Source organism: Gallinula chloropus, assembly GCF_964237585.1.
Source record: "Gallinula chloropus genome assembly, chromosome: 3".
Lineage (NCBI taxonomy): Eukaryota > Metazoa > Chordata > Aves > Gruiformes > Rallidae > Gallinula > Gallinula chloropus.
The window spans coordinates 65,845,550-66,078,514 of record NC_140087.1 but is presented as its reverse complement, the minus strand read 5'-3'; the positions used below and the strand labels follow the sequence as shown (position 1 = coordinate 66,078,514).

The window sequence follows — 232,965 nt, the reverse complement described above, 5'->3', positions numbered from 1 at the left end:
ACACCAGGCTAGAAAGACCTTTTTACTCTTAACCATTTAAGAGCAAAATTGAGGTTTCACGCTGATTTGAAGTATTTGAAGAACAATTGCATTAGTTAGCTGGAGACAAAGCACAAGAGTAATGACAGTAAATCACTGCTTTTTTCTCTCTTTAGAGGACTGGGGGTTGTTCTCCAAGTGGGATATTTACAACAGCCATCAATTTCAGCTGGCAGGATTGAGACAGTCACTAGGAAGATCCAGAGCATTTCTTTAGGATAATCGTGGAGTTTAACTGAAGCAGCAAAAATGCATATGGGTTATGGATTCCCCTGCACTGTTACCCATGTCATGATTTCAGAAGCAGAATGGGATATAGAAAGCCAAACAAATAGTAGCTATTGTCCTCGAGGCTAGGCTGTAAATGCTTTATGGAACTTTGCCTGTTTGCATGCTGATGCTCAGGGTATTTCGTTGGTGTTTTTAACAAGCAATCCTCTGCACAGTTTGTTGCTCCTTCCAGTCATGCCACTCGATGCCGGGGGAGCACAGAAAGAGTGAGCACAGTTGCAGAAATGCAGCACAGGGTGCAGGACCTGCTTCCCCTCCCTCCTCCGTGCACAGCTTCGTGTGGGAATCCCACCCCTGTGCTGCCTCAGTGGTACCTTGCTCCAGTCTTCAACCCTGTGCAGGGGCATAGCTAAAGAAGGCAGCCCACTGTGACCTCCCCATCCATCCATACCTTCTCCCTCGGGAATCTCATGGGAAGTGGGAGCTGGTTCAGGCTCTCTTAACTTTCACACACTGGTCTGCTCTGCTCTGGGGGTGGGTGGGGGAGGCTGCAGCACTAGCTGCCATTTGTGCAAGGTACAAGGGCAGTGTTCTTGGCTGGACACCAGTGGCCAGAATCATGGTGATCATTAATGATGGCACTCAGCTTTGGTTCTTTTGCTCAGCAGATTTAGCGTCCTTTTGCCACAATGAAAGAATCTCATGGCGTTTACACCCTGAAACTACTCCATGTGCTTTGATCCAGAGATGTCATTCTGGCTTGATGAGAGTTGCAGGAGGATAAATGAGTTTTAGTGCTCTGCTCTGAAGAAACAAGCATGTCTTTGCTGTTTCTTGTTCCTAAAGCAGAGGGGCCATGAGTTCAGGTTGCAGGCCAAGACAGTCTGCTGATGATTTCACAGGACTAGGTGCTGAGCCTGTCCAGTGGGGAGCTTGCAGAGGAATGGTAACATCTCCTTACAGACGAGGAAACTGCCAGGAGATGGGCTTGCATATCAGGCAAACTTTAAATTTGCTAACGGTGGTTTAGGAAAGCAGTCTCATGAAAGGCTTGCTCTTGCTGTTAATATACACCTGCATTTGTGGCTGCGTGTATGGGAAGGGGTTAAGCATGTCTGGCCTGCTCAGTGCTGGTAAAAGGTGAAGGGGGGATCCTAGGCAGCTTTAACTATTTCAAGTGGGCTTTAAAGCAGACAGGTCCAGATTCTTCCCCAAAGTGCACAGTGGAAGGCAGTGGGCACAAACTGAAGCAAAAGGAAACCCCAACCCGATGCAGGAAAAAATATTCTTCCTAAGGGTACTGGCAGGCCCAGAGAGGCTGTGAAGAATTACTCTGTGGGAAATATTCAGCCATGAGCTAGACACAGCCCTGAGGAACCTGATCTACTTTGGAGTTAGCCTTAACTTGAGCAGGGAAACTGGACTAGAGATATGCAAGAGTTCCTTCCCACCTAGACACTGCTGTGAGTTTATGACTTGTACACTGCCAGCAGAGGCAGGATTTGACCAAGCAGCCCACATCCATTGACTTAGGGCCAGGTGTCAGTCCTATTTTCCAAGCTTTTTTTGCATCCTTTAAGGAACAAGCCAGATTATGCTCAGCATGGACAAGGGGTTGAGTTGGCTGAACAGTGAGTTGCCTGTTTCCTCAGCCAGCAGTCAGGGGGAACAGAAGACAAGCATTTGCTTCAAACCATGGTGAAGTGCACGTTTGATTTATTTTAGCGAGGAGGAAGGACTGACTAGTTTTGCTCTGTATTTTTAGCAATTCAGAAGAACTAGGGACAAGCAGTCAATGTTAGATATTCATGGAGTCCAGCAGTGAGAGACCTAAATGCTGGAAGGTAGACAATATAATGCAATTATTTGATGTAACGAAGAACTGCAGCAATTGCAGGCTGCAGCCACAGGACACATGAAAGACTCTGGCAAGACAGGGAAGATCTTCTGGACCCACTTAACCAAGGTCAACCTACTTTGCAGTGTGGTCATATAGCAGAATGCCTGGTGGTGCCTGAAGCAGGAGAGGATGGCGGCGTCTCCAGTGTCCTAGTTTCAAAGCCTCACTCCTGAGCTCTGCAGAGAGCAGAGGCTGTGCTCAAACATTGTCCTTGTCTGCATGAGTGTGTTGTGTTAAATCTTCGTGCTGTACAGGTATTGAGTTCCCTCTAGAAGGAAAAAATACTTCTGACATCGGGAACCCGCAGTGTTTTTACAACCCAAGAGATAAGATACAATGCCAAAGGGCTTCCTTCCAGCCCTATGTGGCCCTGAGCTGAAAGTGCCCAAGAACAGAAGATAGGTTAACAGGGCAAAGACATATCTTCATACTAGCCCTTCTGCTGTAAGTATTACTTCTCTCTCATTAAAAACTCATACAGGTTATTTTTCTCCATATCAGACAAACCACTTGCTTTGTACTGGACCCAAGATGCTTCATGTCATCACCTGTAGTGTTACAGAAGCAGACATGTCCTCTTGTCAGCTTCTCCTCTTAGGTGCACTGCCCCTCATGACAACTTCAGATTTCCATGTGTTAGTGGAGGGTAGTCACAGATGCTCTTTGTGTCGCATCTTTCGCTCTGAATCACTACCTGTGAGACTGATGGCATAGCCCTGGTGATGTGCCGGGCAGAAGGACCTGCCAAAGTGGGACCTAGACAGAGGCACAAGCATTTGGAGGTCTCAGATGCCTGGGAACCACTCTTGAGGTCTAAGAGGGGAATTAGAGAGCACCTGGTGGAACTGAATTATGCTTTGCCTTGCAAAGGCCAGGGGTACAAATGTCACATTGCCACTAGAGATTTATGAATCTGCAGAATAATTCAGCAAGTGGATAGCAAAATTATAAAACCTTTAACACAGTCTATGCAGTTAGTGTATTTAATGGCATATTAATTCCATACTAGTGGATGTTTGTTAAGTACTAGTAATAATTAATAATTAAATGCTGTTAGATTTATTGTTTAGTAAAACATTACATTTATGGGCATATTAAACATTAATAATATAAAAGCAGAACGGGTAAAAATATGCACGTGTTTTTGTTAAAAAGAAAAAAAATAATGAATATCCAGCAAAAAGCTGTTTTCATTGTTTTTTCAGTGAAAATGTTCATCACAGAGGAGGTTTAGGTTTCTTTAATATCTGTTTTGCTTCCTTATTTGTTCTTTCCCCCTCCCCCAGCACTGCAAAAATAATTCCGAATTTTGAAACCAGTTCTCAGTGTTAAACAAACTGGTCTAAACCAGGAGCTAAGTTTAACAATTTTGCTACTAAACAAGCTGAAGTTAAAACCCTGTTTTGCTCAGAAACCCAAACTTAAGCAGCTTCTCCAAACTACTAGAGGGAAGGCTTAGCTTTCTTGCCATTCTTTGGAATACCTATCCTAAAAAGGAATATATCTTTTTGGGTTTTTTTCTGCTAAAGAGGGCTGGAGCTCACATAGAAGGAGAACTGAGGGAGTTGGGTTTGTTCAGCTTGAGGAAGGGAGGGCTAGGGTTTCTTACATCTGCAGCTACCTAATGGGGTTAGATTTTTCTCATAGAAACAGTGAAAGGATAAATTGTCACGGACACAAGCTGCAACAAGGGAAACCATGACTGGCCATAAGGATAAAATTCTTCCTCATGGGAGTAGTGCAGCCCTGGACAGGCCCAAAAAAGTTAGGAAGTCTCCGATCTGGGAGATACTCAGACCTTGATTAGACATGGCCCCAAGCAATATAAAATAGCTTCAGGGTGAGCCCTACTTTGAGTCAGAGAAGTCCAGAGGTCCCTGCCCTTCATCTAAACTCTGCCACGAGCCTGAGCCTTCAGAACAAAAAAAACCCTCAACTTTTATACTATTAGCTGACAGAAAATAGATTTAATAAGCTATTACATTTATCTCACTGTAAGCAGATGTCCACCTGGAAGCCTTCTCAGTCTGTTTGTACAAAGCCCCCACCCAAAGTCTCTCCACTGTTGCTCATGTTTTCCACATGCATCACGGAAGAATTCTCTGTCCTGAGAAGACGGCTAATCTCTTTAGGAGGAGATCTCATTAGAAGCTCTCTTACTAATAAGTTTATCCTCTCATTATTTCTTAATCTCAAGAAGATGCTAAACTCCAAGTCCCTCCAGCACTGTGCTGGAAGCCTTTCAACCCACTTCATACCCTCAGCAAGAGGCCGAATGGCTATGCTGATGGCTGTGCTAGTCCCAGCCTGACAAGAGGCATCCCTTGCCACAGCTCACAAATGCTCAGCATTGGCACCATCTAAGGGCCCTGATGGTGTCACCACCCTCCTCCCTTGTAAGTTCCACACTGGAAAGCTGTCAGGTTGAAAGCCTATGACCCCCAAGCTACACCTCTGGCTGTACCAAAAGCAACTGCCTCTGCAGTGATTTCCTAAAGCCGCCCAGGGCTCTTGCATCTTTTGTACCTCTCCCATCTATTTAATGCTATGTGCCAACTTTCCTGAAAACATCATCCCAGGCTTCACTGAACCACCACAGCCCTCCTGGCAGAGCTGTGTCAGCAGAACTCTGTGCTGCAATTACACTGGCCCCTCCAATCCCACTTAGCAAAGTGAATGATAATTCACATCAGCCTTCCTATGTCTAGTATAACCTTCCACCTCAACAGGCATTGAGGTGGAAGGTTATACTAGACTCCTAAACCACATCTGGTTTCCTAGTAAGGCTGGACAAAAGCAGACTTGAATTAAACTTGATTTGTACTTGAAGATCCTTATGGGTCCCTTCCAACTCAGTATATTCTATGATTAAACCCTGGGGAGAGTATGCATGGCTGTGGGGCAGCTCCTACACTCTAAGAGAAGTCTGAGCTGGTGCAATCCATTTTTCTGGGGCTCTGCCTGCATCATTAATCAGGCATTATCTTAAGACTGTTCCCATGGACTGTGCAGCATCATTGTGAAGGCAATGTCTCTATGGCCCAAAAATAAGTTTGGGAGACATTTTGGGTGATTAGTTGCATAGCAAAAAGCTGGTTCTCTGATTCAGAGCACCCATGCAAGATGTTTGTGTGCTGTTTAAGATACATCTCATGTTGCTCTGTTGAAGCAAGAAGCATTTTGCTGAGCAAATAGTCTCTGTGGGATTACATAACACCCCTTAATCACTTGTCCACCTAAGCACCAATGGCCTTGAGCTGGGAGGGAAGTGTTTGTACCAGTGCCCACTTTGCTTGTGGAGGCATGCGAACGCAAATAAACCTTTAGGATGGCTCATTCCCCCTCACACTCGTCCTCCTCCTCTCTCTTTTTTCTGAACTTTGAGCATTTCTGCTCAATAAACCCTTTCTGCATCTTTCTGCACTCAGGGTTCAGACCAGCTGACCCATCACAGAGCTCACATGTGGGCAGCTCTAAGCCATGGGAAGTTGCCAGTGACCAGCCAGAACCCTCCAGAGTGAGGACAGGAGTCCCTGCAAGGACGCATCCTCTGTAGCAGCCATGGACTCAAACAAACAAGAAGGTAAAGCATCCTCTTACTTCACTTCTTGACAGTATGAAAGACAGCAAGGTAGAAACCTGTCCTTGTAAGACCTATCTGTTGGCAGCTGCCAGCCAGCCCCACCCCCAGAAGCATCTCTTAGCCATTTCAGCCCTGGGTAAATGTTCCTTTCAGTTTCATAGAAACACCTGGAGTTTGAAGTTTTTAATCTCTTATTTTAGAAACACCTCCTTCCCCCCTCCAGAAAGTAATCATGCGGCATATGTAATGTCCAACATGGGAAGTCATTCCCCTCTCTTTTCTTGTCGCCACCTCTGCCTTGGGATGTACAGAGACTTCTGTCAAAAGCTATGTCTTAGACAAGGGCACTGTGATGAGGATTTGCTTCTCTCCCTCCACATGCTTTGTTGTAAGGGGTTCTTGTTCATGTCAGTGCCACAGCCCAGACTTCTGCACCAGTCCCAATCTTCTGAGCACCAAGCTGTATCCAGGCCACACTGCCTGCATGCAACCAGTCCTGCTACAGTCTACTTCTAGAAAGCCTGCAAAGCTCAGGGGTTTCAGGTCCAGAGTTTTAGTTGTTATGGACTTTAGATGTTCTTCTTGTGGAGGAATGCAGGGCTGGCAGTACTTGCTTTCTACCCCAAGCAGCATTGTGCTCTGCCTTACCACCTCAGAGGTGACACTATCCATATGCTAAGGAATTCTTCAAACTATGAGGAGTAGGGGAAGCAGCTTTAGGAGTGCCCGTAACAGTCAGCTCAGGAGAGAGCCTGGTCCATCTCTTTCCCTCTTAAAAGATGCTTGGTGGTGCTAACACTCATTCATGGCATAGGTAAGGGAAGAGTTAATTTCTCTATTATTATTCTTCTGGCTAAATTAGGTCTGTGTACCTAGGTCCCTGCACTACAGCAGGCTGAAAAGGATATTAGCTCAGGGACTTTTTTTCCAATTAATTGGTATCCCCCTAATGGGCTGAAGATGTTCACTGCAGAAATTGGGAGATAACCACAAAGCCCCTTGCTTCCCACAGTGCAACTGTGAGAAGCCTCCTCTGCTCCAGCTCTTAGCAGTGACTTTATAGATGTTATCTGGGTTTTCACTGGGTGAATGCAAAGAGTGCTTCTGCTCATGGCAAAAGTGGGAGGCAAAATCACAGTAGCAGGGATCCTCCCCCCACTTCTGGTCTCTTACTCAGGAGCAATTCCTACCTTTGAGTGTGTCCAAGGACATTACACACCCAAATAAAAGAGCCCTAAAGACTTCCACTGGGCTTGGGTCGAGCCCTCTCTGGTTTATATCAGATTGAAACACACCCATTGAAATGTGAGGAGTGACCTCAGCTATTTCTGGCTGTGACACACTTCTACCTGACACCTCCAGCTCTTCACAAAGCTCAGTATTCAGTATGTCTACAACTTTGCTAAAACAGCATCTTCCTGTCCTCCCAGCATTCAGTTTATATTGTGCTATTAATTAAGAAACATACCTTCTTGCTCTGTCGGGTGAGTCGTCACTATCCCACAGTCATAGCCCAGCAGTAACATTTTGTCCTGGTTCTGGCCAGGCCAGAGCTATCATCAGAAACAGATACGTACCTCAGTTTTCTTGACTCAGGAGGATGGCTGTTTGCACTAGCTGTCTTCCCAAGCCTCAACTCCAGCCATCACGAGAAAGCTTTGTCATTCACTTCAGGCCAAAAGTCAGTTTCTGATCTGTGGACTTGCAGAGAAAATTCAGGGAAAAAAGCAAAGCAAAACAAACCAAATCTATAAGGGCCAAAGCTGAAAATTAAAACAACCATTTAAAAGATGAAAATTTGGACTTGGAGCTGGCTGGATGATGAGTTTTGACCCCAAACTGTCAGCTGTTTGGGGTCATGGTTACTTCTCCCAGTCAGCCTCTGTGCCTTGTTTTCCCCCAGAGGAACCTGGGAGGATATCCCCCAGAGAGTCAATGTCTGACCCTGCTGCACAACCCCATGGCTGCAAGACCAACCAGCATGGGGAGAAAGTGCCACATAGGCAGAGGGGGACACATGGCCTCTCTTCCTCTACCTCTCGCTTCTGCAAGTCACTGTGGAATTTGCTCATACTCCTTTGAATCAGGACAAATCCTAGAGACCAGAACAGGGCCAATTCATAGGTGCCCTTGGTGATAACCCATATTCCCCCTCAGGGGTAAAGAAATCAGAACATAGCAGTGCCTTGTAAAGCTCTGACTTCCAGGCTTCAGCTTTCCACATCATGAACTTGCTGACTGCCTAGCGTCCTCCCTGCACACTTTTCAAGGCTCTGCAGGACTGAATTTCTGTGGTCTTGAAGGCCCAAGTGGGTAAAGTACTGAGCATCTGCAGCCAGCCTGGAAAGAGGGAGTTTGACACGGGGCCACTGGTCATGTCTGTGACTGAAAGCAGAGACAGAGGAAGCAAATTCTTGGAGGCAAGAGAAAACCCACCTCATGAAGTGAAACTGACAACAGGGGGAGATCCAGATGAGAAACTAGGTGGCACAGTATTTTGTGGAAGTGAAGGCCAGACAGGGAGCTTGATGTAGGGAATAACATGGGAACTAATGGCCGTTGGACTGCAGCTTCCTCAAAGTGCAATGGCAGCACGAACAGTGGCAATTCCTTTTGGATAATCACAGGTTTCAGTACAAGAGACAATGCTAGAAGAGGAAATAAGTAATTTTTTGTTTGTTTGTTTGAATCAATAACCCATTAATGTCTAGACATAATGTCTCTGCAATGTCCAGAACACTCCTGCAAAACAGACACAAGCTCCTCAATGAGCCAAGTCTGTTTCAGAAATGTTAAGCCTAGCTTAACATTGTGCAAGATGAGGAGGGATCACAATGTCACAAAACCCAAGGGATTTAGAACTGATTAAAAGATCTATTTTTTTTTATGTTACAAAAGACACAACTTCTACTTGGAATGCACTGTGACAAAATACAACTTAGGGCTTCAAATATCCAGATCACATTAGCCTTTTGTGGAGATAACAAATATAGTAGAGGATAAAATTCACAATTTCTGAATAGAGATGGATCACTACTGTTTTAGGGGAAAAAGCCTATTACTTAAGGCTTGTACACAGAACTGAAGTTATCACAGAGCAATTATATGTCCTAATTGCACATATAAGGTTTCTCACCTCTTCACACAGATTAGCCTTGAACAGACACAGGACAGCAAATGAGGTGAATATAATGTCTGATTTAGGTGAGTCATTCCTGTTTTACAAGTGCAGTTTATTTTACAAGGAATATGGTGTTCACATCTCTTATAGTGAGACTTGAGTCCTTTAAAACTGATTTGCACCTCAAGAGAGACTTCAAATCCTCTGTTCCAGTTATTTATAGCAACCATAATAAATCATTTTAATTGACTGAAGTTCTTTATTCCCGCAGGAGAGACTGAAACTGTGCCTGTGAGTACCCCTGCAACACAGATTTCCCAGGTAAAGATGAGCAAAATGCCCTAAATAACTTGAAGAGTTTAAAGAGTTACTAATAGATGAGCAGTAGTTAAAAAACTAAATTAAGTGGAAAGAAAAATGTAGGCACTTACAAGGAACACAGCAACTAAATGTGCACACTGCATGAATAAGTCACACATATCACATCTTGGGCCTCATCTTAGAAGACACTTTAGCAAAATTTCTCTGCCCACAACCAGTTGTGTTTAGATAGGTGATTTGTGAGCTCAGCCTATTAACTAGGTAGCATTATTAGCACCAATTACAGAACGTCAATTCACTGCGCCAGAGGGAGATTTCATGGCTGAGCTCTCATGAGCTTTTGCCAAAGCCAATGAACTGTCCCAGGAGCAAGGGTGTCTTGATTGGCATGGAGTGGGGGATGTCTTCCCCAGCAGGGCACCACAGCTCCTGGGGGGCTCTGGGTTATCCTGGTAGCCTCACAGCTCCTTGGACCATGAGGTGTTCTTGCCTGATAATCCAGAGCAGTAGGGCCATCCAGAGCACTGAGTCTTGCTGCATGTCTCTGGCTCCCAAGCCAGGAGCTTGGAAATTCTGTCTTTGAGCACGTGTTGGCTCAAGGTAATCAGGACTTCCAGAGCTCTGTGGCCAGTCTTCAAGTTAATGTTCTTGCTGCAATTAGCCAACCTGGATGCAACACGATTGTCTGTACTACAGCCCAGGGAGCATCCTTCCTGTAAGTTGCAGTTTTGGTGTTTCCACAGTGATGTTTCATACGTATTTCCAGTCTGCAGGAAATGCAACAGAGTTTTGAGCCCTTTAAACCTTGGTTCTGTTTTAATACAGAACTGTAACCTGAAAGAGAACTGTATCCCTGAACTGGAAACCCTGACTATTTGAGACTTCCCTTGTTACTACTGCAACACTAATGCCTGTAATTGCTTGCAAGTGCACCGTGGCAAGTGGAGAAGATAGTGCTTTCCATTAACTAGTCAGTGCTTCTCATCTTTCCTCACCCAGACAGCTCCAGGCAGGGGCTGTGACTGCGTTGCTTAAGGTCCCAGCACAGTGGGAGCACCATGTATGTGTGTTGCTTTCCAGAAAAACTGATACCCTGAAGAATCCTTTAAATGAAAGTTAACAGCTAGATGTCCCCTTCTGCTTCAGCAATGGCCCTATGGACGCTGCAGTTAACAAAAAAAAGCTGCACAGATGTGAAACAAGAGCTGATTAAATGCTTGCAGCCCCCTTTCAGTATCTCCATCCATCTGTCCTTACCCCGCTGCTCTGCCTTTATTCCTACTATCCTTGCCTAGGAATATAAATCCTGAAGATACTCCTGGGGCTGGATTCTCTACCACTGGAAATGAGGACAGGTCTGTTGTTTTCCTGCCATGTGGCCTTGTAAGCCTTCCTAATGTTTGGCTGTAGGAGTATTGCCCTTATGTATAAGAGTTAGTAGTTGCACTAGAAATTAGTTGTTCTGTGATCATACAGCTCAGAAAAATCCAATCTGGGCTTTGTGGCTTTGTGCCAGGCAGTGTCCTCAGGCAGCTATTTTTGGTGACAGAATCCTTACTTCTTCAGATCAGCCACATTAGGTGTGCAGAGGGATGGACAGTAGATAAGCTAGGGGAAGTAACACAGATGATACTTCTTCATAACCACAGAAGGCTTTGCTCTTTTCTGGAATATATTTATAGGAGCAGAATTAGTCCTGTGCGGTATTTCTTCACCATATGCCTGTTTTCTACTGGTTTTGGCAGGCTTTGGCTCAAGGTCCCTAAGAGCAGACCCTGCTTCAGTGTAACAAACTCCCCTCTCCAGGTGGATTTTGGAAGAGAGTTCATATTCCTTTTGGGATGTGAGAGTCACAAGCTTCTCAGTGTCCTATTAATCAGGGTCACACAAAGAGGAGAGAATAATCCCACAGGTAGCTACCCCCAGAGCATAGCACAGTTATTTGGTCTCACTAGAGATTTTACTTGCATTACTTTTCCACACAGAGATGAAAAACATCAGAGTGGCGGGTAAAATGAGAGTCATGGCCCCCCAGAAAAGGTGTAATCTGCTGCAGTTGCATGGCGCTGGATCCTTCACTGCATTGCTTTGTCAGGCTTGAGGGCTACACTCCAAAGGCAGGTGTGGGCTGAAACATGTATCTTGTACTAAATTGTTTAGATATGTAAATGTTGCTTTTATTTTCTTTATTTTTTTTTTAATAGTTCTTGCACAGGTTCTAAGGACTCCCTATAACTATGCAGGTTTATTTATCCTCTAGGCGTTAAGTAGTTCAACTTAAGTTGTTAAGGTGTGTTCCTCTTCAATAGTATTTATTCCCATGTGAATAGGTGAGCCAGGGCAACACATTAAACCGTTGCCAAATTTCTGCAGTAATGTATGTCTTTTCCATACTTCGGAAACACTGAATTGACTTGACTTTGCAGGGTTTCGCAAACCTGTGAAGTGTCTCTCTGATCCTGTAGGCATCATCACTTGGGCAAGACATAAGCATAAGCTGATGCTTCAACTGCTTGTATTTGCTGTAATGGCCCATGGCATTTAAAGGATAGTTTTATACAGCTGTCATTAGAAATGAGAAACTAAAATCCACAGCTCAAGCACTATACTGAACTTGGCAGGACTTCAAAGGGTTGTTCCTGTACTACTACACATAATTTTGGATCAAACTTGCATCCAATGCCACAAGCCTGTTTGTGCTTCCTTTCTATCCTCCGAGCAGTGAGGGCAGCAGAGGAGGGAGTTTGCAGAGTTTCCAGCACTTCATGCCCAGCCATACAACAAGCCCTGGCAGATGTGACCAATGGTGTTGCTGGCTGCTTTCATCCATCAAGCGGCAACAACGGGAAATGCAAGTGTAAAATGCATTTCTGTGTCTGAAATAGCCACTGCAAGCTGCATGGGGCTGAGGAAGGATGTACAAGGCAGGACAGACCCAGGCTGAGGACTGGAGCACTGGAAAGGATACACAAAGAAACAAAGCTAGTACTGTGCCTGCAAAAGCAGAGACTGGCAAATAGAGTACCCTGAAATAACAAATTACTCTCTGCTCTTAGATGCAGAGTCCAGCCTCTAGTCCAAATCTTTCCTGTGGCTGCCTGAACTCTGCTTTCACAGAGCATTTCAGTGCACATGGACACAGAAGTCTCTGTAGTGGTTCCTTTTTGCTGACGCATCTGAGTTTTTGAGTCTGAAACCTCTAGATCAGCAATGACTCCCACCCCTGTATCCTTTACAAAGGATGTCTAGTTAAGCCCCTCTCTCTAGAAGCATCTGAGGAGGATATGGCCAGGCTTGTGGGCAAAAAACTTTTGGTTTGGGCTTATTTGCCCCAAACATAGTTATCTTCAGAGCCAGCTTCTGGATTGCTCCAGTGCTATAGCAGGACTTGAGGCTGTGACATCTCCATCCTGAAGCAGATCTCTCAGATGGATAGGACAGAATAGCATATTTCAGTTGGAATGGCCAGATGTGATTAATCACCCCTTTTCACTTGGAGGAAAGTGTGCAATGCAGCCCTGATGCAGGCTAGCAGGGAGACTCTGCCTTGCCAATATCAGTTCAGTGGAACTATGGCAAGCACCTGTGAGCAGGGTTATTAACATTTAGCACAATTGCAGTACTTTACATCCCTCCCCTTCTCCAGGCATGTATGTTAGGATGTCTGGTGATGCTAAGACCATCTGACTTACCAGCCTAACCTGAGATAGCAGAAGCAGTATGGTCATCATCTCCCCCAGCAGCCATGGCCCCAAGCAGCCCCTCCAATCATTTAGGCTAAACTCACAGTTCACAGGGTGACAATTCCTGTGACACAGGAGTGTCACAGGAAGGTGTCCACTGTGGCCAGGAAAGGTGAGTGAAGGGATTGAACCAAGGGGTCCGAAGCTCCAGCTGGCTTAGGGAGTCAGAGCTGACTATCTGAGGAGGGAAGATGTCCTCAGCCTCCTGCTCCCTTCTGCCCTGTCCCAGCCCCCATGAGTCCTGTTCTTCCTACCCAGGCAGCCCTGGGAACACATTTCAGCTAGACCAGACTGCGAACTGTGGGGAAAGCACTGGGGTAGGAGTGGGGATGTCAGGCAGATGTCCTCTGTAAAGACACTGCCAGTCTTGATCAGAGGAGGATGGTGCATGCCATTGCCCCAAGGTATCGGAAGCCATCTCTGCTCCATTTACAGGAGTCAAGCGCCTGAGTTCCCCGGGGTGGCTGTCCTCTTACCATCAGTGCTCCAGTTTTGGACTCAGTTTATAACCAGATGTTAGGCCGAATTTCTGTTGTAAAGGTAAAAAACACTGCTACTGAAGCACCTTGGGCCGGGACCTTGCTGTGGGCTTTGTGCAGGCAGAATGAGCGCCTTGCTCACAGCAGCAGGGCAGAGTTCAGGGTCGCCGGCCCAAGCTGCCCCTGACGAGGGTTGTGCCCGCTTCACCCTCTGCAAGCTGCCTGCCTCCCCTCACTGCCCACCTCCACACCTGCCTTGTCTGCTCGCTACGCCAGCCTGGCTTGCCCTGCTCTGTCTCCTGCTTCGCCCAGCTATCAACCGGCTGCCTCCAGCTTAGGTTGTGAGCTCTTCCAGCAGCACTAGGGCCTCTAGGGACAGAATTCAGGGAGAGGAGGCACACAGTATCACTGTATGCCAGGGGAAAACCTCTCACTCCCTTCCTCATCATGAGTTAAAGCTGCCTCATTCCCTGGAAAGGGCCCACTGACCAAGGACAGAGTTCCTCCACAGCCCTTGGAGAGCAAGGAGGTGTTAGACCTGTCTGGGGAGAGCACCAGCTCCATGAGCATGTGAGAAAGGAGCACTTGCTCAAAAACATACATGATCTTGACTGCTCATCTGCTTTGGGGATTGATAATCTGGCTGCTGTTATTGCAAGCCTTCTTGGCATGTTTCAGGCTGTCTTCTCCTACAAACTGACAGGCTGCAAACTGCCAGGGAGCCTGGAAAAAAACTCTGAGTCTAAAAAGAGGCACATTGCCTGCCTAAGACAAACACCTCCTACCCTGTACTGAGGCTGCAGCAGGGGCCAAACTTCTCCCCATCTCTCCCAGACATGACAGGAGAAGGAGAAAGAGGACAGCACCTTATAGGATGGGTTACACACAGCCTTTATGCCATTCTGAACCTCTAGTTGCAGGCATTAGCCTCTGAGTTGAAGGCGGGTTTCACAGAAGCGATGCAGGAACTGTCACGAATCCAACATGGCGAGTACGCCCTGGAGGAGAAGGTCAAGAGCTGCCGCTGTGCCATGGAAGAGAAAGTGGCTGAGATGAAGAATTCCCTCAACACATTCAAGGTAGGAGTGTGACGTGCAGGGGGGGCTGCATACCTGCCACATTATCTCAGGTGGCATGGGGCAGCATTCTCCTGCATCCATCAACCCTTTCTGCTTGCAAAGAAAATGAGCTAGCAATTGTTTCAAATGTATCTGGTGCCCTTCCTTTGGCTTTGTGTCTCCCTGGACTACTCCAACCCAAATTTAACCCATGCCTTGGCCTCTTTAGTCTTCTCAATGGGCCATGAGGCAGTGCTGTGAGCTGTCCTGGCCATAAGCAACAGGGACTGCACATGCAACAGGCATGTGGCCTGTTCACAGGCTGCCACATGGCCTCTGTACCATACCTCCCTGGGTCAGGTCTCCTGCATTTCCTGCCGGAAACAAAGCCACTGGGGAGCAGGGAATTAACACAAAATCCTAAAGCCTTTTGAAGTTGCATTCCCACACGGCTGGGAGGAAGTGCTGCCTGGTTTGATCCAGCCCAAGAGGATAAAGACAAAGGACTGGAGCAAGAAGGCCTGATGCATACTTTAAGCCAGCCAGCGTCTTCATGCAGAAACTGGATAAATGCCTGTGAGGAGCCAGGCAGAGGAACTGTTTTATTGTTCTTATGGTAAACTTTCCCCATGGGGTTTTGCTGAGTCAATAATACTTTGTGAAGTTAAAGAGGGCTGCTTTACTGGAAAGTCCATTACTGACCCTGTGACAGGGAGAGATGGATGGCACTGAGCAAAATGAGCCCTGTGGCCCCAGATGAGCAAGGGAGACAAGAAGAATTGTAAGCGTACATGGCAGAGGTGTCAAGGCAACCAGAGGCAGGTTTATCTAGGACATTGGCGGGGGCTGGGGTGGGGGCAGGGGGGAAGGGCTACTAAATCCAGATACAAGGAATAATGCAAGCAATGGGAGGGCTAAAGGCTGTTCTTCCTCTGCTTCATGCCCACTATCCATTGAGCTTCCAGTGAAGCCACCTCCTTGCTTGGTGAAAATCCTTCTTTTATTTATAAAAAAACCTTTGAGTCTTTCTCCTCTGTCCTGCGGCTCACATAGATAAAACCTGCAGGAACTTCATGCATCAGTTCTATATCCGAATAAGGCTTATCTGAAACTACCTGGGGGGAGGACATGCTGACAGGGAGCTTATGGAGGGCCTTCATTTCCTTAGAAAACCAGGCTAAAAAGGCCTCTCAAAGGCCAGACTGACAAAAGCTTATACATGTGAGTGATCACACTGAGATCTGAACCAAGTGCAACATGTGAATACACATGCTGGAGAACTGCAGAGGGAAATGTGCTTCCTTAGGCCCACTTCCAAGCGCCATTAATGGCAGGAGTTGTCCTAGCCAACTGGTGATGGAAATAGCCTTCTGTCTCCATCTTTCACCAGTGCCTTAAACATGTTTCATTATGCTGGCTTGGGGTGAGTAGCCTGTTGCTGAATTAAAGATTGCCATGTTGTCCATAGCATGTATTACACACACCGGAGAGCCACTCTCCAGAGCACCCAGAAGCAGCTCTAGCACACAGCAGTCAGAATTTAGAGCTGTGCTATGTAAGGCTAATGGGCACCCTGGGAACGGTGTGCTTTTGCCTGTTTCTCAGGAGGAGCTCAGCGATGCAAAGTCAATGATCGAAGAAATCAGTGCCAAGCAGGAGGAAATGCAACAGAAAATTGAGCAGCTGCAGCAAGAGAAACGTCGGGAATCACGGAAAGTTAAAGCTAAGTAAGTGCCCAAACTGCAGGGCTCTGGAAGTACTAATTAGCAGCGGTGGCTGTTTTGTTCATTTCTTTATAGCTTAAGTACTTAATCTTTTCCTGGCTGGACATGCATATGAACCCTGATTATTAGTGGAAGCTCTAGCCTTCAGTTCACCCTAGGCTTTTAGACACGTACCCCTACAAAGCAAACAGCAGAAAACCAAAAACACCTCACTGGGATTCCAACAGTAAAACAGCCCCAGCAGCTCTCAGGGAAACCCAGACCTGGTGGAACACACAGACCTGCTAGAGTCATGTCAAAAGTCAGGAGCCTTCATTATTACAAGCTATCGCTAAGCCACCCCCATCCAGACAACAGCACTGCAGTTTCCCTTTCGGAGTGTGTAGGACTCAGCGGGGTCCTGATGGTGCTTTCCCATCACCAGCCTTTCATTTAAGTGGAGTTGTGCAGGACTGTGTTTGCACGCCGCTGGGCCACACTGTTGCTGTGATGAAATGGACAGTTGTACAGCTGCCTGGATGCAAACACTCCACAAATCTAGGCTAGCCCCTTAGCTAATTAAGCCATTTAATTAGATGAAATATGCTCTGCAAAAGAACAGAGCTGAAATAACCTTCTCCTATAGCCAGCAGAAGTTACTTCCAGAACATTGTTCACAAACTGCATTAAAGTCAACTCTTTTCCTGGTTTCTGCTGGAGTTGTCCTACTTCTGACACTGTGTTTGTACTTACATTGATGTCTGCAACAACTGCAGTGTAGGAGCTTCACCTCTAGTGTTCATACTTTCCAACTGTCTTGCTCTTTGTATTTGTACAGAAGAGCACAGAAGGATGATCACGGATCACAGACAGTGCCTACACCTCTCCAAGGCAGCCCATTTCGATCCATTAACCTCCCAGAACCTGTGCTGATCAATGAAGATTTTACAAGTCTTTTACACAACGTGACTTATGAGAAAGGTAGGAAACAGAGTAGGTAAGTTCAGTGCCTTCCCCAGAAAAAAATATCCAGAAAAAGGTGACTAGGGTAAAAGGACACCAAGTTTTCCTCAGGCGCCAGCAGCACAAAAAAAGGGGTGCTCCCATCAGCAGCTCTGCTCCTGGGTCTGTGCATGCACCTCAGGAAAGCAACCCAGGAGAGCAACCTTGGTGCCTGCCTGGATTCAGGAGATAGTTCTCCGTGAACACTGTTCCAAAAGCTGGTGCTTGTCTCTTCCAAGGAAAGATAAGCAGGATAGATCTTGCAATGCCTTAGAGGCACAGACACAGAGCCAAGTAGGACCCCCAGATAAAACTACTACAACCTGTGGAGCAGGGCACAGGTTTTGCGCTGTGAGATGACCTGGAGTCATTAAGGGGCCATACCACTGGTTGATTTGGCAAGGGGACATGGGAGTTGGTACATATACACACTAGGCTACTGGTATCACTGGTCCTTGTGTATACACACTTTTAGGAGAATCGCTGCTCCCTGTTAGCTGTGCAAGTTACTAGCCTGTGGTGTTAGGGTTATAATTGGACCAGGAAAACACTGTAAACTGAGAAACACTTGTGAAGGCTGGAATCAAAGAAAAGGTGAAGGGGCAGAGGGGTTTTTATTTTCTATAATCAACTTTGGAAGCCTAAGCTAGTGTATCACTCTCCTGCTGTTCAGATAGGACAACACTAAAATGTATACATTTAAAATGCCAACAAAAGCAGAGATCACATGAAAACCATGAGTTGTTTTCCACTCTATTCTGCTCAGAATCCAGCAAGTCATGGCCCCCGTCTGCCCTACTCTGAGGTGGTATGCTAGCCCTCTCCCTCATATCCCTCTTGCATGTTCACCTCTCACTCACTTCTCTCACTGCCCTTTCTTTCCAGTCATATCACCCCTCTATTCTTCAATAAGTTCACTTCCACTCAAAATGGAAGCTGCGTTTCTGTATCAGGTCTCCATCCTCTTGTTCTCATGGCTGAGTGCCTTCTGCCCAACACACACCTACTAAGCAAGGACAAGCCAAGAGTGCTCACTTTGCTCTGCAGTCATGCAGTACCAAGCACAACAGGGACCTCAACGTTAGTATGCTTACAGGTGCTACTGCCACAACAGTAAAGAGTCTCCTTATTGGAGGATCTAGCAGGGGTGTTTCCATAGAAAAATGGGAAAAACATGAGGATGTAACTATACTGACTAGATTTGGAAGGAGGAAGCCTGCTCTTCTTCAACTGTTTTCTCTTGTAAAGTTTCCCTTTGTTTTTCAACAGTGTCTGACACCAGGATCATGCCAATGGGAGAAGGAAGTGTGAAAGTCATAGCAGGTCCAGGTAGGAAAATACTAAACTGATAAAGACCATCAGGACAGTGATTTACTGAGAGCTCTTGATTTACTGCACTGAAGAAATGCTTTCAGGGGACACATTTCACAGAGATGTTGTTCACTTGGACATGTACCTTCATTTTCCTACCTACAGTTGAGACATGAGGGCAAACCCTGAAGGCAGACAAACACACCTGACAGACAATGCAAAGGATGGATATTTAGCAGGGAAAGTCTTTTGTTGATGCTTACACAGTTTCTAAGTGCCTTTGCAGAAAGGAAGAAGGCTTACTGATAATGGCAAAGAATGATGAGTGCCACCTTGCCACTTAGGAAGAGATGGTCCTTGCAGTAGAATTGGTGAGCTACTTATTTGCGCACTAGCTCCCAGATTCCTTGCAGACATGTCTGAACAGTAACAGAGGAGTTTTTCTGGCAAAAATAAAAATAGTTCAGAAGAGAAGGGTATAGTAAGGGGACATTAAGGATCTTGGCCAGCAAAAGGACACATGAGAACAACCATTAGATGTCTGCACTGTTCACCAAAAGCACTTACAATCCTTGAGGGCTCTTTTGCTTGGATCCACTTGGGGGGAAAAGAATGAAAGCTAGGGAAAATGGTTCATTGCAACCCAAATTCTAAATATTTGCATTAAAGCAGTTCCAGCCCAATGGCTCTAATACACCTGCAGCCTCCCCTGCCTTCTCTGCCATTTAATAGTCCTGCTGCTGCTGCAAAATCACAGCGCACTAACAAAAATTTTAAGAGCCATGATGGTTTACATCCACTGAAAATGGTGTTTAAACCCAAATTATGTGACTTTGTTTCTACAATACCTACCAGTAAGTATCATACTACTGTCTGGAAGTGCCCCAACACTCTGAAGTGCAACCACATTTGGAATATGTTTTCTTTCTAATGTGTCTAATTTCAGACCTTACTTGGCCTGAAAATAAATGCTGGAAGAGTGTGAACATTTTTTTGCCAAAGTGCTTGCCAACTGCACTTCCGTTTGTAAATTAACACTACAAATTACACCCCCTGTGAAGCACAGACAATGCTTCAAACTCTCCTTCCAGTCCTTCAAATGCATGTTAGCTGCTTGCTGTAGCATAACCCGCCAACTGATATGTCAAGATCCATACAGCTGTTTGCCATTGCAGGAGCAACCATAGAGACAGATGACAGCCTTAAGCCTTCCCTGACAACAGATGGGCAGTCAAAAGTGCATCTGCCATCAACAGTATGGAAGCAGCCCAAGGACACCAAGGACTGGGGCGATGAGTACATTTCCAAAGAGCAACCAGAGAGGGGGAAAGACATGGGCCAAAGCAGATACAGCTCAGCAGACATTTTATGTGAACCTTCTTTGGCTGGTAAGGACAGAGTGGAAACTCTGGCTAGAGAGGCTCAAAACTGTATTCACATCTGGTGTGAGCTGGTCAGTAATCAGCTTCTACAGAGGCACGTGCAAACCAGGTTGTCCTGCTGGGGGTATGTCTCAGGGCCTCAGTTTCCAAGACTTCTGGCTCCTATATTTGCAGGGCTGTACCATTGATAGAATTTCTGTGCACCCAGGACACCCATTCTCCTTTCTACGACCTGGCAGGTTCAGAGCACTAATGGGATTGTGACAGTCTAGTTGCTAAAGCAGGTGAAAAATACAACTTCTCTTTTGTCAGGAAACTGGATGTGAGTTGTTTTTCCATTTCTGTTTTGTTATTCTTAGAAAAAAAAATGGTATTCATAGGGGAAAATATTTTTGCTTTGGAGCTTTCTTAACAAACCAGCTCCAGTGATGCCTGGGACATGCTGTAGCTCAGGTTAGAATTTTATGTTTTGGAGAAAGTAGACACACAAAGACAAGACAATGGTGTTGCTTTTCAACAATTTCCCCTTTCATGATTTAACATCAGATTACCAGTCTAACATGAGACTGTCCTTGAGGTCAGCATTTCCTTGTTTTTAAATGTAACCATTACCTTCTGGAAGCCAAAAGGCAGAACATTGCTTTGGAGCTGCTGGAGTCAGAGAGGAAGTATGTCATCAACCTTTCCCTAATCCTGAAGATCAAGGCCACGTTGCAAGGGCCAGATGTGAAAAGGAGCACCAAAGAGAGAAGGTATTGATTTAGTGTGCTTTTGGGGTGTTTTCTTCAGTCAATATTCTTTCTGCATCATCCTCTTTCCCACTCCTCTTTCATCCACTCAGAGATCTTTTAACATTTAGAGCTTATTTCTAGTTGGAAACTGAAAGCACTGGGAGGTTTTTTCTGCAGCAATTGAAGACGTCCCTGTCTACCCTTGCATCTTGTCCACCCTGCATCCCAAAAGGTTTCACTACTATTTCATTTCAGTCGTCTTCTGTGTCCCATCAGTCTCCTCCTTTCTCATGCTCCTTTCTCCTGTGGGAACAAAGCTTTGTGCGTTCACTTTCAGTTTCTCCCAGCCCACAGCTCCAGCTCTAGAAGCTGCAGTGGGCACAATGCCCCTGGCCCGTGGTTGCTATGCATCAGATATTGATATAACAGGCATACACACATATTTAGACACAGACACAAGATCAGTGGGACTGATCCAGCTTAACAGTTAAATCCAGCTCTTGGCAAAGACCTTCCTTGCTTTCCAGAATGGGATATAGCTCCCACAGCTCTCCCCATTCACTCAGCTTTGGTCTAGGAGTTCCTAGCCCCTAAGCATATTTGGGGAGCCCAGTTCTTGCTAGCTCGCTCTTTTTTAGCTCTTTCCACCATTCCTAGGAGTTCTACATAACAGGAGTCATTTGACAGAAGTCCACTGTGGGACATGTGGTAACATGGGTTGATGTGGCCTCATTTAAGCAGTTATATGACACACAGAGATCAAACTGAAGCAAGATAGTCCAAAGTGAGTTTTTATTTTCACTCTTTTTCCCTGGGACCTTTCTATCTGGCAAAATATTTTGATATTTGACATTCTGATTCTGTATGAAATCAGCATGAAATGACAGAAAGGCAGAAGCACATTTTGACCAGCTCTGCATCAAAGGCTTACATTGACAAAGGACCTGACATATGAGACAACATACAAAGTTGGGATTATCTTCTCTAAGCTCTATGAGATGGCTCAGGACCATGGTCCTGCTCCATTAGCTACAGCAGCATTGTTTTCTTTTGACGTCTACACAATGCACCAAAGTCAGCCAAAGAAACCATCAAAACACTGTAATAACACGCCTGCTGAAAAGGGTACCTGCACATACACAGCAGCCAAACCAGGGCTTTCTGGTGCAGCCAGAACTCCAATAAAAGTTTTTAACTAATACTCATGTTTAAAGCAAGCCTGTTCTGACCACCCATGAACACACACTTCATGTACATGCTTAGGGCTGAGCTTCTGCTCTGGGTAACCAGTCTGATACTGTCTCCCTTCAGTTTCTTCCCCAACTCTTTGAGGTACCTGGTCCAGCAGCATGTCGATTTACTTCATGCTCTACAGGAACGAGTCCTGAGCTGGCCACGACAAGGGATCCTAGGAGACATCTTCCTGAAGTTAACAAATGATGAGGTATGTTACAAACCTTTCTGGACTCTTCTGCTATGATTCACAATGATATGTTGATGGCCCACAGGTAGGTCCAGACACCTTGCAGTAGGCAGGCTGTGCTGTGAAGCTGTGGTTAGGGTAAGGCCTTTCAGCCAGCCTCCTTTGACCAGAGTTATGATGCATGGTAGTCCCATTGCAGTACTTGATGGTCAGGGAGCACACATGCCAGACACTTGGAGGCACACATCTGTAATAAATACAAGAGACTTAGATTAGACTAGGTTGCAGGAATAACACATGAGCCTTTACAACTTGGAAGTCTGTATTGTCAGTGAGGTATGAAAAGAGTATGTTTCATATGCTCAACACACGTTGCTCAGAGTTATGACAAGTGGGTAGGCAGGCCCCCTACACTATATGGTTTGCAGCACCAAGTAAACTGTATCGCCTTCTCTGGGTGAAGGTCTGCCCAGCTCCTGGTGAGCAGTGGGACCTCTCCAGAAAGGATGTGTAAAAACTGATCTGATGCTTTATAACTTTAGAGAGTTTTATGCTCAACAATTAAACACATTTTATTAAACATCCTTTCTGGAGAAGTCCTAAGCTCTGAAAGTTTTACAGACTTAGAAGCTCTGCTGCACTGATGAGCTCCCAGGAGTGATGATGGGGAACAAGCAGGTTCTCATTCTGGCTGGCTCTGTAACCAAAAATGTCTCTTAAGTTTCTTTTTTCTTTTTTTTTTTTTTTTTTTTTTTTCTTTTTAAAGAATAACTTTCTGGATTACTATGTTGCTTACTTGAGGGACCTGCCAGAATGCATCTCTCTGATCCATGTGGTGATCCTGAAGGAGGTAAACTTCCTGCTTGCTTCACAGATGTGTAACAGCAATATGCAAGCCCAGATTTCTTCCTGTTATGCCTGCTCATGATAGGACTCCTCTGCCAATCCACTTATTTTATTACCAAACACCAGTTTCCTGAATGCTGCCATGGCTGACACACACCTACAAAAGGCAGTTTTACCACGTTCATCACTGTGTGTAACCAAAGCTCTATTTCTGCTGTGACATGATGTAAAGTCTCAGATCAGACCTCCCAGAAAGCTTGCCTATGCATGTGCTATCCAGACATGTCCCAGGCAAATGCCATCTCCTGAAAAATGGAGGACTCACTCAAACAGGGAGACCAGTGAAACTGTAGGTGCTTTAGAGAGAGAAGTGTCTACTGTTCAGCTTCAGGTGTTTGATCTCACACCCTTGATTCTTGGATTAAATTAGGAAGGTTAAAGATAGTTTTAAAGTGCCATAACTAAACCACACCAGCTTGCTTCTAAGACACGTTAATTTAGAAGTCAGTCTCATTGAATTCAATTCATTTGGGCTTAAGAACTTAATTCTGAACCACAGTATCTACCTGGGGTTTTGATGAAACTAACTAGTGGACTTAAAACATACAACCCTACTTATGGCTGAGTGTCCCTCATAGATAATCCCCAACCTAAGGAATTTCATCCTTAGGACTATTATTGCTGATGGAAGGAGTTGCAAATACTCCTTCCAGAAGCAGGATACAGACTTGCCACACACAACTGCTGCTTGACTGGCATGCTCCTGTGAACCATTACAACGACTTAGAGCATAACTACTCATTAAAACCCAGAACCATTTGGAAGCAGACGTATTTTATGGCTGGGAGAGACTCTGAAGTTGCTTTCTTTATTTCAGGTAGAAGAAGAAATCAAGTCCGATCTCTACATTCTGTTCTTCCACATAGTCCAGCGAATCCCTGAATACCTTATTCATCTACAGGTAGGGCCCCAGGATGGAAACTGTCTCATTGAACTCTTAGCACCACGTGACTTAACTCAGAGCTGCTATTCAGGCCTGTACAGGAACAGGGTTTCTGGCAAACACAGTGGGCTCTCTGAAAAAAACAACCCCAACCCTTTGAAAGCGAAATCCAGCTGAGGATGGCCTAATTTTCATCATTTTCACCTGAAGCTTGCTTCTATTTGCCAGTTTCTCCATTTGGCCTGACAGAAACAGCTTTTGTTCCCTGGGAAGCAAAAAGCTCTGCTACCTGTTGCTCTGGGAGAACAGGAGGCCAGAGATGGGGCACATCTACTGTGAGCTCAGACCTAACTCCTGTAACAAGAGCTAGTCTTGTTGCTGAGTGGTCCACATGCCTGTTAGCTGAGATTTGTGAGAGCTAGGGGGTTTTAGGGCCCGACAACCTTTCCTACACAGAGCTTTCTGATAAAGAGCTCTGTTTCACAGGAAGGTTATCTGAATTGTACTAAAACATTTCAGCCTATGCAAATGGCACAGAAAGCAAGCCCAATAAAAAGGAGAGATTGGTTTATATATCCAGTGCCAAAATCAACCAGTGCATCACCCACACATCTCATTATGATGTTTACAGTGGTTATGTGTGTATTTACACTGGTGTAATAGGAGGCAGATCTTGTCCAAGTCCCTCAGAAATTGGTGATGCCTAGATGAGCTCCCACAGGGCAGTGCCATGAGCACTCCAGAGCACTAAACCCATGGTCCCAATAGCACATTTTCACTGGAAAGGGTTAGGACACCATCCAAACAGCCTGCTCTCCTCTGTGCCCCAGAATGTCCTGAAGTTCACGGAGCAAGAGCATCCTGACTACTACCTGCTGCTGGTGTGTGTGCAGCGCCTCCGGGTTTTCATCTCACACTATAGCCTCCTCTTCCAATGCAATGAAGATCTGCTTATACAGAAGAGGAAAAAGCTGAAGAAGTAAGCACGACATCATCTCATTCTGCCTATCAGCAGGGAAAGGGAGATGTGGGGAAAGCCTGGAAACAGGGGGTTTAGGTCCAGGCAAGATCAACAGGCACATTGCTCTGTTGAAATAAAAACAAATCCCTTTGCATATGAATGCTGGAGAAGGCCAGCTACTGGCATTTGTCCTCCAAACTGAGGTCAGATTTCAGATGGGCTCTTCTGTCTAACTCTGAGACTGAAAGGAAAATCAGTTTAATCCTTCTAAACATAGCAACCACCTGTTTCACAAGAACATTTGATTCCTTAAGCTGATAGCAAAGTCACTCTCCAGTGAGAGAATACATGGGGACATAGCTGCTTTCACAGCTTGGGCCCCTGGTGAATGTCAAGACTGTTGCCTGAAGCTCTCATAAGACTGAGAAAGAATAGTGTTATTTTACTGGGGAAGTGGGGTGGGAGAAACAAAAGCCTCCCATAACTTGTTTGAAATGAACTGTGGTAGAAATGACCCTGAGAATGTAGTAGATTCTCAGGTTGTGGGTTAGAAGAGTTCTTTGAAATCAAGACTTTTTTACTTAAATCAAAATCTGTTTGCCTTTGCTCCTCATGATGATTCACCGGGGAAGTAGGGCAAGATTAAACTTCAAGGGAAGCTTCTAAATATGGAGGGTGGTAAGGGGCTGGAGTGGACTGCTGGGGAGGGACTGCTACCAGGAGAGGCATTAAGAACAGAAGAACAGGACAGAAGCAGGATGCCCTGCTGACTGGGACAGAGTAGGTAGAACAGGTCCTTCCTTGGGGTGGGAAGAGGTGAATGGGAATATTAAGGTCCCTCCCAGTCCTGTTTTCTGTGATTCTACATGATCGTGCTCATTCCCTGCCTTATTTCTTAGCACGACGATGGATTTCTCCTCCCTCAGGTCATCCCTTGTGAAGCTGTACAAAGGTCTCACCTCCCAGTGTACGAGCCAAGAGGTTTCTCCAACACCCAGTGCGACATCCATCCGTGATAGCGGGATCCACTCTGAAGAGACAATACAGTCGTTCCCACCAGCACCTTCCTCTGGCACGACAACCCCGTAAGCCTATTGTCCTAGTAGAAGCTTTCTCACTCATACTATGCCAGTGACACTAGGCAGTTACAGGTTGTCCTTTCCAAGACTACTCCCTGTGTATGCATAGAGAGATGAAGTGATGGCTCCCTCCACTAGCAGGAAACATTTCAGAGCTCTACCCAGGGCTGTCAGTGCTCTTGCTATCAGTCTTAACAAGCACCAGGGAGGACATGTCTTTGTATAGGCCCAGCAGTGGTGTGCATAGTAACTCTCCAGATTATTCACTATCAGCTTTTCAAGAGCTAGGAAATATGACCAAGGTCTCAGACTAGCAAAAAAAGCACTTTTCCACACAGCACATCATTGAACGATGTGACTCACTACCACAAGATTCAAGTACAAATGCATTCAAAAGACACAAGAGTAATTCAAGGCAGACAGGGCTGTTGGTAGCACCTGGCAATGTTTGGACATTTCTAGCCTACTGATAGGTGCCAACTGAGATCAGGATCAAAGCAAACTATACTTGCTTTTTTTCTTATGTCAGTAATTAGTGGTTGCTGTGCTTCCTTTTGTTGTTTGACAATAACAAGAACAGTTTGGCTTCACCACTGAGTCCCGCCCCAAGCAATAGTGTTACAGGATCAATCCTTACCTAAGAGAGGAACCTTGTCCACCTGCAAAGACAATCAGAACACAAAAAGATAAGATTCAGCCCCTGTATTATAGAAAGAGAGGAAAGGAAAAATCTAAAATGCAGACAAACAGGTGAGATGGATCAGTTGGCTTCTCATCTCAGCTTCTATTAATTTAATGGTGTAGTAGAGTAAAAAAAGTCAGCTTAAGTTACTGAATAAGTGGTTTTACCCCTACAAGTTTGCTCCTGCTAACCCAGCCAGGCAATTTCTATTAGTGGCAGCTCTGTTACTGTTCTTCAAGACATGAAAATACCTTTTGGCCTTAAAAGCAAAAGAATAGGGAAGCAAGGGGGGTAGGGGGCTTGTTATGCCGTTTTTTGGTCATCCTTTAGTATTCCACTTCCTTCTGTTCTTCTGTTTTGTTTCTTATTTTTAAGGCATTTGATGCCCCAGATGAAGAAACCCCAGCCAGCCGTAATGGAGAACATCCAGGCTGTAAAGCCCCCTGACTGGGAAATGGAAAGTAGAAAACATGAGAGGCCAGAGAACATCCTTGCATCCTCTCAGCTCACGGAGCAGGAACTCAAGGCTCTGACAGCCCCCTTACAATCCATCCCTGAAATGGAATATGAAGCACCACCGGCTGATGCGGTGGGGAACACAGAGAGAGCCATCAGGACCTCTGTGGAGCTGCTGCAGGATGCGAGGAACTTTGTGCCAAGCTATGAAGAATTCGACTACCCTGGGGAGGTTTTCACCCTGCCAGGCCCCTATGAAGATGATGCCTTCCAAAACCTTGCTCTCTTTGAGAACTGCTCTCCAGCCTCATCTGAGTCCAGCTTAGACATTTGCTTCCTTAGGCCTGTTAACTTCACATCAGAACCAGAGAGGACAGATCATGCCTTACAGCCATTGCCTAAGAGCTGTACTCCTGTGAGCAGCAGCACTTACAAGCGTGAGATGTTCCACAGCAAAGGCAAGCAGCTGAGCAGGTCTCTGAAGGAGCTGCCGAGAAGCGCTGAGGGCATGAGCACCAGACTCTACAGCACACGGAGCAGCAGTGGGAGCCGTCTGCAGCAGAAGCAGGAGAGGAATGTCCAGCCTCACATGATCTCAGCTTCATCTCGAAGCTCCCAAAGGAGTTACTTCCCCCCGCAGAGAGGAGCGGGTGAAAAGCAGAGTTTTTTGGAAGTAAGGAGGCTTAAATAGAAGGACAAAAAAAAACCCAAATAGGCACGTGGTGGTGCAGAAGCAGCAGCAGGAGAAAGATCTGAGATACAGTTAGGGCAGAGCATGCCAAAATAGCTTCCAAGTCCATATATTCAAAGTCCTCCTCCACATGTAGATGCCCAAGGGAGGGAGTTCCTTTTCATACACTTCTTCCCCAGGGATGAACATGGGCTTGAGGCACACAGCTGGCTGAGTGACAGCTACAACACTCTTGAGACAGGCTAGCCTCTCGTGTGTCTCTAGCTGTTGCTGAGCTTCCCTCACAAGGAAATGCTGTAACTGATGAGGGTCACCAAGCATGCACAAAGCTGTTTGAAATGACAGTGTGGCACACAGTTAAAAAGGTGCCTTTCTACCCCCTGTAAGGAGTGCTGGGTTAAAAAAACCCAACGGATTTAGTATCGGATCCTCAGCAGGCGTAAAGCAGCGACACAGTCCAACTCAACCAAACACAAGCAAGGATCTGGCCCATGGGTTTTGTTTGTTGCATGGACCACAGACACATGCTGAAGTCTGTGTGAAAACAGACAGTGCCCAACCTCAGGCAATCACTGGAATGGCAGGTGGCACCAAAGCCTTCAGGGACACCAGGTCTGCAGGAACAATGTTTCTGTTATGCAGTGCCTGTTCCAAGTCAACTTTGAGCTGTCAGAGTCAGGGGGAAGGGCACTCTTCACTCTTCCTGGGGGAAGAGGCTAAGGGTGCTGTGAGGTGCTTAACTAGTTTTTCTCAGTGCTGCCTGGAGAAACACTCTCCTGTTAAAATGAAGCAAGATGCAGATGATGATGGGAGGAAGGTTCCAATGGCCTCACTGAAAAGCAGCAAAGAAACCTTGAAAGAAAAGAGAGAGAAAAGCCTAGCAAGTGGAGGTGGTGGTAGACAGTTGAGCAGAGGAAGTGACACAGCCTTCCCAGAAATAGGGTCCTGAGAGGTCTTCAGCACTTACCTGCACAGATCTATGGACCATGGCAGCGTGCAGATGTGGAACTAGTCCAGAACTGTATGAGACATTCTCCCCTACAGAGCAAAGGAGAGCATCATGACAGTGGTAGGTAAAATTGGAGAAAAGGTCTTGCCCAGAGCCTGAGAGGAACACGATACTATCCTGAATGCAGTAGAGATCTTTTAGTGGCACGTTTACAGCAAGGTGCATGTGTGCTACTGAAGCCTTCTGCCCCCCAGATACAAAACCAGGCAACAGCAGAGCCAACAGAAGAGTATTTTACACCATATCAGCTCAAGAAGCCTGAAGCCTCACTACCCTAGGGTAAACATGAGCAAGGAGAGGGTAGGAAGTTCCTTTAACTCCCCATGCTGGCTTGCTCCTTTGTTGGTGAAATGGGCTAGTAAACTCCCCCTAAACACAACAAGGAGGGCTCTAGTTCCTTCTAACAATGCTCATCCCTCCACTCCTCTGCCACTGCCTCAAAGCCTGCAACAAGATCTCTGCAGAGGTACCAGTGCTGCAGAGACCCAAGTGATCTGTTGTCTCCTAGCCTTGTGAAACCTCCTCAGCCACCAGGTTCCTCCTAGCACAGCGAAAGGCAGAGAGAGAGAGAGAGAGAGAGAGATAAGGGGACAAGGATGTGAGGTTGCAAATGCTGGTTAAATTGTCTTTTCCCTTTTAGGAGCTCCATGCAGAAGACAACACCAGGTTCTGCCAGAAGGATGACAATGAGCAAACATCCTTCAGCGACCACAACCCGCGGCACGAGCCCAAGGGGGGTTTCCGGAGCTCCTTCCGCAAGCTCTTCAAAAAGAAATAAGCAGCCCCAAAAAAGGCAGGCCACAGCCTAAGCGCGACAGTGCTTCCCCAGGTCCCCAAGGGTGGAGACAGACAGCGAGGCTCCAAGATCCCCCCTGACTAACACAGTAGGTGAAGAGGTGGGGGAGAGGAGACTGTCTCACTGCCTTACAAATTCATCCTGCTCTTCCTAGCACAGGGCAGGGCCAGGCTATGGGTTCAAGTGGAGCTCAGCCAGCAGCTCCAGTAAGCACAGGAACTTGCTAGATTTCACCACTGCCTGACTTAACTTTCCTTGAAGTTTGGAAAGCTTTGGCTGAATCACACTATCTTCTCCTCCCCCTCATCCCCCAACACTGCTTGATTTGCCATACAACTTTGCCCTTCCAAAATCAAGCTAGGTTTAATTTGGGCTCATCCACAGCAGAGGGATTACCTTTGCAGCCTTTGCTTCCTGGCCAGAAATCCAAAATACCCTTCTTTCCTCCAACTTTCTAAATAAAAACCACCTCTTCTAGGAGGCCAGCTTGCATAACCTTCCTGATTTGAGGTCTAATAAGCATCAGCTGAAGCACCTGGGCAGCACCCTTTCTTTTGGACTTCCACCACTCCCCAAACTCCTCTTTCAACATTTACGTGGCATGCTTTTTTGAATTGCCTCCTGCTTTATGAATCCCTACTCCTACTGTTGCCTGTCTCCAGGAAGGTGATGCAGGCTGAGCCCAGGGCTTGGCACAAGAGACTCCTCCACCTTATCCCCACCGTGGATCAACAGAGACTGATGCAGTCAACCACTGCCCTGGCTCCTGGTCTGCAGTGCACCTGAAATACTCTTTGCTAACTGTCTTTGGCCTGACATCACCTTACAAGCCTCATCGTGTGAAGCACCCTGCTTTGTAGCAGTTCTAGCTAAAATTGGGCACTAGGGCAAGAAAATCGATTGTGCCCCACATTGAAAAGTCACAAGCCCTCCTTCTTGTGCAAGGATACTCTTCCTCCCATAACAAGGCCACAGATACGCCACCCATCGTACATCTCAACATGACAAACCCTCAGTAATGCTCTTCTCTGCAAAATACTATAGCTTTCGTTAAAAAGAAAGTATGGCAAGGAACAGCCCTCTGGTGCAATATCCATGGCACATTCCAGTAGCAAAAGTACCGTTGGTACACAGCTGTGGTGTTAGCTGAAGCTGGAGTATGCTGGAGGCAATTTCAAGAGGAAATGTGGTTTTATCACCGTATTTTAGCAGGGTTGGAATGCTGGCCTGTAATAAAGATCGGCTTCACATGAAGAGGTTGTGAACAGTCTCTGTGGGGCCAACAGCAACATCTTGGGGGAAATATGCACAGTTGTGAGATCAGAGGCTTGGGCCTCCAACACCAGCAACAAGGGTGACTGAATCTGGGCCCAAGACAAGAGCATCCGTCATGCTGCATGGCTCTTCTGGCAATGGCAGTGATACAGGGAGGGCCCAGAGCACATGTCCTTTGCAGTGGCTAACATTGACTGTAGATGCAGGGCCTACAGCTCTCCCATGGTGCCAACTGACCTGCTTTTCCTCCTCTTATGAAGGCAAAGAGGGGTGTATGTTAAGGGTGATTCACCTAAGACAGACAAAATCCATCCTTTAGCTCAATCAAAGCTTTCCCAACATTTCAGGAAACTGAACAAAACCCTAGAGATTAAAATGTTTTAGCTGGTGCCTGCCTCAGATTTTACTGAACACAAAACGGCTGCCAAAAATCTGCTTGTCCTTAAAAAGAGGAAAAAAGTATAATTTTCCCCTCCCAGTTTTTGGAAACTATTCTGGAAAGACTTTTCTTTTAATTAAGATTTTTAATGACAAAACACCCCTTCCATCTCTTTCCTGCCTTCATATCCTCATTAAATTACAAATTACCGGTCCCTTCCAAATCAGGGTCATTCCACTGCATCACAAAGATACTTCAGAGGAATTTACAGCATTAGGCAGTGCAGGGTCAGGACAGAAACACGTAAAAGCAGCCAGATACTTGTAACAGAAGCATCAGCAAGACCTGTCTGCTCTGCAAAGGAATCATCTACAGACAGACATATTTGTCCATGGAATCAGAGTTGTATGTATCAATATGGACAAGTTTCTACTGTAATGCACTGATGCTGTTAAGGGCTCTGATGCTTTTGTATGTGGTCTCAGCTGTAATGACACTTCTGTCCTTCACAGAACAAACTTGCTCCTCACACTGGCCAAGCAGATGCCAGGACAGATACAGGACAAAGGGAAAAACCTACCTGCTAACACCTCCTAGGTGAATAGATCCTTCCAAAGTGGCAGACCCTTGCTTGTAAAATGCACATGGATTTTAGCGATTTAAGGCATGGTCAGAATCGACGGGTATTTCTTTTTGATCCTGTATGAGTTCTTACTTCCAGGCCTACACTAACCATTTGAGATATCCTTGTACCTGCTCAGAATCTGCAAATGTAAATAAAACAGTGAATGATGTGACACACAACCTCTTGCAGGATCCAATCCAACTTCACCTTTAGCATATGTGCGTGCTCGGAATTGTTTTTCTTCCTATGCCAAATAAATGTTGCTTTTAAATAATGCTCTTGTCTCCTTTGCACTGAGTCAGTGATAAGATTGCATCCCTTAAACATGTTTCTCAGGTCCCTTTCTGAAGCAACATTACTTAAGAAAATCCTGCTCCCTTGCACACAGTCATGTGAGAAGGCTATTTCCATACATGTGGTTATATGACTCTTCCCTAGAGCTCAGCTGACTCATTCTCTAGGCTTCTGGTCAAGATCCTTGTTGTCGGTGCTGCTCACTGACATATCTTCAGCTCATTCATCCATCTCCTTTATTCCCTCTGCTGCTTCTGTTACAGGCTTACGAGCCTCCTCCACTCTCATTACACACCACTATAATTTCAGCTATCTAACTCTTCAAGATACCTTCCTGCATATAGCAAAACATCTGTCACATCAAGTTTTAAATCAATAGCCCAAATGCAGTTTTACTCCTGTTCAAATCTACCAGAGTGTTTCCTCCTCCAATCCCTTCCAATCATGGATATAGAACATGCCAATCACCTCTCCCTGCTTAAGTCAGCCACCCAAGCCTCTCCTCAGATTATGGGTAATTTACACTTCAGCAGCACTGAAAGGCAATCCTCTCACCACTTTGTTTCTCTAAGACAGCATACTGGAGGCTGCTTATAAATTGATACAATTTAGGCACTTCCTCTTATTTTTTTTTCCTGAGGGCTGCAATGTATCCTGGCTTCCTCTACAAGTTCTTAGTGTGTTTTCACCTCAATGCATATCACATTCTTGTATAAGAACAAATATTCTTTGTTAAGGGCAAAACCCATTTTGTCAGATTCCAAGCAATCCAATTGCTTTTTCCAAACCCTACACAAGTTTTTTCCTAAACCAGAGAGGAGCTGGGGTACACATAATACTGTCTTTGGCCAGTTTGATTTTGTGGGGTGGATTAGATGGAGGCTACCAAGAACATGAATTACTTTGTATGCAGTTTTCATTTATTCACTCTGTTCTAAAACAGATGCTTTGCCTATATCCAGATAAAAGACATTAAACATAATGTCCTTTTATTTGCTGTGACGTGACCCAAGAAGGAGATAAGATGTAGGCTCTTACATGAAATTACCTACCTAAAAAAATTCCTACAGTAGAAGTCAAGAGACAGCATTTACCCAGAGACAGCAGATCCTTTGGCACAGTGAGTTGTAACAGAATGCTGCAAAGCTGGAGTAACACCTACAATGAAGCAAATGTGGCAAAGAAAAACAGAGTCAAAAATATGTTATTTTGTGTCCCCTACTGTACATACACTTTATCTTCTACTCCATATGGCACCTCTGCTCACAAGCTACTGCGTCTTTCAGTATTTTACTAAAATACCGAGCAAAAACCAAGTAATTTTATTATTATTATTTTTAGAACATATCTTTTAATGCCAAAAGGTAACAGCCACTGTTTTCACTTAAAGGCAATCTGAATATCATTGAAGACACAGCATACAAAGATCACCTACAGACAGTTACATACACATCAGATGTGCCAGCTGAAGCTTACCACTTCTTTTTCTGTTGTGGTTTTTGTTTTGTTTTTCCCTTTTTTTTTTCTTTACAACTGGACTGACAAAGCTTTTAACATTTACTCATGCTGGCAAATAAGTTGCCAAAGGCAAATGTACACACATATCGAAATAAACTTACTGGAACAAAAAATTTCTTTTCTTCACAAAAAAAAATCCAAAACCAACTCAAATGCTTATTCCAAAGTAGATTTGAACAAATTTGTTCAAAGCAATTCCAGCAACATGCACCCCGATCGTCCATCTATTTTAATAATACAGATGTTCTTTGATAAAAGGCACGTTTGGCAGCTAGTAAAATTGTCGTACATGTGGAATATGGGGTTTTATTTTATTTTTATTTCAGCTCTTCAGCCACCTGGTACAGGATTTCACATTTGCTTGCTAGAAAGTGAAATAAAGAAGTGTGACTCTTTACTTTGTTTACATTATAATGCTGCAGCAATTGGTACTTAATGTACTATTTTCCACTGAAGGCAAAAGGGAAATTTGCTCACAGTTGACAGAAAAATTAATTTGAAGGTGGTTTTTTTTAACGGAAATACGGCATGGAATTTACAAACTAAGTTAAAACCAGTTTTGTTTTTACAACTATATTGGGCCACTATATTGGTCTAATGAGTAAGATCTAAAAGGTTTCAGCCCATGCATCATCTTGGCTTTGAAATGACAGTTCAACAAATAAAGAGAAAAAAAAGAGTATTTTGAGGTAGGGGGGACAACCCGTAAAGTTTGCAAACTTATTAATATCACCTTAAAAGTCTTTTTGAACAAGTCCCTCTTTGCTGGCTGGCAAAGGCAGCAAGGAGAAAGTCAAGGAGGGACTTTCATGTACTGCAACTAATTGCACTACTCATAGCGGCAAAGCATTAAGAAACATTATGTTTAACTTCCGTATTTTTTTTTAAGTCAAACATTGGCTAATGAGGGAATCTTTCTAGTTAGGCTTAAATTGCAGTAGTGCTAGAAACAGCAGAAGCACAGGCTGCCTCTGCAAAATGCCACGCTAGGTTGAGACCACAGCCACTAAGAAGGGAACTGATGCTTATTAAAATGCACTGACATCACTACACAGCCTGCTGTGATGCAAATGTTCCAAATAAAACCTCCCCGCAACACAATAATCTACCACCTGCAACAATGGTACCTCCAGTGACATCACCGAGGTTGTATCAGAATCAATTAAGAAGAAAGTCTAATTTATACGCAAAAGAAAAATAAACATCCCACAATGTTGATATAAATATGAAAGATCTAATCCAGTGTATTACCATAAAGACACTGTCTCTTACTGAGACAGACCTCTGCCTTCCTGATTTAAGAGAGGGGCATATTATAAAAAGAGGTTAGCCTGCACTAGTGATGCCTTCTTCAGGATGGAGCATTCAAATGCAGGATAATGTTCTCCATTAGTACACAGTTTTAGAAAAACTTTGTGCTGCTGATTGTCATGACAACAGCATGTACAAGCAGCACGATGGCTGGCTTTCCATACAGCATGCTGAACAGAAGTAAATACATGGCACTTGCAAAATCATAGAAGATACTTTGGGTTGGAATGTACCTTTAAAGGTCATCTAGCCCAACTTCACCCTGCAGTCAGCAGGGTCATCTACAATTAGGTCAGGTTACTCAGAGCCCCATCCCACCTGACCTTGAATGTTTCCAGGTGAGGTCTCACAAGAGTGGAATAGAGGGGGAGAATCACCATCCTTGACCTGCTGGTCATACTTCTTTTGACACAGCCCATGACACAACTGGCTTTCTGGTCTGCAACCACATATTGCTGGTTCATGCTGAGCTTCTTGTGTAATACCCCCAATCAATGCCTTCACCCCCTTGCCTGTATGGATATCCGTGGTTGCCCTGACCCAAACTCTTAGAGGGCTTTTCTGAGCTAACACAACCGTGACACTCTGGAAGAACCTGAACAAACCCCAGTTATCTTCTGCTGCTGGACTATACAAGTAGCAACCTTGAGGTGAAACAGCACAAATTAAGTACCATACTTACAAAGTTCTGCAACTCACATATGCCTGCACACAAGCATGCTTCATTTTCCAGGCCACATCATCATCCCAGGCCACATCAGACAACCCAGGATGATTTTACAAGGAAACAGCATCATTAAGACTTCATTTTCTATGTGATTGTCACTAATGGTCCAAATAAGAAGTCACTGCAGATCTAATAAGTATTAATGTAAATAAAGCTGTCATTAGCCAAACCAGTGGCTTAGCAGTAGTACTCAAAACTCCTGTTCTAAAGGCAACAGGTTTGATTCTCACCCTCTCTTTCCAGCTTGCAGCTGAGTCAACACCATGCTTTGTGGTCCATATGAGTGACCCATTCTGGCAGGCTCCAGAGTCTGTTTAAGTTAGGTTCTTGCACAGTGACCTCACCAGTAACGGATTTTTGTCCTGAACCACAAGGCAAAACAGCATTCCCCATTTCACAAAGGGAAACAAGAGACCTGCTGGCATTCATGAAATCTGTTGATTAGCAGGATACATGTGAGGTCACAGAAGCACAGGTCTCCACTTAGCTGAGCAACCTAAACACTAGGTCATTCCTTCTGCTTGGTCTGTCATGGCTGCAAAACAGCAGTCTGGAGTGTACAGAAGAGATACTGATCAGAAAGTCTAAATTTAAAGAGTTTTCACTGGTAACCCACTGATGGGCTAATAATGTAGATGACATTGGCACCAGCACGTCCATCATGGTGTTTATATCCAAAGAACCAATAACCTAAACTACACCTCCTGTAGAGCTTGAGGGTTTTTTTTACAAAGCTCCCATATAATGCTCTCCTCTGAAGCCAAGGTTTAGAGGTATTCACTTTTTCTTCTTTTGCCAGGAAAATGTTTCAAAACAACACTGCTAAAGACATCAAAGAAGGAATGCAACTGACAAATTTGACAATGATGAAAAATGCCATCCTTGTTGATGAAATCAGAACAGTTTCTGAAATGTAACGACCAAACTAAAGGATCAAGGAGCACTAAACAGTGACATAGCAGAAAGTATTGAAAAAGGTCATTTCCATCAACATTTGACACCATCTCTAATTAAACAGCTTTCCAAGACTCTGCTGAAATGCATTTTTCCTCCAAAAAGAAAATTATAGAATTTTACCTTGACCCATAAGCCATATTAATTGAAGATGAGATACTTTACACTTCACATTCACACTGTAGCGGAGATCGCAGAGCTGCTTTTCTTCAGTAACTGCTATTCATTACTGTCACAGTATTGTCTAGACTTGAGGAGTAGTACACATGCTTACAGATCATCCATGTCACGATACTTACGATACTTATACCAGTACCTGCTCCGTCACATGTATTTTGGACAAGAAACCTTCTGCAAAGATTAATGTAAGCTTGAATTTTTCTAACAGGTGTCATCCAGGAGGTGTGAGAAGTTTTATAATGTATAATTCACTTTGGGAGTGACCCAGCTTCTCAAGTGTTTGTAACATATGCCAAAATTGACTTCTCTTTACAATCTTATTACTGAAATACATAGACTGAACTATGAAAAAAAACACGTACAACATGTCCTTTTACCTCCTTCAGTGCTTAACTGAAAAACTGGAGTTGTACATTTGTCTGTGTAATAATTTAACATATGTCAGCCAAACATATCTGTATCTTTATTTCAATTAAATTAAAAACAATCTGCAAGTATATTTATGCAACGTTCACTATATACACATGATTTATGCAACTGCAAGGCAATTCTATGTATGCTGACTAATCTACTGTTAACAAAACATGACAATAGCTATGGACGTTGACCAGTGAGTGCACTCCTTTTCTCAAGTGACTGCTTTCACGGTGTGACTGAGAAACAAAATCTACTAGCCATGAAATGGATTATCACTAAACCTTAAAAAGAATGTGACATAACCTAGCAGAGATTAACAGTCTTCTAAATGTAGTAGTACGTTTACTTCGGATGATAGTGCTGCTTTAAAAAAAACCCAAATCTGTGTCATCTTAATGATGTAAGACTTTCATCTGCTCTAGCTAAAGAAAGCAATAATTAGACATTATGCTTCCTGGCAGAAATTTATTTTTGAACTGGCACCATAATATTTCAGAAAATAATAATAAAGTACCTCTTTGGTGAAGCCTAGGTACCCCCTACTGCTCATTGTAACAACTTGTAAACAGGACCGCAATACAGTGCTTCGCCTTAATTCTAGCTCAGTTAGGTACCACAGATCTTCCTCACAGTCCTTCTCATAATTTTAGGAAAGTATTTTAAAGCAGGGAGTAGAGCAAAAGAAAATTAAAGAGGATATAAATTTCCCTGTTTGAGATTTAAAAAAAAGTGCATAATGTTTTCATTCCAAAAACCGTGCCACTGTATGGAACTGATGGATACAAGACTGTTTCCCTTCCTGTACTGGACATTATCTATCATTACACAAACACAGTCTCTGCTCATTGGCCAAAGAAGTCCCTCCAGTCTGTTTTCTGGTACAATCAGTTGTCCAATTACTTTAGAACAATGTCCTGCATAATAAAACGAGAATAGCAAGTTAACTGGTGTTTCCACTAGATTGTCTGGTTTTTTTCAATCCCGTTTCTGTACACTGCATTTCCAATCTTCTGGAGAGTTTTTAGTGTTTGGAATACACATCCCAACTCTTTGGGGCCACCAGATTCAGTGCATCCATTGCCAGCAACAGACGTAGCTCCAGGAAAATGCAACTCCCAGCTCAAGGGACAGTTCAAGAAGAGTGGGCATTCTCCAGTAACGGTGGACCGTCTCGATGCATCGATGGGTGTGTGTGCTCCCTTTTGTAAGTTTTTGGAGGAAGCTTTGGGATATGTTGAGAAGTGCTTTGTCGTGGAGGAACAGGTGGTCCAGCAACAGAATGGAGGTCCACATCTTGTGGTATCAAAGGTGGTGATGGAAGATGCCTCCGTGCTACATGTGGAGAAGGTGTCTGAGGGGGAGGGGGAGTAAACGGAGATGGACTGTTTGGGAAAAAGGCGTTACCAAGTTCGCTTTTTCTCCCCAACGGTGGAGGTTGGAGGTGTAGCGGTGAGCTAGAGAAAACGTCTGGAGTTCGCACAGGTTCTCGTGGCGGTAACACAGGAGGGCTTTCAGGGGGATCAGGCATGCAGGTCCGGTCAGGCACCGAGTACCTTGGTGAATACACTTTAGAGGTTGGTTGCCTAGGAGGGATTGCTGGCGGGCTGTCCAGGTGCGCAGAAGTAATCTGAGATACACAAACATGTCATTCAATAAAATTTTAGAGTGGCAGTAAAGAACAGGAACCTGATGTGAAATGGAAGCAGAGCTCCTGTCCTGCAGGTTGCTCTTATTCCAGTTAAAGAGGAGGTACAGCAAGCAGATGCAGAATGAAGAAGGAAGTAAAAGGGAGTGGCAGTGCCTGAAAAACATGTTTCTCGGAGTGATGCGGACAGAAAAAGACAGAGACTGGATGTGCAGGGAGAAAGCAGGGGTACATCAATACATGAGTTAACAGCCAAGGATGGAAGGAATGAAGATGCACCGACAGGGACAAAGGCAAGGCAAACAATGGTCAAAGCAGTAATTTCCATGCTAGTTCGAGGTCTGTTGGCTGGGTGGGTCTGGATATCTTCCACCACCTTCCCAGTAAGAAGCACTTGTAGTGGATAACAGCACCAGATATTTTGCTAAGAAAATGGGGAAAAAGAGGTGGCAAAAAAATGTTGAACATGGAGAAAAAGAAACCCCTACGCTCAGAAGATGGCATTAAGTAGTCAGAATTACTGCGGTGAACGGTTCTCAAGCTACAGACCACAGCAACAGTGTAATTGGTCTCCAACACTCTACCACATATACAACATTTTCAATTACACTTTGGTAGGAATGTGATGTGTTAAACTCTGCTGGCTTGACAGCACAGTCACCTGCAGTGTGAAAACAACAACCTGCTGAAAAACACGTATAAGCCCTCTTCAAAGACACAGATGCTCTTAAGTAAATTTGAGGGGGATTTTCAAATCCACACAGTTCTCTGAAGTCACAAACCAGCACCCATTGAAATCAAGATATATTTATCACTGTCTGCAAAAAAGGCTGGATCAGATCCCAAATGCCAGACAAGCACAAAAGGAAAGCAGAGCAATGGCTCGAGCAGGCTGGCAGACAGGAAGCATAATCAAAAAAGGGAAAGAAAGCACTGAGCAGCACAGCGTTAGTGTCAAATATTCTAAGGAACCTCTTCAGAAGATTGAATTGTACACATCACTATTCATCAGTACTGTTCTTCAGTTCTTACCTGTACTCATACACATCAAAACATTACTCTGGGACAGTTATCGAAGATGTAAACACCTGGCTGAAGCCTCAAGTTCTCACAGGCAACGTGAAGGCTCTGAGCACAGCAGATCAATAGACACGAGACATTTCAAACTCTAAATTTTGGTCCCATCTGTTAATTTTTGTTTGTTTGGGACAATGAGGCAGAGCTATGAAGGCTTGGAATACACAGCTGCTTACTCTTTCACACATGGTTCTTCAAAAGTAGAGAAACGATCTTTAAGAATCACTTTTCTATCATTCTCTGCCCTCTGCTCCCAGAAAAAAAAAAAATCTTTTTTAACTCTTTACTTACTTTGGATGGGGAGGATTCAGCTGGGGCAGACTCTGGTCGTCTTCGTGGAGGAACTGGAGGGGGGACATGAGCTTCATCTGAATTTTTGGTAAAGTTTATAGATGACACAGAAGCAGATCCTAGTGGACGTTAAAAAAATCATGATCATGAAGAACCTTTATTTGACTCAGTTTCCTTTATTGCTGCCAATAAAGGTGTCAGAAATAACAAAGTAACTGCTCTTAAAAAAATACATGAATCAAGAAGGTGTTAAAGAAAGACAATAAAAGAACCATCTAACTTGCAGCTACTAGGCAAACTGTTTGTCTGAGCTGCAATCATCTCTGTGGCCTTCAGTTTCTGCACATTCTTAAGTAATACTTACGACCAAAACCACACAAGAACATCATCCTTGTATCCCAACAGCACTAAAACAGTATCCTGAACCTGTAGTCAACAGGCCAAACCAACAATGAAGAAATATCTTCATTTGAAGAGGTATTCATGAGACTTGACTTTCACACTTAGCAGTATCACTGCTCTGCATTTAAAGTCATTTCACCTCCTTATGGCAATCAGCTGAACATGACTACCCTTGTACCTCCTTTGAAAGCCCTCATCCATGAATGGAGGCTATGTCCATTATAAATTACTGCAAGCACACCATAAAATATGACCTTTCTTTCACCATACTGGTGAAAACAGAAAAGAAATAGGTGTTGACGGGTCCTGATGGATTTAAAGCAGGGTAACACTGGTTTTATGTTCTGCAGGAAAGCCATCTGTGTGCACTGAAGCCAATTCAGAATAAGGCACCCAACAAAACATTCATTTTTATTCTCACTGCTTACCATCAAACACACATTCACCAAATACAGTCACCACACATACATCTATAGCAGCAAATCCCACATTTGACTGCTTGAGACATATATGGGCACTAGAAATATCTCTGCCTTCTGTTTTGACCTGCTTCTCCAAAACCTGGTAATAATGCCCTATGTAACACACCTAATTCTGTTAATTTTTTCCCTTTAAAATAAAAACTTATTAAAAATGGGAATAAGGCACACAAGCTGCCATAAGGAGACAAAAGCAACTATTCCTACAGTCACTTCAGAAGACTAAACATGATTTCACCTGCTTAACACCACAAAACCTGTGGTCTTTCTAGAGTAAGCATTAGCACCTACTTGCATGAAAAGGACTTGAAGGATCTGAGTCAAAGACGCTGCAGGCATCTGTGGTACTAGAAGTAGCAGAAGCAGGGGGAGGTGTCAAAGGTGTTCGGGGAGAGTTCGGAGCAGATGCTGTAGTTTCAGTTTCGCTCTCTGGGATGCGGCTGTAACTAATTTTTCTTGGCTCCTGTTGCAAGGGTGTAGGATGTCTCATGGTACCTGGCCTTGGATTAGAGGGACGAACACCTGGGGACTTGAGAGGATAGCTGTATTTTTTGGGCTGAAATGATAAAAAAAAGATAACAAAATCAAAAGGTCACAAGATGAATGTAGCTTTGTATTTATCAAGTTACAGTTCTAAAATGACTTGTGTACCTGTGAAAGACAAATGTAAGCATTTTTTTTGAAAAAAAAAATTAATACTAACAAATCTTGGTGGAGGCTTGACATTTCTTGGTTCTATCTCCAGTGATTTGTTGAACAGATAATCTGTAAATTCTGTCTCCATGCTGTTTCCCATTGGATTCAGGTTTTCAAAAAATCTCTGAAATACAAGAAGGTAGAAAACTTGTCAGCTACACTACTTGTTAGTAGCTTGTGTGTTTCTACTGCACAAATAATCCCAACTGTTCCAGAGAAGAGAGAATATACTGGAGTCAGAAGCAGTGATAGATTTTTAAGTTATTAAATCCATTTGTGGGTCCACCCGTTGCTGAGCTTTGCTACTGTTATGCTTGGCCTGAAAAAAAACAACGTGAGTACCTAAACACTGCAGTGCAAAAACCAGATCAGGTTAGGTCAAACATCTTCAGAAGCAGCTGCATGCAATCCATCTTTACATTCATGCAAAGGAAAAAATGTTCTAACAATGCATTCCGTCAAACCCTGAGAATGAGTAACAAAAGAAAATCTTGCAGAATCTCTTAAGATAACCTGTCTGGACTCTCTGAAAGCAAGTAGTTCAAAAGATAATTAAAAAAATAAAAGGAGAGTAGACAGAAAAGACTGCTTATAGAACACAACACACCAAGAATAGTAAACAACAGAAGAAAGAAAAACGTGAACATCGTCACTGCTAACAAATGATGTAAATGCAGAGCTGTCAGATAAACTTGAAAATGCAGATATAGTACAACAGAAGAGGAAAAAGACAGAAGGGCTTACTGGACAGACAAATGCAGCTGAGTGAAGGACAGTAAGAATCTGTTTTCTGTTCCTGTTTAACACTGATCAGTAAGAAGATCCATCTACCAATACCCCAAGAGCTGGGGAAAAAACCCCAACCCACCACCAAAATGCAAGCATTGAGCTTTCTCCCCCTTCTTACGGTAAGGCCTGAGACACATTTTATGACAGGCCTTCTGCTCATCTCTGATTCAGTCTTACTGTGAATCTATGAATTCAGTTTATCCTTACAGTCTACCAGCTGACAGTCACCACAGAAGTAGCTCAGTGCATAGACTCGAGGAAATAATGCCACTTACCCTGATGTCAAATTCCACCCTTAAACAATATGGCTGATTCTGGTACTGTTGTATCTCTCCTGTTATTTCAGCTACCTTTCTTCTCTTGCTGAAGTTTATAAGTTCTTTCCCATGTCGCTTTAGAAATTCAGGGTTGCCTTCTTCGGTTTTCAAAATGTTAGTTAAGTAAATACCTAAAGAGCACACAAAAGCGGTTCTTAACATATAGTACAAAACGAGGAAGTCACATGACTGGAATACAAAGAATTCATAAAGGTTTTAATTTGTGCACTCTAGTTTGAAAAAATTATCAGCTAGGGTCAGTAGGAGAACTGCACCTTATTTTCAAACAAGGGCAATGATTTAAATAATTTAATATGCATTTTGCAGAAAGCTGCCTTTTTTGCATCAAGATCTCAAAGTCTATGCACTTTGCTCAGGAAGCTCACTCAGCTGAACACTATTAGCATTTTGTAAGACAAGAGCACACTGCACTCAAGTGCTTTCACTCAACTGTTCTGCTTCAGTTCAGCTCTACTCCGTAAGAGACCCCAGATAAGTTCCAAAAAATTATTTTCAGGTTTTAATCTTCTGTTCCACTCTCCACTCCTGCCTTCAAAATTGCATCAAATCATTTGAAGATCAGAAAGAAAAGAGCACTCTCAAGTCCACAGGTAATACATCTGGAACTATCATTATGACTCTAATGAGTATATATATACTCATATATATTATACTTAGAAAACTAATGTTTTCTTTAAGTACAGCTTGATAGAAATAACTGAAGCTATTTGCGTGTGATCCTGCTAACCTCTACTCATCAAGCAGGGCAGAGGGTTTCTTGGTTGATCTTATCTTTCTTTGCAGGGCTCTGGAGTATATCTTTTCTGAATCTGCAAAAGGCCAAAGCAGCCGTCAACACTATTTTCTTTCAGTTTTGGCCTGAAACCTAAGCTGTCAACTGTAATGTCCAAAGTGGCAAGCAAACATCCAAGTAGCTTGCTAAATAACAGTAACGTCATGTGCTTAACTTGACAATTTGCTAAACATCAGAAATTTCAAGCGATCTACTTGAAAGAAATGCTAAGTCTGATGATAAAGAGGTAGCTTCCTTCCCCATCCCATCTTTATAGAAATAAGAATTTTTAATAGAAGACTCTAGATATTAAGACACCATAAAAAATAAATTCTAGCTTTATTTCTTGACAGAATTCTTGATGGAGAAGGGACTCCTGGTCCTCCTTTCTCTACTACCCAACAGCAATAATATTTCTGATGTGACCACCTTCCAGTTATGGTCACAACACTGTTCAAACCACATTCAAAGTAAAAATGAGTCAATATCTAAATAAGATATCACAGATATACTTACTTTTACTGCAAATAAATTCTGAAATTAACAGTCACTTTAATTTTTCTTCCACATATATGCAATTAATGTATGGACACCTGAAATTCAAACCCAACTGACTTACTGCTATTGCTGACACTCTTGTTTATTGCCCTAGCTTAATACTTCGCAAATATTTTTGTATGATACAGCTCATTCAAACAAAACATACTTACCAAAGAAAGGCACGCAAGGAGGATTAATGGACCTGAGTTTTGCCAAGTATTTCTTATAATGATCCTCACTCAGCTCATAAGCTTCTTCTAAAATCTTCTTCTGTCGACTTGGAATTTGCTAAAAAGACATACAAAACAGGCTGTTTAGACAAGGTAAAGATGTAGCCCAGCAACAATACTGAGAGTAACAGTGTCTCAGTGATACTCAGGTCAGCAACTCTGAGGCTAGTACCCCAATGCCTCAGGATCTTGCTACCTTTTTCTGCCTTTCTTAAGTGAGAACTGATTTCTTGCTTCCAAAAATCAAGAAAAGAACCCTTATCCATTACACCAATTGATTGAATTGTTGAGGAATTTATCTTGCTTACTCTTTCTTTGAAGGACACGCTTACTGAGCAGACAGGCTTTCAGTGTAGCTAAGGTACTCTGCATTACACTTCCATACCAAAAATGGAAAACATTTCACTGTACCTCAAATGTGTGATCCAACCTATAAACTGCTGCGGAGTTCATAGCACTGACAATCTCAAGGACACCATTAAAGTTGTTTAGCTCTTGAAAAACTTGCAGGATCTCAATAATTCGGCTCACTACAATTACTCTTTCCTCTAGGTTTTCTGTTTCTACAATGCATCTAAATACACAAGAACATTTGGTTTTGTATTAATGCACTGATGAATTTTCCAAAATCAAATATTAAGTTGTAACACAAACAAACATGAAAAGTTTTTCAAATCACTTGACTGTTTAGAGAATAAACATTCAAAAATATTCCAAGAATAAAAAGCTGAAGTAATGGTAAAATTCACCCAGGGACCAGCTGTAGCATCTAAACACAACTTAAAACCAGAACTCTCCCAGAACAGAATTTTTCAGAGTATGCTGCTGAGTGGACTGTAAATGTCCAGGAATAGGTACAGATTCCAGGAAAATCACTTACTTTTCAAACCACAGAGTGAGGTTAGTTGTATGCCTTATCATTTTGAGAAGGTTGGGAGAATTAATTTCTTTATCTTCCTTTGTCCACACACTTCCAACTAGTTCAGACGGTTGCACAGCTCTAGAAAAGCAGATGCACGTATTGAAAAATCTAATTAAAAGGAGGAAATACGACACAGTTTTCCCCAAAGCTCTTTATTTCCAGAGAATTTGGACTTAATATTTGTAAATAAAGTTTTTAAGGTATCATTTCTATAATGTTAGGCTCCCCACATGACTAAAAGAATGGCATTTCTACACTTTTTTATTGTGTAACCATTTCTTAATTTATGTGGCTGTAAACCACCTCTGTTTACCTAAATGATATTTAAAGTCTACATCTCATTCACCATAACAAACTGTGAGCCTCCAATGCCTGAACAACCTCTCACAGACAGCTGGTGAGATTTGACACGGTCCATAAATTGCTTCACAAACTAGGATATGAAGAAAACTGATTTAATTAACGGTCACACTTCTCAAAGGTTGATCTACTTGGAAAACATCAAGAGAAGCCTGCAGCACAATGCAATTAACAGTATGCATCAGTCACATGTACTGCATGTCAGCTGGGGGAGGGTAAGACAAAGACCGATTTTTAGATTTTGGGTTTTTTTCTGAAAAAATAAGAATTAATATACAGCATTGGTAAAGTCCCTTGACCTACCGTGGGGCTTCACAGCAGGGGCCCGCAGAAACAATTTCATGCTGGAGAATAGTTTGGTTTGTGTCATGTGTTTTTCAATGGAGGAAAGTTACCTGTAAAAATCTGACTCAAGTAAAGTGAGCTGCCGAGCAATTTCTATTGGATGCAAAGTGAGCAAGTCAAAAGTCTCTGTGTGTCCTGGTTTGCTTATGTGCCATTCAATCGCCGGAGGTGGGCTCTCAAAAGTAATGTTGTGACTTGGCCCAATGGCTTGTGCCTGCTTTTTCCGGTTGATTATTTTTGTGATCGACTCAACCCATTTCTTCATTGCTTTGCCTGGCACACAGAGAGAAAATTAGTATTTAATTAATCTTAATACTGTTTTTCCAAAGAGGTGAGTATAATCCAGAAATCTTTGGATTTTAACCAAACCCTACTAAATTAAAACAAGCTGTACACGTGATGTTCCCACACAAGGCTCAAAGCATTCGAGCATATATGGAATTCCTCAACAGCCAATGCAGAGCACACCAAGTTTGCACAAGCTGAATTCAGAACACCCAAATTAGGCTCCTGCTCTGAATTTGCCATTTTCCTTTCTTCTCTGAATTTACTATTTGTTTATGGGAATTAACCTTCTTTTGCCCAAAACTCACTTCTGTAAACACCATGGCCTTCATACTTTGAGCAAAAATACATGCTTTTTTCCCCCCCTCCCATACAATTCAGAAGGGCAAAATAACAAACAGGGAGAAGCTTTTTCCTCTACTGCATTTAGCATCAAAGCTCAAAATAAAACCCAAAGGACAAGTGCCTGTTCAGCTCTACATTGTAAGAATTTAATGCATGAGATGGCAAATCCATTGAAAATTTACCAGTAAATTTACATTAAACTAGCCAGCTTGTTCTCCCCCTCTTTTTAAATGTGAAATAACAATTAAATATCTATCTAACATATTTTCCTACAAACTGCTCCTCTAGCTGTCCCAGTTTTTCTTAAAATGGAACAGTAAAGACCTGTACAAGCACAACTGGAAGATGTCCTACAGGTCCAACATGCATAGTGAAATTGTTGGAAAATCCTGATCATTATTCAGTTCTTACTATTTTGCACTATTTCAGTCCCTTTTTGACAGAACCAATATTTATTTATCAGGATGCAAATAACATTCTTCTGAACAAGGCCCAGACTTTCAATAATTATTTCATTAAACTAATATTTATATTCTTTAATATTTAACAAGCAGCCAATCCTCTTTTTCTTTATCTGCTCAGCAAAAGGAAAAGTGAACCCATGCCATACCTTAGAAAAGGGATGGTTTATGATAAATGCCAGCTCTTAAACCATAAGTACCTCTTACTGTTCCAATGAATTCTTCCAAACGTTGCAGAAGATCAGCATCTCTTTCAAAGTCATAGAAGTGGTGTTCTACCCAGTGCCGACATACATTTAATACACTGCAAACGTAAGAAGTAAACAGCCTATAATACAGTGCTTCACATCTAGCACTTCAAGGTGAGGGCCCGCCAGATAAGAATCAGCAGACCAAATGCAGTTTTACTGTCTGCACTTCACCATCAACCAAGTACAAACATTTTTCTACTTTAAATCTAAAGAAATCAGAGTAATGCTGCTGTTCATGAAGAGAACTTGAACTACACTATTCTCCCCTTAGACCTCTGCAACACATGCTGTATAGCCATGCAGAAACGTGGATTAAAAGAAAAAGGGTGACCGTAAAATCAGTTTGCACACTAATAGCCTTAAAATTCCGCATGAGCCTTTCCCAAGGCTTCTCATGCCATGAATTCAAATTGCCACCAAGTTTTCAAGCAGCAAGGCCAAAATGGCTGATTGCCTATACATGCTATCAAAGCATCTACAAGAAAGGCTGCTGGTAGCAAGCAGCCACTGCATCCAAAAGATGATACTTCAAATGACTTAAAGGAAATCAGTTTGGGTCATGTTGATGCAATACTCACCGTAGCTGCACAGGTTGAATGTACTCTTTCCTAAATCTTTTTAGCTCTGCACTGAGAGGCTGGTCTCCATTCTCCATAGCAATACGATCAGCTTCGGTTGGCTCAGGCTCTGGTATTTCAAACCTAGCACATAAGACAGATGTAAGCACTCTGCTCCTATTGCACTAATCCTGCTCACAGCGTGCAAAAATATAATGTCAATTAAAGATAGCTTGAAATTCAGGTAATTTCCTCAGGCCAAAATCTTATGCCTTAGGAAGCATATATGCTTTGCTGAAAATTTGCTGAATTCAATAATAATACAGATTTCAGAGACAAATCCATGGGATGCTGGAAGTTACTGGAGTTACCTAAACAATCCTACAGCTTCTAGATATAACTTACATATTTTTACTTGCAACCCTTGTTTAAAAGTGTTTGGAGTGTATCAAAACCGACTGGGAGACTCTTACAAACTCTACTCCAAGTAAAAATTACTAAAAATACTATCTGCACTTCATTTGCACAGTATTTTTAACAGTGGCGTACCTTTCTATTAGCAGACTCAGCAATTCTTGAGGTTTACAGAAGGATCTGTATGTTGTAAGAAAAGTCCGAACAAAGTTGGGATCTACGATAAAGAATAATTTTATGTTTATGTCAGCAGTCACCTAATTATTTTTAATACTTGAAAAGAACTTGAAGTATCATTTAAAAGTAAGGACGCCAGCCCATCAATTTGCAGAGAAGATAATGTAAACAAAAATTACCTTGGTAACAATTCAGAACCTCTTAAAACCGCAATACAAAGCGGAATTTAAAACCAATTTCTATTCTGTTGAAAATTCAAAACAATGACTTTTCCTTCACCTATTAAAAGACCGCATTCTTTTTCAACAACTTTGAAAATAATTGATATATTATTTTGTTTATGAGCCATAACAACTTTGTTTTTGACAATGATGTGGACAAGGTAACTCAAGAGACACAGCAAGTAACTTTGCATTGGATAGAAATGGCCTCTTCAAGGGGAGATGATTTCCCTAAACTGGTATAACTGATAACCAGTTGTGGTTAAGGCAGGCTCGGTATTTCTTCAGCTGACAGCTATACTTTGAAGTAGCATTTGTTTTACTTCAAAAAAACCAAGAGAATTAATTTAAATTGACTAATTACACATCAGCTAATTTAAAATACCCAAATGTGTTGTTAAAACAGGCTAGAATTCAAAACAGAAAACCTAAGTGTCTGTTGTTCTTTAACTACAAAAACAAACCCCATTTGTTTGAGTATGAGGAAATGCAGTGACAACACGCTGACACTGCACACTTTACAAAGTTAGCATTGTTAGCACTGAACAAAATTAACAAGCAGGTTACAATGGCTCTACATATTAAATCCATATAGAGATGTTAAAACCAATCCCCAGTCAGTAAATTTTCTAACACAAGAGTGGCTACAGAGGGGCACACAGAACTTGAAGCAGGAGTTCACATAGGCTGCAATGAAGAAAAAAAACCCACTTGCATTATTTGGTCTAACACTATATTAAGCCATTAGGCTTGTTTCCTGGAATATGGGTTTTTAAGAGCTTTTTAAAAATGCTCCCTAACTATTTACCAGCATCTTGTCCATGTGAATGATCCTACTAAGCTCTTCATTTGGGAAACAATTTACTGTAATATGTGCACAGGATTAATCATGTATTGTGTAGCACAGTATTTCCTTGCATTTCTGCTGCATGCTAATTCCCATTTCTTAAAACAACTGGCTAGTCTGCTCCACCACCTCTATGTCCTTCATTACTCCTTTTTTTCTTAAGACACCCCTCTGACATCTCCTTGAAACTCTACTGGCTAAAATCGTTTTCAAAGGCAAAACTCCAAATCCCTTTGCACAAAAACTGTCATCCCTGTCCCTATCATGAAAATACATATTTTTTGTTGTCCTAAAATACAAGTATAGAACTAGGAACAATAACTCCTCTTTTCACAACTTGCTTTCTGCACACGCATCCACCCTAAATAGATTTTGACTACATGAAAAGGAGAGCCTCCATAGAAATCAACATTTTCAGATCCCCGCAAGCTCAGAGTCATAGTTACTGTCATTTACAGGTAGGGTTTAAATCCACAATACATATTGAATTTCAAATTCAGCACATCAGAAAAGTAAAATCTAACCTTGTTATCTTACTAGCAAAATCTGCAACTCAAAATAGCGTACAATATATGAGCAAGTGTTAAAAAAATATAGACAACTCTACAGTTAGTCAGGATGTCTGCTCGTGTGATAATTCTCTCTTCAATACAGCCAATTTGAAAGCTAAAAAAGAACAATAACTTGTTCTACAAGGATTTATAAATAATCACCCTTGAATTCCTTAAGAAAGGAAACGGACACTATGATGACGCACAAGCACTCTTAACATATCAAAGCTTTAAAAATAGAAGAGCACTGCCCTATAGATAAAAAAAAAAAAACATGACTAAAATCTTAGTACCACCTAACCCAGCTGCTCTTAAAGAAGAATCAGGGAAAGGAGGAAATAATGAGCACAAAACCACATGAAAACGAGTAACCTCCCGCCCCAGAATACAGAAATAGGCTCAGAACCTGCATTTCTAACTGAAGGGCAGTTTCTCTTGTGTAAAAATATATAGAAAGCTGCTTTTGCAGAGAGAATTTCTTGCTGTTTCGCTGCTCCATTGCAGCATGGTTTGGACAGTATGCCATACCTTGCAGCCAGGTGGCCATCAGAGCTGTGTCCCTGTCCCAGCTCTTGCCACAGCTGAATACCTCCTACCACTAGAACCAGGCAATTGGGCTCTCCCTGTTCTGCAGCACAAAAGTATTTCAGCTGTTAGGCTGGTCTGTGTGGTGTCAGGGAGCTGAGGGCAGAAAAATAAGAGGCCTAACATCCAGAAACAGACTGTGTGGACCTTCACAGATAACAAAAAACCTTGAGACCTCATTTGGCTACTGCATGAACTCAGTCACAGAATCACAGACCTTTAGGAGTTGGAAGGGACCTCAAAAGATCATCTCGTCCAGCCCCCACTGCCAGAGAAGAGTCACCTAGACTAAATCACACAGAAAGGCATCTAGGCAGGGTTTGAATGTCTCCAGAGGAGACTCCATAACCTCTCTGGGCAGCCTGACCCAGTGCTCAGTTCACCCTCACAGTGAAAAAGTTTCTCCTTATATTCACATGGAACTTCCTATGCTCCAGCTTGCACCCGCTGCCCCTATCGCTGGCCTTCACTGAGAAAAGCCTGGCTCCATCCCCTTGATGCTCACCCTTTACATATTTATAAACATTAATAAGCTCATCCCTCAGTTTCCTCCAAGCTAAAGAGACCCAGCTCCTTCAGCCTGTCCTCATAAGGAAGGTGTTCCACTCCCTTAATCATCTTGGTGGCCCTGTGCTGGACTCTTTCAAGGAGTTCTATGTCCTTCTTGAACTGAGTTCATGTAGTCCTCAATATACAACTAATTAACCTGCTCTTCAGCTACCTGCAACAAATTGGTATCATCTCTGCATTTATACTGTAAATATTCCTTAGAGATTTGACCTACAAAGATAGAAAAGCTGGAGAAGTCACAGCTAAAAGTCTCAGAAAAGTAAGGGCTTGCTATTCTGGCACATGGAAACAAAACGAATAAATTATTTGAAGATTACAATCACATGTAAACAATCCTATATGGGGACAAGGAAAGCATATCTACAGTCTGTAGCTGTTTGGCTAGGTATCACCATCTTCCTACATCTCCAAGCAAAACAGAAGCCTTGAACTCAGATGATACATGTACAAAAAGAGCTAAAAGGTTACTACACAAAGTTGTTACCCTACTCACTGCACCTCATAAAATGCAACAAAACATCAAATGATCTGCATAATAAATGGACCTTGTTTCCTAAACAACAGAGCACGTTTGGCTGATTCACTGTGTCTTAATTTCTTTGTTCCCCTGGAAAAGACAGCACAAAACGGACAATGACATTTTTCCTCACAGAAAACCACTTATAAAACAGAAGGCACAGAATGAAAGATACAGGTGTTGATAAATGCCACGCAACCTAGCAATTCAGCATTAGGTCCACTCAGCCCTTTAAGGCTACAAAGATAGGCTAAATACATCATAAGACCATTTTTCTTCTTTTGGTTCAAGTCTTTCAGCCTGTAGCTCAATACTCACGTTATTGATTTCATCATACAATAGTTTGGCCAATGTCACACAAACCTATGGTATTAGGCTTCAAGCAACGTACTTAAAACTTCAATAAACAAGAGCTGTTACAAGCAAGGATTTAAATGACTGTGGACAAAAGTACATCTAATAATTTGACTTGAATTCTTCCTTGTGTCCTATGTACTAGGCCAAAAAATCATGCAGATGCAAAAATAACCAATGCAAGAGACATATTTCAACAAGCCACATGTTCCTTAAAATCAGGCCTTTCTGTTTATGGAACTGGAGAATGTAGTTTGTGGCTCCCTGGACAAAGAGAGCACTACAAGCACTTGGAGCAACACCAAGAATACAGCACCAAAGTTCAAGTATGCATGGAAAGGGCAATTCTCAAGGGCGCACAAACTAGCTAAAGCAAAGCAAATGTTCACAAGGGCAAAGAAATACTATTTTTACTATTTTTCTGCCAAATAAAATGCTAGATTTTATTTTATTAAAGTGGCTTCCTTTCTCTAAGGCCAAATTATTTTAACTTCCAAAACCGTGGAATTGCATTTCAAAGCATGTCTGTAAAATTCAAAGCGAAAGAGCTGCTAAAAGTTTATGAAGTTAGAAGAAATTTAATGCAGACACAAAACTGCTTTGGTAAAAGCTGCCAGCACAATAGTGCATTGAGTTTATAATAAATTTTAGGAAAGCTGACCTGAAGAAAAAGTGGAGAAGAGAATTAAAAGTTAGAGAAAACAGATGTACTTACAAACATTTAAAAAATAAAGAAAAATCACTAAACTACACAAATTATATTCTGCTTAGTCCCCCTCTTCTTCTAAACAAACATTCCATGCAGGGTATCCAGGACTGAGCTGCAGAAGAATGATTTAGGATAATCAGACTGTAAAGAGAAGGCATACAGACAGAATCTACAATTGAATATGACAGGCACTAATACCAACCTGCATGAAGTTTTTAAATAACTGACATACAGGTAGGAAAAAAATTAAAAAATCCGAACTCAAAACTCAAGGCCATGCTTTTCAGCACAGCTTATGAAAATCCTGGGCAATTATGAAGCACAACTGAGGTCAGGCTGGATGACCACATAAATGCCTTCAACGTATCTTCAACATAAGGCAGATTTCCAAGGCTTTGCTTCTAGCAAGCTGATATTTAATCTTTTCATTACCAGTCAGCAAGGACACTGGTAACAGTTAATAAGAGTACAATCCTTAACTGAAAACATTTGATCCACAATTCTTTCCTGCAATGCAGGTACTTCATGTGCCATACAGCTTTGGAGGTCTGGAGGGAAGGCAACTCCTGTGGTTTGGGGCATACAGGAAATTTATTGTCTAGAGCTCAATTCCTGCAGGTCCCCACCCTCCCCTCCCCCCCCCCCCCATCCCCTGCATGAGAATAACCTTATGGACATGTATATCCCACTACATTCAGCCAAAGAGGACTCGTGTTTTTAACTGCTACACCTACAGAGGTGCATATTTAGGTCTCACAAAAGCTTAACTCAAAAAGCATGTTGGAATACGTGCACTGCAAAGTACATTCACTTTCTGTCCCCTTTATATATCTTGCTGCATGCATTTAACACAGAAAAAGAAGCACGAACTAGTCACTGCCTTCAGTTTTAGACATATGAATGAAGTGTCTCACCTGCATACATGTGGTAAGTCAGCCTCTCGATGAGCTTGACAACAGTTCCTGCCTTGATGATGGGGATTCCAGATTTGGGCTGCATATTTTCTTCAAACACAATATTCTCTTCAGAGTCGGGTTCTGCAAATCTATAAAGCTCGGGATTTGGAAATCTCATCTGCTCTTCTTTTTCTTCTTGCAGCATTGTTACATCCAGCATCCTTTCCAGCGTGCTTCTATATTGCAAAGATATCAATGCTGCCATCCAGTTGTTCTTCTCTTCAGCTGATTTAGCAGCAAAAATAACACTGTTCTCATCTTTTAAGATGATTTCAAAAGCATGTCTGTACTCGTTAGTGTCGTCTTTATCATTGATTTGTACCTTTCGCATGAAGAACTTTTCTTTTAGACGATATTCTGCATTGCTAGCACCAGGAAGTCTTGGCTGGCCATGATTTGACTTACAACAAATCATCAAGCCATCAAATAGAAATATGTGTCTCTCATGCTTTGCTCCTACACGTGTAAGCGTTCCTTCCATGATGAACTCATTACAGCATTGTCCGATGTCTTTACCCTCCCAGCCATCAATATTTTTCTGGATTTCATTCATTTTCTTAATTGCTAGCTGTTTCCCCTTCATCTGCTGAGTATAGAATCGGCATGCAGATTCGCTTCAGTGCATGGTGGGAGAAAAGCAGCCTATTAGTACGCGTGTATTCAAAAACCACAACCACCACTAACAGCAAAAACACAAGATCATCTTTCTCAGTGGTGAAAAATCCACTGAGAATGCAATTTCAGCAGAGTGTGAGCACTGCTGCAAGCCTTGACTGTTTTTCTTAAGTACCTCATCTGATAAATTTTCTACTTATCTTCTTTGCAATTAACATTTTACCTAAACACAGGCAGTAAGAAGTAGGCAAAATCGTTAAGAGCTTCTTAGCCTAACGAATCACTCATTTCCATAGCTGATAAACAATTTTAGACTGCATTAATGTGAAATAAGCACATTCAAAAAAACCCAGCTTTTATATGCATTCATGCCCAAGCCTAAACATTGCACTTTGCAGCAGAGAACTTGCTTGGCAAAGAAAACACTGAAACAATTTTAAGAACAAAACCAAGTTTTAGCATGTTTACATAACTGCACAAATATTAGCAATAAATCAAGCAGCATATGGTAAAATCCAAGATTTTGCTACAACAGTGCAACTAAGTTATCTATGCACTTCTATTATCCAGTGGTAATTTTAACTAGGCGTTGCATAAAAAAAACCTTCAGATTAGGTAGTTCAGGACCATTCCCTTTGAATCACACAGAAACACACTTTTACAAGTGTTTTTAGGTGGATAGTTACTATCTAAGTATAATTAACCCACAAACGCTGTAACTTTCTACTTACCAGTGAATCTCAGAATGTCTCAACTACCGGTACACAAGGGCACACAGAAATTAGAACAGTTTTAAAACAATAACAAATTATCTTGGCTTTGATGTCACTTCCTCTGAAAAAGCAGTCTTGTCACAAACTATTTTGTTCATTGTTTACTAAAAGAGGAAACTGAGAGTCCTGGATTTATAGCAAAGCATTAAGACCAGAAGCAGGAAAAATGGAAACATGTTTACCTAAGCCTTCGTTTTGCAAGACTTTTGGAGCATATCCGTTCCATACTGCTTTGAAGATTTAGTAGGGCAGTTATTGCTTGCTTTAAGCACTCTTTATCCTCTTCATCCTCACTTTTTTCTTCCAATTGCTGTGGACATCGAAATCAAATACAATAGGTGTTACAAGCATTTTAGTATGCGCAAATCCAGATGTTTGACCTAGGAAGAAGACAGCCAACCATCTGCTGAATTTGCATGCTCCTGCTCGTTATTAAAGTTAATGAAATAACCAGGTGCATTGCTGACACAGGCAAGAGACACCAATGTCTGCTAACACCTTAATCTCAGTAAAACATAAGCAGCAGTCACAAGTCACCTCAGATACAAACACACTCAGGCACATGCTAGTTACCTCAAAACTAGTTTGGTTTACTTTACATGTCCAAAAAAAGGTACCCATGAGAAACGTGAAATCCTAGAAGGAAGTCAGATCCACATACCATACCAGATCAAATCTGTGGGATGCCTGTGTGTTTGTAATGTGTATAAACACACATCTGGAACAGGCAAGCTGGACCAAAAGCTAAGCAAAACTCCTTCACTGTATATATAAACATGAGATTACCAAGTCTCTCACCTCACCAATAACAGTCTAATCAATAATTCATGTTGGAAGAGACCTTGGAGATTATTTTATCTAACCTCCAACTCAACCATAGAATTAACACAGATTAGGCTGCCTAGAGCCATACCAAGTTTAAAATTTCTCTCAGGAGGGAAAGGCCACAACCCTTTCTGGACAATCTGTTCCAATGTCTGAAAGTCCTCATAGTGATTTTTTTTTTCCTAACAGTTTACCAGGATTTCTCTCATTGACTTTTCATAGTGGAAGCACTATGCAGCTGAGAGAAGTCTTTCTCCATCTTTCCAATCCATCACACAGTCAAAATACATGTTACAATACATGTCTCAAGAGGAAGCCCAAGCTGGACACAGTTCTCTAGACACAGCCCTGCCAGCACTGAACAAGTAGGCTCTGCCACCTCGCTCAACCTGATGGCTACACACCTGCTGGTACAGCAGTAAGGGCCTTTGCTGCTACAAGAAAGTTCTGCTGTTTTGTGGTCACCTTACTGTTCACCAGGTCTGTGGTTTTTTTTTTTAATTCAGCAAAACAAAGGGGAAAAAACAATAACCAGAGCAATGGTGGGAAGTATTCTTCTTCCATGGATAGGTTGCTTGACTGCTCATCAGAAAACAGCAGTGCACCTAACCATGGCCAGCTTGGACAACCTGGCTTCCTAAGTGCCTGACTACACAGCTACATTAACGCCTTCATATACTAACTCAACTTTTCTTGAGGGACAAAAAAGATACAGTAACATTTCCAACTAAAACTGGACAAGAAGGATCAACACTAATATTTCATGCCTAACTATCACTGTGACAAGTTTGATGAAGGAAGATCTGCCATGGTTTTATCTAAAGATAAAACACTAAGATTTTTGGTCCTGAATCTTCATTTAAGCATTAAAACGTTTAACGTTATAGTCAGTGAAAAAATATGGACTACAGCTTTGGCTTAGACGTAAAACTGAGATAATTATTTATGGGATTATTAAGAGACAAGTGTTTCAGACTGTTACACATCAAGAACTGGCTCTACACAATTGACAGATTTGTTTTGACAGCTGTGGTAATAGTGGCATGGACCAGAACAACAAAGGCCCTCAAAAACAGTACAATCATGCACTTTGCTTCCAGAACAACACGTCATTATTGTCCTCCAAAATCTGATTAAATACAACGCATTCATGTTTGACATTTGAATGGGTCATAGAACAGTATTATATTTTTAATGACAGGAGTTAATAATTCAGTGCAACAGCTGTCAATGCCAAAGACTACTTTGTGTTTTCAACCACAAGGATGACCACAAGTTTCATTCTACGCAGTTTTGGTTCACGTAAGTGCAATCTGTCATACTCTTGACCTAAGCAGCATCAGGGATGAGCATGTCTTCACGTGACAACCACTGAAATAGGGCTGACAATGCACCACAACAGCTATCACTTCCCAAAAGGTCTCAGGGAGAATAAATCACTTCAAGAAGGAACAGGCTGCCCTCATCACATTCCTCTACTCATCAGATTTAACACTGAGGTATCACCTTCCCTTTGCTTCGGTTGCACAGATCACTTATGTTTAGAGAGAACCTCAGACAAATGAGGCAAGTGCACCACCACTGGCAGAAATCTTGAAAGACAGCTGAGTACAATGTCTAACTACCACTAAAATGTTGCATCTTTCCTACACAAGAGTTCAAAGGAAGCTCTTCTGCACACTGTCTCTTTGCCAACTTCCATCAAAAGAGTTTGGCTGATTTCCTACCACCTCTGGGTAGCAACCATTCAACAATGGACAAGTCTGTTTCAGCCTAGTCTTCCTGAAAACAAATCTTATTAGATGCTGTAAAATTCTACCATTTGCTTTTAAGGGTACCACAGGGTAAGGAAAAAAGGGCATGTAAAAACGCAGGACAATCATCAATGAAAATCAGGCTCAGCGTGCAAAGCTGGTTATTTCCTCCATTTTAATACTATTTATATAGCCTAAATCACAGAACTGTCTCAGTTGGAAGGGACCTTTCTGATCATTAATGCTCAAACACAGACGCATGGTGCCTTACATTCAACAGAACACGAATGGTGCACTTTCCTTCCCAAAAGGAGGAAGTTTTTTAAATTTAGAAAAATCTCAAAGGAAACCTGTACAAACAAACTAAACAGAAAAATAATCAGGAATTTTCCCAATGTAGCAACATACCAACTCAAAATACAAGGAAAAATTATTCCCTGTACATTCTCTTCAGAAACATACTGGCATAGATTAAAGTTCATTACTGTAAAGCATTCTGTTCCTATGCTGAACTTAAAAAATTGTTGGGTTTTTTTTTTTTACAGCAATTTCTCTCAGAATCCAGAAATTTGGGTATTCATTACAGGAAAAGTCCATGTCCAAAAGTAAAACATATGTTTGTATAGAGAGCTGGAGAGAAAGCAAGTGTTTAAGACTAACATTTCCCCATCAGAATCCATTGGAAGCAATCTGTTTTTCCAACCACATATACAATCTAGCAAGTATAATTATGCTTCAGGTTTCACATTTAGAAAGTAGCATGCATCATCACACATGTAAGATCAACACAAAAGGCAAATCAGCGCTGTGCACGGCTATGAAGATACTTCTCTGTACAAAGAAAATAAATTTTAAAATAGATATTCTAGCATTGAATAATTTGCACACACTGCTATCAAACCCAGTCTTAGAAGTAAGCTTAAATCACAGCAATGAATTTCATATTACACTGCTCCCAGACAGTTTGGAAGATGAGGTTATGGAAAGTGAAATGGCATCAGCACAAACACATGCAAAATTCTTTGAAAATCCCACCGATTCTTCTATAGCTGTGCAGTGCCCCCTAATGAATGAAGCAGGTAGACGCTAAGTAAGAGTGCTTTTTCAGGCACTGGTTGGGTTTTTGGCCAGAGGATGGGGGGCAGCGGCTGGGTTGGTTGTTTTTTTTTTTTTTTTTTTTAAGATAAAGTGTTCTGTGGACAATACTATATTATCATGGGAAGGAGGTACAGATTTCTGGTTATCAACAGCATTACAGTAGTTGTATTTTTTTAATAACCATACAAGAAAACATTGCTTTAGAACGGTTGCAATGACTCACAATACTATACACACGGGATCCTGGCCACTCAAGGAAAATAAACTTGGGAAATAAACGGCTTCAGGAAGTTTCTAATTTAAAAAAAAAAAAGGATTCTACATTCTAGGCCACAAGCTCTGAAGATATAAAGAAGTGGAGAACAAGGTATTTTGATCTGCCTGTTGCATAACACAAGGATTAGATACTTATACCATCAGGAAATTCCAAACAGATAGGAAAAAAATCATCCTCATCCAGTGCAAAATTAAGACTCTGGTAGTCCTTCACCTACGCTGCCAGGGACAGAAGCAGAAGATACATTTATACTCCTGATGAGAATATCAGATATAACAATACCAGTAGGTGTCACAGATAGAAAATTATCCACTTCAGGACTTACACGACAATGTGGACTCCCATTTTCCTAAAAGATTATTATAAAGCTAACCACTGAAATTCGTGAACTGCTGGTTCCAGAGTTCATGTGGGAGGAGAGACAAGTAATCAGCTTCTATACGCAGAAGATACAACAGCATATGGGAAGCAGGGAAATCACCACTGAATTTGCTTAATTTAACTCAAGATCACTTGATTATAGGCATTCATAACACTTACTGCCCCTCAAAAAATTAATCCAAGAAATTTAGTGTGTAAGTGGTTTCACATTACAAGTGGAAGTTGCACACAGCAGCACTCAGAATGGGCTTGATCTTGTGCTGCTTCAGAGAAACCTCTTCAAAACCCACTATATAATTTCTTCTGATATCCCAAAGCCCACAACAAGGCAACAAAACACTTCTATCACTGCCAAAGAAAGCCTGCAGTGTAACCTAGCTCTCCGCTCTGGAGGGAAACGCTACATAAGTAAACAATGCTCACAAGAACATGGAGTGTGCTGACACCAGTTACTCCAGCTGCAGTTTTAATGCCTCACCCTTTCCCTCACCATCTTACTCAGAACAGGGTACCTACCAAAAGGCAATCCTGAAACAAGCTATTTTATGATCGAGAATAAAAATGAACAGGGTTTCTCCTCTCACAAACGCAGGCAGGTCCTCAGGCACTCTGCTGTAAAGCAATCCTGGAAGCTGGCTCAATAGCAATCAGCTGCCTGTGAACACTTTTTGACTTTTTGCAATTCCTCTAAATAATAAAAATAGCAGTATGTTGGGAAAAAAAGTGCTCTCGCATCCAGAAACTTTTACTTTTTAGAAAGCATCAGGAAGCCATCTGCAACAGCAAATGGGGACAACTGCAGGGAACACTTACACACTTCTGGGAAATGCTGGAAGTTTAAAGACACTTCACACGTGGAAGCTGAAAGGAAACCATATTCCTGGACATACATACCCAGCTTTAATGCACTAGAATTGCGAAAGCAGTTTTCTTTTCATAGGAAGTCAGACAATCTTAGAGCACACCGATAAAAAAAGCTATGTTTATATAACTGTTTATTTAAATTTACATGACAGCGGGAGTATTATTTGTATTAAGAGTAGAATACCACCTATACCAAATTAACAGCAAAAGTATTTTCTAGACAAAGTTTAACTATGCCTTAACAGTTTGATTTTTTGAAGTTACAGTAATCACACCACCTTATATAAACAAGTCAAATATCAAACCTCAGATATCAGATAGTTACAAAACGCCTCCAACATTCTCTTAGAAATACATTTTAGGAGAAATCGCTAGACAGCCTTCATCACTTATTTCACATTAAGTTTTAACTTGTATAATATAAAATATTGTCAGACCATTGTAAAACATGCTGTACAAGTAAAGCACTAAATCAAGAACCATTTCAACTTTCAGTACAAGTTTCCCAGGTCTTTCACAGCTTGACTACGTACCTTAAATTTTCCACATATCTTTGAGATCAGTTTTAGGCACATCAAGGTTTACCTGTGCCCAAAAGAGTGAAACCACATGGACTAAAATATGTGCATTTAAGGAACCGCTACTTTGATTACTCAATGTGCATGCTCTTATTTGCAGAGGGGAGAATGAAATTAAAATAAATCTCTTTCAGAAGTTAATTATACTACTCTGAAGTAAGTGCCCGGATGGATACTAATGAAAAATCAGGAAGAGATATTCAGAACACTAAGCACACAGAAATCTGTCAGCTGACATTTTACCAATTCAACAGTTTTCCGTAACAGGTTTGTGTGTCCAATCTGCCATTAGCATTCCCATGAATGAGCACGGCCTGCCAGGAAACTGTATTTCAGATTAGATCTGCTCAAGTGCTACTGCATCTTGCTAGTTATTTCAACTGGAGCCCGCTCAGCACAAATGAGTGTATTTTTGCTCTCAGTTTCTGAAACAGGGAAGGGGTTCATGTATGTGAGCAATTCAATACTGAGCTTACATAGTATTCTTGTTTTCAAATATATTCCTCGATTTTCTCATAAAACCATTCCCTAAAGAGTCACACTTTTTGTAGGCTACATTTTTTTATGTCCAGATTACATTACTAGGGAAATGGTTACTTTGTTTACATTACAGGAGACTTTGTGTTCTATTCTTCAAAAATCAGGGGGTTGGGTTTTTTGGCAGCAGTTTTTTGCATATGCTGATGTCTCTTCCACAGCAGATTCATTACCTTTCTGCAACAAAATGTACAAGTTCACATAGATCCTTCCAGAGCCTTCATGCTCTGAAATTCTCTTCTTACTCTCACTTTGGTTTGTCTCATCATTATTAGCAGACCTGCAGAATACATTAGAAATTTAAAATTTATAATTAACTTGACAACAATAAGTAGTTTGACCAGTATTTGAAATATTGCAAAATATTTACCTACGCGCTTACACACTTGTTACTGAAGTCTTCCATTTTCTTCCCCCAAATTTTCCATCATAGTAAAGACAATTCAGTTTAAAAGTGTATTTCCTCTTTAGTAATTCTGAAGTGGGTTAAAATCCAGTTTCACTGCTTCAACAGAACTGAAGTCTGATCTTTGCCAGCCAAGTTTGCAATGCAATAAGCTCAACTGGATGGCACCTCTGTGCTTGGACAGAAATGTAGGAATTTTTCCATGTTGCATAAGATGAATTCACAGCTTCAGAGATCGTTCTGGGAAGCAAAAGAGTAACCCTGTTGATTTTAAGAGGAACCCTGCTGATTAAGGGAAAAACAGCAGAGGAAATGAGGGATGACAAGCAGAATCCCATCTGTAGACTTGGTCTACATAAGTCATCAGTGCAACTTGTTGTTTTACTTGTTTGTTACTTTCTACATCTTTCCACTGAAGATATCAAAGTATTGACAGAAAACATAGACTTTCACTGCTGTAAGAGCAAACAGAGAAGTGGAACTAAATCCACAGCTCCATGTCTAGAAAAACTTTCACCAAAGAAATCAAGATACCAAGTCTCAACCATAGCGCTACTTCGCTCCAGGGATGTTGCTTTTGCATAGAAGGTAGCAGGAAGGGAGATAGAAAAAGGACAGAAGAATATACTGCTGCCATTAAAAAAACCTATACAGCAATACAAGTATATCAAGGACTGACCACATCACGACGCCACAAGCCACAAAAGCTAATGTCATCCTATAGGATGACACAAGAGGCCTAACACTGAACACTGAATAGATTATTTGTGTCAAAACTTTTAAATAAAAGGGAAAAACATTCAACAATCACAATTTGTCAAAGTTCCTGTAACACCCATCTGAGAGCTTATCATTTGGGCATTCAGCATAAACCAGTGCCATGTAAGCTAAAGAGCTATCTATCATCATTACCAGCAGTGAATGAAAACCAGGAACAGACCACCACTCCCAGAGAACAGTCTGCCCCAGTACTGCTCTTCTAATTCCCAAAGTACTGGGAGAATTTGTCCTGCGGGTATTCCTAGAAAATGGATCAGAAAATAGGACTCTGGAACACTGCAGTTAAACACATATGTGAAGTCAAAAGTCAAGAGCTCAGCTAGTGCTTCACCTGACTCCCCAAAGAGGGCATCACCTAGATAAGAACAGTCTGGCCCTGTGCCATCCTACTCCCTGCTTCAAGGAATCAAAGTACAGCAGTTGTTGGTCTTGCAGACAATTGACAGTAACACAGCTCAAGTGCCACTGAAGACTGTAAGCAAAGCGGAAGGAGGAATTTGTTACTTCTACTTTTGTTAGATTTTTATCCAGCTTTTGCAGAAAACTCATTTTAGTGGGAAAATGGAAAGAATATTCTCCAAGGTAATTATTTCACATTAGGAAATTCCCAGGAAAGAGGCAACTGATGCTCAAAAGCCCAAATACATCCTCTGTAAAAAGAAAAAAGCTGTACAACAGAACATACTGCATTAAGAGATGACACAAATCATCAACAAATGAAGTGACACACATGCACACGTGTACCTGATACACTTCCTCTGTGCGTGTATCAACAAGTAACACCACTGGAAAGATAAAGTTAAATACATTCTGAATAACTTTTTCAATGAGTTACCTCAGAGAGCCCAATTAGTTAATGATAACCAAGTTTGTGGAAAAAGCGGATGCACACAGAGATGACAAAGTTTCATTTTCCCCTATCATCTTCCATTTGGCTGCTGACTTAAACCCAGCTGACTTAAGAGCATAAACCTGCTAGCATTTAAAGGAGAAAAGCAAGAAAAATATTGTCAATGAAGCAACACAAGCAAGAAACACAGAACCTCATTTATGGGGCTGTATCATCTCCAACTTCTACCATAAGGCACAACTACTGAACCTTTTCAATGCTACAGTTGTAACAGAAGTCTTCACAGCTTTACCATATAAAGAAGTTGCTTACATTTTTCACCTATTGTCATATTCTAGAAAAATCTCTTCTTACACTTAAAATCAATTTTTACATCACCCCAGCTTTTTCTCCCAAAAAACACCAGCAACAGCTTGGTCAAGGTACATTTCCTCCAACAGACAGGCCTTCATCTGTCACAGACACGTAAAATTGCGCATTACCTCCAGTGGATGCAAAGAAAAAAAAAAAGGTATATATGTAGCTGCAGATGAGGATTAAATACACGTAAAACATTAATACCACTTCTACTTTTATTTCAAAACAATATTGTACACACAAGTGCAAAGGTACTAGTCAGAATGTATGATTTTCTGTTTTTAATATCGACTCAAGGAGGCAAAGCTTAAAATCAACTAAAGCAAGAGAACCTCTAAGTTAGGGCCTGTACTAAACACAGGCAACACAGAAAATGCTTTGAGACAATGATCTGTAATTGTGGATATTGTAAAGACCTTGCAGACTGCCAATTCTCCACTAATTACATCTCAGTGATTCTCCCCCCTGGGCTGGGCTACAGCAGTTACAGATGGGATCACAAATCAATTTCATTACATTTGCTACACTCTGGATCAAGAGACTGGCTGACACAAGGCTAAGAATCAGTTGAGAATTGAAGTGAAGGCAAAGCCCAAAATAGTTTGGGACGCGTTGCTGAACATAACACCCAGCAAGAGACTTACAGGATCAGCTTAAAGATACTCTAGTCCTAAACTACTAATATTCTACCACCCTGTGCCTTCTCCAGTAACACATAACAAATTTAATACCATCAAGTTGGGAGAAAAGGATGTCTTCTTGGAAGACAAGAATCTGTCAAACCATATTTTTTTAAAAAGTTATATTAGCATGGCTGAAGAGGAAAAGTTTAACTGAGAACATTTCTACTTGAGACGAATTGCCAGTCAGTAAAGACCGTAAAGTTATTTAGCATCTACAACCAAAGTACAAAAAAAATAAATAAAATGCACTAGATGGTGTTGTGAAGTAAAAGCATCTTGGGAATCTAAGATTATTATAGGTAGAATTCCAACTAAAAAAGTGTTTGCAGTGAGACAAGAAGTTCTCATGCAAAAATCACAGGAGCAAAGTCTGCATTAGGTTTTTAAAAAATAATTATCTAGTTCTCCTGTTCTCCAGAAGATGTTATTTTATCTAAGCAAAGCTTATGCATGCTCTAAACCACTCCTACTTGGACTAAACTGGAATTTTAAAGTAATCTTATTTACCCAAAGCAAAAAATATCTATCACACATGCACACAAATTTACAGGATGAAACAGTACCCAGTTTAATTCGTAAGTCTTGTAAACTTATTTCTTCAATAACTCAAGGTCATAAATAACTGTACTGTTTGCACCACCCTACCTTTCACATAAGGGTCCACATATTGCAAAGCCCATTCATATCTGCAAATATGTCCCTTATGAAGCGACTAATTTATATATCTTCTTATACAAAAGTTTAGGGACTTTTAGGTTGGTTGAAGGAAAACACTGTCCTTAGTTATGTTAATTTTCCCAAAAAAAGTTACAGCAAGGAGCTTCAGCTAAATAAAGAGTACATATTTGTGTGTTCCTGGTGCCCTGCCAAAGTTCAGGAGGGCTTTAGTTTCTAAACAGGATAACCATTGGTGGATTGAAATTTACTTTTTGTAGTCTGCATAGTTAGAAGCCAACTTTGAAATGCATTCAAAGTATGCAAGGTTACACAACAGCAAGAAAAACACTGACCCTTTTATCCTTAAGTATATCTATATTAAAGAGAAACATTTTTCCACACGCTACTTCACCAACCTTTTGTATGTTTGTACCAAGAGATCCACTTTCACAGCATTTTAAACTTGGTTATTCACAGATATGCCTGCACTCATTAAATCAGGTCTCTTACCATACAAAATAATTGAATCCAACCTTGCACAAGTGGAACTGGTGGGATTATACAGCTAAACAATTTCATCAACACTCTTCCCTACCAAATACTCTTCTACCAGGCCATTTTTAAGCATAGCTAGGTAGGATCTGAAGATTACAGATGTAAGAAAGAAAATGTTCTTGCTAGCCAACACTACTGGAGGGAAGGACTCATATGCTGTGAGCACATGTATGTAATAACTAACAGGTGAAACCACTGCCATGATAGTTAATATCTCCCTCTTCATGTGCTCCAATTTTCCATCGCTGCCTTTTACATGTAACACCTCTAACACCACAGCAACAGTTGTCTCACTGAAACGCGAGATGAGCAACACATCAGGAAAAAAACCTGGAAGACTATCACATACAGAACAAAATCCAACCCAGCAACATCAGATTTACAAAGGGTAAAGGGTGTATGTATACAGCATTAATGAGAAAAGACAAGAATTTTACATAAAGCATACATCAGGAGATAACAAAACAACTGCTAACCTTCTGGAGGTGAGCTCAGCTCCTTAGACTCCAGTTTGCCTTAAAAAAGGCAAGCATGATCTACTCCCTATTTCCGTAAGCATACATTCCCTCTTTGCCCCCACTGAAATTACCAATGTTAAGGATCAACACAGGATGCCTGTGGCAGGCTATGCTAATCCTTCATGCTTTGTGTACTATGCAAGACAATACCATGTTCATATGGAATTATACAAAGCTACTAGGTACAGCATTTTGAGGCTGTGTGATAAAAGGATGATCAAAGAAATCCTATGTCTGTGCAGGTCTATCGCACAAAATGCAGACAAAGAAATGCTTATTACGTTAAAGATGTCAAAAAAGTCAGACCAAACCCATGACCTAGACAAGCAGATCAAGCACGTGTTCCAAAATTCAAAAGCAACAACAAGATGAGCTATGTGCCAAAGCTGTAAATGTAGATCTAAATCAGCATAAACCGTGTTCAAACTGTAGGCACTTAGACTCAAAGATGACCTAACTGCTGGGTTATCCCACGACAACCAAACAAACATTCAAGAAAAACACACCCAGATTTCTTCAGAAGAGCAAAGACTTGGTTTTTACTTCTGAACCAAACTTCCAAGTAATTAATTTTGGAACACTGTATCCCTTATGAGTATCCGTTAAGTCCACATGAACATTCTACATCAAAGTTCTCCTCAAGATGTCCTTAAAGATTGTTATTCAATGTGAAAAACATTCTGTAGCTCTTTCGCTTCACACATGAATGTTACAGAGCCTTTACTGTTACCCTACTGCTGTAAGATCTCAGTAGAAAAAGCCAAAGAAGTATATATACCAACCAATCCTTCCCTTTTGGGAAAGGCTATCACCTTCACAACCACCATGGGATGCGTGCTGCAAAAACACTGAAAATAAAATTAAGCCTGAAGGGAAACCTTACTCTGATATTAAATTTACAAGGTATCAACTTAGGAAACCCTGGGACATTCTCTGAGATACAACCATTTGCCATTGTCTCTAACCGACACAATCTTTCCAAGAATACAAGTGCAGAGATTCTCTACTGCTTTCTAAATTAATAGCAACTTGATTATTCAACACAAATCATTAGCAGCTCTAAAACTTTAATCAAGATGATATTCAGTTAGTTATAGCATGCACCACAGCACATAACCTGCTTTTCTTTCATCATAGGACTTTTATTCTTCACATTCTAGTAAAAGGTTTTACACCTAACTGAGCACACAAAACTCCAGTATCCAACACTGAGAACAACGAAAAAACCATCAGTTTGATATAATATTCTTACTTTTAGCAGTTCAAAATAATGAAGACAGTGGTAAACAGGGGCAAGGAGCAGCCGGGGTAGAACATACTGAACAGCTTCTTTAAAGCCTTCACCTATTGACTATAAAAAAAAAAGTGTCAGTCTTAAAACAACAAATGTATTTAAGAAACAATGTAACGTAATTAAAATAGTAACATTATCAACACGGCTTACTTAGAAGGAACTTTACCTGTAAATAAAATGCTGCTCCTGGCTTTGATAATTGACTTAGAAAATGATCATGAAAACCAGGTCGTAAAATATCTTGTGCATATGATTCATATGGATCAAATGCTAGTTCCTAAGAAGAAATACAGAATAATTTTACAGAACTGATTTACTATCTAAACTTCTTAAATAAAATACACATACCACTAAACAGCAGAGATTTTGCTGCATACTGTTTCCTAAAGACCAAGAGAAAAGAATCAGTATGTGCAGAGACTCTTGGAGTAATTCAGTCTGAAAAACACGAATGAAGGTCAACTGGTCCAATTCCCTGTTCAAAGCAGGGCCCACCTCAGAGCTCATGCCAAATCGAGTATCAAAGCTAGCTGAGGCTGCTCAGGGCCTCACACAATTATGTTCCAAATACCTCTAAGAACAGACAGCCAAACCCCTCTGAGTAGCCTTCTCCAATGTTCAATTGTTCTTGCTGCAGATTTCCCCCCGCCAGTATCTAATCAGGACTCATTTTTTTAACCATTTGCACACTTGCTCTCATTTCACCTCACCTCAAAGTTGTCTACTGTGATGCCTCAGTAAGAGCCAGACTCAGTCTTGTCTACATACTCCTTTCATGTAACTGAAGGCAGCAGTAAGACCTCCTTCCTCAGACTTCTCTGAATTGAATAAAGCCAGCAATCTTATCCCACATTGTACATCATGGGCCTCGATTCCTTAATCATCACTGCAACCCTCATGTATAGGTGTATCTTGTACTAGGAAGACCAAAACTATACACAGAATGCCAGTCATTGTCTCAAGCACTACACAGAAATGATCCTTCATCCTGGCAGCTACACTCTTCCTAATTTAACGTAGCAGGCAGTTAGCCTTCACCCCCAGTTCCTGAGGATCCACAAGCCCAGTCAAGCAGTGCTACTCCTCAGCCAGGCAGTTGGACCATTGCATGGGCTTGTTTGGTCCCAGGTGCAGACATCTCACATTTGCTTTTATTCAACTCCATGAAGTTCCTGTAGGTCCCTTTCTTCAGCCTGTCAGAACCCCCAAGAAGCAGCTGTCCCGTGTATCCCTCCACAATTTGACATCTGCCAACTTGATAAGGCAGACCTTCCACAACACAAATATAGATACCAAACGGTATCAGGCCTGTATCAAACCCTGAGGAATACCACTTAACACTGGCCACTGTAACGACCCTGTATTGCTGATGACAGCCCCTCAAAGCATGTCAGTCCAGTCGGTTTCCCATTCCACTTTATAATTCAATTAGCTAGTCTACATCTCACCAAGCTGACAATAAGGATACTATGAGAGACTGTGCTGAAGGCTTTGCTTAAGTTCAGACAAGGGATCTTGACTGTTCTTCCCTTTGTCCAGGGAGCTAGCCATCTCCTCTTACAAAGCAGTTAAGTTGGTTGGGTACAGTTTGTCCTTTGGAAATCTGCCCTGGCTATTGCCAATCACCTTGTAGTCTGGGTGTGAATTCTAGAAAGAATTGCTAATTTTCTCAGGGACTGCAAAGAGGCTGACCAGCTTCTAGTTTCCAGGATCCTCTTCACCAGTCTCTTTGAGACTGGGCAAAACACAATCTCCTGTCACAGGAAACCTCCACAACTTGCCATTAAATTTCAAGAATTCTAGACAGTGTGCTTGCAATGACATTAGCCAGCTGCCTCAGCTTCCTGTCTTGCCCCATACACTCGCATATATTCACCTTACATCAAGCATCCCTAACTTGATCTTTGATTTTCACCTCTCTCCCCTAATTCTTAGTAGCAAGCCTAACCGGGAAACCTAGATGCACATCTCCACAGTAAAGACCAAGCAAAGGAGACCAAGTAACTTAATCTATTCCATGTCCTTCAGCATAGAGTCTCTGGCCCCATGAGCAAGGTACTTGCATTTTCTACCATTAGCTTTTTCTTGCTATTTTACCTTACAAGCCCTTCTTGCTTTGCTTCACATTCCCCAACAAACGTGACCCCCACCTCAGACTTTTAATACAATTTCCACCTACACAGACAATGCTACATTCTCCTGGGAAGCCTATCTTTCTTTTTTGAATCTTAGAATCACTCAGGTTGGAAAAGACCATTAAGGCTATTGAGTCCAACCATAAACCTAACACTACCAAAGTGCACCACTGAACCATGTTCCTGAGGACGGCACCTACGTCTTTTAAATACCTCCAGACATGGTGACTCAACCACTTCCTAATATTTCCTAATACCCAATTTAAACCTCCACTAGTGCAATCTGAGGCCATTTCATCTTGTCTTGCTACTTGGAAAAGACCAACACCCATCTTACTACAACCTCCTCACAGATAGTTGTAGAGAGCAGTAATGTCAATAGTCTCCCCATGGCCCCCTTTTCTCCAAACTAAACAACCCCAGTTTCCTCAGCAGGTCCTCACAGGACTCGTTCTCTAGACTCTTCACCAGTTTCACTACTCTTCTTTGGACTTATTCCAGTACTCCAGTGTCTGTCCTGTAGTGAGGGGCCTGAATTTGGTTAAATGGGAAATTCCAAACTGCGCTTGTCCTTGCCTCCTGCTATACCTACCCTTTTTTCTTCAGGACCAGGAATGCATATTCCTTGTGCTTTGAGCCAACCATCTTGGAAAATAAAACAACTCTCCTCGGCCCTTTCTACCCTCAGGGCAGCCACTGACATGATAATGCCACCCAATTCCCTGAACAAACCCACATTTCCTCCGAAAGCCCAGGGTATTCAGTCTGCTTATCTCCTGCACTTTCCTCAGAATCTTAAACTCCATCATCTCTACTGCCACTTCCCAAGCCTCCTATTAGCTACAACATTTCTACAAGTTCTTTCTTAGCTGACCCCTCTGCATATGCCACAAAAACATATGCCACTGACCTGAACCTCAGCAAGTTGCCCATTCAGGAGAAGTCAGGAAAGCTATTCTCTCAAGAGAACCAGGGCCATCAAGAAGATGGCCCCTACTTCTTTCAAGAAGTTTTTGGTCACTTGTTGATTGGACAGCCTTTGCAAAAGAAGCTTGACCACAACATGCCCTTTGGTGGCCTCCTCCTCTGATACTGCTCCTTAAGCATTTAATCAGATCACCATTCGTTCCATAACAGATCTCCATGTATTTGAGCTGATCTTTTTTTATGTCTCCTAGCCTCATCTTCCCCACCTGTCCTTCCTGAGTGCCTTTATTAGTTCATACAGCCCTCTATTTTTCCATCTTTCTTGTCACATCACTAATTCCAGTGACACGACAACCATGCAGCTGTGCACAGACTCCCAGAACCTCACAGGTGTACATGAGCACATGCACTCTATGAAAACTGAAACTTCAAACGAGTCTGTCTTTGGTCATTCCACCTTCTCGGGAGAAAGGTGCAAGAGCCTTTGCTGTCACACTTTGTTATGCATGTCCCCTTATCTCAATTCTTCAATCTGCAAGTTTTGGTCTGCATCTGCTAGTAAGCCTAGTTCAAAAGCCTTCTTTACCAGCTTAACAAGCCCCCTGGCAAAGCAGCCTTTGTTCCACTTTGCATTTCCACAGCAATTCCGATCTACAGACATTTTACAGGATACCTCAATTTCTGCTTAAGTCTTGTCACAGGTGGGCTTTTTTCTTTGGTCCCATCCCTTGCCACCATGCTCTCTTCAGTTTTAACAGCCCTATAAAAACTGTGCTTTCAATACTAAAGAGGTAAAAGCCCTCTCCAAAATAGGTAGTGTATTCATCATGGTGGGGCTGGAAGAAGAGATTTCAACCTCAAAAGACAGCTAGAACAGATATATTTAGCATCTGAATGCAAGTCATTAAAACACACATAAATAGCAAGAATACCCAACAAACAACAGTTATTTTCTTACCTCTGCCATATCTTCAAAACAGCTGCCTACTAGTGGATGAGGACTACCTTCATCTGTCATTTCAACAGTATCTTCTATATGACCCAGTAACTTCACGCTAAGCTCATGAATGTCTGATATACGACTAAATATATTTTCTACATCCTGCAAAAAGTGATACGATCAGACAAAAATCAACAGCAAATTGGACACAATTTTTAGGAGGAAGAATGTTATATGCAAAGCTACTGTTATGATACAAAAGTAAAGCACTTCCTTAAACAGAACAAGATTTTATAGTATTTATTATATAGTTTCTGTACAAACCAAGATTTTATATTTGAATAATCACTATTTATGTATAAACAGCTAAAAATTTACAACAACTCACATGACAAAGAAGAACAGAAAAAACCTTAAGTTACAGGTCTGCGATTGAGTATAATAAATAGGGTGGTTTCTTACACAGGTCTACAAACCCAGTGCTCCCCCGCAAGTCCTCCAACTTGAGACAAACGCTTCCTCTACTACTAATATATTAAATTGGACAACAGGTATGTTCTGAAAGTGTTCTTCTAGATTTATAGATATTATAGCAGTGTAGGGTTTTTTTGTTTGTTTGTGGTTTGTACAATACTTACATGAGATGAAAACAGTTTGGAGTTGGAGGCATATGGCTCTCTAAAAACTCTGATAATGAGATTTAGTTCCCTTATATATTGTCGAACCTCCGCCATAAATGACTTCACTAGGTCATAATAGGTTTGCTCCCCTGAGGTGGAGGGTTCCTCATCAGATAAAGTTAGTGCACTTAAATCTTCTACATCTTGATGGAACATATCCATTAATACCTAGGTGGAAAAAGAGGGGGAAATCCAGTAAGTGCAAAACACTTGTCTTCAAGATCTACCTGTAAGTTACCAGTAAAGGAAATCTACTATTCCCGTGAAACCAGGCTGACCAGCAGTAAGATTTATCACACTGCAATTGGTCAAGCATCAGAAAAGTAGTAATCATGGCTATGAATTTGCAAGTCATTACTTTTAGTGACAATTTCTGAAGCATTCCCAATCATATAGACAATCCAAGCATCTCTCCAAGGACATGGTCCTACAATCAATAACAATTTCAAGAGGTCTATGAAGTACATAGGTGCATTTAGCTATATTCTATTATAATGAACTAGTCATACATAATCTAATTTTCTGGAGATACTATAGTATCTTAAGTGAAAAACACAGATGGGCATTTTGGCTTTTCATCTTTAACAGGAAGTCACACATAATTGGTCTCAGAACCGTGTAATCTGTGATGAATACTGCCCTGTCCACACACGGTATGTGGCCTGGTTTCTGTCCTTAACTCCCAAGTTCTCTTGCTAAAATGGACCCTCAAGGAAAGGCAGCAGCTTCAGAAGAGGTGGCAGTTCCACTACAGAACTACATAGATAAAATGGCCTCTAAAAACTACAACTACCTGTCCTGGTTTAATCTGTTAACCATCAGGCAGTTAAAACAACCATACAGCCATTCACTCACTCCGCACAATGGGATGGGGGAAAGAATTTTAAAAAATAGAGAAAACCCAAAAGGTAGAACTAGCAAGTTAAGATAAAGACTGATTAATATGATAGAAAAGGAAAATAATGCAAGTAATACCAGCAGCAGCACAATATACAACAGATGCAGAACATAGCTGCTCACCACCAGATGCAGAGCATAGCAGCTCGTTCCTGAGACATGCTGCCTCCCAGCCTACCACCCATTACACTAAGAGTGTAACACCATACGGTATGGAATATCCCTTTAGCAGTCTGGGTCAGGTGTCCTGGCTGTGTCCCCTCCCAGCTTTCCAGGCACCTTCTCAGGGCAAGTCCTTGACAACCTGACAAGAACTTTAACATCAGCGTGTTATCAACATCACTCTCATCCTAAATCCAATCACAGCAGTGAAACAGCTGCTGGGAAGAAAATAACTATCCCTGCCAAAACCAGGACACTACCAGAAGTCCCAATTCATACCCTAGCAATGCTTACCTAACGCAAACAATTATTAATTCAAACTTCTTAAGAAAAGTGGATCACTGAACACTTCTTCCAAATGTGGTATCTAAAGAGCGAGGAGTCATTACACACTTGGCCTGTGGCAAGCAGAAATCCCCACCTTATAGGTAAACTAAGTTAGTTAAGTACAAATTAGTGAAAGGCATTCTGATGTGAAGTATCCTTAGCAGAAAGAAAATGCAAAGAGAGTCCACAAATAATCTACAACTGTGTAGCAGATCTCAAGAATAAGCCAGTGTAAGATGTAGTTCAACATACAAGGTAACTTTTGTCCCAGGACAAACACATGGGACAGTATTTATGAACAAATCTTCTGCCTACAAGTACACTACTTCCAGGAAGTCATGAAATCTATCAAAGGTGAACTTCAAAATAATCCAGAACTTAAGTGCTGATTGCCAGCCTCCCTTCCAAGCACATAGGAAGTGAAGCCATGGCAACCTATGCTGTTACTGTGGAGACTGACATGACTGTTGTCAATCACTGAAAAGACGGGTAAAAGACTTCAGGATCAGAGCTGTAAATACACTGGAGAACCACAGTAGAGAAGGCTAACACATTAAACGTGAACTAGAGTTTAAATGACAGAAAACAGTGTTTTTTTCAAAATAATTATAGAACTGAAGATCAAGAATTAAACTTCTGAATGACCCACAGCAAATACGATGTTTATCTTGGTATTTACAGTAGAAATTGTCTCTTTAAAGCATATTACAGGCATCTCCCCAGAATTATGTCAGCTAAACAAGCTGCTGACTACTAATACTGCTATCCTGCAACAGAGTATTTGGGGATCTAGAGGTTCAAAATATGCTGTGGAAGGTTCAAACTACTGGAAGAAACATAGCTAGGGAAGGCATTCTTTATAGAGGTCTTGTCCTAACACTGCTCAAAAATATACAGGTGTAGTGAGGAGAGAAATGGGCACACAGCAGGTTGCTTCTACTAGTGAGTCAAACATCGCTATTACATACCCTGGTCCTAAGTTTCTCTGAAAGTGGAACAATGGACACTTCTCTTTAAGACTGCCTTCTTCTGAAGCTTTAAAAGCAGAAAGTGATTCATCTTTCAAAGCCAGTGAATATAAATGGAACTCTGGAGGACTCTAATTCTACGGAATGGGACATTATTGGGTCACTACTGTATAGAATTACATGAAATAATGTGGGTATTCAATGAGGCCCCATATTTGTAACTACTTCACAGGTGTAGCGCTAACATACTTGGAGGTAGAAGATTCCAAGTTGTATTCCAAGGTGTGTATCTCACTACTATGGAAACCACAGTAACAAACTGAAGTAATTATACCCCAGACATTGAATTCAGAGCACTGTGAAGCACAGGCAGACAGTAGAAGAAAAAAAGCTCACATTTGAATGGAGTTTGGTTTTTGCAGACAAGGCAAAATTTTCCCCATGGATGGATGGCATAAAAGCAAATGTGAAAGTGCTTGAGAAAAAAAATGCCACACAGGGCCAAGAAACTGTTCTGGCTGTTTTGCTGCAAAAAATAAAAACAAGCAGAACAAGTTATGGGGATGAACATAATATATCATAAAGCTTCTTGATGCAACTGGGAAGAAAACACCCTAAGAGCACCTTTCAATGTCTTGTTCTGCTGAGACAGTAAACCAACAGGCCTGCTTTAGAGCCTTTCAAAAGTTTCTTCTGTGTACATGTATCAAAGAACTTCTTCAATAAAACATAAGTTCCTATATCAAATTCATAACGGCTCTTTGGCTCACCATGATTCCTAGTTGTTTCTGTTGTTTTTCTATGACAAATATTCTAACACAGACATTCAAACCCTGTCCTGATGATCAAGGCTGATATGCCCGCTAACCAAAAGCAAACAAGACTACTGCTCTGACTGAAAAGTGCTAGACTTTAAGACCTCACAAGACATTTTGAGAGAGTAAAGAAAGGTGAAGAAATTGGGGTGGTGGGGTGCAAGCAGGAATGAGACAAAGGCGTTACTTGAAATACAGACATCCTAACCAAATGTATTAACAGGGACCAAGACAAAACACTTAAGAGGTGGTAAATCTGAAAATCCCTAGATTTAAGCAAGATTAGAGATTCGTCATTCCCATCCCCTAAAGGATTACCTTCAAGCTTTATTTTTTAAACAATGGAAAACTTGAGATGCTAACGAGGCTGCCACAGAAGCCTCAAGGCAAAGGCACCTTGCTCTGTCACTGCTGGAAAGAGCAATGATTCCTGTCTGAGCCTACTGAATCTTCTGAAGCTACAAGAAAAACTACCGGCAGGTAAATATATGGATGACTAAGGAGGATTAGACTGATATGCTAATGCAGGTGGGTTTTTTGTTTTAAACAGCAGGACCATTGAAACACTACTTTTCACATGCAATACAGTCATTTAGAGAGAACATTCAAGCTTAATTTCAGCCTTCTTTTTCAAGCTACAAAATAAGACTCCACTATTACAGCTTAGGAATGTTAAACTTTTAAGTTAGTGCTGCTTCACAATTTTTAAAGCATTCACACATTGCTGAAATTAGGCAAGCAATATCAAAATGAACAGCAACTTAACTACTAATAAGCACAACCTCTGTAAATGCAATTAGCTTTTGGGTAGAGCTTTGCTCTACTGCTGGAACCATACTTTATGGCAGTAATTTCTTCCTTCAAAGGTACAATACTATGAACTCAATAAGGAATAGACATTGTCCTCTCAAAACTTAACTAAAACTTCCTGGTAACATGAGAAACAAGAGTTCAGCTTACCTTATCAGCACACATTGCCACTTTAATATCCTGTTTTGTAATCTCATAATGTCTTATATTCCGCACATAATTCCCAACCAATTTCAAGATGTCTGCAGAAATATATTCTAATACTGCCACTATGTAAACAGACACTTGGTGGTCGATTTTGTAGCCTAAAACTTCCTGAAAGGAAATAAACCAAAACAAAAGAAAAAAACCCGTCCCACCATTAGTCAGTCAATAAAACACACACCATAGGTTACAGCTAAAACCAGTAAGTTTAAAACCATACTCAATGAACACTCACCACATACCCACAGTCTATTTCACTAACAGAAACAGTCATCTGTATGCCTAGAGAGGAAACAGCATCATTGCAGACGCTGATCTATTAACTGTGGCAGTGACAACAGCCAACAACTGTCCCAAAAAACCCTCACTTTAACATTTATGGCTATTCCAGAAGTTTCTCGAGCATTTCCTAAGTTATATGAAATCAAGAAAACCCAAAGAAATTCACAGCAATTGAGTCCGTTGCTTGCTTTGTCCAACAGAAAATTAAAATGAAAATGCATGTGGAATTAATTAAACTGCAACACTTATTATTAAGTGACAAACACCCATATTCTTATTCCTTTCTATTTACATTTCATCAGGCAGCAAACAGGCACTATACAAAACAAAGCTGTCAATTTCTAATTACACTCTAAAAGTAAGATTACATCACTTCTTACCTTTAATAAAGGATGGATTTTTTCTACTGGGAGAGATAAGGGATTCCGTCGTTTCCTCTTCTCAATAGCAGACTGGGCATCAGCTATTGCCCACTTATCAATAGGATGGGGAAAACTTTTTTGAACACGATCCTTAAAAAAAGCACAACACAGGACTAGAGGGTAAACCCGCAATCTGAATGAGTTTAGCAGTACCACTACCTTATGAAATTGCTTTCCATTACCTAGCAAAGGAATGTTTGCTAATGTTGGTATTTCAACTATAAAAGCTTGCAAAACAGGCATAAATTTTATCATTTCAGTACATGCTGCTCACTATATTCATACAGTAATATTACTATAGAATGATCTAGTGCTAAAAATTTGAGAAATGCAAGAATTAAGTTGCCACTGTGGGCACAATTTGCTCCTGTAGTGCATGTGCCTGGTATTTCAGCATTTAAATACATGACTACATTTTATCCTAGCACTTTAATTCCCTGTACAGGATGGTCACTGAATGAGAGATGAGATTTCTGTTTCCTCTTTACTAACCAGCATCTGCATCGTATACATGCAAACTGTGCTGATGATGGCAATGAACATAATAGGAAAAGACAATGTCCAACAGCTCCCATGTGTTTTTAAACAGCTTCATAGCCTACCATACAGGCCCCAGTTTGTTTGCTCCTTCCAGAAGGCCTCGTACCCGAGGGCACCTACATTGTCCCATGCATTGAAAGACTGTCCTACTGGAACTCACATATATCTGGACACTGAAAAGCTTCTCTGGTTTTGGTAGCCCTTCTGGCATTCACAGATGCCAGAAATCTAGTTTTTCAGATAACTCACATTTTACCCTTTCAGACCACTGTTCCCACTTGACCGTTTCAGTTGCAAGCGCTTACTTACGTAAATATGACCCTCATTTGAGCAACCATAAAATGAGGAAGATGAAGTTAATGACCAGTTACAAAGAACTGGTACAGGACTAGGTACACAAACAAGAACTTTCTGACAAAAAAATGGGATGAAATTCTATAAAGGTGGCACCCAACTTTCCAAAGTCCAGGCTTTTCTTTTTCATTCCTCACTGTAACAGTTCTGCAAAAAGGAAGCAGAAGCCATCCAAAAAAAAGCTAAATAATTCTCTTATTCTCTATCTAAAACCAATTCATTCCCCTAGCATAGTCCAGCTTGCTGACTGAACAATAAAGGTGTCCTGGGGAAAAAATAGACGTGTATGACCACATAATTAAAGACAACACCATTATGCGTAAACACAAAGGGGATAAATTGAGCTTGCTTGATCATCTCCAGTTCCTGACTTCACAGACTTAAGACTTGTAATGCAACACTGTGTGTCAAGTTTTTTGTTAGCATTGTTTAAAACACAGCATTAAACAATCTTCCCTTGAGCTGCCAGACCAGAATGATGTTGCAAAACAGGCTAGCCATTAAAGGGGACACTGAAACACCATCAGAGGTGTCAGTGTTCAAAAGAGAAGAGCAAGGGTGAAATTTATGAATCTTGAGCTCAGACATAGACTCCTTTTTTAGGCGTTTTTGGTTGGTTTTACTTTTTCTTTCCTCCTGTTAGGTCACTTTCTTCAGAACATGAGGAAGTTACATCCTGTGTTGTTACCTAACTCAGCTCAGGCACAGCCCCCTGAGTACTGGAAATCAACAGGTACACTGTACACAGGGTCTTGTAGCTTGGCAACCAGAGCCAGGGTTAAGCACAAAGAACTACCACAGTATTCACAGACACAGAAGCTTAATTCATGTAGCTTAACTAACTTGTTTCTTAGATGGAGAAACTCTCATATCATGCCCTCTTCTCAAACATCAAGCTGCTTTTCTGAGCAACAGAGGTTGTAGATCCTTGAAAAGGCAAGCGTAAAAGAAGCTTCTATCCAGACAAAAGAAGTGTTCCTCAATTCGTTCTGTGAAAGTAACTAAATTGTTCTTGTTCAAAATTAACAGGTCAAGGTGTATATCTGCCTAAATCACCATGCCTAGAAAGCAGCATCAAGCCTCAGACTAAGCTGCTATAGTTTGCATGCAGTAACAGGGGGTGGGGAGAGGGGGTGAGGAGAGGGGGTGAGGAGAGGGGGTGAGGAGAGGGGGTGAGGAGAGGGGGTGAGGAGAGGGGGTGAGGGAAGCAGTGTTTTGAAAGGAACTAGTCAGCTTTATGCACACAAGTGACACTAACCATCTATTAAACAGTAATACAGCTCAGAGACAATTTTACTCTGCACTAAACAAACTGAATTGACAGGAAAATCAGCTATTAGGTATCTCAGGAAGCTTTCTGCAGAAGGCTCTGCTACATGAAGATACATAATGACTGCTTTCCTTTTTACACATGAAATGATTAATGTATTAACGTTTCACCTAAGTTCAAGTTATTACAGATTTGTAGTAATTATTCTCTATACCTCTACATCCAGAAAACTTCTCGGTTGGGCTTGACACAACATATTTAACAACTGGAGAATTAACTCTTCAACATACTGTAATGCATCTTCAGTAGAGGAAAGTTTAGGATGGACTTGCACCTGAACCTATAGGAAACAAAAAGAATTAAGGCTTTTGAGTTTTGCTCATCCCCAAACCATATGCTTTACATGCAAAACAAGTTGAAAAGTGAAGAAGCCAAATGGCTTACATAAATCCAATGCAAAATGTAGCTCTGTTAAGGCACACCAGATAAACATGTGAAATGCCCATCCACACCTGAGAGAAATGCTTATCACAAGTGTTATATGTACTCAAATCACTGTAATGACCTTTAACAAGTAATCAGCTAATCAATAAACACTGTTTAGCAGTGCAGCTAGGAAAACCCCATGCGTATTTATCTTTCTCCCATGCTCTTAAACCACTGGTTGCAGGAGACATTTTAGACCTGTTGTTTTCCGCCTTTTACAACTCATTGTCCATCACTCAATATGTAACAATGAAACACCGAACGCCTTTCGCAGAGCACACGCTACAGAAACAGCAGTGATTTCAGCAAAAATAAGATTAGACATTTGTTTCCATGCTGAATTTTGGAAAAAGATGTCAGACTCTAGAGTAAAAAGAAACCAACCAACAACTTCAGAAAAGGCGCTGTATGTGCCAGTTCAGAAACTTTGAAAGTTTGGACCCCATACATTTAACAGTAGGTCCTAAGTATCTGTAAATTCTTATTGGTGTAAATCCACTGAGGCACAATCCTCCTTGCTCCTCCCATTATTTTTCCAGACAGTCAAACTTCTGAAACAAGCCTCCAGTACAGCTTTCCTTTGCACTTCCTTTACCTGTGTGATCTGTCCTAAGGAGCCTGCTTTGGCAGGGGGTTGGACCCAGTGATCTCTGGAGGTCCCTTCCAACCCCTACAATTCATTGATTCTGTTGTTCACAAAATAGCAGTTTGAACGAGTTTATATTTCAGGTACACAATGTTCAGGTTTTTGCAGTTCAAACAGGTAGACAGTTCAATCTCAATCCTACACTGATGGCAAATATTACACCAGAGCAAGATGACTGCTAGCTCTCGCAATGCATGTTTCAAACCCCATTTTCATCATTTTACCATTCTGCTGCACACAACTCAAAATGCCTCTAATTCTCAATCACTAACACAAGAGCTTAACCACCTTAACCAAAAGCCAGCAATCTGTCTCATCCAAACGTTAAACCCCTGTCTATATTCAAATAACAGTGGCATGATTATTTAATTTCACACTTGAGTTTTCATTCATCTTTGCAGTTGTAGCAAGAATTAAATGTTATGAAGTTCAAACACACAACAGCCTCAAACAGCAATCCACTTGCCTGCTAAAGCAGTCATTAGTTTGAAGACTTCATGTCTGGGCACGGCCTATGTGTTCATTTAACTGTCTTCAGATTTAAATACCCCAGACCATGCATTTAGTTTCTTGCAGCTTGCACTCCCTTATGCAGCGGGTCTTGAAAGAACATCTCTAGAAATTATTACTTTTTTTAACTTAAAGCACACTGGCAAAAATAGAACAAGAGAGCTTCTCTCCATTTGACTAATGCAACTATTTTGATTATGCCAAGTTTCATTTTTCCTAAGAACTTCACCACGCACAGCGACAGAGTGTGTTTGTGGAGGTACCCAAGTAACAGCACGCCCAGCAGTCCCAAGCACTATTTACAACTCAAACACTGACATCTTGAAATACCATACCATCTTGGAAAAAAAAAAAATTCTTAACACCAGAGATTACAGAATTGCAGAAGTATTCTCTCAAAGATCAGAGCTGACCTCAACTGCCTGGAAGATGCTGCCTTCATGTTCCCTTAAAAAAAAACAAGTGAACAAATTTGTATTACACTCTCCCTATAGTACACTGGAGCACTTTGCATTCTGATGTGTTAAATTACCATGTCAATCCAACAGTAAAAACACAGAGCATGATAAACCAGAGTGATGAAGAGCAGCTCTATTTTCTCCTTTGCTTAGAAAACAGGTTGCAGACTTAAATAGCTTCATCACAGCTCTTTCAGTCTGCAACACAAAGTCTACAGGAGTAAGAACAAACAACCAAAAATACCACATCAAGTCATGACCTGAAACATTATCCACAGTCAGACAAAACAGAGTCAAGAACAATAACCTCCTCCTAGTTGGGGAGATAAAGTTCCGAACACTTTCCAAAGCATTTAAGTTTGGAGGGCAATTACATCATTCTTCTCCAAGGCCATTGTCTTCAGACCCTACCAAGTTCTACTTTAGCAGAATATCCACCTTGGCAGAGGAAAACATCACGAGGCACCATTGGCTTGCCAGTGTAGTTTATCTATATTAGGTAGGTAGTAAATAAGCTTCATTGCTACTTAATGGAGATTTAGTATCATTTAGGGCAAGAGCAAGAAAACGAGACTAACAAGGAAAATTACAGCATAGCTCAATGTACAATTATCACAGAAACATGTAATTTCAGTATCTGCAATACTGGAGCACTTAAAGGCTAAGACCCAGGACAAAACAGTGCTATTTGGAGGGTACTCAAAACAAGCCCCAAGAAGTCCATTATCTAAGACATGATGTGATGCTGGGTAAGATGCAAGACTTAGGAAGAGAAGGCAAAAAAGAACATCTGTTACATACATCGTCACATGACCAGCTTCAAAAAAGATCAAGTTACCAGGGAGTTCCCATCTTTCTGATAAAAAGTCACCTCAGAGTTAAAATTTAAAGAAAAACTTGGACCACCCTACCTTACTCCCCTTGAAAAGGAGTATGGCTTGAACCCCACCAGATTCTTTGCAGTCCTTACACATGGTAAAAACAGACCAACAACTTCTGAAGTGCAGTGATGTTTAGAGACGATTCTTATCTAAACATTTCACCTCTCCCTTAAATAATGACAGAACCCATCCCTTCCCTCCTACACACACACACACCCTACCCTGAAGTATGTTATCATAAGGGAAATTACTAAAAGAGCAGCTTGACATCCTTTCACAAAAGCCTCAATTCTTCAAAACATCCCAACAAATTCTAATAGGCTAATGCAATCTACATCAGCTACAAATCCCTACCTCCATGGCTCTATTTTCACTCATCTGATCACTTGTTTATGAACTTTCAATCTTCTCAGTTTTTTTAATTCAAAAAGGGAAACAACCAGGATTCTCTTAATTTGGAGACAAGCAGAGCCAGCATTTCTTGAACATCTTTTCACGATCTGTTTAAGAGCACAAGCAGAGTCAAGCAGTATCTGCTTAAGAAAATTCACAGCACTTAAGGAAAACATTATAGAATCATACCTTATGATATGACCACTTAGAAATTGTTGATTTTAAGGGGGGGGGGGAGGGGCGGAGGGGGGGAAGGGGGAAAACACAACACAAAACCAATCAACTATCCAAAATGGCAACAGCTTTAGGTTTAAGTCTGCCTAATTTCACTGCTAAAAAGTCAGTGAAGCCAGCTAAAAAAAAGTGCTTACAAAGATAAACATATCTGATCACAATTTATAACCCTTCACAACTTATAAAATAAGAACCATTCTCAAATAATTCCTTTCAACCTCTATGTAACAAATGGTAATATAAATGCTCCCACAAGCCTCACAGGAAGCAACAGAGACCCAGATCAAACCCAGAAGTCAAAGGAAGAGCTTCAGCTTGGTCTGAGTGGACTAATCCAACTCCCAGGCTGATCACAAGGTGAATCAAACTGAGCCTTAACTGGCACTCAGCAGCTCATTCTGCACTAGAAAGAGGTGTTTGATAACAGGCAAGAAGGGAAGACCCACACGGCAAATTCAGCAATCTGATTGACACCAACCACACTTCCTTAGCCAGTTTAAAGTTACCTCTTCCTCACATGGCCATGAGGAAAAGCCTAATTTACATCGATCACAAAGCTGAAAAACTTCAACTGAGAATCACAGAATGGTCTGGGTTGGAAGGGACCCCAAGGATCACAGAGTTCCAACCCCCACAGGCAGGGCCATCAACCTCCAGGCCTGGATCTACACAAGGTTGCCCAGGGCCCCATCCTACCTGGCCTTGAACATCCCCAGGGATGGGGAATCCATCACTTCTCTGGGCTGCCCATTCCAGCACCTCACCATGCTCTCTGTAAAGAGCTTCCCCCTAATTTCTAATCTAAACCTTCCTTCCTTCAGCTTCAAACCATTCAAGGGGGGATTGTCCTGCCATTGTCTACCCTTTTAAAAAGTTGAATCCCCTCCTGTTTCTCTGCTCCCTTCAGCTACTGAAAGGCTGCAATGAGGACCTCCAGCAGCCTTCTCTTCTCTAGGCTGAACAAGCCCAGCTCACCCAGACTCTCTTCACAGGGGAGGTGCTCCAACCCTCTAATCATCTTTGTGGTCCTCCTCTGGATGCCAGCCACGATGACATGACATGATGGGGCCAGATGGGGCCTCACGAGGGCAGAGTAGAGAAGGACAATCACCTCCTTGTCCCTGTTGGTCAACCCTCTTCTGATGGAGCCCAGGATACCATTGGCCTTCTGAGCTGCAAGAGCACACTGCTGGCTCGTGTTAATTTTCTCATCTATCAGAACCCCCAGGTCCTTCTCAGCAGGGCAATTTCTCCAAAGACTTCTTAAAACAACTTTACATGTTATGCAGATACCTGCACAATGCTCCCAAATCATCTTTATCAATCCATGCCATCAGGCTTGCAGTTCTCTGATGTTCTGCTAAACACAGAACACACCAGGGAAAAGAAAAAAAAAAATCCATGTGAAAGGCTGCAGAGAGAATACCAAGCTAAATTCCATCACAGCAGAAGCTCTGGCAGCTTCCAAAAAGTGCAGAACAGAAGGAAGCAATTCTAAAGCTACATAACAAACTGAAATAAAACTGAAAGATCTACTGTTGCTAGATATACTTTTTTTTTCGTATCTGAGAAAAACTACCCATCTACAGGGATTCTGGCAAGAAGTCACAGCATGAACCATAGAACCCCCAACAATGCCTGTTAAAGATCAATCACGCTTCACAGATGAGTACAGGTACTGCCACACAATTGTGTCGGTGGCAGCAGAAATGCTTGTAAGAAACTGTCTAAAGGAAAAAAAACCCTTCATATTTACCACAACATTTTGACAATCAAATGGAAGAAGCTATAATGAGACAACAAGCAGAGCTGTCTCCAGGAGCACTATCAGAGAGCATGAAACTTTACCCACTATAAGCATTTTTTTCAACCTTTTCTAAAACTACAGTTTTCTAAACCTTCAGATACAGTTTATTCAACTGATTATTGGCAGAAATTAAAGGTTCAGTGTGTGTGTGTGTGGGGGGGGGGGAGGCCGGTTTTTCATTTCAGTAACTTTGAAAATCTTCATTAATGTTATAACCCTTATTTTTACTCAACCTATCTTTTGTTCATCTTCCCTCAGCGACTGCAAAATTACTGACAAGCAAAACACTCCATGATGAAACATTTTATGTATAGCTTGCATGGATGAGCGCTCTCTTGATTAAAAATTCAGTAAGTTAAACCAAATGCAGAAAGCATCTCACATCCACTTCAGGCAGAATTCACTAAGGCCACGAGACTTGGATTTGCGCTAAGATGTCTCTTGATGTATGAGCAGTATTATACTTCACCAGTGAGCACGTGGAAAAAAAACTTACAGTAAAGACTTGAACTTAAGGAGGACCTTAAGTTTATCCTCCATAGCCATTAGAGGAGCAGAGAACCCAAAGTGATCAGAAATGAAGGATGTTCTGCATCAACTGTGAAGCAGCACCAAGAATAATAAGTGCCATTCTGAGTAGCAAGTGGCAACTGGGCTGTCACTGATTTGAAGAATGAAGTAGTGAATAGTCAGGTTAAAGTATTCTTGTCTGCCACAGCTTCTCAAGTACTCTGTAGTCACTGAAGCAGTTTGTCTTGCCTCTTTTGCTCCACGCAGAAGATGGAGCGTAGAGTACCTGTAAGTATACTGTCTGGAACAGTTTTCTGTAACAGAGAATCTCTTTCAGCTGTCAAGCCACATCAATCATTCTGACTGCAACAAATTCCAACAGTACCCCTTGTTAATTGCTCAGCTGATCCACAACAGCTTAAGGTGCACAAGCAGTGGAATATCTACACAGTAACAAAGTTCTGCTTTTCTCTATTGTGGAATTGCTCAAGGTATCAATCAGTCAGGATGACACGCCTTCTACTTTAAAAAGCAGCTTATCAGGGAAGATGCAAGTCGCAAGCATGCAGAAAAATTCTCACTGCATGAACAAGAGTTTATACACACAAGACGAAGCCACAGGGAAAGAGATGTTTGGGAGAAAAATATCAAAAAAGTTATGACCAGAACAAAGTGTATAAATTCACTAGAGAAGGAACACCAATGTTAGAAGAGGCATCACTTCACAGGTGTCCCTTCTGAGTCTGTTTTCCAAGGTGTACTAAAAACCATGTATCTCCATCTGCAGCAACCCAAGATCACTGGTGTTCCACGTGTCTTGAATCTTCCATCTTCAGCCCCAGCATCTCACCTTCTCTCCAAATCTGCAACTACTATTTAAGACACCAGCTGTTATTCTTACTTCCTTTTCTTGTACCTCATTATCATGATTACTGTCTTTCAGCAGCAGCCAAGGAACCCTGCAACATTCCTCTTATGCTGCTTCAAAACAAAAGTGACCAGTCGGAGAAGAATCTCAGCACTCATCATCTTCTTCCTAATTGCGTGCCCTGGAGTCTATCTTGACAGCATCTGAAGGAGAATCAGAAGAAAAGAGATTACATTATGATCTGAATGGTACAAGAGATGCTTTTCACAAATGCTGCTGTTCAATGCAGATACAGTTCTGTTGTTAAGGTTCGTGTTTAATGAAACACGGGGTGTGCTCTCCTAAGAATTTTTTTTTGATGCAAGAAGAGATTTAGTCTTACTACATATTCTTGGGTTTGTTGCTTGATAAAAATCAGAATCTAAATAAATCATTAGGAAAAAAAAGCTAAGATACCTATTTTTTAACAAAACGATCCCAAGGCTGAAGTTTGAGCTCCGCCTTACAAGCCAACTCACAGTTACAAAAGGGCAACAGCATTTTAATGATTCAGTCCACGTGTGGCAGCTTTCCCCACTAGCTGCAAACACTCCATCCCACTATATATACTTCAACAATATTTAATTAAAATGCCACTCTCCCATGAGAGAGATTAATTCAAGAGAAGTCTTCCCAAACTAGCAAGTCTCATTTCCAGCTATGCAGAAAATCATCACTATCCTGTTAGTGCATCTACCTGGTTTGAAGGTGGAGTTAAGAAGGCAGCTTGCTGTCACTGCCTGAGAACGAGCACTAGTATCTTGCCAGCTAATGGGGGAAACCAAGGAAAATTTCTCCTCCACTAAGTTGACGATGTACATGAACTTCAGATACTCTGACTCCTAGATAGCACACTGTGGCAGGTCAGCGGACAAAGCCACAAGGCACTAGTTTGCCTCTGGGACAGCTCTGCCCTTTGAACTCACTGGCATACGCTGCCACACTCTCTATTTTACTAGTCCCACATGCTGGCCTCCAGGTACAGCTCAGATCTTTGGTGAGTGTCTCAAAACCACTGGCTGCAAAGTTGCAGGTTCGCACCATCATGTGAACTGTGACAGACAATTGTCAAAGCACGTATGCTGCAATGTTCATGGTTTTACCTGGCACCTATGACAGGTTCATGACTTTACAGGGCCTTTATCAGGGCTAAACACCCTAGTCAACATTACTTCTACCTATGAAGGTTAGTAAAATACCCACTTTGGTTTCTCCAGTAATGGGGAAGCCTTAAAAGTAACCCCGTATTTTCAGCAGCAGGTGCCAATACAGACAGATTGATCATTTCTACCTTTACAGGGAGGCAGTAGTAAGAGGCAGAAAGCTATGCTTCTGGGGCACAGGGGATAACAGCATGAGAGAAGTCAAGAAAAGCAGGGGGTGATCTCACAAAGAACTGAGGTTAAAAGAATTAACACCCGCCAGACAGTTGCAAGTTTTGTGTGTGAAGCCTTCAGGACTAACTCCACCTCACTCCTGCCACCCCTCTACCCACAGTTGAGTGTAGAACAACAAAACTAAGACAACTATACCTTGCAGGGCCAGTTTGTTATCCTTGGTAACTTGTCATCATTGGTGTTCTCTGTTGACTTCAAACTCCAAGCTTCTTTTCCTCCCCCAAGGAATTTATCCAACTCCTTCAACAAGCATCTTTAACGTGGGGTGACTCTGCAAGTGGCTTGTCCATTGGGAAGAAATGTTGCACTTCAGATGAAGCAAGTAACTCCAAAATCTTAGCTCATACTCGCCTTGAATTTACATCCTCTAGCAGTTAGCATCGAGTTCATTCCGAATTTGACAAGCCTCTGCTACACCATGGAATAAAGGGGCCTCCAAAGGAACAAGCTCTTGCTGGTTGAGCCCTCAGGTAGCTCCAGTTTCCAAGCAGGTTTCAGTCAGACAACTGTCCAAGTGCTTACAAGCACCCACAAATAGCAGTGAGTTGTAATATTTGTGCAGAAGTATAGTTTCAAAGAACCGACTACTGATCAGGGGTTAAGTCATTAACAGTACATGCTATGGATGAGACAAGCAAGAAAACTTCCAAGAACTGGATGAAACTACAGTGTTGGAGACCTCGGAGAGCACACCCAGGAAAAATGTGGTAATACATTGAAATTAGAAAGAAATACTGAACCAGTACAACCGTAATACTTCAGACTTCCACTCCTTACCAGAGGATGCAATAGTTTAGCTACCCCTAAGAACAAGCCTTTTATGCAAAAGTTGCAGTTAATCGCTGTAACTAAACAAACTCATAAAGCATCACTGCCCACGACTAAAATGCATCAAGTTCTGCAATTTGAAGCCAGTTCAAACAACGGTGTCAGAAACCTCTAGTTTCTTAAAAGCCATCTAATTTCTGGGCTCTCACTGAAGAAGTGGAAGAGGAGCCCTCACCATTTTTTCGGCCTTCCGCATAAAGTCTTTCCCCACCACAGACACAAGCTTCGCCATCCTAAAGGAGCCAGACTTGCTACTTTGTCCTAACGAAGCCTTCTCACCAAGAAGGCGTTTGAACTAAAGGCAGCTTAACTAAAAGCCATTAAGCCCAAACACTAATTAACCAAAATTCTCTCAGCAGTTCCTTACAACGATCCATCCCTCTCCCCCGCCGCCCCCCCCAGCCGTATCACTTCTGAGCGCTGAGGGAGCCTAGCAGAAACCCGCAGCAGCACTACTTGCTTCCTTTTTGACAAAAGGGGCCAGGTCCATTAAGCCCCTTCTGTCAGAGTATCGCCCTAGCGCGGAGACGCCCGCCCCCCCCTGCCTCGACGGCACCCGCCCGCCTGACAGGGTGGTAACCACTAACCCTTCCCAGTCCTACCGCCAGCTTTGCGAAGAGCCTGGCCGGCTCTGCCGCCCCGGCTCAGCCGAGACGCTGCACCGGTCACGGCCCGCCTCGCGCCGAGGCCAGGACCAGGACCGGGGCCGGGGCCGGGGCCGGGGCCGGGGCCGGGGCCGCCGCCGCGCCGGGCCCCCGCTCCTACGGCCTTGCCCGCCCGAGCGGAGGACGTCGCTCCCCCTCACCTTCTTGAGGGCGGGCACCAGCAGCCCCCGCCACTTGGGCGCGTTCTCCTCGCTGAAAAACTCGTAAAGCAGCGGCTGCGCCTGCATGGTGCCGGCCGGGCCCGGCCCGCTCGGAGAGACGGGCGGGGCAGGCCGGGCCGGGCGCCGGGAGGAGGCCGCCGCGGGAGCGCTCGGCGCTGCTCAGCAGGAGGCCCGGCGGCCCCCCGCCGCCGCCGCCGGCGGCAAGCCCGCAGCGGCGGGGGGAGGCGGCGGCTGTCGCATTCCCCGCCCCCGGCTCTCGGTGGTCGCCCCCGGCGGGCGGCGGTGAGCGGCGGCGGGAGCGGGGTCACGCGGCGGCGCGCGAGCCGCGAGGGGCGGGGTCGGGCGCCCGGAGCGCGAACGCCACCGCCTCCCGGCTCTCCAGGCTCCTGTCCTCGCCCGCACGGCTGGCGACCGCGGCGCATGCGCGGTGCAGCGGCACCCCGCGCCAGCCGCGCCTGCGCCCGGGCGACGCGTGGTCAGAGCCTTCTCCTTCTTCTTCTTCTCCTCCTCCTCCTCCTCCTCCTCACTCCGGCGGAAGTGACCTCACGAAGCGGCAGCAGCTCCCCAGCGCCTCCTGCCGGCGGGAGGCGCTGCGCTGTCGGGCTCCGCGGGCGGGCGCCGCCGCGTCGCGACCCTTCCCACCCGTGTGGAGAAACCGTCGCGGCTCCGCGCTGCCCCGGCTCTGCCTGCCCCGGCCGCCCTGCGGTACGGGCACAGGCGGGTAGGCCCCGGGAGGGTATGGCACAGGGGAGACACCGAGGCCGGGGGCTGGTCTGGCAGAGGGGGGGCGGTGCCCGCGCACAGCCCTCGGGTGTCTGGGGAAGGGATGGGAAGAAGATCCGTGTCAGACCCCAGCGGAGCCGTGCTGGGGAAGGCTCGGCCCCTAAGCCGCTCTCCCTCTTGTGCCTCTGAGGGCGCTCCGGAGGCTTTGTTCCCTGTAGGCCATGGTTGGGCTCGCTGCCAGCTTTTCACCAGCCTGCCTTGCCAGGGTTGAGCTGGAGACCCATGCCAGAGTAAGCTGGACCACGAGAAGACTGTGTCTTGCGTGTGACAACCAGCGGTCTGCTCAGAGCAGGAGGCAGTGAGGTGGCGTTACACTCATCCCTGAGAGCCGTGTCACTCCCCGTTTAAAGGCATCCTCATCTCACATAGGGACCCAGCTCAGAGATAAATAAGCACCCCATTCAAACGGCACAAGAACAGCCTCGGGTAAGCTCAGTTCTTGGAAAAAAAAAAAAGAAAAGCCAGAAAAAGCAAAGCCAGGATGCAAATAAAGCTCAGTGGTTTAAACAGGACAAAATCTCTGGTAGGTCTGCAGGACCTGGAGGGACAGTGGGAGGAGGATGATGATGCTGGAGATGAAAAGCAAACATTGCGCTCTGCTGTGCGAGGCAAGGCGCCAGGGAGAACCTGAAGACCGGAAGAGGCAATAGAGAGCTGCTGTTGGGGAGCGGGGCGGGGGTGTGGGGTGCGGGGAGTGCGGGAGATGTGTGAAAATCTTTGCTGGTCGCCTGTAGGAAGGTTTAGGACTGGCTTGGCAGTCGGGAGGAGGGCAGAGTACGTGCACAGATTGCTTGGACACAGAGAGACTGCTGACTCTGCCCTGTCTGAAGGGCCGGTTTGGCAGGCACCTGTTGGGAATGGTATGCATGCTGGGAGGCTCTTAATTACTGTTTGTGGAGATTTTTTGAGATGCTGAGCAGTACTTGAGAAGGTAATAGATGGAGCCTCTCAGAAAGAACTGTCTTCACCCTGCAGGCACCCCTCAGGCATTTTTCCTCCAGACAGATACTGCTGTCTGAAGCAGCCATCAGACTTCTGCTTTGAGCTGTCAGAGCAAGGATGAACGGCAGGAATATTCATGTCTCAGAGCCATTTGCTTGGTCTAGCAGCCTACCTGTGCATTTAGGGACACCACCACAGCATCCCATATACTGCAGAGTTGTTACTCTCACTGCCTTATGATGGAAAATGAACCTGTTGGAATTTAAACCTTCATCTGCTCCCAAGTATGTGTAACACTGGGTGTAAAACTGCACCAGTGCTTTTTCTCTCCAGCCCCTCTATTTGGGGGATGAAGGTGCCATGACTCCTAAATACCAGTGAATGGTCTACAGCATCTCTTACATTACCCAGTGCTGGGCAAAGTGAGATTGCAGGCACTGTGTTTGGTCCGTTCAAACATTTGGTAAGGCCACACGGAAATCCAGGCTTGAGCTCTCTCTCTGCCTGGAGCTGCCAGACCAGCTGATAGCCTTCCTCAATGCCCATGGCCTAGGGACATCCTTGATTTAGTGGTGCTGACCAGGCAGTCCTTGTTCCTCACTGGACTCAACCTGATCACAGTCACTTTGTGTGCCACATGGGAGGGTATGGTTTTGCTTGGAAAGTAACTGAGCAAGGCATAACTACCTCCAGGGCTGTCTGAGGAACTGTTGTTTCACTGCTGGTGGCAAATAAACAAGCCTGCATGGCAGGATGGGAGAAGTCCCCATGGATCCACTAGAAGGCAGAGCACAACTGAGAGCGATGGGATGCTCTGCCTCAGCAACTGATCTTTGCGTCCCATCCATGTCAGAGAGCAGGTAAAGCACAGCCAGGCACAGGCGTTGGTGGTTACTATGTATGGATGTGCACATCTCCAAGGTGAGGGTGTCTGAGGACCTGGAGGAAGGACTCCAGCTGCTTGCATGCTCATTACAGTGCAAGCTTTTGCAGAGAAGAGCAGAGAGTTGAAATGTGGCAGCTGCTTTCATAGGCACATCATGATGGAGGATCCCGAGGGGTCAGGGGAAGGCTGGTAGCACAGGGACATGCCAGGAACCAGGTGGTGGGATGACCTGCCTTATGTCAAAAAATGAAGATAAGTCTCCCTGCTGTTGCTGTCAGATGGAATAGAAACCAAAGGCCAGTGTGGTGGCGGCTTTATAGAGGTGTACAATGTCTATGGGTGACATGGGGACACTCAGATCCCCTAGAGGTGCTGGAAGGTGGGACAGGAGAATGAGGTAGAGGCAGTCCTTTCCTATATTGTCCCAAGGGCTCTCCAAGTAATGGGCTTCCGAAGAGTGACAGCACCCCTTCACCCCAGCAGCTGCTGTGAGGAGGGACTGCCAGCCCCTGATGAGGTCTTCCTGTATTCAGCCTGCAAGATGGGCTCTGGCTAGGAGTAGCTGCCTGTCAGAGCAACACAAGGGATCCTGAATTTGAACATAATTTGATTTAAATTAACTTGAAGGGAAAACCTGCACCCAAGGAGGTGCTTGCCCAATGTGGAAAATGTTGGGAGAATGTTGCTTTTGCAGACTGAAATGGGTTGTCATATATTTTTTATGCTGACTTGTGGAGGGCTCAGGCTGAGCCCATAAAGTAATAGAGAGTACTGTTAATATAGTTTGCTATGGGTTAAAATGCAACTGAAGGAAATAAAGCTCAACAAACAGGCAAGACATATGTGGTCTACTAGGGGTAGACCAACAGAAGCAGGAATCTCCTAGACACGTGATGTGTATTATATTGTGTACTGTTCTGGATGGGACGCCTTGGTTCACTGAGACCCCCGACGACCACGACCACTACCACTACCACGGGACAATGCACAGACGCCATTGGGAGGAATTTATGGAAACCACTTCTTAGAACTCATCTTAATACAAAGCGGGACAGGTGATGAATATGTATAGATGTACGACAGGGATATGGTATAGAAAGGCTGCAGGCTCTGACCAAAAGTGTGCCTACTCTTTGAGTCACCCGTTCTTGCAAGAACATATAATAAATTACTGCTTTGCTAATGTGTCTACCGTGAGTCCTGTTTTTAGGACTTTTAGCATTTCTAACACCAAGGAGGGTAGATGTCTAGCAACACTAATGCAGCTGTGTGGTACAGGATGATGCTGAGCAGACAGCAAACGCAGTGTTGCTGTCCACACTGAGGACTTGAGAGCCCACCAGCATCCATGTCTCCCTCCCCAGACATGTTTCCCCAGCTCCTTTTGCACTTCTCAATAAATGACACAGGCCTGGCACTTGACTCCCTACAAAGTGTATTTCAGATCAATCTGGAGATTTTCCTTGAAGAGTACTGGATTTGGCAGTTTTGGGCACATTCCCTGGTTTTACCAGCGTTTTCCCCCACCTTTTCACATAGATTCCTTAAAAAACACAGCGGTGCTGTTGCTAAAGCTGAACCCCGTGGAGTGTAAGAAACTCACTCTGCCTGGGGGATGCATCCACCCTGATCGCTGCTCACAGCATTGTTGCATTCCCCATTCTAATCCCACAGTCCTGGTGACAAAGCTATGAGGAACAGGCAGCCGAAAACACTGCTTTGCCTTGCACAGTTCTTGGTGTCAGTCAAGGGCAGCAGGATGCAGAACTTGAACCAGATCACCACAGCCTGTTTCTGGCAGGGGCAGAGTACCACATGGAGAGCTGCATGAGGATGAAAACAACATTCACAACATTCATTCCCCTTTGCTCTAACTTCATCATGCCTGTGATTGTTTCCTGGCTCTGACTGTGCTGCTTGCCAGCAGTCACACACACACTGATCCTGGTCTTACCCCAGAATAGGGGCAGTGGAAGCTCCCACCAAGCATGGCTCAAGGCAGCTTTTAGTTCTTGGCAATTGCAGTTCAAATGAGACTAGACCTCCAGGCCCTTGGGCTTGGCTGAGGGCAGCTGCCAGCTGAGTAGCGGAGCAGCTCAGGGCAGGGGAGAGGCACAGGACCCTAAATCATTCAACAGGACAGTTCCTCAAAAATCAGGAACCCTTGTCTTTCTGGCTGGAGAGTGATGCTGCCCTGGCTGTATGGATAGATTTGAGAGAAGCCTGCCTTAGCACAATGTGCCTCTTCTTCCCATGTGCCTTTACCCTGTCCTCTTTATTTTTATCTCTTCTGAGAGTGTATAACAGTTAAGCCCCAGCTGGCAGCTGAACACCACGTGGCTGCTCACTCACCCACCCCCCCACCCCCCCCCAACAGTGGGATGGGGAGAATGGGCAAAGGCAAACTGGGGCTGGGATATGGAGTTTACTGGGACAGCAAGGCGAAGGAGAAATAACAGGACTTGAAACAGAATATGCAAATCTGGTGGTACACAGTGCAGTTTCTCACTGAACAACTCAGACTATACAGATCAGACCCATCCCAAAGCTGACCTCTTTCGAGTTATGCTAACCCTCCCAAACTAGCCCCCTTTTATACTGAGCATGATGTCACTCTATGGAACATTTTTGGTTAGTTTGGGTCACCTGTCCTGGCTGTGTCCCATCCTAACTTCTGGTGACAACTAACCCTGTCCTCGCCAAGCCCAGGACACAAGTACATCTCGGCATGTATCTTTGAATGAAAAACGCCCTACCAGAAGAAAACCCAATATCCTTTGCTCCTCTTGCCTGTAATTCAGCTATAATCCAACAGCCTCCAACAAGACACCTGGCCACAGCTGCTGCACACACCCTGCTGGAGGAAACATGTTCATAGCACTTCAGCTACACTGTACTTGATTAGAATCAAGGTACTCAAGGAAGAGTCCATGGAAGGAAATGGAAATCACCCTCGGGCAGTAGCACCAACACACTGTGAAGCACTAGTCCTCACCTTTCCTGAGAATTCAGCTTGATCACCACCTCTCCAGAATGGTGAAGCAGTCTAAGGGCAAGGGAACAGAGAAGCTGGGGCCAGCAGAGAGAGACAAGACATCAAGTATAAGTTGCAGAGGCAGCAAAAATGCCTTCCAAATCTGATTCTTTTTTTTCCCAGCAATCAACAGAGCTGGAAAAGCAGGTGACCGAGGGAAGACATGAAACAAGCTGGAATTTGGAAAGGTTTAATCTCAAACACACCTATCCCTTGCCTAAAGGCCAAAAGGGTACTAGCAGAAAGACCCCAGAGTGGTGGCCTGAACTGAATACAGCTCCAGCAGTCTGACCATTCATACATTCAGAAACGCCTGACTTCAGTGTTTGGCACAAAGATTTAATAGAATTCAAAACTCAGTTTGTTCCATTTTTAGTCTTATGTGGAAAAAATTAGCACAGGTGGTCACCTAATTGTACAACAACATGTTAAAAAAAGTTTATTTTACATTATATACATTAGGGAACATATTTCAAAGCATTATCAATCACAACAATAATGCAGGCCATAAATCATTTTAGATTTAGTTTGGGTTTAGTGTATATTATCACAATAAAATACAAAGAACATATACAAAAAAAGGAGTCAAACATGTGCATTTTGCTAAAACTTGGCATTTACATACTCCATTGGAAAACTGCAATCAAAACCACTTCTGATCAAAACCAAAAGTTCTTGTGATGTGTAATAACCATTGTATTATTTGAATGAGGTAGTAACTAAATTATTTTGGCCATGTGTTAACATCCTAAATCAAAGAGTGTGAAAATTGTTATAAGGCCAAAAAAAGGTAAAATGGCAACAGCTTGGAGCCATTTCCACAGTGTGGAATACTGCTCCTTTTCATCATGATGTGAAATTATTTAGTAAGATGAACAGTAATACTCATTTTTATCATCTGTATACACTAATAATTCAAACACCTACTGCAGGTACCACTAGTCTGGGCCTGACGCCCATTCAGGAAGTACTGTTTTCAAGCATAGAGAAGGAATTGTAAGGAGAGTTTTAATTAAATATAAAAATACAGGTGTTTAACTGCTTTATATTTCACAGAGAAAACTACCCAGGTAAACTTAAAAAAAAAGAAAACAAGAAGGAATTTTGAAGCCCAAGTCATATCCATGAAGTCACAGCTTACCTTTGTGACTAAATACATCACATGTCAATACATTGTGCAAATACGAACACCAGTGTGTTACATCAAAATTAAAACAAGATTGTAATTTGATTACAGCCTTAGTTACAATTTCTAAAAGTTAAGATTTATTTGTATTAGTAAATTACATATATAATAAAATACAATAGTGTTGTTAAATGTACTATATGTTGCTAGCATCCCACTTTATAATCAACACAGGAGAAGTCCTTAAAATAGTACCCTGATGTTGTTTGCGCATCCTCAATGACTTTTACATCTGTACAGGTAAGACACTTGTACTTAATGGGAGGAATGCTATCTACAGACAGTCAGTGTAGGTCTTCACTGAGAAGTTCCACTGAAAAATACTGTATATGTACAAAGATTACATAACAGTAAATCGAGCACTTCTGTGGCATCATAATGCTTACGTGTCCATACCACAAACAATTCTCATCTTGCTATCTCTCGTGACACAATAAATTACAAAGAAACTGAAGTCGGGTTACTGCAGCTTTTGTGCAATTTCAGCCAGCCGCCAGCGCTGCTGCAGCAGGAGTGTTCTCTTGTCTGTCCGGCTGTCCTCTCTGCTCAGTAACTGTTCTCATGTCCTGCCAGGATGTATAAATTACTGTTGGCTGTTGGGTTATCTGTTGGCCTACTCTCCAGCACCACCACCCTAAAATGAAAATAAAGCCACAACACCTTCATTTAAAAACATCCCTGGATACAACTGTAAATATTCTGTCCCAGGATCCACCTGACCAGTGGTCACTTCTCTCTCCCTGGCTGCCTCTAATCCAAAAAACGCTTAAAGGAAAGCCAACCTCAAAGCTAGCTCAGGGTCTTGTCCAGGCAAGTCTCCAAGGATCTCCCATGGCCTCTCTGGGCTCCTACTGCAGTGTTCAGCCACCCTGACCCTGATACTGTCCCCTCTTTTATCCAGCTGGAATTTCTCTTGCTACAATGGATGCCTGCTGTCTCTCATCCTTTCAGTGGGAGCTTCTGAGAAGGGTCCATCACTTCCGTGCTGCTTGGGCTTGTGCTTTCCCAGAGCCCTGCAAAACTAACCCACTGAAATCTCTGGGCTCTGGAAGTCATTAGGCTGCCCTTTGCCACAGGGACATGACAGATGACCAAAGCTGACTCTTCAGTGAACATTTTCAGTCTTTCCCTGAGGCCATGTAACCTAAACCCACAGAAACTTCCCTCGGATCTGAAAGTTCCAGAGACAAAGACTTGCAGGCTGAGAGAGTCCTCAAGGAAAGGACTGCTATGTACAGCATCTTCTCTTCTACTCTTTTCTTGCCACTTTTGGCCAGCATTGGAGACTGAGTCAGCTGGACCTCCACTACAACTGCAAGGACCGCAAGGGATGTCCTAGATCAGACATTTCTCTTCAAAGCAGAGGAATCAGCAGTTACAATTCTGTTTCACAAACTATTAGAGATATTTTTTAAATAAGGCAAGAACTGCTAAAACTGCTAAATGGACCAGGAGGTTCATGACTGAATTCTCCTCCACAAACACGCGGAAGTTTAAGTGGATTGTGGGAAATTCAAATCCATCTATTGTGCATTCACCCAAAGGGAGGTTCCTTGCTTCAAACTATTGCTCAGAACATCTACCCTCTGCAAAATGTGTCCCATAAAGGGCACCTCATGCCATGAGGAATTCCCTGCTCACCAGGAGAAAGCTACATGCAAGCTCTTCGCTGACTGATGTCAGTTTTTTAGGTTCTTAGAATCAATACCAGTTTCTATGATCTGTCCGGGAAATGACATATGTCACTGGAAGAAGATTTCACAGCTCAAGCACGAGGTATAATGGAGCTGCAAGTGAAACAATACCTGAAGAAATTCGGATTGCTGTTTATTGCAGCGAAAAGTCTTTAAACAGTCGCAGACTTGAGAGACTAGGTGAAACTGTGTTTGGGGAAAAAAGACGTTATTTTTCCAAGGCGATAATTTGCAATACCGCACTCCATTGGGAAGGCAAAGTCACTTTTAAATTGAGCTGTGCTGTCTCTCAACAACTAAGGGAAAGCTGAGCTTTACACACACCTCTTTGGAACAGAGAGTAAAACCCTCAGGTCAGAGACAAGCATTACTTACAAACTACCCATTACCAAAGAGCTATCAGGTGTTGCACGTCAGACAGAATCCTCAACCCCAAGCCACCAAAACCTGCTGGTGGCAAGCTGATAAAGCCACAGCACTGCTTACAGCTGATCTTAGGGATAATTAGAGATAATTAGAGATGAGCTTGGAGAAGCAGAATACGGGGAAAGTTTTTGGTTGATATGAAGCATTTTTGGTAGTTCTATACCACTACAAGACAGCAAGTTTTACTGCAAGTGGTGTAAGACAGAGGCAGTTCTCAAAAAACAATTAAACCATATCTTTGCACTTCATCTGAACACATTACTGGTGAAACCATCACATCAGTATGCACTCCCCAGAAGACAAAACATCTGCATTGTTTTTGTGGCTGTTATAGAAGCACGAAGTTCAACAGCTGGGCAGAGAAAGTTGAGGAAGTCAATGACACTACTAAAATAGCAGTTACGGACTCAGCAAGCTGGTATCTGATGGGTGAGACCGCACAGTGTTAAATGTCCACCAAAGCCAATGCCAAAGAACAGCTACACTGGAAATTATCAAGGGCTCTTACAGGACCTGCACTATCATGTTAGAAGGACAACTGGTAGAGTGCCTTCCTGCATATGAAAGTGAAATATTTCCATTTTAAAGTATTTTTTGCCTTTGTCTCAAGAATTAGATCTTGATGAGCTACTGCAGCAGAACATTTGAAAGTAAAAGATTTCACCAAGTTAAACAAAAGAGTTGCAGCACAAGTAGGAAGACACCCCTGGAGATTGTGACTGCAGCCAAATTGGAGCTTGCTAGCATAGCTGAACACTTCTGTGAGGCCAAAACCACTTTTAGAACATTTTTTTTCTTTTTTTTTTTTTAAATTGAAGAAACAGAAGTAAACTTGAAGGGCTGAAAGGCAGATATGTACACAAAGGAATGAGTACGATGGCTAAAAAAGGAATCACAAACACCAAGCACAAAGAGCTTTTACAAGGTAGGAGGAACACATATTCCACTATTTTAGCATGCCATGTGCACTTCTCTTCATACCTGTCAGATCCCAGAAGCCTGAATATCCTCGTGTTATCAGAAATTTCTTGTGTGATCTAGACAATAAAAGAGAAGTGTTTTCATGTTAAGTGCATAAATGTTTTTAGTTTGTTTTACAAAATCAATCTAGAGAAGTGACTAGGACTGATGCTGCCAATTAATTGCTGATTTAATTCAGCTAGAGAATTTAAAGCAACTGTCATTTTTAAGCGAGCCCTGATTTATTTCTCTGATTCCTGCCACCATTATATGAATTCCTCTGGTAGCAACTGCAAGTGCAACAGCAGAGCTCAGCACCGCACTGCATCCAAACTACTAGTGCAATTCTCTCTACTGCCATGACTGAAGTAGGTAGCCGTAGGATTTGTCACACTCTAGAGTAGATATCCAAAACGAGCCGGGTAAAACACAAATGCATTTTGTTGCAATTCTGAATCACAGTAATGATGCAGCAAGTTCATAATCCCCAAACCTTAGCAGAGAAACATAATCTAGTTTCTGGTACTTGCGCCCAATGTCACATTTTGACATTTCAGACTTCTGCAATAGCGTGTTTTTTTACTCAAGGTGAACTGTACTGCTGTGATACACCTTTGTGACCACATGGATACCAAAGCATCAAAGAAAACATCACGTTGATCAATAAAATCAACCAAAGCCCACTGCGTACGCCAAAGAATATCAAGTCACACTGCGAACAGGCAACACTGTTTGCAAAGCTCCTTTTCTACACAGTCGCATCTCAACATTCTCAAGGACAGAAGAGATTCTTCTCTCCTTCCCAGATCCCAGTAGAAGTGTATTCACATCCGGCCCAGAGAACTTGCATTTTAATTTGCAATGAAGTTTCCTCACTTTAAGAAAATTGCTTCATATTTGTTGTGGGGCTGAGGCTGCACAATCTTGGCCTGAATTCTGTGCATCTTTGTCTCAGAATTCACACAGCTCCCTGTTTCATTCTTCCCACTCAATCAAACCACTGTGGACGGTCACTGTTCTGGAAGGAAATAACTTTGCAAGCAGCTCCAATCATCCCAATTAGACCAACTCATACTACATTAGGGCAATCTGAAACCAGTAGTATCTTCAGAGGCAACTATGCTGAAAAGTTAGTCTGGTCAGGTTACTGTCCTGTGTAATTGCTCCCTACATACTACATAGTATAAATTTCCCCAAAAGTAATGAATATGGTCAAGATCAGGTAATGCAGGCTTTTCATACTGTAGATGAAAATGACGGTTTGGTGGAGTGGGTTGGTTTTTTTCTTAATTGCTGTGGCTAGTATGTCAGCCAGGAGAGAGAAGGAATTAAAAAAGACCTGAGAGCTTACCCTAGATATGTTCTATAGAGAAAAAGTTTTGGGTGGCTTGCTTTCTGACAACAACTCAGTTCTGTCTTCTGTTCTTCATTTAGGTGCTGGCTTTGGCTTGGCAATAACAAAACAAGCAGGCAGTGTTCCTCATGCTTTACATAAATGATATAAAGCACCCACTTGCACCGCAACACTCTGGGCCATATCCTCTAACAATCAGATCAGTGCTACTGAGTGCTAAGGGGTGGAGTCTTGCAAAACACTGTTAGCAGGGGTCTGGAGTTGGAGAAGTGCCTGGCAGCATCATCATCAGCATCTCCTTCTCATGGTCTGTGCTAACAGCAGGGTGCTGCGGTTCACAAAGAGGAGTTCTTGGGAGAAGGACAATTGTGCCCAGGGATCAAACACGCACAAATGCTACAAGAACCATGTACAGAGTTGGAAATAAACTACTCCAACTCTAGTCTTTGGTGCAACTTCTCACAAAGAGCAGGTTTACTGTTAGTACAGATTAAGTCCGCTCTGACTTTGTGCAAATAAATGTATCTGTGTAACAATGTGGAATATTTAAATTTGGCATGTTGCGGCTGTATATGTACCTTAAAATACAGTTAGTCATAATAAGCGCAGTTTCTCAGACAATATGACACTGATAAAACAACTGGTGAAGTTTGTAAACACTCTTTAATAATCAAAATTGAAAGACTCATTGAAATCCTACAAAGCACAACATTTCCACTAACATGTAAATGCACAAGGTTTGGAGCAAGAAAGAGTTGGGAAGGTACTCAATAATAGATAATGTCTAAAAATCACATTAAAAAAGGCTACGTGGAAATTTAGAAGAAATCTTTAGGTCATCCTGACATTCTTCTGAGAACATAAAAAACCATGTGAAAGCTGGGCATTAAAATCTTCAAAGTACTCGTAAGCCAAAAGAACATAGAAGAGGCTAAAAAGCCCCAACAAAACCAAACCAAAACCATCAGGCAACTCACTTGACACTATGACAAAAAGCTAAAGCAGAGCATGTAACCACTAGCAAAGCCTGAATATTTGATAGCCACATGTCAGAGTCTACGACAATGGTCTTCAGAGCAATTTAAGGTGAAGAAAGTTAATGTCACCAAGCATTAGGCTTGGACATTTCCTATGGCATCATTACCTGGTCTCCTGTTGCCTTCCGCTTTGCATGTTAGCCTGGACAGGGGCTCTTTTATAGCTTCATTAATTAGTTTGCTGCCTATGAAACATGCTCAGAATGAGCATCCAGCTTCCAGACCTAGCCTAGGAAGTTACTGAAATGTTTCACTGCTCTTCAGACCACAGCATTACACATTCATCCTCTACTCGGCTAAGGAAGTGAGAATTTGAAGCAAAAATGTAGTACTTACCTCATTTGATCTAAAACTCCTTCCTTGCATGCCATGTTTCCAGAATGCCAACACACTGTCTTGTAGACAGACTGGTAACAAAAAACACTGGAATCAGTTCTGAGGCATGACATCGGCTTATGCTTTTAAGACACAAAGCGTACGATTGCAATTTTGTGTGTACGTTTAATTGTATTGCTTTCACCCACCACTGCAGAACATCTCACAGGACTCACTGAACCCACCTAAAAAGCAGTTACTGTTACATATTTGTTTGTTTAATGAGTGGGGTTTAAAAGTATTACCACTCAATCAGAAAAAGTTCTAAAACTGTCATTCTGTCTAGCCCTAAGTGTGTCTTTCAAGTGGGAAATCCCTCCTCATTCTAATCCTGGCAGAAAACATATACTGAATTTCAGCAGAAAAGTTACAGGGATACTGCAGTGACATTTTTCACCTTCCCAGCACCTACTGGCTAACACGGTCATTATGCAATAGCAGTGCAAGGCTCTACACCGAGCCTTCTACTTCCCAGCCCTTTCCCTTGTCACAAACATGGCGAGACACCTACATTTGAACACTGTGAAAGTAAATGCGTATTGGGCCTTCCTCAAAGAGAGGGCAAGTGTGTAGAAGACTGGAAGATACTGTCCCACCTGCATCCAGCACCCTACCTCTGGGCAGCTATGAAGGACAGAGAGCAGAGCTCTTTGGAGATACTACCAGGCCAGAACAGGACATTGGTAGCTTGTTTGTGAGCAGCAGAGAAAGGACTAGACTACAACACATGCAGAGGTCCCACAGTCAGCAGCTTCAAGTACATGTTCTCCTGCCTTTCCTCTGTTCCTAAGCAACAGGAGCCATAAAAGTAATATTTTCCATGACAATTTTTTTAGTCCTATTTTCAGCAAGACATGAAGTTTGAAGTGCCTGAAACTTTAAAGCTTGTCCTCAGAAGTAAATTGCTTCCAACTCCTTTTCTTTCCACTGTTCCTCCTCTTCTAGTGCTACCCTTCACCTCAAGTACTATGTTCAGTTCTGGGCCCCTCACTACACGAAAGACACTGAGATCCTGGAGCATGTCCAGAGAAAGGCAACCAGGCTGGTAGAGCAGCTGGAGAGCAAACCTTACAAGGAAGGCTGAGGGAACTGGGGTTGTTCAGCCTGGAGGAGGAGGCTGAGGGGGGCACCTTATCACTGCCTACAATTACTTGAAAAGAGGTTGCAGAGAGGTGGGTGTTGGTCTCTTTGCCCAAATGACAGGTGATAGGCCCACAAAGAATGGGCTCAGGATGTGCCAGGGCAGGTTCAGATTAGACATGAGGAAAAGGTTCTTCACCAAAAGGGTTATCGAGCACTGGAACAGGCTGCCCATGGAGGGGGTTGAGTCACCAACCCTGAATGTATTTAAAAGATGGGTAGATGAGGTGCTCAGGGATATGGTTTAGTAGAGGATGGGTACAGTTGGACTCAATCTTAAAGGTCTTTTCCAACCTAGTGATTCTGTGACCTGTGTGCACATCCTTTCTCATCTCTTTTTCAAAAGTAAGTGAATTCCAGGTACGTGAACTACTGGAAAGCTGTCAAAATAAATGTATTCTGTCTTTCTGTTTCACAAATCTTAATTCATTCAGATTCTTCACAAGAAAACAAAAGTTAATTATAAAATATCTTGTGTTGGAAGGGACCCATAAGGATCACTGACTCCAACTCCCTGCTCCTTGAACTCTGACAGGCTTGGTGCCATGACCACTTCCCTGGGGAAGCCTGTCCCAGTGACCGACCACCTGCTCTGTGAAGAGCCCCTTCCTAATGTCCAATCTGAGCTTCCCCTGATGCAGGTTTACACCATTTCCTGGTGCCCAACCACTGCTCACAAGAGAAAGAACATCAGCACCTCCACTCCACCACTGGCCCCAAGGAAGCTGTAGACTGCCATGGAGTCACTCCTTAATTTTCTCCAAGCTGAACAAAACACTCCTTGCCCTTGAGACCTTTTCACCATCTTCTCTGGACACACTCTAATAGTCTGACGTGCTTTTATTGAGGCATCCCAAACTGCACATAGCACTCGAGATGAGGCTGCACCAGTGCAATGTAGAGTGCACCCCAGGGCATGGTTGGCCTTTTGGCTTCCAGACCACACTTTAAGCTCGCATTCAACTTGCCATCAACCCAAACCCCCAGGTCTCTTTCCACAGGGCTGTTCTCCAGCCTCTTGTCCCACAATATGTATGTGTAACCAGGATTACTGCCTCCCAGGTATGGGATCCATCGCTTGCTCTTGTTAAATTTCACATGGTTGGCGATTGCCCAGCTTCTCTGGTCTATCCAGATACTCAATATATAAATAATGACATCCAACATACCTATTGATTCAATCTGAAAGTCAAACGTGAGCTCCGACGACAGTTTGCGGCTGGATTTTAACCTGCCTTGCAGATTCACTATTTTTATGCAGCCTAGACAATAAATAGATATGTCAACCAAGAATTAATCTTCAAATTATGACCTAATTTGAAGGCAGACAGTATGCATGTAAATGCACACATATGTATTTAGTCGATACTAAAACTTACAATCCAAACACACCAAAATGGTATCTCTCTCCAGCTGTGTTACATGCACAACACTTGTCTCTGTAGTGTCTATAAAAAAAATTAAAGTGTTAGTTCACAACATAAATAACCATGAAATTTGAAATGGAAGTTCTAGAGATTGAGACAATTTACTAGGTTAGTGTGCTGTTATCTACTTTAAATAATCCTCTTACCAGTGACATTTCTTAAAGGCATGTCCACTTATCCAACATGTTGACTGTGACAGGAAAACTGAAGCTATAATGTTAAAGTATGGCTTTTCTGAGCCATGTCACAAAAGCAAGTCCACATGTACATCACTTGCCCTTTATTTTCTGTTGGTGTTATTTAATACTGCTGTACCAAAAAAAAGGCAGATACATGAGACTATTCACCGTAACTCTGAATGCCTTTTTTATTTCATTTTTATTCCGCCTTTATTTCTAAGTCTTTCTAGGGCCTTTAATATTATTACTTAATTTTTGCTGCTATTTTCAGACTTCCCATCCCCAGATCTTCCAAAAATAGGGGATTATTTCCTTCTCTGACCTTTTAAAAGAAGGATTACCATCCCCTCTTCTGGGTTACAGCTGCAGCAGTCTCCATCACAGAAAACAAGGGAATTTGACCCACAAGTGATTAGCGGACACGTCAACTCAAGAGAGAACTGTAGCTTTGGTCCATCTGTTTGTTAACATTAAAACTACACAAAAAGCAGCTCTACCTAATCCAGCATTCCTGCCAGCAGTACTGTAGGCATTCTTTCACACAGAAAAGAGAAGCTCATTAAATCTGTTAGAGATGAGAAATTAGAGCATGTTACCTAAAATACAAAACCAGCTTTCAATTAAATAATGAAACCCATGGTCCCGCTGAAGTGAAACCTCCTCAAGGATGATGGCAGAAATGTGCGACTTGAGATGGTCCCTCCATCTCTTTTTTACTGTTTGTCTTGGAACGTATACATTTATGATCTTACCCAGTTTTTCATGCATGATCTTAACCAAAGGTGGATATAGCTGTGATGAAAGCATGCAACAGAAGGACTGGAAGATAGAAATTATGTTCAACCACATCATGCGCTGCAGAAACATGCACTGCGCTGGCTGAAGGTAACAGGAGGAGGGTGGCAAGAGAAGGAAACCCCTGCAGTAAGTCTCTGCCACCTTTTTAAAATTTTTTTAAATTGTCTTTATCAGACATTAAAAAAAGAAAAGTCAAATATCAAACAATCAAAACTACTATTTGATGGAAGCTCTTTGCGACCATCTAGTACACGCTCTCCTCATTTAAAAAACACCGAAAAAATCTGTTTCTTTGCACTATCGCTCCCCTACCAGCAGGGGACAGGAACAAACCAGTACAATGTGAGGGTTTAAACTGGAGTCGAACAGGAGAAAATAACAGACACAACACAGAATGCATAGACGACAGGAAGGCACAATGTGATGTTACATGTTCCATATTAAAAAGGAACTGGGAAGGGATTACTACTCTTCTATTTACACACTGATGCAGACGAAACTGAAAGAAGGACGACAACAGAATCACAAGGTTGGGAAAGACCTTTAAGACCATCGAAGCCCAACAATTCCTGTCCTATGCTAAACCATATCCCTAAGTACCTGATCTAACTTTTATTTAAACACATCCAGGGAAGGCGACTCAACCCCCTCCCTGGGCAGCCTGTCTCAGGCCCTGACAACTCTTTCAGTGAAAATTTTTTTTTCCTAACATCTAATTACAATGTGCCCTGGCACAGCTTCGTGCCATTTCCCTTTGCCTTATCTATCTCAACATTGTCCCATCTCAACAACAAGACATTATGGGTCAAAATTTATCTTTAACATGCTACTTTTATGGATTCTACTGAAGTCATGCAGTTACAGGCAGAGATGTAGGAGTTTGAAAATAAAATGCACTAACTTTGAAGTAGTTAAGCGCATCAATTTGCCATCCACTGATCACTTCAGTTTTTGTGACTATGCTTTAACTATGCCAATCTTTTCAGCAGCAAGAAAGTCAGCAGATGTCATCTTAATGGAAACAGTCTTTCTCAGTTAATTCCACAGCATGCAATCAGCTGGACTTTCTCACACATGTATGCAGCCAGCATGGGGCTATGTATAAATTCATCACTGGTACTAGCAAAGCTATTTACTGCTTCTAAACCTGCAAGCTAAGATGGAAGTCAGCTCACTACTGTGTCTAGGTTTAGAGGGTAACCTTGCAACTATAGGGAAGTCATCCTTAACACACTTCCTTATTCTACTGGTGCTTAGATGGAAGCCTCCTCACTCATAGCACCCAAACCAGTGATGTACTTGGTTTCAGGCTACTAGTGGTCCTAATCCTTGTCACACTCCATAAATACCAGAAGAATAGAAATATGCTATCACCAGTTGGCTGATAACACCGTTTCTAATCATACTGACTTACTGCACAAGAGCCAAACCACAGCTTCAGTGATACTGAAATAAATTGCTCACACTGGGATTCTATTAAAATCTAGTAAATAAACAGAAGTCCTGGTCCCAGGGTAGAGTTCAGAACACCACAATGGGTAACAGTCAAGTAGTCTGATTCAAGGAAATAAAAAACCCCACAACTTTGCCTTCTGCTATACTCAAAATCTCAAGAAATCCAATCAGTTCAACAAATAGACGTGTCAAAAAAAGTGCATGTGCAGCAGGTACAACCAGATACCCCTTTTAACAGAGAATGATTTAGCCACTATCTTACTCAGAAGGAACTATCTTTCTTCAGCTATAAGAGTGAGGAACATTTCTGAATGCAATTCCAACAGCACACAAACCTGTTTCTGTAAACCATGAAGAGGTAGAATTTGGGTTGACAGTCTCAAACTTCACCACCTCGTTGAAGTCTCTTCCTCTACTGACGCCAACACAAACTAAAGGGAATTCCTGCTCAGGAACTACCAGCATTTCAAACAATCTCAGCGGACAAGGTACAGGAAAATCTATGTGCTAGGTTAAGAAATAAATAAATAGATATTAGAAGGGAAACAAGTTTAGTCTGAGCTGCTATTAGCTGTTTAAGCTGTATGGTAAATTTTGTGCTGTACACTTTGTAACATAAGTTTACTTCTGCAGACAGCAGTAACAGAAGTTTAGAGAGTCTTCATGCCAATTTAATGAAAATAAGACAGGATGTCTTTCACCACATGTGTCTTGTGCAGTTGCCCACAGAGGCCAAGAGTGCTACACCCTTCATTGCTCTCCCTATCTATGGAGTCTCTATGCCTCATTTCCCAGGCTGATCAAGTTCAGCAGCTGGCTCTCTAGAAACACAAGTTCACCTTGGCTCCATCTCTTCAGGTGGTGTCAGACAGGGAGACAAGAATTTCTTGTGACCTCCAGTGCCAGAAAACATAGAACAAGTCGGCACCTTATTTCTGGCATTGGAGTAAGCCCACTTTTACCCCATGTTACCACTCTGACATACCTTGGTCAGTCATTTTTTTTGCTGTGCAACTAAAAGATAATGTTCGTGAAGAGCTTTGTTCTTTAACTGAAGCGCTCCACAAAGCCAAAAACATTCCTATAAATATTTTGTGACTGTTAATGCACACTGCACATTAAAGTTAGTATTTTCAATGTAATGTAACAGAAACCAAGAGAAAAGTCTAATCCATCAAGAAACAGATAATACTTATTCTTAACAAGCCATTACAAGATAAATAGAACTGAATAGAAGACTATTTTACCTTATGGCAATATTACCTTGATTAACATAAATTTTTGCATTGGTTCAACCCATTCTAACAAAACAATGCTAGACTGTAGTGCTCCACAAAGGTACTTGTGGCCGGTGTAGGGATTCCTCACTGCCAAAAAAGGAGAGGTAGAGTACATTAGTCTACTAAGCAAATACAAATGATAAAAAATTTCCAACTAAATAACATACACTTTTGAAAAATATCCACCACTCTAACCTTTTATATACGCAACCTGCTGAAAAGTCAACATCCACACTATGAAAGTGGTGATAGAGAGAATGCTGGAACAGGGGGTCCCCATCTACTGGGAATGAATGGCTAGTAGCTGGTGCCAAATAAGTCATAATAGACATGACCCTTAAGAGCACTATGGTATATTTTACCTCTCTGACTCAAAATGAAGTCTACTATATTTTTCTTTTTAGATTGGTTGTAAGATTTACTATTTTAGATAGTCTTAAAAAATATAGTTAACTCCATACATATTTGGACCCTGGTTTGCCTAAGCTATCTCCAAATCACCACAAGATGCTGTTATAGAACGTCTTTTTCTGTGAACACACAGTTACCCAGCAGGCACTGAACAATCACTGCCACTTGAGAACCACTCAGCTGCCTTCCAAGCATCATCATCACAGTGAATGTGAAATCCAGGAGCTCTGTATTTCTGGTGAACACTTCTAGATCAAGAGGAAATTTGGAGGGTTTGAAAGTGACATCTTTCATCTCCATTCAATTTCTTTTCTTCCACTGTTTGTCAGAACTCAATTAAAAATTGGAAGAGAACAATGAAATTGCAAACTTTGGCACTGTAAAACCTTTAATTCTACAGCACTGACAAAATTTCACTCCTTAAGCACTGCCCACCTATCTATCAGGATGAACAAGTGTTATTTTGCACTTTATACAACCATATATGAAGACTAGATTTTAAAGTGCAGTACTGTGACTGTGGGGCAAATTGCAATTAATAACACAGTTCAAGTAAGAAGCATCTCCAATCCAGCACCATCTATATAAATGAAATATACTCAATGCTACCTTACTGCCACGGAAATCCACTAGCAAACCCTCGGCACCTTTAAACATCAAAGCCTAAGTTTCATTAATCCAAGTTCTCACTCAACATCACAGTCAGACTGCAAGCTGCAGCAAATAATGTTTGGCATGACCCTTAGTAAGGCTGAACTAAGCAGCAGAAACCACAAAATGTGCAACTACCAACACCTCCACTGCTGCTTCCCACCAGCAGGACTGGAGGCTCCAGGTTCACACAGTAAGTAGGGCAGAGGAGGGGAATAGATCACTTCTCCCCTAGGAGCTGCCTTTTGCAGCTGCCCTTGTTGCCATCACAAATTATCACTTACACCTATCACACAATGAGGACTCCAGGCTTAATTGGCTAAGCTACCTCTGAATGCCAGGACACCAGACTTCCCCTCACAAAGCCAAGTCCCACTGCATTCTTGTTAAATTCTATGACTGTTAGTGCAGAAACTGTAAGATTATACAGGAGCACACCACCAGCTTTCTCATTTCATAAAAGGAGACCTGTAAACATACAGACTGCCAGAAAGCCAGCATTCATACCCACTCTGATCCCTGCCTCTCCACCCCTTTGGGTGTTCCCCTGCCATTAACATTCACAGCTTTATTCGGTGCCTCAATCAGGGCACGGCCTGGACATATGCAGAACGTATGGTTAATACCCTACCACACCCTAGACCATCTGTATCCCAGGCAGAGTCAAGTTTTACCACAGAAGTGGCAAAAAATGGCAGTTGTTTTAGCAATAGTGGGGAGATTATTGTCAAAACGAACGGCTGACGCTCATTAACCACCGAGTCTCTGAAAATGTCCTCCATAATACAACTGTTCACCCCAAACACTGGATTATGAAACACCAGATGAAACATTTCCAGGGACAAGAGCTTGATCCCAAGAGATTATTCAGTTACCTTCGCCAGTTCTGTTGGGTTACTGTGGGGTTTTTTTAGATTTATCTGCTCTCATCCTCCTTTTAAAGCATGTCTTAACAGCATACAGCTTTGATACTCGAGTAGCTGACACTGAACACACTATCAAGGCTTCAGAGACAACACCGTCTTCAAAGAATTAAAAATACTCCTTGCTTTTTATCTCCAATATTGATAAATGGAACTTGTGCTAGGAAGTCAGGCTACTTAAGCCTGATGGTCACTCGATCCACAGAGACTAGTTTCTTCCTGAGGGCTGGTTTAAATTTGACATAAATTTGGATTCTTTAACTTTCTTAGAGAATTGTCATTAAACATAACAAGCAAAATGGGAAAATTTGCACTACTTAAGTGTAAGGACTGGCTTGAACAATCTCACTGTCTGCAAATGCATAGTTTTGTAACAACGACAGAAGTCTCTCTCCCTTTACCTCCTAAACCTCACTCAGTAATCTCAATATTGCGACCGTTTGTACTGCTACTTGGCATTTAATCTGCAGATCTTTACTTACCAACACAACACTTCTGACACCATTTAGTGTCAGGAATTTTTGTAGACACTGCAAACTTCCTACAAGATATAAATATAGAATTATCAATCAACTAAAATTCATTCGAATCTGCCTTTTAGAGAGTTCTTGGTGGGAAAATGGTAATTATAGCCCCTAGCCCCCAAAAAATCGAAGTGTTTTTATTTGTATAGTTGTTCTTTAAAATATATGCCTAGAACATACATGGTGATCCTTCTGGTAGCACTGAGATGATGCTCAGTTATGCAGCATTATAAATGCAGTTAAAAGTTAAGAATGGAGAGGAATAGGTACCTCAATACCTTCAAGCGTCATTTAACACTATCTCTTGCTATTTAATTTTATGTATTTATACACATGCCTGGATAGTCTGTTGCTACTCCCATCGTTATTCTGATTTCTAATGCTGTAACTTACTGCATCTTGTGCTGTACCTACACCTACACCTACACCTACCCACATGTCTTTTAAATACCTCCCGGGATCATGACTCAATCACTTCCCTGGGCAGCCTGTTCCAATGATCGATAACCCTTTTGGTGAAGACTTTTTTCCTGATATTCAACCTAAACTTCCCCAGTACAATTTGAGGCCATTTCCTCTTGTCCTATCACTTGTTACCTGGGAAGACAGACCAACACCCACCTCGCTACAACCTCCTTTCAGGTAGTTGTAGAGAAAAAATTCCTTGTGTCAGAACAGTGCAACCAGCAGGACCAGGGCAGTGATCATCCCCCCAGTAAGTCAGCACTGGTGAGGCTGCACCTCAAGTAATGTGTTCAGTTTTGGGCCCTTCACTATAAAGAGAACATTGAGGTGCTGGAGACTGTCCAAAGAAGTGAGGCTGGTGAAGTGTCTAGAGTACAAGTCTTATGAAGAGACACTAAGGGAACTGAGGAAAACAAGGCTGAGGGGAGATCTCAGCATGCTAGAAGACTTCACTTTGTAATCTGATAGAAAAAAAATGCTCTTCTACATACTTCAATTTTACTTCTGCCTGACTAAATGTTACTACTCTGATGCCTTACAGAAAAGAATAAAACAGAAAAAAAGGATTATCTAAATGAACATCTCCTGCCTTTGAATGACTGGCTTGGTGCTCACACATTCAGGCAGAGCTGCATTTTTCATGGGAAGTGACATGACAGGACAAGAAATTTTCTGAGTCCTCTGCAACTTAAGTGAGTTGTCATTCCAGGTTGAATATAGTCTGAAGGTTTTCCTCATATGATCCTTATGGTAATTATGGTTATTAGTCCACTGCTGAGGCAGTCCTCAAGCCAAAGTCACACAGCCAAAGTTAGTTTGGAAGAGAACAGAGTAGAACAGTGGTGCAAGTACACAGAAGACAAAGATTCAAAGCACTAATTATCTCTTAGGTAATTAGAATTTAGCCTCTAGGAAGAACATAATTTTCACAGAAGTGTTGCACCATTATGTTTGCAGATGACTGAACATGAAGCCTTTCCCAAATCCAAGAATTGAACATTAATAGGATGTTAATAGAACCAAAGGTAGCACAGAACCAGTGATTCAATATGCACTTTCAAAATCAAAGGTTTCTTTACAAACTAGATTAGTGTTACCACCTCCTCTTCTTGGATTTTAAATGGGCTTCTAAGGCTTGTCTGGCAGCCACCACTGTGCTCAGACTGGGATTCTGTATGCACTGGTTAGTACATAAAGTTGGAGAAGCTGCATGCACAGTGGGCTGTAGGCATCTGCAGACAAAAGTACGTTCTATATTGGCAAAAAATGACTAGCCAATTATGAATATTAAATCTATACTCCAGTTGTACTCTTCTCTGCGTTCAACATAACCCATGAGTCCATTCCCTCTGCAGTACGAGACTACACATCCCCATTTCATTTATTCTCTTACTATAATGTTGTGGATGTGTACTACAGGCCCCCAATCAGGAGTGAGTTGATAACGCAATCTACAAGCAGCTAGAAGTAACCTCGAGATCCCAGGCGCTGGTCCTTATGGGGCACTTCAATTACCCAGATATTTGTTGGGCAAGCAACAGGGCCAGTCATATGCAGTCCAGACAATTTCTGCAATGTGTAGAAGACAATTTCCTACTACAGATGGTGCAGGAACCTACAAGGGTCGGGCAGGTACTGGACCTTGTTTTAACCAACAAGGATGGGCTTGCTAGGGAAGTGAAGGTTGGGGGCAGCTTGGGACAAAGTGACCGTGAAATGGTAGAGTTCAAGATCCTGAGTGGAAAAAGCAATTCAAAAAGTAGGATGAGCTAACACCGATCTCTTCCGTCACCTAACAGGAGCTATCCCGTGGGCTACGCTGATAGAAGGTAAGCGAGCCTGTGAGAGCTGGCTAGCATTTAAACAGTGCTTTTTGCAAGCCCAGGACTGGTGCATCCCTTTGAGCAAGAAATCCAGAAAGAGTGGCAGAAGACCTGTGTGGATGAGCAGGGACCTCATGGGTAAACTCAAAGGGAAGCAGAAGGTCTACGAATTGTGGAAAAAGGGTCTGAGCACCTGGGAAGAATATAGGGGTGTTGTCAGGACCTGTAGGGACGTGACTAGGAAGCCTAAAGCCTGCGTGGAAATGAAACTGGCAAGGGACACAGAGGATAATAAAAAGGGGTTTTTTAGATATGTGAATAGTAAGAGGATGACCAGGGATAATGGGGGTTCCCTGCTGAACGAGGAGGGTGTGCTGGTGACAGGGGATGCTGAGAAGGTGGAGATACTGAATGCCTTCTTTGCTTTGGGGTTCACTTCAAAGGCCCCCTGGGACCATCAGACACTGGATGAAAGGAGTGTTTGGGAAATGAAGAGCTTCCCTCTGGTTGAGGTGGAGGTGGTGCAGGAGCGTCTCAAAGGGACAGAAATCCATGGGCCCAGATGGGATGCATCCACACGTGCTGAGGGAGCTGGCAGATGTGATTGCGGAGCCACTCTCTATCATCTTTGACAGGTCTTGGAGAACAAGAGAAGTGTCTGAGGATTGGAGGATAGCCAGTGTCAGTCTGGTCTTCAAAAAGGGCAAGAAGGAGGATCCGAGCAACTATAGGCCAGTCAGTCTCACTTCTGTCCCTGGAAAGGTGATGGGACAGCTTGTTCTGGATGCCATCTCCAAGCAATTGGAAGAGAAGAAGGTCATGAGGAGTAGTCAGCATGGATTCAGCAAAGGTAGATTTTGCTCGACCAATCTCATAGCCTTCTGTGATCTCATCACCGGCTGGGTGGATGGAGGGAGAGCAGTGGATGTCATCTACCTTGACTTCAGAAAGGCTTTCAGTACTGTCTCCTATGACATCCTGATAGCAAAGCTGAGAGAGTACGGGATAGATGAGTGGACAGTGAGGTGGGCTGAGAACCGGCTGTCGGACCGAGCTCAGAGGGTCATGATCAGTGGAGCAGTCTGACTGGAGAACTGTAACTAGCGGTGTCCCCCAGGGCTCAGTGTTGGGTCCAGTCCTGTTGAATATTTTCACTGACGACCTTGGTGAGGGAATAGCATCCACCCTCAGCAAGTACACTGATGATACAGAGCTGAGAGGAGTGGCTGACACGCAGGAACACTGTGCTGCCATTCAGCAAGACCTCAACAAGCTGGAGAGCTGTGCATTAAGAAACCAAATGAGGTGCAACAAAAGCAAGTGTAGAGTTTTGCACCTGGGAAGAAATAACCACTTGAATCAGTACAGGCTGGGGAATGACCTGCTGGAGAGGAGCTCTGCGGAGAAGGACCTGGGCATCCTGGTAGATGACAGGTTGGCCATGAGCCAGCAGTGTGCCCTGGTGGCTAAGAGAGCCAATGGGATCCTGGGGTGCATCAAGAGGAGTGTGGCCAGCAGGTCAAAGGAGGTGATCCTCCCCCTCCACTCTGCCCTGATCAGGTCCCACTTGGAGTATTGTGTCCAGTTCTGGGCTCATTGGTATAAAAAAGACAGGGATCTCCTGGAAAGAGTCCAGAGGAGGGCTACGAAAATGATTAAGGGCCTGGAGCATCTCCCCTATGAGGAGAGGCTGAGTGAGCTGGGACTGGTCAGCCTAGAGAAAAAAAGACTAAGGCGGGACCTTATTAATGTTTATAAATATCTTAAGCATGGGATGCAGGGGGAAATGGCCAGCCCCTTTTCAGTAGTCTGTGGAGACAGGACAAGGGGCAATGGCTGCAAGTTGGAGCATAGGAAGTTCCACACCAACACGCGGAAGAACTTTTACACAGTGAGGGTGACAGACACTGGGACAGGCTGCCCAGGGGGGTTGTGGAGTCTCCATCTCTGGAGATATTCAAGACTCGTCCTGACTCCTATCTGTGCAATATGAGCTAGGGAGCTGCTTTGGCAGGGGGGTTGGACCCAATGATCTCTTGAGGTCCCTTCCAGCCCCTACGATTCTGTGATTATGGAAAGATAACACCCAGAATACCTAAAGAAAGATCACCGTATCTACCTGCCTGAAATATCATAGATGCAATACTAGATTTTGTTCAGCATCAAGTACAACCAGGACTTACCCAGACTATACCAGAAAAGAATTATACCTAGCATCAAGAGGCTTCATAACAAGAAGGTAAGATGTACCAAAACTCATTCCTCTTTAGAGTATATTCACATCTTGAATCATCTAAGCTTAGGGGTCTACTCTCTGATTAAAACCCCTGAAAGTTATTCATGGCAATCTGTGAACAGAGCCCCACATTATTTGGTATCCCCAGAGTTTCACAAGCGTATCCTGAACTCCCAGAATTAAGACACTTAATTGATGACATATATTTACCTGGGAAGTATTCGATCAGGGAGTTTATGTGCTGGAATAGCAACGGGTAACTTTTGCATTTGCCTTGCATAATCAAAGAGTCCTGGTATATTATGAGAATAAAGCTGAGAGGCTTTACCTAGAAGTTAGAAAACAAAACGACACTTCAAACATGAAACCAAGTATTTACCCCACTGCCACTCAAAGACAGCACAGGAACTTACCAGATATTGATAACAAGCAATTGTTCATGACATATAACCATGTACACCTTCGAGGAAATAGCTGATAAAGGGAAGGAAAAACAAAGAAAGAAAATAATTGAATTTGATATACACAAAATGTGAGCACATTAAGTTGATCAATTAATATTTGCATAGATGACAGGACAAAACTAATATTGACCTGCTCTTTGTAGCAGAAATTTGCTCAAGCCACTAAATATTTACCTGGATGCCAGAGTTAATCGAGAATAAATCTTAGGCACACACTCTATTTAGCATACACATTAACTTTTAGACAATTAGCACATTGTATATTCATGTCTTAAAGTAAAATATAATTAGCCCACAAGATGTCATTAAAGATCAATCTATCCTTTTTCAAAAATTTTAAGGGAGAAAAGCTTAGCAACACAAACTTCAGTAAACAAAAGCATGGTCAACAAACCATAGCAACTCTGAAGTCTATGACAGTCTGAATCTATTAAAGTGATTAAAACTAGCACTTGGAGGGACTCTCTACCTACATATGATTACACATTTCACTTAAGTGATCAAGGAATGCAACAAATGGCCTAGGCAGAATTGTTGTCTGTTAAATCCCACAACTGCTATTAAAAAACGGGTCTGAAACCAACAAAACAAGCTTTTAAAAAAAGATTAAAAGAAGATGGTACTTTTTTCTCCGCTCACTTAACTTCTGCAGCTTGCTGTCACAAGAGCTCACAGAGGTGGAAAGTATCAATAGTGTAAACAAGGGATTAGACAGACTTATGTGCAACAAGTCCATAAATGGACACAAAGAGCAAATAGGCAGGGATCCTGCAACACCCCCGAACCAATGACTGCAACGGAGTCTGAGAATGGACAGCAGACAGCGATGAAGCTCATGGGCATTTCCTACTGCCACTTTAGGAAACAGATTACTGGGCCAGACAGACCACTCAGGAGGACATTTCTTCTGCTCTTAAAAAAGCCAAAACCAAACACCAAAAACCCAGACAATAAAAACCCGTTACTGCTGTTTATTAGAAAAAATTGCAGAGATTTGTAAATTGATTGAAATATTTTTCTGCCAAAGAGCAAGAGATTCATCTTGAAACTGTGGTAACTCCTAGAAACATTGTTGTGTTATTTCTGCTTTGTCCATTAACGTAGCGGTATGTATGAAAAATAACCAAGGATACTACTTTTGCATTTACACTTAATTGTATCAGACCTAGAGAGTAAACAACACAGAACTAGAAAATTCTATTAAAGCCTGACTGCCTGTTGTAACAAATGGTTAACACAAGGGTGCACTTCAATTCCAGAAGTCTTCTTGTAACCTAAACGCATGGTAAGAAAAACCTACAGTAATAACCTGCCAGCCTGACTCTATCCAAACTTCATGTGCAAGCTTGATTGGTCTTCTCTAGCTGCATAAGCATATTGTGACTTAGTAGGTTTGGATCTGAGAATTAGAGAGCAACAATATTTCAAACTTGCAGTTTGATTGACCTGTCACTCATTCTTCCTCTTCCACACAGGACTGGCTGTTTTTACAGGCATCTCTTCTTGTCTCCAAGTGCTTATGAAAACATTTTCCTAAAAGCTCACTAAGCAATGCACTAAAGAACATGGTGCTTTGAGAAAACAAGGATGTATATGAGAGCACGAGTTTCATTAAACCTATTCTCCTTACCAATTAAAAAAAATCCCAACAAAACCAACCAAAACAACACCATACAACAAAAATAATCCTTCAAAAAACCCAACCCCAAATTCTGTCTACCTGGCCTACAAGAATTACTGTATTAGCAATATTTCTCAGGGTAGGTTTTATAACTGCAGCCTAGTAGCAGAAAGATACTTGAGCTACGTTTAAGCTAGCTAACTAAAGCACCACTATGATTACGGATTACATGGAGCTCAGTGCAAGCTAGCTTAGGGCTTCTTCTCAACGCAACAGACATATCTACAACGTCTGGAGCCTGGAAGTTGAACAAACACCAGTGCCTCCAGCTTACAGTGTGAAGGCTGTCCTTGCAAATTCCTCCATCACGATAGCAGATGCATAGCTCCCTAAGTTAGGGAGAAGGCAGGAAAGAAAACAGATCTCTTAGAGATTAACAAAAGAGCTGGAGAAGACACCATACAGAAAAGCCTGCAATTAGCATTTCCCCCTCCCCACTAAGCACTCAAAAAAAAAAGATTATAAGATTCTGCAAAGGCAAGAGTTTTAACTGGGATTCAGGAAGCTGAGTGTGATCAGCACAACTGCTTTTAAGACCAAAAGAATGGAATCTAGTGTATAAAGATCTCCTTTTCTCCCTGTAGCTGAAACAATGTTTGTTATAAATATTCTATCTTTTAACAAAACTTTGAAGAAAACAGTAAAACTTTAATCCAAAAATATCAGGAGAAAGCAGGTTAATTCTCTGTGTAGCTAGTGTCTCTGTAACTGTAGTAAAGACAATGTTTTCAAGTATTATACAACATTAATCTGAGTAGCTAAAAAAAAGGGGACAATTTTTTTTCTTCCCAAAAATATCAAACTAGGACTATACCTGCTCCATTGATGTTTCATGAAGTTCATTGAGATTCAGTGTGTAAATACCTTCTTCTGCACCAAATATCAAGTACTGATCTGGAAACAAGCAAAAACAATCTAGAAATCCTGATTTAAGGAAGGTTTGTTTTAGAGGAGTATTCATCTTTACAAAAAAAACCCCAAAACCAAACATAAAAAAAATACTTACACCAATTATAAGTATTGAAACAAGCCTACCTATAATAGTTAAGGTGCTTGAAAACATGGAAAATTAATCTTGCTAAGGATGCTTACATTTGGGGGGGGGGCTGGTTTTAAGACATTTGGAAAGTTTGGTTGCCTTTTTTTTCCTGTGACTAACAATTGGAATAAAAACCAACAGTGATACAACTATAAGCAAGAGTTCATGTGAATAATCTCCTCGTATATAGATTATCCTACTTAGACATTTCTATATATTTTGTGACACATTCATAGCCTTCTTTTGGAGTACTTCAACAATAGTGTTGACTGTAACATTTTCTTGGTAACTTTGGGGTTGCCTCACTTCTTGAACTTAATTAATACCCTGGATTGCATTTAGACATGTGAACAAGACAGATGTCTTGTATTGAGATGATGTCAACTGCAAAAGACCAACTTTTGTAATTTCTGTTTCTAAAACACCTAAGCATTTTCTTGCTTACTGGCTCAGCAGAATGCCTATCTATACAGCCTAAAATCAAAAGGTGAAATTCAAGGCAATGCGAATACAAGGTTACTGATTATGCCTTTCACCAAGCTATTTAATAAAGCACTAAAATGTATGCAAAAATAAAAAGAAGCGCAGAAACCTGCAGGAGCAGAAATAGCTAGGAAAATATAATTAAAAAAATCAAGTAGGCAATAAAGAAATCAATCTCAGCTAGGACCTCTTGAAGTCAGGGTTTCTTTTTTTTGTTTTATAAATACATTAGGATTGGCATCTTTTGGACTAAAATGTTGAGAAGAGTCTTGAATCAAAGCCAAATCAATGTTTTTTTATCTTTGATATCTAATTTATTCTTTTAAATCAAAGCTGAAAACTACACCACATTTATCTTAACTTTTAAAAAAACCCAGGCAGCACTGAATTTCAGACAGCAGTGGCATAATTAAAGAACTTCTGCTTATATAAACAAAGCTATTTTATACTATGTCTATTTTAAAAGGAATAGCCTTGGTGATCTAAGCACTCTTGAAAGCCAAGCAGAGGACAAAAAGGGTGAAATGTGTAATATTCTACCTCTTGTATCTGGATTTATCCATGATGTTGCACAATGGATTTTTAATGGGCAGCCATTGAAAACCTTTGAAAAGCAAGCACCCATCTGTAGAAGTAAAAACAATTAAAACCATATATATTAAAAATTAAAATGTGACATTTCTAATAGAATCACTTAAGGTAGTAAACAGAAGGTTAAGAGTTGTTTCATTTGCCATATGGAAAACAACCTCATCCACACAACAAGAAGAGATTTGTGGGGTTTCTTTTTAAGTGATTTTTCCTTTGTAAGACCCTTCTGAACAAACACACCAGAATTACCATTTTAGAAACAGCTATTAAATTCACAGTCAGAGCACCTACTTACTACAAAGTTGGAAAACTTGAAAATGGTTCTTGAATTTTGTGACTTCAGAAAGTCTCAGAGAAACTTTAGTCTTGCCATATTCCACACATTTAAATTAAATTCTAGGTCATGCAACAATCAAAACCTTATTAGTCTCAGATTCTCGAATTAACTTATTTTCAATATTGATTGCTTCCCAAAGGGAAACACCTGGTAGAAGATCTCACTCCTTTTTCTGCACAACCCTAATAAACCCAGCTTGCCTGTTAAGTAAGCATCTTGTATAATATAACCAATCCCTCCATCTTCCCCCAACGAAGCACAAGCACTTGTATTTATAAGAATACTTCATAAGGGCTGGCATCCTGAATATAAGCAGGGATCACCTGTAATCAACTGTCTGTAATACAGTTACAACAGAATGCCAATGTTTTGACTTTTTTTTTTTGGTTGGTTTGATTTTGTGGGATTTTTTTTGTGTTGAACTGATGCCAAATAAAGTCTGCAGATGTTGCAGTCACTTCTGAACATAGTTCAGTTTAATAAGAAAAAGAACTTCATAACTGACCCTTTAAAATGAAAAGCAGCAGAAATTAGACCCTTTTGTGCTTCAGACATCTCTTGCTCTCACATCACTATAATGAAGTCCATGAGTTTGTCCATATACATTTATGTGAGGGAAGAATGGAGAAGGGAAGGCTCTGGGGAAACCTTATAACAGCCTTGCAGTACCTAAAGCGGGGCCTATAAGGAAGCTGAGGAAGGACTCTTTATCAGGGACTGTAGTGACATAACACAGGATAATGGGTTTAAACTAAAAGAAGGGAGACTTAGCTTCGATATTAGGAAGAGATTTTTCCCCTGGCACAGGCTGCCCAGAGAAGCTGCCCCTTCCCTGGCAGTGTTCAAGGCTAGGTTGGATGGGGCTTTGGACAACCTGGGCTAGTGGAGGGCATCCCTGCCCATGGCAGAGGGCTTGCAGCTAGATGATCTTTGAGGTTCTTTCCACCCAAACCACTGTGTAATTCTAAGAATAAAATTAATTAAGGTCATCAGCAAAACATGAAAAACCCTACTGCACAAAGGCAAGGGGAAAGACTTCAGCACTGCCAGTACCACTGCAGAAGTACGAGTACTGAGGCAGGGAGCTGACTACTTGCTAGACAAGATGATCATTCTGCAGGTAAGAGCAGATGTGAGAGAAAAGATAACTATATGCGAGGCAAGGATATGAAAATATACTGACAGAGGGTGACTTCAAGGTACTGACAGCTTCAATGTTGCAAATTCCCTTGGCAGCAAGAATTTTGAAGGAGGAACGATTTCAAAAAAACAACACAGGGGTTTTTTTTGGACAGCTCTTGAAACCTCTTCCCAAGCAGCCAGGGCACTGAAAAGCACTCCATAGAAAATACACCAGACGATACTCGAAGTACTGTTAAAGTGTTTCTGCTTCTACTGTCCCCAGCTACAAATTCTTCTTGATGCCTTCCAAGTACTGAAAGACATACTGCACAGTGGAGGAAAGCTGTGCTCACTGCTAAGTTCTAGTTGAGCTCTACAGTGTAAGTTGGGTAGCAAAGGAGGAGGAGATGGAAATCAGAAGAGACAATCCATTTTCCTCTGGCCAATCTCAGCTCCGATCTCCAAGAAGCTTGTAGAGCCAAGATGCTGCTGCAAATGCCTCAGAAGGGTAAGTGGAGCCTGAGGGTATCATCTCTAAATACAAAACATCTCAAGGACACAGCTGAGAATCAGACAAATTATTAAACTGAGTTGCTAGTGGAAACAACAAATTAAAATACAAAGTAAAATTGATGAACAGGAAATAAAAGGTTGAAGCAAGGCTGTTTGATTTGGCTGCTGCCATGAAGGCATTTCAGTCTTGGGAGGATTCCAGCAGACAGGGCATTCCTTCATTGCTAAGATCTGACAGGTCTCCCTGTTCTCACCTAACGCAGCAGGGAAACATTCATAACAACCCAGCCTGGTTAGTGTAAGTTGGACAAAATTTCTAGAGCCGCAGGCAACCATAAAAAGATACCAAACACCCCCACAAAACCAAAACAAGAATCAGAACAATGATATACCAAAGAAAGAGATTAAACTGTTGACAAAGTTTTACAGGCAGTAGCAGGCTATTTGTTAAATAAGACTCCCAGATGATGTTAGGATGCCAAACATGTTCCACAATAGAAGAAAGTAAAATTCCAGTAATCCCAATGACCTGAGGAAAAAAAAAATCCCTTCTACCCAAGTTTTCATTATTTCCAGTTGATGGATTCAATAAGCAGAGAGAAACATGTAAGTGTCAAACCAGTCTTCAACACCTAACAGAATGGTTGTTAAACATTAAAGGTGGAGTGTGGTAAGGGAAGAGGAAGAGGGGAAAATTTCTAACTTGAGGACCAGCAGAACCAGAGGATTACGCACTACAAAGATGTGTGGAAAAGCCTAGAGCAGCCCAATACCCAAAGACTCATTTGATTATCTCCAGGAGTTACCCCATTTTAACCAGTCCCTTTTTAAGGCTTCATTGTATTAGCAACTCACAGTCATTCTCTGATGGCCTGTTCCTGAAGTTTGTGGCAGAAGTTAAACACTTAACTTCATTCTGAGCTATTTTAATTTCTACTCTTTCTCTCACTCCAGTCACTGAACCTATCCACTCTCTAAGATGATTTGGATTTTTCCACTAGTTTAAAGTATGCACTCCTAGGCCATGCACTTAGGTCATGCATTTAGTTTAATATTTCGTTTATAAGACAACTGACCTTCACCGACAATGCTACACATATAAAGAATTCACAGCTCTGGAACAATCCTGTGCATTTATGCAGTAGATGACAGTTCTAACGAACAGAAGTGTGCCATCTACCTTAACCTGTCCTGCTTCTCCAAAATAGGTAGGAAGCAAAAAAATAATACAATCTGCACTTATACATCCTTGTAGCAATTTAATTTCTTATCTAAAGATGAGAAACTGATGTAGCTTAAGAATGTCCTGTCTGTGGAAACATGACAGGGGGCCATGGCTTCAAGTTGGAGCACAGGAAATCCAGCACCAATATGTGGAAGAACTTTTCCACAGTGAGGGTGACTGAGCACTGGAGCCTGCCCGGGGGGTGTGGAGTCTCCATTTGTGGAGATATTCAAGACCTGTCTGGACGCCTATCTGTGCAATATGAGCTAGGGAGCTGCTTTGGCAGGGGCGTTGGACTCGATCTCTTGAGGTCCCTTCCAACCCCTGCAATTCTGTAATGCAGCAAAAAGGTTAAAGTCAGATTAATCCCCCATCTCCAGAACAGCACAACTACAACTCCAGCATACAAAGAGGTGAGTGGTGAGGGCCGAAACATGGTCTGATGACAGTGCTGGCTAAAGCACAGTGACATGTAGGTATTACCATGAAATTCTAGCTTGCTTTATGTTACGAAGGTGAATATAGTTATTTCCAGTCCTAAGGCATCTATGAATGCTATCTTCAGAAATTTTGAAACCTAGAGCTACACAGTATTTGCAATTCCTGAGAGGCATCAGGTTCTTGGATCAGTAAGTACCTTCAGTACGCTGAAAATACTTCGGTGACATTAATCACAGAACTCTCATTCACTTTTTAATGAAACAGGCAAATACAAAAGCTTCCAATATTTACATCAAGTGCACAAAATCAAAGGTGATTTCTGAAAGATTATACCTGTGGCTTAACATTTCTAAGAGATGCTGGCTTTTGTAATTTTTTCAGAAAATACCACAATTTCCAAACATGTACTCTCTCAGCTTTAGTAGCATTCTGCTTCCAACATGCACTTGTATGACTCAGTAATACTCACATGTACTTTAGGTGTGGGAGGAAGGCCATTACTAATTGGTTTCTAGAAAATAAAAGTTTAAAAGTATGTTTACACTCAAAGGTGCACATAAGCATGAACAAGCATATTCTCTCCCAACACTACAGCATAACCAAAATACAAATTGAAAAAACCTGTTGTTAAGAATGCTGCTTAACAGCATTTGATAAATAATTGAGGAGAAAAAAAAAAGTTGATACTTAAATCTACAAAATAAATAGATACAACACCCCCCCTGAAAATTTTTAAAGACAACAGAGTTGCATTGTGTATTTCTACACTACACTAAAGCGGAGGCACTGGGCATCTACTGGGACACTCCGCTGTGCCCAATGCCACATGCACTAGATCTGAAACCCACGGCTGAGCTTTGGCTATCGTCCCAGTTCTAAACATCATGTTAGGCTAGAAACCTCCCTTTAACTGACATTTCCGTAATACTCTACAAGTTTGCCAACCACATGTCTCTATGACCACATACCACAAACTACCAGTAGCATTTTCTTTCATTAAAACCTCTACTATGACTCCCTAATACCATGGAATGTCTGCAGAGTCTATTGCACAAAGTTGTCACATTCTGATGATGCCTAAAAGAATGTCACATCCAAACTTTAAGCAAGCAATTGTTCAATATTGCAAATAGCATTAAACTCTATGAGTCAATACTTAGACCCATTTTCCTGTAGGAGGATCAATTTCTCCTAGTAAACACATGCTTCTCCAGGTACGCATTTTACAGGTAATGCAGGAAACTTTAAACACGCAATTTCAAATGTCAAGTTCAAAGCATTTCAGGAAATCCTACTTCCCAAAGTGCTGCCAGTATACTTCCTTAAAACAAACCAAAAATACATACAGTGTTTCTGCTCTATTTCCTCTTCACTTCTCCTAAGAGAGCAACACTTCCAAACTCATCCTTAGAAGAAGGCCCCCCAGAATGTGGTTTCATGTTACATTTAGTCTGATGTAACTAAAGACTCTCCCTTATCTCAGTCCCACTTTTGCATGATAATAATAGTGATCACTCTGGAACCCATCTGCTACTTTGACTGAAAACACTCGCTTGGAAGAGGAGAAAAGGATGCAGGAATATTCCTTTTCCTCAGTTCAGAGTTGGATCGCACTACATGTGGTGTAAAAACGCATTCTATCCACGAGTGCAAGTTCACATGAATATACGTAGCTCAAGTCTGACCTCAAATCCAAGCTACAAAACTCTGAAACCTGGTGCTCCAGAGGCCAGCACCGCTGGCATATCTGAACCCTCCATCTTTGTTCCCTTGAACGCCAAAATCCTGTATGCCTAGATCTGGGATAGGAGGCCGACTCATTTGGGAACAGGCCCAATTCAGCTCCTTTCCCAGGGCCAGTCTGATCCTCCAGCAAGCCATCAGGTGGCAGCATGTTCCTCAATTTCCTAATTTGTTTAAAAAGTGCAAGATGGGACATCACTCCCACAAGATCTCGCTATCGTTTCATGTCTCTCAAGTATGTGAATACAAGCAAGTCAGTCTCATATATCCATGATTATGTTAGTTTCTAAATAAAATTAAATACCGACTCACGCTTCAGTTTAAGACTGTATCACATTTTGCTAGATGACCTAGCAAAACTGCTTTGATTTGAGGTAAACAGATACCATCCAGCATCATTTCTATACTAAAGAGCATACCCACTCCTTTCCACAGTGCATGTAAAACAGTTGAGACAAGTTTAAAATAATACTTAGAAGCTTAAATACCTACCAGTATTTCCTTTTCTTTCCTTGAAAAGATAGTATCTCTAGCTTCATTCTGTTTATGTGGTGATCCCTCTCTTTCACCATTTAGTTGTACAGAAGTGACTCCATTACCTGGAAAGATTCATATTTTAGAAAGTCATCTTCTACCTTCCACTCAGAGGGGTCTGTCTTGGGACTGGTTCTCTTTAACATCTTTATCAATGACATTGATGATGGAATTGAGTGCACCCTCAGTAAGTTTGTGGATGTCACCAAGCTGAGTGGTGTGGGTGATGCAATAGAAGGAAAGGAAGCCATCCAGAGGGATCTTGACAGGCTGAAAAGGTGATCCTGGGTGAACTTAATGAGATTCAACACTGTGAAGTTTAAGGCATTACACTTTGGGTAGAAAAATCCCAGACATATATACAGACTGTGAGAAGAGCTCCTTGAAAGTAGCCCTGCTGAGAAGGACTTGGGGATTCTGGTATATGAGAAGCTTAACATAAGCCAGCAGTATGCTCCTGCATCTTGGAAGGCCAACCGTATCCACCCCCTCAGAAGAGGGGTGACCTGCAGGGACAGGGGGGTGATTGTCCCTCTCTACTCTGCCCTCGTGAGGTCCCATCTGGAGTACTGTGTCTAGATCTGGGGCCCCAGTACAAGAAAGATGTAGAACTTTTGGAGAAGGTTCAGAGGAGGCCACATGGACGATCAGAGCGCTGGAGCACCTCACCTACAAAGAGAGGGCTAAGGGAGCTGGGCTTGTTCAGCCTACAGAAGAAAAGGCTGCAGGGGAACCTCACTGTATCCTTCCAATACCTGAAGGGAACATATAAACAGGAGGAAATCAACTTTTTAAAAGATGGATAAAGGCAAGACAAGGGGGAACAGATTAAAGCTGAAGGAGGGAAGGTTCAGATTAGATATTAGGGGGAAGTTTTTTTACAGAGAGAGTGGTGAGGTGCTGGAACAGGCTGCCCAGAGAGGTGGTGGATGCTCCATCCCTGGAAGTATTCAAGGCCAGGTAGGATGGGGCCCTGGGCAACCTCCAGGCCTGGAGGTTGGTAGCCCTGCCTGTGGCAGGAGGGTTGGAACTCTATGATGCTCAGCATCCCTTCCAACCCAGACCATTCTATAATTCTATGAAAATCTTGGCTATAAATTTCCTTATAAATATCTTTAAAGCATTTCTCAGAAGCGGGTCTAAAGCCTTACAGTCAAATCTGTGACATGTGGAGTGCAGTACTACACATGTAGCACCAATTAAGAGTCAGACATAAGCCAGTCCAGGAAAGCTCTCAAAGCATCAGACTAACAAAAGCATAAAAGGAGCAGCCTGTACAAACAGTAAGCAAACACAATCATCTGCTATCGATACCCAACTCAGTTCGTTACATATAAAAGCAAATTTTTAAAGCAACACTCTATTCTTGACACATCAAATATGACAACACAGGGCCAGAACCTGAAACCTGCATACAGGAAAAATTTTTTATTCCTTGTGACAATCTGGATAGGCTACATAAGTCTGTTGCTTAGCAAAGCAATTGTGTCACCAATGGCATCAGGAGGAGTTGTATCAGTGACTTTACTAGAAAGTACATTTGACCCTTTTAAGAGTGTATGCTTTCTTTGTGAACTTTTCTTTTGGCTTTCATGTAATTTCTGTTAGGTGCCCACCACAGAAAAATTACCACATTATGTTTTGATGTGCGCATAGGTGATGACATAGAATTAAAATCACACTAGACTATTTAAGAAACATCTGTATACTTTTTAGCATCAGTCTTATTACCTAAAGCATTAGATTTCTGTGGAGGTAACCGAGGAGGTGGTGGTCTAGGTGGAACTTGAGACGCAGATTTTGCTGGACTCTCTGATGTTGGGCATCTCTTGATTGTACCTTGATTATCATTTTCAGAATGAATTTCTTGGGGGATAAAGACGGATTTTGGCTGAAAAAGACACAGAAATAATAAAAATATAATGAAAAAAATTCAGAGCATTTCTCAATGAGAAAAAACTCCAAACACATGCAACATCCGAATTCTGGAATTTCCACAAGTAAATTGATAAAGCAGTATGTTTTGCCATGCAAATATCTTTCATGAAAACAAACTAGAAGGAAATGCATAGTGGTAAGAAAAAACCTTGTTATTGACAAAGTACGAATCCAAAAATCACTATATTCAAGTCACGCATTAAACAATTACTGGGTATGTGGAAATGTTACTGCTTATGACTCCAGATAACCAAACCAGACAAAAACTAAGGAGCATTCAATAATGCAGCCAGAACTTAGTGTAAAGAATCCCAAATAGGGGACATGACCAAAAAGGGCAAAATTGTTTAGACACTGGCTGCACTAATGTTGCTTGTGAAATCCTTTTCAGTTATGAAAAGACAGTTCAGAAGGGTAAGTAAAGAAGGCTGCAGTTTTTGCCTGGGGAACTGACAGCCAGACAAAAAAACCCAACCCAAACCAAAAAACTACAAAGTTTCTTCTATTTTTGCTCACTTACCTTTGGTGGTAAAGGAGGTGGCACTTTAGGTTTCATTGTAGCACTATAGAGAAAAGAAAACACATTGCTATCCAGTGTAGCTCTTTGAACCTCACATTCTTCAACAGGATACAGGTTTTTAAAAATGCTATCCAAACACCATTAACTTGTCAATAACATGATTATATCCAAACAAGCGCATCATGAATACTTTCAAAGATTTGTTGTTGCTGTGCATACCACAGATCTTCCCTGGAGAGCACAAAGTGACATGACTCGATTTGCTGAAGATGCACATAGTTTTGCAGAAAAAAATGTAGGGAGATGCAGCCCACGGCCTCTCTGTTGAGAGGACAAAGATTCAGGACATCAGTGAGCTTTTATAAAGGGCAACCTGTAGGTATATATGGCAAAGGGGAGTTACAAGAGAACTGATGAACAGCATTCCTTGAAAAACTTATCACCAACTTCTTCAGAAAGCAACGGACAGCTAGCCTACTTTCTGCGTTGTTCTCAGGGGATGGGGGTGATATGTGTTTTTGTGAGTTTTGTTGCTGTTGTTTTCGGGGGGGGGGGGGGGGGGGGGGAGGGGTTTCCTTCCTTCTTTTTTAACCAAAATCTTGGGAAAAAACAAATTCACACAACGACAATTCAACAGCTCAGCTCAACAGCACAACGTATCAGCAAGAAACAAGAAAGATGGAGTTACAGAAACATTCTTGCTCTGATGGTTTTCTGATATGCTGCATTAAAAAAAAAATTAAATCCTTATACTATCCCGTTTCCTAATCGTTTGGAACATAAAACTTTTTACATTAAATAAATTAGGAAGACAGCTGTGAAAACTTGACATTCTTGCACAGTATTTTCCTTATTTTTAAATTATGTTCCAAAGGTTTGGGAAAACATCCAAATACTAAGATAACGGTTTGCTTGTTTACAGACCAACAACTTATCTGCTTTGCTTCATTCTTTTCAGGAGTTTCTATCCCGACATCTTACCAGTTGCTTTTATTTCAGAGAAGCTGGAAGGGGTTTTTTTCTGAGAATGGGTTACACTGTGTCATGCACTTCAGGCTGCAATGGTGGTGGAAATAATCTTTTCCTAACAAGGGACCAAGCTTAAGCCCTCTGTCACATGTGTCCAAGCTCTATTTGTATTTTCTTTCATATTCTTCCCTGCATCTCAGCCAGCTACCACACACAGTGTTATTGGGCAGCCAAATGTAAAAAGCCCAAAAAAGCTGATTTGACATAAACGAACAGGTTTTGTACACAGGACTGTGTGCCCTGGTTTCGGCTGCAAGGTTTATGTGCAGCTTCTCACCACAAATCATGCAGGGCAGCACCCTAAACTACTTCTGTTTTCCTAGCCTCTATATAACCAGGAAATTCAAGCTTCATCAGCTGTGCCGCACTGGACAGAGAAAAAAGCATGGCAGAATCACAGAATCGTAGGGGCTGGAAGGGACCTCAAGAGATCATTGGGTCCAACCCCCCTGCCAAAGCAGCTCCCTAGCTCATATTGCACAGATAGGAGTCAGGACGAGTCTTGAATATCTCCAGAGATGGAGACTCCACAACCCCCCTGGGCAGCCTGTCCCAGTGTCTGTCACCCTCACTGTGTAAAAGTTCTTCCGCGTGTTGGTGTGGAACTTCCTATGCTCCAACTTGCAGCCATTGCCCCTTGTCCTGTCTCCACAGACTACTGAAAAGGGGCTGGCCATTTCCCCCTGCATCCCATGCTTAAGATATTTATAAACATTAATAAGGTCCCGCCTTAGTCTTTTTTTCTCTAGGCTGACCAGTCCCAGCTCACTCAGCCTCTCCTCATAGGGGAGATGCTCCAGGCCCTTAATCATTTTCGTAGCCCTCCTCTGGACTCTTTCCAGGAGATCCCTGTCTTTTTTATACCAATGAGTCCAGAACTGGACACAATACTCCAAGTGGGACCTGATCAGGGCAGAGTGGAGGGGGAGGATCACCTCCTTTGACCTGCTGGCCACACTCCTCTTGATGCACCCCAGGATCCCATTGGCTCTCTTAGCCACCAGGGCACACTGCTGGCTCATGGCCAACCTGTCATCTACCAGGATGCCCAGGTCCTTCTCCGCAGAGCTCCTCTCCAGCAGGTCATTCCCCAGCCTGTACTGATTCAAGTGGTTATTTCTTCCCAGGTGCAAAACTCTACACTTGCTTTTGTTGCACCTCATTTGGTTTCTTAATGCACAGCTCTCCAGCTTGTTGAGGTCTTGCTGAATGGCAGCACAGTGTTCCTGCGTGTCAGCCACTCCTCTCAGCTCTGTATCATCAGTGTACTTGCTGAGGGTGGATGCTATTCCCTCACCAAGGTCGTCAGTGAAAATATTCAACAGGACTGGACCCAACACTGAGCCCTGGGGGACACCGCTAGTTACAGTTCTCCAGTCAGACTGCTCCACTGATCATGACCCTCTGAGCTCGGTCCGACAGCCGGTTCTCAGCCCACCTCACTGTCCACTCATCTATCCCGTACTCTCTCAGCTTTGCTATCAGGATGTCATAGGAGACAGTACTGAAAGCCTTTCTGAAGTCAAGGTAGATGACATCCACTGCTCTCCCTCCATCCACCCAGCCGGTGATGAGATCACAGAAGGCTATGAGATTGGTCGAGCAAAATCTACCTTTGCTGAATCCATGCTGACTACTCCTCATGACCTTCTTCTCTTCCAATTGCTTGGAGATGGCATCCAGAACAAGCTGTCCCATCACCTTTCCAGGGACAGAAGTGAGACTGACTGGCCTATAGTTGCTCGGATCCTCCTTCTTGCCCTTTTTGAAGACCAGACTGACACTGGCTATCCTCCAATCCTCAGACACTTCTCTTGTTCTCCAAGACCTGTCAAAGATGATAGAGAGTGGCTCCGCAATCACATCTGCCAGCTCCCTCAGCACGTGTGGATGCATCCCATCTGGGCCCATGGATTTCTGTCCCTTTGAGACGCTCCTGCACCACCTCCACCTCAACCAGAGGGAAGCTCTTCATTTCCCAAACACTCCTTTCATCCAGTGTCTGATGGTCCCAGGGGGCCTTTGAAGTGAACCCCAAAGCAAAGAAGGCATTCAGTATCTCCACCTTCTCAGCATCCCCTGTCACCAGCACACCCTCCTCGTTCAGCAGGGAACCCCCATTATCCCTGGTCATCCTCTTACTATTCACATATCTAAAAAACCCCTTTTTATTATCCTCTGTGTCCCTTGCCAGTTTCATTTCCACGCAGGCTTTAGGCTTCCTAGTCACGTCCCTACAGGTCCTGACAACACCCCTATATTCTTCCCAGGTGCTCAGACCCTTTTTCCACAATTCGTAGACCTTCTGCTTCCCTTTGAGTTTACCCATGAGGTCCCTGCTCATCCACACAGGTCTTCTGCCACTCTTTCTGGATTTCTTGCTCAAAGGGATGCACCAGTCCTGGGCTTGCAAAAAGCACTGTTTAAATGCTAGCCAGCTCTCACAGGCTCGCTTACCTTCTATCAGCGTAGCCCACGGGATAGCTCCTGTTAGGTGACGGAAGAGATCGGTGTTAGCTCATCCTACTTTTTGAATTGCTTTTTCCACTCAGGATCTTGAACTCTACCATTTCACGGTCACTTTGTCCCAAGCTGCCCCCAACCTTCACTTCCCTAGCAAGCCCATCCTTGTTGGTTAAAACAAGGTCCAGTACCTGCCCGACCCTTGTAGGTTCCTGCACCATCTGTAGTAGGAAATTGTCTTCTACACATTGCAGAAATTGTCTGGACTGCATATGACTGGCCCTGTTGCTTGCCCAACAAATATCTGGGTAATTGAAGTGCCCCATAAGGACCAGCGCCTGGGATCTCGAGGTTACTTCTAGCTGCTTGTAGATTGCGTTATCAACTCACTCCTGATTGGGGGCCTGTAGTACACATCCACAACATTATAGTAAGAGAATAAATGAAATGGGGATGTGTAGTCTCGTACTGCAGAGGGAATGGACTCATGGGTTATGTTGAACGCAGAGAAGAGTACAACTGGAGTATAGATTTAATATTCATAATTGGCTAGTCATTTTTTGCCAATATAGAACGTACTTTTGTCTGCAGATGCCTACAGCCCACTGTGCATGCAGCTTCTCCAACTTTATGTACTAACCAGTGCATACAGAATCCCAGTCTGAGCACAGTGGTGGCTGCCAGACAAGCCTTAGAAGCCCATTTAAAATCCAAGAAGAGGAGGTGGTAACACTAATCTAGTTTGTAAAGAAACCTTTGATTTTGAAAGTGCATATTGAATCACTGGTTCTGTGCTACCTTTGGTTCTATTAACATCCTATTAATGTTCAATTCTTGGATTTGGGAAAGGCTTCATGTTCAGTCATCTGCAAACATAATGGTGCAACACTTCTGTGAAAATTATGTTCTTCCTAGAGGCTAAATTCTAATTACCTAAGAGATAATTAGTGCTTTGAATCTTTGTCTTCTGTGTACTTGCACCACTGTTCTACTCTGTTCTCTTCCAAACTAACTTTGGCTGTGTGACTTTGGCTTGAGGACTGCCTCAGCAGTGGACTAATAACCATAATTACCATAAGGATCATATGAGGAAAACCTTCAGACTATATTCAACCTGGAATGACAACTCACTTAAGTTGCAGAGGACTCAGAAAATTTCTTGTCCTGTCATGTCACTTCCCATGAAAAATGCAGCTCTGCCTGAATGTGTGAGCACCAAGCCAGTCATTCAAAGGCAGGAGATGTTCATTTAGATAATCCTTTTTTTCTGTTTTATTCTTTTCTGTAAGGCATCAGAGTAGTAACATTTAGTCAGGCAGAAGTAAAATTGAAGTATGTAGAAGAGCATTTTTTTTCTATCAGATTACAAAGTGAAGTCTTCTAGCATGCTGAGATCTCCCCTCAGCCTTGTTTTCCTCAGTTCCCTTAGTATCTCTTCATAAGACTTGTACTCTCTTCATAAGACACTCCTCCTGATCGGGGGCCTGTAGTACACCTCCACTACAGTGTCACTCACACTAGCCTACCCCTTGATTCATACCCACAATCTCTCAACTTATGGATCATCCTCCCCTAGGTGGAGTTCTACAGATTCTAGCTGCTCTGTAACATAAAGAGCAACTCCTTCACCTGACCTCCCTAGCCTGTCGTTCCTAAAAAGCACATAGCCATACATGACAGCGTGCCAGTCATCCAGGCTGTTCCCCCGTCTCTGTGATTGCAATGAGATCTCTAACTCTTCCTGTTTATTACCCATGCTACACGTATTCATATATAGGCACTTTAGGGAGGCAGCAGATGTGGGTATCCTCAACAGGTCAGAGGAAGATTTCCCATAGGGATGGGCAATGGTGCCTTCCCTGAAGAGTCCTCAGGGTAATCCACAGAATTTTCCCTACTATCACAAGGAACAACATCCCCAAGTCCATCGCTGTGCCGTTGGCCTTTACCTTCTTCCCCTATCAAGTCTAGCCACGTCTCCTGAAGCATTTGCCTGACTCCAGCAGCATTCCTGATATTTCTTTCCCCCTTCTTACCTAGTTTAAGCTTGCTCAATGAGCGATCAAAACTATCAGGATTAATAAATTTTTCCTTCTTCCTTTAAATTATTCCATGAAGTGTGTGCATTCTCTGATGCTATGAATCACCCAATTTCAGAGTCATGCAGTGGCATCAGTTTGGACTGGAAGGCCTTATGGCTGACTCATAGTTTTTGTTTTGAATCTGAAGGGAAAAGTGACTGATGTCACATGCTCTTCAGTTGCAGCTCCATCTCACAGAATATAAATGAAACAAAAGCCTTGAATCTTCAGTGGCCTCCAGAGAAAGATACCAGAGACTGAGCCAACGAACCAACTTACTGCAGCAGAGCCTTGGGCTCTGTTTCCTACCAAATGGAAAAGCACAGATGCAGAATCCATCTGATCCAAAGTTGAGGCATTCAAGACATACCCCCGTGTTTCCTTACAGGAAATTCTCAGGCCCTCTCTGTAGGGAAAGAATACCTAGGATGAAATCTGCAAAGCAGCAAAAAACACCAGTATATTTTTGTAAGACCATTGGTGACTGTCCTTAGGGTCAGATGAATTGGAACGTCTCATGTTCTTTCTTGCTTAACCAAAGAAAGAAAATCCACAGAGAGATGACAGCAACAGGAGCAGCTAAAGCCAATGCTGTTTGAAACTTCCAATGCAGCTCATAAGAGGAAGACAGACCTCAGAGCACTGGACAAAAGTAATCAGCATAAGCGCTTCCAAGACTGTAGGGATCAAGAGGTTTCAAGCCCTGGAACATTACTGAAGTTGATAATTCTGGCTGCAAACAGAGCACAAAGTGGTGGGGCAGGGGGAACCCCAAAATGTTAAGCAAAAATTAATAGATACAGAGCTGTATGCAAAAAACACCCAGACATTAGGAACCCAGCTGAGCTGGCTTACAGCAGCGCAGACATCCAGAGCATCTTCACTGAAGTCTATCAGATCAGAGCTGGCAGTATGGAGCTATAGGGGATCATTACCAAGATCTATTCAGCTATAAGCAAAGCGGATTCTATGCTTTATCCAAACGCAGGGAAGCAAGTCAGTGAGTATCATTATCAACTTCTTCCAAGGCAAGACATGGGAGTTTCATATTATTGGTAAATTGCATAATCAGACATGCCTTTAAACAACCACTTAATAATGGAACATGACCAATTTCTTAAGGAATTAGCAAGGGAATAAAGCCTGCTGAAAACTAACTGAAAGTCATTTTCTTTCTATAAATATCACTTCTGTCAAATAGCAAACATTCTCATGTTTTCAGAAGTTGATCATGAACCAAACCAAGTTATATTTGCCACATATCTGACATCCAACACTATCAATAGCTTCACCCTTCTTGTAGGGGCTGTATCTCACGCTTAGTACAGTGGTAAAAAACTCTCTCTGTTACAAAATAATAGCAGTAACTCAAGGGAAAAAAGAAACTCAAGAAGAGAGATTTGGTTCTCTGTAAGAGATAGATGCAGGCAACAGATAATGTGTGTGTGTTATAGGTTTCTGGTATGAAGCAACAGCTTTGAAAATTATTCATTAACGGAAAATAAACAAGAATTCTGTCTCACTTGCATTTTTTCCACCCAGATATATTTCCCCCCCCAGATATATTTAGGAATGTAAATTTCCACATACCAGCTGTGGATTTCAAATTATTTCAGCTTTCATCTGTCAGTCAAAAAGAGCCCAAGAAGACTTATACCAGTGGTATTTACTATGAACATAATTAATTTAACACATGCCTATTGATACTGCCTTTGCAATCATATAACCGTGTCCTTTCTGTGGAAAAAGAGAGACAGTTCTATGGGAAAATCTAGCACCTATTCAAGCACTCTCCTAACCAAAAATGTTGAGAACAAACTCCATCTGGAGAATAGAGTTACAGATATATTTTATGTAATTGTTAGTAACCTTTATTTTAATATACACTCATCAGTTCTAAAGAAGACACCGAGACTGGGGTAAGTGTAACTATACCAAGAGTTAATGGAAGATAAAAGGACAACTGTATCAAGCAAGGACATGATTTTCCCCTCCCCCAGTTTATCACAAGTTTATCAGCAGAATAAGAAAACTTCTAGTAATCTAATCTAGGATCAACATTAAATGTCTACCTTGAAAAATGCTACAGAAGAAAGTGAATCCTGAGTTATAAGGGACATAATATAGTTTAATATTTTTTCCATTTTAATCTATTGAAGAATCAGCTTTTTTGTATATATATTTTTGCAAGAAGAAAGGACTTACTGTTTAGCATCATCTGCATCATCATCATCATCTTCTAAATGTGCCACATGTCCCCTAAGAAAATGGACAAGGTACTATGGCTGAGTTGTATTAAAAATTACCGTGGCTACTACAAAAAATTCTAAGATTAGGGGCTCTTTTACTGAATGTTACTGTCTTAGCTTTTTATCAATATTATTGTTTAAGGCACAGCTGCCATTGAGACAACTAAGCCTCTTCTCAGCAAGGACAGGGACTAGCAAGAACTAGTTGTGACAGACAAGAGAAATTAACACACAAGTAACTGAAACAGACAAGAGGAAAAAAAAAAGAACAGAATTACCGCTGATGCAGTTCTTCTTCAACTGATTTTAAGAGACTCCTTCAGCGTTAAATAAGAATAAGAACAGAGTTTAATTGTGGCACATAGACCAGATTATCAAAACACAGGGCAAATGATACTATAATTCTATCAGTAAATAATCCAAAGCATATTTCAGCTGGCTTTCAGAACATACATCAAATATCCACATACAAATGAACATAGTTGATTTTCTTTTTTACACAACATATTTCATATGCATTTATTAATGTATTGCTACAGTGATCCTTGTTTGTTGTACTTCAAACAAGTCCACATATCCAAGAAAATCGTAATTTAAAAAGGTTTTAAAAATCAGACTGACAAGTGGATTAGATTAAACTCCTTCTGGAATAAATTCATTCCCCCTAGTTAAATTTTGTAACATCCTGAAATTCTTCATTTTTGTGTCTTTGTCTGAAAACACAGATGGGCAGGAATAGCAGGATAAATACAGGGATGAGAAACAATAGGATTTCAGAAGATGTCAGTATTCCCGTTTTCCCCAGCTTAAAAGATTTTCTGAATTTTTAATATGATTTAATTTAGCAAAGCAAAGTTGACATCCTAATTCTGACATGCATAAATGTGAATTAAGAAATTGGCTGGAAACCATGAATTACATGGAAAACTATTTTACATGATTAATACAATGAAATGATTCGCTGTATGAACATGAAGTTAAAGGACTTTGAGACAGGTAAGTTTCATTTTTCAAAGCATCTATAATTGAATGTTCCTACTGTACTACAAGATAACAAAGGGCATAAAGTTATGTCAAAGAACTGGTAGCTCCTAGATGGGGTAAAATTGTGCTGTGAGGGACCTCTCATGCAGAACACTTCATTAATAAACAGAACAAGATAATGGCTCTTAAAAGGAAGCTTGCAGCCCCATAGAGACAGTAAGGCCAACAGCGCCTCAAACACTGAGAAGTGCTGTAATTCTGTAAAATTACTATTATTTTAGAAATAAGTAGTGAGTTTGGCATTATAACTGATATAAACAAGTTTGACATGTTTTACTACATCAGTTTCAGAGAAAGAAAAAGACATGTCTTTTTTATATTAAGACAGTCTTATGAATGAATTAAAGACAGAAAATTACATTGCTTACTTACTTATTTGCACCCAGGAAGTAGCCACACTGAGGACCATGCCCATATTCAAGCTGTAGATCCTACAAATATGAGAGAGCAAATCTTCAAGATGAACAGGCGAGCAAACACATAACCCTGTGTCATGCTGGTGTTATCCCCTCCGTCACACCTGACCTACCCAATGAGCTCATTCCTCTGGCCTCCCTGGCCCCTAACACCATTCTCAGATTCATCACATCCAAAAATTTCCCTCTCTGCCCATTTGCCACATCTCTAATGCCTTTTAAAACTCGGACCTCAGCCCCATCCTTGGACACACAGATCCTTTGCTCAAATACAGTCAGCTGCAGAACAGTAAACAAAACAACAAAAAAAAAAAGAAAAAAAGACTAAAAAGAAAAAAGACTAAAACAACAAAAGAAAGAAGACAAAAAAAGAAAAACTTGTGATCTACCAGACCCTGTAGATAACCCAGCCATCCCTCACTGGCACATCATAGTATTCATTACAGATGGGGTGTAAGTTCTGTCAGAGAATCTGAAATGCCTTTAGCACATGAGAAGTTACAGAAATAAGCAGAGAGGACAGTAAAAGTGTTTTTCTAGCTCTGGTTATAGCAATATATATTTTAATGATAACTATGTAGGTTCTCACGTATACTTTAAAATCACCTTTTGTATCAAAAAAAAGTTTACAATATTAATAGCAAAGCCAAGTACTCAAGCAATCATGGAGCACGGGTTTCTTAGAAAAAATGACAATTGCTCCCAACACTTGAACACTCAATAGGCATTACAGAAGCCACTGCAGCTTTCAGTTCCAGGCTGAAGAGCAATCACTTTAATACAAAGCTATGTATATTGTTTTCTGCTTGATGAGGAGCTCCAGATTTACTGCACACTCAATTCTGCTCTGTAAAGCTGGTAGTACTTTCCACATGGGTGTTTCTACCACAGCTGTCACAGCATTTAATTGATTCAGTGGCTTTCCATATTTTCCCAAGACAGGGAAATAGAAAATAACTGATAATTACTCGATGCAAAAGAATGCGTAGATCCAAAGGTTGAATAAAAATTGCAAAGGCAAGCCCAGCGCTGGCATTTCCTGAGCCGTGAAGAGACTGACTTTTTTTTTTTCTAGAATTAAACAAAGAAGCCCTGAAAATACCAAACTCCATCAACTTCAATGAATCTGATTCACAAATGCCACCCGCCTTTTCCCCTAGACATCTATCAGTAGAGCTAGAAAATGAGGAAAGAAGGGCTCACAAGTGACCATGCCAGTGGGGAGGAAGGCTTGCTCCTTTCCAGGAACAGGTCCCACGCTCTGTAAGGTAGCAGGTAAAAGGGGCCAGACCTCAGTTGTGGGTATCTATGATCCCCCCTGCTATCCCTCTATTTCTTCCACCCTTCTCTTCTATCTCGATCTTGACTCACCTGCTCTTCACTCCAAACCAACTCAGCAAGTTTCTTTCCCGCATGAAAGTCCAGCCTAGGTCCTTTGCAATTTCAGCCACCTCATTGTGCCCAAAATCTGTCCCCTTATCCGAACAATTCCTTTCTGCTGGTTCTCACTACCAGTTGCTCTCTAATTCACCACAAAAACACAGATTTAACTTTCTTTACTTATGTAATCTATCCAATCTTGAAGTGTCCAGACATAAATGTAGACATTTTGAGGTTTCAGGCTCTAGTGCAGAAAATGGCAAGACTGAAAACATAGATGTAACCAGACTCACAAACAAGGAGGTTAAATAGATTGTGTCTGTCTATGTAAGAGGACACCAGAACAAAGACTGGGAGGCTGTTGAGAAAAAGAATCCCAGATCAGTATAAGCTGAAAATCTCAGATTTCTTTAAACTGACAAACACAATTTGTCTACATGTAGCAAAATCACATTAATTAAAATGGGAAATGAAGATCTTATGCTGGGCAGAGCCAAAATGCCTGTCCATTTTAATTTATGCACTGTGCAAGGTATGGTGATATCTACTGTATAGCAACAACAGGAAAATTAACAACAGAAAATAAGCAAAGCCCCATGAAACATAGGGAGCCTTCATCTGTCACCAGACTTTTTAAGCCTTACTGAAATTTTAGTCATGAAAAGTGGTATCTGGCAGAATTGCTTATGTTTAAATGCTTTAACAGTACAAAAGCTTTGTTTTGAATCAGTTTGAATCAGTTGCCTATTAGCATTTATTTGACTACAATTGTAATTAGATAGGTATATTTTTTGCTAAACCCTCTAAATACTGTTGGTTCTCACACCAAACATGGGATGATGTAATCCACTGCTAGGAAAAGCCCTGCTTTTGCTCTACTGGCAGATAAATATTGAGACCTAGAGAACTTCTGAAAAGTGCAACACATTTTTTTCTTGTGCCCCCTATTCAAAATATATCCAGAGGTTATAATTTTATAAACTTCCTAGCTACATATTTGATACAAAAACCATTGGTAAATACTGCATGTATCCTGCAAAACCTGCAGTGAGCTGTTAAAATGTATCAGAAAAAAACAGTGTAACTAAATTTTCTTGTAAAGCCAAACAAAGGTATTTTTTAATAAAATAAAAGTCTTGTCAATTATGTATTCCCACCGGGGAAAACAGATTAACATTACTCAAAACACAACAACTGACTTAATAAAAGCTATTACCTCTCCTGCATCCCTAAAGTAACCAAACAATTATATGAATCTACATTAGTATTTTCATTTAACACATAAACAATGCCAATTAAGTCTTTTTAGATTAGACAACATTCACATGGAATAAATCTAAGTGACAAGACAGGTATCTTCCATGAGGCTCTTGAGAACTACAGCCAGCAGGAACGAGGTCAATAACCGTGATGTTAAATCAAGGATGCAACCCCCAGATTATTCTGCATTCACCCTCAGGTTACCAATGCCCTATTCCTGAATCAACACAACCGTGTACAAGATAAAGTGCTATTTGCTAGAAACAACTGCTTTGGAAAAAGGATAATATAGGGAATAATTACTAGTTCTTCTCAACAGCCTGTGAAGAAGTCATGTAGAAAGGCAACCACACTTTCAGATAAATCACACGTACAAAATAATCAACAACTTAGTATAAAGATTTCCTCAAAGCAAAGACAAATTTGGTGGTAAGCCCAAGCTATGAAACAAATTTCCCAGGTATGATCAAATCTATACTATCTTCTGCAGTTTAAATTTCAAAAGCTACTATTTATTTTCTCCAGAATTTAATGATTAATTGCTACTGCAACTGTGACATTGTTATGTTCCTAAATTGTTCTGCACGGTAAGCTGTACTGGAAATCTATTTTTAGGTGTTCAGTCCTTCAAAAAACAAAACTGAATGTATACAGCAAACCTGCAATTCACAGTTACTTCCTACAGTTGCTGTTCCTGAAACCTACTGAGAAACAAGATGGTTTCAAGCGACAAAAGTTAAGACTTTAAATCCACAAAGTGCTGGGAAAATAATCTTGAATTTCATAGAATACAAATCTAATTTGAACTACTACCATATCAAACAAGACGACATGCACACCTCTATCGCTCAGTAAAAGGATTATGCAATTCCTATCACATTGCATTACAAAAGATGTTAATCTAAAAGAGAGCCTGTCACTATGTAATGCACATGCTATATGTACGGCTATTTCACTAAAAAGTACATTCCAGAATTTCTTTGGATAGCTTAACACATAGCAAGTTATATGTCTTATATATGTTATTTTTTTTAAACACGCTGAATATAATTCTTCCCTGGCGACTGAGGTTTTACTGTCCATTACCACTACACAAGCACTGTTCCCACTTTCCCCTTGCATTTCAGCTCTCCACATTTTGTGTATGAAAGGCCATTTGGCACAAACAGCACTATTTCATGCTCGTGTAATGGAACATCAATAGCCAAACTAGCTACAGTAAGGCCTCTATGCAAAGGGCAATTGTATGCAGCATTTTTGAACTGCCTCCTAGTAATAAAATATAACATCTCATTTCCTCCATTACTTTTGCCAAGCCAGAAAATACCCATAACATACAGGAAAGGAAAAGAAAGAAAGAAGAAAGAAAGAAAAAAAAATAATCACATCCCAAACCCTTAGGCACTCCCCATTTCCACCCTCCTCCCAATTTCCACTTATTTTCTTCTAATCGTAAGGACCACACATCATTTCATTACCAAAAGCTGAACAAAAATACAAAGAGTCTTTATGAAATCCATCATCACTCTAAAAAGATATTGTGACTAAGTAGGATGTGTATTGAGGAGAAAAATTACTTAAGCCAAACGAAAAGGCTTCTGGACAGAGTTCTCTATTATCTATGTCAATCTCTTTAATTAAATCTTCTCATACCAATATTTTGGGTTTTCTGGCTGTGGTGGTTTAGCCCTGGTTGGAGGCCAGATTCCCAGCAAAGTCAGTCTATCTTTTTAGTTGGACAGGGGAGAAAATATATATTGAGAGGCTTAGGAATCAAGTTAAGGACAGGGAGAGATCATCCTGTCATCAACAACACGGGCAAAACAGACTCAACACAGAGTGAAGAAAGAAAAAAACCTTATCTGATTTATTACACTAAAAAAACCACCCCAAAAACCAGTGAAACCAGAGTCAGGAGCGTGAACAAATCTTAAAACACTTCTGCCACACTACTCCCTTCTTAGCAGATTTTAGTCAGAATTTTGCTCCCTTCTTCCCCCCGTTCGAAGCACAGGGGGGGGCAGGGACTGGGGAAAATGGGGTTCTCAGTAGCACCTTCCCCCCACTCCTCTATTCTAAGCAGACTTCCCTTTAGTCATGATTTTGCTCCCTTCTTCCCCCCAGTTGTGGCACAGGGGGGCAGGGACTGGGAAAATGGGGTTCTCTGTCACTTCATGAGCTGTTTTCCAGATCTTAGAACTCCTCTACCTCCACCGGCTCCCTTCTTAGCAAACTTCACTCTAGTTGTGATTTCACTCCCTTCTTCCCCCTCATCGTGGGAAAATGGGGGCTTCAGTCAGTTCCTTGCAAGTTGGTTTCCTTCGCAGCCTGGGGGGGCATTCATTGCACACCCTCCCCCTGCTGCACCATGGGGTTTCACCCATGGGAGCCAGTCCTCCACAAACTTCTCCAACGTGAATCCTTTTCAACAGGGCTTTATCTCTTCATCAGCTGCCCCGCCATGGGTCACTGCTACAGCGGGCAGTTGTAAATCACAATGTCTCTCAGTCCCAGTCCTCCACAGGGTCGCAAGCCTCCTCCTAGCAAACCTGTTCCGGCACAAATCTCTCTCTCTCACTCATCTCTGTGTCTCTGTTTCTCTCCATCTGCTGCAAGTGCTGGCAGGGGCTTGATCCAACGTGGGTCACAGCATCTTCTCTATGTCTCCACCTGCTCCATCCAGCGTGGAGCCTCTCCACGGGCTACAGGTGGGGTCTCGGCCTTTTCCATGGACTACGGGGGGGACACCTGCTCTACCATGCGTTTCTTCACGGGCTGCAGGGGCATTTTTATTTTCTCTCCAGCACCTGGGGTGCCTCCTCCTCCGACCTCATCGGCCTTGGTGTCTGCACAGCTCATTACATCTCCTCACTCCTTTCTCTGGTGGCAAAGTGCCTCTGCCAGCAGTTTTTTTCCTCCTATATGTGATTCACAGAGGCACTATGACAAGCTCCAATTGGCTCGTCCCTGGGTCAGAAGCCACTTTGGCCTTGAATTGGCCGTTGTTTACAGTTTGAGGCTGGTAGAAACTGTAACTGCTGCTTACAAAAACCCTCTCAGCAGCACAGCTACACAAAACTGCAACACTGCCACAAGTAATTAACTAGCACAGAACAGCTACGGTGAAACATTACATTCCTAAAATGAAGTATTACTGAGAGCTGTTACTAATTATTAAACCCAGAACATATTTTAAGAAGCCAACACGAAAACCAATCATGACCAAATACTTTAAAATAGGACCGAACATATAGATTCATCTGACTAACACAACAGTACAGATTGCAGGGGAACTGTAAACCTCTTACTGAATTCTTTGCTAAAGAAGTCTGAAATGAATGTTAAGTTCACAACAAATGAAAACAAACTAAGGTTGGAACCTGAGATATTAAATACAAGTTCAACTCAGTTCCTCTGTCCCTTTCTAAACCACACAACTTTATGATGTAAGTGAATACAACTAAAAATGGCTAAAAAAAATCACTACCTACAGTGTTACAAATTAGTTAGTATGATGCAGGAGCAGGTGGAATGCATCCAAGGTGCTGAGTCAGCCAGCCAACATTATTATAACACTACTCTAACGTAGTCAGGGGAACCTCAACAAGCTAGAGAAACAGGCAACCAAACTTCATGGTGTTTAACACAGCCAACTGAAAAGTCCTGCAAATAGGACTGACTAACCACATACACAAGAAGAGGCTGTGAACAAGCTCTGGAAGGGGCAGGAAAGGCAACTCTGCAGATAAGGAGAGCACTATGCATCATCAGCAGCATGCATGTGCTAAAGGTGTCTGACCACAGTGATGCTAGAGAGGGTTACTCACTCTGTTTGGCACGTGGAAGGCCACATCTGCACAGTGTGTCCAGTTGTGGGCTTCCAAGACAAAGACAATGACAGAACGGAAGGAGGCTAGCGGAAGGCGACCAAGATTGCTCAAATGATGGAGCATGTGGCACAACAGAAAGGTCTGAAATAACAGAGAAAATTTTGGAGCCTGCAGAAGTAACTGCTGTCTTTAGCAACCCCACAGGGCATTATAGCGAAGACAGAACAAGACTCTTCTCAGATGCACAGTGAAGGGACAACAGGCACAAGTGTCAACAATGCAAACTCTGGCCATAAGGCACCTACTCATCACCATGAGGACAGCGCAGCCCTGGGACAGGCTCTAGAGATGTTCACTTGAATCCATCTCAGGATGGAGACAAACTCCAACCAGACAAGCCCAAAATAATCTCTAGATCTAGTTTGGAAGCTGCCCCTGTGGGCTAAAGATGTTGAGGGATTCTTTGCCACCTCATTTTGGGGGGGGAATTCTCTGATGGTATTTATAACTTAACAAGGTATGCAGCTAAGTCTACTGTATGTGAACTGGAATTATTTTTCAGCTCACTATAAAAAAGAAGAAAGACTTTTGGCCACAATATGTATTTTTAATTTGCTCAACATAACTTTTTGTTTTGAATCAGATCACAGTAAGCTCTGTTTCTCAGAAATGAGGCCAAATTCTCGTACAGATTGCCCTTGACAGACTCCATCATTCATAAGTACAACACATTACCTCTAAGAGGTGGATGCAGTTACACAGCGACAGCTCTGCAGAAGCTGGGTTTAATAGCCCTTAGTCATGTTTTTTCTCTAACCCAATGCACCTCCCTCCATCTCACTGACACAGCCGCTGGCAATGCCACACAGAGAAGCTGAATGAGGAACTGATCTGCTGAAAAAATAGCCTGAAATAAGTTGCATGTTTTCCTTCAGGATTTCATACCCTTGAGACCACTTCTGAATATATGCTTAAGCATCTCAAGTGACAGAAATTTGGTCCTATTATGATAACTGATGCAGATTCCTAAGACTGCCATTGCAGTGGCTGCTTCAATACAAGACGAACAGTCATATATTTAGTTAGATTTTCAGGTGCTTCTCCCAGGATCAACAGCATAAAACTTAAATTGTTTTCTAGAACAATGGTATATAAAATTTGAGATTAGTTTGATTTAAACCATTTCCTGAGCTCACTGAAAATGCAATGCATAGCTCTCCCAATTATTTGAGTCTCTATCCAAACAACTGCTTTTAAAGTACACAGACAGTGAAAAATATTGGAGAAGCGTTTGTTTGAAGTCTATCCTATGTAAAGTCTAATGTGCATGGAAGATAAGACTTTTATTCAGAGTCCAGTATACCTCTAAAAGAGAGAGTCAGAAAACAGTTGCCACAACACAGCACAATGACCACAATAGGAACATGAGGACCTCTAAATGACAGGAAGAAGTATATACAAGAAAATCACAAATGATTGAGCAAGTTCCCGAGAAACTTGTTGTCTGTTTGGAGAAAAAAGCAAAAGTTCTATCCTGAAAAAAAGAAGAGCCTTGTATGTAAAGCAAAATATTCTATTATTTATTTAGATATGAATGACTTTTAAGGGTAGTAACATCCTAGGTTTGCAAATTTTAAAAAGGTAATGTGCACAATGACCACATAAGTTGCCATATGATCCATCCAGCTGTGCAAGATGCTAGGTGATAGGTAAAATTTGGGGAGTGAGTGATATTTTTTGTGACTCGTGCTGCCCAACATATGCCTCAATTTCTGCTAATGTTCTATTTTGTAGTACCTTACGGACTGGTAGCTCTGCAAAAAAGAGTTATTACTCTTAAGATATTCCATGAAACCACTAGAACAGCATGGCGAAGAGCCTCACAGTAGTAGGTGATACAATATACTCATGTAAAAGTGTCATCTTTTCTTCTTGATATTTGAAAAAATTATGTGTCCTGTCTCACTGAATATATCTGAAGCCAATACTGTCAGAGTAGGAAGAGTGGGGGAAGGAGAGACAAAGTCTGATTAGTATGTTCTGGTCCACAACAGAAGAATAAACCAACTACCAATTATTTCTTCTAATTTCCAGAAAGACTAGGTTTTACTAGAAAAGTCTCACAAATGGGTGAAGCATTACCATCAAATCAGAATTCTCCTCTAATTCCCAGTGAGCACAAGAGGTAGTGAAGAAAGCAGTGAAACATAGAAAGTGCTGTCAGATTGACTTAAAAACCCCCTCTCAGAGCTGTGACAATAGGACTTTACAAGTTTTATTACAGCATTACTTTTTGAAGTACACTGAACAGCATGGGGCAAAAGAAGGATAGGAAAGGACAACCAAGTTAGAAGATATAATCTGATTCATCCCTTAGACCCACAAATGCCAGGCTAGCAAGACATGTGACAACACTGAAAGTAACCTGAGAAGACAGACCTTAAGCAGCGTTAAACCAAAAAGACAAAACCAAAAGCAAACCGAACTGACAAACACATTCCAAATCCAGAGTAGCTGCATAGGATGGAGGTGTTCCAACTATATACAGAGGAATCCAAGCTACTGATCTCAAAACAATTTATGAAACATTTTTATAATCAAGCAATCCAGAAAGTTCCTTCCAAGAACAGGACTGTCTACCGAGCTCTGAGTAATTACAGTATCAGCAGATTCAAGTCACACCTAGCAAACTGATGACAAAACAAACAAATCCAAAACAAAACAAACCATATAAACCCCTCAAAACAAGACATTCCCAAACATCCCAGTTTTCTATTTTCCCATCAGGGCACTTATATTGAACATGTCACAAATTCAAGAAAGTCAGCAGAGTAATGCTCTCCATCTTGTACAGAATGGGTCTTCATTTTCTTCAACAGTATACAAAGACGTCCAAGACTCAAAAGCATTGCTTTTCTAACTACACAGTGCCTAAAGAGCAGAGAAATATGAAAACTCTCTTTCTAGAGTAATTTCTATGCTGCAATGTTAATGACTACAGTTTTTAGCACTGCACTACGAGAAAATCTGAAAAATATATCAGACTATAAATGGTGCCAAATGCCATTAAAAACATGACCCCACTTTCTGAATACACACTTAATGCAAATAACAGTCTGCAACATAACTACCATCTGGAGAATTCAGTGACTTGTATTTACATAACTTTATATAGGCTTTTATGGGACTATTTAAAGGAACTGCCAGACAAAAACATGAAGATAATGGCTCCTCAATCTTTTATCACCATCCAAAAAAAAAAAATAGTTATGCACTGTAAGGCACTTAAAGAAATATGAATGAGCGTTTAATACTGAGCCTCTTCTGTAGAAGTAATTCAACTAAACTCAAATACAGGTTACATACTTTCAATACTGCACATAAGAATTCCTTACTACATTACAGAAACACACATACAGAGTAAGCATTATACTGAATGGCTTTTTACACAGACAACAGCACCAGTTGGACAACAGGACAAAACATGAGCTTTGAAAAAGGAAAACAAAGACAAAACTAAATCTGACAAAGAAAGGCATAAGATGAAAAATACCAGGTTAGATCTTGCAGTGTAGTATATTTCTTCTGAATTGTCCAAAAAATCGCTACTGTCAGGCTGTTCGTTAGACAGAGATCAAGAAACTCAAGTTATTTACATTGCGAGTGAAAGCCAAATATACATAAAAAGAAATTTTCTTGCTAAAATTCCCCAACTTATTAGTTGAAATCATGTAAGATAGTTCTAGGGATGGAGGTAAAACACAGCTAAGGGCATGGTGACACTACCAAACACTACTGCATCATACTGAAATAACAAATTACTATTCATACTCAGTGCTGGTGAGGTCCCACCTTCAATGCTGTGTTCAGTTTTGGGCCCCTCACTACAGAAAAGACACTGAGGTGCTGGAGCATGTCCAGAGAAGGTGGTGAGGGAATAGGAGACTAAATGTTATGAGCAGCAGCTGAGGGAACAGTGGTTGTTTAGCCTGGAGAAAAGGAGGTAAGGGTAAGTAATCTAATTGTTTTCTACAACTACCTGAAAGGAGATTGTGGATAGTAGGGGCTGACTTTTTCTCCATAGTGACAAGTGACAGGACAAGAGGAAATGGCATCAAGTTATGGCAGGGGAGGTTTAGATTGGATGTTAGGCAAAACTTCTTCCCAGAGAGGGCTGTTAGGCATTGCAACAGGCTTCCCAGGGAAGTGGTGGAGTCTCCATCCCTGGAGGTATTTAAAAGGCAGGTAGATGTGATGCTGAGGAACATGGTTTAGTAGTGGATGGCAGGTTAAAGGTGATGGTTGGACTTGATGATCTAAAGGGTCCCTTACAACCAAGACAATGCTATGATTCATCACCTGAGCTGTGGTAATGAGCAGTTCAACATCTCAGCGTGTCACCAACAATAATTCATCGTGCTGCAGTCCTTTGGCCTGTGCACTCAAACCCACAAGTAAATAAGCATATGGCTTAAGCATGCTTTAGTGAGACAGAAGCAAAAGGGTCAGAACTGCTTTAATGAAAAGGGATCTACACTGTTACTGCTGGAGGAAGAGAAAGGCATCTCATGCTCACACTTCCATTTAAAAGACTTTCTCTCTCAGAGCATGTGAATTGTTACAAACCTCTCCCCCAGCCGGCTCTGTACTAAGGCTCTTTGCTAGAGCATCCATTCTTTGAAGAGGTGTCTTGTTTGCATTTGACATGCCAATTTAAATTGCCCATCAGTTCTGTATCTAATTAAAAAAATGTGCATTTTTTGGTCTCTAGACCAAACATCATCATTTTCAAAATCACAGTGCTGTTTTATCCAGAAAGGACAGGTCAGGTCTGAATGCTTCATTATTATAGGTACAGTGGAACAATGAATTTCCTTCTTCAAAAAGATCCAAACAAGGAGTTACAGATCTTCTTTATAGACAGGGAGATGAGTTCTTTGGACAGGTTTCAAATATGCAAACTCTTATGGCAGGAATTAGACAATACTAAGAGATTTCCTCATCAACAGAATTAATCTGGATCATTCAAGTCGCTTCTTGGAACACAAGAGCTTCTGACAATCCAAAGTGCAAAGGTCCTGACTGCTAACGCACAAGGTAGGAAGAGGCTGTTCCTCCCTTCCAACACCTGCCAAAGCAGTGCTCTCAAAAGTTGTGCTTTAATCCCTGCAGAAAATTTCTCTCCCCAGTTTAGCAACTCAGGTTTCTGAGGTGCAGTGAAAACACCTCTCTGCCCCATGAAATTCTCCACCAACTGCTTTTTACAGTCAGTGACTGATAAAACAAGAAAGAAGTGGAAAACAGTATTTTTAAAATGTCAGCTTCTCCATTAACACCTTTTTGCAATACTGATTCTATAGGTGTGTAAATAAATAAAATTCTTAAAGAGCAAAAGCATTACGAATTTGGACTATACCATGTTACCTACTCTATTTTCTTTATAAACCAGACAATGCAACAGGGAAGAAAATTCAGGATAACTTGGAATGAGTTCAAAAAAATAATTCTGAGTTAACTGATGAGTTTATGGTAGAAATACCAACTTCACTACCATATTTAATAAACACTTGCATAACCAGGGCTCCTAAATTATGTTTTTAAGCAGTTATGTCAAGGTCTAAAAAACGTAACGGAAATAGTTGCCTACATCTTATGTGTAATTTGGTAAGCTATTCTCCTCCATCTCAAACAGGCACTACCTGCACACTACCTGTCCAGCCAATTGCTGAGGAAGAGCAAGATTATATACCACCTCATATACCTAGAGCCAGATAACCCCCTACTAAAGGACAAGGTACCAGGAAGGAGATCTTAGTAGAACTACAGAGCAATACAAGGAAATCTGTGTCAGAAATCCTATTCACATGTAGACTATAGAAAAGGAAGTACATTCCTAGGTACACACTCTTCCCAAAACCAACTCAGAGCAAAGTCAACGTCCCTCCTAACTCCCCATTAAGCCAAGTTCTTCACCTTAACACCTGCCTTAGAAAAACAAAGGGAACACAGAAGTTTGCAGTAAGGAAGCAGAGGAATGCTGGGTTTTTTTAAATCCAGGGATGCAAACTGCCCAAGTGCACAGATGTGAAAAGCAACAGTGTCCGTAGAAGAGAGGAGGCTACTGCAATGTGTGTGTGAGACAGCACAGATGCCTTATACCTCACTGCGTGACTTCTCATTCTCCTTGTGCTAATGAGTGCCTTGGAAGAAAACACTGGCAATACACCTTTACTGAGTATGTCGATTGCCAACTTCAGCATAGCTTAGGTATGATACAGGGCCACAAAGATTGTTTGCATATGAAAATTACAACCCCACAAAAATCCATTTTTAAACAAATGTATCATACCTCTTTCCCAGGCTCTCGATTTTATTATTTCCATTGCAATCATTGCCAATACAAGCACAAGGGAAAGTATATATAGGAATTCTACAATTAAAAAAATTACTAATAAAGGGAATGATATGCTTGGCAATGAGGTACAAAGGATAGAGGAAACCTAGAAGACAAAGAGCTGTTGCTTAGAACATACATCACACTTGGCAGAACCCAGAAATAAAGGGTCTTGCTGCATAGCGACACTAAAAAATTTAAGACCGCTCTCTTATGACTTGTCAGAAAAATTGCTACCAAGTTTAGTAGTGCTAAGGAAGTATGCTACACATCTTGCATTCCTCCTCCTCCGCACGTATGTTCAGGTAATAATGTGCAGAGCATAGCCCATGCTGCTTGTTACTCACAAATTCATGATGTGGCTCTGTCTCTTTCCTCAAGGGTGGATCAAATTTTACTTGACCAACTAAAGAGGAGAAAAGGAAAACAAGAATTTACGTTGGACTGTAATTAGACCCAGTTTAGCTCCAAAAGCCAACAAAAAAGAAAAATCAATTTTAATGACTATATCATATCCCCACTGTTGGACACTTCTGACACATGCACATAACAAACTCATGCCTGCTAGAAAGTGATGTTTCCAGAAAGTACTCTTGTAACACCATTTGGCAGAGCAATCACCATTTGCCCCCTCTACTCATTAGAGGAATCACAAAAACCATTCTGCAAGCAGGGCACTGAAGTGTGTGCCCTCTTTAGAGGGGCAATATAGCTGTAATTTATAGGAAAAAAACAAGCACATCCAATGTATGGATTCACTCTTGGATCTGTTCTTCTGGTAGATTCACCAAAGCAAAAGTTACAAGCCGACACTAAATTGAGCAAGAAAAATCTTCCTGTGTTATTCTGTTAGCCAGCAGAATCTGGCATCACTCCAAATATCCTTGGTGAAGTAACATATGAAGCTATACCAATCAAGTCTCATAAGAGCTCCGTCTGCTTTGTCTTAATGGAATGGGACCCAATAATGAGATTCGATGATGCACTGCTAAAGGGTCTATTCAAATATTTTACACTGATATTTCCTTTGCATAGTCATCTAGAACATCTATCTATAAGATAAACAGCATGGGGTTTTTCCTATATATAATGTTTCTATATATGTCATATCTAGAATACCAGTTGAAATAAGTGAACATCAATTATTTTAAGAATACTTCATGTTGTCGTATTACACATGCTTACAGTTTATTTCAGAGCGTGTCTTTTCTTCTCTCACATTTCTACTTGTTGAATGAATTCTGTGAGGCACGACAAGAGGCTGGAAGAGAAAAATAAAACACTTCAATACCAAAATATACACACTTGAAATCCGGTATTGTGTACCTAGTTTTTAGGTTTCGTTAGCATAATACAAAAATGAAAAAAATCAAGTAAAAATTAAAAGTAAAGATGGCAGATATGGTTTTGTATATCAAAGTTAGCATTATTTGGGGACATTTTATCTATGAAGTACCTTCAATTTCAAGATAAAGGTTTTTAAATAGCTCATACTGAGTAAATAAAGACAATGCTGTCCAGCATTTGTCTTTGACTTAGATAACACTCTTTTTTTGTGCCTTTCAGTTTAAGGGTATTGTTAGCTACCAAAAGAAGCAGTAAGACTAGATCTGACTTGCTAGCACCATTTCCTTCATTTAGAAACCCCATTTTCCCAGCTCCTAACCCAAAATGATTCCTAAAAAGTCATCAGGTACTCGATAAGAAGCTGGCCTAAGGTATTCAGAGCTGAATACACTGGAGTATTCCTGGAAGTCTTGTGCTGGCAAGAGCAATGTCATAATTTCTACAAATTCACCTTCTGTTCCCTAGATTTTCATTTACTTCTCTACAGGATGAAGTGTCGCAAACTTTAAGATTTGGATTTCTTTTCATTGCCCCTGTTGGATTTCCTCTCTGTTCTGCATCCACTACTGCAGGTTCTCTTTTAAACCATACCTTAAGGTTTCTTGAGTACAAAACCAGCTGACTGTCTACATATTAGACCCCAAAATTAGCCACATAAATCTTAACACTGTGCTCTCAATGTTCCCTTTACAATGAAATCATAGAACCATTTAGGTTGGAAAAGACCCATAAGATTTGACTTTTTTTTTTCCCTAAAGAGCAATTCTCCATGATGTTGTTACCCAAGTAATCTCTGAAAAGTGCATGCTTGCTAAGTTTCTGCTTTGAGTATGTGGCAGCAAAACAACTTTTAATTAATGCAATCTGACACAACGGTGTCAGAAGTTTGATGGGCTGGTAGGTTAGTTTTGCTTTTATATATACACTAATCATAATTTTCAATTGGCAACTTTTGACTACAAAGTGATGACAGATAGAGAACTTCAAGTGCTGTACTATCACAGTCAGGAATAGCTCAGTAACTCTGTTTACCTCTGAAATGTTACCTGAAAGCATTATTTCCATTCTCCCCTTTTCATCACACAGTACTTCCTTGCTTTACATTAGGATCCTACACATAGAATTTCACCTCCCATTTATGTTAACTTTGGTCTTTTTGTAACTGGATACACTTACAGACTGTGGGTATGTATCTTCTCTCCCATAGCTCACGGGCAGTTTTTCTTTTCTCGTAATGTATGCCAATCCGCCCCTTCCTCGGTCCTCATTTGTCTACTGTGCATTCTTTTGAGCTTCACAAATGGTTTGCTATAGCTCGGGATATGTTTCAAGATTTGATGTGGTCTCCTACTTGAGTATTTCAAATAATTTAAGTGCTAAAAGGTCACTTATTTATGATATTTTGTTACATGATGTGTGCACATCTGTAATGCCAGCACCAGGAGCCTGACTGTAGTAGGGGTGGGAGGTATTTCTGCCTTTCCAGCAATATTTGCAACCCACCACAGATGTTCATACTACACAACAGGCTGAGACTGCCTTCAGACCTCTTTCTCCATGACCACAGAATTACTAGAAGGAGTCAAATCCTCATCTTTCAGTCATGAGGACAAAGTTCTCAAGTCATCTTGAAAGACCTACACTGACAACTAACTGATGTGTGCAGGCTGAAAGAGGGTAGGTTTAGATTAGACATTAGGAAGGAATTCTTTACTATGAGGGTGGTGAGGCCCAGGCACAGACTTCCCAGAGAGGTTGCGGAAGCCCCATCCATGTAAGTGTTTAAGGCCAGGCTGGAGAGGCTTTAGGCAACCTGGTCTAGTGAGGATCTCCCTGCCCACAGCAGGAGGGCTGGAACTAGATGACCCTTGAGGTCCCTTCCAACCGAAACCATTCTACAACTCTATGATCAGGTTAACTTCTTGACCCAAATGCCATTTGAGCACAATTTTAATCATGGTACAGAGCTGAAGAGCAATCTTATCCCCAAAGCTTACTGTGTGCTCAGGGTAAAGCACAAACACTTCTTTAAACCTTGTTGGCCAGTATTACATATGTCATGACAGTCATTGTCACAGAAATGTGGTAAACATGCAGCTACCAGCATCACTAAAAGTTTATTCTTAAAGGATCAAAACCAGAGAAATGGAAATCCCGTGTTTTGCTGACTGGGAAACCAAATTAGGTGCTCCATGAGTTGGGGAAGAGAAAAACACTCGACATGCCAGTTATAGATATTGCTGCCAAATGAATAACAACTGTACCAAGGAGAGACCTTTCTGATTATACATAACTAACTTGATTGTGTGCTTTTACTTTTGTTTTTACACACTAAACATTTAAACTTTGAGTTTAGAATGATTTAAACATGTAGCATGTGACTCCTCAAGGAGGTGGCAAATTCACATCTCTGCCTTGCCACACAACTCTCCTGACTTTCCAAACAGTAACAGATAGCATGGCCATAAAAGCAGCATAGGCCAGGTGAGGAGTTGTCATCACAGTGGGCAGCAGATGTCCCTTTGAACACTACTAATAGCCAGAAAAGCTTTCTGACCTCAAAAGACAAAAAATACCCCAACAACAACAAACCCACCAAAAAAAGTCCACCACAACCCCCCCCCCCCAACCTGACCAAACAAAAAAACACACCCACCAAAAAAATCCTAAAAACACAACCACCATCACTCAACAACCAAAACTCTGAACTGGGGAGGAGGTCTGAAACTCAAGACTCAATAAAGCAAGGAAAACTCCCTGAGCAGCTCACTCCCAGGAAACACACTGCAAACAGCTTTCTGCTTATTACAGTTCATGAAAGCTTCTGTTTTTTGGTTTCTACAGAAATATTGCTTTAATGGACCTCAGAGCTCTCCATCATCATTGAACAGACAGGGAACTAAAGAACGCCTGAGCCTTACTGCTTAGGATAAGATCTGGTGAGAAGATACCAGTTCCTCAGTCTCCGACAGAAACCAGACACATTTCTCTTAACACTGATCTGAAGGTCAACGACATGACATTTTCTCACATGTTTAACTTCTCTAAATTTCCCAAACCCCCAAAAAAGCTTACTAAACGTGCTCCACTATTCGCAATTGTTTTTAAAAATACTGACTATTCAATCTTTCTGATTTACTCCCCTACCTTCCCATTTAGGAAATGCATAAACACTGCACTTTGCAATACAAAAAAGGATCTATTTCACTTCAGCTTTTTTCCACATTTATTTATTTCAACTTCTAAGGAAGCAAGACTTGGTGCATGTCAACTTGTTCTAGAAGGTAAAAACTCATTTAACTTGTAAAATCTGAAAATTAGTTGCTTCATTTAAGCTTATTTTCCTCTGAAAACACTTTTAGACTAGTTTATCCATAAAAAAGTAAAACATAAGTATGCGATTAATGCATATGTAAAACACAGGTATGCAATTAATGAATGAATGACATTTGTGTCAAAGGACTTATTTTTTCCCCGAAAAGAGATCATCAGTTAGGGAATGGTAAACATTCAGAAAGTCTTCACTAACAGTTCGAAGACAAGATCTAGTAAGAGCATACCTGTTTTCTCTTATTTATGAAAGGCTTCAGTCCGGCACTGTTTATCACCTTACATAAAGCATGCTATTTTTTTTCCCAGCTATTAATGCATAAAATCAGAAACTTTGCCTTTGACAAAACCTCAAGTGAAGTAAAATTTCAGAGTATTCTAAGAAAATATAATCTGCAAACATATCATTTGACAAATACAACTACAGGACTGTTTCTCATAATAAATTAGCAAAAGAAGAAGTTCTACATACATGATTTTTATGAATGCTTTCTTTGCAGATAAATGGAAACATAAATCTACAAAGAAACAGAAAGCAGAATGCATGACCAAACTCAGGACTGGAGAAGCAGTCCACGTTTACTGTTGAAAAATTGTTGAAGGACAGCAATAAACAAGATTTCAAAGCGTTTACATCTCTTTCTCTTTGAGCTTCTCCTTCCCAAAATATAATGACTTTTGCTAAGTGCCTTTACATCTGATAGAGCAGCACAACACAAAATAAAAGCAACCCTTGATTCCCTGATCACAAAACTTTCTGTGGCTACATAAATCATAATAATTTAGGGGCTTTTTGGCAAACAAAATCTTAATCTGATTCTATGAATAAAATACGTTCCTACCTCAGGATCATCATCATCAAAATCATGGTAAGTGGAATGATCAGGATTATTCATTTTATCCAGAAGTTCAATAGCAAGACTTCGATTTAATGGTTGAGTAACAAAAGGATGCTGAAAGACAGAAGGAAAAACTCATCTGAAAATTCCAATCACACTCACTAAATGTATTTTAGTTTTATAACTTTTTAAAAAAATGCCATAAATTTATACCTGTAGTAACTTCTCAGCTGTAGGTCTTTTTTTAGGATTTTTTGTAAGTGCCATTTTCACAAAATGATGGAAACTATTGGACCTGTAAAATGAAGTGATAAAGTATAGAATGAATTGCCCTGTGAAATACAAAATCATTATCTACTGAAACAGGAAAGTACTTACCATTTCATTTTGTCCTTTAATTTAGGAGGCTGGAAGTTGCTTTTTGTCATTAGAAAAAGTGCTCTAAAAATAAACCAAGAGCATTTATGTGGTTTTCATTGCAATATATCTACGAGATTAATTATTAATACATTATTTAGTTGGCAGAAGTCCATCACTCGAAGAGATACTACCAGGACAACATTACACATTTATGTACCAAAAGGAGTTGTTACTATTTCTATCACATACTACAACCCCAAACCCTTTCTACACTCCCAAACACCAAAAGCTCACATAGCTGCTACTCCAACTGGATTATTTGCAAAGCTGTAATTACATACTAAGCTTTAACCCCTCACCAACCTCATTGGATGTAGGTCAAACATGGGAGGCTGAAGTTCAGCAAGCTCAATAGCAGTTATTCCAACCGCCCACAGATCACAGAGTTGGTTATAGCCACCTTTTCTTTCTACTGCAGCAACTTCTGGTGCCATCCTAAAGGGTAAGACATATTTAGATATACTTTTCATCACAAATCATTCTTCTGTACATGGCAGTTTATTACCCTTTTCCCTATAGATCTCAACCTAAAAGTTCACAGCATATACTTTCATGCAGGTGGATATATATTGATATGTGTGTGTGTGTAAATGTAATATACAGGAACTTTTCCTTGATCGCTTCTAGTAACTAATGGGCAGTTTCCAATGCAGCTATTTAGTAATAGTGGATTAAACCAATCTATCCCAGACTTTTTTTTAAGGCACTACAATTCAACAACCAAGGAGCCAAAGGTATATTCAACTATAGTAAAATGAAAATAATGTCCAAATTCACACATTGCCCCAGAAAGTGACTAACTGATGAGGAGAATTCTAACAAAGAAAGGGAACTGTCAGCTTTCTTGTATTTTGAAAGCATGAGACCTGAAGACTCACTGTCATCTCTGCAGAGTACTCCTTGTTTGTAAAGTCCACCTCACTAATGTCAGAAGGCCTCATTCATGTTAACAACGTAGTTTCACATCCTCAGCTGGCAAAAACTAACAAATATAACTGATACATAAATCGGAATACCTAAAGAAAATTATTCACTAGGCATTGTCACGTGTTAGGAACAGCAAGTCAATTATGGGTTTGTCTTACACAGTCACATCTGATGGCAGAAACATTAATATTGTTTTTGCTTTGAACTTTATTAGTCCAGATAGTTTGACAAATAGCAATGGAACTGGAGATGTAACTCAATATGGGTAAGACAGATGAATGCCACTTAAAGAGAGCTCCAGTAAAGCAGCAGGAGGTACAAATAATGCATCACTTGAAAAAGACAGACATCCTCATATGTAGATCTGAAAACACCATCAAGTTTGGTGGTACAACTTATTTCCCCTTTGCACAGATAGATTACATTTACATAAACTTCTTCAAAAGCTTGTAAAAACCCCAACCACTCTAAATCAATATGGAGTTACCAAGGTAGAGGGGGAACAGGGGTTAACTTTACAAAGACATGGAAGAGGAGCACAAGGGTAAACAGCAAGGATAACAGAACTAAAGACACTGCATAGCAGTTTTGCCCTTCATTTCTCTCTCCTCCAAGCACCACAGCCTCACCTGGCCAGACACCTCTAATGATTGCTAAAACATTCACCACACCTGCTTCCAACTAAGTTTTCTTTGGAATCACAACAATTTTGCTTCCTCTCTCAAATCTTTGAGCAGCTTTGCAAAGAAGAACTGAAGCTTTTCATCAGCATTTAACCTATGGAATGCTTTCAAAGTTACTGTTTAAGGTTATGACAGGTCATTTCAGAAGCCTGGCACAATTTGGGAGTTACACAGTGATACAGGCCAGGAATAAAGTCACCTAGACATCTCAGGAAAGACACAAACCACTTAATCATGACTGATGTGTGTTTATGTTATTCTGAAAGGGAAGTGAATCCATGCTTTGGCATGACACATGCTGCAGAAGAATGCTAAAAATGCTGTGCTTTACTCTTTCAGGATTGAATATTTGAATGCAGGGTTGGGGTTTTTTTATTATATACATTTTTATCTTCTACCTACCATGCTGTCAGACAACAGAATTTTCAATATCTTTCTGGGAAACATACAATAAAAGTGCTATTTTACAGTGAAGAATGTGTGTTGCTTTCTTCAAGGTGAAAGGGAACAACCACTTCCAGCACAAAGAGGAGAAAATAAAATACCAGACTTTCGAAAACATGAATTACGCAAACTAGTTTACCAAAGGAAGAATAAAGATGCAGTACAGACAGAATAGAAACATACACTTGAATTAAATCCGTTTAAGAAAATAAAGAAAAATAAACCAGAAAATTACTTAGAGAAAATGTCTCACAAGTGGCAAAAGAAACTATTAACTGAATAGTTGCAGCAAAAATGTAACTAGGATGCAGTGAAAGGAATATAAACCACCACAATGGAAAAATCAGGCAAGAAAAAAAATAACTATCAGTGTTTAAAACAAGGAGTAATTGTTGATCATTTTTGACTCAATTGAGATAAACCAGCCAACAGCAATAGCAGCACACAGACAGCCTTTCATTTTTCAGAGTATTACAGCACGTTCTGTGACACTCAGCTAATTCAGGATTTAGCTCAAGTAATACAGATATGATGACTAGAACGTCCGACACAGCCTTTTGTTACTAATCTGCACAGAACGGGACAGAGCATGCCTGTATTACAACACTTCAACAGCATTATATATGTTACTGTTACATTAATGGGGAAGTAAAACACAGTTACCAATATGGGGTGCCAATGAATGATTTCCTTTTGGCAATTGTAGCTGTTATCTGTGCAGATACTCCAAAATCAGCTATTAAAAAAAAAAACAACAAAACCAAAACCAACAACAATTAGTAACTTATTTGATGCAATGAATTGTTAATGAACACAAGTTCCATTTCCCCACTATAAGAATTTCTTAAATATACTGGAAATATTACACAAAAAATAAACAACAAAAGCAAGTAACATAAACTTTGTGTATCTCAGATACCACCAGTCAGCTCCTCAGTCACTTGCCCAATAGACAGGCTGCACACCAACATGCCCCTCATCAAACAAGAAAAAACAAGCTAGAGACATCCTAACATTTAGATGTAGTGTTTTAATATGACAATACCTCATATTCTTTCAGATAACCTTTCAAGGTACATTTCACACTTAAATGCACCATCCGGAGTGTTTTCATTAAAAAATTATAAAAGGCTGTAATTTGATTTTTACCTCCCACATACAGCATCAGAAAGTCTTTCAGCTCAGTGTTCCAAAATTACCCAATTACTCCACAGACAGTAACTGGGTGGTGCAGTTAAGATACCACCAGCAAGAAAAAAAAAAATCTGATATTCATTAATTACTTACACAAAACACAGCAGACTGCTTAAGAATACAGAAGAATCTGTTATTAACTCACCTAATTTTACATGTCCATTATCCGTTAAAAGAATGTTTGCTCCCTTAAAAAAAAAGCGTACTTGAATTAAAATATGCAGATTCCCCCAATATCATACGTACAAAAAAATTATGTGAGATCTTACAGCAAACTAATGGCCAAAGACAATCCAAGGATTGTGTGTTTAAGAAAGCTGCAGCCTTGCCAAGGAAATATTGGTGAAATTAGCTAGTTGCCATTCTGCTTGTATAAAGTAAGTTTGATACACAGAGTTTCAGATAATATTTTTGTTTAGTATTCTGTAGTCTATGGTACTAGAGTTTCCATTGTATACAAAACCTTCTCAAAATGCATAATGATGATTTATCTATGCTGATGAATTCTTACTTTCTTCTATTTACACTGACTGAAAGGAAATTGGAACTCTAACAGGTCAAAGCAGAAGCGATTTGATTTTCTATTCAAATGCAGGAGCTGTTTTTGTCTTGTTTGAGAGCCACGATAATTATAATTATAGCCTTATGGACTCTATTTAATGAGCTTTATAAACGGAGCTTGGTAAACTGTGCGACAGTCCAGTTAACATGCTCTTGGCCTTGTTCACCTTTCAAGACTAACAACACAGATACTCTAAATACCTAACTTAGCTACTGAGGGAAGCAAACATAATTCATCAGCCAGGAGATCTGCAGATGAAGATAGTATTTTTCCATGCTCATGAGAACGGGTTTTTGTTGTTTTGTGGTTGGTTTGGGGTTTTTTTTAAATTCTCTTTGTAAGCACTGTAAGGAATTTTTATGAGTACAGTTCTGTTCAGAAACAAGTATCTACACATTGTATCCTTACAACGATTTTGCATCCAAAGGAATCTTTCATTCAGAAATTATTTTTATGATTGCTCAAATCCCACATACCCTTCTGCAATTAATGAGAACAACTTGGAATCAGGCTGCATTAAGTCATCTACAGTTGAAGCCATGTCCAGTGCATCCCTAGTCTGAAAGAAAACCAAACCAAACAGACAAAACCAACTCCCCAGACAACAAAAAGGAATATGGTAATTAACTGCTGCTAGATTTCCAGGAGGAAGCCTGCCAAATTTAGCTGCAGTCTGAGCAAGGAATAGTTTGGAAAGGCAAAAGGAGTAGGTAGCAAAACTCCAGGGACAAAAAGTGAACAGGAAGGGCCAGAAGGAAACTACAACAGAGAATATAAGAGTCTGAACAAGCCACCTTTGATACAGCTTTGTTGAAATAAAGGTTTTGCAGTACCCTCTCTAATTTTAGCATGTGAGGGACTACTGCTACAGAAGTCGTCTCCAAGAACCATGCAGAACAGCAGCCCTGCAATCTGCTCACCCAGAAAAGAAACAAGAAGCCAAAGCACCACCTCTATTCCCTAGATGGTTCAGAGAGCTTCTGGGAAAGACCAAACCCTTCCATTTGCATAGAACACCCTTACTTGACAAATGCTTAGCTGGACACTAGCTGATGCCTAATTTTTACAGCACTAGCCTAGATAAATGTATGCCTGGCTCCAATTAAAAGAACAAACTATATGTATGCATTCTAAAGAGAGTTGCAGTTTTTACCCCCTTCTCTTGGGTAGAAAGGGTTTTTTTTTTTCTAACAGATAGAAAAAACCCTACATATTAAAAAAAAAAATCCCCAAATTGATACATAACAGCAAAGACCCATCAGAAGTGATGCAGCTTATTTTTAAAACACCAAAATATGCTTAGGTTTTTGCTTACCTTTATATCTCTGTGCATTTTTCCTTTACTGTGAAGATAATATAGTCCCTGCATAAAATATTTAGATAAAATTTAGTTTGCTATTTTTCATTTTCTAGACATTGTACATTTAATTACCAGATCCAATTCAATCAGCTACACGACTCACTGACTGAGGAACATTCTTATATCTCAATGTATCTGAACTGCATTTGCAAACTCATTACTTGTAGTAGCACAATACCTAAAATGGGATAGATGGAAAGAATACTGGTTGCCACAACTACTGTAAGAAAAGCAGTCCCCGACCAAGTTTTCCTCTGGACATGGTAATTGCCACCTTTTTAGATCAAGTTAATTACTTGCAAAGTGCCTAACAATCTTTTATTCAGCAGTCAGATCACAGGACAACTACTGCAATTACCTGCTGTATCACTTCAATTCATAAGCGTGATAGCAGGCAGCACTTGGGTCTAACACAAGAGTTAACTCTTAACTCATGGATTGCTACAGAAGCATTAGGCTATCTTTCGGGGTCTCTGTGACTCTACCAAAGCATCTTAGGACTTCACCTGAGTTAGAAACTTAAAAGTTTAAATTCTGGAAGAATTTTATGAGAATCAAATCCTTGCAGGACACATCACAGAGTGCATCACTTTTGGCTTATCTCTAAAATTTTATTCCAGGTGTCACAGGACACAAACATCTTCCTTGCTCTGAAATCATGAACATAAAGACTACATTTTCATGAGATACTCATGCCAAGACAGAGGGTTTTCTGCCAGCTCAGGCAAGACGTCACAGATTGAAAACAATCTTAATTTATTTTTGCAATCACTTATCAGCATTTTAAGGGATGGACCTAAATATAACAGTAATAAAAATGAGGAAACAATTATTTTGTATAACTTGTTCTCAAGTGAACAACATACAGACAGACAACAGTATGACCAAAGACAGAGTTTTGAGTTATTTTTTTGTCAGCTTACGAGAATCTGAATGCAGTGCAGCTGAAGGACTAATCAGTTATGAAATCCAACTCATATTTAAGATAAAATAATAAGAAAAAAACCCACTCCACTCACAGATGTTTTAATCTGTTTCTCTGGAAGAAATGACTAGAAGTGATTAGAATGCCCAGTTGGTCCAATGGTTATTCAGAGTCTTCACTGCAGGCACGCATGCAGACCCAGAAACTAGACACAATTTGCTTTTGATATAGAGTGTAATTAATCAAAACATCTACCTGACTGTTGCAACAACTGCATTAGCAACAAGAGTACCAAGTACATTCCCTGCATTTACCTTGAGTGCTATTGGCACAGAGAGCCCAACAATTAATTTTTGTCACCGCCCAGGAAGAATCTGAGGACACTGTTGTCAAAACTGAATGTCTGAAGGCAGGTACTTTAAAGGCTGTGTTTGAGAGACCTCTATCTTCAGAATCAGTATCACAGATTCCAACCTAATCTGACAGCCAAGTGGTTTTTGAAAACAGACCACTCAGAGTGCTTCTAAATATGAAGACAGAATGCTTCAGGCATTCAAGTGAAACTCTGGATTCACAGAAAGTCATGAAAAAATTAACATGGGACAAATTACTTCCATGGATGGATAACCTATATTATCAAACTCATTACTAGAGAAAGTGACTGTGCATTATAAGTTACAACATATCAGAAGCTATATACATAGGATTTGGTCAGACTGTTATAAACATTTACAGACTACTTGAAAATAAACAACAATGGGTCCAGGGGACAAAGAATTGGCTGGATAATCATACTCGGAGATTCAACTGTCTCTTCTGCAGTGGTGTCCCTTAGGAGTTTGTCTGGGACAAGTACTGTTTAATATCTTCATCAATGGTATATACAGTGGGATCAAGTGTACCCTCAGCAAGTTTGTGGAGTGGTGCAGTTGCATGCCTGAAGGGATACCATTCAGAGGTATCTGGACAAGCTTGGAGAAGAGGGCCCAAGGGAACCTCATAAGGTTCAACAAGGCCAAGTGCAAGGTCCTACACATGGATCAGGGCAATGACCAGTTATCAATACAGACTGAGGGATGAAGGGATTGAGAGCAGCCCTGAGGAGAAGGACTTGGGAGTGTTGGTGGACAAGAAAGGCAACAGGACCTGGCAATGTGCGGTTGCATCTCAGAAAGCCAACTGTGTCCTGGGCTGCATCAGAAACAGCGTGACCAGGAAGTTGAGACAGGTGATTCTCCTCCTCTACTCCACTCTTGGGAGACCCCACCTGCAGCACTGCATCCAACTCCAGGGTCCCCAGTACACAAAAGACATGGACCTGTTGGATCAGATCCAGAGGAGGGACATGAAGATTATCAGAGGGTTGGAGCACCTCTTCTATGAAGACAGGCTGAGAGTGGAGCTTGTTCAGCCTGCAGAAGGGAAGGCTCCAGGGACACCTTATTGCAGTCTTCCAGTACAGGGACTTATAGGGAAGATGGGATAGATTTTTTTAGTAGGGTCTATAGGAACAGGAAAAGGGGTAATGGTGTTAAAGTGACAGGGGGTAGACTCAGCTTAGATATAAGGAAGAACATTTTTTTATAATGGATGTGGTGAAACAATAGAACAGGTTTCTCAGAGGGATGGTAGATGCCACATCCTTGGAAATATTCATGGTCAGGTAGGATGGGCCCTGAGCAACCTGATTTAGTTGAAGATGTCTCTTCTTGTTGCAGGGGGTGGGTGTGGGTGTTGGACTAGCTGATCTATAAAGGTACCTTCCAACCCAAACTATGCTGTGATTCTGTAAGAACTATAAGGTTTAAAGGTTCAAAATTAAGAAACAAAAAATAGCCCCTCCTAGATGCTACATAAGAGTATACTCTAAGGAAAAAATTGCTATGTCCTTTAAGTCAGAAGGCAACAATATCTGGCATCAAACAGGGAGACAGTAAGTGGCATGCAAAGGAGCTGGCTCAGGGACAGAGCTATCTTGAAAGTGTTTGAGAGACACAGCAGCTCTCAACTGATGGCATTCAACAGATTTGCATTCATTAGAAGCCAAGTACTGCTATCACATGGAAGCAAGACTTCCACCAAAAAAGCCCTTTACTGGTGAACTAACATACTACTCATTCGGAGAGGGTGGTGACCTTAACTTGAACATCTCAACCTCACAATTTTATTTATTTTTATCAGCACAGATAAACTACAGGATATGCAAAACAGTTTCTAAATTTGCCTTTGAACTTGCAGTAACTAATTTGTACCACAAATACAGATTAATAAATACACTGCTTGTTCCCCCCTTAAAAATCAAAATTAACAGCAGAAAGATTATGAATTTTCTTCAAATGATCTAAGATAATCTGCGGAAAACCAATTAGACAACAGGACTTGACCTGCTGGTCAAACTGAGGGAAAAGAAAGGCAAATACATGCTCTGGAAGCAAGGGTGTGTAGCCTGGAAAGAATACAGGGATGCTGTTCAGAATTGCAGAGATGGGATCAAGAAAGCCAAGGCACAGACGAAACTGAACTTGGCAAGGGATGTTAAAAACAACAAGAAGGGATTTTACAGGTACATTGGCCAGAGGAGGCAGGCCAAAGAGAACATACACCCTTTGGTAAATGAGAAAGGAGAATTGGCTGCAACTGATGTGGTACTGAATAAGTTCTTTGCCTCAGTCTTCTCTGGCAGCCAGGATTCTCATAGTTCTCAGGTCCCAGAACCTTGCATCTCTGGACCTCAAGGTGGGAATTGGGGGAGTAAATTCCCCCACACTGTAAGAGCAGAGCAAGTCCGTGAGCGCCTCATGAGACTGAATGTCTACCAGTCTATGGGGCCGGATGACATGCATCCCAGGGTCCTGAAGGAGCTGGCTGATGTGGTTGCTGAGCCGCTCTCCATCATATTTGAAAAGTCATGGCTGTCAGGAGAGGTCCCTGGGGACTGGTAAAAAGGTCATGTTACTCCCATTTATAAGAAAGGGAGCAAGGAAGAGCCAGGGAATTACAGGCGGGTGAGCCTCACCTCTGTGCCTGGGAAGATCATGGAACAGATCCTCCTAGATGACATGTGGGGCACATGAGGGATGAGCGCGTGATCCGGGACAGCCAGCACAGCTTCACCAAGGGAAGGCCGTGCCTTACCAATGTGGTGACCTTCTATGGTGGAGTGACAGCATCGGTAGATAAAGGGAAGGCAACCGATGTCATCTACCTGGACTTCAGCAAGGCCTTTGACACAGTCCCCCACCACATCCTTCTCTCTAAACTGGGAGAGATGTGGATTTGATGGGTGGACCATCCAGTGGATAAGAAACTGGTTGACAAAATGTAGACAAAGGGTGGTGGTCAATGGGTCTATGTCCAGGTGGAGACCAGTGACAAGCAGTGTCCCCTAGGGGTCTGTCTTGGGACTGGTGCTTTTTAAACACCTTTATCAATGACATTGATGATGGAATTGAGTGCACCCTCAGCAAGTTTGTGGATGTCACCAAGCTGAGTGGTGTGGGTGATGCAATAGAAGGAAAGGAAGCCATCCAGAGGGACTTTGACAGGCTGAAAAGGTGGACCCAAGTGAACCTAATGAGGTTCAACACTGTGAAGTGTAAGGTGTTGCACTTGGGCCAGAAGAATCCCAGACATATATACAGACTGGGAGAAGAGCTCCTTGAGAAACTGTCCTGCTGAGAGGCACCTGGGTGTAATGGTGGATAAGAAACTTAACACGAGCCAGCAGTGTGCTCTTGCAGCTTGGAAGGCCAACGGTATCCTCGGCTCCATCAGAAGAGGGTTGACCAACAGGGACATGGAGGTGATTGTCCCTCTCCACTCTGCCCTCGTGAGGCCCCATCTGGAGTACTGTGCCAGAGCTGGGGCCCCAGTACAAGAAAGATGTAGATCTGTTGGTTCAGAAGAGGGTCACAAAGATGATTAGAGGGCTGGAGCACCTCCTCTATGAAGAAAGGCTGAGGGAGCTGGGCTTGGTCAACCTAGAGAAGAGAAGGCTGCGGGGGGACCTCATTGCAGCCTTATAGTAGCTGAAGGGAGCAGAGAAACAGGAGGGGAATTAATTTTTAAAAAGGGCAGACAATGGCAGGACAAAGGGAAAAGGATTAAAGCTAAAGGAAGGAAGGTTTAAATTAGATGTTAGGGGGAAGTTTTTTACCAAAAGAGTGGTGAGGTGCTGGAACAGGCTGCCCAGAGAGGTTGTGGATGCCCTGTCCCTTCATGTGTTCAAGGCCAGGTTGGATGGGGCCCTGAGCAACCTCATGTAGATCCAGGCCTGGAGGTTGGTGGCCCTGCCTGTGGCAGGGGGGGTTGAAACTCTTTAATGCTTGGGGTCCCTTCCAACCCATGCCATTCTATGATTCTACGACTTCCTCAAAAGTCTGAGAAAAATGCCGAGCTATCCAAACACTGTACTTCCACAGCATCACACATATTTGTAGCTTTTATTTTTAGCTTTTAATACTTTTACATTAAAAGTCAACCACAAGAACCTGAGAACACACTACCTGTAGTGTTTCTCTGCTAACATAGGCAATCTGCTGTTCTGAAAGTGGTCCAGTCACTGAAATGGAAGGGAAAAAAAAAAATTCTCAAAATCAGGTAAAATACTGCCCATCCTAAGCCATATCTCAACACTTCCATTCACGCCAATAGGATCTTATGCCTGAAGTCTCAAAGTAAAATGTGCTTAGACTTTCCCCCAGACTGATAATCCCAAAGATCACCAAACACTTTTTAAACTCAAAAATGTCTAGTCCCACACATCGAAATCTCAAAGCAATTAAGAAGGAAAACAAAAAGTAGTAGTGATTTAAGTGCAACTTTTTCCCCTGCACAAACCCAGTGTGTCCTTCTTTGTATGACTGGACTGCCAACCCCATGACTCAGTGCTGCAGCAAACTCTACTCAATCCTCTTTGAGTCAAAGGAAGTTCCTCCTACACTTTGTAACCTGTTGTGTCTTTCTTTCTGCAGCCCTTTGCAGCTTCTCCACCCTTTTCAGCATGAGCTGCCATCCCTGTTGCTTCTGGGCCTGCCATACCATGCACCTTCTCAAATTTCCCCTCCGAGCAGACTCAGCAGCCTCCCAAGGGGAGGTGTCTTCCTCTCCCCTCCAGGGTCCTACTTCACTCAAATCTCTTAAAGGAAAACAAATTCTGAGAAAATACGTAAACCAAACACTGAACAGCAAGCAAGAAACGGGCTGTGACTACTGAAGAGTTAAAAATGAAACCAGATTTAAGCACTTAACCGCTCAGCTTCTACTAAACCCACAGCCATAATATAAATTAGTAGCATGCAACGAGTATCTTCAGAATAGGTGTAGATCCATCTTCCCTTTTCTGAAGAAAAGCTCCAAACTTACATAAAAATAAACTTCTTAGCCCTAGGAGGCATGTATGCTTATTTTGAGAAATCTAATACTGATTAACTTTAATTAATTAAGATTGGAGAGACCTATAGTTCAACTGGAATATAATTAAGATGATAAAAGAACCCTCTAACTACCAGCAGAGTAGCTAAAAATTGGCTGCTGAAAACTGCTCCTGTACAATATCTGTTCAGGCATTTCCTATTTTACAGGTGTTCCACATAAAGGGCTTCATGTCTAACAGGCTTTGTTATCAACATTAACAAAGATGTAAAGGAACAACAAGGTCATGCTCAAATGTCTATGCCATGAGCATGGTGTGAATGTGTGAACTGGTACCTTGCTTTAGTTGCACACAAGTTAAAGTACAAAAGAAGAGTCTAACATGCAGAATTTTCACAATTTAGAATATGAACAGATTTCTTAACTGAAAAACATCATCTGAGAACCACAGACCCATTGCTCATAGCATATTTCTTTCTTAAGCAAGTCTTAACTCCAGGGCTATAGTCCCTCAAAACTGATTTTTGTCCCTTGAACACTAGCAAATTGATTCACACATGCCCTTTGTTTCTTTGATCACCCCTTGCACTTAAGCCTAAAGCAAATATATAGGCTGCCTTTGCTTTTCACGTCATGCATTCAGCATAAAAAAACCCCACTAAACCAAAGACCCTTGTGGGACTACTGCTATATAAACATACAAAATGTCACTTTTCATCAAAGGACAAAAGCATCTAAGCTAATCAATCCACTTATCTAGATATCTGTAAACAATGGTACAGATTATACTAAAGCAAAGTTCAAGAGCTCAGAAAAATTGCTACAAAGTAAGAAAGCGCATATCAGGATACACATATATATATTTTCCAGTACAATACTGTCTAATTTTACAGCCTTCGAAACGTAACGATGGATATGTGAGCTACTGAAGGAAGGGAATAACTTCTGCACAAAAAAAATCCCAAAACTTACTATAGCTAATTTTGTTTAAAGAATAACAAATCCAACCGGTTATGTAAATACATAAGCTAAAACTGACCTTCAATGGATTATTATGGATGCCAAATTTAGGATTTCTCCTCTCAGATTGCAAAACACTGTAATCATCTCCATTTTTGAAAGTAAGCTTTACTTAATTTTAAGGAATTAGCCTTGACATACCATGATAAATATCCTGTAGAGAACCACCTCCACAAAACTCCATGCAAATCCATAGCTTGTCTCGTCTAAAACATGAACAAAACCATTTATTAGCTCTAAGATTTGAAAACAGCACCTAAATGAGAACTCAAACATCATGAAGGACATCACAAGCTCTGTATTATAAATAGTACAAGTCAAATAATGACTGTGGTTAATCTGTACATGACATTTGCTGTCAAATAGTAACTAATGAAATACTCAAAAAATTCCAAATTTTTTTTCAGTAATAGAAACAGTATTAGTGAAACATGCACACCAATTTTTATTCTAGATCTACTATGAAAATGAAGTATTTTTTACTGAGAGTAGAAAGAACACAGATGTGGGATCTTATTTCTTCCTCATTTTCACTTCTTGTCCACTTTTTTCAGAGCAGAGGAATTAACAGAAGCAAAAAAACCCGAACCCAAACTAAACCCCCCCCACAAACCCAAAACAAAAAGCACTAGGCATATCTCTCAACTCAATTTATTTCACAACAAATGGAGTGAAACTCTAGTGCTGCAGTCAAATCTAGGGAAAGTAAAGCCCATACAGTGGGTAACTATCTTCTCAGGCGAAGTCTCTTCTCTCAAAACACCTATTTTTGGTGTTGCAGACCAGAGAGAAATTCATTAGATTCCTCTAAGGGAATCAGTTCAGTTCGACTCACTATACCTCCATAAAAGGTGCTTTCCACCAACAGACAACAGGCAGAGTGATTCAAAGGTATCCTCTATTACAGACACTAAATTCTATTTTTACTTAGTAATATTCACTGGCAAAAGAGATGTACCACATGTGGCTAAAGAAAGGCATTTTAGAGAGCAGAAAATACAGGATTTGCCTAGTCATTTCTGGCCATCAAAACACACAGGAAAAAAAACCCACAGAAAAAAAGTCCCTTAAGGATAGACTGGGTCACAGGACAGCTAAAGAAAAGACTGATAATTGTTCTGCAGCTTGCCCATGGTTCTTGGGTTCCTTGCATTCACAAGGCTCTGATGGAGTAACTGAGATACTCCTGTGGGCAGTGCCAACATTTATGGAAGTGCTTTGCAAGACAATGCTTTAAGTGCTAAGCTTATCCCCTGAACTGCAAGTTGCAAGTATTTCTCACCAGCAGGTAACAGCTAGAATAGCTGCTGCTTCAAGAACTTTTAGACCTTCTCCCTTTTATGGCCATAGTCCACATGGTCCTCAAAGCTATGCCCCCTTGCTGCTTGCTCTAGTGTTAGCAAAGGTATTACTGAGACATTACACATTTTAAACAATGGAAGTCCCCTGACTGTTAACTCCATACACTTCTCGGGGTTAATTAAAGCATCACTGGGAATAATATGAAGGCTTTCCACGGAGATAACTGATCAAAGTCAGACACAGAAGCAACAGGACTATCTGGAAAAGAACACAATTAGCAGTGGCAGCAGGGGAACATGAGTGAGAAAAAAACACTGAAGAGACTGCAAGTTCCTTGTTTATGCCCAAAATGATGCAGGACTTTAGGAGGGCACTAGGCTCACAAAAGCCATTTCCCTTTCCCTTGTGGCTGCATCCTGCTTAATGCCAACAGCAGCAGCAGTGCGGATGAGGGGAAAAAACAGGCCAATCCCAGCAACAGAGCACCCAAAAAGTAATGGACATGAAGTAGGCAAGCGCTGCAAATTCACACCTTCCCTTCCTGGGCATTAACTTCCCAGTTAGTCCAACAGAAAAGAAAAAAACAAACATAAAAGGATCAAAAGAGAAGACTGCATTTCTAATTCATATCTAGCCTTTTATTACTTTGTGGAAGTGCTTTGAGACAGGTGAAGATCCATGGAATGAACAGGAATAGAATACAGCGTTGTTTGTATCTGCAGAGCACACGACAAGGGCAGCAAACAAAACAGACAGGATCAACAGTACCATCTACCCTCTGCAACTTAACACCTAGGCTCACAGCAAGGCAGAAGCCTGTCTGAAAAACCAATACTAAACAGAAAGCATGCACAGGGAGCAACAGGATGGGTGTTTTTCTTACTGTTCTTAGCATTGAATGATACTTTGAAAACGAAAGGTGAGACAATGAGAGGCCTCAAAGACAGCTCTTTCATTGTTCAGCCACAAGAGAAGCACTAGAACAAAGAAAGGGCTGGAGACCATCAAAGGTACAATACTGCCAAAATACATTTGCCAAAACTTAATCCTGGGTCTACAAAGGATTTTGATACCCTAAGACAAGAGGAGAACGTTTTCGGTTTTTTTAAAGAAAAAGCATCCCCGGCCAGAACACAGCATCATGAGAAGAGGCATCATTTCTTCTAAAAATCTTAACCTAAGTTGAACGCAACAATATTCATTCACAGCCTTGTTTTCACACAAAATCTTAAAAAGTAATCAGAAATAGCTTTTTATTAGTTATACTAAGCAATCTGTTCCAACAACTAGTTAAAAGAACAGCTGGTAAGACAACTGGATACATTTGTCAGTGCTTCTACAAGGCAAATAATCTCACCTCCAGAAACACACACAAATGGAAATGTCACATTGTGGTCAGAAGTTCATACATTAGAAAAGCAGCCCTGTGTAACTTCAACAGCACTGCAGAGCCCCAGCCTTCCCCTCTGCTATTCCGCTCTTCCTTTCTTCTTCTAAATTTGTCTTCTGAAAATGCTTACAGCAATGACTAAGTGTGGCATGCTCCACAAACCTGAATGTCAAAGATTAAGACAAATGCCAACACAACATCCTTCCAGTACTGCAGACAGGTACAAATGAAGCCATTGTGTGCAATGGAGGACATCTTCACATAAAAAAAGGTGCTCTCTTCCCAAACATAACCAGGCTTTGAGGTTGGGAGGAAGATTAAGGAGGTGCACAGGAGGGTTGGGACACTATATGTTCCCAACCACACAGCTTTCCGATTATTTAATATCCGCTGACCCTTTTAAAAGCTTTTTATTACATGGCATAATTTGCCTAAAATCATGACAACAATAGGTTCACAAAATTCAGCATTAGAAGTTCTAGTACTCAAATATGAAGTCTAGTCCTCCTGTGACAACAGGTTGAGAGAGTTGGGGTTGTTCAGCCTGGAGAAGAGAAGGCTCAGGGGAGACCTTATAGCAGCCTTCCAGTACATGAAGGGGACCTACAAGGAAGCTGAGAAAGGGACTTTTTAGAAGGGTATGTAGTGACAGGACAGGGGGGAACAGTTTTAAGTTGGAAGTGCGGTAGATTTAAATTGGCCATTAGGAAGAAATTCTTCACTATGGGGGTGGTGAAACACTGGACAGGTTGCCTAGGGAGGTGGTGGCTGCCCCCTCCCTGGAAGCATTCAAAGCCAGGCTTTGAGCAGCCTGGTCTAAGTGAGAGGTGTCCCTGCCCATGGCAGGGGGCTTGGAACTTGATGATCTTTAAGGTCCCTTCAAACCCAAACCATTCTACGATTCTATGAATATCAAGCAATTGCTACATCTGGCATAAAACATTTGTCACGATGTATTAAAAATTATAATAGCAAACATTATTAGGAACTAGTCATCAAATTTTTCCATACTGATACAGTTTATGGAGTACAAGTTTACTGTACTTGTAAGAAGGAAGCTTAGTGGCTTTCAAAGGACTTTACAAAGGAACCACACAAAAGAATCACAGAACCATAGAATATTTTGAGTTGGAAGGGACCTCAAAGATCATCAAGTTCCAAGCCCCCTGCCATGGGCAGGGACACCCTCGCTAGACTGGGTTGCCCAAAGCCCCATCTAACCTGGCCTTAAACGCCTCCAGGGATGGGGCTTCCACAACCTCTCTGGGCAACCTGTTCCAGTGCTTCACTACCCTCATAGTAAAGAATTTCTTCCTAATGACTACCCTAAATCTTCCCTCTTTCAGCTTGAAGCCATTGCCCCTTGTTCTATCACTACATTCCCTGGTGAACAGTCCTTCTCCCACTTTCCTGTAGGATCCCTTTTGGTAGGCTGCAAATTAGGTCAACCCAATTAGGCCTTCTTCAGGCTAAACAAGCCCAACTCTGTCAGCCTGTCTTTACAGGAGAGATGCTCCAGCCCCTAATGAGACAGAATGTATCCTATATTAAGTGTCCTAAGCAACTGCAGAACGAGAGAAAAATAAAGATAAGAGAGCTAAAATATCATTCTCTTAGGTTTCAAAACACATCAAAACCAGAAATCACCAATGGGCTCAGTTTATACTCTTAGGCACTTTAGTATGAAAAAGTCCTTAAAACAACACAGCACTATACTCTTAAGCAAGGAACAAACCAACAATTTTTCTTCCTTCTTATTTCCCCATAGCATTCAATTTTGAGTTCTCAGACAATTTTACATGCCAATGCTAGTCAAGTGAGAACATTTCTGAGAACTCTATCTGTATTATGTAACACTAATACTTCCCAAAGTTTTGCAAATTTAAGAGCTGTTTCACTGAAGCAGATTTGAAAGGTACAATATGCACAGACTCTTTCTTTATAGTTGTAGTACTTCTGCTTAATTTTCCATTCATGTATTAAATTCAAAACTTAAGTGACAACTCATTTCCAAGGAAACATGACTACATGGTCACAGAGAGATTTTGCTAGAGAAGCATTATTTCTACAGAGACACTGTAACAAACAGAACAGATTTTAAGGTAAAAAATAATATAAAAGTGGGTAATACTTCTTTGGTAAATTATGTTTTGCCTAAGTCACCTTATAGGCCTGGCCTTTACAAGGAGATGGAAAGAACTTTTTAAGCAAGCAAAAGAAACAAACTGTACCTGAGATAGCTGCCAAAATAAGCAACAATGTTTGGATGTTTACAGTCTTTCATCATAATGATTTCCTGCTGCACAACAGCAAAATCTTCTCCTGAAAAGCAGAATATTTTCATTGGCCTGGTTCATACATCACAAGGAGGCTTCCATTACATTTTTATAAAACACAACTTTTGAGTAATTAAAAGTAATTATCTGCCAGTTTTACAGACGTAGTAAGTAGCTGTAGATCAACATTTGTCAGCAAGGGCTCAGCAATAAATAACTGTATTCTTAACTTGCATTCAGCTATCTGATACCTCTTATGATACTGTCCATAGCTCTTTCTGAAGTCTTTATTTTGCCTGAGACCCATTTTCTCCATCCGTATCTGCCCTGCCAATAGCCCAGGTTCTTAAAAACAGGACAAATGGCTCTTTTTGGCCACAATCCCAACATCCATTAGATGGTCTTCCTGAGCAAAACCCACTTGATAGCACACTGCTGTGGCAACTTTTCAGTAAACCTGTTAAGCACAGACATATATGGACTTCTGTCTAGATAAAACACTGGCCTAGATGTGGCATTTATCTGTGTCTTACTGTTTGGTACCTCTGTTGTACCTGTCTTCCTTTAAAAGGTTCTGGCCAGACATGTCCTCAGAGAAAATAATCTCTTGGCAATGAAAACCCAACAGAGGCAATTTTATTTTAGGAATGTTCAAGAAAGCCTCCAAGATCTAAGATAATGTTGGTAACGTATTTGACAGGCTTTTATCTTTTTTGGTTTTTTGAAGCAATACATGCCGAGTGCTCTTTTACACTCGGTCTCTTACACTGGGGCTTTTCTAAAAGTCTTTAGGTCATACTGGCTAATTATAGCTGGTCTGGTATGTCATTTCTAAGCAAGTTATTCTGAAGCTTGTTTGTTACTAGACATACACAGTTCACAAACCCTAACTCATACTTACTAACCTCAAGGACTTCATAGGTGAAACAAGCCTGAAGCCCTAAAATAACCGTTTAACTTCAAGAATAACTTAAGAGCCTCTTTAAACAAATTGGAAAAAAAAAGAGGAAATTTTAAAGTATGCAGAAATCCTCCTTTTAGTGTACTGCAGTAACATGGTTCAGCATAACTCAAAAGAGCTTTAGACAATAGCTTTGGCTGTTGGTTTTAAAAGGTTTGCTATAGACACTGAGCTCATATTTATCAATTGTTGCAACATCTCAAATATGGCTGTGAAGACATTTCAAATGCAAGGTAACAAGTTGCAACAGAACTGGCCAAGCTATTACCTAAGAAAATACATTTTCAATTTCTCCCAATACATCAACATGCTGGTAACCTATACATTTGGTACTTTTTAACCACAAATCCAACATTCCTGTGTATTTTATTTAACTGAAAGTAAATTTCAAACCACAAGCTGCAAGTTAACATCACAAGAGGCTGTCTACTCTCCATGGTATATTGATGACAGCTTGCTGCATCCTGGCTAGACCTTTACACATGCAAACAAATTATTTTCACATACAGACAAGCATCTCTGTGGAAGAAAATGATTTCTCTAGTTTTTGGTCAGTGTTTTCAGTGCATGCAAAATAAAAGTTGCATAAACTTTAGAGTAAGTGCTTGAATATTATTAGACCTTAAGTCTTCACACTCTCCCCCAAGTTGCAAAACTTGCACAGAAAGCCAGTGCCATGCTTCAGGAACACAGATGATACCCATCAAACTGCCAGTCAAGACTCTACCACAACTGGAAGGGATAACTACAGGCAGAAAACTGAGCTCACTGAGCAGAAGGTAGCTAAAGTGCATTATTCTCTGTGCACCACTCGGCTGCAAGATGCCAGTTGTCCACCCCATCAGCACTGCATGAGGACAAGTTAGTTACCCCAGCTGCAGTACATCCCAGGCTTTGAGACCACACGCAGCATGATTCTCCAAGGCCTGCTAGAAGATAATGTATTTTAAAGATTGGTATCAACCCAGCAGGCCAAGCCCTGTAGTTCTTTCCCCACCACACAAATCCTCCATCCCTGTTTTATTTTTACAGTTCCATAGGGAGACACAGCACAGCTGCTTGGTTCCACAGTCAAGTCCTCCAGCAATGGGCACACAGACTCATCTGACATGTTATATCAGAAGGGACTTTTAAAGGTCATCTAGTCCAACCCTTGCCTCAGCAGTGAGCAGGGTCACCTTTACTTAATCAGGTTGCTCAGAGACCCACCAAACCTGACTTTGAATATTTCCAGGGATAGGGTCTCACCACCTCTCTGGAAAACCATTGGTCTACCACCGTCATCTTGAAGAACGTTTTTCTAATATCCAATATAAATCTGCCCTTTTGTAGTTTAAAACCATTATCCCTTGTCCTACTGGTACATGCCCATGGGGAAAGAACAGTTCTTTCCCAGCTTTCCTACAGGCACCTTTCCGGTACTGGAAGGTCTCCCCAGAGCCTTCTCTCCTACAGGCTGAACAAGCCCAACAGCAGAACTAGACAAGATAACCTGAGACCACAACTTTGAGTACAAATAAAAGCAGTGTGATGAGCATGCACTTTTGGAAATGCAGAGTAACATCCTGTTACTATCCAGATCAAACCAGGTAGTAGTTAAAATATTTCCTATCTCAACATTAAATCTTGAAACGGAACACCAACAGTTATAAGTTAAACAAGAAGTCTGGACATTCTACCTCCCAGATTACTGTACTCTTGTTCAACAAGTCTAGCAATACGAATAGATCAGCACTTGCAGGCAGATAACTGATCTGCAGGGCATATGTACTTTGTGAAATTACAACATAAGCACAGCCCAAGCATAAATCTAGCATACAACAGCATCTTAATCACAGTCTCCAAGAGAATTTCAGGAAACGTACACAATTCCCAGATACTAATGCTTGCCTACTATTGAACCCTTCCTTCTTTTTATTTCTCCCTCTATGCTCTCTCCAAACAAGTTCTTTTCTGCCTTGTCAGCTTCCTCATTTATTTTGCTCTACATAGGGGTTTTGTATCACATGGATCTGCAAGCATAGTACTTAAGACAAAAAACCCCACCTTTCACTGAAGCTTTAGTCACTTTCCCTTAACTCCTCTCCCATTACATTTTTTTCTCCACATCTCACTTTTCATTCGTGTTACTTCCTGAAACACTGTATATTGTTCTACAATAAAAGGCAACAACCACCCCTTCTTTCAGTAAATGGACTCAATTGATTTTGTACAATTGTATCTTAAGCATAAAAATGTTTAATTTCTGTCGCCTATATCAGTTAAGAAATGCTTACCTGGTTCTAGTTTGATTACTTTAATTGCTGCTAGTTCACCCGTGTTGACATTTCGAGCCTAGAAAAACCAAAACAAAAACAACATTTAAAGAGCAGAACACAACAATCACCTCTGCATTCTCAACTAGATGTTCTCGGACAATATGGAGTCAAAGAGAAACGGAGATACACATAGGTCTAAACCAGTTTAGCCACATGTGGGTTATTGGTTTTTAGTGTGGATAGGTAGGGGGCTTGTTTTGCTTTTTAAAAGCAAAAACAACCTCAGAAGGAGCCAATAAGTTTAAACATCTTATGTATTTATGTTTCATACAAGGTTAGAATTTTCCTTTCTAAATACACCATGCATTTATTTTTTTATTTGGCTTACAGCATATTACTTTCATATTATAATCATCATTATTGCATTCTGCCACAGCCAAAACTCTTATCTAAAATAACATACATGTGCTCAATGACAATGACCCAAACAGCAAGAATTCTGTAGCTAGCATGCCCTTCTCCAGCATGTTTGTAGGAAGCATTCTTCCAACAAAACTTCCCAGCCCGGATTTCTTTCCTAAAAAAACAAGAAGGCAAGCTATTTAAAAAAAAACAACCCACAACCCACCACCACCCAACCAAAAAACACTAGGCAGCTAATTTGTACTGACATCTGAAGCTTTAAGTACACTCAGGAAACTCTACACTGACACGAGTCCTAAATTACACAAACCATTGACTGTGCTACGTTTCCATATTAAAACCCACAAACAAGCAGACCACTGAGACAGTGACTGAAAAGCAGTTTTCTCCAGACCTCGCAGCAGACAAGCGGTGCCTAGGGTGGATTAAAGGGCTGCACCCTGCCGCGTGTGTGACTGCTTATGAGACTCCCACAAGAGTGATGCAATGCTTCCTGCTCATTTCACTACATGACCCTTGGTTCTTACTGTCCACCAGAGACAGCATCCTCCTCCTTTTTGCAAGGAGGTGAAGAAAACAAGACAGCAACAAAGGAGTTAGGAAGCTTTCCTCTTGTATATAGAGCAGCTCTATGGACAACTTCAGCAGCAGTTACTCAGTAGCTAAACTGCATTTTGCATGGGGCTCTTATGCTGAAGCCTATGCTCTACTGAGCAACCCGGGAATCTAAATAAGCCATTAAGAAGCAACTTCAATTATGATAATAATGATTTCTCTTCTAGAACCGATACATTTGACTGCTAGCTGAAAACCAAGGAGCCATTTGCCCAGTGCTTTCAGAATACTTCCATGCCTCCACACACAGCTATGGGGAGAGTGCAGCAAAGCTGTCCCCCAGCACAGAAGCATAAGCTCTTGAAGGATGCTCAGCAACAGCCCCTCCTCTCCCTGGGGAGCCTTGGTACCTGGAACTGCATTATGCTGAACTGTGACTGTACTGAACGCAGCTGTGCCTGCTCTAACCCCTACACAGGGCACAGGAGATGAGACTAAACCTGTTCTTCTGCTTTTTTCCCCCATCCACTTTCAAATAAAAAAATGGCCAAAATTACAATATTTAAATAATGCAGATGGATGCCCCGCTGCTGAGGGTCTCACTTAAGTCACTTTAGGAGCTCAAGGGCTTATGCCTTTTACTGACTGGCCCTGAGACTCACCAAACACTGTAAGGTATGGGAACAAGCCCATAGCCCATAAAAAGTGGGCAGCCATAAAGTCTGGAAATAAATGCCGTGTGTTCCTGTGTCTAGCGATCTACTCAGGTTATTCCTCCATAGCCTCTCTCAGATCTCTCACTGTTCCTTAGTACGGCAATGCTCTTCTGCAATGCTGGGAGTACTGGTGCTTGCAAATAATTCACAGGCAGATGCTTACAGATAGATCCTGAGATGCTATAAAAATGAAAGAATAGTTTAAAGCAGCTAGACAGACAGAGATGAAAGAAGAGTTAAAAAAAGGAATTATCCCTTGCAGCCTTCTGTGTAAGTCATTATTTGCCCACCCAACTGATGGTAGCAGGGCTCCGCTCACTGCTGTGTAGTAGAATAAAGACAATAAAAATTCCAGGGAGCCCTTATAGCAGCCTTCCAGTACCTGAAAAATGCCTATAAGAAAACTGGGGAAGAAATGTTCATGAGGGCATGTAGCAGTATGACAAAGGGTAACAGTTTTAAGCTAAAAAAGGGGAGATTTATATTGGATATTATGAAAACATTCTTCAAAATGAGGGTGGTAGATCAATGGAATAGGTTTCCCAGAGAGGTGGTGGGGGCCCCATCCCTGGAGATATTCAAGGTCAGGCTTGGTGGGTCTCTGAGCGACCTGATCTAGTGAAGATGTCCCTGCTGCTGCAGAGGGTGGGACTAGATGACCTCTAAAGGTCCCTTCCAACCTTACATATTCTGTGATTAACAGCAAAAACGACTTCTGATCTGTGCCAATGAATGAAGGCAACATAGGAGAAAGTGGCACCACTGAAGCATGAGTTAAGAATTTTATTCCCTTTTTCTTTTCCCAACACACTGTCTTCATAGCAAGAAACAATCACAGAGGCAAGATGTTCATTAATCAAAAGTCAGCATTTTTCTTAAGGTCCAAGAATAACACGAAAAATTATTTAAACTTTACTGAAGACCTGACCTCATCAGGGGGTCATATTGATTGATACTTAAAGACCTGTTTTGAAGAAATTTATATTATCAAGACAATCAATGAGACACAACTGTAGGGCAACAGGTGAAGAGATCCTGTTCTACATGCAGCTGGGATGTGAAAGCCAAGCTGGAAAAACTTCACAGGATTCAGCAACATGGGTAGTCTAAGTGTTTGGTAATTTATTTTAAATTTTATTTATTTTTAAGACTAGTGTGTCCAGCTGCCAGGAAGTTGCTTCTTTGACTGCATGGTCCCATAGGTCACTACGCTTTGCAGAGTGCAGTAGCAATAAGAGCCAAGAAAGAAAGTGGGTAGGAGCTAGTTACATTTTCAGAATAAATCTGATTAGAACATGTGAGGACAAAACCAACCAAAGAACTATAGTCCAAGCAGGAGGCAGCCTTGCCAAACCTGTACTCTGCACGCCTCAAGGCTGAATTGGTCCTATCGCAAAAGGATTTCTTTTCTTGAGAACAGGCCATTGAACTGAAAATCATGGGCAGGAAAGAACAAGCATGTCTTTGCACCATAGCTTTAGCATTTCTTCCTTTCTTCAACAAGAGCAATAGTGGGACACTCTAGCTAGCTGGCCATTCTCTGGACGAGTTTCTGCCAGGGCTCATGAAAGCAAGAAAGGAAGAACAAAATCTGAGTTAATGCAGGTCACCAAGGCCTTCAGGAACAGCAGGCTAACTGCTTCAGGGCATAAATTATTACTTAAGAAAGCATGACTTGAAGTCAGCAGTCTGAGTAAGTTTACATCCTATTCCATTATTAGCATTGAAGGTGCTACCAAGTAAGAATAAGAATTGCCTCTGTTAGCTTAGGTATAAAAAAACCCCCAAAAGACAGAGATGATACCCTGATTTTAGTGACACAAGGGTTTCTTACAGGTACCCCTGAGAAGTTTTACAAGACCTCATCAAATGCCTTTGAGATCATCAGTTATCATCATTGCCTAAGCTCACAGGAATGAGAGACTGAGAAAGACTGAAGTACAGTATGCTTTTCAACACATGTTGGCACTGACTCTGGCTCCTACTTTGAGGGTGGTCATGTACATACTGCACAATACCTCATTATGTTCAGGACAGTGTCTTATGCTTTCATTTAGCAGCATCCCTCTGAAGCTGCCTGTTACTTCTGGGTTTTGAGATTGTCCTTCAACCAGCTATTCCTTCTTGATGCTCCTATTTCAAACAAGTATTTCTGAGTCTGCAAATGCAACTCAAAATCTGAGAGGCATGTGTAAGAAAACACATGTTCACCTTTTTCTTCCCACTTACACCATAAGTGCTCTAACTCCCAGCCTTTCTGCTGCTGAGGTTAAACAGCAATAGCCAAGAGTTCTTCCTGCCTTCCCTGTTTGCATGAGCAGGAGCCTGCAACTAATTCCTCCGAATGCAGATCTTACTATGTCAATGGAAAACTTTACAGAGGTTTTCCAGAAGCAAAGATCAGCCTACATTGCCTGCATCTACATGCAGTCCTTTTACTAAACGTGTAATATACAACATCTGCTCTGAAAAATCTACTTTATAACACTAGCTAAAACAACAGTACTCCTCCAGAAATCTAAATTGCCATATTTGGGGAGGAGTTTAAAAAAATCCACCAACTGCTAAGTCAAGTTGGAGAAGCATGACCTAATTAAATAGGAAATAATTGCAAGCGTCTCTGTGACAACATCAACGTATCAGATCAAAACGTTATATAAAAGACTGAAACCAACTAGACGTAAAAGCTAGAAAAATCCTGGGTTTGTTGTTATTCTATGACACAAAAATCATTAAAGAAAATGCCTTGCTATTGGGAGGACCTTATTACTCTGAAATAGAGAAGTGCGAGCAAGGGAGTGGGGCAATACTTGGATGGGGTCTATCAGGAAACATCAGCGGAGCAAGAGTATATATAAATATATATATATGATATATATTATTATAGAATCGTATGCTTGAAAGGAAAAAGAGGGGGGAGAAGAAAAGGAGCAAGGCTAGTATTTAGCACTGCCCTTACCATATGCCACAACAGCAGATTCATAAGAAGAGGTGTGTGCAGCTGAACCAGTATAAACCCATGGTCCAAAGGAGCTAAATCTCTTGCCCAGTTTCTCCTTCAAATGGAAGCTGGTCATATGAGCCTTATAACACAGCAAAAAAAAACAGGCCAGAAAGCACAGTCTAAGATACTATAGTAAGAACAGGCACTTCTCTTTGTTGACTGCTTCCTATGGAACTGCTGAACAAAATGCAGATAAGCAATTTCTGAACAAGTTGCTACTTCACAGAGTAACTGGTTCCATGGCACAAACAGGCTTCCTAACCCAGATTAGCTATGCTCATCAGCAAAATGCACCCAAACGCCTTCCCAACCCCTTTTTTCCATCCCTATTGTCCTCTCCATCCTCTCGACTGCCCCAGGAGCTGATTCAACTCTCCAAGCTGCAGAAATCCACTTGCCTCATTTTTTTTCATTCATTTTTGGATAAGTCTACCAACTGGCACAAGCATCACGCTGAGAGGCAGAGCTAATGCAAGGTAAGCAGCAAAACAGCTAGGAGTACTGTAGGGAATTGCCCCTCTCAAGGAAGAGCAAGCTGTTACAACAGTTCAGCCCATCCTGCAAACTCACAGCTGCAATTCAGAGGAATTGAACTACTATGAATTATGCTAAAATTAAATAGAATCCACATTCTGATAGGAGGTGTTGATAGCAAAACACGCCAGCTACAAGTTTAGCAAGCAATGCTTTGATAAAGGTGATGCTAAATGAAACCTCTGAAACAAAGGCAAAAACCCCAAAGCAAGGCACGGATCATTGGTTAAGGAAACAACAGTCACAGAAGCTAAACCCTGTAGCACTTTGCCCAGTAAAAGCGGGACAGCAGAACACACCCCCCCTCTGCCTACCTGATAAGCTTCAAAAGACAATTGTAACTGAAATAGAGACCCTTTGAAACAAACATTTATTCCTAGCAAAGTCAAAAAGAGCTTCAATATTTTTTAGGCCAATCAAGAAGGAAGCCAAACTAAAATGCCTATTACGGCACACAACTAAAAAGCAGTTTCAGTATTTCAGAAGTAGCAAAGCTGTGGAAGAATTAATGCTTTACTCAATCACCCCAAGAAATAGAAGCAAAGACACAGATCTGAAGATGTTGGAGCAAAAAAAACTTTGCAAAATGGGAGTTTATCAAAATTTAGGTGTGTTTGTTCTGGACATATTCTCTTCCAGCAACACAAAGGAGCACTATCAGAAACCAGTGACTCCAAAACGTAGTTGAGAGCAGAAAGCAGTAACAGTCACCATGTGTTCCCTAGAGATACCACAGAATCTGAGAGTTTCAGTGTGAAGAAGCTGAACTGGTAAATATGTGACTTCCCTCATCAAACCAATGTCCATGCCAAAGGGTCAGGGAGCAGAAAAATCATGCTTTTTCTTTTTTCAAAGGAGATCTCAAGTGAAGGCACGCTACAGAGCTCTGGGTCTTCCCCCGTTAAGTGGCTAAAGCCATAAATGACAAAAAGAATTGAGATAAGGCAGACATGCTAGAACAGATACATCCACCTCACTAATTCTCACAGAATTTTAGTAAAGGGGAAACTAATAGAAGGGCTTTTCTTTTAGTAAAACATCCAAGATCTTTGCAAGGTCCACCCACAAGATGAATGACCTGTGAGATGGCAGGTGAAGTTCAACCTGTATTAAATCAAAGCAATAATCTTTTTTTGCAAGATATGCTGTGATATAAATTAACAGTATGCACAAAACAAATGGACCTACAATCGCCTCAGAATATACTTCATATCTGTGTGCAGTTACCAACAAAACTAAAGGTATCAGGATGGGGGCAAAATTATAGCATTACTACTATTCCGTCTCAGAATATTACAATATATTGAAGACAGCACTTGTAACCCAAACCCTAAAAGAATGGCATGAATTACAGAGGGCCTGAAACTAGGGAGGATTAGGATGGCAATTTTATACCAAGACACAGAGAAGCCTTTCTAAATGAAAGACGAAGTAAACACAGAACAAACTACATTAGGCAACCACCTCATTTACCTCTAGGAATATTTCCTGAAACTGAGCAATACAAGACAGCATCTCTTCTTTTCAACCAAAAAAACCTAGCTCCTCTTTTACCCTTTGCTGACCACACATCTCAATCCTTGCCACAGTAAAATTAGAGAACACAAAAGATATTACTTTTACAACAGCAAAACTAGTTTTCATCCTCTCTAGTAGGTGTCATTTTTTACGAGAAATAGAAGGTGAAATTCAAGAATTTTCCTGACATGTAACTGCGATCAGAAAATCAATTTTGCTATCAGACACTAAACTAGACTTTAGATGAAGTTAAATTACTTGACAAGTAAATTTACTGAGCCACAGGTAGGTAACAAAACCATACAAATGAAAACATGATATGCAATGCTCAAGATATTCAACTCCAAAAAAAAAATACTATCCGCAGATGATTTTGTCTGTTTTTTGTTACAGATACTTCACTCGTCTAACAAAGCAGTAACTTGATTTCAACATTCCTTTAGGAGTCTTGAGATGAGACATCTCTGGATAAGCAGACAAATTTTAAATCCTGTGTTTTAGTCAAACTTCTAATAAGAACTTATTTAATGTTTTAGCTATCTGTTGTGGCAACATAGCTTAACTGACAGAGATTTTAAAAATCCAAGTATCATTTTTCTTTCAGACCCTCACTGAAAACAGTGTTACATCCAGTGTTTATGTCCCCAAGATACATTAAGAACTAAACAACCCAGATAACACTCCATCTTCTACAACAAATTTACACTGGTGCTAGTAAGAAGAGACATTATTGTTGACAGTGCATATTTGATATGGAGTTTGAACAAATTACTCATTATCTTTATGGTGATGCATTCAATATCATCTTCTAACGCCTTTTTGAAAGCTAGACTTGGGTGGGAGTGCATATAATGATAAAAATATTGTTTTAGGCCAAAAATCCACCCTTGCACATCTCGAGGTACCAGCTAAACATCAGGGCTCACAGCAGCAGGATCACATCAATCTGACCCATACCCTCATCCCCTTTGAGTCTCTGCATTTCAGTTCACACCATGGGCTCTTACTTCTAGTTCAAAAATCTTCAGAGTAGAAACTCTTCCTCTGTTTTGTTGGGAGTTTTGAAATACTTTTTTTTTTTTTTAACAAATCAAGCATTTAACCTATGCTCAGTAGCTCAGTTCAACTAGAACAGAGCAAGGAAGTAGATGCCAGTTTGCTCCGCTTTCAGCTCCTCAGCACTTTGCCAGAAAAGCAGGTTACAGAAAGGTCAGCATTCAGCAAGAATGTCAACAAGACTGCCATCTTACTAAGGCAATAAGCCTTACCTACTAACAGCAGAAACACCTCTGTACATGGCCTCTCCCTACTAAAGGGGGGAACCCACAATTTACAAAGACTAGTTTGAAGCTGCCCAAGTACATCCAGTGCTTGGATCCACTCTGCTGAAATCTCACCACTGATGTGCACCACTGTCATACGGCCAATTTCAACTCTGCACAATTGGTACATCAACCACAACATTCACCTACAGATGACAGTATTAGGCAAATCAGAGGCTTTATGAAACCCCTCACAAACTGAAGATAAAGACCTAGTAAGCTCACATGTGGATGACACATAGGACTGTATTACCTTTTCTTTGCCACACTAAAAGTAACAAGCTTTCATTAGTGTTTGGGGCTTCTTTCATGCTTCACTTTGAACGCACCTTGGACAAAACCTTGCCTCAAAATGAAACAGGTAATAGAATCAAAGAATCATTAGGGTTGGAAAAAGATGTATAGGAATATCAAGTCCCACCGTTAACCTAACACTGCCAAGTCCACCACTGAACCATGTCCCTAAACACCACACCTACTTGTCTTTTAAATACCTCCAGGGACAGCGACTCAACAACTTCCCTGGGCAGCCTGTTCCACTGCTTGATAACCAGTTAGTTGCAGAGAGTGTGCAGACCTTCCCTCAGCCTCCTTTTCTCTAGGCTAAGCAACCCCATTTCCCTCATCCACTCATAAGACTCGAGCTCTGGATCCTTCACCAGCCTCACTGCTCTTCTTTGGACACTATCCAGCACCTCAGTGTCCCTCTAGTAGTGAGGGGCCCAAAACTGAACACAGTACTCCATGTGTGACCTCACCAGTGCTGAGTACAGGGAGATGATGACTGGCTTGGTCCTGCTGACCACACTAATTCTGACACAAACCAGATGCAGTTGACCTTCTTGGTCATCTGAGCACACTGCTGGCTCAAAGTCAGCTGGCTGTCAACGAACAATCCCAGGTCCTTTTCCAGTGGGCAGCTTTCCAGCCACTCTTCTGCTCCCGTAACACTGTATGGGGCTGTTGTGACCCAAGTGCAGGAGCCAGCACTAAGCCTTGTTGAGCCTCATATAGCTGGCCTCAGCCCACCAATCCAACCTGTCCAGATCCCTCTGTAGAGCCTTTCCACCCTCAAGAAGATCAACACTCCCACTCAACTTGGCATCATTTGCAAACTTACGAAGGGTGCCCTTGATCCCCTCATGCATGTCATCAATAAAGATATTAAACAGAACTGGTGCCAGCACTGAGTTTCAGTGAACACCACACTTGTGACTGGTGACCAACCGGATTTAACTCCATTCATCACCACTCTTTGGGCCTGGCCATACAGCTAGTTTCTACCCAACAAAGCATATACCCATCCAAGCTGTGAGCAGCCAGTTTGTCCAGGAGAGCGCTGTGGGAAACGGTGTGAAAGACTTTACTGAAATCCAGCTAGACAACATCCACAGCCCTTCCCTCATCCACTAAACGGGTCACCTTGTCATAGAAGGAGATCAGGTTAGTCAAGCAGGGCCTGCCTTTCCTAAACCCTTGCTGATTGCACCTGATTGCTTGGCTGTCCTGTATGTGCCCTGTTTGGCACTCAGGATCACCTGCTCTATAACCTCACCTGGCACTGAGGTCAGACTAACAGGCCTGTAGTTCCCTAGATCCCCCATTCAGGAAAAAACTACATCTCATTTTCCCTACACTGCTCACAACCTCACCAGAAGGCATTTACCTCTCTCTCACAGAGAAGAGAGAGATAATTATACCATCCCAGTGCATTCTGGTCCTGATATATCAGCTTCTACCTCGACTGTAACAAGCAGATTGTAAATACAAACAAATCCACTCTGAGGGAGGAATTTCTGTGCCTCAAAGAAGTCACAAGCATTGCTAAATACAGGCCATTCACAGAGCACCAAAGAAAAGAGTACTGCAATGCAAGTACGAGAATCGTCAAGAAAACCTTGAGAACTCCATTGAAACTTAACAGGTTTCAGATATGTAATGGTTACTGCTAATGTAAGCGTTCACTCTATGGTCAGAGGTGGCATCCTCAGACAGTAAACACAAATGACTCAGCTAATTCACAACCATCAGAATCACGTAAAGAGCACTGGAAAAATCTGATAACAAAAAGCCAATGTGCCAGTTAAAAACTGCAGCAAAAAGAACTGAGCACATCCAACAAGTTTGCAGAAAAAAAAACACCCATAACAGCCCAAACCCAAAGTATAAGGCAAGCAGGTTTGGATAACAAACATCAGTATCGCACACAAACACCCAAAGAAAGCTTGCAAGGTAGAGAAAACAACACAAGCTCCCCTTTCAATTAAACACTTAAAAAAACCCCAACAGTTGGTTAACACACTAAGAGGACCGTAACAAGAGGATTTAGGTCCTGAAAGTTTTGTAACATTTAGGTGAGCTGAGATTAAATCAATATTGCCCCAACACAAACAAGATTTCATTCTAGATGCATCCACTTCGAGTCAAAGGCTGCATCAGCGCCAGTTTTGTGCACCTCGAAATGTGGAACAGCTCTAAATGTTTCCCTACAGCCCTTCCTACCAGTAACACACATCCACCCCACGATACTAAAAACAGACCAGAAGACATTTGGAAAGCAGACAGTTCAAGCGATGCTTCCAACAGGCTATGCACGACAGACTTCAAGTCTCCCCTCTGCTCGACCACCAAACAGGAACAGGTAACAATCCGTGTTATCCTACCTGAGGGACAGGCTGCCACATCACATCAGGTGAGTTCAACTGGGTACACAAATAACAATATATGCTGCAGAGCAGAACAAAACGCCAGAGTATGCTGTTAAAGCCCCAAAAGCCAAACTCATGTTTGGCTGCTCTTGCTTTAGTTTATGCGAAACGTGAAAGCCTCTGATCCTAACGACACCTTTCCTGGCTCCCCAGTTTGCAGAGCGAGCAGTCAACTTCGCGTTTTACAGACGCACAAGCACAAATACTGGTATTTCCACGCAAAACAGGGACGGGAGCAGTAGCCGGAAAGAAAAGCCCTGTTCGCCTTCAGGCACACGATTTCAAGCGGCACTTAGGCTGGCAGCGAGCGAGCAAGCGTGTGATTCCCGCACATTCACAGTCCCCGACTCGGTCTGGAGAGGAGTCGACCCCCCGCCCCTCCCTCAGGCTCCACCCTTGGAACAGGCGCACTCAGAAAAAGTAAGAACCGTCCGCCGGAAGAACGCCGCAGTCCCGCACCGCCACCAAGGCCGGGTCGCCCCCAAGAGCTGAGGTGGTCCCCAGGGGTCACCCCCTCGCAAGGGCTGGCCAAACCGGAGACGCGGCCAGGCCGGCAGCAGGAAGCGGCGCAAAGGACAGCCCTCCCCCCTGTCCCCGGAGGGGAGCCGAGGACGACCAGACCGAGCACCCACCCGCCCCTAACCAAGGACTGGGGCCGGTGCGATGGGGCAGTCCCCGCTAGAGGGGGGACGGGGGTGACCTCGCTGCCCGCAACGCCGGGAGCCACCTCAAGGCCGGGCGGGGAGGAGGGGGCAGGGCAGTGGGGGGAGAGGTGATGTCGCTTGGCAACGGAACCCCCCCTCAGACTGGGGGGGGGCACAGACGCGGTTGCTTGGCAACGGAACCCACCGACACGAGAAGGGGGAGAGACCACACACACCTCCCCCCGGACCGCGGCGCTGTGTCTACCTTGTAGACGTCGCCGTAGGTACCGCTGCCGATACGCTGGATGAGCTCGAAGTCCTCCTGGGGGTTGCGCCGAGACAGGTCGCACACCCTGCTGCTGCCGCCGCTCATGGTGGCGGGGGAAGCCCCGCTCGGCCGCGGTCTCCCGAACCGGGAGAGGGGAGGGAAAGGAAACCCTAAACCACTGCGTTCACCACCTCCCGCCGGCCAGCTCCGGTAACATGGCGCCGGACCTCCGCAACGCGCAGGCGCAAAATGCACTGCCTCACGCCCCGCTCCCTGGCGGTGACCCTTACGCATGCGCGGGGCGGCACAAAGCGGGGTGGGGTCTCCTGCGCGTGCGCGTTTAGTTATGCGTCGCGAGCGAGCTACCAAGAGATATTCGATGGGACTTCTTTTGTACCTTCCTCCTCCATACCAGGCGTTGCCGGGCACCGGGTATTGTCCGGGGCTGTGCGGGGGCGTGCTGGGCCTGCTGCCGGCAGCGCTCGGCACCGAAAGCCGGTACGAGACTGACCCGCGACGGCACTGGCAGCGCGTGTGAGGCCTCCCGGCGGCCGTCCCGCCGCTTCCTCGCCACCGGGCTGCGCCCGGCTAGCCTTCGCCACCCGTGCCGGGCAGTGGTGGACCTGCCGCTACTGGGACATCGACTTCCGTCTCGACGGCCTCGTCCGCGGGGTTGGGCGGTGCTGCCGGCTCGGGGACACCTCGTGTTTGTCACTCTGCGCGCAGCCGGGAGCCCAAAAAGCCAGCCCCGTACACGTTCAGCGGGATCCTTCCCCCCCCCCCCCCCCCCCCCCCCAAAAAAAAAACCCCAGCACCCAAGCGTGCAGCTGACGCGCCCCTGGAACCGACGCCCCCCAGAGCCGCTGGCGCCCCCAGAGCCCGCCCCTCGTTACGGGAACCACGGTGCATCCTCAGAGCCAGTACCCGGATCCCAAGGCATACCCACCCCCCCGCCATGCTGACAACGTGCACAGGGGAACACCTCCCCAGCGCCTGGTCCCTAGTTCGGTGCCTGGCACCCCGCTGCTCCCTGCCCCACTGCGCAAAACTGTGAATCTGCAGGGATCCCAGCTTCCTGCAGCCTGTGCTGCCAGCTCCTGCAGCCTTTGCCAGCTCCTTTTAGGGTATCCGTCCTTCCTAATCAGGGCATGGGAACCTTATGAGGAGAGGTTGAGTTAACTGGGGTTGTTCAGCCTGGAGAAGAAGCTGAGGGGGGTGAGACGGACACGACCCTATCACCACCTACAACTATCTGAAAGGAGCTTGTAGAGAGGTGGGTGTTGGCCTCTTTGCCCAAGTGATGGGTAATAGGACAAGGGGGAATGGGCTCAAGCTGTGCCAAGGCAGGTTCAGATTAGACACGAGGAAAAAGTTCTTCACCAGAAGTGTTATTGAGCACTGGAACAGGCTGCCCATGGAGGGGGTTGAGTCACCGACCCTGGATTATTTAAAAGATGGTTAGATGAGGTGCTCTAGGGATATGGTTTAGTAGAGGACAGATATGGTTGGACACTATGATCTCAAAGGTCCTTTCCAACCTTGTGATTCTGTGTTATAGATGCCCACATGTCTGCATTGTGCTCTACACCTGCAGGTCTCCTGCACCACTAGTGCAGCACCTGTTCACATCCATCCAGTGTGCACTGGCTGGGTGATGTTTTTCGCTCATCAGCTGGATCACTTCCCTTAATTCTGTGACTTTTTGGAGTCTTGTGCATGTCCTAGGTTCTTTTTTTGGCAGCTCACTTCAAAACATGCCAAATATCCAGCAAGACCTCCCAAAATACAAAAGCCATTACTTAAAGACATACCTGGCCTGAAACCTCCCCAGTGAGCCCACAAACAACCCCTGTCCTCCTGGGTCTTATGGCTTTCGATTGCCAGGATACAGGCAACACTGCCACCTAGCTCCCTAGGTGCTTTTCACGGCCGCAGCAGCACTCACTTCGTACCATGCCAAATGTCCAGCAATAGCTCCCAAACCAAAGGACCTAGGACTGAAAGACATGCCTGGCCTGAAAGTTCCCCAGGGAGCACAGAAGCAGCCTCTGTCTTCCTGGTTCTGATGTCTTTAATTTGCCAAGGTGTCGTGGTTTTGGGGTGTGTGTGTGTGTGGGGGGGGGGGTGTGTGTGTGTGTGTGTGTGTGTGTGTGTCTGTGTGTGTGTGTGTGTGTCTGTGTGTGTGTGTGTGTCTGTGTGTGTGTGTCTGTGTGTGTGTGTCTGTGTGTGTGTGTGTGTGTGTGTGTGTCTGTGTGTCTGTGTGTGTGTCTGTGTGTGTGTGTGTGTGTCTGTGTGTGTGTGTCTGTGTGTGTGTGTCTGTGTGTGTGTGTGTGTCTGTGTGTGTGTCTGTGTGTGTGTCTGTGTGTGTGTCTGTGTGTGTGTGTGTGTGTGAAGCAAGGGAAGAGAAAAGGAAGGGGCAAGTAACAGCCCAAAAACCAAGAAACCAAAAGTCCGTGGGTTGGGATAAGGATAGTTTACTAAAATAGCATAAAGTTAAAATATAACAATGCTAACAGGACTTTAGAGCAAAAAAATATATGACTCTGTTGATACACAATGCAGTTTCTCACCCAACCACACAACTCAGGCTGTGTCACCCAGAGCCGTCCCAGAACCCGACCGTCCCCCAAAACCGCGCGTCCCGGAGCTGCCCCTGCTCTTCCTCCCCTCAGCCCCCCATTTCCTGGGCAGGACGTAATTGGCATGGAATACTCTCTTTGGCCAGTTTGGGTCACCTGTCCTGGCTTCGCCCCTCCTTTCTCATGAATAGAGAAATATGAAGAGCTGAGAAAGTCCTTGACTGTCTGACAGCAACTAAAAACATCAGGGTGTTATCAGCACTGCTTTCATTTTAACTCTCAAACATAGCATTCAATCCGCTGCTACAAATGAAGTTAACTCCATCCTGACCGAAACCAGGACAATTTGCCAGGAAACACTCCATCTAGCTCCCTTGGTGCTTTCCTCGGCTGGAGAAGCACTCACTTCATAACATGACAAATGTCCAGCAAGAGCTCCCAAACCACAGAAGCCATTACTGAAAGAAGTACCTGGCCTGAAACCTCCACCTCCCCAGGGAGCCCACAAACAGCCCCTGTCATCCTAGCTCTGAGAGCTTTCGTTTGCCAGGATACAGGCAACACTAAAAATAGCTCCCTACATGCTTTTCTGGGCCGGATCATCACTCATTTCAAAACAAGCCAAAGGTGCAGTAGGAGCTCCCAAATGAAAGGACCTAGGACTGAAAGACTTACCTGGCCTGAAACCTCTCCAGGGAGCACCGAAGCAGCCTGTGTTTTCCAGGTTCTGAGGGCTTTCGTTTGCCAAGGATACAGGCAGCTACTAGGCAATACCGCTGCCTAGTAGCCTAGTAGCTGCCTAGATGCATAGGTGCTTTTCTCGGCCAGAGCAGAGATGACTTCAAAAGATGCCAAACGTGCAGCAAGAGCTCCCAAACCAAAGCAGCCAGGACTGAAAGATATAGCTGGCCTGAAACCTCCCAGAGGCAGCCCCTGTTCTCCTGGGTCTTATGGCTTTTGTTTGCCAGGAAACAGATAACACTCCAATGAGCTTCCTAGGTGCTTTTCTGGGCCGGAGCAGCACTCATTTCAAAACCAGCCAAACGTGCAGCAAGAGCTTCCAAACCAAAGGAGCCAGGACTGAAAGACATAGCTTGCCTGAATCCTCCCGAGGGAGCTCCCCAGACTCACCACCTATTCATGCTGAACATTTAAGCGATGAAGCATCATCCTTAGGCTGACAGGCGAAGCTCCCCTACGTAATCCAGCAGTAGGTGGCTATCAGCATCCAAAGGCCAAATTTAGTCCCTCTGTTCTAGGATTGTCCCATGCTGGATGGAGATTAATTACTGTAAGCCCAGGAACAGGAAACATGGAGGAAGTGTATTTTAATAGAGGGAGGAAGGTTATTTAAATAGAAATCTCACAAAGAGCGTAACACTGTGTTTTACAGTAGGCTGAAGACAAGCACTGCATTTTTAAGAGCACAAAACAGAGGGCCCAGCACTCTGTATTTTATTTAGCTGCAGTTTTGTCCTAGTTCAGATTGGGCACAAATTTTTAAGGAATATTTACACCAACAAGATTTGCAGGTTTAGCCACGGGAGCTTCCAAAACCGGAGAGAGGCCACAAAAACAGGCTCTTGCAGCATTAGAGTATTAAAAAGTCACGATTCAAAATACATAATTCTTGAAAATTACTAAAGGATATCATAATTGGAAAAGAGGTTGATAGGTTTCCAGATTAACTGAAACTCCCAGACAATTCACCTATATTCTTGAGCATAGCGGACAGTTAATCTACATATTATTTACAATAATTCTTTTTACTGCTCAACAAAACCAAAGAGAAAACTGCTCTTTGAGTCACAAGGACTCTCTGTACTTTGCAAACTAGACAGTCTTCTATTCCTTATTTTTAGGCAAAACTATCCAATGTTTGCCACAGGATTTTAAGTTCAAGTAAACAACGTTTGTCTTGAAAAGGAACATGTTAATTACTTTGTTCCATTCATCCATTTTTAAAACTACAACATCATATTTACTGAAACAGCCATGGCAGAAAAGGTTACACAGCTAGGCTTAAGGAATGACATAACCTGACACAATCGACTTGCTTACACCCCAAAACTACTTACAGTGAACTCTAGTCAGACAAACCACCCTGGGTCCCAAAGAATTAAGAATTGCAAGTCCATAAAATAATCTTTCCTAAGAAGTTGTTGGGGAATGAGTCACGAGTCCCGGCACTCACACACACATGCATTAGCCAATGAGGGGAAGTCTGCGTATGCACAGTAGCGCAGACTTACCCTCATTGGCTAATGCAAGGGAAAACAAGGGGAGAAGGGAAAAATGGAATCTAGTCTGCACAGGAATAGAAGTAATTCGATTGAGACATGTAAGCATTAACACACAGGCATCAGAAAAACAATGAGTGACCAAGACTTTATTATGAAATGGAGTTAACCAGATCTTAAACAGGGCAGGATAAGCAAATGTAGATGACTAAGACACTCATTTCAAAGTGAATTCAAAGCACTTACGACACTTAAGAAATCTGGCATCCACTGTCTTTTTGAGGCTGTATATCTGGTTCCTTCAGAGGTTTTACTTCTTCATCTGGTTTTGGTTTAGCCTGCAAACAAGAAGAAAAAAACTCTAAATACCCCAAGTAGAAACCACTATGTCTGCATGGTACTTCTGCACAGTTAACTTTACATATTCTAACTCAATAGTCCCCTCTCCTTTCAAGGCCGAATGCTTTAAGCAAACCTCAAGCCAAAATACTCTCTTTCACCATCCTTAAATGAATACTTGTCTAAAATCTAATCCTTCTACAGCATTCAGTCCTGGAACATTTTAGCATCTTATACACAAAGAATTTCCTCCCAATTCAGGACTGAGAAAAAAACAACTCCTCATTTCCAGGTGCTGATGGTGTGGCAGAGAGGTTAACTGACTTGCCCCCTGGCACAGCAGTACAGTGAACTTAGGTGGTGCCTTCTGTCTATGTCCTGCACTGAGGCGGGGAGCATTACGGAAGAGTGAAACAGTAACTGTGTTACACACAGAATAAAGCTAATGGGAAAGAACGAAATGTAACATCATCCTTTGGCCTCTTGGTGAGATCAAATGCTGCAAGCCTTTCAGGAGTCCAGTGTGCATTCAAGGCAGGTAATTCAAAAGGAACAGGATCTACTAAGCCATAATTCGCTTTCAGTTCCAGGTGGGGAACCTCTGCTGGCACCTTCTGAAAATAGCTGCAATCGAACACAGCGATACACTGAAAACACAAGGCACTGTACTGTCTCTGTAAGCCTTGCCTGTGATTCTAAAGAAAACCAGTCTGGGTTTTCACAGGAGCAGTCACTGCTGCACTCTTCCATCTCACTAAGGTACTGTCCAACATTAGTTCTGTCAGCAAGACTCACAAGAACAAAAGTAATTCACTCCTGGTGCTTACCCCGTAATAACCAGGAGGGGTTTTTCCTACTTGATAAGAATTATTCTCAGCACTTCAATGAGAAAAGCACCTTTTGCCCAGAGAGACCTTTGAAATCCAAACAAGGCTTTTAAAAACATCCCCAGAAAGATGAAGACAGTTCTTTTCCAAAATCAGCCTTAATGGGCCACATTGCATAACAGTGATGACACTGCAACACCCACAAGGACCTGCTACAACATAAAGCCTGAATGAAGGTATAAAACTATTCCTGGCAAACCAACAAGAGCTGAAAACTCGCAGATACTGACACATGCTACCTCGCTTCCTGTGCTGCGGCAGAGCTCTGTGGCAGGCAAATCTCCCAAAACAGTCCCTGGTTATCTGGTTTCTCTTTCAAAGTTTATTTCAAGAAGGACATGGGTTTGTTGGTATCTCCTGTATGCTGTTGCTGCAAGCTACGACAGTCATTGGAAATAAAGCAGAGTAGAGAATTTATTTTCCTATGTGCAGTTCAGTTTGTTGTACCTGACAAGTCTTTTTGTTTAGCCAGTTCTCCTATTATGCAGCTCTTTATGTATCAGAAGAAGGGATATAAGCCTCCTGTGGAATATTAATTCATAAGAGGAGGGAAGAAAGAAATGAGCAAAAGAATTCTAAAACCGAACTAATCTTGCTACTTTAAACTACTTTCAAATGCTTTATGGAACAGTTGTCAATAACAGAAAGCCCTATTCATAATATTGTTTATAGTTAAGACTGGAAAAGCCCCTAGCACCCTCGGCATATTCTTCACTGAAGGCATGACTGTGCTTTGACTTCCCAGCTCGCAAAGCGGAATCAGCTACCAGTCTTCTCCATCTCCCCTCTGTCCTCTTTCATCCACTAGATCCCAGCAGCTGTGAAGAGTGCATCAGAGCAACATTGCAAACTCTGCAGGACTTCCTCTTGCACAGAAGGAAAAGAAACAGATAGCTGAGGAATGAAGGAAGAAAACTGCTTAACCTCTGCAGCACACCAGGACAACCTACCCTGCTCAATTGGCACTGAGCACGGACAGGGCAATAGCACAAACCCATAACAAGTCTGCTATGAGAATATTACTGAACTGCAAATTTATGTGTATATGCCATGTTACATACATGTTACACACACAGTTACATGCCACGCCCTAAAGGAATGTAAGATCTGGAGAGTAGCATTTACCATCCCATCTAGAAATAAAGGCAAATGAGGTAATAACAGTTCATACAGAGCATGGTACTAACCACATATTACTTACATGAACCCATTTTCTCTCTGGCATTTTTCTAGTGTGTTCTTAATCAAACTTCCTAATTTCCTAAAGAAGAGATTTCCAGAAGGTTTGACAGTAGTCCCAGGCCCTTTGGTTTCTCCATATTCTTTGCACAGTGCTTCAGCCTTGGCAAAAACTTTGCAAGAAAGAAATGTAACAAAAATAATTTACATGTCTATTAAATAACAGCTCTGATGTACAGTTTTAGGAGACACTAGAATCCATTCAGGCCTTCTGCTTCTTAGAAACAAAAATAAACCATCTCAAAGGCAGCATTTCCAGCCAAGGTTTTCTGCACCCAAAAAGTGACTAGGAATGGGAAGGAAAACAAAGAAAAAAGAGAAATAACTGTTTGGATAGGAAGATGCAGGAAAACATTCTTTTGTGTGGGGCAAAATGCAGCAATAAGCCCAAGAACTGCTGCATATGGTAAGGAAAAAGAGAGGGTATGAAGGCACAGGGGATACCCCAAAATAAACAAGACTTCATACAGAGTGGGGAAAAAAAGCACTCTTCCCTGAACACCAGGCACAGTAAAACCACAGTATTTGTTTTACTGTAAGTAATCCAGTTCAGTTTGCTTTTAATAAATTCTTTTTATTTATTTTTAAAATTAAAAGTTCCCAGTTTGACAATCTGAGCATTTTTTATACATTGTAGTAAAGTACAGTGCGGGGCATTGGGGTAGCAAGAGAGAAGGATGGGCTGAAGACTCACAACTAATGCAAACTTCCCTTAATCCACCTTTCAAATGAGCAGAAAGGAAGTAAGTTACTGAAAACTGCTGAAATACAGACAAACAAACATGGTCTGGCTTGTAATGTAGACAGAGCAACCTCCAAAGCAGAACAGGCTGTGGTAACTTTGCATCCAGACCAGAAAACGTGATAGCCTGGCAATTGATTTCTATACTCTATTGCAGGCAGGTCGATGCCAGTCCTTCACGCTGGTGAAGATGAAATTTTCTGCAGCACTTATGAAAGACAGCCTTTGGTAACGCAGAAGTACACACTGCCACTATTCACCAGCGTGCTGGATTTTCATCAGGTGACAGACAAAACCTTAACTTAACACAATACAGCAAAATAAACCAGGTATGCCATCATCAGGCCCTGTACTCCAGTCTCAAATGCACTTATATTTTTCTGATTCCTGCAGAGATCTGATTGCTTCCCCGCATTTATCACTCGCCAGTAAAGTCTAACCATGGTAACAATATGCCTAATGGGAGAGGACAAAATCATTACCAGTGTCATCGGGTACTCCTGCACCAATTCACTTCTTACATCGGAGTTGCATCTCTCTGAAGCTGCCATTCCCTGCAGATAGCTGATAATTTGGGAACATGAGTCAAAGCAGCTTTCAGTGAACAGACGCTATGAGGCAGGTATGAAGCAAGCTGTCTTAAGTTTAGCCAAGAGTAACTTTGAGCTTTATGAAGACTGTTGCATCAAAAGCACTAGTATACAGTCTAGTTCAAACCTCTCACCGTATCAATATGCAGCACTCAGCTCCATCACTGAAAACGGATGAACCCCATGTTAAGTTTACAAAGTGCAGATTCTAAAAACTAAAATTATCTGACCACTCAAAACCCAAACTGTATCCAGAACAGATAAGGAGTACTGTTGCTTGAGCTATTTTGCCAGCTCAAATAACTTTTGCACCCCAGAAAGTCCCATTCCTTCACACTTACGCTTGAGGACAGCACTGTATTCCAGAGAGCGCTGAATGGCTTCTTTTCTGTTATCAGGAGTTGCTAAGTTTACATACCGAATACCACAGGTAAAGGAACAGTCCCATGAACTACTGCCCACCTTGCATACCTTCCTTTAATGTCTGTTCTCATAGTATAGGAAGCATTACCTAAGTCTACTATCGCTCATATTACAGAAATTAAAAAAAAAAAAAGGGAAGAAAAAGTACCAGAGCTCTGACCCTCCCTCACCTCTCTGCCTTGCTAATACGGCAGGAAGCCTTGTTTTCGCTGCAGTTTTAACTTAAGAGACAGACAAGTGTGGTACCTGCTTAGTTTGGACCCTTTTTACAGTACAAAAGAGCCAGACTACAGGCTGTGTCAGGCTGCAAGAAATAAACAGCAAATTGAACAGCTGACGATCCCCAGAGTGCCACTGCACTTGCTAAGAGAGATCAGCCACGCAAAAAGGGACAGCACTTAGAAGGAACCTAGCATTACTTCAGGCAGTTTCATTCAGGGCCTTCAAGAAGATGATTAGCTCTGCATTATGCCTAGAATCAGACTGTGATGCAGATAACAGTATGTATTATGCTCAACCTGAACTGCTTCACTTAACGATACCTGACAACAAGAAATTCCACACTGCAGGAATGCCACTTGCCTCATTCAAATGCTGCTGATGCTGCACAGTCTCTCTTCACAGCATGGAAAGAAAATCAAGGCAATACGTGGCTTCCATTCTCTATGCAGCCCTTAGACAACATTAGAAACTGTGACTGCTGTCAACTGAAGTACTTATATAGGCCATATAGAAGCAGGTCTTCAAGTTCAAGTACTTCCTCCATTTGCCTGCAAAGGTTGGATCCAAACTGGATAATGTTTGATCTATGAACACATATGTAAAGTTATTCTTTAAGACATTTCCAAAAAGAAAAATCACATACACACTCAAGAGACCAGAATTCTTAAACCTAGCAATAGAGCTTAACTATAAAGTAGCCAGAAACAAGTGTAATAAATTACTTTTGCAGACACACAGAGAAACTATGAAAAAAAAATACCCAAAATATGCAGTTTATTGAGCTATCATGCAGCTGTCCCTACAATCTCTGACACTGATGTCCACTAAATTTGGTAGGCAGCATTTCAAAGCTTGTTCCTAGCTCAATTTCAAGTAGTAACCTATAAAAACCCATGTATGTCACACCGTTCCATCTCTTATATTGACTCCCATATCACTGCACTTTTCTCACTTGCCTCAGCAAGCCCACAGACCAGCCGACTCATTTGGAAGGATGTGCACAACCAACCCACTGCACACTCTACGGTCTGCATCACAATCTGCTGCCCAAAGCCAGTTCAAATACAAGACATTGCACACTGAGGCATTCCTTTGCTGCTATTGCATGTTCTCAAGCTATTACTCGGTCTTCTGTCTCGCCTCACTACCATTTCCTACCATTAGCCACAGAAAAAGAGTCCCACAAACCCCGAAGGCCTTATCAAAGTATATCTGTTATGCTGTTAACTGCAGCCTTAAATGTGCTGTCGCAGTAGGGGGTGAAGTACCTCTGCTGGCAAGAACGCACAAGCCAGGTCACTAAGGATACAAAACAAGACACTTACCAGCTTTCTGGTAGAAGTTAGCTGTTTTATAAGCAAGAGAAGTGATTAGTCCTGGAATATGTTTCAGCTCAATAACCCGAGCAATTGTCACTGAAAAAAGATTCCACACCACGGAATTAAAGTTTAATTGAAGATGTCACATCAAATCAGCAGAGGCATTTAGCATTTTAAAACCCCTGCATGAGCAGAAAGCAAATACTGTGCAGTGAAGCAAACTGCAGAATGAAGGCAGATTGTTTCTTGGATAAAATGATTTCAAATTAATAGAGGAGCCAAAGGAAGGCTAGTCTAAAGAGAGAAGCTGCAAGTACTGTAAATGAACTGGGAATTTACGTTAAGCAAGCACGGTAATGAAAAGACTGCATGAAAGGGAAAAAGAAGAGGGGAGGAATGTCATGCACAAGTTCTTCCAAAGTGGTTACATCTGTAATATCAGACTGATCTTTGGCATTTTCCTACTGTAATTGTAAAATTGCTTTTAAAGAAACCAACCCAGCCCACTAAGCCACAGGGCACCAGGAGAAGGGAAAAAAAAAAAAAAAAAGACACTGAAGTTTCCAAAGACAGTCATTGCCATCCCCAACAAAGATGTATGTCTGAACATACCTTCTTGAGCTTCAGCTTAGCACTGTATGATGTAGGAGTCTATAAGTCGAGCTTCCAAATCTCTTCCCTTTTCTACGGGTGTAATCAATTTTGGGATATGACTTTCCTAAGTACAAAGCAAGTTTCAAAGTTAGTTTAGGCCTAATACCACTGCTTTCAATGCAAAGCAAGTTATTTCTAAATGCATGGGACACAGTCAATGTCCCAAGATGGCTAGCTGCATTGCTGCACGGGCTACCAGATAGACAGACTCGTAACTCTTCCCTTACCACTGGGAAGGGGCAGCAGGGACCGAGTGGTAGCACAACATATTAATACCCTTCTTTTGCCTGAATCACTCAGTCTCAGGTATTTGTTTATTCTGTAACCGTGCCAGAAAAGCTTTTCTAAGACAAAAAGTAAAATACCTGAAGACAACTCAAAGAACAGACAGCAAAGATGGTTTCTCTACCTTCAACTGTTTAAAAATACCAGCAGCTATCTTCAGGCTCCTGTGAATGTCTTTTGCTTCATCTTCTGTTATACTAAGAACATAGAACAAATCAATGAAATTTTAGTTAGAAAGGACCTCCAAGTACCATTTAGTCCCAGCTTCTGCTTTGGAGCAGGACTATCATGAACAGTAGATCAGGTCAGTTACAACTTTGTCGAAGATGAAAGCTGAATCCTTCAAGAATGAACAGTCTACTAACCCTCTAAGTAACCTGTCCCAATGCTGTGCTGCCCTCATGGGAAAGAAGTTTTTTACAGTGTCCAATCATTAAATAATCAAATAGCACTTGATTGTAAAAAGAAACATTAAGACCCTGTAATTACTTTCAAGGCAGCCTTAGTGCTAAAAGCTTACGTTTTAGAAATCTGTAGGGCTAAAAGCCAGCAGAGTTGTGATTCTAGGAATCTTGAGTTTGTACTTGGACATTTAGAGTAGGACTGATAAAGGATTCACAACTCATGCTCTCTCTATACAAAAGCTATATGGTACTAGTACAGTTGATTCACAGGTGCAAGAAGGGACTGAAGTGTGCTTGGATATTACCGCACATGAACAAAGACTAGCTGCTTCCTTGAACTCCTAATGTCTCAGCCAGACATCCACTGCAGCAGTCAAAACTCAGAACCTGCTCTTTTTTTTTTGTGGAATATTGCTGCAATGGAATTACTAAGAAAAGAAAAACACTTATTCTTCTTTTCCAGCAAGCCTCGATGCATATTTTGTGTACCACAGAGCTACATTAAATCCCATGGAAACCAGTTCAAACACTGCATCCTGCTGGGCACTAAAGACAGACAAATCCCCCCCAAACAATTTAATGCTTTCTGTTTTGTTCTGACAAGCTTTCTCTGCTAATAGTTCACCCAGCACAAGTCAACATTTCTTTCCATAAAATATTTTTCATTTAAGATGTCAACTATTTCCAATTCAGAACCTCCTTCTTGCTGAACTGTCTAAAAGAGACTTCAGTTTTTACTTACTCTCTTTAAGAGCTCCTCATTATAATTTCCCACATGCAGATGCCTACCCTTCCCATTTGGGAACTCTTATTTTAAAACAGTAACTTGAGATTTGTTTCTCTTTGGGCGTGGCTGACATTTTTCCTTTTTGTTTTTTTAATCACACATTTTCTGGAAAGCCTTACTCTGGAATGTCTACCTTAAAGTTGTGGCTGCTAAGTTAATAAGTCAGACTCTATTGCATCTCCTTCAAATGAATGTTATTGCAAGTGTTTATGTAACTGCAGTCAAACACCATGTGCAAATAGAAGGAAGTTTCAGAAGCTAAAACTGTGGTCTTTGAAAAGAGAGAACTTGCAAACACAAGGTCTGTACATTTTAGGAGGTAGTAATCCTTAAAAAGAAAGGTGCAGGAGTGGGAAGAATAATGTTGGCACGAGAGTAAGTATGTATGACCATGAGAAAAATCAGAAGAGAGTCCACATTAGAAGTTTGTCTTCCAAGGGGAATAAAAGTATTATGGAAGTTGAGCACTTCTAGATAAAGCCTGACAAATTTGCACATGTGGTTATACAACACAACTACCTACAATAGTAAGAGAGAACTGAATAATCCAGAAGGCTACGGATTTATATTCCTACTTAAAACAGAAGCTTAACAAAGGAGTCCATGTACTAGGAGCTTCAAAGGACAAGAACAAAGTCAGATCTTCGGTAACTTCTGTACTTCAAAAAACTCAGAAGATATTGGTCATACAATGGTGCCAAATAAAAAAATTTTGACTGGAGTTTAGTAGTTAACCAATGTTGTTATATTCTATTCACCAAAACTCTCAAAGTTCTTCTCTAGCAAGCTGTAGATAGTTTGTAGATCAAGACACAATGGATTCTTCTATCATGACGATGCATTATCACGCCTCCACATAAAGGCTATGTGCTTCAAGACATCTACTTCAGGTGCTTCAGAACATCTGTTGCAGTACAGCAGCCATCAGAACTGCAAATCAACACTTCTTTGGAAACTGCTCTATGTTTGTCGTGGTTTTACCCTGGCTGAGAGCCGAGATCCACGCAGCTGCCTGCTCCTTAAAGGAAAAGAGCGGGGAGAAGGGAAGGGGGGGAGGGGTGAGAAGTAAGGGAAAGGAAAAGGAAGGGGCAAATAACCCCAAAACCAAGAAATTAAGAGGCCCGTGGGTTGGGATAAGGATAGTTTACTAAGATAACAGAAAGATAAAATATAACAATGCTAACAGGACTTTAGAGCAAAAATATATGAAACTGTTGATACACAATGCAGTTTCTCACCGAACCCACAACTCAGGCCGTGCCACCCAGAGCCATCCCGGAACCCGATCGTCCCCCAAGAACCGTGCGGCCTGGAGCTGCCCCTGCTCCTCCTCCTGTCAGCCCCCCGATATCCTGGGCAGGACATAATTGGCATGGAATACTCTCTTTGGTCAGTTGGGTCACCTGTCCTGGCTTCGCCCCTCCTTTCTCATGAATAGAGAAATATGAAGAGCTGAGAAAGCCCTTGACTGTCTGACAGCAACTAAAAACATCAGGGTGTTATCAGCACTGCTTTCATTTTAACTCTCAAACACAGCATTCCATCCGCCGCTGCAAATGAAGTTAACTCCATCCTGACCAAAACCAGGACAATGTTGCAGTTGACGTTTTGCTATGCTTTTAAGTTTTCCTTCACACCTGTGCTGGCACACATGCCTATACATAACATAGCCCAAGAAAACAGCTGGATACCCTGTAATCATAAAAGCATAGATACTTTGGAACTTGTCCTTGCAATGTGTCTGTCCACTTGAAATTCTGAATATATCTCAGCTTGCATTCTTGGGAAGAGTTATCCAGTGAAAGGATGAAACCTAAGGAATAAAAGAACATGCTGACAGGCAACCTCAATGTAAGCAATAGAAAAATGTAATGAAGAAATGGGGGTAAATGAAAATATGGATATAGATAAATTAAAGTTTCTTGCTGTACCACTCAAAAACTTGTGCTACTTCCTGAAGCTTTTATTCTTCAGTATCTTTTGAACCAGATATGCAAAAAGCCAAAATGACTACTACAACCAAACTCTTTGCCTAGCAGATTACCAACTCAACCTTGAGAGTCTTGATTTCTCAAGGAAAACCTTGCAGATGTCTGCACGTCCCATATGGTCACTAGCTGTGAGTTGGACTGACGCTGGTAAGGGACAAGCGAGGCTGCTCAAGGTGAGTGACTGACTGTCTCTGCCACTCACCACAGTGGCGATGGGGAAATTCCAGGAAAAGCTGTCTGGTCAGCAGGGAAGGGGAAAAGGGCTTGTATGCATGGACTCACCAAATCATTGTTTCTTTTGTCTCCAGCTCCCAGTGGGAAGAAGCTCATGCTATGGAATGTTCAAGTGCTGATAGCACATGCAGGGTCAAGGAGTTTTTCAGGGAGAAGCCAGATGGGCGTTGGCCTGATCAAGTCTTACAGACTTCAAGAACTCAAGACATGCAACAGCAGCTGTTGGGGCTATTGCTCTAGCCACTGCCACGTGTTTACAGAGACAGAAAATACTTGCTACTTTAACATGCAGATGATTTTAGTGACCTAGCATGATGCATTCCTGAAGAATCCCTCCAAATCTTGTTTGCGGCAACAAGGACTGTTATCTTTACCTGGAAATCTCATTACTATACACCTTTCCAGAGACTGAGGGAACTACACCAACTTGAGCTGCTTCACTTCCCACAGAGTGCAAGATCACACAGTTACCATACATCAGCTGATTACTGCAAACTCAGTCTAAGAAACTTCTCTGAGCACCCGACTGCCAAGTGCTGGCTGGAGGAAGGTTTCAGGGGTCATCACAAGTGACCATTTACTGAAAAAGTTAATAGTACACTAATAAGAACCTATTTATACCTAAGAGAAGCAGCAACATAAGCGTAAACTTGCAGTAAGTCTACTATCTGGCATTAGACAAAGCAGGAGTTTACACCAAAGAGCAACTCCCCTCGTCTAATTAATAGATGCAATTTATACTTAAGGAGCAATTCACCACAAATGAAGAGACAAACATTTTGTTCTCCAGCAGGAAGCAAAATGAGGTTAAATGCAGGAAGACAGGACTGTCAACAGGGTCAGTATTGGCAGGGTCACAGAGTACAATGGAACTTGTAGAAAGGGCCTGGCAAGTACCCATGACTGGTATCAAGCATAGGACCCAAGAAGATACTCTCCTTCTCAGGGTGCATCACTCATGGCATTGCCAGCTGGCCAGGGAGGTGACTGTCCCGCTCTGCACTGTGCTGGTGCAGCCTCACCTTGAGTACTGGGTGCAGTTTTGGGCACCACAGTACAAAAGGGACACAAAGGGAGAGTGTCCAGAAGTGAGCAATGGGGATGGTTAAGGCTCTGGAGGAGAAGTCTTATGAGGAGAGGCTGAAGTCCCTTGGTTTGTTAAGCCTGGAGAAGAGGAGGCTGAGGGGGGACCTCATTGCGGTCTCTGGCTTCCTGACAATCTCCTCTCTTTGGTGGCCAGTGACAGAACCCGAAGGAACAGTATGGAGCTGTGACAGGGGAGGTGTAGGTAGATATTGGGAAGAGGTTCTTTACTGGTGGTCAGGCACTGGAACCGGCTCCTCAGGGAAGTGGTCACCCAGCTTGACTGAGTTCAAGAAGTGTCTGGACGATGCTCTCAGTCACATGCTCTGACCTGGCTGGCCCTGTGTGGAGCCAGCAGCTGGACTCATGATCCTTATGGTTCCCTTCCAACTCAGGATACTCTATGATTCTATGATTCCTGAGAAGTACAAAGCTGCTTCACAGAAGATTAGCACAACAGACATTCTGAGAAGTGTCATTAAAACTCTAATTATAGACCTTTTGATATATTAGCAGTGTTGCTAGTAAACATTCCTACCTTGCAAGAGCAAGAGCGAGAAGTACAAGTCAGTTGCATTCTTCATCATTTCTGGATTACAACTTGAGTCTGTAAACAGGTCCAGTAGTCGTGATCGAGATAACCTCAAATCACTGTATGGAGGGGGGGGAAATTAAAAAATAAACCTAAATCTACCAAAAAAAATACAATTAAGAAAGTACCCACCCATGTACGCCACCACCCTTTTGGCTAAGAATGTGAAGCTAAGCATTCAGTTTAGCTGGGGCAAGGACAGGTACTTTATGAGTAAAATGCCAATAAATACAGAAAAAAACCCTTCCTTTCTCCTTTGGATACATACAATTAACTCTTTAGTTTAAAGCGCAACCCGCTTTTGGACATAAAGCAATGGATAATCAGTACTCACTATCAGACTCCTGCTCTAACACAAACTAAAATGCCCTTATCTACCCAGAGGTTGGGTGCAGGGGAAAGGAAGGGAAGTAACAAGCTAAAACATTCTTCAACATTAGCATGGGATGAGCAAATGAAGAGATAAGAACAGATGTGCAAAATAAGCTGAGATCTCTTTCCATTATATTCCCATCTACAATAGAACATTCATGCTTTATGCACTTATGGAAATTACTTTAAGTGACCTTTTGCAGAAAAATGCAGAGTCATCAGAAAGACAATGACATGCTTAGTCTTTTGCCTCTGCATTTTTATAATCAGCCTTGCTATACACTCAGAGACTTGGAAACTGAGTGTATAGCAAGGAAACTGACATAGAAAATTCATTCTTTGTGTGATAAATGACTCTGTCTGAAACAGGATTATAACCAAATTGAACAATTTATTAAACGAATAAAGGCAAGCAAATGGTGCTGGTGTGCACAGACAGCGCCGGGTGCTCCAGGAGCCCCGCTCCACCAGGATGCACTCTGTACAGTTCCAGTCCCTCACTTATGTACATGCTGGAGTGCCCACCAGGCAACCCCCACAAGACACCTTTAGCTTTTGTCTTCCGAACAAAGTCAGGCAGCTGGTTCTGCAGAGTTAAGGCAGATTAGAGGTGCCTTCTGTTCTTCTTTCCCTCTTCCTCTTTATCACCTCCTTCTCAGAGACAAGTTGTTTCTCCTGAGGTATCACAATGCATGCAATGTGCTAACATGGTGGTCTTTTAGGCAAAGCTTTGCACATCCTTTATATAGTTTGCTGCTGCTTCAACATACTTCATCCAGTACATGCAGAAATCTTAAACTGTCCCTCCCAGGCCCATGGCTATACAAGGATATGTCATTATGCACCCCCAACATTCTTCCATATTAACACGAATCAGATGGACATATATCACATTTGTAACTAAATGTTCAATGGTATCAGAGTCTTACTGTCTCCTAGCCTACACATTTCTAGTCATCTTCAGAACAAAAACTGAAGACCGTCACTTTTAAGGATGTCCTCCAAACTAAGAGAGATGGAGTGGATTTACTCACATGTACACTTACTTGCAAACCTTTGTTGCAGATGGAGTGGTAGCTACCCCATAAAAATTGAATGAAACAGGAGCTGTAGCCTTCAAAGGGTTGTGATGAAACCAGTGCATCATTTTCTTTTCTGTAGCGTTGCTTATGCCAAATCTAAGGTGTGGAAAGACATGAATAGCTGTGATTCCGCGATTAAGAACACGTACGGCTGAGGGGCTACATATGTCATGCCTGTCAGCTCACAAAAATACATTCCAAATGTAAACAATTAGGAAAGGAATCAATTTGCAAAGTTATATATATAGTTACAGAGAAGAACCATTTTTTCCCCCCAGTTGAAACACTAAGTTTCCATAGGCCTTGTCTTCATCATCCACATGCTTGGTTTGAGAATTTCACTCTGTTGGAATACGCATTTTTTCCTGAGGCAACTGTTTTAAGTAGGGCAAAACACTATAGCTTTCCTGTTCTACATCACTGTATGCTTGCTTACTTGAAAACCCACAACTGTTACCTCTTGCATAAGGGTGACTATTTCCCACGTCATTTACAGGTGGATCTCAACCCACTGACATCCATCTGTTAGCAGATTTTATTGCAGCACCACCAATACAGATGAAACTGCAATTACAGAGTTACCCTTGCTGAAAACGTGACCATATTTACATTCAGGCAACAGACCTAGGAATTTTGTAGAGTACAGCTAAACCAGGCCACCTCTTCCCTGTTACCTCAAATTTCAGAGAGCATAAAGATCGCCAGCATTACAGTGCGATGTTTTCAGCAGCGGGGCTTGTCAGGATCATGAAAAATAATGGGCGCAAGTTGAAACAAGTGAGGTTTGTACTGCATTTAAGGAGAAACTCCTCCACCATGAGGAGAGAAACAAGTTACTCAAAGATCCTGTGTGGTCTCCATCCTCAAAGCCTTCCAGACCTCAGGGGATAAAGCCTGGAGCCACTGCTCTGACATCGCGGCTGACCTTGCTCTGAGCAGGACATGGGACTAAAGACCTCCCCGATACTGCCGTCACCTTAACAGACCTTTAAGGTCAGCCCCTATTGTGACATCTTCACCCACTTGCAGAGCACTCCGCACAGAGATAGGCGCAGTGACACGGGTTACTTGCATACACGGCAGCGGGCAGTGTGACAGGCACCAAACCTCAGCCCCGACTTGCTCGGTGGGAGCCCGCCCAGTGCCAGCTGCCTCAGGCCCGTGCCACTGCTATAAAGGCTAAAGGCCAGTTGTATTCATAAAGATAAAATTTATTCAAGCAAGCAGTTAAACAGGAAAAACAGCGCTGGGCGGCCAAGGAGCTTCTTGCTCTACCAACGGCACGCACCCCCCTCTTCAGTTTTCACTCATATATTGTTGCGGAGCAGACACTTATGATTGGTCGGTGTTCTTCCGGCGCCAGAAGCTGCTCAGCTAGTAACAGTGACTGCGCATGTGCCCCTCACAGGCGGCTCTGCTGCTCAGCCAGTAACCGTGACTGCGCATGCGCCGCCCGCAGGTATTTCAATATGGTAATAAGCAATGGGAGGGCACCTGTAGGACAGCTCGACCCCGCGCTCAACCCCCTTTTTCCCGCCAGAAACTATTTACATTGCCCCCAGCCATACAGGGATGCAAAAATGTCACGTCCCACTATGTGGCCCCCACGTTGTTTAATATCCATTTTGGATCTTCTTCTGGTTTTATTCTCATCAGGGAATGGGTTTTCTCTTTCCCTGGTTCTGGGTCCACAGGTACCGCTGCTGTTTGTGTTCCTTGTATAACCGACTGTATTAATCCCCACCCCATCTGCCGGTTCAAGAGCAAGCTTCTTATGTTCTTATTACACCACCGCCGCACTAAACCCCGCCGCGGAGCCCACGGCAAGCACCGGCCGACGGCCGTCCTAGCGTGCGGCCCCCTTCCCAGCGGAACCCGGCTTGCCAAGCCCCGCCGCCACCAGTGGTCGGGCAGACGGAGCCCTCGCAGGGACCGAATCCCTCCCACCAAGGAACCGCCACCTGCCACCGCTTGCGCCCGGCCCTGGCCGGCTCCCGGCGGTGCGTCACGCTCTCGCCGCCGCAGGGAGCGCCAGCGGAGAGCCGATAAGATCGTCCCCCGCGGTATAGAGGGCTGATCATATCGATCCCGCCGGTCAGCCTCCTCCCTCCCCTCATCACGCACCTCAGGCCACAGCCAGCTCCACGGCTAGGGCACGCCCCCGGGACAGCGGGCAGAAGCACAGCCGGGCCCCGCAGCCCTCCCCCGGTAGGAAGCCCCCAGTGCCGCAAACAGGGGCTTGAGCAGGAGGGGGCGGCAGACCACGGCCCAGCAGCGGCACCGGCACAGGCCCTCCCGGACGGGTGACCCGCCTGCGGCGCGGTCTAGGGGTGTCACTACTTACCTGAGGGAGGATGGGGGCGCATCCCGCAGTGGTGCGGACAGAAGCAGAAGGGAGGAACGGAGCAGCCCCCGCCCGGGCTCCGCCACTGAGACCCAGCTGCGAGGACGGGGGTCCCCCGGAAGCCACGTGACCGCCGCCATGACACCTATCGAGGCGGAAGCCGCGGCTTCCCCTGGCCGGAGGGGCTGCCTCAGTAGTGATGGCGGGGGCGGTCGGCGCAGTTTACCTCACTGGGCGGTGCTGGCGGGAGGCGCTAGCCGTGCTTGGTTGTCGCGGCGGCCGGGCCGGCGGCGGACGCGTCCCCGTAGGCGGGGGGATGTGTGTGTCCGTCCGTCCGTATGTCTGCCTCCCGAACCCGCCGGAACCGTCCATCGGTGCTCGGCATGGCGGTGCATCCCCTCTCCCGGGGGACGAAGCAGGAGCCGACCCATAGCTTTGCGAGGGTGGCAGCTGGGTGGTGTGGAGCTGCAGCCCCCCTGGACGTGGGGCGTTGAGGTAGTTGGATGGTGGCCCCCCACGGCCACGGGCACCCGTGGCATTCCCATACCGTCACCTCTTCCCCTGGGCCACCATTGTTGTGAGGGAAATGGGTTGCCAAAACATCAGTCTTAGCCCCTGAAAAACCCATAAGCAACCCATCTGTTTGAAAACTGATCAGCTGCATGCTTGTGTGTTTCACACTCACGAAGCTGAGGTGGGAGATTGAGGAATCTCTTTTTGTGACTGGCACAGCCCCAGTGGGATTGGGTTGCACAGGGTAAAACCATGCTGTCTGTGAACACCTTGGTATCAGATAAGTAGTGACACCATAGGGCATGGTTGATGCCCTATGAAACATACCTGGTAGCTTTAGTCAAATGTTCTCCTCCAGTTTTCTGTTCACCATGAAGATGAAAGATATTTCCTGTGGTTTGAGTATATTGCAAGCTAAATTTCTTGTGGGGATTTTTCTGGAAGAAGTCCAGAGGGTTTGTACCTCTTCCCCAAGAGAACGTCTGCTGAAGAGATGCTCTCAGAGATCTTCTAATGGTATTCAGAACTGTTCAAGTTATGGGCTATAGCCATACTGGCAATCAGTTGCCATTTGGAGTCACTAGACTGCTGGCTGGGTAGAGGATAGTTGAGACACTATAATCTCATTATTTCACTCATTTACCAGATGGGATGATGCAAAGTCAGTTATTTGTAGTTTGCTGATAGCCTTTAGAGAGGGGCAAGTTGTTACTACAAACCTTGGCGTAGGGATGAAAAGTTATCTTCTAGATTTGTATTTTAGAGGAAAAAGAAAACAAGCAATAATTGGAAAGAAGATATTCTTAATAACCGTCTTTATGTGGACATCTTTGAAGAGTACAGTAGGATTCTAAATCTTTACACCACTTCAAACCATCTTTGCAGTTTCAGCAGTGAAGTTTCATTTAATGTTTCTTCAGAATGAAACATCTTCAAGATGAGCATCTTGTGCTGAGCTTTCTTCATTGAGGAATAAGGTCACTACATATTTGCAGACAGTCCAGTTTAGGAGTTGAAGTACAACTTCTGTTACCTTCCTCGTGGCATTGCTTGTATCTGATGGGAACTGAGGTGATCTCCATGCCCTTGCTTTATTCTGATTTTGGAGCAGTGTAATATCTTTCCAGATGAAAACTCCTTTTGGGTGGCAGCATTGTAAACTGCTCTTGCAACCCTTATCATTGAGTTTCTGTTGAATAGAATAGTTGTTAGTAGATTAACTCTGTGGGTCCAGGAGGGAAAAGAAAGGCAAAAGAAGGTCAGAGGATTAGAGAGAGATGTCTCTTATTTTAAACCCCTCTTGAAAGACCAGGCTAATATCCACAGCAGTGGCGGTTAGAAGCTGAATCCTTTCAGCAATTCAAAGGTGTGAGGTTCCAGACAAAAGTGTATTGTGATGCCCCAAGTACTGCTGCTGTCCCTGTGTTTCCCCTCAAACCCTTGTTTCTCCCCACCCCTTCCACTTCTGCTTTTATTAAAAAGAATTATTTACAAGGAATGGCAACAATTGCCTGGAGGTTATGCGCATTTAATGTTCTCCTTCCTCAGACAGAAACCGTAACTCTTCCCATAGGTTTCCTCTCTAGCTTTCTGGAGCTGTTTGCTTGCTGCCACTTTCCAAACCCCTTGGTACTCCTGTCTCTGTGGTGACAAGGGGTGGGGTCTGTGCTTCGCCTGTGATGCTGACAGGCACAAATGTGAGCTGATACACCCCAGCAGCTTGCGCCAGGCTGTCCTGTGCCTGCCTTCCAGTGCTGGGAGAGTGTCTGGCCATGACCTAGGGTGCCCACAGCTGCTCCTCCTGCCAATCTGACTTGCCTCAAACTCCCTCTGTGAAATGCATGAGGATGCAGTAGGTGGTTTTTAAAGTATGACCTACCATGGTTATAGAAATCTGTCTTAAAAGAAAAACCACAAACTATTTGGAGCATCAGCCTATGGAGCTCTTGGCTGACACTTCTTCTGGAGGCTGGGGGTAGTGTGTGTGTTGTGCTCCCGCTCTACTATTTTCTTTCCCCCCACCAGATTAGTAAGGCATCTACAAAAAGAGGCGCAGTCTCAGCACAACTCGGAATTTACAGAAGATCAGAAGGTGAGTATTGCTGTTTGCTCGGTTCTGGAGCTGACTTGTCGGTGTTGGTGCACTATGGTTCTTTCTGTCTCACAGACCAGAGCCTTATGGAACTGCCCTTGACACACACAAATATAAACAGAGCCCAGGATGGCTAAAACAAGTAGGTGTCACTGGATGTTGCAGACACTCTGGTGTGTAATACCGAATACCATGTCCAGAGTCCCTCAGAACCTGGGTGTATCTTTATTGGGGGACCTTTTGATAATTTGCTCATTCAACTTCAGCACAATTTATGTTGTGGAGTCTTAATGCAAAACATCTTGAACTGCAGAGACTGAGGGTGTGTGAGGAAGATGTTAGCTTAACATGTAACACCTGACTGGGAAGGGTCTTGGCAGAATGCTCCCTGCTGTTATTTGTTTATAAACTTTCAAAATACTGAAATTACTTGTTCCCTTTCCTTGGCTGAAAAGGCTCTTTCTTGTCTCAGCAACATATGAATGCATTTCTGTGACAGGATTTAAGAGGAAAATGCTGATACAATCATACAATCAAGCATTTTCAGCAAAATAAAGTATTTTGAGATATCAGGCCTTGCCTAGGTTTTTATGTCTTGTTGAAAGGTGTGGTTTTTTTCTTAATAATACTAAATTAGAGAACCACTGTATTTCCAGATGTCCAAGTCATGAGGTCCGTTGTTTGAGCAATGGCGTTGCCTAAAGATTGACATTTGTTAGCCCAGAATCCCACTTATGGTACTGTGGTGCTAGGGTAATGGGATTTCTGTTTGGAAATGTTGGTCCTGAATACAGAAATTGGAGATGTATCTGTGCTGGTAGCTTTCTCCATCATTCTGAGCTACAGTTGATTTTACTACGTGATTTCCGTCTCAATACTCTTGAAAATACAGTTACTTGGAAGGCAAAGCTTCCTGTCTTGCTTCTGTAGGTATCATCTGTGTGAATATGGGAACCAGAAACACACAGGGCTTTGCTTCCAGATGTTCCCTGGATCTTATGAAAAGACCTTGGATCAGATTGTGGAAGTGAGTGAGGTCAGGCACGAGGGAAGGCCTGAAGGGCTCAGGAAGCAGAGATAACTGACCTTGGGTATTAGATATGCAACTGTGGTTGTGTCTCAGTCTTCTGAAAAGAAAAACTTGAGTGGTTGTTTTGACTCCTTCAGTGTGATATCTGTTTCTAAAACTGATACAAATATCAACCTCTTTCATAATTTGTATCACATGGGGGTTTTTTGCAGATGTTATTGGGAGAACATTGTATTTCCATTTTCCTACCTTGAGGAATGCTAATCTCAAGAAAAATAAGTGTCTTGCTGTTGCTTTGAAAGAAGCACTTAAAACTGTACAGCAAAATCTTCTAGGCTGATGTTAAACTCCTTGCTGTTCTGGTCTCCCCTATTTCTGCAGGAACTCAGCCAGTATAATCAAATGATCACAGACAATTACTATCATCACTAGTGTCACTCACTTGTCTTGTGGAGTTTAGCATGCTTCTGGGTTTTCAAGCGGTTCAATTAAATAGAAGGGTATCTTCTCTCTTGCCACCTTTTAAAAAAACCCTACACACCAAAAGTTCCTGCCAGTGCATCCATCCACCAACAACATGCTATTTCCTTCTGGGTCTGGAGATTCCTTCCCTAATATCTTGCCTTTCTGAGGTTTTATGTGCATTTATAAATGCCATCTTTTCATTTTTCTGAATGTAGAACAGTGTGTGAGCTTCAGAGTTAGCTTATGTGATATTATTAGCCAAGGCTGTGCACAGAATGTCTCAGACTGGAGAAGGCAAGGCTGTGAAGCTAATTATGATTTACTGTCACGTAATCTACCCTCGTTCCCATTCTTGTGTAGATTTACAGTTAGCTCTTTTCCAAAGGACGATATATACTCTTTCAGTAATTACTGTGAGGCTGTCATTTCTTACTTGACATATTGTGGGGAAGATTGATTTCAGCAGTGATGTCATGGTTTTACCCCGGCTGAGAGCCGAGATCCACGCAGCTGCCTGCTCCTTAAAGGAAAAGAGCGGGGAGAAGGGAAGGGGGGGAGGGTGAGAAGTAAGGGAAAGGAAAAGGAAGGGGCAAATAACCCCAAAACCAAGAAATTAAGAGGCCCGTGGGTTGGGATAAGGATAGTTTACTAAGATAACAGAAAGATAAAATATAACAATGCTAACAGGACTTTAGAGCAAAAATATATGAAACTGTTGATACACAATGCAGTTTCTCACCGAACCACACAACTCAGGCCGTGGCACCCAGAACCGTCCCAGAACCCGACCGTCCCCCAAGAACCATGCGTCCCGGAGCTGCCCCTGCTCTTCCTCCCGTCAGCCCCCTGATATCCTGGGCAGGACGTAATTGGCATGGAATACTCTCTTTGGTCAGTTGGGTCACCTGTCCTGGCTTCGCCCCTCCTTTCTTATGAAGAGCTGAGAAAGTCCTTGACTGTCTGACAGCAATTAACAACATCAGGGTGTTATCAGCACTGCTTTCATTTTAACTCTCAAACACAGCATTCCATCCGCTGCTACAAATGAAGTTAACTCCATCCCGACCAAAACCAGGACAAGTGATTCCTCTGTAACAAATGAAAGCTATTTGCTTTACAGAGAAAGGACAAGGCTAGGCTCAAATCTTCAACCTCATCAGTCTGGATAAACTTTTACCGTGTTTGGGTTTATTTTGTGCCACACAGGTGGTGTGGCAGTGCAGATATGGCCGTGCCATAACTGCTGGTGTCTTACTTGCTAATGTAATCATACAATCTGTTGATATAACAACATTGGACAGATGCCACCAGTTTCTCTCCTAGTCATATTGTGAGCCAGTTATTGTTTATTTTATAATAAATGCATTATGGTAAGAGTTCAGACTCTTAAATATTCATATCTTGCCTTTTTTCTCTTGATCTGAAGAGTATGTCTTGAAACGCTGTGTGCTGCTTTCCTTGATAGAGCAGACTAGTGTCCAGAATTTCCCATTCCTGGAATTTCAGCTTCTGGGAGGTTGTCATGTATGCTGCTGGATATAATTCTGGAGTTTCAGTCCTTAGGGAAAGCTCTGTCTTGACTTGAATAATTGATGGTGCTAGAATCTTCATTAATGATTGAATTAATTAATTTTGTTGGAGAATTTCTCTGCAGATAAGTACTATAACACTGCTTACATCTAGTTATGCTGCCACAGCTCTGAAATTTTACAGGCTTCATAGCTAGAAGCTGCATATATGGAGTATTATAACTGGTAGATTTACCTCATTCTTAACATCTGCATCCTGCTGTTCTTAATTTTACCTTCATTCTCCAAAATTCCTATGTTCATTCATGATTAACCACTGTGTTTTGTTACAGGAATTGTTTCAGTTAGGTTTGGCTGTAATTCCCAGCTCGCCTCCAGCTATAGTTACTCTCACCCAGTTCTCTGTGCAATAAATTTGACCTTTAAAGCCCTCTTTTGACCACAGCTTTGCTTCTCATGTAACTGTTCTTGTTTTAGGCTGAATTTTCTGCAGCATTTCAAAAATCATACTTTTTAATGCAATAGTAACTTGCTGAAATATGAGCTCTGTTGAACAGTGTTAGCATGATTCATTAAACTACTGGTCTTCTAACAGCCTAGACCTCTCTTTAAAGCCAAACTCTGCTCTGGCTCTGTATTTGTGCAAACAACTTTGACTGCATTACAGTTAGCACAGTCATTAGTCACACAACTGCACTGAAGAAACCTTGACTACGAGATTAACTGACTTTTTCCCCTTCTAATCACGAGTTTACATAAAACTGAATCTTAACTATTTTAAACTAGCAAAGTTAATTATGGCTTTAGTCTTTCTAATGAGATGCAGAATGTTTTCCCTGCTGCAGAAAGGAGCCTTTGCACTGGGATAGTTACAACTGAAAATGATAGCAGCGTTTAGCTGCATTTTTAACTTTTGGGTTGGGTCTGGTCCTTTAAAAAAATAGTTATGAATAATGCCTGCTGGGAGCTTGCCATATTTCAATAGATTCCATATAAAACCTATTCTTCACTATTTTAAGACTCCCAAACTCTCTGCAATGAATCTTTTTCTAGACCCATTATTGCCCTTTAGCCCCCAGAAGCCAGAGGAGATGCCTATTTTGTATTGCTGTTTGTCCTGTTAAGAAGTACCTAGTTCAAGCGGTTTTAAGAATAGTTATGAGCCTGTGGGATAGGGAACAGAGGTGCTGTTGAGTTTATTGGTGAATTGACAAAGGAGACGGGTTCAGCAGTGCTCCTTGAGACTTTATTTATGGTGTGGGATTCATGCCGTGTATGTGAAACCAGGAGGGGAAGAGCTATGTGAAAATTTGTTTACATGTTTTGATTCTGCAGTGGGGCATGCAGACTGTGTGCTGGCATCATACAAACCCTCTTTTTGCGGTGGAGTCATAGGGGTTTTGATCTAACACAAAATGGGCATGCTCTTCACTCAGCAGTCAACACCCAAACCATGGGAACAGCTAGGGTTTTGCAAATGTTAGAGCTGTAGTCAAACCTCAAAGGTTCCCTTTCCTTCCCCAGGGAACCTCTGGATTCTTTCTTTTTTTTTTTTTTACCCATTACTTCACACCTTCCTCTTGAAGACTCTACCTCTGCAAACATATCTTTTCAGATTTCTCAAATACCAAAAGGAATTCCTTTTGTCACACTGCAGCTGCTGAGATGGATATAGTGCGTTCTCACCCTAGGGACTGAAAAGCTCCTTCTGTAGCCCTTCCCATCCGGTCTGAAAGTACATGTAAATCCACAGCACCTATGGGTGGATTGTGGGTCTGAAAGAGTCAAAATTAATACAGGACTATAAGTGTTCCTTTCTTTTTCAAAAAATCGGTGTTTTTCCAAGCTATTCTGGAGATCCAGCTATGTAGCCACAATTTATTTTGAGGAAGTGAAAGTTTGTTGACGGCCTAGACTGCAAAATGAACCTCCACAGAAATGGAGCTGTAATATTTTTGCTCTGCTGTGTTGTGTGCCAGCAGAGTCAGGTTGCTGTATATTGAAAGTCCCAAAGGACACACCACCACACGTGCTGTGTACTAGGTAGAGGAGAAAGCCACCTGTGTGTCCTGTACCGATATGTATCACTTGCTACTCTGCTAGAAGGTACTCAGAAGAATGACATAGTTGTAAGACCTCTATACAATGGACAGTAATATAAACTAGAAGGATGTCTAGGCTAATGCCATATTGTAACAAGAGTGTTTTAAGACAAGATGAGATACCAGCTGGGGGGTATTGATGTTGGATTGATGAGGTATTGATGTTGGATTCTGATCTTCTTGTGATTCAACTCCTGAACTCTTTCAACTTTGTGTGGTGTAAGGTGACTGAAACAGTAGATACCTGGCTTTTAGCCCTGCCTCGAGAGACTGGTGGTGGCCCAGGAGCTGATGGAGCAGTTATGACATCCCACTGCAGGAGAGTCAGGTCACATAACAGAGGAAGGTTGCTGTGAAAGCACCCCTACTGTCTATCTGCTACTATAGTCCTCTTGGAGCCCTGAAATGTAACTTTCCTTAAAGGGAAGTTTTGGCTTTTGACTGATAGCATGAAACTTGCCAGATGTCCAGACTCTTGAAGTTCCTTGCTAGAACTGTGCTCTGGGAAGTCTCTTCCCCTCCTTGCATTTATTTGGTGGGGGAGAGCTGGTTTTATGCTGCCTGATTTAAAAGGAGAGAATGAGTTACAGGTGGGTGTTTTGACTTTAATCTTCCTTGGGACACACACATGACATACTTTGAAAATCAACTGCCTTTCTTTGTAGCTTCATTGTTGCTGGGTTGTTGGGTTTTTTGCCATACAACTGTTCCACAGAGCATTTTGCTTTTGGCCCTTATTTCTGCAGACAGTCTTAGTTTTTCTTCACTAAAACCTTTCAGTTAATGAACAAACTTGTGGTGGTCAGACAAGGTAAGAGTTGAGGTCAGTTACGGAAGTCTTAACTCTTCCTTTCAGCTTGTTGTAATAGAAAAAAACATGACTCCCACAATCTTATTTTGTGGGACACAAAAGCTTAAGTAGCACTGTCTTCAAAGTAAGATTACTAGCAATGGGCTATTTTGAAGCCACATCTCCCCCCCCCCCCCCCCCCCCCCCATGTTTTAAATAAAAATGAGAAGTTACTTTGCAGTTCTACTCCTGGATATTTTAGACAGCTGACAAGTTTCAGTCAAATAATACATTTCATGCTCTACTCAGATGCCTTAAAATTAGAAAAATGGAAAGCTAGAAAAATAATCTGCCTTTATACTTCCTCTCCCACCAAAACCCACAAAAGCAGACTGTATTTTCAGTGTTGAGATGCTTATGTAACTTCAGGATAGGGTTGACTTGGTGATCTGAGGTTGTAAACCTGGTAGAGGAACTGTAATCATAACTCCTAAAAGGGCAAGTTAGAACAAACCACTCAAGTTCTCATAAGGCAAGAGCTGGTTGCCTTGGACTTTATTTTCTGTTCCATATCACTTCAGAACAGTTTAGTTTATAAACAGTTTATGATGTTGGTAGGCATTATTAGTTGCTGCTGCATGAATGACCCTCATCTGTGTTGATGATCTGTGGGAGGGGAGTTAAGTGGCAGATGTCTGTTTCATGTGTTGTGCTTTCAGAAAGTCCTGTTTGTGTATAAATAAGCTTTTGATGTTGAATGATCTGGTACTGAATAATACATCTGAAATCTTTGTAAGGAGAAGTGATTGTTTACACATATTTGTGTTTTAAAATGTGAATATGGAAGAACACAGCTTCAGTACTAAAATAATTTTGTTTTTCTTCCAGAAAACCATAGCTAAAATTGCAACATGCTTGGAACTCTACTTACAGGTAGAGCTCTTTTTCCTATGTGACTTCATACTTCAGTGATAGGAGCTTGTTTAAAGGTAGTTTAGTGTCTTCCAACATAGCCATAGCCTCTGAAAAAAGAGTGAACAAACGCTTGAACACTTGAACTTTCCAGTTTGTCATCCTGATGCCCCAGGTGGCTGCCTGGAGTTTATATGAGCAAGTATTAATGTTTGTACAGAAATTTAAGCACAGGCTTTGTGTCTTTGGTTGTTTGCCTTATTTTCCTCCTTCAGAACTGCCTAGTTTGCCTTCCTGACTTGTGTGCTAGTGTGTAAAGATCCCCAGAAATGACCCTTGCACTTACTCAGGCACTTCAAGAATAATAATAGAGTATGAGGTAGAATGTGTGTGTAGAATAAAACCTATTTTATAGCAGTCATGAAAACTGGCAGTACTGTAGGCAAATGTGTGAAAATAGTGATTTAGAAGCTGCTCTTCAAGGTTTTTTCTGAGTTGAATCTAGATGCAATTTCTTTTTCTCTCAGCGTAATCTTACCCTGAAAATAAAAAGTGTGGGTAGCAGAGGCGTGAGTCAACTGAAGCAAAATTTGGGTTACTGGATCACTTTTTACCAACAGAGTGTGGTGACAGGCAAATTTTGCATCAAGTTACTGACAGCAGTGCTCCTAAGTTCTTTGCATTGCTCTGCAAGGTGCAGCAGCTCCGTTGTGCTGCCTTCAGCTGTCTGAGAAGCTGGGATACAGTGACTGGAGCTGGACTAATGAAGTGGGGACTCTCAAGGCTGTGCAGTGTTTGAAGAATTATTTGGTTAGCTCTACCTGTCTTTCTATTTTGATCTAACTAGGGGTGTTTGAACAGGGTTGCATTTGTTCTCCATCATTGTGACTTTGCAATGAGGGTAGGCATGTTCCACTGAGGGACAGCTGCTTGAGTCAGGTCATGTCTCAGAGCAACAGCAGAAGATATAGTAATGTGCTAACCTGCCAAAGTGAAGGGGTGTCTTGCAAGAACAGCTTTCCTTGCTGTTGGTAGCCCAGCAGTAACTCAAGGATTGTATAACCTCATGTGAAGGTACCAGAACTTCTCATCCACTTCACTGTGGGGAGTGTTTTACCTGTTGCAGGTTTTTTTTTTATTATTTCGTAGCAGTAAACACGAAAAATTTTATTCAGTGTGGGTTGTGTTTTCCCAGTCTTCTAAAAGGATGGGTATAGCTGCTTCACTAACCTTCTGTGGCCTTGCAGAAGGTCATATCTGACACTAAAAAACTGTCAGAACTTAAACTTGAAAACAGTGGGTAATCTTGCCAGGGGTGAAGTAACACAACAGGTAAGACCTGATTCTTCGCCTAAAAGATGATGTCAATCCAGTGTCAATCCTCTTGCACCAAATTTTTTCATGCCAGCTCTGCCACTGGTCATCTCAGCACAGGCAAGGTCAGCTTGTCAAACTGTCAGTGAACTACCTCTGAATAAAAAAAATTAACACACTTCTGTTCAGTTAGTAAGTCAAGTGGGCTTACTGAGAAGCAAACATCCTACAGCCAGATGAGGAAACAGAATCCTCAGAGTTGTAAAAAGGAAAGATGGAAATCCCTCTTTCATTTACAGTGAGCTCTTAGCAAGTGTTTTGTCAAGCTCACCCTGTAGACTGCAACTTCTGCCAGTGTTGTAATGCTGAACGTATGTCTTGAACTGTGAATGCTCCTGTTGGCACATCACTTTGCAGAGCAGTTTTACAGCTGATCTTGCTTCAAAACAGCTTGACTGGGGAAGAATTAAAACAAGACTCTGTCTTAATGTTCCTGTGTGCAGTAAGTATGAAAAACCAAGTAGTTGCTTTAAAATGACTTGTCTTTCATTGCAGCTTGGGAAATGGAATAAGCTTGTTCTCAGTAAATGAGAAGTAATGTGCTTTCTGCCTTACCTGTGAACTTGGCCTCTGCTGGGGAGATTTTGTTTGGGTTTTTTTTGGGACGTAGCTTTGAAATAACTTGGTATCCTTGAGCAAATGAAGCACATTCAATGCTTGCTCAAAGATGTGGTAGCTCTGCCTGAGGTGAAGGTGCATACTAAGTTCTAACTCTTTCTAATGTACTAGTCCACCCCATCAAAGGATGAATTTAAGCTTGAGGATCCGAAGAAGTTGGAACCAAGTAAGTAGCATTGTATTTTGAGGGACATTTATTACAGTGGGAAATGTGACAGCAGCATGAATACTGACTTGCCACAATGTGGGCTGACAGTAGTGCTCGTTTTAAGTGCCTCTAGAAATATATGTTACCATGTAGACAAAACTTGATGGGTATGAAGGAATGTAATGTGGGTAACTTCAAAGTCCTGGTGTTTCACTGTCTGTGCCTTTATGCTCAGAAATTCTTTGAGTGCTGCTAACTTTGCACAAATGAGTAATTTTAGCTATCAGTAGTACAATCAGCTGGAAAATGTACGTGCACATTTCTCACTTGAACTGAATTTCAGCGCTTTTCGGTCTTCATCCTTGCAACATGAAATTTACTTTTCTTCTGAAAATATTCATCTTGTGCTCATGGCAGCACATCACCTGTAACCTGCCACCATAATGCTACCAGACTAACGAAATGAGGATGAGTCACTCTTTGAAAGTTTTTGTGTGATGATGTTTTTTCCCAACTAATCCTGGATTCCTTCTTGGTATGTCAATCCAGATATAACTTTTTCATGTAGGAAGTATCTATTTATCTGCTACATTCTCTCTCCTCTAATACTGGCTGCTTTATTCTCTAAGCAGCCTTATGGTCAGAGCTTCCGCATCTACTCAGTATTATCCTGAATGCTAAAGTTTCTGCTGTTCTTGAACAGGAGATGTGGAAGAGCTGCTTTCATGCTGGCAAAAGATGGTTTTGTTTTGCTCCTGTATTAAGGGGGGAGGGGTGTTGGGGATAAATGTGATGGGCATGCAACTGTTTATTCATGAAGTGGAAACAGTTCCCCTGCACTCCCATTCTTGAAGTAACCAGCATGGTATCCTACAGAGAAGCTTGTAAAGAAGCAGGGTGTTGACTTCAGGTTCCTAATGTCTCTACCAAAACATCGAGTCTAGATGCACTTAAGCTGTTCCCTTGAAATGGAAAGTAAAGGTACATTACAAGACAACTAGCTCTGTGAAGACCATCACTCAAGAAAAGATTTAATTGTGTGTTGGAAGTGTTTGGGCTTCCTCAATTAGCATATTGCATGTTTAGCCTCTGCAGCCTCTGATTTGGGATTATTTTGTATAGATACACCTCCTCTCTGTTTACAAAGTATTTGAAATGTTGTGATCATGTAATGGCTGTGCATTTTTTCATTCTGCAAAGGCTCAGTGAGTGACTGAGTGGTAGGAGAGGAATCTTGTATTAACTGATCAAACTGCTCTACAAATCAAAGTGACTATTGGAGGGAGGGTTCAGTCACAATTTACAATCTGCCAACAAGTGTAAAGCTTCCTTTGAAATGCCTCCTTAAAAGCCAAAATTTCAATTACAGTGTAACATCCTGTTGCTTACCTTACCTTCCTCAGCGAATTGATTTTTAGCTGTCGAAACTGTTCAAGAGTGTGAAGTACATTCAGCCCCCATTTGGTACAACAAGCAACTATATTAAAACTCAGTCACAGTGTGTGGCCATCAGTTTTCCCTGAGTTACTTTCCTTGGAGCAGAATGGGTGCTTCTGCGACAACAATTGAACATTGATGTTCTTAATGCTGCTGTCTGACTGGATTGTTCTGGCTGCTTTTTTCTGAATTATGCCTTTGTTTTGTGGCTTTTAAGTATGTATTGAATAGAATAAATCTTAATAAGGCCAACATCAGCCTTCTCATAAAACCCACCGTGAAGCATTTTAATTCATGTGTTGTCAATTTTCTTTTGCATTCTACCAGAAAAAGCTAAAAACAAAAATAAATGACTAAATCTGGGCTTGCAGTGCAAATAAGCAATTCCTTTGTTAGGTCAAGCCATTCTGTTGGGGTGGAAGGAAAAACAGCCATTCACACAATTTAGCTTGTTTTAATTACTTTTGTGCCTGAAGTTGTCAAGATTGCTGAGAGATTTGGTTTGGGTGTTGTTATAACAACCAAGGCTCTTAGACGTTTTTTTCCTTCCCTGGTATTGTCAAGTTCTAATGTTTCCTACTTAAGCTTTCCTTGCATGCTGCTTGGAAAGTGAAGCAGTTGCCTAGTCCTGTTTGTTTGTAGGATATGTCAAAGAATTCTTTGTGCTGCTATAATGCATACAAATAGTTTTTCAGTCCATGCTGTTTAGAAACACTAGATCTCACAAACCCTTTTGTTGTGAAAGCTGGTAGTGAGAGTTATAATGCATGTTCATATCACTAGGGTGGGACACCTTGTGTGCCTGGGTTTAGGCGTGGTAATTCTAGCCACTGAGTGACTAGATTCAAACTCAATGGGTGTAATATAACACATTTAGATACTGGGTTAGAATCATGGAATAATTCGGATTGGAAGGCTATGAGGGCTTCATTTGCCAGGAAACCTTGGAGCTATCTCAATAGTTGATGTTCACGGCCACAGAAGCACTCCACTGAAAACATGCAGAACATCCAACAATAGCTCCAAGACCAAAGGAACCAGGACTGAAAGACATAGCTGGCCTGAAACCTACCCAGGCAGCCCACAAAAAGCCCCTAGCATTTTGGCTCTAAGGGCTTTCATTTGCCAGGAAACAGGCAACACGCCATCTAGCTCCCTAGATGCTTTCCACGGACGCAGAACCACTCACTTGAAAACATGCCGAAAGTTCAGCAATAGCTTCCAAACAAAAAAAAAGCCAGAAGTGAAAGACATAGCTGGCCTGAAAGATCCCCAGGCAGCCAACAAGTGGCTACTGTCAACCCTTCTCTGAGGGCTTTTGTTTGCCAGGAAAGTATCAAAATATCTCCATAGGTACTTTTCTGGGCAGAAGCAGCAAGCATTTGCAAACATACCGAACGCGCAGAAATAGCTCCCACACCAAAGCAGCCAGGACTGAAAGACATACCTGGCCTGAAACCTCCACAGTCAGCCCACAAGCAGCCCCTAGCATTGTGGCTCTGAGTGCTTGTGTTTCCCAGCAAACTTTAGAACTATCTCCCTAGGTGCTTTTCATGACCGCAGCAGCACTCATTTCAAACCATGCCAAAGAACCAGCAATAGCTCCCAAACCAAAATAGCCAGGACTGAAAGATCTATCTATCTATCTCCAAAGGTGATATATCGGCCACAGAAGCACTCACTTTAAAATATACCAAATGTCCAGCAATAGGCGCAAAACGAAAGGGGCCAGGACTGAAAGACATAGCTGGCCTGAAACCTCCACAGGGAACTCACAAACAGCCACTAGCATTGTGGCTCTGAGGGCTTTTGTTTGCCAGTAAACAGGCAGCACTCCAACTATCTTGTTAGGTGCTTTTCATGGCCGCACTAGCACTCGCATCAAAACATGCTATATTTCCAGCAATAGCTCCCAAACCAAAGGAGCTGGAACTGAAAGACATAGCTGGCCTGAAAGCTCCCCAGGCAGCCCACAAGAAGCCCCTAGCATTGTGGCTCTGAGAGCTTTCTTTTGACAGCAAACTTTCAAACAATAGCCCTAGGTGCTTTTCTGAGCGGCAGCAGCAATCACTTCAAAACATGCCAAAAGTCCAGTGATAGCTCCCACACCAAAGCAGCCAGGACTGAAAGACATAGCTGTCCTCAAACCTCCGGAGGCAGCACACAAGCAGTCCTTGGCATTTTTGATCTGAGTCCTTGTGTTTCCAGCAAACTTTCGAACAATCTCCATAGGTGCTTCTCTGGGACAAAGCAGCACTTAATTCAAACCATGCCAAATGTCAAGCAATAACTACCAAACCAAAGGAGCCAAGACTGAAAGATATAGCTGGCCTGAAAGCTCCCCAGGGGGCCCACAAGCAGCCCCTAGCACTTTGGCTCCGAGGGCTTTCGTTTGCCAGGAAACCTTTGAGCTATCTTCATAGTTGAACATCATGGCCTCAGAAGAACTCCATTGCAAACATGCCGAATGTCCAGCAATAGCTCCCAAACGAAAGAAGCCAGGACTGAAAATATAGCTGGCCTGAAACCTCCCCTTGGTGGTATGCAAGCAGCCGCTAGCATTGTGGCTCTGAGGGCTTTCGTTTGCCAGGGAACCTTGGAGATATCTCCATAGATGCAGTTCGCGGCGAGAGAAGCGCTCGCGGGCCAACATGCCAAACGTCCAGCAATAGCTCCCAGACCAAAGGAACCAGGACCCAAAGACATAACTGGCCTGAATGCTCCCCAGGCGGCCCACAAGCAGCCCCTAGCATTGTGGCTCTGAGGGCTTTCGTTTGCCAGGGAACCTTGGAGCTATCTCAACAGTTGCAGTTTGCGGCCAAAGAAGCGCACCCCGGAAAACATGCCGAATGTCTGGCAATAGCTCCCAAAGAAAAGGAGCCAGGACCGAAAGACATAGCTGGCCTGAAAGCTCCCCAGGGGGCCCACAAGCAGCCCCTAGCATTGTGGCTCTGAGGGCTTTCATTTGCCAGGGTACCTTGGAGGTACCTGCAAGGTTGCAGTTCGCAGCCAGAGAAGGTTGCAGTTCGCGGCGAGAGAAGCGCTCCCCGGCAAACATGCCGAATGTCCAGTAATAGTTTCCAATCCAAAAGAGCCAGCGCTGAAAGACATAGCGGGCCTGAAAACTCCCCAGGCGGAAAACAAGCAATCCCTAGAATTGTGGCTCTGAGGGCTTTCGTTTAGATGTGAACCTTAGGTCCGGAGAGTGCTTCTCGGGCCGCTAACTGCAACTGTGGAGGTACCACAAGGTTCCCTGGCAAACGAAAGCCGTCAGAGCAAAAGTGCAAGATGCTGATTGTGGGCTCCCTGGGGAGCTTTCAGGCCAGCTATGTCTTTCGGTCCTGGCTCCTTTGGTTAGAGAGCTATTGCTGGACGTTTGGCATGTTGTCCGGAGAGTGCTTCTTGGGCCGCGAACTTCAACTCAGGAGGTACCTCCAAGGTTCCCTGGCCAACGAAAGCCCTCAGAGCCAAAGTGCTAGGGGCGGCTTGTGGGCCCCCTGGGGAGCTTTGAGGCCAGCTATGTCTTTTGGTCCTGGCTCCTTTTCTTTGGGAGCTATTGCTGGATGTTTGGCATGTTGGACGGAGAGTGCTTCTCGGGATGCGAACTGTAAACTCTGGAGGTACCTCCAATGTTCCCAGGCAAACAAAAGCCCTCAGAGCGAAACTGTTGGGTTCTGCTTGTGCGGCCCCTGGGGAGCTTTCAGGCCAGCTATGTCTTTGGGTCCTGGCTGTTTGGTTTGGGAGCTATTGCTGGACGTTTGGCATGTTGGCCGGAGAGTGCTTCTTGGGCCGCGAACTGTTACCTTGCAGGGACCTCCAACGTTACCTGGCAAACGAAAGCCCTCAGAACCAAAGTGCTAGGGGCAGCTTGTGGGCCCCCTGGGGAACTTTCAGTCCAGCTATGTCTTTCAGTCCTGGCTCCTTTGGTTTGGGAGGTATTGCTGGACGTTTGGCATGTTGGCCGGAGAGTGCTTCTCGGGCCGCCAACTGCAACTCTGGAGGTACCTCCAAGGTTCCCAGGCAAACAAATCCCTCAGAGCGAAACTGTTGGGTTCTGCTTGTGGGCCCCCTGGGGAGCTTTCAGGCCAGCTATGTCTTTGGGTCCTGGCTCCTTTGGTTTGTGAGCTATTGCTGGACGTTTGGCATGTTGGGTGTAGAGTGCTTCTCATGCCGCGAACTGCAACTCAGTAGGTACATCCAACGTTACCTGGCAAACGAAAGCCCTGAGAGCCAAAGTGCTAGGGTCTGCTTGTGCGGCCCCTGGGGAGCTTTCAGGCCAGCTATGTCTTTGGGTCCTGGCTGTTTGGTTTGGGAGCTATTGCTGGACGTTTGGCATGTTGGCCAGAGAGTGCTTCTTGGGCCGCGAACTGTTACCTTGCAGGGACCTCCAACGTTACCTGGCAAACGAAAGCCCTCAGAACCAAAGTGCTAGGGGCAGCTTGTGGGCCCCCTGGGGAACTTTCAGTCCAGCTATGTCTTTCAGTCCTGGCTCCTTTGGTTTGGGAGGTATTGCTGGACGTTTGGCATGTTGGCCGGAGAGTGCTTCTCGGGCCGCCAACTGCAACTCTGGAGGTACCTCCAAGGTTCCCAGGCAAACAAATCCCTCAGAGCGAAACTGTTGGGTTCTGCTTGTGGGCCCCCTGGGGAGCTTTCAGGCCAGCTATGTCTTTGGGTCCTGGCTCCTTTGGTTTGGGAGCTATTGCTGGACGTTTGGCATGTTGGCCAGAGAGTGCTTCTCGGGCCGCGAACGGCAACCTTGCAGGTACCTCCAATATACCCTGGTAAATGAAAGCCCTCAGAGCCAAAGTGCTAGGGGCTGCTTGTGGGCCCCCTGGGGAGCTTTCAGGCCAGCTATGTCTTTTGGTCCTGGCTCCTTTGGTTTGGGAACTATTGCTGGACGTTTGGCATGTCGGCCGGAGAGTGCTTCTCGGGCTGCGAACTGCAACTCAGGAGGTACCTCCTAGGTTACCAGGCAAGCAAATCCCTCAGAGCGAAACTGTTGGGTTCTGCTTGTGGGCCCCCTGGGGAGCTTTCAGGCCAGCTATGTCTTTCGGTCCTGGCTCCTTTGGTTTGGGAGCTATTGCTGGACGTTTGACATGTTGGCCGGAGAGTGCTTCTCGGGCCGCGAACTGCAATTCTGGAGGTACCTCCAATGTACCCTGGCAAACGAAAGCCCTCAGAGCCAAAGTGCTAGGGGCTGCTTGTGGGCCCCCTGAGGAGCTTTCAGGCCAGCTATGTCTTTCGGTCCTGGCTCCTTTGGTTTGGGAGCTATTGCTGCACATTTGGCATGTTGGCCGGAGAGTGCTTCTCGGTCCGCGAACTGCAACTCTGGAGGTACCTCCAATGCAACCTGGCAAACGAAAGCCCTCAGAGCCAAAGTGCTAGGGGCTGCTTGTGGGCCCCCTGGGGAGCTTTCAGGCCAGCTATCTCTTTCGGACCTGGCTACTTTGGTTTGGGAGCTATTAGTGAACATTTGGCATGTTGGCCAGAGAGTGCTTCTCGGGGCGCGAACTGTAACTGTGGAGGTACCTCCAAGGTTCCTAGGCAAACAAAAGCCCTCAGTGCCAAACTGTTGAGTTCTGCTTGTCAGTCCCCTGGGGAGCTTTCCGGCCAGCTATGTTTTTCGGTCCTGGCTCCTTTAGTTTGGGAGCTATTGCTGGATGTTTGGCATGTTGGCCGGAGAGTGCTTCTCGGGCCGCGAACTGCTACCTTGAAGGCACCTACAAGGTTCCCTGGCAAACGAAAGCCCTCAGAGCCAAAGTGCTAGGGGCTGCTTGTGGGCCCCCTGGGGAGCTTTCAGGCCAGCTATGTCTTTGGGTCCTGGCTCCTTTGGTTTGGGAGCTATTGCTGGACATTTGGCATGAGGGCCAGAGAGTGCTTCTTGGCCCGCGAACAGCAACTCAGGAGGTATCTCGAAGGTTCCCTGGCAAACCAAAGCCCTCAGAGCGAAACTGTTGGGTTCTGCTTGAAGCCGCCCTGGGTGGCTTTCAGGCCAGCTATGTCTTTCGGTCCTGGCTCCTTTGGTTTGGGAGCTATTGCTGGACGTTTGGCATGTTGGCCAGAGAGTGCTTCTCGGGCCGCGAACTGACACTGAGCAGGTACCTCCAATGTACCTTGGCAAACGAAAGCCCTCAGAGCCAAAGTGCTAGGGGCTACTTGTAGGCCCCCTGGGGAGGTTTCAGGCCAGCTATGTCTTTGGGTCCTGGCTCCTTTGGTTTCGGAGCTATTGCTGGACGTTTGGCATGTCGGCCAGAGAGTGCTTCTCGGGCCGCGAACTGCAACTCTGGAGGTACCTCCAAGGTTCCCAGGCAAACAAATCCCTCAGAGCGAAACTGTTGGGTTCTGCTTGTGGGCCCCCTGGGGAGCTTTCAGGCCAGCTATGTCTTTCGGTCCTGGCTCCTTTCGTTTGGGAGGTATTGTTGGACGTTTGGCATGTCGGCCAGAGAGTGCTTCTCGGGCCGCGAACTGCAACTCAGGAGGTACCTCGAAGGTTCCCTGGCAAACAAAAGCCCTCAGAGCCAAAGTGCTAGGGGCTGCTTGTGGGCCCCCTGTGGGGATTTCAGGCCAGCTATGTCTTTCGGTCTTGGCTCCTTTGGTTTGGGAGCTATTGCTGGACATTTGGCATGTCGGCCGGAGAGTGCTTCTCGGGCCGCGAACTGCAACTCAGGAGGTAGCTCCAAGGTTCCCAGGCAAACAAATCCCTCAGAGCGAAACTGTTGGGTTCTGCTTGTGGGCCCCCTGGGGAGCTTTCAGGCCAGCTATGTCTTTCGGTCCTGGCTCCTTTGGTTTGGGAGCTATTGCTGAACATTTGGCATGTTGGCCGGAGAGTGGTTCTCGGGCCGTGAACTGTAACTGTGCAGGTACCTCCAAGGTTCCTAGGCAAAGAAAAGCCCTCAGTGCCAAACTGTTGGGTTCTGCTTGTCAGCCCCCTGGGGAGCTTTCAGGCCAGCTATGTCTTTGGGTCCTGGCTCCTTTAGTTTGGGAGCTATTGCTGGATGTTTGGCATGTTGGCCGGAGAGTGCTTCTCGGGCCGCCAACTGCTACCTTGCAGATACCTCCAAGGTTCCCTGGCAAACGAAAGCCCTCAGAGCCAAAGTGCTAGTGGCTGCTTGTGGGCCCCCTGGGGAGCTTTCAGGCCAGTTATGTCTTTATGACCTGGCTCCTTTGGTTTGGGAGCTATTGCTGGACGTTTGGCACGTTGGCCGGAGAGTGCTTTTCAGGCCGAGATCTGCAACTCTGGAGGTACCTCCGAGTTTCCCTGGGAAAGGAAAGCCCTCAGAGCCAAAGTGCTAGGTGCTGCTTGTGGGCCCCCTGGGGAACTTTCAGGCCAGCTATGTCTTTGGGTCCTGGCTCCTTTGGTTTGGGAGCTATTGCTGGATGTTTGGCATGTTGGCCAGAGAGTGCTTCTCGGGCTGCGAACTGCAACTCTGGAGGTACCTCGAAGGTTCCCTGGCAAACGAAAGCCCTCAGAGCCAAAGTGCTAGGGGCTGCTTGTGGGCCCCCTGGGGAGGTTTCAGGCCAGCTATGTCTTTCTGTCCTGGCTCCTTTGGTTTGGGAGCTATTGCTGGACGTTTGGCATGTCGGCCGGAGAGTGCTTCTCGGGCCGCGCACTGCAACTCAGGAGGTACCTCGAAGGTTCATTGGCCAACGAAAGCCCTCAGAGCCAAAGTGCTAGGGTCTGCTTGTTGGCCCCCTGGGGAGCTTTCAGGCCAGGTATGTCTTTCGGTCCTGGCTCCTTTGGTTTGGGAGGTATTGCTGGACATTTTGAATGTTGGCCAGAGAGTGCTTCTCGGGACGCGAACTGCAGCCTTGCAGGTACCTCCCAGGTACCTAGGCCAACAAAAGCCCTCAGATCGAAACTGTTGGCTTCGGTTTGTGGGCCTCCTGGGGAGATTTCAGGCCAGCTATGTCTTTCGGTCCTGGCTCCTTTGGTTTGGGAGCTATTGCTGGACGTTTGGCATGTTGGCCAGATAGTGCTTCTCGGGCCGCGAACTGCAACTCTGGAGGTACTTCCAAGGTTCCTCGGCAAACGAAAGCCATCAGAGCCAAAGTGCTAGGGGCTACTTGTGGGCCCCCCAGGGAGCTTTCAGGCCAGCTATGTCTTTCGGTCCTGGCTCCTTTGGTTTGAGAGCTATTGCTGGACGTTTGGCATGTTGGCCGGACAGTGCTTCTCGGGACACGAACTGAAACTCTGCAGGTACCTCCAAGGTTCCCTGGCAAATGAAAGCCCTCAGAGCCAAAGTGCTAGGTGCTGATTGTGGTGCCTTTGGGGAGCTTTCAGGCCAGCTATGTCTTTCGGTCCTGGCTCCTTTGGTTTGGGAGCTATTGCTGGACGTTTGGCATGTTGGCTGTAGAGTGCTTCTCGGGCCGCGAACTGCAACTCAGGAGGTACTTCCAAGGTTCCCTGGAAAATGAAAGCCCTCAGAGCCAAAGTGCTAGGGGCTGCTTGTGGGCACCCTGGAGAACTTTCAGGCCAGCTATGTCTTTCGGTCCTGCCTCCTTTGGTTTGGGAGCTATTGCTGGACGTTTGGCATGTTGGCCAGAGAGTGCTTCTCGGGCCGCGAACTGCAAGTCTGGAGGTACCTCCAAGGTTCCCTGGCCAATGAAAGCCCTCAGAGCCAAAGTGCTAGGGGCTGCTTCTGGGCCCCCTGGGGAGCTTTCAGGCCAGGTATGTCTTTCGGTCCTGGCTCCTTTGGTTTGGGAGCTATTGCTGGACGTTTGGCATGTTGGCCGCAGAGTGCTTCTCGGGCCGTGAACTGCAACTCTGGAGGTACCTCCAAGGTTCCCTGGCAAACGAAAGCCCTCAGAGCCAAAGTGCTAGGGGCTGCTTGTGGGCCCCTTGGGGAGCTTTCGGGCCAGCTATGTCTTTCGGTCCTGGCTCCTTTGGTTTGGGAGCTATTGCTGGACGTTTGGCATGTTGGCCGGAGAATGCTTCTCGGGCCGTGAACTGCAACTCTGTAGGTTCCTCCAAGATTCCTAGGCAAACAAAAGCCCTCAGAGCCAAACTGTTGGTTTCTGCTTATGGGCCCCCTGGGGAGCTTTCAGGCCAGCTATGTCTTTCGGTCCTGGCTCCTTTGGTTTGGGAGCTATTGCTGGACGTTTGGCATGTTGGCCAGAGAGTGCTTCTCGGGCCGTGAACTGCAACTCTGGAGGTACTTTCAATGTACCCTGGCAAACGAAAGCCCTCAGAGCCAAAGTGCTAGGGTCTGCTTGTGGGCCCCCTGGGGAGTTTTCAGGCCAGCTATGTCTTTCGGTCCTGGCTCCTTTGGTTTGGGAGCTATTGCTGGACATTTGGCATGTTGGCCGGAGAGTGCTTCTTGGTCAGCGAACTGCAACTCTGGAGGTACCTCCAAGGTTCCCTGGCAAACGAAAGCCCTCAGAGCCAAAATGCTAGGGGCTGCTTGTGGGCCCCCTGGGGAGCTTTCAGGCCAGCTATGTCTTTGGGTCCTGGCTCCTTTGGTTTGGGAGCTATTGCTGGACATTTGGCATGTTGGCCGGAGAGTGCTTTTTTGGCCGCCAAGTGCAACTCTGGAGGTACCTCCATGGTTCCCTGGCCAACGAAAGCCCTCAGAGCCAAAGTGCTAGGGTCTGCTTGTGGGCCTCCTGGAGAACTTTCAGGCCAGCTATGTCTTTCGGTCCTGCCTCCTTTAGTTTGGGAGCTATTGTTGGACGTTTGGCATGTTGGCCGGAGAGTGTATCTCGGTCCGTGGACTGCAACTCTGGAGGTACCTCCAAAGTAACCTGTCCAACGAAAGCTCTCCGATCCAAAGTGATAGTGGCTGGTTGTGTGCCCCCTGGGGAGCTTTCAGGCCAGCTATGTCTTTCGGTCCTGGCTCCTTTGGTTTGGGAGCTATTGCTGGACGTTTGGCATGTTGGCCAGAGAGTGGTTCTCGGGCCGCGAACTGCAACTCTGGAGGTACCTCTAAGGTTGCCTGGCCAACGAAAGCCCTCAGAGCCAAAGTGCTAGGGGCTGCTTGTGAGCCCCCTGGGGAGCTTTCAGGGCAGATATGTCTTTCGGTCCTGGCTCCTTTGGTTTGGGAGCTATTGCTGGACATTTGGCATGTTGGCCTGAGAGTGCTTCTCGGGCCGCGAACTGTAACTCTGGATGTACCTCCAAGGTTCCCAGGCAAACCAAAGCCCTCAGAGCCAAAGTGCTAGGGGCTGCTTGTGGGCCCCCTGGGGAGCTTTCAGGCCAGCTATGTCTTTCGGTCCTGGCTCCTTTGGTTTGAGAGCTATTGCTGGACGTTTGGCATGTCGGCCGGAGAGTGCTTCTTGGGCCGCGCACTGCAACTCAGGAGGTACCTCGAAGGTTCATTGGCCAACGAAAGCCCTCAGAGCCAAAGTGCTAGGGTCTGCTTGTTGGCCCCCTGGGGAGCTTTCAGGCCAGGTATGTCTTTCGGTCCTGGCTCCTTTGGTTTGGGAGGTATTGCTGGACGTTTGGCATGTTGGCCAGAGAGTGCTTCTCGGGCCGTGAACTGCAACTCTGGTGGTACTTCCAAGGTTCCCTGGAAAATGAAAGCCCTCAGAGCCAAAGTGCTAGGGTCTGCTTGTGGGCCCCCTGGGGAGCTTTCAGGCCAGCTATGTCTTTGGGTCCTGGCTCCTTTGGTTTGGGAGCTATTGCTGGACGTTTGGCATGTTGGCCAGAGAGTGCTTTTTGGGCCGCGAATTGCAACTCTGGAGGTACCTCCATTGTACCCTGGGAAACGAAAGCCCTCAGAGCCAAAGTGCTAAGGGCTGCTTGTGGGCCCCCTGGGGAGTTTTAAGGCCAGCTATGTCTTTCGGTCCTGGCTCCTGTTGTTTGGGAGGTATTGCTGGACATTTGGCATGTTGGCTGGAGAGTGCTTCTCGGTCCGCGAACTGCAACTCTGGATGTACCTCCAAGGTTCCCTGGCAAACGAAAGCCCTCAGAGCCAAAATGCTAGGGGATGCTTGTGGGCCCGCTGGAGAGCTTTCAGGCCAGCTATGTGTTTGGGTCCTGGCTCCTTTGGTTTGGGAGCTATTGCTGGACATTTGGCATGTTGGCCGGAGAGTGCTTTTTTGGCCGCCAAGTGCAACTCTGGAGGTACCTCCAACGTTTCCTGGCAAACGAAAGCCCTCAGAGCCAAAGTGCTAGGGGCTGCTTGTGGGCCCCCTGGGGAGCTTTCAGGCCAGCTATGTCTTTCTGTCCTGGCTCCTTTGGTTTGGGAGCTATTGCTGGACATTTG

General features: G+C 42.7%; 4 protein-coding genes across 5 annotated transcripts; 1 reads left to right on the top strand and 3 right to left on the bottom strand.

The window, feature by feature from the left end:
* Positions 1–5,731: 5,731 nt before the first annotated feature.
* Positions 5,732–29,472, top strand: ARHGEF33 (Rho guanine nucleotide exchange factor 33; the record flags this gene model as incomplete). The annotated part of the gene is made up of 15 exons (XM_084261383.1): positions 5,732–5,753; positions 9,146–9,195; positions 14,332–14,496; positions 16,081–16,202; positions 17,017–17,159; positions 18,450–18,509; positions 19,667–19,879; positions 20,496–20,625; positions 21,916–22,048; positions 22,794–22,877; positions 23,751–23,834; positions 24,647–24,795; positions 25,677–25,862; positions 26,914–27,667; positions 29,335–29,472. The coding sequence occupies 15 exons, from the start codon at positions 5,732–5,734 to the stop codon at positions 29,470–29,472; spliced, it is 2,433 nt and encodes an 810-aa protein (XP_084117509.1).
* Positions 29,473–37,194: 7,722 nt separating this feature from the next.
* Positions 37,195–89,340, bottom strand: SOS1 (SOS Ras/Rac guanine nucleotide exchange factor 1; the record flags this gene model as incomplete). Its single annotated transcript, XM_084261966.1, has 22 exons — positions 37,195–38,797; positions 40,184–40,302; positions 41,356–41,620; positions 41,768–41,884; positions 42,825–42,997; positions 44,370–44,487; positions 44,841–45,003; positions 45,310–45,429; positions 46,107–46,329; positions 47,348–47,451; positions 47,977–48,099; positions 48,505–48,586; positions 53,815–54,470; positions 55,427–55,554; positions 67,617–67,715; positions 67,825–67,935; positions 71,679–71,822; positions 72,299–72,508; positions 76,470–76,634; positions 77,186–77,317; positions 79,606–79,731; positions 89,254–89,340. The coding sequence occupies 22 exons, from the start codon at positions 89,338–89,340 to the stop codon at positions 38,303–38,305; spliced, it is 3,960 nt and encodes a 1,319-aa protein (XP_084118092.1). The 3' UTR covers positions 37,195–38,302.
* Positions 89,341–95,243: 5,903 nt separating this feature from the next.
* Positions 95,244–188,506, bottom strand: MAP4K3 (mitogen-activated protein kinase kinase kinase kinase 3). Of its 2 annotated transcripts, XM_084260966.1 has the most exons (34): positions 188,341–188,506; positions 176,670–176,727; positions 173,388–173,478; positions 168,606–168,670; positions 166,577–166,632; positions 161,102–161,149; positions 159,370–159,412; positions 158,694–158,766; positions 156,280–156,411; positions 155,935–155,997; positions 155,770–155,851; positions 155,560–155,670; positions 151,226–151,301; positions 150,388–150,446; positions 147,200–147,262; positions 137,133–137,191; positions 135,995–136,033; positions 135,673–135,726; positions 127,895–127,937; positions 127,168–127,327; positions 125,395–125,501; positions 123,629–123,670; positions 119,471–119,555; positions 118,223–118,302; positions 115,677–115,737; positions 115,474–115,591; positions 110,698–110,756; positions 108,214–108,317; positions 107,286–107,457; positions 104,471–104,539; positions 104,261–104,353; positions 101,913–101,983; positions 99,207–99,262; positions 95,244–96,739 (listed from the first exon to the last, which is right to left on the bottom strand). In XM_084260966.1, exons 1-34 carry the CDS (start codon positions 188,446–188,448, stop codon positions 96,652–96,654), a joined length of 2,688 nt encoding a protein of 895 aa, XP_084117092.1. In that variant the 5' UTR covers positions 188,449–188,506; the 3' UTR covers positions 95,244–96,651. The 2 variants fall into 2 exon arrangements, with proteins under 2 accessions (XP_084117092.1, XP_084117093.1); XM_084260967.1 differs by lacking the exon at positions 147,200–147,262.
* Positions 188,507–193,301: 4,795 nt separating this feature from the next.
* Positions 193,302–208,827, bottom strand: LOC311190067 (BRO1 domain-containing protein BROX-like). Its single transcript, XM_084261917.1, is given in 15 exon segments — positions 193,302–193,500; positions 193,969–194,125; positions 195,590–195,740; positions 196,744–196,804; positions 196,808–196,825; positions 198,103–198,188; positions 198,930–199,019; positions 199,536–199,551; positions 199,555–199,641; positions 199,987–200,059; positions 200,717–200,812; positions 202,770–202,866; positions 204,900–205,012; positions 206,372–206,503; positions 208,752–208,827. Coding segments are annotated over 14 exon segments (1,233 nt in total). The 5' UTR covers positions 206,473–206,503; positions 208,752–208,827; the 3' UTR covers positions 193,302–193,413.
* Between the last annotated feature and the right edge of the window lie 24,138 nt (positions 208,828–232,965).

Excerpts from the sequence above, each read along its gene's own strand:
- MAP4K3 (XM_084260966.1), bottom strand. The coding sequence starts at position 188,448 with ATGAGCGGCGGCAGCAGCAGGGTGTGCGACCTGTCTCGGCGCAACCCC. Across the intron at positions 136,034-137,132 it reads TACTTCCTGGGTGCAAATAA|GAGTCTCTTAAAATCAGTTG; the intron begins GTAAGTAAGCAA and ends TTAACGCTGAAG. Across the intron at positions 119,556-123,628 it reads CTCCCACACCTAAAGTACAT|ATGGGTGCTTGCTTTTCAAA; the intron begins GTGAGTATTACT and ends TTACTTCTACAG.